The 242,904-nt window shown below is 46.4% G+C and overlaps 3 protein-coding genes across 13 annotated transcripts; 2 read left to right on the top strand and 1 right to left on the bottom strand.

Moving 5' to 3' along the window:
- The first annotated feature begins 8,014 nt into the window (after nt 1–8,014).
- EIF4B (eukaryotic translation initiation factor 4B) lies at nt 8,015–43,810 on the top strand. 2 transcript variants are annotated; one of them, XM_081898129.1, is made up of 16 exons: nt 8,015–8,102; nt 10,441–10,491; nt 18,674–18,805; nt 20,030–20,238; nt 22,851–22,967; nt 25,760–25,814; nt 26,602–26,742; nt 30,073–30,189; nt 31,180–31,362; nt 31,892–32,129; nt 33,872–33,981; nt 36,171–36,390; nt 37,139–37,206; nt 39,943–40,057; nt 40,371–40,440; nt 41,535–43,810. In XM_081898129.1, exons 1-16 carry the CDS (start codon nt 8,090–8,092, stop codon nt 41,613–41,615), a joined length of 1,920 nt encoding a protein of 639 aa, XP_081754255.1. In that variant the 5' UTR covers nt 8,015–8,089; the 3' UTR covers nt 41,616–43,810. The 2 variants fall into 2 exon arrangements, with proteins under 2 accessions (XP_081754255.1, XP_081754256.1); XM_081898130.1 differs by lacking the exons at nt 8,015–8,102; nt 10,441–10,491 and adding an exon at nt 14,723–14,864.
- A 17,311-nt stretch (nt 43,811–61,121) lies between these two features.
- Nucleotides 61,122–191,247, top strand: TNS2 (tensin 2). 5 transcript variants are annotated; one of them, XM_081898097.1, is made up of 30 exons: nt 97,360–97,544; nt 130,690–130,801; nt 131,124–131,161; nt 139,588–139,695; nt 150,206–150,244; nt 154,304–154,342; nt 156,472–156,521; nt 157,788–157,959; nt 158,777–158,827; nt 159,640–159,762; nt 160,065–160,129; nt 160,261–160,344; nt 161,934–162,046; nt 163,369–163,429; nt 163,554–163,632; nt 165,057–165,186; nt 165,902–165,967; nt 168,263–168,379; nt 171,469–172,719; nt 173,930–174,080; nt 175,167–176,089; nt 177,940–178,026; nt 179,704–179,835; nt 181,507–181,599; nt 182,158–182,235; nt 182,970–183,047; nt 183,814–183,982; nt 184,195–184,263; nt 185,497–185,526; nt 185,961–191,247. In XM_081898097.1, exons 8-30 carry the CDS (start codon nt 157,810–157,812, stop codon nt 186,100–186,102), a joined length of 4,242 nt encoding a protein of 1,413 aa, XP_081754223.1. In that variant the 5' UTR covers nt 97,360–97,544; nt 130,690–130,801; nt 131,124–131,161; nt 139,588–139,695; nt 150,206–150,244; nt 154,304–154,342; nt 156,472–156,521; nt 157,788–157,809; the 3' UTR covers nt 186,103–191,247. The 5 variants fall into 5 exon arrangements, with proteins under 5 accessions (XP_081754219.1, XP_081754223.1, XP_081754221.1 ...); XM_081898093.1 differs by lacking the exons at nt 97,360–97,544; nt 139,588–139,695 and adding an exon at nt 61,122–61,275; XM_081898095.1 differs by lacking the exon at nt 139,588–139,695.
- Nucleotides 191,248–191,751: 504 nt separating this feature from the next.
- SPRYD3 (SPRY domain containing 3) lies at nt 191,752–239,887 on the bottom strand. 6 transcript variants are annotated; one of them, XM_081898154.1, is made up of 11 exons: nt 239,782–239,887; nt 237,463–237,609; nt 235,640–235,715; nt 233,195–233,319; nt 231,131–231,266; nt 230,247–230,438; nt 208,379–208,528; nt 205,616–205,673; nt 197,062–197,181; nt 195,938–196,092; nt 191,752–193,735 (listed from the first exon to the last, which is right to left on the bottom strand). In XM_081898154.1, exons 2-11 carry the CDS (start codon nt 237,588–237,590, stop codon nt 193,601–193,603), a joined length of 1,275 nt encoding a protein of 424 aa, XP_081754280.1. In that variant the 5' UTR covers nt 237,591–237,609; nt 239,782–239,887; the 3' UTR covers nt 191,752–193,600. The 6 variants fall into 6 exon arrangements, with proteins under 6 accessions (XP_081754280.1, XP_081754279.1, XP_081754278.1 ...); XM_081898153.1 differs by having other exon boundaries at nt 239,730–239,877; XM_081898152.1 differs by lacking the exon at nt 239,782–239,887 and adding an exon at nt 239,730–239,771 and having other exon boundaries at nt 237,463–237,605.
- Between the last annotated feature and the right edge of the window lie 3,017 nt (nt 239,888–242,904).

The raw sequence follows: 242,904 nt of genomic DNA on the forward strand, positions 1-242,904 counted from the left end.
TCGCCATTGACGGAGAGCGCCGATTCCTTCCTGAAACTACAGATTGGCAACAATACCCGTGAGTAAGACCGATAAATAAAGTGAACGGGACTTTAAAACTTAAGAAGATTAGGCGGAAAACGGGTCAGGCAAAAATTAAGGAAGTCAGCCTCCCGGAACTGCATGTTTGATTGAGCAACGAAAGGAGTAAGCTGTATTTAAAGGGAACGTATTTATCCTTTTCAACTTCGTTAACCTGACATCGAAAGAGGACCTCCCCCCTGGAGAGTGGGAGAGGGGGGAAGAAAATTGACTTAATTTTGTTTGTTTGAAGAAGGGAGTTTGGAAACGGAAATTTTCCGCTGTCAACACCTCTGGCCAGGCTGCCGGAGCAGTGAGCGCCTGGGAGTGAACTGTCAAACTAGATGGTGGATACAAAGTAAGATTTATCTGAAATAAAATAACGGGACTTTAGTGGACAAGAACTGTAACATTTTAAACTGCAACAAAGTAGGGTCTTTACTTGGACTTTCACTTTTGGAACTTTGTATGGCTACTTCTCTCCCTGTTTCTTTGTTCCTGTACTGGATATAATGTACTCCCTCTAGAGGTCTAAAAGAGAGACTGTTGTTGTACTGAGGCAGAAACAGTGGGATTTTCCACTTGCAACTGTTCCTGTGGGAACGACCTTGAGATATGAGCGGTCCACTGGATGAAATATCAACAAGATCCAAAGCAAAGCAGGCTCAGGCTCAAAAGAAAAGAGGCTCCTTGTCAGGAGCATCAGCTGCACAGGAAAGAACAACAACAGTATCAATGGATTCCATGACACAGGCTTTACTCAGGATAAATGAATCTTTAGAAGCACTTACCAAGCAGTCTACAGAGAACTCTAAGAAACTGACAGAATTGACAACAAGACTGGATTTGAACACAACGACAATATCGTCTAATACAGATTCTATAAATCGTTTAATTCAGGAAAGCACAGAAACAAGGAGAATAGCCGAGAGCGCTAGGAGCACGGCCGAGAAAACTAAAGGGAAATTTGTTCCTATTGCAAAGAAAGTATATGAACATGATGCAGCCTTGGCCCTTATGGAACTGGAGAGGAAAGGCAAGAACTTGAAACTGAGACTGGTACCTGAAGAGGAAGAGGACAAGCTTGGGGAATTTCTTACAGACAAGTTCCAAGAATTTTGGAGTGATGAGTTAGAGGGAGAGGAAGAGGATTTTGCAATAACTACAGCCTTCCGGATTGGCAGAAAGCAAGGCAAGAAACCAAGGGATTGTTTAATTACCCTCAGATCCAAGGAAGAAAGAGACAAAATACTGAATTTACACTTCCAGAAGGCATTGGTTATTAAAAACTCCCAAATACAGATTTTTAAAGATATTCCCAGATACTTTTTGGAGGTGAGAACACAATTTAAAGACTTAGTTGACCTACTGAAACAAAACAACATTCAATTCAGGTGGGAATTCCCACAAGGGCTGTCTTTCAACTTCAAAGGGAAGAAAATCAAAATAAAAACAATTCAAGACAAAGAATACTTTTTGGAGAGAAACTTTGAGGACTTTCAGAAAGGAACCGTGAGAGAGAGGGAAATACCGGACATTGCAAACCTATCGTTTGGATTGAACCCAGCACCGACTGACGAGGAACAAGAACTTGGAGCAGTGGGTGGGAAAAATACCCAATAACAAAAATGTCCCTGCAACTTCTGAGTTGGAACTGCAGTGGTCTAAACCATCCCCGAAAAAGAGATCAGGTCTTTCATATATTAAAGAAAGAACAGTTAGACATAATCTGTTTGCAAGAAACCCATATTGCCAGGATACACAGGAAACTTCTGATAAATAAGAGATTAGGACTGGAATTTGTTTCCTCAGACAAAGTTAAGAAAAGAGGGGTGGTGATTTATGCCAAGGAAAAATGGGAACCAAAAATGATTTTTAAAGATGATGAAGGAAGATACCTGGCAGTAGAAATTCAAATTCAAGGAGAAAAGATTCTAATTGTTGGGGTTTATGCACCTAATGAGGGGAAGGCAGAGTTCTTCAAGAAGTTGCATGAGACCTTAATGGACTTTATGGATTTTAAAATTATATTGATGGGCGACTTGAACGGAGTTGTCTCCACAAATATGGACAAAGCTCAAAGACAAGTAATATCCAAGGATGGGAGACTACCAAAGACTTTCTTTGAACTCACTGACACCATGGACTTGATTGATATTTGGAGAACAAGGAACCCTCTGGAAAGAGAGGGAACCTTCTTCTCTGAAGCAAAAATGACCTGGACTAGAATTGATCAAATTTGGATTTCTAGCAATCTGGCACCAAGAGTGAAAAGAACAGAAATCTGCACAAAAACCTGTTCCGACCATAATGCAGTTAAGATGGAAATGAAATTAACAACGGCTGGAACCTTTAGATGGAGAATGAATGACACCCTATTTAGAGATGAAGAAATTTATCAAAAGGCCCAAAAAATAGTGAAGGACTATTTTGAGATAAATTTGAGAACGGAGGTGGAAAAAAGAATAGTATGGGACGCAAGTAAGGCCGTGATGCGCGGTTTCCTAATCCAGCAGAATTCTATAAAGAGGAAAAAACAAAATGAGAGAAAGGAAAAGATTTTGAAACAGATAAAAGAAGGAGAGAAGAAATTGAGATCCAAACCAAAGTCTCAGGAGATTTTAAGAGAAATAAAATATTACCAGACACAATATATGGAATTGATGAATCAAGAGATAGAATGGAAAATAAAGCAAATGAGACAAAAGACTTTTGAATCAGCAGATAAATGTGGGAAACTGCTGTCATGGCAACTGAAAAAGAGACAAAAGTTAAATACTGTGACATCCTTGGAAATAGATGGGAAACTTGTTAACAAACCGAATGAGATAAGTAACTGTTTTCAAAGTTTCTTTAAAAAACTGTATGCACAAGGGCCTGTAAATGAACAAGAAATGGAGGAATTTGTTAAAGAGTACAGACTACCAAAAATTACAGAACAAAATAAAAGGATTTTGAATGAAAAAATTACAGAACAGGAAATAGAGGGTGCCATTCAGAATATGAAATTGGGGAAATCACCAGGACCAGACGGCTTGACTGCGAAATACTACAAAGCCCTCAAGGAATGGTTAATACAACCATTGAAGGAAGTATGCAACCAGATATTAGAGGGGGAAAAGGCTCCCGAATCGTGGAAAGAAGCATTCATCTCACTTATACCGAAGACAGAAACTGAGAAACATCAAGTTAAGAACTACCGCCCTATATCACTCCTGAATGTGGATTATAAAATTTTTGCAGACGTTTTAGCGAAAAGATTTAAGAGAGTACTGGCAGAGGAGATTCACAAGAATCAAACAGGCTTTCTCCCAGGGAGACATATGTCAGATAATGTGAGGAATATTATAGACATTTTGGAGTTGCTAGAGGTGGACATCAATAGAAAGGTAGTTTTGATTTTTGTGGACGCGGAGAAAGCCTTTGACAACATTTCTTGGAAATTCATGAAGAAGAATCTCCACGGGATGGGGGTAGGCCAAAGGTTTGAAAACGGTATAGGTGCAATATACTCTGAACAAAGAGCTAAATTAATTGTGAACAATGTGGTAATGGATGAAATACCAATAGAGAAAGGCACACGACAGGGATGCCCTATATCCCCTTTACTTTTTATATCTGTCCTGGAGGTTTTACTAAACATGATTAGAAAGGACCAGCTGGTAAAAGGAATACAGGTCGGAACCAAACAATATAAGTTAAGGGCATTTGCAGATGATCTAGTGTTAACTTTGCAACAGCCAGAAGCTAGTACCAAAAGAGTTTTAGAATTAATGGAGATATTCGGCCAGGTCGCAGGATTTAAATTAAACAAACAGAAAACAAAGGTGCTGGAAAAAAATCTAACAAATGAGGAGAAAGATAGGTTTCAGAGTGAAACTGGGTTGGAAATAGCAAAAAAGGTTAAGTACCTGGGGGTAAATTTAACATCTAAAAATGTGAATTTATTTAAAGATAACTACGAAAAATGCTGATCAGAAGTAAAAAAAGATCTAGATATATGGTCTAGGCTGAAACTTTCCTTGTTAGGCCGAATTGCTGTTATCAAGATGAATGTATTGCCAAGAATGTTGTTTTTATTTCAGACATTGCAAATTCTAGACAAAGTGGACTGCTTCAAGAAGTGGCAGAAAGATATATCTAAATTTGTCTGGCAGGGCAAAAAGCCCAGAATAAAATTTAAGATTTTAACTGATGCAAAAGATAGAGGGGGCTTCGCCCTGCCAGACTTAAGACTTTATTATGAATCAGCAGCATTTTGCTGGTTGAAGCAATGGCTACTTCTGGAAGATACAGACATTCTTGATCTGGAAGGATATGACAATAGCTTTGGTTGGCATGCATATCTGTGGTATGACAAGGTAAAGGTCTATAAAAGCTTTAAAAACCATATTGTCAGGAAAGCATTGTATAATGTTTGGAATAGATACAAGGATCTATTGGAAAGTAAAACCCCTAGGTGGTTGTCACCAATGGAAGCGAAAGCAGTGAAAAAACTTAACATGGACTCTAATTGGCCTAAATACTGTGAAATTTTAGAATATGATGGTGAAAAACTGAAGCTTCAAAGTTTTGAGAAGCTAAAGCACAAAGTTCGAGATTGGCTACATTATCGTCAGATAAATGAGACATTTAAGCAGGACAGGAAACTTGGTTTTCAGAAGGAGAGGTCAAAGTTAGAAACAGAATTGTTAGAATCCAATACTAAGAATTTATCTAAAATGTACAATTTGCTGCTGAAATGGAACACACAGGATGAAATGGTGAAATCAGCTATGATTAAATGGGCACAGGACATCGGTCATGATATTATGTTTGTTGACTGGGAACAGTTATGGACCACCGGCATTAAATTTACGGCATGTAGTGCCCTGAAAGAGAACATAATGAAAATGATCTATAGGTGGTACATGACCCCAGTCAAACTTGCAAAGATCTATCATTTGCCCAATAACAAATGTTGGAAATGTAATGAGGCTGAAGGTACTTTTTATCATCTTTGGTGGACCTGCCCAAAGATTAAGGCCTACTGGGAAATGATCTATAATGAAATTAAGAAAGTCCTTAAGTGGACATTTATAAAGAAACCGGAGGCTTTTCTCTTGGGCATGGTCGGCCAATTGGTACCAAAGAAGGATAAGACGTTTTTTATGTACGCAACCACAGCAGCAAGAATCCTGTTGGCAAAGTATTGGAAGATGCAAGAATTACCTACTCTGGAAGAATGGCAGTCGAAGGTGATGGAATATATGGGACTGGCAGAGATGACCGGCAGAATCCGTGACCAGAGGAAAGAGACAGTGGAAGAGGACTGGAGGAAATTTAAAATATATCTTAAAAATTATTGTAAAATCGTGGACTGATAAGATGTCAAGGGGTAAGAAATAAAGAATTACAGCTGTAAATCTTAAACTTTAAGTAAATTTAAAAGGGACTTGATTAAAAACTGACTGATGAGTTGCTCGAAAAAATGGCAAAATAAGGATGTAGCGAAGGGAAGGTATGGGGAAGTCAAATTTTTGTTGTATGTCTTTGATGTTTGTGTTTTGTTTTGTATTGTCTTTGATATGTGTAAAAACCAATAAAAATACTATAAAAAAACAAAACAAAAAAAACAGAAGCATATGTCCATTTCATTCATGCATTGATTAAACTATGATTTTTCTCCCCTCCACATGTATAATAATTTCCTTAAGAATAATGAAGACTCCCATCAGACTTGCATAGCTTTGCCAGCTGCCCCGTAAGTGGAGTATAGGATTGATCTACCCATTTAGGGACAATCGGCTTGTATTATGCTCAGCTCCAATTTAGAGGCTTTTCTGGAAGGCTGAACAGACTTCTATAGTTGTTGGCTTGTGATGAAGATAGTTGTGCTAGTTATGAATTTTATGCCTAGTGTTACATTGTTAGTACATAAACCCTACTCCAAGAACTGTGGGTGTCATTGCTGACACAGTTCCTGATTGGTGGGCTACAGAAGTGCTTCCAAAGGCACAGAGCAGGGTGTATGTGCCTTTTTCTCAGCATATTTTTATTTTCTGACTGTTTCCCTCCGCCCTTCCCAGGCGGAATTAAGCATCTGAATTACTTACTTACTTACTGAATTACTTACTGAATTAAGCATCCGTTCAGTGGCGTATCTCCGTTCAGTGGCTTTTATCCTTGATTTGTTTTCTTATCACCTTGTTTTATATAGAATTGTTTTATGTTGTATTTCATCATTCTGTTGTGTTTTATATTGTGTTTTAACCACTTTGAATACCATTGTGTAGAAAGATGGCATAAAAAATAAATAATGCAACATTTTCCAAGAAGGATTCATGTTTTCTAGCTAGCACCTGTAAAACATTGTCCCATTACTGCTTTTGGGGATTAGGTTTCTAGAAGTGAAATAACTGGGACCGGGATGGGAGTCCTGTGCCACCCCAGATGTTGTTTGACTCCAATTCCCATAAGCCTCAGCCAAGAGTCAATGATGATGGGGGTTGTTGTCCAACAACATCTGGAGGGGAACAGGCTCCCTTATCTTGTGGGTTCCAAGAGATACTGTATTGGCTGTAGCTGCACATACATGCAGAGACAGATACGCAGGTACTGTACAAAACGCAGATTCCCATCCGCTCTAAGGTTGTTAGATCTTAAGACTTTGCTGGCAGAGAGCTGGAGCAGATCTTGATGAGGCAGAGATGAGGCACAGTAGCCTCTTGCAGGGGGAAAGAGGCTGACATGCTGACTGTTTATCTGGGAGGACCCTGATAATACATGAGTGTTATCCCTTGCTTCTGGACACCAACCTTAAGATCATTCAAATTAATCCTTTCCAACCTAGTGCCTTTCAGATATTCTGTACTACAATTCTCATTGTCCCCAGTCCATACACTGCTTGAGAGAAGACTCCTCTTCCCCTCCAGGTCTGTGGAGGATGCTCTGTTTTGTTTATCACTAGCAACATAGGGACGACCATCTTTTCCCCACCACATAGCTAATCTATTTAGCAGTTCTCAGGCTGTTGATTAAAGCCGAAAGAACTGAGATAGTTGTGGTTCCTGCATTGCAGGGGGTTGGACTAGATGACCGTGGATGTCCCTTCTACCCTACAACCGTAGGATTCTATGCAATTTATGTGGCAGAAAATATGAAGTGGACAACACAGATTACATAAAACAACATAAAATTCAGCATTTCCTCCACTTTTAAAAATAACTTTTCCAAATATGGCAGGGGAGGCTTGAGTTTTCAGCAAGAGCCCTGAAACTTAACAGAGAACTTTACAGAACATTTAAAACAAATTAAAAACCCCCCACTGGCACTGAATACAAAATCAGCACATCATCAGCCAGAAAGTCCATCCCCCCCCCCTTGCAGGCTAGTTTTCTCCTTGCAGGGTGCCACTGCGACTTCCCTCACCTTGAATGTGGAAATTGCGGGGGGCTGGAGGTGGGGGTGGGGGGGTCACCAGCTCCAACGAAGCATATCCTTTTAAATGTGTTTGTGGGCGGGGAGGGGTATTATGTACTTTGTTGTTTGTATGTTGTGAGCTGCTCTGAGATCTTTCGGTGAAAGGTGGTAGACAAATTTAACAATAACAACAATAATAATTCAACTAGCTAGGGGGATCCTCGAGGACCCCGAGGGTCGAGTCCGACCCCCTGCCACGATCGGGAGGCGTAGAGGGGAAGGTCCGCAGGTGTGGTCACCGGGCAGTAAAGCCAATCTTAAACTGGCCGAACTCGGGCCGCCCTCCGCCCCCTGCTGCGCGACAGCCCCCCCTTCAAGGCGCCGCCGACGGCGGGGCTCGAACTTCCGGCCTCGCCTCCGCTCGACGCGACTCCGCTTTCCCTCGCGCTTGCGCCCGACCGCGCGACCACGTCGCCTCTCCGGCCTGAGAACCGCGGCGCCAACCCGCTCCCTCCGCCGGCTTCCCTTTTTTCGGGCCCGCCCCCCTCGGAAGGAGGAGGCGCCTCTTTCGCTATAATCACGTGACGGCCGCATCCGGGCCCTTTCGCCTTCTCTCCCTCTTCCCAACATGGCGGCCTCAGGTGAGCGGCGGTCGCGGGGCGCGTGGGCCTCCGGGTCCAGGCAGGCCGCTCGCCCGCGCCGGGCTCGGCCTCCCTCCAGAGCCGGCGGGAGCCGGGAGCGCGTCCCCCCGAGAAGGCGGCTCTCGCCCTCCAGCCGCCCCAAGACCGGAGCGGGCGCGCGGCTTCGAACCAGGCGGCCTCGCGCGGCTCCCGCTCCGGCCTGTTGGGGGGGGCGGGGGGGGGAGCGCGGGCGGCACTCGGAGCTCCGTCAGGGAGGGGGCGGGGGGCGGCAGATGGCACCTTCTTGGGCCGCGTCCCAGTGCGCAGGCGCGCGGCAGGCGCGGGCGAGGTGGGGCAGGGCGGACCTGGGCGGCGCCCACGTGGGTGCTGCTTGGCTGACTCGCCGCCGCCCGGGCTGGCGGGGCGGGGCGGCGGAGGGGAGCTGGTCGCCCGGCGCTTGCCCGCCCCGCCTCCCTCGCCGCCGCCCCCGGCAGCGGGTGGCATTCAGGGGCCCACCTTCCCCACGCACCCGCCGCCTGCCTGCCTGCCTGCCTTCTCCCCCACCCCGGGAAGGAATTAGCAAAGCCGAGAGGTCAATGCGGAAGCCCTCCTGGACCCCGAGCTCCCAGGATGGCCTGGGCGGGTGGGGGAAGGACTGTCGTCTCCCTCTCGGCCCTGCTTTGGAATACGGGGAGGGGGCTGAGAAAACCAGCCCACCTCGGAGGGCTGCTGGAGCGGTTGCTGAGACTCCTGTGTACGCGCAAAGGGGCTGCGCTCTCTCCATGAGGGAGAGAAGTTTTCCATGCACGTTCACGGCCCCCGATCTTACTTGCCTAGTATGGTTGCCTTCTGGCCTCCTACTTTTTGTTATCTGGCTTCTCTGGAGGCTGTGTTCTTGCTCTGTCCCAAGATGGCCTTCCTATTTACGCCATTGCAGGATACTAGGGAAGTGTCCAGGCTGTTCTTTGTTATATCTCTTATAACACCTGGTGTATTGGGCTGTGTGGGTTTGGGCCAGTCATTTTGCCACTTGGTTTCCTAGTTCCCTTCCTTCACACACCACCAGTCTTGAAAAGATTGTCTATAGGTGCAGCAGGATGAGGTGGTAGAATGACCTTCATAATGGAAAGGGGATCATATAAAATTCCCCTCTATAAACAACACCCCCATGAAAATGAGCACAGTGCAAAATCAGGCTGGACTAGAAACACCGACTGATATGCTAGTATCTTCCTTACATGGGGGGAAGATTCAGAAATGGCTTTCCTTGCCTGCAGTCTGGAGTGTTGCAGCCCAGTCTACCATTTAATTCTCCTGCATGTATGCTGTGAGTTGCAGCTATTTCTCAAATATAAAATTTACCCATCAAATGTCTGGAATGCTGGGTCTGTTGCGGCCTGACTCCTGCTGCTTGCTTAGCTTTGTCTTTGCTGGAAGAAACATAGGAACAGTTGGGTCTACAGGGTACTACTTACCATGCTTTCTGTATGCATTTCTGCTTTAACATAAAATGAGGCTTCTCTTGTTCTTTACACACTACTTCCCTATTTTGATGGGGACATAGCACATTGCCATCTGTGTAGAAGATGCTTGTGTCTTCCTGTTGGAGAGTTAATTTTATTTCTGTGTGTTGATAGCACAATAGTCTGCCAAGCTCTAGTGTAACACTTCCAAATTGTGTCTTGGATAATGGAAAATACATCTGCCTAAGATCAACCTCAGGATGAAGTTGATGGGCTTTGGATAGGTTATTTATTTGACTCTGAAAGGCACCTCTTTGTTCCCTCCATTGCCAGGTAACAGGATTGCTGTTTGTGCTTTTCATAAGGTCCAACTCTTCCATCTAAGGGATATGTGGTGACACTGATAGCTGTGTTCCATGGAACTGTGTTCTGCAGGCAAATCTCTCACCTGTACTATATTCCCTACATCTGCACATTAAAAAAGATTGTTTTCGGTTACATTTAGTAAGTCCTTACAAGATGACAATGAAGCTGATTTTTAAATATATAATATTATTTCTAAAATTTGAAGTTCACAAATCGATACATACTTTTAAAATATTATTCAGAATATTAGATTGTTCTGCCCTCAGACTGGTATTTGAAAAACAGAGTAGCTCTCAGTAATACAGAAACTGGGCATCAGTCATTCCGCAGTATCCTGTCCCAAGAGTTCCCTAGCCTAGGAGACAACATCCAGAGGGCAACAGGTTCCCCATCCTTGGTGTTTAGGTTCTCATTACATGTTGAGCTTACCTCCCACACTACACTTTTTGCAGCCCAGTTGCTTGGCTTTGGTGGGGGGGGGGGCATAGAGTATCCCTTGTTTACTTTATTCCAACATTCCACTTTCTTAGCTCCTGGAGTGGTTTCCGCTGCTGAAAATGGAAGCTCGAGGACTGCTCAAGGTGAGGAGGATTTTAGTATTTTAGTATTTTATTCTGACCTGCCAAGATAATGTGGCATATTTTTAATCTCTGAATATGGTTTGCATAACAGCACAAGGGATCCCTAAGAATTAGGGAGGAGCACTGCAGCATCTTCCATACAAAAAGTGTGAATGTTTCTTGTGTAAGTGTTCTTTGTGTCTGTCTGCTTGGGTGATAAGTTCTTTGTGTCTGCTTAAATGTTGTGGGTCGATCTCTGCCAGGCATGACTTTTTCCCAGTGGTTTAGTTATGGTGGCTGACTTCCATATGCCTTTGAAATGCACCAGACTGCACCAAATAGCTGCACTAAAAATACTAAAGTGAAAATGGGAGGGCACACCTTCTGTATCTTGTTAGCTGGATACTATAGTATTGCAGTTAACCAGACATAATTCCATTAGAATTCTACGGTTTACTTTGAGACATTTGCTGCCAGAAATGAAACACCTCTGTCATAATGGATGGTCTTTGCAGAGATCAGGCATTCTGCTGTTTGACTCCTAATGGTAGGACAAACCATTGCAAATGCTTTGAGAAGCACATCTTAAATACTTGAGGGTTTTTTTTTCCTGTGGGCCGGATTCAGCAAACCTGGTGCACTTGTGAAAGCCAGCACTAGTGTAACGAGCTTCTCCCCCCCCCCCCCCGCTTGCCCCAAATCTGCTGGAGGGTTGGGAGAACTCTCAGAACAGCATGCGATGGGAAAAGAGGGGAGATTGTTCAGCCTGGCAAGCAAAACTGCTTGTATGAGCACGGCATTAAATTCTATTCTCTCCATAAGTCTGAGTCCACTGTAAAACTGATTGGGGGTTTTAGCACCTAGGGGACTTAAAAGGGGTTGAATCACATACACATTTTTTTTTTAAGTCTTAGCTGGAATGATGGCTTTAAATAATTTGCCTTCTTGCCAAAGTTTGGAAACTACTGTTTATACAACTGTGAATCTTTTGCATCTTGCGTAGACACAGTGGGCCGTGCAAGAAAACACAGCAGAGCTTGAAACCTGGTTGCATTGGTTTTTCATAGGTCAGTGCAGTGTGTATTATTCAATCTAGTAAGTTTGGCAAGCTTCCTTCACTTGCAGTCTTAATTGAAAAGAGAGCTAACCCATTTCCTCTTTTTTTAAAAAAAGGTAGGTATTCTTTTGTCATACTGCATTGGCATAGTGCATTTATTCATTAGATTTTTTAAAGTTTATCTTTATTGTCAGGCCTTTGTATAAGGGTTGATTATATATCCTTGTGTTAGCCTTTAAACAAACCTGCAAATTGGGTTAGACTGAGAGATGGTGACTTGCTCAAAGAATCCTTATGAGCATATATTTTGTGCCTCAGATGATAAACGTGATAAGCAGTTCCATAAAGCTGTGTTATGATAGGACAGGAAGATTGTATTTCAACAGCAGTTTCTCTGTGGCTGCTGCTGCTGCCTCAGCTAAGTTACAGGAATTGTATCTATTCTTGACAGTAGCTTTTAGGTCTTAATTTCTGACCCAGTTCTTTAGAACAAGAGATGCCACGAAAACAGCCTTGCAGGTTTGAACAATATGGGCATAATGGGGTCTTGTTTGGCAAAACGGGGGGCCTGTAATATAGGCAGGGACTGGTGTTGGGTTATGGATACCCTATACCAGCAAGAAGAACTGTTTTCAGCCATGTGGGGGTTATTCAGTATTTTTCTTGATCTTTGACAGGGTTGGTGATATAAGATCAAGCAACACTGTGTATCTTTGCAGTGTGATTTTGCTGTACTGCTTGCTCTCTCTGAGTTGTCAGCCATTTGATGCAAACTGAGCCTGCAGGTTTTGAGTCCAGTTCTTGCTTGTTAGCATTGCATTTGTTGTCACTGAGAAAGTGATACAGATAGCCACTTTTAAGAGTGCCATGCCATGGGGGACAAAAGAAAGTGGAAATGGCTGCATGTGAAGGTATCTAGTTTGTTAAAAATGCAGTTAGTAGGCTGCCTGCTTCTAACCAACTAAATTTTTAAATAATTCCTAAGCTGATTGATAGTTCAGTACGCTCTGTGTGTGTTTGTCCTTACCAGCCTGAACTTCAACACTCCAAAAGGGCTTACTCTAATATTTTGTTAAGGAAACTGGTGGGTTGTTGGGTTTTTTAAATGGCATTTTCATTGCATTCAATTTTGTAAGTGACTGAGCATCTAAGTCTGCTAATTTTATATTTAAAATAGTCATACCAATAAAAAATACAATGCTAAAAGGTTTGCAGCCTCATCATCTGTCCTCTGAGTTGCAAAGCAAGGAGTCACCTTAAACCAGAATATGTGCAACATGGATTGTTAACCAATAGTATTAACTGGAACCACACCACAGTTTGAAACATTATGAACTGGGCAATGTCTTAGTTGTATTTTGGATGTGCAAAAGTCAAAGTGAGCTGCTGATACAGATGGTAGTAACATTTGTCTATGACAAAGGCTTCATATCTTATGTCCAGTAAACTTTTATATTCCTTCATATGTTTGATCTCGGTAAGAAGGTAATTACTACACTTTAATTTATGCTTTTAAATTATTGTACTGATATCATCAAGCTGCTGCAGGAGCCTCTGGGCATTGTTGGATAGAAATTTGAGTCAATAAAAACCAGCTTCTACTGATGCCCCGTGGCAGTTTACAGCAGGCATAAGCAAACTTGGCCCTCCAGATGTTTTGGGACTACAACTCCCATCATCCCTGAACACTGGTCCTGTTAGCTAGGGGTGATGGGAGTTGTACAGTAGATGCTCGGGTTGCGAGCATGATCCGTGCGGGATGCATGTCCGCAACCCGCAGTGACACGTCTGCACACGTGTGGGTTGAAATTCAGCACTTCTGCGCACGCGCGACTGCCAAAACCCAAAAGTAACCCATTCCGGTACTTCCGGGTTTCGGCAGTCCGCAATCCGAAAAAATGCAACATGAAGCGTCTGTAACTGTAGGTATGACTGTAGTCCCGAAACATCTGGAGGGCCGAGTTTGCATATGCCTGGTTTACAGGTTGGGCTTTGAGATTATTACTGTGCACTATGATGAGCAAAGCACAGTGGAAGGTCTTTCCTGCCTTTCACTGAAATAGATCTTGTCTGATCACATCATTTGGGGAGTGCCCCTAGGGCCCATGCAGCAGTTCTGTATCCTATTTAAACTTGATTTATCTGCAGTGGATATGACCAGTGCTGTATGTTAATTAGGGTAGGAGGAGAGTTGTGGGTGTGAAGGTTTTGTGGTTTAAATGTTAAAAAGACTGGGAAATAAAGCCAAAAGAAAGGTGTGCTGTTAACAAGATCAAGTTGGGTTCCTGTATGTAATTCCTTTTACAATGGCCTTTGGGGTTCCAGTCTCAAAAGAGCCTGCAGAAGATACTCTTATGAAGACCGTGAACTGAAAGGACCACAGTTGTATTTTTGAATATTCCTATCCCAAAGGTGGTGTGGAGGAGCTATATGTTGGAGCCTTTGGACAGCAATGCAGAAAGTCCTGTTTTTATTGCATGCTACAAATAGGTTTCCTAAGCTACACAGTTGACAGTACAGTGGTGCTTGTGTAGAAAAGTGACCAAGACTACATCATGAACTAGGATGGCCTATTGCCTTTCTATGAGCAAGCAAATAATTTTGACCCTCACCTACCCCCTCCCTACCCCACCAGTTTTTGGAAAAATAGGAACATGCTTTACAATATTGTTATAAGGATGTGCTGTATTTGAACACTAAATGATTTGTGTATAAATATTGTGTATTAAATTGGAGTCCAGTTTTAGAATATAGGCTGTACAAATCTGTTATGGGCACGGATAATCTCCTTGTCCAGTAGTTACTTGAAGGGTTAGCAACTTTCTAGGCTCTCATGAAGTCTTTCCCAGCCCTGCCGTTTGTGGTACTTGATGACTGTGATTAAAACAGGAGCCTCACATATGCACAGAGATGCATGCAGCTTTTCCTCTTTCTAATGGGACCTTTTACAATGAGGTTTCCACTCACAGGCATGTTGATCTCATTGTAATACCAGTCTCTTCTAGTCACTGGGAAATGGAGAGTCTGTTTGGGAAGTTCAAAAAACATACTTCTCCAAAGCACAACGATGATGAGACTGTGATTCCCTCACTGTAAGTAGGCAAAGCAGCCTATGTTTGAAGGGTACTTTTCATATATTCTGACAACCTTGCCATGAAGTCACAATGTGATGACATAATTGAAATTATCACAATGTGGAGGCAGATAAACATGACCCTGTAACTTTACTGTAGGATTTGCACTCTTAATAAGAGAGGGGAGGGAGCAAATATTTTAAAACCATGCCGTTTATTTTTGGTCAAGTATTGGCCAATTACTATGCAGGTTGCAGAAGAAAGTAAGTAAATTAAATGGGTGTCCGTAGCTCAAAAGCATTAGGTGTTTCCAGTCCATAGCACTGGGTCCATTTCCCATACCCATGCCCTTCACACAGGGAGTAGGATTCTCTGTTTGCTGGTGGTTTAGGAGACAGGATCCAGCCCTAGTCGAATCTGTAGTCTTCTTGAAACAGCATTGAATGTGGTATATAATGAATCACCCTATCAGCAGTGAATCATAATGCTTCAATGTTGCTTCTTCACCAATTACTGTTGGTAATTGCAGTGGAAATATCCAGCTTGTTGGTCATCATGGCTGCAGCTTTCACATAACTATGAATGCAGAGTTGAAGCTGCTTGTTTTCGTTCTCCATAATTCTTTCCAAGATAGAATGTTACTGACGGGGGGAGTTCATGAGTGCTATATACACACACTTGTTTTACTCCAGGACAAAGGTTTAAGGAATGCAGAGCAGTCAGTGATAAGTTGCCAAGATGTGAGTAGTAAGTGGCTGTTCAGAACATCACTTGGCATTAGTATGAGTGAGGATAGACATCATCATAAGTCATGGAAATTCATATGCCAGGTTATGTCCTCCCAATAATTTTTTTCAAATTATGCAGTATTATTTTGTTTTTATGGCTGATAAGTTTTAACAATATGTTCATTATTGTAAGCCACCCAGAGAACTTTGTTTTTGGACAGTATATAAATGTAAGTAAATGAAAGGACAGCGAAAATTGATGAATCAAGGGTTGTGCAAAATTTGCTTACATTGGTGCAATAGTAGCTGATAAAATAGAGCTGCTGTGTAAATATTAGGAGAGTTGTTTCAGTCTTCTGTTATTCATCCCCTCTCTCTCCTGCTAGCAGCCTGGGAATGTTATTGGGACATGGTCCGATACAGCCTGCTGGAGCTTCTCAATTCGTTCTTGCTGGGACTGTTAAAGGTCTCTCCCCTCCCCCTCCCCCGAGCTCCATATAGAACTGCCTGTATATAGACAATAAATAGTAAAATTTAAAAGGCCTAAAGTTAGATGATCCACAAAACACAAGTGTGGTCACTGAAGAAGTGTGTTTGCTGGTGGGTTAGCTCCATGTAATAAACAAAATGTTGGGCTTGTTTATTAGAGACCCAAGTTCAAAACTTTACTCCTCTCAGTAAATATTGTGGCTGTTGCACACATCATGTTTTTTGGTATATAACTGTGGTGTGAATATTACTGATAGCTGATGAAAAGACTGCAGTTTATAAATGTGACATTGCCCTCTAGTTTTCCTGCAGTGGAGGAGAGGTAGGAAGATGTGAGCAGAGATCATGTGAGTGGGCCACACAGTCTCTCCCCACTTCACTTCCCACCCAGCTCCATAGCAGATTGCTTCTTTTTGCAAACTGTAGGGGACTTGCCAGCCTGGTCTACCCTTATTCAACCCTTATTCTGAATAGAGTCCCTGCCCTTCTCTAGTGCTGGGAGACAAATAGAAGCAGTGTACAAGGTCAGAGAGAATGTATGGCAGAACCTTGTCTCCACCATCACCATCTACCTAGGAAAGGCAGGTAGGGGCTTGCTGTTGCAGTAGTACTTGGAGCATAAGATCACAGGCAAGAATATCACCCCTTTGGGGTGGGTAGCAAAGGTTGTTGCATGGCCACCAAGGCCAGCTAAAGCTGGCAAATCCTTGCTTATAAAGAATTAAACTGACTTTGCCCACCGTTCCTCCCTCTCCCCCAATTTTAGCTCCTTACTTTTCCCCCCTCTCAGTATGTTTTATCCTCCAGCCAAGGACAGCATAATCCTACTACGGCCCAGTTAGTCACCTGTTCTAAGGGGGAGTTTGTACTTCTAAGGAACAGAAAGTGCATTACTCTTCCAAGAAGTAGGAAACACTGTGTGCCCCTTTTACATTGGAAAGGATGTTCCCTAAAGACATTTCTGTGGCCTCAATAGTATCAGTTATTCCAGATCCTCCTCTCTTCTAGAGGCTGTTCCTCTGCTTACAAGTGTGCTTTCTAGCAGCACTGTATAGGCCAACAACTTTGGTATGTAATATTTAACAGCATTTCAGATAGGATAATCAAGCTCAAAAACAAGACTTTCTTTCCTAATAATAATAATAATAATATTTTTAAAAAGCATTTAGGGTAGCATTCTTCTCTGTTTCAAATTCTGACAGCTCATAGCAAATACCCTCCCATTCTGTCTGTCTGACACATAAGATAAAGGGCAGACTTCCAAGAATAAAGAATTGTGTGCTTCTAGGATAGAAGGTTATCTGCTCTGTGTGTAGGCTGTTTTCTACCATTGTTAGGAAGCGCTGGTTCCTTTGCCAGGGCTTTAAGGTTTCCACCTAAGATCTAGAAATAGGTTGAATTTTTGCGTTCCTTTTTTGACATGGTAAAAACCCAAAGGCGTTCTGTAGAATTTTAGTTTTTATTAGTCTTCACGACATTTCAAAACTGGGATTTTCTGTGGAGCACATTTGACACAAATAGTGATCCTGTGATAGATGTTGACTCATGGTGATTTTTCCACATATAAAAATTGGTGTGGCCATCCAATCTGAGAAATGAGATTTTTATTCATCTATGAAAGTACATGATAAAACTCTTGTGTTACACTTCCTTACCTTTAACAGGAAGGGTTTGCTTAATGCTACATTTAAGGTCCATTTAAACCACGTAGGTTGGATAGCAAGCTTATAAGGGTTCCTACTCTTTTTTAAACCCTCAGCTGGCATCTTTGAATGTTAATTCCAGCATTCTGTGTATTGAGTAGACGACTTTTGCTAGATTCCCTTGCAAGCAAAACCACAATATAATTTTTGCTGTGCCATCAAAATATATAACAATTAAGGTGAACAAAGTGGCAGTTGTGTTCTTTGTGTTTAGGATTTTAACATTTGGTGTTGACTGTTTTTCTATTATAAGTTATGCAGCATTCTTTATCATTGGGGATCCCCAGTAACTAGGGCGGTTCTCTTGAGTTTTACTGGAGGCAGAAACTCCCCCTGTGTGGAATAAGAGACCTCCCACAAGTTAAGTACAATTGACAGAGAACTATGAAGAGGAGTCTTATATAGAGCTCTGAGTATTATCACTGGCCAACAGTTCTCTTCTCTGGTTGTGGATTCGTGGAGGCTTCTTGGGTATACAGAGTTCTCCCTGATGTTTACCTCATTTGTAACGCCATTGTGTGACTTGACTTAAGCTGAGTAGGAAGTGAGCTTCTGGCTCAGCAGGTCATCTGGACCCAAGATGACTTCTCTCTGTCCTGATCCCATTTCTGGGCCATGCTGCTAGCTTCTTTCCTTTGTTAAATTTTGCTCCTCTGAACCCCAAAAAGGAAGCAGTGGTGTCCTGCCTATGAAATTCCCTCCTGATGAAATGCCTCTCTGCAAACACTTTCCTTTTTTACAATGCAGAATACCAATATTTTCTTGGCTTACCAAGAACTCATTACAAACTGCTATCTATGGATGGGATAACTTAGAACACTGTCACAACAGGGAAATGACGGGGAATGAAGCTGTACAACACTTTATTTTCTACTGATTTTGAAATTGAATCTGTTTGAATTCAAGTGTATGTTTTGGTTGTGCTGAAATGTGTGATTGGGTGTTGCTGTGGAAAAGTGGATTTGTAAATCAATGTCTTCCTGTCTTAATGGCAGTTCCTACTGTCTTTTGAGATTGCTTGGTTTGGTTGCTTGTGTTCAAATCAGTAGTAATAGACTGATCGGCATTGTGTATGCAAGTGAACGGTAAAGGACAATAGCAGTTTCCAACGTTTTGAAGTGGCTTTTGTATCACTTTTTCTATTTCTTACAGCTAAGAAGAAGAACAAGAAGGGGAAGACCCTGACTCTGACAGACTTTCTAGCAGAGGATGGCGGTGGTGCTCCCACCTTTGTTCCAAAACCAGTTAGCTGGGCAGATGAGACAGACGATCTGGAAGGAGATGGTAAGATAAAACATAATAATGGTGTTTGGTTCGGGGGGCGGGCGTTGCTTTGCTTCTGCTGAACAGTTTCTAGGTGTCAGTGAGAAAACATCCTGGAGTTTCTTCTAATCTTGACTTTTCAGCTATTATCTCTTTCCTCCAAACTGGTGTCATACACTTGTTGTTGGACTGCAGTCAGTCCCAGTCAGCATTGTTAATAGTCAAGGATGATGGTGGGTTGCAGTCCTGTATCTGAAGGGTACCATATTGGGGAAGGCCAATACTAGCAGTTTCTTGTTCTCTGCTGCATTTTTATAATGAGTTTTGGGTAAGTAGTTATTTTGTTTTATTAGAGAAAACAAAATAAGTGTCAACTAGGACAGCTATGGAAATCTCCAGCCATGGTAAGAAGCCAAAATTTATGTCCAAAGGGTGGGGTCTTATCTCTGCTGTCATGCTTAGCTTTGGGGGTGCTTGGAGCACAATGAAGCTAATACAATTTCAGAGCTAAGGTACCATATTCCTCCCCAGTACTGAGCCCTTCTGAAGCTATCACAAGCCCCTCCCCATTTCTAATTTGGTGGGCTTTTGGTGTGTATGCAATGATATTAAGCAGTGTATCTTCCTAAGAAATACAGCCCATGGAAACTTTAAGAGCATGCAGGACTGCCACTTGGCTTCAGTCACATAGAGAGTGGCGTTCAGGGTGGGCCCTGTATTATGTACCCTGAGGTTGCAAAAGACTGAAGTGTTGCTGCAGTATCTTTCCCTGCACATGGAGGCACTGGCTCATTTAGAATACCTCTTTGTGATCACCTCTCCAAGGTGTTGGAGAGTCATCACAGCCCTCAGCTACACACCTTGAAGTGAACATTTGTCAGCAGTCATTGCAAGTGCTACTAATATGGAGTTGTTCTTTAGGACGGCTGCTTTTCTGCAGCCATTTCCCCTACATTATCTTTGAGTGGATTGTTTGAAACCAATTCCTTGTGTTTCTGTGAGTTAGAATGTGGGAAATTGCTTATGAAGTGGCATGGCATTTTTATTAGGCTGTTGTTTGCTTGGAAAAATGAATCCCATTTGGGGTGGTTTGTGGAGGTGGTGCTCTTGTCTAATAGTGACCAGTCCCTATAAGTCTCCAATACTTTCCTCGCTGCCCACAAGTCAAATGGAGGCTGAACATTCTTTGCTGTTCATTGTAAATGCTCTGTGTGTTTGCTAATGTGTAACGCTTTTCCCTCCTAGTTTCTACCACCTGGCATAGCAACGATGACGATGTGTACCGAGCCCCTCCAATTGACCGTTCCATCCTGCCTACTGCACCTCGGGCAGCTCGGGAGCCCAATATTGACAGAAGCCGTCTCCCAAAGTCACCCCCCTACACTGCCTTTCTGGGAAACCTGCCCTATGATGTATCAGAAGAGTCCATCAAGGACTTCTTCAGAGGGCTTAATGTGAGTATTTCACGGGTAGCTTTAAGGTTCACGGTCTGGTAGTGCCACGTGGAATCCAGCAGAAAGCATTCAATAAGAATCCAGGTATTTTTTGTGTCACCTTGAGAGGATAGCAGCATTATCTTAAGCTGTGTGAAAATGGTAATGTCAAGAGAAATTCCACACATGCCTTGTCTTTAAAGATGATGTTTCTGATATGAAACTCCACAGGAGTTTCCCTAGCACTTGGTAGAAATCCCAGGCCTCTTTGATGAAGTAAAGAGCGCTTTATAAAGTGAGAAGAATGATCTGGATTTTTATATTGTTTCTAGCTTCTCAATACCTTACAGTTTGGAAGGCAGCAACAGACCCAACTCTACTATTTTCAAATAGCTTTATGCTACATAAACCTATCAATTGTAAAGAGTAGTTTTCTGCTTCTGGTTAGCCCAAAGCAGGCAGCCACCCCTTAATATAGTGATGTTTCATGCAGTTTGCTGAGTGGGTGATTGGTCAGGGGTCTTGTGTCCAAACATCTGGCAGGTACAGGCATAGATCAGAAACATAGTGGATTCGGTTCCAGGCCACAGCAATAAAGCAAGTCACACAATTTTTGGGATATCCCAGTACATATCAAAGTTATGTTTATACTGTAGTCTATTAAGCCACCCCACCCCAGTTGCAGGGGCAGAAAGAGAAAAACCTGTCTCCAGCCTGCTCCACTCCCATGGCTAGAAGAGGAGGGGTGGTGGCGCCAGTACTGGAGGGTTTCCTTCCCCTGGAAGTTGCCAGGCTTCCTGCAGCTGCACCCACATTCTTGTAAGGAGCAATATCTGCAAAGTGCAATAAAGCAAAGGCATGCCTGTCTAAACCACAGAGCCTAGGGCTTGCTGATCAGAAGCTTGGCGGTTTGAATCCCCGTGATGGGGTGAGCTCCCGTTGTTCGGTCCCAGCTCCTGCCCACCTAGCAGTTTGAAAGCACACCAAAGTGCAAGTAGATAAATAGGTACCGCTCCGGCAGGAAGGTAAATGGCGTTTCCGTGCGCTGCTCTGGTTCCCCAGAAGCGGCTTACTCATGCTGGCCACATGACCCAGAAACTGTACACCGGCTCCTTCGGTCAGTAAAGCGAGATGAGCGCCACAACCTCAGAGTCGTCCACAACTGGACCTAATGGTCAGGGGTACCTTTACCTTTTATGCCTTTAAAAAAAATTATGGAGATAGATACCATTTGTGCACCTGAGGATGTACCAGCAAGAACCATTCTACCTTCAAGGAACTTAGACTTTGTGTGTTTATTTTTCTGTCCTGATGCCAGAGTAGTAGTGACACTGTGCTTCAAGAGTCTGGTTCTCCTCTCTCCCCCACTTGAACAGAATTAGATTGGAAGGAGGCAAGGCCAGAACAGTAAATTGTGAAGAGATGCAACAGGCAGCTCTTGTGAGATGTGCTCAGGACTCATGTGAACTGCTATTTCACACAGCACATGAGGGTTTCTCTTGTCACATGGTTTGGGAATTGTACCTCTAGTGATTTAGCATGCTGGAAGGACAGATCACAATTCCCAGCAGACAAGCCTCTTGTTTTGAAATGCTGTACATAGCTTGGGACTTAAAAAGAAACAAGACAGGTGTGATGAAACTGCATTTGATGTTGGAAGGAACTTCCTGTACAATAAAGGAAAGCATCATTGATCTTCTTTGTTGTTACACCTATCTTGAGTCAAGCTCCAAGAAAGATCTAACTCTCCTGTGGTGGTCAAAAACTGAAGAAGATTCTTCCCTGCTAGCCAATAGTCTAAAGATATATTTGGTAGCTTTGATAGCAATGAATGTGCAGTGTAAATAGAAATATATAAGCTTCAAGTGATCTGCTGGTTGGTTCCAATCTACCTTCTGAGTACTCCTGACCTAGAATAAAGTTAGCATCTTTTTAAGCAGTCTTTATTGAAATCAGGATGGTTAAGACTGCAGTCCTGTATACACTTAGCTGGGGTTAAGGCCCATTTAACTTGATGGGAGGAACTTGAGTAGGCATGCATAATAGTGTGCTGTAAAAGGTGTGTTCCTCCAGTGTTTCAATATCATCTTATAAGGGAAGCAGAAAGAATAATTGGTGTTAGTGATGCGTGTGTAGAACCATAGAGTTAGGATAATCGTTCTGTTGTTGTGAAACACCATAGTATATTATGTGGTCTGATTTAAGGAGTGAAAATCTATCACCTGTGTCCACTCCTGCCTTTCTCTTTTCAAGTGCCCTTATTGCTATTACTAATTTTTTAAAGGTTTTTTTCTAACTGCTTTGAGGGGGTTTTCTTACTATCAGCAGTATATAAGTTTTATGAAATAACATTGTTTGTGTTTTTCTGTATATACAAGCACCATATAGTGGAAAGGTAGGATACACATTTAACAAACAAATGAGTAAAGCCCAAGGACATTTATCCTGGATTTCAATTGCTTGCGAGTTATACAAGTTTGTATTTTATAAAGGCCACCCTAAGGGTGAAGGGTGGCATGAAAATGTATTTAAATAAGTGCAGTGGGTGGAGCACGGCACCTGGAGACGACCACTGCATCTTCTTTGTAGGAAGATGGTTACTTAAAATATTTCCCCCTCTCACTCAACTGCAGATAAGTGCTGTTCGTTTACCACGGGAGCCTAGTAATCCAGAGAGGTTGAAAGGATTTGGATATGCTGAGTTTGAAGACCTGGACTCCATGCTCCGTGCTTTGAGCCTCAATGAAGAGGTGAGTTGGAATCTGCCAAGAAATGTAGTCATATCCTTTGGCTTGATGTAGCCCAGCCTCTGGGGTGGAGAGAAAATGAAAAGGGGCAAAACTCTTGAAAACTTGATTGACGTAATGATGCATAGAAAGTACTTCACTTTGCAGGTATATCTATGTCTGGATTAGAGAGGAAAGAATCATTGAAAGAGATAACCTGTAACAGGATCTGGTGCATTTCTGTCAGCTGATGTGAAACTCTCAGGGCACAAAAGGCAGTATGTTTCTAAAAATAACCAGAGGATGAAGGCAGATTATGCAGGCTGCCCAACCATGTTGCTGCTTGCAAACCTATCCACATACGATTAAGTACGCTTCCAGTGTGTTTCCAAGCACAATTCAAAGTGTTGGTGCTGACCTTTAAAGCCCTAAATGGACTCAGTTCAGTATACCTGAAGGAGCGTCTCCACCTGCATTGCTCAGCCCAGACACTGAGGTCCCCATCTGAGAGTCTTCTTCTGTTGTTCGATCATTAAATGCAATAATTTGAGCTAAAAGACTGTTTTCAGGGGATTAACCCTTTGCAGGAGTTGGCAAGGATCTGGATTGCCAGAGTAAGGTTTCTTAAGGCTCTACAGTTGCACTCCCTAGAAATTTTATTTTATTTTCCTAATAATGTTTGCAGACTGTAAGTTTAAGGGCAGGAAACCTGTTCATCTTAGGCAAATCCCAGTTACTCAGGATTTCCTCAGGATGCACAGAGGATTGCAACGTGTTTATGGAATAATGCATGCTTTGTTTGGAAGCAGTGCTGGAAATAAGGTATCTTAATAGGGAGGTACCTTAGGGACACGGCTGGCCCTGTGGTCTAAACCACTGAGCCCCTTGCGCTTGCCGATTGAAAGGTTGGGGTTTGAATTCGCACAACAGTGGTGAGCTCCTGTTGCTCTGTCCCAGCTTCTGCCAACCTGGCAGTTCAAAAACATACCAGTGCAAGTAGATAAATAGGCACCGCTGTGGCGGGAAGGGTAAACGGCATTTCCATGCGCCCTGGCTTCCTTGTGTTCTGTTGTGCCAGAAGCTGTTTAGTCATGCTGGCCACATGATCCAGAAAGCTGTCTGGACAAATGCTGGCGCCCTTGGCCTGAAGCGAGATGAGTGCCACAACCCCATAGCCTTTGATTGGACTCTACCATCCATGGGTCCTTTACCTTACCTTACTCTATCTCATGTATTATTATATATTTATTTTTGTAAAAATTGACTGCTTCAGAAGATGCATGGTGTACATCTGGAATGGACTGCCTTTTATTATCTCCAATTGGCTTCTGAGAAGTTGGATGCAGCCAAATGCAGCCACGTTGATTCTGAACACATTCATATCCACCAGTTCAAGTTAGGCACTTTTAGAATAGTAACCTTTCATATTTTTTAGAAGTTGGGACAGTGCCTGTTAACCTGTCTCCAACAGTGGGCTCAGTAATCCCCCCCCTTAAATCTTCCTCCTAGTGACATGAAAACAATCTATGGTAAAATGGCAAAGATCACAGTGCAATGAATGGAAACAAAATCAGATAAAATTAGCCACGTTTTAGAAGTTGCCCCCCCCCCAATTTTGTATCTTCAGAGCAGTCTGTTGAAGTACTTAAGGACAGCAGTGATCTGTCCTGTTCTGATTGGCATGTCTCAAGTCTCAAGCAACTTGGGTCAAGAAATTGGACTCAGTTTTCTCAGACAAGCCAGATAAAAAGTGTTAACTATCGTTCAGCAAAAAGCATTTTCAGATGGTTGTTCTCCTGCCTTAGCTATTTTAAGTAGATTCTGGCCATCTCAGATACTTGGCAAGTGATCCTGCCTCTGAAGTCTAGACAATACCACCTGAAGGCATCCAAACCATTTTTCTGCCTCAACAAATTTTTTTGCAAAGGACAAAGCTATAATAGGTACTGGAAAGTAAATCTGTAAACTGTTAAGGGTGTTTGTGGCAGCTTGGAAGCTTAAAATAAGCAGTTGTATTTGTTGCTGCAGATATTGAGGGTGCAATGGGGAGGGAGGAAGAGGAGGTTGCACTGTGCAAGCAGAAGTCTGGTACACAAGCAGAAACACCGGATACAGTCTTGGATGAAGAAGCTTTTGATACCCTGTGTCAACCTATTTGCAAGACAGGAGACTTTTCGTGGGCCATAAACATAATCTTCTCTAGTCATGTGAAAGACAGAATGAAAGATCCAGGCCTTGGGTTGATTGAATTTAACTCCATCAGGCATCTTAAAACTCCATGGCCCTTCACATTAGAGAGAACACATGAACAATGTTATTCTTAGGTGCACCCTGTTTCCATGTTGATTCCCAGTGCATTGGCACAAGTGAAGTTCTTCAATTGTACATCGGGAAGCTGAGTGATAAGAGTCCAGTGGGCATTGGTTTTTTATCTGCTACCCTTTTGTGGAATGCTCTCCCCAGGAAGGCATCCCTGCTTCCATCATTACATACCTGGGGATGCCAGGCAAAAACATTTCTTTTCTGCCAGGTCTTTGGCTTTTAGTAATCTGTGGCCTCTTTTAGTGGGTGGGGTGTTTTAATCTTACCTTTTAAAAATATGAATGTCTCAGAAGTTTCTTTTTTATGCTCAGTCACTTTTAGTCAGTTTAATAAATAACAATTCTGCTAGCATCCTTTTTCCCCAGTGTCAAAGTGATAGGTGCATCCATTTACAAAGCAATTCTACATGCGTTGGTCAGATATAACCTTGAACTTGCTGTACATCTTCTTTAAAAAATGGGCTTTAAAATGCTAATGTTCCACTGTATGTTCAGTCTCTAGGGAACAGGAGAATACGAGTGGATATTGCTGATCAAGCACAGGATAAAGGTAAGTGCTGTGGCTTTGTGAAAAGAGGTCATCTTGTACCAGTTAAATGTTATACACAAAGGCTGGAAAATAAAGCTGTGAAACTACCAAGTTTCCCCCACTTACTAGCAAGTCTTTTCTGTGTACGGATGAAATTGACGAGGAGAGCTAAAGGCCTTATGAGCTTTACCTGCCTTTGACTTGATCTTGTTGGGTTCAACAGTGCAAATTGCAAAAGGTACCTAGTAAATTCAGAATTAGCACTGTGGGTTTCCATTTCCTTAAAAGTGCCTCTCCAGCCCAGTACAGTAGAGGAGGTGTGAGCTACACGATTCCACAGAGCGCATTGAACCAGCATCCTGCTCCCTCTTACCGACACACTGTGATCTTGCCAGAGGTCACGTTTATTGCTCCGGCAGAGAAATTATTAGTGTATCTTTTTTTTCTTTAACAAAATTTATATGCCACTTGGTTGTAATAAAACCTCAAAGTGGTTGACAAAAAAAATCTCATTACAATTACCCATAAAAGACAGTTAAAAAACAGGTATTTAAAACATTTTAAAACTTAAATCAACAATAAACTAAAAACAGATTAAAACACGTGTAACTTCTAGGTGTGTGGAGAGGCTTGCCTAAGCAAAACTGTTTTAAGGAGGTGCTGGAAATAATACAGCAAAGGCACCTGCCTGATATCAATAAGGGAGTTCCAAAGTGTAGGTGCTTTTACTTTCCTCTGTGCAGACGTCTGAATGCATGAAACTGGATGTGCCATTTAACTGTTGGGTTGCTTTTCCTTTCTTTTGCAGATAGGGATGATCGCTCTTTTGGTAGAGATCGTGACCGCAACCGGGATTCAGAGAGATTTGAAACTGACTGGAGGGCCCGTCCTACTACGGATAGCTTTGATGACCCCCCTCCCCGCAGGGGCGAGGATAGCTTTGGAGACAGTGAGTTCATCACCAGTTACCTGCTGTGCTAACTACCATTTTCCTTGCCCTCTTCTAATTTTCCTGCATGCTCCTGAGTTGCTGAAGCCCTTCCTTTATATTCTGTTCTTACAAGAGTAGCTTTCCTCCCTGTGCTCCCTACACATGATTCTAGATTGAATACTAGCCAGTTACTACAAAAAGCTAGGGAATTACGCACACTGAGGAAGGGCTGTGGCTCTAGGGCAAAGCCTCTGCTTTCCACGCAGAAGGTCCCAGGTTCATTCCCTTGTGTCTCCAGGTAGTGCTGGCTGTGTCCCGAGTCGGAAGCCTTGGGAGAGCCACTACCAGTCAGGCAGACAATACTGAGCTGGATGGACCAGTGGTTTGACAGTGTAAGCAGCTTCCTGTGTTCCAGGCTTTTGGAGTCGTATCCCGTACCTATGTTCCCATCGATCCCAAATACACAACGGAAGATTTCCAGCAGTTATTTCATTGTACAGTGGTACCTTGCTTCTCAAACTCAATCCGTTCCGGAAGTCCGTTTCAAAACCAAAGTGTTCCAAAACCAAGGCACGCTTTCCCATAGAAAGTAATGCATAACGGATTAATCCGTTCCAGACTTTTAAAAACAACCCCTAAAACAGCAATTTAACATGAATTTTACTATCTTAACGAGACCATTGATCCATAAAATGAAAGCAATAATCAATAAAATAAATAAGACAGTAATGTAGATTATTTTTTTAAAAAATATTTTTTTAAAAAAATTCTTACCTGCACTGATGATAGTCATTGTTTGGGCTTTTATCAATTTCTGCGGTCACACAATCAGTCAGTCAGTAGCTGAACTGGGTTCCACACAGTCACAAAAACAAATTAACCAAAAAAGCCTCGAAAACAAAAACACAAAATAAATAGCAAAAACAAAAGCGTCAAACTTAATCCATTCTGGAAGTCCGTTTGACTTCCGAAATGTTTGAAAACCAAGGTGAAGCTTCTGATTGGTGCAGGCGCCCCGGAAACAATAGCCATCAGCCGCACCAGACATTTGGTTTCCGAAAAATGTTTGAAAACTGGAACACCAAAGAAAACCTGCTGCGCTGAAAACAATGGAAGGACGGGGCAGGGCAGCCAGAGTCAAGCTCAGATGCTGAAATTATGGAATTTTTGTACCAATGGAAAAGAGAATTTATGGACAGTATGGCTAAGATATCAGAGACCATCAGTACCAGATTGGATCACTTTAAGAACATGGCGGAAGAACCGGAAACAAGAAGAATAGATGCAGGGGAGACCCTCTGGCAACGACAGGAAGGAACATTTGTAATCCGGGGGGGGGGGGGGAGAAAGCTAACTGAAACTCCAGAAGGAAAGAGAGGGGAATATGAAGGGCAGCATACACAGAAAATATTTGAGGAAGTACTGTATTGGTAAAATCACCAGTGTTAAGACAGGAGGAGCTGAAACTGGAAATGGCCTTAATTGGTAGCAGCTTCTTGAGGAGCTTTAAATATGAGTACAGAGAGGAATTAGAGCAATTTGGGTGAAATCACAACTGTGGAGACAGAGAGAAATTTGGAAGGAAGGAGGGCTGAAATGGGGAATTGTCCTAATGGGAAGCCTCTTTCAGAGGAGATTTAAATATGCCAAAGTAAGAAAAAAAAGAATGGGTAACAGTCTGGAAAATGGTTTTTATTTAGGGGTCGGCAGTTGTAAATAAATTGGGACATCAGCAGGCATGGTTTAAATCAGGCACAGGCAAACTCCGGCCCTCCAGATGTTAGGGACTACAATTCCCATCATCCCTGACCACTGGTCCTGTTAGCTAGGGATGATGGGAATTGTAGTCTCAAACATCTGGAGGGCCGGAGTTTGCCTGTGCCTTGATTAAATGCTTGCAAAAAGCAACAGTTAGGATAATTTTAAAAGGGGAAATAGCATGAAAGCATAGGTGTGTAATGTATCAAGTGGTTTTAATGTTTAAAGTATCTGTGCTGTATACCACAAGTTTAATTGTTTAGTAGTTGGAAATTTGGGTAAAGGAATCTGGAATGTAACATGATTTGGTTTATTTGAAGACCGAGAAGAGGGGGTGGAGGAAAGTCTGGGGATTTGGGGGGCGGGGTAAAAATGTGTTCTTTTAAATTATTTTTAAATGTTAATGAGAAATGTGTGGGGTAATCTGGTATTGATACAATGTGGCATATCTTCAATTTTTTAAAATGGAAAACTAATAAAAAAAATTATTTATTTATTTATTTATTTATTTATTTATTTATTTATTTATTTATTTATTAAAAAGAAAACCGGAACATTTACTTTGGGCTTTTTGGCGTTTGGGAACCAAGGTACCACTGTCCATGTCTTGTGTCAGTCAACCAAGCTGGCTTGGTACTCAAAATGCAGTCATTTCTTGCTCCAAATGTTGCATGATTTCTGTTCATGTTTTTACAGCATAACAGAGACCGTAAAATGGAGTCCTAGCTGCACAAGTGCATTGAAGGCTAATCCCTGTTTTCCTTGTTCTCTTTCAGACTGAAATGCGGAAGACCCATTTCAGTCTGAAATGGGGATGAACTCAGCAGGTTCATATCATGAGCTGAAGACATGGAGGCATGTCAGACATTTATGCTTCATGACTGTAAAGCATGCATTCTACAGGCTACTTTTTTGAGAAAGGAATGCCTTAATCAGAAGACAAATACATCTGAAATCTTCTTGTCTAACAGTCTGGAGAATTAGAGTATGGCAGCTGTGAAATTGCAATCAGTGTTTTCACAGCTATTTTTTTGAAGCAAAAAACTTGAGTTATATGTAATTGCGTGATTGCCTAACCTCATGTATACCTAGGAGGTAGCTTTATAAACAGTTCGCTTATAGTTCAGAAGATACATAGTTCATGTATGTTGAGATTCCTGCATTTCAGGGGGTTAGACTAGAGGACCCTTGGGTTCCTTTCCAGCTCTACAGTTCTATGATTTCCTGTGAATTGCCTGCCTCCTTTTGAGAAAAGCACATTTCCTCTACTGTTCTCTTGCTTAGAACAAAGACTTTTTATGATGGTGGTGATAATTTTCTAGGGGTACTTCAATACCTGCTTTTTCATCACATTTTCTACTGTGAACCTTCTGGGTGCAGTGGAATATATATGTAAATACTTCTTTACAGTACAAGGCAATAAAATGTTTCAATAATAAATAGTTCTGTGACCAAGCACTATGGTAGTCACGTGCTGGAAGATGCCTAAAGCCTGCCCCCTGAATCTCCCCCAGCTGTGTCAAACGTTTTCTGAAAGTCATCGCTCTGTGTCTATCTTGTACATGCTATAGCCTTTTCCCCCTGCTTTAGGGTATCGAGACCGTGATCGTTACGATTCGGATCGGTACCGTGATGGTCCCCGAAGAGAGATGGATCGGTTTGGGGGCAGAGATCGTTACGATGACCGTAGAGACTACGATAGAGGAGGTACTGTGGGTCACAGACTTCATTGTGGGTCTGGGGTTTGAGATGCTTACAGGAGCCATCACTTAATATAAACATTTGCTTACATTGCAGCATTGGCTAGGTAATACAGCTCCCACATTCCCCTGCTATCGATGCAACATTTTAGGCACACAATCCATTTTATGTATAGTCATTGTGGTCTGAATGGCTTTTCTCTCTTGAAGGTGAAAATACTTGGAAGTTGGGATATGGAATATAGAGCACTGCTGCAGTTTCTTTTCTCAAAGGCTTAAAAAGATTTTGCTTTTGTGTTTCAAGATTCAGTGATTGCTCTAGTGGAAAGACATTTTGAGTGTCCTCCCTGCTTGGTCTACAAATACCTCTTGCATCTTGCACACACCTTGATACCTGCAGCACTCTTATTATTTGTGCATTTTTAAACTATTATATTGGTTGTGGAGATGTAGTAAATGAGGCGAAGTTACAATTTTGGGTTCCTTTCCAACCAGTCATTCTTCTCTGGTTTCTTTTGCTGCTGTGGTCTGTTTTCCTTCCAGGCTGGGTGATCTTGTAATTAGGAGTGGTGCTTTTGTACAATTGTGCATGACTTGAGTCCCTGCTAGTTAGCATTTTCCAGCTGTGTTAATTAAGCATTTTTTGGCCATGTTTTGAACTGAAGTGGGAGGTATTTTCTTCAGATGCCAAATAGGACTTCAGAGCGTGCCCTTGAAACTGTACATGAAATCTTCCTGAAACTGGCTTGATCTAACATTGTGTGCCATGTTTGGATACTGCTTGATCAGGGACTGTGTGCCTCTGTATATGTAACCTCAGGAAAACATTTTAATAGCTGCACATGTTGGAGGGGTATAGGGGTGTGTGAATGTACATACAGACTCTGAGGTTGGCTCTCTTTTCTGACTCACCTGTGAGCACTCTGGGGTGCTGTCCTCAGAAATAATGGTCTTCATGTTGTGCAAGATTAAACCACTGAACTTCCTTTTCCTGTAGGTTTCGACTCTAGGTCAGGCAGTGGTAGAAGAGCCTTTGGCAGCGGATACCGTCGGGACGATGATTATAGGGGTGGTGGTGACCGCTATGAGGACCGTTACGAGAGGCGAGATGATCGAATGGATAGGTGGAGCAGCTCGCGGGATGACTATAGCAGGGATGACAGCCGGCGGGATGATAGAGGTATGCTCGGTGTTTGCTCAGAAGCAAAGAAATGAGGAACTGTTGGCTTTGCTGTCATTGTTTGTTGTGTATTGCTGCAGATTATTCTGTTCTCCCTTATTCCTTGTGGTATTCTGAATTTGACCCTAGGCCATGGCGATGTTTGCCTCTTGCCCTACCCAGTGTATATGGTATGTTGCCAGATCCATCAGACATGGTTAAGAAAGATTTATTATGTAGCCTAGCCATTTCTGAGAACTGGGTGACCCACCTTTTGTAGGAGGTTTGTCTAATGATTCATTGTCCCCTGTTGGGCATGGGTCCTTTTCTGACTCTTCCTTGTTTCCAAGATCTCCTTATGTGGCCTAAATGCCACATACCATTCAGCCTTTAATCCCCACCTCCTTATCTAAATAAGACAACCATATGAATTTTTCACAATTCTCCTTCTTGGCTTTTGCCTAATCCTGAATCCAGTGGCTTTGCTTTCTTCATTTTGCTTTTTCTGAACTGTTCTGCTTTTTTCAACCTCCTGTTCTTTTTCTCTTAGGTCCCACTCAGAGGCCTAAACTGAACCTGAAGCCTCGGAGTGCACCCAAGGAGGAAGATACATCTGTAGCTCCTGCTACCCAGTCTAGCCGTGCAGCCTCCATCTTTGGGGGGGCCAAGCCTGTGGACACAGCTGCAAGAGAGCGTGAAGTAGAAGAGAGGCTACAGAAGGAGCAAGAGAAGCTGCAGCGCCAGCTGGAAGATGATAAGCCCAGGCTAGAGCGACGGCCCCGGGAGCGGTAAGTGACAGAGAAGGAGCATGAGCTGCACACAGTCCAGTAGAGAAACTGCTTGAGTTAATCTGCAAAACACCACTTGGTGGGTCACAGGCTCAAGCCGGTGATCTGTGCAAAAGATGCCATAGATATGTCTGCAGTTCCTCTGATGCTGCAGAACACCCCTAGAGTTGCTTCATGCTGAAGATGGTGAAGGGTGACATTCCATTAGCTGCCTTGGTAGGTAGGTTCATGGCATTACAGAGCACTTTTTGGGGGCTAGCTATCTGTGTAAGCCCAGAGAATGAATGCTAGGCTAGCACCAGGTTTGCCCGAGCTGCTGTATCCCAAACTGTGTCACTGCTGCATGACAAGCAGCCATACTAGCCTAATGGCAGGTGGCTGCAAGGCCAAATCACATTATATATAATCCCCTAGCAAATTAAAAAAGGTTTTAAGTTTTGTTTAACACATATAATTTGAGCAGTTAAGAAACATCTCTAACTGCTTCTGAGCTTTGTTTCAAACCTGAACATAGGAATGCATCATGTTGAGGGTTGCTTCCTATTCCCATTGTCCAGAACCTTTTCACTTCCAGGATCACACTTCCCTGTGGACAGTGTGATCCAATGCTCCACTTCTCCAAAGAGTCCCTTTTCTTCTCCCCAAAATGAGTTCCTTTAGGAATCTTCCTCTGAAAGGATATCTCTCTGAAATTGTGATGTATTCCATCTCGGAAAACTTGAGGAGGGTACCTTCTTGTTGGTCTTTCATCTGGGCATTGATCAACTCTACATTTGCTTAAGTTCTGCAGTACTGCAGCGTCAGCTGCTCCCTGACCAGTGACTGAATCAGTAAGCTCAACATAAGAAGACTCAAACCCCAGACAAACTTAGCAGACTACCCCACCTGGTCTCCACTAAAGGGCTGACTTCAGCAGTACTATGGATTGAAAGGTGCTAATGGCACAGTTGCCTCAGTTTGATTTAACCACCTTGTTTTTATTTACAGGGGTGCCTCGCAAGACGAAATTAATTCGTTCCGCAAGTTCTTTCGTCTTGCGAGTTTTTCGTCTTGCGAAGCACGGTTTCCCATAGGAATGCATTGAAAATCAATCAATGCGTTCCTATGGAAACCGCCTTCAGACCAGCATTTTAAAAAACCCCGGGACATTCTCCGCTGTCCCGGAGCGATTTAAAAGCCCCCGGGAAGGCAGGCAGGGGGGGACAAAGACTTTTGCCCCCCCGCCAGCCTTCAGAAGAGGTCCTGGACCTCTTCTGAAGGCTGGCGGGGGGCAAAAGTCTTTGCTCCCCCCCCCGCCTGCCTTCAAAAGCCGTCCGGGGGCTTTTAAATCGCCCAGGGACAGTCCCGGGGCAATTTAAAAGCCCCCGGGAAGGCAGGCAGGGGGGACAAAGACTTTCGCCCCCCGCCGGCCTTCAGAAGCGCTTCCCTGCTATCCCAGACCGCTTTTAAAATGCTGGCGGTGGGGAGCAAAGCCTTTCGGCCCCCGCCGGCCTTCCTGGACGTCTTCTCCATAGGGAGATTTCCCTATGGGCTTTCTTCTTGTGAAGCAAGCCCATAGGGAAATTCGTCTAGCAAAGCGACGCAAAAACCGAAAAACCCTTTCGTCTTGCGGGTTTTTCGTCTTGCGAGGCATTCGTCTTGCGGGGCACCACTGTATTTTTTGTAGAGTTGTGCATACTTGTTTTTTTTCCAGTGCCCCACATTTACAGTTAGTAAGCCTTGCTTCTCTGTATATGTTCTAGACACCCCAGCTGGCGTAGCGAAGATAACCAAGAGCGGTCACGGACAGGGAGTGAGTCTTCACAGACTGGCAGTACAACTCCTTCTGTGGGGACAGGCCCAACAGGAAGAAGTAAGTTGTCTTTTGTGGTATCATTCACTTAGCCCTGAAGTGCATCGTCCTATTTCTGGAAAGCCCCATAACTTTCCTGGATTATAGCACGTATTTCAGTTGGGAAGCTTCAGTTGAGTCACATGGCAAGCCTATGTCTATAGATTTGAGAATATGGGGTTTCTTAGTTCTTCGTAATGGAAGTTGTCCATAACCTACCAACAGATCCACTAAATAGCCGACCAGCAGGGAAGCTAGCAGCTTAAGTAGCTGTCGATCAGTGGTGGTACCATATTGGCCCGAATATAAGCCACACATGCAAAATCGGGGGGGGGGGGAATACCCCAATATAAGCCACTCCCTTCAAATTCCGCAGGCACTCACACCCATTCCGTTTTACCATATGTCTGTTTCAGCAGTTCTATCATAAAAGCCAATTTTTGTAAGGTCGCGAATTTAAGCCACACTTAAAATTTGGGAAAAAGTGAGGCTTATATTCAGGCCAATATGGTATTTACAAGTTAGTACTGTACAGTTGTCTCTGTTAGGACAAATGTTTGTCCCTCTGGTTGTTGGTAAGCAGTTGGATTGCATTTTTGTTGGTGTTGCTAGTCATGTAAATTGCCTGTTACCAATAGGTAGATTTTATACAATAGACTTCCTAACAGAGTCTACAATGACTGGGTGGAAGGGGCTGGCAGGGAGTGGGCTGGCTTGGACACGGCTGCTTGACTGGGTGGACGGGGGCAGCATCCCCCGCCTCCTGCTCTGGCCTTAGATTTTCCCAAGGGAAGGGCCAGTGGGGAAGGAAGGATGCAGGCTTGGGCTCCACTGTGCAGCAGCACTTGGAATGCCCTCACAGCTGTGCGTACATTCACCCTGCCGGCAGGAGTGTGAGCAGCAGGGGACCATTGGATTTCACAGCTGCCAAACAATCCCCAACCGCCCTCTCAGCTTTGGAGATGGTCAGGATCACGGCACAACTGAGAGCAATCCCTGCCCACCTCTGCAGTTCATCAGTAACGCTCATCATTATCATGCCATTTGGAAGGCAGCACGACACTTTGCACAGAGAGATTTGGTGAAGCCATCTTTATAGGTTTTGGTTTGTTGTTGGGGTTTTTTAAAAAAAGAACCTTAGATGCTCACTACCCAGATTCCTGTTTGGCGGGAATTTTCATTCAACTCTTTGCTAAGGGAAAACACAATGCTTCTATTTTCATATACAATTGACAAATGCTGGCTTTGGTCTGAGCCTATGGGCCAAGTTGACTAGATTGGGCTCTGCTGCTGTAAACTGAGATGTATTTTAATAATTGTTTGTTTTCCTAGCCAAAGCAGCCATCAAACGGTGTTGACAACATTGTGGGAGTTGCATGTTTAAAACCTTGAGGCCCAAACTAAACATTTTTTTGTAAGGGTAGCACATTCGTGGGTGGGTGAGAGAGTGAGCTCGATCATAGCAGTGGTACTGGGGGAAGATGATTAACTCATTCCCATGAAACATTTTTCACTATCAGAAAATAGTGAATCAGTATCAGAAATAGCTGAAATAGTATCAGAATCACTTCCCTGCTTGCTTTCTCTCATGCAGGCAAAACAAGTAGGATTTAAGCTGGTGGGAGGGGTGGTGTGTGTGTATGTGTGTGTAAGAGAGGGAGATTCCTCAACCACAGTCAGCTTCACAGACCCCATGCCAGCCTGCATATAGACTGGACATAGTAACACTGGACTAAACTGCAAGATTGTCATGCCTCACACACACACCTCATGCATGCCCACTTGCACTCACACACGATAGAGCATAAACCTTTAACTGGGCAATAGCACATCCACACACCCCATTAGAAACCTGGATGTTTCTGCTGCTTCCTATGAGCAATTGATCACTTCTACCCCAGGAAAGACAAAAAGACTGTCATGCAAACCAACCAGGAAGTCTCTTCATCAAACAATGGAATTGTCAGCCCAGATCCTTTTCACAGGTCTGTGATTGTATTGTGGATGTACACATGGCCCAGTTTAGGCTTGTTCTGTGATCTTCTGCTCTGTAAACTCACTGGGTTTTTTGGTGGTTTGTATTGGTAAAGCATGCCAACTAGCCCAGAATCACTGGGGAATGGTCCAGGAAAAAAGTGCTTTCCATCATACAGCCAGGGTGCGTGTGCATATCTTCTTAGCCCATGTTGTATTGTATCCTGCGCTTCCAGCCTCACGAAGGAGGGAGAGTGAAAAATCATTGGAAAATGAAAGCAGCAGCAAAGAGGATGAAGGTCTGTCTCCCACTTCCAAGACTCCCAGGGAAGAGAAGCTTCCTCTGAAGGTGATGCCAGCGCCTCCGCCAAAAGAAAATGCCTGGGTGAAGCGCAGCAGCAACTCTCACCCGGCCCGCTCACAGAGCTCCGACTCAGACCAGCATTCCCCTACAAGGTGAGGGCCTCTGGCAGGGCTGCCCTTTTCAGCCAAGGACTTAATCTGCAGGAGGGATGGGAAGCCTGTAGGCTGCATGGTACGACACTAAGGCGTAATAGAATCCCAAATTATGTTGTTTTAAAATGCATAAAACGTGACAGCAAATTGTTAGGGATTGTGGGCAAGGTGGGTGCAATGGAAACCAAAGTAAGCTTTGGTTCACTAGGGTAGGTTTTATTCGGAACTCATGATTTTGAAGTGGGGATTTATTTTCTTTCATATTGTGTTGCTGGGGGTTGAAAGAGCTGTGGTTCTGTAACGCTGGGTAGCGGGTGGCCCTGCTCACCTGTCAGGATTAAGGGAGATGAATATCTGGTCCTCTAGCCAGACAAGGCCCCTCACCCCACCCCAGCTTAAAAGCTAGCTTCACTATAGATAAGAAACATTAAAATGCAGCAATGCTAAATAAATAAGTAAAATTACTAAATAATATAGCTGCAACTTCTTGGCAATCATTTTTAATGATTTCTATGCAATTTCACACACATTTTACTTACCAAGCAAAACTAAATTATATTAATTTAAACAAAATACCTTTTGAATTCCCAAGTCATGTTACAACTTTTTGGCACCCCTCATTTTAAGGAATTTGAAAGTTGAAAAATTCAACACACCTGAATGTGAGGTGGAGTTACAGTAGCAACGTCCATGGAGTGTACAGTATGCACAAAGCATCAACGCTGCTTTCCTCTGTTCTTTGTTGCAGCGGCAGCCAGGCTATGCCACCCCTGCCTTCAGAAGATGGAGTGCCCTCCAAGAACGCCCCAAGGAAAGGTAAGGCTCGGGTGCGGAAACTTACCTGTGGCCCTTTGGGGCAAAGAGAGAGAGCCCTGGGGATTGAGGATTGCTTGTGTGCAGCTGTTGTGCCTGGCAATACCCATGCGTTCTTTGTTACTTCCTCTCCGTTGGGTGTACGCTGCTTTGAGGAAATGGCTCTTGTGGCTGGCAGCTGCGTTTATTATTATTTATCTGCTTTATTTCATTTATTTTTTAATAAATTCATTTATTTATTAATCTCTTCCCGGGAATCATCTCAAAACAGTTTCACAATACAGAAAAAATATCCATATCAAAAAAACAGTTTCAGATAATGGCAGATACTGAGCAGGGTTCAAAATTCAAAATATCTACTTCATAGCTATTCCAAGAAAAAGACATCTCTGCTCCCTATTCACTGAGAAGCCTTGAAAGTTCCCAGTGTCATGGCTTATTGCTTGCAGGTGTAGTTCGTAGGTTTATTTTCTGGCTTGCCAGGAGAGGGCAGCAGAGTCCAGTGAGGAGACACCTTAAATTCAGTCTGGGGAACTTCTCTGTCTGGATCCTGGTTTCAGGAATCTGCCACATGTTCAGTTGTTGATGGTTTGATGGGCGAATGGCAAGCGGCATCTTCCCGCTTGACTTCTCCTGCCCAATGTAATAGAAACTTGTAATACAGTCCTTAGGTGTGTTTACTTGGAAGTAAGTCCCGCTGTGTTCAGTGGGGCTTACATGCAGGTAAATGTGTATTTATTCCCTTCTTGCTGACGGCAAAGTAGGTTCTGTGGTCAGGATGATCACAAGTTGATAATTGGCACAGTATACTTGGAAGTTCAACTTAATAATGGAGTCATACAGAAAACTATGATGACCCTAAAATTCAGGGAGGCAACCCAAGTCAAGAGGACTCACATTTCCTCATTACAAAGTAGGGAAATCCACACAATCTTCCACATTTTTAGGAGAAGAAAAAATGAAGAGCAAGAGGGTGGAAAACAAACCTTAAGGCTGGTACTTTGTTGCAAGCAGTAGTAAAATTCATTGAAATGAAACTTGTTTAGTGTTAGGTAGGGCTGGGCAAGATCTGGGTTCCAACAGCACAATATGTTGATATATCACAATGTCTGAAATAAGGCTGGAGCTAATGCAGAGGAGAAGCGCGGCAATGTCCTGGCAATTCCTAATACTTAAGGGTCTTACTCTAAAACTGATAATTTTTTACATACCTTTAACTTATTGTTAAAGCAGTTATGAAATTCTACTTCTTGATAGCATGCTTCAATGAAACCGTTTAAGATTTCTGGAGACTATATTACTTCAGTTTTGTGGGCATATTTAAAATTTATGGAAGTGGTAGATCATCTGATTCCTTACTCAGATGCCCCGGTGGAATTCTAGGCATGTGTAAGCCTCATTGAGTTCAGCTAAACCTACTTTCCTGGGAGTGAGCCCCATTTGAATTCAGTAGGGCTTGCTTGTGAGTAGACACACATTTGCTTGCACTGCTTACCAACGACACCCTCCCCATCATTCTCACCCCACACAACAACTACCCAATCTCCCATTTCAGCATAAGGAGGCCACGGATAATTCTTCCCCCCTCTGTTTCCCACAGAAGGGCCTCCCAAAAGCCCCCACCCACCCCCACCTCCGAGAACCTCATGGCATCTGGGAGAAAATGCACATGGAGCAGCCCCCCCCCCGGGCTTTGCAGTTTTAGAGAATATGGGAAAGTGAAGTTTTAAGCTTCCCTGGCAGGACACATCACACAGAATACTTGCATCACCTGTAGGAAGGGACCTCTGAGGGCCAGCCATCCTCTCCCATAGGAGAGCATAAGGCAGCAGAGGCCTCATGTCTGTGAGCTACTACGACAGGCAACATGTAGCTCACAGACAGAGAAGGAAGGAAAGAGCTGGGGCTGCGCTTTTTTTTAATTCTTGAGCTAGAACCTCATGTCTCAGAAAAGCAAGGGAAGGCATCATCGCACGCACCTTGACACACACACATTGAGGTGGGGAACGGGACAGGGCACGATTCCCCCCCTACTCTGAAGTAAATAACCCCCGTTAATGGGAGAAAGGAACTCAGAGCAAGAAGCCACCTCCCAGCCTGGCACCTTTTATTACACACTTTTAGCAAGAGCCGCATAGCATCTGAGGAGCTTGCTGCTTTGCAGGCTGTTCAGTGCTGCCTGCTCTTGCGATTGGCTGTGGCTACAGGATTAGGGGAAGAGCTGAAGCAGAGACTGTTTTGCACAGCGGAGCTGAGGCAGAGACTGTTCTGCAGGGATTGTGATATTTGCATTAGCCAGCCCCCTGCTCTTGTGGTTGGCTGTGGCTGCAAGGAAGTAGGGGAGAATTAAGGAGGGCTCTGCAGAGGAGCATGCAACGCAGTGCTTCAAAATCACAGGCAGGCAGGTCCTTCCCAGCGATCGCCCCTCACAGTGGCTTGGCTGTGGAGTGATGATGTGGGCAGGTGGAGCAACCAGGAGGAAGGGAGGAGGGAGGCAGCTCATCCGCAAAGGAAGCAAGGCACAAGCAGGCAGGTGAGCACCTTATCAGGCTTCCTCTGGCACTAGTGCAGGCTCAAAAATGTTACCGCAACAAGCTCTTCAAACCATTTTCAAATTATTTATTGATGTATCACACAGCCCTAGTGTTAGGGTACTAGTAACCTGGGTGGGCTAACTTGACATCTCATTGCTGAAATTAGTTCAAGATGGAATAACAGATTTGTCTCAACTTACTTTAGGTGATGAAAACCGACCTGATGAAGGGAAGGAGAGTGCTCCAAAGGGCCGAAGTGGAAATTCTGGGTGTGGTCCTGGAGATGGAGGCAGCAGAGACCATTGGCAAGACTCAGATAGGTACAGTTGTCTTCGCATCCTCATGCTCTGACTCTGGAAACCTTGTGCCGGGGGGCAGGCAATGAGCAGCTAAGGGAATGCTGGAGATCCACTGTAAGCTGATACAAAACAGCTGGAGGCTGGAACACCCGACTGCAGTTTGCTGTCTGTGGCACACAGAGCTCTGGGTTGTCCAGACTCATCTGCATAGGGCTGGAGTGTGGGTTGCACCTGATGGGTTGAGTATGGAGCAAATGGCTCTCACTGCCATTATTCTATGTGTGTAAACCTTGTCCTTCGGTCACCTTATTAATGTAGCAGTTTTCTTTTTCAGGAAAGAGAGTAGTGAGCATGACTCAAGACCTGCATCTGAGCCAAAGAAATTTGAAGAGAACCCTACCCCCGTAAGTGCTGAATCTGTTGCTTTTTGAGCAGTGATTGTCAAATGTGCCAGAATGTATCGGGATTCCCTTAGGACTTTACTCAGTTAATTGTGGATTCAACTAACTGATTATAATTCTGTAACTAAAATATTCTTGTGCTACATTCAGACCTCTTGCTGAGAAGCTTTTACAGCACTGGTACCCATAGTTACTTCCTATTACTGGCACTGAAAAGTGGGGAGAAGGGAATATAGGCTTCACCAATTGATAGAGGACAGAGGATATTCTGCTGATAGAAGAGGAGGCACACGGATGTCACAGAAAGCCAAGCATCTGTTTTCTAAATCCTCAGCTGGAAGTAGAAGTGCCAAAATCCCAAGTTTGAACTCTTGTAAAGCAGACAGTTGTGTTTTTTTTTATATTCTCAAACTGTGCTCATTGGTTATTGAATTCTTGGTTTTTTGTTTGTTAATTGGAGGATAGACTAATAATAAAAAATAAAGTTTGCCACAGACAGAACAAAGACCAGATCAAGAAATTTGCCCTGGAAGTGCATGCAAAGAATCTTGGCCACAAAGCCCACTTCATAGGGGGCGCATGGAGCTTGTTTTTCCTTTTTCCTTCATGCAACCTTGAGAAACAGCGATCAGCCCAAAGGTTGCCCAGTGTGGTTTCAAATTCAGGTCCCCCAGTCTGCCATTTTTATCCGCCATGCCAGGGTGGTACACTTCTAGGTTGTGGGCTGAATTTAGCCAGTGAGGCTGTTTTCCTCAAACCACACCCACCTGGCTGATCCAGCTGCTTCGTGCATTGGCTGATTTCATTCCTGATTGGTCACTGTGTTCTCCCACCCTGGCAGCCCAGCTTTGACAGGTGGGCAATCTCATCCACCTGCAAAAGCTGGCTCTCAAGGTGGGGGGAAATAAAGATCTGGCCCAAAAAGATTTCCCACCCTGCCCAGGATGCTGCCATCCCACCCTTCTCTAATGTCTGTCTTACACCATCCCAGGAACACCTGATACCCACAGCCCTATGTATAGAACGTGTCACAGGATGGCTTTCAGTGTCCAGTTTTGAATGCTGTTTTAACACCCACTTCCCTAACTCTTTTGCAGAAATTTAGCTGTGCTAGCAAGTATGCTGCTTTGTCAGTGGATGGTGACGATGAAGCAGAGGGGGATGAGTACGCTGATTAAATTCTCCGGCCCCTCCATGCCGTCTCCTTACCGGTTGCCACCCAGGAATATTCGGCAAGCAAAACCAAACCCTTTATTCAGACAAGACAGAAAAATAAAAGCCTACAAGTCAACATCTCCTTGGAGAGACCTTTCTTAAACCTTTCTTTAAAAAAATATATGAAAAAGTGATACAGTTTCTCTTGCATGCTGCTGCAGCCTTTAAAGTATTGAACTAACTGGAGAAATCCCTGCAAAAAAAAAAGTATAGCAAGAGAGAAAATGGCAGGTGTCTTTTTAAAAAAAGGAATAGGCCCAGTGTGTGTCTTGAGTGTGACTTCATGCAGCTTCCAATCACGTCCAGAGCCCCAGGTCCTTCCCATTAAAAGAGAGGCTAGCACTTGAGCAGGCCAGGTGCGTATTAGTTGAGCACAGTGGGGACATGGACAGCTAAGATCTGTCTCCTCCTTTTGCCAGGTTGGTTGACTTCTGCAGTGTAAACTTCAAACGAACTTGAAAGCATTTTAGTGCATTGGGAAAAGGAGGAGAGCAGTCTTGCCTTGATGACTGGGGGAAGAGATGAGATGGCTTTTCAAGCCAGAGAGTTGGCATCTCTACGCAAGTAATCCCTGAGGTTTAAGTTAGAAACCTCGCCCTGGTGGTGGTGGTGTCCCCCTCTGAAATCCATCAGGTTTGGGGAAGCCCCAGGCAACACTAAGGCTGAGTAGCAAACCTTTGCTACCAAAGGAACCTTCTCAGAAGCCTCAGAGCTGATCCTGGGGTTGTACCCTTGCCTGTCCCCAACAATAAAGGCTGCTGACAGTTGGCTTCTATGTTGAAAGCCACTTTCCACATAGTTTGGCCAAATGGTGCAAAGACTCTCTGTGCTAGTGGTCACCAGGACCATGCAGTGCTGATGTGGAAAGTGCGCCTTGCATATGAACCATGCAGAAAGTAACTTTTTGTATGTCAAGGTGCTCCACCATATGGAATCAGTTTTTGGTAACCTCCCTGAAGGAGGTTGCAATATATATGAAGGAGCCATTGGATTTATGGGAATCATTAGTTGAAAGAGCAATTTCTGGAGACTATAAAGTTTTCTTGAATTCCCCCCTTCCTATCCCTTCCTCTTCTGCCCCCTTTTAATCACCGAGGTACCACCACAACCACTCTCACAAATTTAAATAGCACCTGTTTTAAACTTGGGCACTGTTTAAAGGTAGCAAGAGTCATTGAAAGTTTGACTGAGCATCATGTGACTGTTCCAAGTTCCTTCCTCACTTTTGGGCAAGTAGGTACACAACATGACTGGCAAACGTCCTTCAGCCCTTACAAAAAGGGTTTACTTTTAGTCCCCTAAATTTCTTTTTAAAGCTTCCTTCGCCAGCACCATCAGACACAGAGACAAGCAATCTCTTCCATTTCTTCCAGTAGTCTTGGTCCTTTCATTCTTCTTCCTTGAACTAATAAATGGGTAGGGCAAGTGGGAATTCAAGCCACACAGTGGAACTGAAGCAGCACAAGGTTTTACTAGCCTACTCTCGGCAGCCTGATTTACATGGTGGCTGCAGAGGAGGATCTGGCTAGCTTTTGGGAGGTGTGCACGGGCTCACCGGAGAACTGCCAGTTTTTACCTAGTTGGGGAGGAGAACAGTGTGATTTTCCTCTTGAAGCAATTCTGGCTGAGTCAAATACAGGATTTGGCGTGTTGTAAAGCCTGCCGTGGTTGGTGTCTTGTTTCAGTAAATTTTAGCTACAATTTAAACCAGTCCTTTGAAATATACAGAGTAGTGGCACATCCTATGGGCAGGATATAAAGGAATGGGAGGGGAGACCCTGCTGAGTGCAGATAATTGATTTGAAATGCAATATTGCTTTGACTGTGTGAAATGCTGGGGGGGAGGGGCTATATTTGAGGTAAAGTGCTAATTTGCATACCCCAGAAGCATTTTCTACCCTCCCTTCTCTCTCTCTCTCCCTCCTATTCTCTCTCTTTATCTCTCTCTCTGCGCTATCAGGACAGGTTCACGAATGGATTGAGGTGCATTTTACACATTCTGAAGACATGTAAAATTTGTACAAAATATCTTCTATGAAAATGATTTGTAATCTGTGTGGACTTACTGGGAGATGTCTTTTATTATGTAAAATTTTCCCTCCTCCCCCCTTCTTGGTTTTTTTTGTTTTTCTCCAAATAAAACTAATCTTTAAAATAATGCTTCAGCACGAGATTACTTTGCCAGTGGTGTCTCTTCTCCATCAGGACATGGATGTTGCTCTCAAATCTATAGAACTAGTAGGGAGTGCCATCTTGATTCAAGATGGTGGACACCAACGTGTCCCCCAGAATCTGCTCAATCTTCTGGAGCGCACAGGGGGCGCCAGGGGAGCAAAGCCCCACTGAAGGCTGGTAGTACATTCTGTCTGCACACACAGGATTTGACACAACCCAGAGACTTGCTGATGCAAAGAGATGTAATTGTAGATTTCATAAGTTATGTCACCGATTCTCCTTGTAAGATCTCTAGAGGGTAGGCGATATCCTTTCATAAATACAATACAAATAATTTGAGGACGGGTGAGTGAAGCCAAGGCCCGTGATCCCTGCAGCCCTTACAAGTGGCCCCTGTTGAGATCTCATTGCTGCCCACATTTCTAGCTCAATGGTTAACTACAGAAAACTGGATCTGTCAAGATTCAAGTTCTCTGGCTTCCCAAGTCCTTTGGTTTGGACTAAAAGCAATTGACTTGTTTGACAGGAGGGCTGGGGACGGGGAGAGGAACTGAGCCTTGGTTCTTTTCCGTCCATTTCTGAAATAAAAATTATCTTTCTTCGCTTGCACAATTGCGTCTCTGTGCCTGCTTCCCTGCGCTTGGATTGGTAGTGCAGTGCTTTAGCCAATTCCAGTTCCCTCCCTCCTGCCAAAGAAGCAGGGGGTGTGATCAAGGCTTGGTTTTATAAACAGCAGGAGAACACAGTGCCCTTTTCATTGTGCACCCTCCCCACATAAGGCATCTGAAGACAGATGCCTTATGTGGGGAGACAGCATCTGGTATACCACCACCTCCTGCACTTGATAAATGTACCCAGTGCCTTGTGAAGTCCAGGCTGGCTTCCAGGCATGGAACTTACCTTACTTCAACTCACTGGAACCCCAAGCAATTGGATTCTGTTGGCTGCTTCCACCACTCTTGTGTCCATCAGAGCAGCAAGGCTTTGTGCAGTATGGGTGCCTCCTCTCCCTGCTAGTAATCTGGAGGGTGACCCAAGATTATTTTGGAGCTGGAGGGAGGAAATCCAACCACACCCTTCCCCTCTCCTCCATGCTTAATCTCCTGCGCGTGCGCCACTGAGCAGAAACAAAAATGAGCCAGAGCTAAAGAGGAAAAGGATGAATGCTCAGTAAGCCCATTACAAGACCAGTGGTCTGCATTCTCAGGGAAGAAAGAAGAGCCTGCTGAGAGGTGCCAACTTGAATAAAATATGGGGGAGGGATATAACGGTGCACCCACATCATTTGAATGGCAATGCCCTTCAACTTTGGGGGAGTCTCCGCCTCAAATATTTTATTGTGGGGTCCAAAGGGACCTTGACACCCTAGGAGTCTGATTTTTTTTTTAAATGAATATTTATTAGCATTTTCAATAACAAACATAACAAAAATAAAACAAAAGAAAAAGTAACAAAAATACAAAAAAAGAAAAACTTAAAAAGAACAATTAAAAAACATGAGATTTCAAATGCTTATTTTCATATAATTTCTTTCTCAGACCTCCTCACACCTCCTTTTGTATTCCCGTTCCATTGTTATTCCAGCAAATTCTTATGCTTATTTCTCAATCTTCAATTAATAAATTTTTACATATTATAATATTACCTTTCCTCTTTCTTCCAATTCCTTAAATTATTTTTGCAATTCTTATTTTCATTTTAATTTAACCATTCTAAAGACCAATTTTCATTTATCTAAACTTAAACATAAATGCCTGTACGTCATTTCTTATACTTAAGCGTATTTCTTAAAGTCGGCCAATTTCTCATCCATGGCTTTCCCAACTTCTATTCAAATCATCAACACATTTCAACAAAGTAAGTTATAATTATATACCCTTTGGATAACTAAACTCCACCCTCCCTTTCCCGGTTTTGGTCCCCAATAGTTCATCATTTGCTGTCTAGCCTGGACACCCTAGGAGTCTGATTGGACCAAAGGCCCTTCTGGTCTCACAGTGGCCAAGCAGATGTTCCTGAGAAGCCTCATCAGGAGGTCAGGAAGGCAGTTTCTCTCTGTTGCTGTTCGACTCCACTGGTCGGTTTTCAGAGGCATCTTCCCCCTCTGATCCTGGGGCTTCCAAGGGCAGGGAGGTGCACAGCTCCCACGGAGAAGGGTTTGGCTTTACACACACCCTACCCACTCCTTTCCCCTGGGACCAGAGCAGCCAGTGGGCTGGAGGTAGTTCCCCCACCCACAACCCCCCTCCAGAGCTGAGCCAAATGTGCTTCCGTCATCCTTGCTGGGCAGTAATCAGCACCAGATTTTCTCTGTTAAGACCCTTTCAAAGGCTGGACATCGTCTCCCTCCCCACCTCCACCAGTCAAAACCACTTCCAAAGAGGAGGAAGAGTCTCCAGCAGCTTTTATTTACTGCAGCTGGGGGGGTTTCGAAACCTTTCATAAACATAGCTGTAAAGGTTCTGGTGCCTCTGGTTGTCTGCAAAACCCACCCTGGGTGAAAACGAGGCAAGAGAGGGAGCGGGTCCCAATAACAAGAGAGCTGCTGAATCAGATCTAAGCTGTTTCCAACAGTGGCTACCAGAGGCTTTGCAGATGAGTGAAATGCCGGCAGGGTTTCTTCCCTCTTTTAAACCTTTTTGGAATTGGTGTGTTTGTATACAATGGATGCTCCTTGGTGCCCATTGGGACTGCCGGGATAGAAGGCAGAGAGGCCAACAGTAGGTGGCTCCAGAGCTAATGACAGGCTGGCAGAAGCACCCCCTGGACTGATCCTAAGAAAAAATGCAGGTGGGGACGCTAGTTGAGGGCGCAGTGACGCTGGTGGGGCAGTGCCCCATTCAGCCTCCTTAGATTGGTTGGCGGGGGGGGGGGTGAGAGGAAGAGTGTGGTGATCTGAAGAGAGAATGTAGATAGTAACTGAACTAGGTGAATCAATGGACTGACCTGTGTACACACCACACATTTAAAGCAAAACAATACTGGGAACTGTAGTTTGCCCTGCATGGAACTATAATTCCCAGAACTACAATTCTCCATTTTCTTTTCTTTTTTAAACTTTTTTTATTTAAAATTAAAACAACACATATTATCCCGAAACATAGCATCCTTATTTTTTTTCCCATTTTTCCTCCCTCCCCCCACCCTCCCACACAAAACCCATCCATCCCCACCCCCGGCTTCCCTCAGTTCCAGTCATTGATTTCTCTAAGACAGTGTTTCCCAACCACTGTTCCGCGGCACACTAGTGTGCCGCGAGATGTTGCCTGGTGTGCCGCGGGAAAAATTAAAAAATTGAAAGATTTTTTTTTTAAAAGTCAAATTTTCGATTGGGGCGCCATCACTAGATGACCCCTGGGGTTCCCTCCCTCCCTCCCGCTCTGCGCCTCCCTCCTCCTCCTCCTCCTCCGGGGAGGCCCTTCCTGGCTCTCGGCCAAGGCTTGGCGGCTGCCACTCACTCACTTGCTCGCCCACCCGTCCCTCCATCCCTGCACCCGGCCTCTCCTCCTCTGTCCCCGGCGCGGGGGCTGCCGGGATCCGTAGTCCCCTCGCCCTTGGGCTCCGCGCCCGCGCGGGGTGCGCGAACTACGTTTCCCAGCGTGGCCTGGCGGGCCGGCCGTTTTATTTGAAGCGCTCTTCTCCCGGCCATGGAATAAGCGCAGCGGCGGCAGCCGGGCGGGCAGGGGCTCTTCCGCGCAGACCCCGCACAGCCTGCCTGCGCCCTCCGGAGATCGGGCGGCAGGATGGAGCCCGGGGATCCCCGCGGAGGCGGAGCGGCGGAGGCGGAGGCTGCCCCCCAGGTAGGGCTGCGTCGGGGGTTTTTTATTTTTGCAATGCTGCATCCGCGCCGGAGGGGACGCATCGGACCGCGGGGAGACCCCTTGGCGGGCGTGCAAGGCAATGCATGCGTGCAGGCGTTGCATGGAGTGCAGTGCAATGCAATGGCAACGCGGCGCCCTGCATGCATGCATGCAACTTCCACCGGCGCTCCGGACTTGGCAGGTGAGGGGGGTGCCCAGTGGGCGGCAGAGAGAGCCGGGAGGGCGAAGGGGAGCCGCGGGGGGAGCACCGGTGCTCCCCGAGCCGAGCCCGGGGGGAAACTTCGGCGTCGTTGCGCCGGGTGTTGGAAGCGGAGGCTGGCGGGGTCCCCTCACCTGCAAAACCTGGTCACCTCTCATATATTTCGTGCATTGCATTCATCGCCCGCTTTCTCCTCCAAGGAGCTCCCGGGGGCGCGCGTGGTTCTCCCCGTGTTATCCTCGCAACAACAGCCCTGCGAGGTGGGTCAGGCGAGTGGCCCAAGGGAGCACCCAGGGATTGTCCTGGCCAGGTGGGGTGATTTGAACCCTGCTCTCTGCCCGGTCTTCGTCCTCATTTAGCCCCCACATGTGCTGTGCATGACTGAGGTTTTCCCCCCTCGTCTTGGCTATGGTGTGAGTCTGTGCTGTTAATTAATGGGGTTCTGCCTTCGGAGAAGATGAGCCAGCCCTCAAGGAGGTGATTATGTAATTTGCTAGCAATTCATGTCCCTCCCGGCGTGACGCTGCGCGCTGACGTCACGGGGCTGTAATGGTGGTGTGCCTCGAGATTTTTTTCATGAAACAAGTGTGCCTTTGCCCAAAAAAGGTTGGGAAACACTGCTCTAAGAATGCTGTTTTCTGCATGTTACAGAGTTGTATAGATCCTCAAACTAGCTGATTATCATCAATAAAAAAGTTTGTGAATGTTTATTCAAAGCCAGCCAAGGAGTCCAGTTCGCTTTGTTGCGTCTTCAAATATTTTGTAAAGGGTTCCCATTCATCTTTAAAGTCACAGTTATCCTTGTCCCGTAGCTTATATGTCAATTTTGCCAGTTTGAGGCTCCTCACGGGGTCTCTGCCATGGGAGCATATTCACCCAGTGCTTTTCAAGCTGCACTGGCTCCCGGTGGAGTACAGGGTCAGATTTAAGGTGCTGCTTTTGACCTTTAAAGCCCTTCACGGCCTAGGACCCTCGTACCTATGGGACCGCCTCTCCCGGTCTGCCCCACGGAGAGCCTCAAGGTCCATCAATAACAACACCCTAGTGGTCCCAGGCCCTAAGGAAGTTAGATTGGCTTCAACCAGAGCCAGGGCCTTTTCAACACTGGCTCCGGCCTAGGGAAACACTCTGCCTCATGAGACCAGGGCCCTGCAGGATCTGATTTCTTTCCGCAGGGCCTGTAAGACAGAGTTGTTCCGCCTGGCCTTTGGCCTGGAGCCAATTTGATTCCCTCCCTCTCTTTTTTTCCTTTCTTTTCCTTCTCCTCCTGCGATGAGGCTACATTTTAATATTTTAATGTTCCATTATTGTAATGTTGTATTTTATTTTTGTTTTTAAGTTGTAATCATTCATCTTGTTTTTATTATTGCTTGTAAGCCGCTCTGAGCCCGGCCTTGGCTGGGGAGGGCGGGGTATAAATTGTTGTTGTTGTTGTTGTTGTTGTTGTTGTTGTTGTTGTTTTGTTATTGTTGTTGTTGTTGTTCTGCATAGTCCATCAATTTTTCTTGCCATGATTCTTTAGTTGGGGTTTCTTCAGTCTTCCATCCTTGTGCTATTAGAACTCATGAGGCCGTTGTCACATACAGCTGACAACAACTACATTTCTCCATTTTCTTTGCAGGAAGGCATGTGCTTTAAATGTAAGGTACTTCTACAGCTTGAAAGGCACCTTCCTACATTCTCGCTTAAGATGGCAACCCTGGGATAACTGAGAATGGCCTTGCAATTACAGTGATTGCAGCAAGTCTTGGGCAGCGAGGTCACACGGAGGTGGCCTTGGCGCTAACCCACCATTGCAAAAAACCTTTCGACATCTTCCTTTGCAAGCCCTGTTTTATTTATTCTGGCTCTTGGAAGGTAGGGTTGAGCCAGCAGGGTTGAAGCTCTTACTGTGTTGCTGTGAGTCATGCTGTTGTCTTACACACAGGAACATCTCTCCATCGGCTTGGCAGAACCTTGCCCAGTGACGGGAGCAAAGCTGTCAACTTTTCCCTTTTCTTGCGAGGAATCCTATTCGGAATAAGGGAATTTCCCTTAAAAAAGGGAAAACGTTGGCAGCTATGGATGGGAGGCGATCTAATTTAAATGGGCACTTGGACTCTTCCAGGTACCTGGAGAACAAGTAACTAACACACACACACACACACACACACACACACACACACACACAACGGACATGGGGAGGTTCAGATTTCATTTGCCTGGCAGTAGCAGAGAGAGGAAGGAGGCTGTGGGAGGTCTGACAATTAGAACAATTAATTGTCCCTCTAAAGGGGGCCAGAATTTTAAAGAATATTTGGCTAAATATTCTAATATAAGATAAACAGTAATTTCTTGGAAGTAATAATTAGGCTTAGGGGTAGAATAAGAATACGTTGTTAATAAACATTAAGGATTAAAATATTAATAAAGGAGAAGAAGTTAGTAAATGAAAGAAGTTAATATTATTAGAAATATGAATTTGGAGAACTGCTAAAGAGGAGATTTAATGAAATTCAGAAGAGATTTGAGGAAGTCTGAAATTAGGATTTGGAAGTAAAAAAAAAATTTGTGTGTTTTTTCTAAGTTGTTTTTGTGTATTGTAGTGTTTTTCTTTTTTCTTGTTTTTTTCCCTATGTGATAAATGTGAAAATCAGTAAAAAAAATGGGGGGGGGGGTAAAGGGGGCCAAGCATTGTTACTGGATCCCTCTTTGGAAGGTACACCACAAAATGTGGACTGCTACTGAGAAACAAGCAGATACGCCCTTGGCCTTCTCCATACTGGAGATTACTGTGTGTGTGCAACCAGGGGTGGACTTTGGTAATATGGCAAAAGTTGACACCCCCCCCCCAAAAAAAAAATATTTTCACAATGATTCCCTTTGGTACAGTTGTTTTTAGGGATCTTCTCAGTAGGTACCCATATAAATATCGTTTATTTTTTAAAATATATATATTAATTTGTGCCCCTTCAGCTTGGTGCCCTGTGTGGGGGACGGGGATGGGGGGGGGTGAGAGAGATGACAGGAAAACAGTGTGTTTAGCAAGGTGTACTGGGAGGGGGGGAGAGACAGGGATCCATCTTGGGCAGACCGGCTGAAGGCAGGCTGGGAGAGATGCCTTGGACTCCAGCACTGTGCTGCTATTGGGAACAAACCCCTCTTGAGATGACCATGCTTTAAGAGCTGGACTTGCTCCATCTAAACTCAGGTGTAAATATGTGAATGAATTATATTTCTTTATGCCACGGCAGCACCCACCGTGCATTCAGTTCTCCAAAGGAGCACAGACTCTGGTTGAAGGCCAAGACCCCTGGAACCCCAGGCAAGGCTTGGCAAGTTGGCAGGGATTGGGGTGGCCAGTAACAATACTGACAGTTGGGGAGGTGCCCATAGAATCACAGAACAGGAAAGGGATCTCAACCACGGCCTAGTTAATTCTGCTTAGTAGTGCAGCATCTACTTCTGCTTTAGGACCTCTAAGAAAGGAGACTCCAGGATCACCCAAAGCCGTCTGTTCCACTTGCAACCCGACAACCTGCTTTTTGAGCATCCGTCCTGCTTTGTTTTCAGGGAAGTTAGGCAAGTGTCATCCTATACTTTCTTGTGCACTGTCCTATCAGTTTATTCAGTTTCTTCAAAAGGATGTCACATAGAGGAGGGAGAAAGGTTGTTTTCTGCTGCTCCAGAGAAGCGGACACGGAGCAATGGATCCAAACTACAAGAAAGAAGATTCCACCTAAACATGAGGAAGAACTTCCTGACAGTAAGAGCTGTTCGACAGTGGAATTTGCTGCCAAGGAGTGTGGTGGAGTCTCCTTCTTTGGAGGTCTTTAAGCAGAGGCTTGACAACCATATGTCAGGAGTGCTCTGATGGTGTTTCCTGCTTGGCAGGGGGTTGGACTCGATGGCCCTTGTGGTCTCTTCCAATTCTATGATTCTATGATTCACTGCAAAAAGTCCACTGCCATTGCACAACCTGAGCTTGTTGGTATGCAGTTCAATCCCACTCAAAAGCAGTGACAGCCTGGAAGCGTCCACACTGTCAGGAAGTTCTTCCTAATGTTTAGTCTAAAGCCTTGTAATCTGAAGCCTTTGGTTTGGGTCTTACCCTCTGGAGCAAGAGAAAACAAATTTGCTCCATCCCTCTATGTGACAGCCCTTCAGATCATTAACTGCTGTGCCCCCTTAACCTGACTTTTTCGTGCATTACTCAACCGTCACTCCAGCTAATCTTTCTCTACTTCCTGAAGTTTCTGCCTGGGCTTGACAGCCAGGCACTCCCAACCTATGTTTCCCTTCAGATGATCCCTCCCACCCCTCTTCTGCCAGCTTTTATGGGCTCAGGGCCTGGATTCCTGTGCTCTTACTCCTCTACAGCTACCTGCCAAAACCTTTGGCCCAGGGAAGTTGGCACAATAGCACTGGGTATGTTGTTAGACTATTACAATGCGTTGTCCTGGAAATTAATCAAGTCAAATGAATTTTCCATTGACGTTGCAAATCCACACTCTGGTCAAAATGCTTAATGGGAAGGGAGAGAACAGCCCTCTATCTCTGCCCTGGCAGGGTGGTGGCTGCAAAGCAGCGGTGAGGCCATCCCAGATGTTGCTAGACTACAGCTGTCATCATCGCTGAGCAGTGATCATGCAGGCTGGGACTGGTGACAGAGCATCTGAAGGGCCAGAGAGGTGAGCCACCTCTGTCTTAAGACACACACACCCCCGTCTCAACACCTGGCATCTATTATTATGCAAGGGTGAAAATAACACTAACTCAAACTTGACTTTACAGCAGCGGGGGCTACCTGCCCCCCTGCATATGGTGTTGGACCAGCCTCAGGGATGATGGGAGCTGTAGTCCAGCAACATATGAAGGGCCAAAGGTTAGACACCCTGAGAAAGCCCCACCAGCTGACTGGTGCAGTTCTTGCTGCAATGAAGGCCACAAGAACAATCTGCCTTTAGGTCAGTTGGCAACCCTACTCTTTATTGTGCATTAGTCTTCCTGTACTAGTCAAAACGCACACACAAATGGTTTGGGGTTTTTTTTAGGTTTGTTGAATGGCTTGTTGCCAAAGGTGGAGTATCTAGCTGGCTAAAAAAGCAAACCCAAACAAAGAAAGTCTCTTGCATTTGAAGCCTTTTGTGCATCCTGAAAGGAAAATTTCTGCCAGCTGGGCCTTCCTGCCTGCTGGGCTTCCCGTATGCCCTTCTCCTGCTACCCCTTGTGCGAAGCTGCATTCTGCAAAGCAAGGGAGAACTGGGACTGAGAGGGAGGTCTGACAACCATTGCAGGGCCTCCACAGAGGCTCCCCATGAGCAGCAAACAGGCTGGCTCGCTCCCTCCTTCCCGTGCATGAAGGCCACAAGGCTGGCTCTGTGGCTCCTTGTCGGCATGAATCCCAGCAAGGAGACAAACCTGTGGCCCCAGTTTTCCTTCCCATGCCCTCGCCTGCTTTTCTGCTTCTCAGAGACCCCGGAGAGCAGCCAAAATCAGCAACTGGAACCTACTTGCTTATATAGAGACAGAGAGTTTCCTGTGGGGAAGGAAGGATTCGTCTGTGTTGTGGCCCTGAAGTGCTGCTCTCTGAAAGGCTGCTGGCTGCTGATTCTGCAGATCAGGGAGCAATAAATTCACTGCTCCCTGTTTGCAGATTCAGACACACCCATCCCCAGACATTGCACATGCACATCAGTGGAGACTGGCGCATTAGGGCACATGGGGCAGCGTCCCACAAAGCTTTGCTCTCAGCCAGCCTCCACCTGCCTGCCTGCTTCCTCACAATCAGTTTAGGGTCAACACTGCCTGTCAGCCTCGTCAGTCTCCAGCTAAGTGCACATCATGTATTTAAAGCACAGAGAGAGAGAGAGAGAGAGAGAGAGAGAGAGAGAGAGAGAGAGAGAGAGAAAGAATAATGGGAACTGTAGCTAGGAATTGTCGCCCCATGAGGGGTAAACTACAGTTTTCAGGATTCTTTGGGAAAAGTCATGCACTTTAAATATATGGTGTGTACACTGCATGTGTTGCTTTTGTTGAATTCAGCAAGGAGGAGGACAAAACCAGAATTAGCTAGCTCTGCCTGCCTTTGGCTCTGACACCACCTGATCGTAGTCTCCCTGCCAGGGAACTCTGGATGCTGGGATTCTTCTATGAGAAACCCTTAGGCTATGCGGGGTCACGAGGGTCACCTAAGGGTACCTCATAGGCTCAACAGCCAAGACCTTGTATGAACCAAGACGCTGTGGAAACCTTTGCAATGCACAGAGCCATCCAGAAAGCCGTTCCTCTGAAGCAGGCAAGTTGAATGGAAGACTTGAGAACAATTGGTCTAAAGTAAAGGTGGGGAACTTGTTGTGGTGCTGCTGGTGCTATTCGACGACAATTCCCATCAGTCCTGTGCAAGGCCACAGTTTCCCCATCCCTGGCATAGATGTTGCAAATCAGTTTGGAATATTTCCTGAAATTTCCTGCAGCGTCAGGAGGGATCAAGCGTGGTTTTCCAAAAGCCACCGATAAACAAACAACCGTTGAGTTGAGCAAAGTTGATTCGGTGTGAGCTTGGCTGCCCTTCTCCTGTTGTGGAGCAGTTTGCTATTCCAGCTGGACGAAACAACCAAACAGAATCACATGACTCCAGATGTGACTGCGTTAATGAAGACAACAGGGCAAAGAGCCATGGGATTCTTTGGGGCAGATTTAGAAATATGTGCTGAGAACTATGCAACCAGAATGTTCTGCAAAATCCTCTGTAAACAGTTTGCCAGAAACGGCCTATTTTAAGGGTGAACTCTGGACGATCTTGAACTTGAGACCCGGCTCCATGATGAGACCCATCTCCTCCCTTCCTGTCTCACCATGGCACCAGCAGTGACTTTGGGATTGGTTCAGCAGTTCTGAATCTTATTTGTTGCCTTGTTTTCTCTTCTTTGAGGTTAGGCGGTGACTGCAAAGGCAAGCGCTTCCCCCCACCCCTTGTGCAATGACAATAAACAGACGGACGCCTGGAACCTGGTAATAAGCTTCTATCCTTAATGGCCAGGCCAGCCGCTATCCGCCTGGCAGGCAGCAAATTTTAATAATCTGATTGGGAAGCTATTCTGCTTGTTGTCGATATCCGTTTCATGTGGGCAATGTCCCACAAGACACGGACACTGCTGAGTGAAGTAACATTATTTTGGTCTCAGATATGACCTTCAAAGTAGGTAGTTTATTTCAAAATATAACCTGAATTGAATCCACCCCGCACCATCGCTGATCCCTAGGGGAGGGCAAGTCTTGCTCTGCTGGCAGTGTTGGCCCTCAGGGACAAGCAGCCCATCAAGAAAGAGGTGGTCTCAGGAGCCCCTCTTGAGGGTGGCCAGGGCCACTGCGTGGCTGACTCACCTCCTTTCATTCTGATTTCTTAATCATTTCCTCCCCATTCAGGCTCAGCCCGAGTGTTTGTGATAAAATTCTATGAGTGCCAATTTATCTCTTATACACTTCAGACCAAATGGCACCTCATGTATGGGGTCTTTGTTGAAGGCTTCCCTGCCTGCTACTCCCCAATTCCTTTGGTCCAACTGCTGAGCACCTTGTTTTTCTTCCATTGCTTTTTGCCACTCACTTTACAAGTCTGATGCATGAATTTGCATGCACGATTCCCCCAATTCCCCCAACAGTGCACTCACATGTGTGGGCCTGATCACAACCCCTCACATGCACAGCCAATTGTCAAATGGGTGCTGGTGCAAGATCTCCCAGCGCCTGCAACTCAAATTTGGGGGTTTTCAGGTCCGTGTGCAGCTGCCTGAAGGTAGCTAGAAAGTAGCTTAAGTTTAGAAGGTGGAGTCCAGTTCACAAAATCTGAGACCCTCTCTGGTGCAAATTAAATCCAGGTTACAATGGCCTTCTGTGTGTGCCTTTGTGATGCATTTTGAGCATCCTGTTTTTACTGGTAAACCCCCACTCACTCCAACCTCAAAGGGCAACCATACCTTCCACCCAGCACATCACTTGGGGTGTCATTTCTTGCTACACCTGGGAGAATATTTGCTCTGCTCTGGACTATATCATGTCATTTTTATGCTTAGGAGTAAAAAAAAAAACCCTGTAAAGGAGGAAAAAGGGGAGGACTGCATGTCGGGAGGAAGACTGGGAGTCCGATGAAGAACAGGATAGAAGCAATGAAGCGAGGGAGGACGAGGATTCAGGAAACAAGCAAATTTATAGCTACGAGAGCAGTGTGGTACCAGTCCTCAAGAGTTGTTAGATTCTGGGGCTTGGGGAAAATGAGTCAAACCCTGAGGGGTGAATAGCTCTCACACTGTGTGGGTGGGGGTGTGAGAGAGTGCACATTAAACAAATACTACTGGCAAAGATATCTAGTTGGCTCCAAGTAATGCCCTGTAATTGAACTGTTGTTGAACTGACACTGCCATAAGGCCGCTGCCCCGCATTATAGTGTGGTAGACTGCTTATGGATTCTTTTTTTTAACATTAAACATTCATAAATTGAATGAACGAATGAAGGAACGAATGAATAACAACCTCAGAGCAGGCTGAGAAATGCTGGCATGCTAGATATAAGCACTGCCTGTTTGTCTCTGGTCTTTGTTGTCCTTGCTTTGAGCCGCTCTTAGAAATAACCTGCTCTCCTTTTGCAAAGCTGCCTTACAGCTCCACCCTTTCTCTCTTCTGGGTTGTGTGGGTCGCTAATCCCCGAAGTGCTCTGCTCATCTTTCTTTGGCACCTGAATCGGCCCTTAATCCTTTGGGTGCTGTAACCTGGGGTCCTTTTTCTTGCCACACCTCTTCACCCAGAGTGAGCTGGTCATTCCCAGGGTAGGTTTGTTACACATCTTGACCTTCTGTATCTTCTTCTGCATCTTTTATAACTGCAAAGTTGTCAAGTGTGGCTATGATTTGTATCAGATGGGCAAAGCTGTGTCTGGCAGAATTTCCCCTTCTGTGCAAGGCTTAAGAGATACAAGAGCCTTCTGTGGGCCTGGACTTGGCAACTTTCATATTAAAATACAGTGGTACCTCTAGTTATGTACTTAATTCATTCCGGAGGTCCATACTATTTCTGGGTTAGCGGAGTCTGTAACCTGAAGCATCTGTAACCTGAGGTACCATTGTACTTACTTTTTTCCTATATGATGCATGCATCCAGAAGGCTTCTTCTTCTGTTGTAGATGGTTTTGTGCTCAGTTACAAGCCAGAAAGTGGGAAGCAGGGAAGCTGCATCTTCAACAGGGCAGAAGTTGGCACCTGCCATGCTTGGGCAGCTGCTGCCCACCACCCATCACCCTGGCAGGGCCTGCTGCCAGGTCTGTGCTGTGGTTGCTTCCAGAGGACTTATTTATTGAGCAGTCATCCCTGATTTGTTTGCAGAGAAGCGAGATGCTGCTGGCTAGTTAGTTAGCTACTCATTTTGGTCTGGTTGCAGGGAGGTTATATGATGTTGGGTCAATGCTATTGTTATCCCACACTTTCCATTGCACTTTCCCTATAATGAAAAGTTCAATGTCTTGTGGGGGGGGAGCAGGTTTCTTTGGAGCAGAAGAGCACTAAATCCACTCCAATTTCACTACCTGAATTTACTAGGCATGCGATTGAATCTTACCCCCCAAAACAGTAACTGTCTGGAAGTGCCACAAGCCTCTCTATCTGTTCTTCACCCTGCCTAGTGTTCTAAGCAGCACCTGGAAGGTGGGTCTAGGTGTCATTCCATTTCCCACAATGCCTCTGCTGTTGTGTCGCTCTGAGGAAGTGTGAGTAATTGTATGCACCCTGCCCTGGGACCTTTTGATCAAGGGTGGGTTATAAATTCACACAAGAAATAAGTTTAAAATTAACACGCCAGCTCTCAGCTGCCGTTGCAGTCGATTTGCACTGCTTCTCTGGGCTCCCTTGAATACAGACCTGGCCCAGATCTAAGGCATTCCCTCCTCCTCCATTTGTTAAACTTTTAGTACCTTGCATTTAAATTTAACTTGGAGCGTGTTGCATTGTTTGATGCTCCATTTGACTGTATGGTCCATCCCGTGTCATGTCTGGCGATACAACTAAATGCATGGATCCGATCACAATCACTCATGTGCACACTGTTTGTTGAAGAGACACTAATGGTGTACATTTTCATGGGTATGAGTGCGCACACACACAAGCTCCCCTAATGCCACCAAAGCCCATAATCAGGTCAACGCTGCTAGCTTTGCAAGTGAAGATGAACAGTTGGTACTATTTATTTCCGTTGTTGAGTAGGTAGCCTCAGACTAGCAAGCACCAAGCCTAATGCTCCTCTTTCCCCTCCTGCCTGCATTGTTGCCTGCCATTCCAGGTGGTTACCTGCCCCTAATTACTTGCCTGGGTGGGAATCTTCCTGGAAAGCAGCAGGTTTGTGGGAAGGGCCATAGCTAAGTGGTAGAGCACCTGCTTTGCATCCAGAAGGTCCCAGGCTCAATCCCAGGTAAGGCTGGGAGGGATCCCTGCTTAGAGAGCCCCTGCCAGTCAAGGCTCATCCACACTGAATTTTCCTCTGCACATTCCAGGCACAGTAGTCCGCACTTTATAGCTTCATGTCTGAGCCCTATTTTCTTTGTCCCACAGCTTTCCCTGCGAAAACCCGCTCTTTATCACCCAATAGGAGATAGCTCAGTTGGTAGAGCATGAGACTCTGAATCTCTGGGTTGTGGGTTCAAGCTCTACATTGGGCAAAAGATTCCTGTACTGCAGGGGGTTGGACTAGATGACCCTTGGGGCAGTGGCGGAGCTTCATGCTCTGGCACCGGGGGACGGAGAGCAGGCGGGGGTGGGTCTGGTATGCCGCCTGTAGGGGTGTGGTGCCCAGCGCAGGAGGGGGGCAGCTGCAATGGCACCCCACCGGGATCACGCTGCCCCCACCCTCCTCTTCCTCTGCCAATGCCTAGGGATCCCTTCCAATTCTACAATTCTGCAATCCATGGAAAACCCGAATTGCCATTTGTTGCACTTCAGCTTTAAAGAGCAGGTTTTTGCAAGTAAAGTTCAGAGGTGAAAGAAAGGGTGCTTGGACACAAAGCTTTGAAGCATGAGCCTGTACCTGGAAAGTGTGGGGCAAAAGGTCAGCGTGGATAAGCCCTCAGTGTAGACAATACTGGTCTAGATCAACTAATAGTATGACTTGGTATAAGGCAGCTTCCTATGTTCCTACATTTCCCTCTTTGCTGAACATCTGATCTCCTAAACTTGGACTATCTGAACACATCTTGAACCACCTGCAGCATTTGGCAGGGCTCTTTGCAAATAGCTATATAGCTGTGCATGTCAGCTCCATTGTCAGAACCCCCAGCCCTTGAACAGCTGCGCTGTCCCCTGTGGGATGCTGCTGCTTCCTCCTCCTAGTCAGTAAGAATTTGTCACTTGCAAGCCTGGGGATGCCTTTGTTTGTAATGGTAATGAATACTTGCCTTCCCCCTTATTGCTAGGGAAATGGTGGGAGGACAGGAAGGATGTCTTTGGACAACATGCTTTTAAATGCAGTATTAACTTCAGCTGAATTTAATTAACACCCAGTGATATCCACTTGTAGATTCCATGATGTGCATCTCACAGGTTGCTTTCCAAATTTCGCCATCCCCCAAATTAAAACTGGAGGCACGTCTCATTCTTATCTTCAAAGTTAGTGTGTCTGGGAGCTGAGTTTCGGCATAAATTGCTGTTCTAGGGCAGGCAGTCTGCTGTCTCTCTCTCTCTCTGGAGCAATTGAATGATCTAGTCCAGGGGTAGGCAGCCTAAGGCCCGCTTGCTCAATCCAGCCCGTGGACAGTCCAGGAATCAGCGTGTTTTTACATGAGTAGAATGTGTCCTTTTATTTAAAATGCACCTCTGGGTTATTTGTGGGGCATAGGAATTCGTTCATTCCCCCCCTCCCACAAAAAAATATAGTCCAGCCCACCACATGGTTTGGTGGACCGGCCCATGGCTGAAAAAGGTTACTGACTCCTGATCTAGTCACATCTGATGCAGAGACAGAGGAGAATTATTCTCCATCCCTCCACCAGAGGCTCATTGCAAGAAGGTATGGCCAGAGAGCACCGGTGAATCATGCAGGGAGGCAGCCGGCCCCCTCCTCCTCACAGAAGCCAAAGTTCAGTTAAAGAATAAATTAATTTCTAGCTGTGCAAAAGTATGTCCTGTTGCGCAGCTTTGGCATCACTCATCTAGCCCCATCTGTGTGCTATGTTTTGAGTGACTTCTTTTTGTCTGGAATCGTAAATCCTAAGAGCGAGCTCAGTTCTTCAAGTGCTGCTGCTTATGCAGCCGAAACACCCGAGTAGGAGTTACTGGCAGATTAGGAAAGAGTTCCAAGGTCTGGAGAACCCTAATCATACTCATCCTAAGGCTGGGGAATCTCTCAAACAGCCCAGTGTAAACTGAGCACACTTGGTGGCCACGGGAGGTTGGCAGGCTATTGGAGGGGTGTGTGGAATGGAGCCTCTTGGGGGAAAGATTATGGCAGGCTGGCTGGAGCCCTAAACAAGGGCACTCACACTGCAACATTTTGTTACAGGTCCTACTTGTGCTCATCATTAGCAAGGGAAAGGCACATCCGTGACAGAGGAGTAGAGTAAGAGAAAGCCTGGCAAAGAGAGACAGGAAGTTCACTCCAGGTAAGTTGCACATGCATATATTCCTGTTTAGGAAGTGGAAACCCAACTGCTGCTGCTGCTTTTTCCTCCCCCTCCTGAGATGCAGGCCTTGAAGCTGCTGACCCAGAGCACCAAAAGCTGGAAGGAAACAGGATACAGATCTGGCTGAATGGTACACATGTCTCTTTGTTACTCCAAAGCTGCTCTGGAGGGATTTTCCAGGGGATAATATGTTTCCAATTATCCTGTTACGCTCTTTGGAGTGCATGTGTTCTGACAAGGCATCCTCCCCATTTCCAACAATATGTCATCTCCCCCTGCGTTTCCCTCTCCGTGTTATTCCATGAAAAGGTTATGACCTTCTTCTCTGTATGTTCATGCACACACCCACCCACCCACACACACACACACAGCATACTAATCTACCCACATCTCAGGGGGCTCCACTTTGCCACCTGTTTACAGGCCCAGTTTTGCAAACTCACACAGCTTCATGTGGCATGGCTGAGTTTGCTCTGGCACTGAGCTAAATATTATTAAGACTCTGTGTGTGTGTGTGTGTGTGTGTGTGTGTGTGTATGTGTGTGAGAGAGATGGAGAGCAAGGGGGTGGAAAGAGTGGGACAGGGAGGAGGAGTTTGTAAGGCAAGGCAGTTCCAAAGATCCAGAGAAGGGGGGGAAATACCCACAACTTTTGCCGGAGAAAGAGAGAGAGGAAGCAGAAGGGATCGTATGGGCTGGGAAGGAGGGTCCGATTGTTGGGGAACGGATTGCTGCTCTGCACCCCGGGGGAAAGGGAGCCCAAGAAGCGCCACAAGAATGCAGCTGACCAAGGTGTGTTACCTAACTCTCTCTCTTTCTCTCTTTCTCTTTCTCTGCACAGGCAAGCATGGAATTACAGGCTGCGTCATCTCATTAAAATTATTCAGCCAGAGACGCTGGCTGTTTTGTGGCATACGATGGCAAGGGGCGTGAATGTATGAGTGTCTAGATGAGTTTGTGTTTGACTTTCTGGCTAGAAGCATGGATGGAATGGATTCATCTCCAAAGTTTCATAGAGACTAGAAGCTGGGACACTTTTGTCTCCTTGCAATGCAGTCTATTCCGTTCCCTACTTCTGCCTCCTTGCTTCTTGTATTCATTTACGCCTCTCTTTTTTTGCTGTTCCTGAATCAGGGTGTGTTAGTAAACAGTTCCTAAGAGAGCTTTAGTCAGAGTGACTGAACCCTCACAATGGCTGTGATTGTGCTTCTGCTAGAATAAAGCACTTAGCAGTTCCTGGCAGGGTGGGTGGAAGGGAAAAGGCGCACATCAGTGCTAATGTCCATGTGCCAGCCGTTTTATGTGCATGTGCACTAGAATCAGTTTTCATCCTACTCCCACATAGTTTTAACTTCCAGAGGCCCAACTTGAGCCTGAGGCTGCAATCCTCAAGAGTGTAAGACTTGCTGGAATAAATGGGACTTATGCTCAGAGTAAACTTGCCTAGAATTACATTGCATATATGTGTGTGTGTGTACACATACACACATATACACACACGATCACACACACCGTATTTTTCTGTGTATAAGACGCCCCCTATTTTTAGGGACACCAATTTAAGAAAACGGGGGAGATTGCCCAGTGCAGTGTATAAGATGACCCACAGTTTTTCACATAATTTTAAAGTAAAAAAACCTAGTCTTATACACAGAAAAATATGGTATATACGATATGTATGCATGCAAATAAATAGTTAGAAAGGCTCCCCAGAGGTTACGTGGGAGCTCTGTATTCTGCTCTTCTCAGAGTGGGTTGTTTGGACAACTCAGTTGTGGACACCACACTTCAGAAAGTCCATTGCCTCCAGAGGTTGATGTTGATCACAGGGGCATGGAAACCCATGAGGTATAGTTGAAAGAGCTGGATATGTTTTAGTGTGGAAAAGAGCAGATTAAGGGGAGGCGTGATAACTGTCTTTGAATATCTGAAGGGCTGGCACATAGAAGATGAAGCAGGCTTGCTTTCAAGAACGGGGTGAAAGCAGCAGAGTTTGTGGAGCAGACTTGCATCAGGAGGTGAGGGTGGGCTCTCCACAGCTGGAGGTGCTCAAGCAAAGCCTGGAGAGCTGTCTGCCAGGGATGCTGCGGCTGAGCAGGGTCCCCTTCCAATTCTAACATGCTGTGGCAGTGCTTCACAAGGAAGAGGTGCAAGAAAAGAAGGACTGGTAAATGGGAACAAGCCAGTTGTTTGAGAATCCCTCCCTACCCTGCCCCACAACGCACCCACTCACCCCAGAATTACAGTATAGTCACTGCATTTGACAGGAGAGGACAGCTCTCTTGCTTTGAGAGAACAGCTGAATCTGCCACTGTGTCCCAGGTGTGTGAAACGAGGTTTCTGGTCAAAAGACACTTTTTAAAGATCATTGCCGACACCTTTAGGAATGACAGAGGCAAAGCTTTCCTTAGCTGTGCACAGTCTTGACCCATTAAGAAGTAACTGCGCAGCAACTGCAGTTTCTCTTTAAAAAACCAGAAGTTTTTGCTGTTGCATGTGGCGATGGGGAGCATCTTGCAGCAGTTGGCAGCCGGTGGCTACTGTTCTGCTGCCCCACCCTTGCCCCTAAAATACCCTAAAATGGCAGAGGGATGTTGAGGGAGAGGGGGAAATGGAAGAGCTCTTCTATTAAAGGATGTGGCAGAAAAGAAAAGGTGCCACTGCAGTTATGAGGGCTGTGTCCCACCTCCCCTGTTGGGGGCAGTATGCCTCTGAATCACAACTGGAGGGGATGCTTTTGTGCTCAGGTGCTGCTTGCGGCTTCCTCTGGGGGCTCTGGCTGGCCACTCTGAGAAGAGGAAGCTGGACCAGAGGGACCTTTGGCCTGACCCACAGCCATGCTCCTCTGATGTTCTTATGAAAACATTAAGTGTCTCCTGAAACCTCTGAAATCAGATGCCCCCTTTTAGCCATATGTGAATCAGGGTGAATTCAAGGAAGGGAAAGGGGGAGAGATTTCATTTCATCTCTAAAATTGTAGACAGCTGTCAGTTTTGTTTGCTTAGTGCTGCTGTTTTGAACATGTATCAATATGGGGTTTTAAAATTATAAATAAATACATGAAACCAAAAAGTTTATATGTTGCCTCTTGGCCCTAAAAAGGGGCTTCGAGGTGCTTTACAGCAATGGAAGACTTGTTACATTAAAAATTATAAATCCACAGCATTAAAACTGGTAAGACCAAGGAAGTATCCCACACCATACATTTACAACACACTTAAAACGTATTTTCCTCCCTCCCTCAAAAAGAATCCTGGGAAGTGCTGATTAAGAGTGCTGGGAATTGTAGCTCTGAGGGGTAAACTACAGTTCCCATGATTCTTATTGGTGGGAATGTGCTTTAGATGCACCGTGCGTATGCAGCTTCTGGTAAGATTAAAATACACTAAAAGCTGAGTGAAATACAAATGCCACAACCAATTCATTTAGAAAATTGCAGAGAAAGGGACCAAATTTCTCTGGCTTGATTCTTAATTTTTGGTCTTAAAAAAAATAATGTTCTGCTATTTTGAACTTTGATGCAGAAATAGAGTAAATTATTTTAAGAGATGGCATTCCTGTAACCCAGGGTGGTGAACATCAGCCCCAAGGGCCAAATCTGGCCTTAGGAGAAATATGTGTGAAAATGTGTATGAATTTCCATCCATACTTTTTTTAAAAAAATTGCATGTATCTTTGTTACATTTCTAAACCTAGGATTAAAAAAATGAGAAATTGAGAGAAATAAAAATTGAGACACTGGCCATCCCTACCTGGCACTGTAAAGCTCATCAGACTCAACAGGACTTCTTTTTTAGAAGACCCCTGGAAGTGATTGCACTATATTACAGAGCAAATGATGAGCCTTCAGTGATGGGCAATAAAAAGAAGGGAGGGCAGGGAGGAGCTTAGCAGTGATCTTCAAGGTGAGAATGGAAGGTTTTCAAGCATGCAAGAGTGTCTGTTCAGCTGTGAAATGTGGGAGGCTATGTAATTGGTAATAGGCTTATAGGCAGGCAGGCATCCCAGGAGTTTCCTTAAGGGTGGGTCACAAGGCCACTGAGATTGCTGAGCACAAGCAGCCCACTTGCAAGTCTAGCTTCTCTGACTCCTTTTTATTCAGGTCCAGCCCAAGGCCAGCCTGAGGAAGAGCAGCAAATCTCTCCCCCCTCTTTGCATAGTACATAAGGTGGATCAACTTATTTTATCCCCTGAAGCAGAAAAATCTCACAAGCACCTTCTGTCTCTCTGGCGGTAGAACAAACCCAAGTGATTGAAAAAAACACATACTGTCTTTCCATGACTTCACAAATCCACTACCCAGAGGCAACAGCCTTTCTTGGCCCCTGCTTCTGGGGCTGGAAGCAGTGCAGGGTGGATAGGAGCTAGTAAGGAGGTGCTGGGGGGGGGGGTGGACTACGTACATACCATGCATTTAAAAAAACCCCACACACCCAAAAATCCCAGGAACTATAGTTTGCTAAGGGCATTAGGAATTGTAGCTCGGGGGGGGGGGTGTACACAGCAGTTCCCAGGATTTTTTTGCCAGGGTGGGTGTGTTGTGTGCTTTAAACTGTATGCAGAGAGATATTTAAGGCATGTAACACCAAGATGTATTACCTGTGTTTATAAAACAATGAGCAGTTTATGCTGGAGATGTAAAATACTCAGTGCTGACATCTTACATATTTTCTGGACCAAATAAGGAAGCTTTGGTTTGATGTTATTAAAACAAGTACAGGACATATATTACCAACGGACCCACTAGTATTTTTGTTTGGTTGTATTAAAGATGTAGGACCAATGGTTGGTAGTTAGGGATGGCCCTTTACTTATTGACTGCAGCCTGTACAGCTATTGCTGGAATGAATTTGATCCCCAACCCTGGATGATTGACTGACTAAAGTTTGGCATATAGCTTCCATGGCTAAACTGACTAAAATGATTCAAGGTCAAAGTGGGTAGACAGAAGTATGACAATTTTCTTTAAAAATAGGCTGATGCAACAAGGTACAAGAAAACCTAAATCCACATGCTTTGTTGGGAATATTGTGAGATTCTGATGTATGGATTTAGCAAGGTTTCTGGAATAGTAGGATGAGAGTCACCTAATTAACCCCATCAGCAGAAGCCTCTCCCCACACTCATGAAATTGGCTCCAGGGGGTGGAGTCAGAAGGAACACCCCCCCCCCAACAGCATGCTTGTGCAGATGGAATATTTTTAATAGTGCCACATTGAATTCCACCCATGGTTAGCGTTTACCTTGTTTAAATGTACTCGATTTTTTTCAAAATTATTATTGTGTTTCTCCCCACCCACCTTTGCTTGCATACTGTTAAATACAAAAAATCTGCCCTCAAAAGATACTCAGAGAGAGCAATTCTGCTGTCAGGGCAGGCAAATAAATGGCTTGTCAGAGCCTCTCTTTCAGCATCTACATTTTCTTGCCTCCCTCCCCACCCATCTTCCTTGCTATAGAAGCCCCTCTCTCTCCCTTCCTTCCTTTCTGTTCCTCTGTGCTTGTTGGCTTAGTCCAATTCAGAGGACGTTCTTTGCATTTTTTGAGGTTAAAACTTCTGGTGGGGGGGGATTTTTTTGGACAGAGCAAGGGCAGCAAGTTGGGTATGAGCACAGCTCAGAAAGATTGGCTCAACTGGCGAAAAAACAAACTAACCCACAGGCGCCTAATCCATGTGAATGAGGAACAGAAGGAGCCTCTGGAGGGGCTGATTGGCAGGCGAAAGAGGGTTTTTGAGAAGATCGGTGTAGGGATCAGGCACTGTGGCTGAAGAGCATTGAAGAGCATAATAGCATAAAGCAGCTTTCTCCCAGCATGGTGTTGTTGGACTCCAACTCCCATCAGCCCCTGCCATAAGAATATAAAATGTGTCCTGCTGAATCCAGCCAATGGGCCATCTAGTCTAGCATCCTGTTCTCACAGCGGCCAACCAGGTTCCTGTGGGAAACCCCCATGCAGGACCTGAGCGCAAGAGCCCTCTCCCCTCAGACAGTTTCCAGTCCTGCTTCCAGCTGTGGAGGCAGAGCATGGTCATTGTGGTGAGGAGCTGTTGATGGCTTTACCCTCCATGAATTGGTCTAATCCTCTTTTAAAGCCATCTAGGTTGGTGGCCTCCCATGGGAGCGAGTTCCATAGTCTAACTGCTTTGTGTGAAGAAGGACTCTTGCATTCTGGAGTAAGAGGAGGAGACTTTGACACAGAGAAGCATCCTAATGCCACATGGAACATCTTGTCTTGTCCTGACAATTCTGCGTCACTTTGTGGATTGCTTACATTGTAATATGATTCTCCTGAGTCGGCTGGACAGGGGCTACTACCATTTTATTGTTCCCAGAACTCCATCTGGGTAGTTAGCAAAGCAGTGTGATATGCGTGTGCATTTGGCATTTCCTCTCTTTAATCCTTTCTGTCACCCACACACACAGACTTGCGTGCTCTGTTTGCTGCCTGCTTTGTGGGATTCTGACTTTTCATGCTAATCGGTTTTTGGTTACATAGCAGAGACGTGGTTACTCAGTTCTGGTATATGATGTCATTTATGACTTGCCTCCTGCTTTAATTAACCAGACCCGGGGGAATAAATATATGACCTCATTATCAAGATGGGACATTTGAAGTTTTCAAAGAGTCTAGATGAGTCTAGATCAGTGTTTCCCAACCGGTGTTCCGCGGCACACTAGTGTGCCGCGAGACGTTGCCTGGTGTGCCGTGGGAGGGAGGCGGGCGAGTCGGGCGGCGAGAGGCCTTAGGCGCCCTGCAGAAAGGCGTCCTCTTTGTGGGTGGGTTCTCCCCCCTCCCTTAGCGCATCGTATTTAGTTGGGGATTCTGGAGAGGGGGGCGGGGGCGCGCTGGCCCTGAGCGGAACAGACGCGCCGTCGTCCCCACCTCCCTCTCCTCAGTAGCTCCGAGCCGACTGACTGAGGGTGGGACGCGGCCAGCGGCGTCCTCTCTCTCTCTCTCTCCGCCTCCCAGCACCGCTTTTCCCGAGGCGGGCGCGCGCCTAAGGCTGAATGGGAGCAGCCTGGAGGCTTGGCGGCCTCTCAGCGGCTCATGACGGGCGTCCCCGAGGCGGGAGGTGCTGAGCAGGGGCTCTGCGAGAGGGCGCGAGGGATGCGTGGTGGTGCCTGCGCGCGCGTGACTTAAGAGGGCGACCTGCTCCCTCTCCTCTCTCCCCTCCCTCCCCTCATGGGCACGGAGTCCCCGGCACAGCTTGGCGCTACTACAGCTACAGCTGCTGCTGCTCCTGCTTGGATGAAGGCGGCTGCTTCTTCCTAACGCCCAGCCTCTGAGGGACCGCAGTCTCCCGCCCTTTTTTTTTTTTTTTTTTGGCGGGATGCTGAGGTAAAGGATCCCCTCGCGCGCGGGCGGGCATCTCTTTGGGCAGGGCGCGTGTGGAGGCTTAAGGTGGGGAGTGTGGAGGGGTTGCCGCTTGCGAGGGGAGGGTTCATATTGTATTGGGCGAGGGGAGGGTTCATATTGTATTGGGCTGCAGTGTGGGCGACACGGCTCTCCAATGGCCAGCCCGCAGAGGAACATTGAGTTGGAACATTTCGAGGAGAGGGACAAAAGGCGCACTGAATAAAGTATTTTATAATTTTTCATATTTCTGTTTACTTACTATTTCATAATAAAGTAATTATAAAATACTTTCTTTGTGTTTATTTGATTCCTATTAAAGAGAGTTACTTTATATATAGTCAATATAGGCACAGAGTTAATTTTTTAAACATTTTCTAATGGTGGTGTGCCTCGAGATTTTTTTCATGAAACAAGTGTGCCTTTGCCCAAAAAAGGTTGGGAAACACTGGTCTAGATGAGTAGCTGCTGCTTGCCTTCTATCACTGTGCCATTGAGAGCGTGCTCACTTATGGCTTATGTGTGTGGTACGGAAGCTGTACTACCCAGGACAGGATGGCGTTGTGCAGAGTTGTTAAGGCAGCAGAGAGCATTGTTGGCTGCCCACTCTCCACCTTAGAGCAGATTTATGCCACAAGGTGCCATAGGAAGGCACTGGACATAGTAAAAGATCCATCGCATCCTGGTCACTGTCTCTTTGAGCTCCTGCCGTCGGGACGGAGATACAGGACGATGATGACAAGAACGAGCCGTCTCAAGAACAGCTTCTTCTCCAGAGCGATCTCGGCCCTGAATGGGAAACCTGGACTTTGAAAGTCATCTAATCTTCCTTGCTGTATTATATTATATTGTTTTAATTAGTGTTTTTATAGTTGTTCTGATTTTGAGTGGAGTGCCCTATCTGGGTGGATGGAGCAGCCAAGTAATTTCGTTGTCCCTGAGAGGGGGCAATGACAATAAAGATATTATTATTATTTGTGCCATGCTCTACTAATGGCCCCATAGGAATCAGGCAGACCACTCCACGGAGCAGAAAGCCTGGGCACCTCCCTTCAGAAGAAGGGCCACAGCTCAGTGGTGGAGCACCTGTTCTACAGGCAGATAGTCCCAGGTTCAATCACCAGCATCTCCAGGTGGGACTGAGAGACAGCCCTGCCTGAAACACTGGAGAGCTGCTGTTAGTCAGTGCAGACAACACTCAGCTTGAAGGACCAATGAGATTAGGCAAATTCCTATTTTCCTGTGCAGTCATTGCTCTGCTGCGAACTGCACCTTGATTTCATTCAGACTTGCTTTTATCTTTTTTATATATATAATATTTATTAAAGATTTTCAAATATAACAGAAAAAGAAAAAGAAAAACATCCAAAATTAAGACCTTATTTTCATAAGCATCTTTCCAGGACTTCCCCTCCCCCTCTTGTATTCCACTTTTTTCACATAGATTCAACAAATTCTTACCCCAAGTTTTAAAATTATTATCATTGACCCAATTTAAAAAAGATATTTTCCCATCCCCTAAAATCGACCTAATCCCTTCCACGAGTTCCCCTCTTTAATCTACAGTACAGATTAGAATCAAAAAAAGATAGAAAAAAGAATAAAATGTAATTTAACACCCTTTGGATTCCAAATTTCCCTCCCCCCCTTTCCCGGTTGCGTTCCCAATGTCCATCAATATCTACTGTCGTCCTGGAGCTCCCACATCTAAACCATAGTTCTTCACCAGTCCACTTTGCCGTCTTTTTAATAGTCTTTGCCGTCTTTTAAATCATCTTTAATATCGAATGTCCAATCTTGGAAGGAGTCTAATTCAAAAGGGTCCATTTTTCCATCCAGATCTTTATATTTAAGAGTAAAAACTCCATTTTTATTTCTTTAGACCTTTCAAATCTGGAGGTCCCAAATGTTCCCGCTTTCAACTTTGTCCAATTCTTATTATTCTTGTTGTTCTTGTTGATCTCTCTCCTCCTTTTTTTTTTCCTGCTCTCCTGCACAAATGTTCTAATTCCAAAAGCTTCTAATTCCTCTACAGAGGCTTTGTTATTCAGGTGCAAAACATTACGTCAAGTCCCTTCCATTCTTCAATAGATAAATCTATTGTCTCCTTTAGTGTGTAGACCTCTGTAGACAAAATAGTGTTCCATTTCTGCAGTTTCCCAGGAGATAAAAAGTCCTTTTCCAATTCCATGCCAACAATACTTGTAGTGTCCCACAGCTCCTCTAGAGGGATTATAGTAACTCTGTTTCCTTCCAGATCACACCCAACAGTCAAAGTAACTTGTTGTTCCTTGTTTTAAACAATTTATATCCAATTTATAACAAATGTAACTGGCAAAGTCCTCGTAACAAAGTTCTCTTTTGTTCTTCCACTTAACATCTCCTTTGACAGCTGTCAAAACCTCTCTTTCTCCTCTCCCGGCACTCTCACAGATCGCTCCCGGGGCTCCGGGGGGGGGGGGTGTTACATTTTAGTTCACATTCCACTTTTCTCCTCCAGCCCAGTCTTATAATTTTCCATCGCGGAATTTAGTGATTTTATCAAAATAAGGTTGCGCTCGATCTTAGTTGTCAAATCCTTTGCTTTAGCTCCTCTACAACAGGGGGGAGGCTGACTTCCTTTTTTGCACCTCCCCCGCTCGCTCCGAAATAAAAAAAATATATTTTTCTCCTTTTTTAATCCAAGTTCCAATTACTCACGGGTTATTCTTTTAAGTCCAGATTTTCAATGGAAGAAGTCAGCGCTCTCCGTCGAATGGCATGTGGCTTCGCTCGGCAGGGGAAGCGGAGGACTCAAAGCACCACCACCCCCGTCACCCGTTCCGCAGCCTTTAAAAAGGCTCCTTCGCGGGTCGGGGGGCGCAAACGGGTCACCGAGTCACCAGCCGAGTCATGGTGCCAGCCGAGTCACCATGCCCATGGGTTTCAGCGCCCATGGTTTTTGAGGGTCCCCGCGTCGCCGGCGCGGTGGAACCCAGCCCCTGCCGAGCAGGCTCCCTCCGGAGCTCGGAGGGAGTCCGCCATTTGGCGATGGCGCCAACCCGGAAGTCTCCAGACTTGCTTTTATCAACCAAAGGACCCTTATGCAGCAGGGGTGGGGAGCCTTTGACTCTCCGCAGATGTTGGACTCCATCAGCATACCGCACAACTGTCCTGTTTTAAGTGGGACATCCCAGAATTACAGAAGCTGCCCCGGCTTCTGAGTGTATCCTGGGGTGTCCCATTTTGGCTCCCATGCTCTGACACACGTTTTTGGTCTCACACTCTCACCTTGTGCTTGTGTGCCACCCACTCCTCTTCCTACTTCTAGAAGCCGTGCCAGCTTCCAGAAGTACAATGGTGGGGGGTGGGCAGTCATGGGGGGGTGAGAGGGGATGGGGCCTCCATCAAGGTCATGTCCCAATTAGCTTCACCGGGATGTTGGAGAGTATGCACCAGCCCCAGCTGATGGGCTCTTACTGCTGGTCTGGAGCAGCCAAGGGGAGAAAAGGAGGAGGCTGGGCTACTTTAAAGGGTGTGGCGCACTGTAAATTCACTGTGTTTTGCCATCTTGGACACTTTGAAATTGTTTGATTAAGAGACTTTCAGAAGTCTTGAGACCTCCTTCTTATTGACTGCCTGAGCCCAAGCAATAAAACATTTGCTGAAATACTCTTTATTTTGCTATGTATGCTATCTCTGCTGCTTCTCTGCAAGAAACTACCTTTATTTTGTAATAGTTTTTTCCTAGAGACTAGCGGAACACCCCCGTCTAGACTCAGGGGCATTCCGAGGCGGGGCCGGGGGGCGGTCCAACCCGGGTGCCATTCCAAAGGAGGGGTGACAAATGATCAGCGGCACCTCCGGGGCACGCGTCACTCACCGCACATGCCCCCAGGGTGCTTGCCATGCCCCCTGGGACACGCACCATGCCCCCTGGGACGAGCACCACTCTGGGTACCAGAGCAGGTTGCTCTCCCTCTGTCTAGACTGCTTGCTAACAGGCTAAGCTGGGTCAAGAACCCTTTTTCAAGAAAGTGAAGGGAGCCAAGCACCTTGAGTGGAGCAGGCAGGGGAGTCCCGGGCCTTAAAACAGTTCACAAAATGGTGCTTGCAAGATGCTAAAGCTGGAAATGAGAGGTCGTATTCCTGGAGGGACTGTGTGTGTGTGTGTATGCGCGTGCGTGCACCAAAAACAGTAAAAAGGGGAGAATAGTTTTTTGTGTTGTTTTTTTTAAAAAAAAACCTTTACACCAAAGGTTGAGAACCATATGTTGTTGGACTCCAACTCCCATCAGCCTCAGCCAGCATAACCAGTGATCAAGGATGATGAGGTCTGTGTAGTCAAGCAACACCTGAAGGGCCATAAGTCTCCCATCCCTGTCAACCCCGAGGCTCTATTTTACAGAAAAACTGCACTGGCAGCCCTATTTAATTAAAAGGATTGCTTGTGTGTCTGTGTGTATACATATACTCCAGCTAATTGATTATAAAGAATGCAAACCTGAAATCCTTCAGCTGTCATGTACTATGATGGGCATTTGCAAGCTGGAGAATTCTGTGCACCCATCCAAAAGCAACTTTCTTTATCTTACATAAAGAACGGTTGTTTTTCTAGTTATACCAGGTGTCTAGTTGCCAAAGAAGCCTCCTTTGGGTAGAACTGGACACATTTTGTGTAAGATGTTTAGGAATATTTAATAGTGGACCTCAGTTCAGGATGGGTTTCCTTCTTCTTTCTCCTACAATCATGAGATGTCATAAGGTTGTCATGTGAGTGACAGGTGGGCAGCACCCACAGCTCAAATTCGACCTGTGATGCCAATCCTGATAAGGATCTGGCCCATGGAGCCAAAAAGGTACCTGCCCCTGTCCTGGATCTTGTGAGTTACTTCCGGGGCTGGTTACGCTCTTGTGCTGAATCCAGCTAAGTCATTGCGTGAATGGAGCAACTTCTGCAAGCGCAATGGAGCTTTGTCCTCCTTCTCCTCCTCATGTTCTTATACAATTTAGGAACTCTCACCATTTTGGAACTAACCTAAGTTTTGCTTGCCTGTGTCTTCTGAATTCTGTATGGAAAAGCACATGAAACCATTTTTAACCTACAAAACATGTAGTCTTTTTCTATTTTCAATGCTAAAGGAAGAGGAGAACTTTGGAAGATACTCACAAGCGCATATTTTAAAGGTCTAATAGCCTGCATTTCCATGCTTTACTTGGCTGCATGTTTTGTGATTTTAAATCTCTGCTGGGGTTGTCTCACCAAAGAGTACTTGCTCCAAACCTGGATCATCCATGGAATTCTCCTTTCTATATTTTAATTTTTCCTTACCAACCAACACTGAGGAGAGGAAGGGGCAGCTCCATTGCGCTCATGGAAGTTGTTCTGCACATGCAGTGATTTAATTAGATACAACCCCATGATTTTCTGAAAAATAATATTTTTAGGGTCACCGAATTCTACATCAAAATCTGGCCTCCTGTATACGTTATGCAAGTTAAGCAAAGCCACATGATCCACAGCAACTGTACCTGTTGACCTGAGGCAGTTGTTAACATAGTCCGTAATAAGAAGATTAGACAACTTCATAGTGGATAAGGTGATCTGTGATGACAACTTGTGATGGCTCTATGACGCCTCCAAGAGCAGAGGCAGCGTGCCAGTGAATACCAGTTGCTGAGGCAAAACAGCGCGAGGGGGCTCCGTTGCCCTCATGGCCCACCAGGGGAAAGAAGATGCCTGGTAGATGGACCCTTGGTCTGGTCCAGCATGGAAACTCAGTCTCTTGTGTTAATGAGAAACTCTGGAAAGGTAAATGTCAGGCGTCAGGGAAGCCAGCTTTGGCTCCTCCTGAGGTTCTTAGCTGTATGGTTTTAAAGCTGTACTATTAGGTCTAACATAGCCAAACTAAGGGGCTAATGGAGAGGGAAGCTGTGTGTGTGTGTGTGTGATTGTGTGTGTGTGTGTGTGTGAGAGAGAGAGAGAGAGAGAGAGCAATTTGATTCCAAGGGAGCCTCTCAGGACCTGGACTGCTGCACTCATTTTCCCAGTCTCATTTGTCTGAAGTCGAAAAGGAGAAATTGGAAATGGAATTCCTGAGGCCTTGTTTCTTATTGGAATTCAGTCGTGATGAGCAGCTCAAAAACCCTCCCAAACGCCAAACTGCTGCTGCAACCCCCTGCCTGAGACAATGGAAAAAACTGCAATATGCACGGCTTGGACTGTAGCCCTTGTCTGGGAGTGAGTGAACCAAGCGAAAGATTTGCCTGTCCCTGCTGTGAGACGTCTCCGTCAGCCAAACTAGGAGTCATCCAGTCCTTGATTCCTCAGTTCAAGGAACCAGCCCCCCCCCCCAAGCCTCTGGCCATGGATCTTGGCCTTTACCCAGGGAGGAGGTATGGAGCACTGACACATTTAAAACATATGGCTCTCCCCAAAGTACGCTGGGAAATGTAGTTCATCCCTTACAGAGCTACTATCCTTGGCACTGTAAACAAACTTCAGTTCCCAGGATTCAGGAGGGGAAGGGCAAAGTCATGCGCCTTAAATATGCCTTAAATATACAGTGTGTGTCAGAAGCAACACCTTCTCTGGAGGATTAAGATTCTTCTGAAGTTGTGCAGGGGCCCCTCTGAACACCGAGGGGCCCCAGCCCCTTCCAAGAAAGGGCCTCATCAGGGTTACAGAGCAGAGCAGAAGAAAAGCAGAAGCACATTTAAGCCCACAGGAACATATACCGAGCATGTCGAAGGCTTGAATTCCCGAAGGCTAAGGGTCCTGTTCCTCAAGTCAGTGTGGTGTGGAGCACAGAGTGCTGGACTTAGGGCTGAACTATGCATTTCTATGTATACCTGGACCTGTTGATGAAATCCACCACAGCACTTCTGGCTTTCCATCTCATTGCTTGTGGAAAATCTACCTGGTGGCCTGACTCTGCAACAGTCAATATGTTTCCTTCCTATCCCTGCTTCCATTTATTTATTTATTTATTTATTTATTTATTTATTTATTTATTTATTTCATCTTTACATTTCTATCTCACCTTTCCTCCAAGGAGCTCAGGGTGGTGTATATAGTTATCCCCCCTCCCCATTTTATCCTCACAACAGCCCTTTGAGGTACTTTAAGCCGAGAGATGGTGACTGGTCTTTGTCCGGCCAGCCCAGGACATTTTGGCACCTGAGGCAAACCACAGCATGGTGGTCCCCTTCTCACTCGGGAAGAAACAGGGAGGGAAGACCCACACCAGGAACAAAAGAAAAACAAAGATCTGCTTCGGATCCTGCCTCCTGAGGTGGTCACTTTACTTTGCCTCATGTGATCAGTTCATGTTCCAGAATCTAGACATTGCTGAGGGTAGGCACAAATTTACGGGATGGTGTTTGGTGGGGCACCACCTCTGATGCTCCTGAGGGCCAAGGGCTACCTCAGAGAAGACAAGGCACACACCGCTCTGTCTGTTCCGACCCCTCAGCATATGCCACCTGAGGCATCTGTCTCACTCTGCTCAATGGCAGGGCCGGCCCTCAGCTTCAGATCCCTGCTTGGCATCAGTGGCCCTTGCCCAGATCTCACAGGCTGACAATCCATAGGTTATCTACCAGAGAACATGCTGTGTGCCCACCTGCTTCCTCCTCATCTCATCCTTCACACACCTGGCTGCAGCGCTTCTACCTGGCTTGTTAGGCCACAGTTGCCCATGGCTCTGTTCCCTGTCTTAAAGCCGACTGCGTTTTTTCCGGTTTTATAACCAGAAGTTCAAACTGTGTGCCATGTTAGTCTTTTTCTTAGCACCTCTGAGTTTTAGCAGCTATAGAAGGGCTTTTTGTAGATTGTATGTGTCTTGACAAGAGTTGGTGAGGCCTCTTTAATGGTTTGGTGCTTAAGGAAAGACGGTGTTGAGTCAAGGAAGGAGAGATATCGTTGAAGAATCACAACATAAGTAAATTCTTCACATTCTCATGAAAAATTGTAGAAATATCATTTCAGGTTCACATTCAGGCTATGATGCCTGCTCACCCAGCTGCAGAATGATCTGCCTGAGAAGACTGTGGAATAATCTGAGGAAAAGTCTAGGCCAGGGGTCAGCAACCTAAGGCCCATGGGCCGGAAGTGGCCCACAGAGGTTGTTTGACCGGCCCACAAGCTGCCCCTGAACTGAGATGCCCACTCAGGCGCTGTGCTAAACTGGCACAGCATGGCACGGGGACTCGCTTCCGTGGTGCCGAAATCACATCTGTGCAGATGCCAAAAATCGCGGGCGTGATCCAGCCCACGGAGGGATCTCCGTGGGACCGGCCCAGGCAAAATAAACCTTGCTGACCTAGGCAGTGCCAGAAGACCTCTCAGGATGCAAGTACAGGGGATCCCTGTTGCTTCCATAGTGTGCTGAGTAAAAAGCAGTAATTGTTACCTTGCCCTGACAGAAAGGTTTAATACAGTGGTACCTTGTGTTATGTACCATCCTCCTTACGAATGCTTCGGGTTACGCGCTCCGCTAACCCGGAAGTAGATGCCCCTTGTTGCGAACTTTGCCCCAGGATGCGAGCGGAAATCATGTTCCGGTGGCATGGCAGCAGCGGGAGGCGCCATTAGCGAAAGTGCTCCTCATGTTACAAGCGGTTTCCAGTTACGAACGGACCTCCGGAACGGATTAAGTACATAACTGTACTGCTGTTTCACTTCAGTATGGGAATATGGGATAGTCCCAATTAACAGTAGCACACTAGAACAAAAGTGTCTGAAATATCATGCCGTAGGACATTTCAGGGCTCCTCCAGATGCCCTGTTTATTGAGCATTTATCTTGATTTACTTCCACAAGCATATGTGGCGTGCAGGTTAAATTATATCCTGTCTTTATTGAGCATTGATCCTGATTTGCTGGCACAAAGTTTATTTATGTGGAGTGGAGGTTAGATTATATCCTGTCTTTATTTGATTTGTTGGTGGGTAGGGGTTGTTATATGAGAATGAACATTCATTCTGATTTGCTTGCGGGGTGTTTATACATCTTCCCAATAATCATGTCTTCATTCTACAATTTTCAAGGGATTAAAGCACTCTGTCACTTAGCAAGACAAAACTATTTTTAAAGCAAACAGACTTTTTGTGGTTAGGAAAGAAATGGCAAAATGCACCAAAAAGTCTAGGATGAACAAAGGATTAATGGGAAGACTCCACAAGCAAATCAGGATGAATGCAGGATGAATCCTCATTGTCTTTGTAAACAAATGAAAGCAAAGGCTCAGTGTAGACTGGGAATAGTCTAACTACCACATAATCTTTGGGTTGTCTGAAGTGGCCCTAAATATCCCAGCATGTGTTTGAATTCCTTCCTGCCAAAGACTGAGTTCAGAGCTGCCCTTAGCTTTCAAGGGGATACAAGACTCTTTGTGTTTTTCAAATGGAAAGTCCACGGCTCATCTGTATCACATCCAGTCCAGATGCATTGACATCATAGATGGGAGGTATAGGAGGATAAGGATGGGCAAAGGCCCACTGAGAAAACCATCCTGCTCACCTTTTGACCTCCCCTCAGCTGGCAGAGTTTTATGACAGTGTAAAGGTAAAGGTAAAGGGACCCCTGACCATTAGGTCCAATCATGACCGACTCTGGGGTTGTGGCGCTCATCTTGCTTTATTGGCTGAGGGAGACGGCATACAGCTTCCGGGTCATGTGGCCAGCAGGACTAATCTGCTTCTGGCAAACCAGAGCAGCACACGGAAATGTCGTTTACCTTCCCGCCGGAGCGGTACCTATTTATCTACTTGCACTTTGAGGTGCTTTTGAACTGCTAGGTTGGCAGGAGCAGGGACCAAACAATGGGAGCTCACCCCGTTGCAGGGATTCGAACCACCGACCTACTGATTGGCAAGCCTTAGGCTCTGTTGTACTAAACATATATACTTGCAATTATTATTTACTTCTGATAAAGCATTGTTATTTGTTTGCCTCACTCTTCCTTCAGAAGGCAGTAAAGTCAGTAATCCTTCATCTGTCTCTATCCTAACATACTCATTAAGCTCTGGTGTGTATCTCATTCCAAATGAGAGAGAGAGAGAGAGAGAGAGAGAGAGAGAGAGAGAGAGAGAGAGAGAGAGAGAGAGAGAGATTCTGAACTATCAGGAGAATATTTCAAGTCATTGGCTCTTATTGCTCAACCAATTGTCCTGGGCTATTAACATGTTTTGTTTTTTTCTAGTTAAGTTTTTATCAGCATCCTTAACACCTTCTTTCCTATATGGTTTACATAAATTATTTACAATGTTTTTAGCTCTTCCTGGAAAAGAGGGTAAATCGGGCTAACAAGAAATAACGATTAAATCTAAGGAAACATATATGATGATTCATGGTTAGCTGTATACAAAGGAATTTCTTCTCTTCCTGTCAAGCACTTCAGGTCATTGCAATCAGTGTCCCAAGACCAATAAGCTTTCTAAAGAAAACATTCCCTTTTCAGGCTATTACATGCAATAGTCACCATTTGCAAAACAAAAGGCAACATTTAGTCTTTTATGTGAAGCTTTCTGTGCCGCTCTCCTGTGTGCACTTTTTCACAGGATAGACATTCTTCTCCACAGCTCACAAATACAACTAAGAATTTCCTTGGCCATGGTTCCTTCCTGGTCCTCAATTAATAAGGTTGTTAGCTGAGATAAATAGAGTTTTATTACGGTAGGGCCAGGAATGTGTGTTGGACCATCAGAGCTACATTTCAGAAAAGAAAAGAAAAAACCTGTTTCACCTAAGACTGACATTTGCTAATATGGACCAGTGGTTAATCAGGGTGCTGGACTTAAGACCAGGGAGGCCTGGGTTCACATCCCCACTCAATCACTCTCAGTGGTCACTCTCAGCCACTTCACCGTGCAGGATTGTTGTGGTGATAAAATGGGGGCGGGGGACACATGTATCTCTGAGGAGGGGGTTATGCATGTAATAAATTTATAAATAATTTTTCATTTTTTCCAGTAGTCCAAACACCTACACTCAAACATTCTTGCTGCATTAAAAACACATTTCCCAATACAGATGAAATATACTCTCTTGGCGCAAGGACACTTCCTTCCTTGGACTTCCACTCACTAGGATAACGATAACCTCTTTGTGGCCAATTTTATTGCCAGCCTCTTAAAAAAGGTACTTTCCCCACTAAAGCAGCAGTCCTGTTATGTACTGAAGTTCTCACCCTGGGCCAGCAGGGGGATACTGTAGATAGTTATGCAAATGAAGGATTGAAAGTGACATTCAGTGATTGGCTAGTTACAGAAAATGGTTACTGTTGCATTCTAGTGGAGCTCTATATAAGCAGGCTGACTGAGCTCCTCAGTTCAGTTCTGTTCCAGCTTACAAATAAAGAGCTGCTTTGGAGGAATTGCTGTGTCGTCTGATATGTTTGCCCACAACCTAACACCAATGTGTCTACTCAGAAGTAAATGCCATTGAATTCAATAAAGCTAAGGGAAAACCTAACAACATGGTAGCAGGGCCGGATTTAGATGGCGAGCGGCCCTCGGCTACTCCACTTGTGAGGCCCCTCCCAACCCCCCACCCTCACAACAAAACTGAATGAAGCCAAGGATGATGGTGGGCATTTAAAATTCTGCAATTCAAAATTTCTCCTCTAAAGGACATCTGAAAACTTCATCAAAATTTGTTTGTCTAAGTTTGTCACTTTCAGTGTACAGAATGCTCAGTGCGGACCTCACTTGAGACATTGTGGCCCTTAATTCATTTTTAATTCTTTTGAGTCTTGAAAAACTCCTCTCTCCTGAGCAGTTAGTGACCATAAAGCTAAGAAATAGCTGCAAGATTGCTTCCACATTAGGAAAGGCCATCAGAATTTTTTCCTTGTATATAATTTGATAAAGGTCTGTATGAGACAGAGAGTGCTCTGCTGTAAGCCTATGGCTTTGTGTCACGTAGAGGTGAAAGTGCAAAAGTTCATCACTAAGTTTCAGGTCAATATCTTCTGGGTATGCTTTCATCAACAATTCAACACCTTGCTTAATTTCTTGCTTAGATGCTGTCAAAGTAGCAAGAATGGCAAACAATTGTGCAACATCACTGTACACAGTACTTCTTCTTTTTAAATTGGATTCAAGTGCATCTAATATAGGAATAAAGGATTTTATTCTAAACCTATCTCTTGAAGATAGTGCATGTAAGGCATCAGGTGCACTTCTGTCATTTCTTTGCCATTCCCTCACTCTTTGTCTCCTTGTTTTGTAGTTGACATTTGGCAAAGTGGCTTTTGCTTGTTTCTCAAGCTCATCAGACGTGAACTGTACAAACTTGCACCAGAACTCAATAACAGGTCTGATTTCTAAAGGGCTTTGCTGACCTTGTGAAAATGACCCAGCACACGGATTTATATCTCTAAGATTTTGCAGACTTTGGCTATGAACTGGGGCCCCACAAAAAAAATTCAAGTTGGGCCCCAGAGTTTCAAATTGGACCGCACTGGCTGGCCCTGAGTCTCATAGTTGCCGGGCCCAAGTTGCCCTGCCAGCGCATGAAGTCTTGGGTTTGCAATTTGGGGTGAGAGGGGACTGCCCACTGTGGGGTGGGCAGGCTGGGGAGGCCCCCTAGATTTAGAAGCCCAAGGCTTCAGTCTACTGAGCCCATAGATAAATCTGGCAATGCATGGTAGCTATTTAGTGCTGATAGCACAGCTAAGGGTGCTTCCTGGCAACCTATTTATTGCACATTCATCCTAATTTATTTGGAGGGAGATTAGATGGCCTGGGTTATTTAATTGGCAGCAGCAAGTCAGTCCAGCACAGTCAGTCAGTCAGTCAGTCTCAAACTCTAGCTCCTGGATGCAATTAGTCCTGCTCTAGTTAACTCCCTCTTGAATACAAGCCTAGTTGCATCCCTCATGTGTGGGTGTGGTTTTTTTGGCATTTTCATTAAAAAACTCAACAGTTTGGGGGTCTTTCTAAAGATAGCTCTTTCGGGGGGGGGGGTTGCGTTTTTTACTTTGTTAGCCTAATGACTGTTGGGAAGAAAGTTATTAGACGCTCAAGCAGCAGAGCAGAGGCAAAGCTGCTGCAGCAGATTGCATAGGCTTACCTGCCGGAAGAAGCCCCAGCTCACTAGCGTGGTGGCACATTCATTTTTATCACAGATATCCTCCCCATAAATGACAAGTTCTTCCCCAAATTTATAGGCTCTTCTTAACCTCTCTCCAAACTTTCGCATAATTGTCTTTAAAAATATTGATATTCCTCAGTGTTAAATACACTCCTAAATATTTAATTTTCTTTTCAATCATTAATCCTATTGATAATTGTAGATCATTTTTTATCTGGCAATTCATATTTTTCACCATAATTCTTGTTTTATTTTTGTTAAGTTTGAAACCTGTTTTCTCTCTGAATTCAGAAATTTGTTCTAAATCCCTTGGTACACTGACCATAGGTTCCTCTACCGCTGTCATCACATCATTGGCAAATGCCTCTGCCCCACTGTTATCCCTTTGATCTCTTCATCGGATCTATTTCTTCTAGCCAGAACCTCCAACACCAATATAAACAATAATGGTGACAGGAGGCAGCCTTGTCTTGTCCCCTTAGTTATTTTAAATTTTCTGTTGAGGCATTATTCACTATCAGTATAGCATGTTGATTAGAATAAATTGCCTCAATTGCTTTCAAGAATATATCTCCACAATTTATTTTTTCTAAAGTTTTTGTCATAAAAGTCCATGAAATGTTATTGAAAGCCTTCTCTGTGGCTTCCTGAATTCTTTCCCTGCTAAAGCAATGGGAGGAACAAAGTGCTGATGGTTGAACAAGGTTTGCTGACCTGGCAAGATCTAAACAGGCAGGAGATCTTCGGTCATGATTCATGATAAATAGCCCAATGGCGTCATCAACTCCTTATGTGTGGCAGCGGGAGGCAAATGCATTGTTGGGGATTGGTAGGAATGAGAGGTTAAAAAATGAATGGTATTATGATGCCTTTATATATATCTATGGTGTGGGCACATCTGGAATGCTGCATGCAGTTCTGTTGTTGGTTTGCTGCACAGACAACTTTTTACAGGAGGCACCTCCTCCTGCCACGCCACACAGCAGGCAGGCATGCTTATCTGTGAGGTAGGAGGAGACAAAGGGTGCTTCAGGTCTCCTCTATTTTCAGGTGGGATTCAACCACTTCCCCACAAAACTGGACTTTTAACAGAAAGCGACAGGGAAACTGGAGTGGAAAGGGTGTGGCAACACTTGCTTTGAAGCAAAGTCACCCAAGCTGTCCACAAATAAATCAGGATGAATACTCAATAAACAGGTCATCTGGAAGCACCTGCAAAGAACCCCCCCCCCAAAAAAACCACCTACATTGCCTCTATGTGTCCCTGCCACCTCCTTGCCCGCCTTTTTTATATATTAAAAATACCCTCTTTTTGGGTGTGGAGATCTGTCATCCCTAAACCTCTGACTGTTCTCATACCTACCTTCCCTCCCTTTTACTTCAAGGGATAGAACAGATTAAAGTTCCCTAAGAAAGCTGCCCTTTAAAAAATGGAAAACAAAAATCCCTGCAATTAATTAATTAATTAATTAATTGTGCCAGTCAATCAACCCAACGAACCAATCATAAATGATACTGACAGTGCAGCCAAACCACTCCAATTCTTCCTCTCCAGAGAGTTTAATCTCCCTCTTCTGGACAGAATTTTATAGGCGTAGCCAAAATATTGTCCTCTTGCCAGGATGAGACAGCATGGGGAGGTGGAGAGAGGCCCCAGCAGACCCATTTTTGCTGTTTAAAACATGCGCCTGGCATGCAGTGCTTTTTTTTCTAGAAAAGAGGTCAGAAACTCCCACTATTTTTGACGGACAACCCTAAGTTCTTGAGCTTTTTTTAGGGGGGAGCCAAAGGCAGGAGGGGAGCCGTGCCACTAAACAGCTGCCAGTAAGCTACAAAGAGGTGAAAAAAGCCCTGCTGGCCCGTCATCACAGCATACGCACCAGCTCAGTATTGTGAAGGAAGAGGTAGCATTTTATTGCGAGTGGGGAGAACTTTGTTTTTTGTTTTTTTTAAATAATTTTTTATTAAATTTTTCCACCATAATAACACAAGCCACAAAGCACAAGCCACAAATACACAGAAACAGAAAAGGAAAAAAAAATAACAAACTTACCGTAATTCTTCACAAATCCAACTTTTTAAACATCTTGATTGACTTCCTCAAATCCCTCCCTTCTGAGTTTCCTTGTAATTTAAAAGTAACAGCTTTCCAATATCATTATTAAACTAAAACAATTTCCAATTATAGTCATCTTATTCACTTTTCTTGACATTCTGAATCCCATTTATTTAATTATAACTTAATTTGTCCTAGGCCTATTTGTTCGTAAGGCCTGTGGGGCGGCAACTTGTCAGCTTCCTTCTCGCAGAAAACCTCCAAGAATCCTTCGTACTTGCGAGGCACTGCCTGCACCATGCCAAGTTGCAGCTGCTGCTCAGCCCCCTCCTCCTGGCTGGACTGGATGCAATGTTGAGCACAATACGATGAGCAGAAGGTGATCTGCCGTTGGTACCACGCTACAGCAGGACTGTGCCTCTCCAGCCAACTCATGCCTAATACTATGGGCGTGTCTGACAGGTGGGTGACATTGAAGCTAATGACTTCTCGATGATTTCCAATCCGCATCACCATGGGAGGCGTCTGTTGCACAACTTGCCCTCCTAGCAATTTCCTGCCATCCACCGTAACTACGTTCAGAGGCGTTGTTGCGGGCAGAAGCGCTATGCGATGCTGCTTGACAAATTGCATCCCCACAAAATCCGCATTGCTCCCAGAATCGATCGTGATGGGAACTTCCAGGGTGGTTCCATTCGGCAACTGAAGTGTTGCAGTGAGCTGCACCGCTGGCTTGGGTGGTAAAGGGTCTGTGCGTTGCAAAAGCGCTGGGGACTGCTCTACAGATCCGCCTGGCTGAGCCCCAGCAGCTCTGCTTCCAGCCAGGCACTGTCGTTTCCCTGAGGTTGCTCTCCTTGCATCACTTCTGCTGCCACTGTTGCTAAAGCTGCAGTGTGTTTCTGGAGCCTCTGGGGGCACTCTTTCGCCATATGCTGTGCACTGTCACAGATGTAACATTTCCTGGTCCCTCTAGGAAGCTTCGCCTTTACTGCACCGGAAACCAGGGCTCTGGCTGGTGTCTGAGCCCTAGCACCACCAATTTCCATCGGCTCTTCTCCCTGCCTCCCCAAAGGCGAGGGATGTGCCTGGCTGAAGTCCCTGGGGATAAAAGGGGGTGTCCTTGCTGGTGCACGCGCCTGGTGTCCTTCCCCATCGTGCCAAGGGCGTCCCTCGTGTCTTACTCCTATCGCAAGAGCCCTCTGCACCACGTCTTCTAGGGTCTGGGGTCTGTCTCCCCTGGCAAGCTCATCTTTGATGGGGCCGCTGAGACCTTCCCAGAACAAATCTCTCACTGGTTTGCATCCCTTTTCCCAGCCTAACACAGTCAATAATGCGAAGAATCTGGAATGATACTGACGTACTGTGGCTTTGCCTTGCCGCAGTCCATGCATCTCCCTGCGCGCAATATCCAGATCCACAGTTGACTGGAAACAAGCATCCATCGCTTTAATAAATTCATCAGAATCGCGGCGGGCAGGGCCATCTTCGCGCCACAAATTGCGCAGCCAAGCTCTAGCCTCCCCATGCAAATGCGACACTATAAATCCCACCTTCTCTTCTTCATCTTTAAAATAATTGCGAAGCAAATGCAGTGCATACAAGACGTCTGCCCTGAAACTAGGGTAGTGCTTCAGGTTCCCATCGAAGTGGGTGACTAGGGTGCCCCCCCGCCTTCCAAGTCCAACTCCCTCCGATCTGGACCCCGGGAACCCTGCCCTGCTTGCATGCTCCCACCTTGCTTGCAGGTCCTGGCAGTGCTTCTCCAGTTCCTCATTCTTCTTTTGAGATGCAATGACTGCAGCTGTGAGTTCGGTAACCTGGTTCCCCAGCGCTTGCAGCTGTTCCTCCGCACTCATGGCTGCTACCGTTGGTGAGCTTTGCAAAAAAATTTTTTGCGTTCTTTGAGAGGGTACTTACTGTCAGAGCCACCCGTGGTCCCAGCTCACAAGAGACCCAAGTCCAATCCAGTTACTGTCAGAGCCACCCGTGGTCCCAGCTCACAAGAGACCCAAGTCCAATCCAGTTTATATACAAAAGTCTTTATTGAAGAACATTTCTGGTTTTACATTCCATCTCCGTGGCTCTACGTCTGTGACATCAGACCGCTGAAGTACCCTCTGAATCAGTACCGCCCCTGCACCAGTTTAAGAGTCTTGTGCTGGACCACCTCTTCCTCTCCTTCCTTTTCCGCAGGGTCTTTCTGCCCCCCTGGGCTCCCTCCCGTCGGGACTCCTCAGAGGCTGACTCCTCTGACGCCTGTTCCCCCCTCCTTCGCGCTTTGGGACCAGGCTCCTCCCCAGGACTTCCCTCACTTCCGCGCGCCTCCACATTTGAACTTGACGCTCGTACGTTGCTCCTGACCTTCCTCTCGACCGCTACACTGCTCCCGGTACTACTCTCCGCCCCTTCCGGCAGGACGTCTTGCCCCGATCTCCTTCCCCTGTCTACTTCCTGTTCTGCTCCCTCTGACACACTGGTAACTCCACCCCCTTCACTCCGTTCCGGCAGAGAAGCCGGCCCCGATCTCCAACTCCCACTGGGGGCTCTCCCTTCGCTCCCCTGCTCCTGACTGCTTCCCCCTTTGGCTCCCCTTGGCCTGACCAGGGGGGCTTCCTTTTGGGAATCCTCTGACTCACTGGACAAACTCATGGACGACCTTTGGTCATTGTCATCCTCTTCCTCGTCGCTCTGGGATTCTTCCCCCTCGCTCTCTGTCTCCTCCCTCATCTGCTCTTCTCTCCCTGAACCCCTGACATCCAGTATCTAACAACTCCGTTTCCAATTTGTTTTTTTCTCTTGCAAAACCATTTCTCTTATCCATCTTATATAATTTGTTAATTTGATAATATTGCAACCAATTCACTTTATCTTTAATTTGTTCAAATGGTTTTAATTTAAAACCTTCCTGATTCTCTAACAACAAATCTGAATACCTCAACCATTTGTTTTCCATATTTAACTTTTTTGGGGCCTGTGCTTCCATTGGTGAAATCCATTTTGGTGTTTTTCTTACTAAGAGATCTTTGTATCTAGTCCATACACTGTATAATGCCTTTCTAATTACATGATTCTTAAAACCCCTGTGGGCCTTTACCTTGTCATACCATAGATATGCATGCCATCCAAATCGATTATCCAGTCCCTCCAAGTCTTACACATCATCATGGTCAAAGGCCTGGAAACGATGCCTTATGAGGAACGGCTAAGGGAGCTGGGCATGTTTAGCCTGGAGAAGAGGAGGTTAAGGGGTGATATGATAGCCATGTTCAAATATATAAAAGGATGTCACATAGAGGAGGGAGAAAGGTTGTTTTCTGCTGCTCCAGAGAAGCGGACACGGAGCAATGGATCCAAACTACAAGAAAGAAGATTCCACCTAAACATTAGGAAGAACTTCCTGACAGTAAGATCTGTTCGACAGTGGAATTTGCTGCCAAGGAGTGTGGTGGAGTCTCCTTCTTTGGAGGTCTTTAAGCAGAGGCTTGACAACCATATGTCAGGAGTGCTCTGATGCTGTTTCCTGCTTGGCAGGGGGTTGGACTCGATGGCCCTTGTGGTCTCTTCCAACTCTATGATTCTATGATTCTATGATCATTCTCTAATTGAATCCAATCCTTGATCCAGCAGAATGCAGCAGCTTCAAAATATATCTTCAAATCTGGCAGGGAAAAGCCCCCTATTTCTTTTATATCTGTAACTAATTTATATTTAATTCTAGTTTTTTTCGCCTGCCAGATAAATTTAGACAATACTTTCTGCCATTCTTTAAATCATTTGACATTATCGATGATTGGTAAAACTTGAAATAAGAACAACATCTTCGGCAATACATTCATCTTAACCACCGATATTCGGCCCATCAATGAGAGTTTTAGATTTGACCATACCTCAAGATCTCTCTTAATTTCATTCCATAATTTTTCATAGTTATCTTTGTAAAGATTCAAATTCTTTACCGATAAATTCACACCCAAATATTTAACTTTTTTCACCGAAACAAGGCCTGTCCTTTCAAAAAGGTTTTTTCTTTCCTCATTATCTAAGATTTTTTCTAAGACTTTGGTTTTGCTCTTGTTTAATTTAAATCCTGCATTTTATTGCGAGTGGGGAGAACTTTGTTGCTTTGGCGCGGTACAGTGGTACCTCTAGTTACAAACTTAATTCGTTCCTGAGGTCCATTCTTAACCTGAAACTGTTCTTAACTAGAGCATAGCTGTCAATGTTTCCCTTTTTAAAAGGGAAATTCCCTTATTCCGAATAGGATTCCTCGTGAGAAAAGTTGACAGCATTGAACTAGAGGCGTGCTTTCACTAATGGGGCCTCTTGCTGCCCTGTGCCGCCGGCATATGATTTACGTTCTCATCCTGGGGCAAAGTTCTCAACTCGAGGTAACTCTTACAGGTTAGTGGAGTTTGTAACCTGAAGTGTTTGTAACTTGAGGTACCACTGTATTTGTATATATCTTTCTTCATCAACATTTCCTACCTAGCCATTTTCCCTACCTGAATAAGCATTCCCTCCAGGCCAGCCATGTACACATTAGTGACTTGAAACACATCAAGTTCATCCCTCCTTCCCCAGCTGTGTTTCACATCTCACTCTTATGTTGCTGTACAGTCCAGGAAGGGGGCGGAGGGGGGAATGGCTGCACATGTGCAATGTCTGTCTCAGATGTACACACCTCAGCCTAACTTCCATTTCCAAATAGGATACACTGGTGTCGGGGGGGGGGCAGGAGGCCAGGGCCCCAGATGCAGAATCTTGGGGGGCACTAACCATTTGCACGCAAGCACCCACCCATCAGCTGATGGGTGTTGGGTGACCGCAACACCCGCCTCACTTCTGCCCGCCAGCTACAGGCGTGTGCCCATATGCTGGGTGGGGGCAGGGTGCGGAGGGTGAAAAGCAACCTCTGCGCCCCAGCAATGGCAGGGGCTTGGGGAGTGCAGAGGGTGCTCTTCACTCTCTGTGCTCCCATCCCTGCGCCCACCTGGCATGCAAGCGCCTGGCCGCCAGCTGTCGGGCTGGGGCTAGCGTGCAGGGCAGGAGCGGGGCACGGAGGGTGAAGAGCACCCTCCATGCCCGCCCTGCCCCCGCCCCTGCCTGTCAAAACCAGGGGCTCCCTCTGCACTCACCCAGTTTCCGCCACTGATGGGGGGCGGGCGCCTGTGAGCCAGGCAGGGACAGGGCGCAGATAGAGTCAAAATGGTTTCAGGATTGCTCTCCTGTACTATTTCAGACACATACTCATATATGTGTTTGCCTTGTAAATTTATGAACATTTAATTTATATATTTGAGATCTTACATTCTTATAACAATTGCATTTCTCCATTGGTTTGCAAAGTGCGGGATGAACAAATGACTAAAGGCCTCACAAGCAAATCAGGGTGAATGCAGAACTAATGTTGATTTTCATATAACTGTTCTGCTATAAAGAAAGCAGAACGAGTGAAGACCAGGCAGATTCCAACCACCATGTACACTTTGCATAAGCAAATCGGGATGAATGCTGAATGCTGGAGGTCATCTGGAGCAGGGGGGAACAGGGCAGTGAGACAAGCCCCACCAGGTCAGACCAAAGGAACAGCTCCGTCAGTAGAGTGTGAGGCTCTTGGTCTCAGGTCAGGCATTGGGTGAAAGATTGCTGCACTGCAGGGGGTGGGCTACATGACCCTCGTGGTCCCTTCCAACTCTACCATTCTATGCTTCTAAGTCCAGCATCCTGCTGTCACATGGGCCAACCAGATGCCCATGGGAAACCCACAACTGTAACCCCCAGCAACTGGAACTTGTGCACAGTTCCTGCGGTGCAGTTCCCACTCCCACCCTACTTACTTCCCCCTTCCCCTTTCCGTTAAGAGGCCTGGGAAAGAAATAAGTGACTGCCCCAAGCCCCTAGGAGCCATGGTCTGCTTGGGGGGTCCTGGAATCACACAGGGCTAGGAGACTTCTATGCTAGACAGTTGGAAGCTGCCAAAATATCCCCCCTGCCTCCTCCTCCTCCTCCTATCACAAGGGAACAGCCAGAGGTTAACTCTCCATTCACCCAAATAGCTGTGTTAACCCTTTAGCAGCCAGCAGCATCCCCATCACCAGACTCCGTGCATTTAGTAAACGGTTGTGGTTTAAGGATTAACTTTAGAGCTCTGAGGGTAAGAGTCAATTCAAATGTGGATTAAAATCTTCTTCAGCCACCACCAAAGATTAACTGGGAAGGGTAACAAGCAGAAAACATTGGGGCTCTTGATCTTTTGAAGTGCTCCCATAGCTAGCCGGCCACACAGAATCGATGCTCTCCTCTCTCTTTAAGAATGCACTTGAAGGCAGATTTCCCCTTCCACTCCATAACCACAGCCAGCAGAAGGTTTGCCTTAGGCCCAAATGGGCAGGGTGGCAACCAATGGTCCCTTTAAATGAGAAGCTATTAGTTAGAGGAGAGTGGGAGGCAGAGGAGGGAGGGTGGGTGCAGGGAAAGACTTAATTCTGCCCTCCTCCAGCTTCCCTTCTCCAAGTTGCTCCCCCCCCCCCCACTGCACAGGGGGAACATGGGCATAGCCAGGATTTATGTTAGGAGGGGCAGTTTAGTATTTTTATTTATTTACTTGATCTTAGGGGACGCGGGTGGCGCTGTGGGTTAAAGCCTCAGCGCCTAGGGCTTGCCGATCGAAAGGTCGGCGGTTCGAATCCCCGCGGTGGGGTGCGCTCCCGTTGTTCGGTCCCAGCGCCTGCCAACCTAGCAGTTCGAAAGCACCTCCGGGTGCAAGTAGATAAATAGGGACCGCTTACCAGCGGGAAGGTAAACGGCGTTTCTGTGTGCAGCTCTGGCTCGCCAGAGCAGCGATGTCACGCTGGCCACGTGACCCGGAAGTGTCTCCGGACAGCGCTGGCCCCTGGCCTCTTGAGTGAGATGGGCGCACAACCCCAGAGTCTGGCAAGACTGGCCCATACGGGCAGGGGTACCTTTACCTTTACCTTAGGGGAGCAGCTGCCCCTTCTGGCTACGCCCATGGGTGGAGAGTCCTTGGCAGTGCAGTTTGGAGGGGGGCGGAGCAGACAGGGGAAGGGTTAAGCACTCTTCCACTTCAGCCTCATGCAATGATTCCGCCCCCCCCCTCCACACACACACCTAAGCAGCTTTCAAAGCATAAAAGGGAGCATCTGGCTGCAGATGAAGAGATAGTGGAAGATATCATTTCATCATTTCTCCCAAAATAGAAGTTCCTTCTGGCAAGCAGACCCACGACCAGTGTTGTGAATGGCAGGGCGGAAGGCAGGAAGGTCAAGGGAGGTGGAGTCAGAGGCACTGCGACTAACAGCAAACATATTCTAACTCTATAAAAAAATAAATAATTGTCTAGTAGTACCTTATAGACCAACTAAGTTTGTTTTGGTATAAGCTTTCGTGCAACTTAGTTGGTCTATAAAGTGCTACTAGACAATTTTTAATTTTTAAAATTTTTATTTCAGTTGCGTCAGACCAACCTACCTGAATCTATCCTAGTTCTGTTCCCATCCACCTCCCTGCTGAACTCTACAAGTATGAAACTGAGGCTAAGCTGACAGGCAGTGTCAACCCCCACTCCCTGCCCGCCCCTGGTTGTTTGTAAGTAAAAGGGCTGGTGGGTGGGGGCTGTTTGAGGGCAGACTCAGCTTGGTGGGGCAGTGCCCCATTTGCCCTAGTGAACCTGATTCCACCGCCTTCAACCACATGCAGTCAAAAATGACAATATCAATACCAAAATCAACCAACAGAGGCAACAGAAACAGAATTGGGGAAAGTGGCCTTTGTCTCAGGGTTCCTCCAGATCAGGGGTCAGCAAACTAAGGCCTCCGGGCCCAATTGCCCTCTGGATCTGACCTGTGAACGGTTCTGCAATCGCCGCTTGGATCGGCATGATAGCCCTTTTTTTTAAAAAAAAAAATTGGGCACCATTTTTTTGCAATTCCCCCCCCCCTCACTGTGGTGGTGTCTTCTCCCTCCTCCCTCCCTCTTCCTGGCTTCTCCCCGCCCTGTGGAGGAAAGGGGCTGGGCTTTGATAGGAAGCCTCTCCCCATGGCCGCGCTGTGGGCTGGAGCTTGGCACACCTGGCACCTGGGGAAACTGGCCTGAAAAGAAGAGGTGCCACCACCACCCCGGCTCCCAGTCACAGGCAGAGCGGTGGAGGAGGTAGGCAGGGGGAGGGGAGGGGCTTGGGGAGAGGGGGGAGAGAGAGAAGTCCCCTCTGCCACGTGCGCAGTCCAGCCCGCCACTAGGTCTGGGGGATGGTGAACCGGTCCCCTCCAAAGAAGTTTGCTGACCCCTGCTCCAGATGATCCCGTTGTTAAACATTCATTCTGCTTTGCTCTCACAAAGCTTGCACTGTGGTTAGACAGTATCCAGTCTTTATTTGTTCTGATTTGTTTATGAGCCAATTCTATGACTGTGAGCATTCATCCTGATTTGCTTATGGGGCATTTATACATCTTCCCATTAATAATCCATACATTCCAAACTTTTCAATGCATTTCTGTTTTGTGCTTGAATCCTTCCTGCAAAATAGTGGCATGTATCAGGTCTTCTCAGACAGAAACAGCTCAACATTTCAAATTAACTGCTCAGTCCTATTGCTGGTCAGATAGCCTGTTAACACTACAGGGTGGATAGCTGATGGGAGCTAATGACAGGCAATATTCTTTCTCCAGCTTTTTGAATGTGATGCTCTAGGAAAAGGGAATCTTTTTGGTTCCACAGTGACAAATATTTATCAGGATCTGCCTTAAAAGCCAAATTTGACAGATGGGTGAGTCCTGTCAATCATATGATGTCACAAATGATGCCAGGGGATTTGGTGCTTTGAAGTCCCGAAGTTGGGACTTCAAAGCACCAGCACACTTAGCAGTGGCTTCAGGTGCAAAAGATCCATGTGTCCCTAGACCAAACAGGATCACTATCAGTGAGATAAAAACCAATTTTGAATACATGGGACAACTAATAATTAGGCTTAAATTAGGAAATGCAGTAAAGATATTACTAATATAAGCAATTTGATGAGTTGGAGAAATGATAGGCATTCCAGAGAAGACAGCTAGCACGGAAAAAGCGTTCTCTTCCAGCGTCATTTATTCCCAGTGCAGTTTTGTACCTGGCCAGAAGGTGGCGCGCTCTGATTTCCACAAAGGCATTCGTGACCTCTCCACAGCAGCTGTGAGCGGATTCCCTGCCTCCCCCTTTGGCCACATTCAACACTAGAAGTTAATTGAGATGAATAGACTCAATATACACTGCTATTTGAGAGGGGAGTTTGTGAAGAAGGGGCAGTATTCTTTCTGTTATAAGCAAATGAAGCGAGTGCTGTACTCTTCACCTAGGAGAATGTAGCAAAAACATGGAATTTACTGTATTACCATCATGGAATAGACCAGTGATGGTGAACCTTTCAGAGACCAAGTGCCCAAACTGCAACCCAAAACCCACTTATTTGTCGCAAAGTGCCAACACGGCAATTTAACCCGTATATCTCATTTTTTGTGTGTGTTTCACGTTTCTTCTTTAGGACTGCTGTTGTAATAAATAACCCCTCATAAAAGTTATTGCATTACATTCTTCATTAAATTATCTTTCCATTGATATGTAATTTCAGTGCTTTTTTTTCCTAAAAAAAAATGTTTAGGGGTACTCTCATTTTGAGTGAAGAAAATCACCACCGGGGGAAAATAAATACAGTTCAAATTGGGAAAAATAAATATAGTGAATTTCTTATCCTGTTAAAGTCACAAAATATTTAGGGGTATGCGTCCCCCTGTGTCCCCACAGGAAAAAAGCACTGGTATTACTCCCAAACAAAGTGGTATTATGGGCCATCAAATCTCGGAAATACATTTTTTCCAGAAGGTTACATAATTTTGGCCACTCGTGTACACTGGAGGGCTGTACTGAGAGCCACCCTCTTCCAATTTTTGGGAATCTAGTTTGATTTTAAATGAAAAAAGTTTCTGGTCCTTATTGAATTTGTCATAAATTTGTAGTGAAACCTGAAGGCAGAGCAGTAGTAGGAGAGGATTATTAACATTTTCAGTGGTCAGGGTAAGGCTTAAGGGCCACGTGTAGCTCATTGCACCTCTGCATGACTAATTATTCAAAGCAATCAAGTGCCTGCAAATGTGCTTATGCCACAAAATTCTGCAGGCTTCAGTAATTGTCTTTCCTTGACACACAATTTCAAGACCTTGTTAAACATAGGGGAAGTTTTTAATTCAGTTCAGAACCCACACTATGTGTGAGAGAAGTCCTGTAACTATGTTAAAGAAATAGGAGCAAGGGAGGGTTTGTTTATCAGCAGAAGGTAGCTTAAAGAAAAAAGAAACCCCCACTATATTTATATAATAACTAATCCCCTCCAAGTGATTTGAAAGCAGATTAGAAAGCCAACATCACACCGCTAAAATGAGCCAGATTTTGTTTCTAAACAAGAGAAACAGCAGCATAACATCTTTGTTTACTTTTGTGTTATGAAAAGCCTCCTTGTCTAATGCCTGCAGATCAGGATGCAGTTAGAGGCACCAGAGCAGGCTGGGCTTGTTCTTTCTATCCGGTGGCAATACTACAGGTATAGGAAGAAGGGGAGGAAAAACTCAGAACTCCAGTCTATCTGGGAGCCCCAGTGTGAATGGATACTCCCAGTGGTTAGTGACTGATGTTGAAAAGAAAGCCCTCTGCACCCACTCCTAAGAAGAGCTCTGCTGGATCCGGCCAGTGACCCATCTAGTCCAGCATTCAGTCCGGTTCTCACAGCGGCCAAGCAGGTGCCCCAGTGGGAAACCCACAAGCAGCAGCTGAGCGCAAGAGCACTCTCCCCACTCAGAAACCCTTCTGTCCATTCATATTGAGCCATGATGCTGAAACTGAAAGCAGTCCCTAGAACCATTCCCTGGTGCAAATGAAGCCCTGGTGTCCCTTTAAAAGCTGGTCGCTATAAGAACGCAGTATATGAGCCTAGAAAGTCAACAAGATGAGCAAGGCCAGAGGCAACTTTCTCTTAAGCTCTGCAGTTGGGAACAGTTGTTGACAAGAGCTGTGACTTAGCCTTCTCCTTCCTGACAGGGCTCAGGCCTTCAGCTTCCTGGTTCAGCTGGTTCTGGACTAAGGATTCAGGAAAGGAGGGGAGGACTCTGCCAAGGGCAGGAAAGGGTGTGGGTCTCCCGAGTGCTATCAGCACTTCCTTTGCCTGAGGACAAGAGGCCAGGCTGAGGATTGGAAGGCCACTTGGGAGTCACAGTAAGCACTAGGCATGTTGCACTGGTAGTGCAGTACTGAAGGGTGGGAGATGGGTGGGAAAGGACTTGTTCATTCACAAATACAAATGGAGCAGACAGGAGAGAGAGACCTGTTAGACACCAAATATGTGTACACACCAAATATTTAAAGTGCATTCAAAGCACCTACATACCCACCCCACACCAAGAATCCTGGGAGCTGTAGATGGCCCCTCATAGTGCTACAATTCCCATCATCCTTAATAAACTTCAGTTCCCAGGATTCTTTGGAGGGGGGTGTTTTAGAAGTTAGCTAAATCCAGGATCTGATTAAAAGCTGCTGAGGCTGTGCACCAGTGATTATTTGGGGGAGACCTTACCGTATGCTGTAAAACCTTTCAGTTTTGTGGAATTTTAATGGGCCCAACCAGGACTTCTGCTACTTTTAAAAAAACACCAAGAGCATTGCTCAAGGCTGGTTTGCAGGCTACAGAATACCACAGGGAGGCTGCTTTTAAGTTGCCCTGGGAGGCTCCATTTTAGCACAAGGGAAGCTGTTCAGTGTGCAATCACTCATTGTGCAGCAGGATAAATTTTCCTTATGTCAGCACCAAAGTCCCCAAACATAGACTATGGCAACCCTGGTGGGGTCCATTAAAATACTCCATGGATGTGCCACACTTCTCTGGATGCTGTTGGATTTTTTTGTTTTTTAAAATGGAACCTAGAAAGCTGTATTATACTGTGTCTGGCCATTGGTCCATCCAGCCCAGTATTGTCTACACGGACTGGCAGAAGCTCTCCCAGATTTCCAACAGGGTTTCTCTCCCAGCCCAAACTAGAGAGGCCTAGGATTGAACCTAAAACCTTCTGCATGGAAAGTGGATGCTATTCTTACATGCAATTGCTTGTGTCCTACTTGCTTTTATTTGGCTACTGTTCTTTGAGAGGAATTTGTGATTGTAGGTAATGTAAAACGAGAAGCATGACCATTCGTTCTCAACAGCTGAATTTGTGCCCTTTGGCTTTGCATATGGGAGACCTGGGTTCAAACAGCTGCTTAGCCCTGAGAACTCATTGGGCAGCCTTGGATCAGTAACACAAAAAATTAAGCATTTCCACAACTAAATCTTAACCCCAACAAAAACCTCTACACCCAGCAGCCTCTAAGCATTCTGGTTAGCTGGTCTTGCAGAATTCACAGCAAAGCTGATCTCTGGACGCTTAAGCTCTAGCAACAGCTAGTCAGTGAGGTCCCCGCCCTCCCAAACCAGGTGGAAACAGATGGGTCACCCAGGGAACGAGTCTTGCAGGACTTACAGCAAAGATGGTCTCTCTGGGTAGACTGTATTGCGTTAGATACACCAAGCTGGTCTGATTCAATAAAAGGCAGCTTCTTATGTTCCCCATCTGAAGCCTCAACCTGTCACCATTCAGACATGTCAGCATGCTGCCTATCACCTTTTCATTCCGCTTCATGCCTATAGGGTCTCCAGAGCCTTGAGGAGGGGAGGCGGTTGAGGAGTATATGGGCTCTTCTCTTACCTTTGAGAACTCTTTGATTCCCAATAATTAATAAGGTTGGCCTCATTGGCAGAGTAAAAGTTTTAAAGCAGAGTGGGGGGGGGACCTCTGGCCCTCAGATATTGCTGAACTACATCTCCCATCCACCCAAGCCAGTATGTGTCCTAGTTAAGGCTGATGGGAGTTGTAGTCCAACAACATCTAGTGGGCCAAGGGCTCAGCACTCCTGTTTCAAAGCATGAAGAACAGTATTATCACTTCCTAATTGCTCATGCAGCTGGTAAAAGTGCCAGACATGACATGGTCCAATTCAAAAGCAGGCAATTTTTATTGTAGCAAGGGGTTGGTATGCCCTACTGAAAACTGAACCTTTTGCACTAATGTTATCCAAACTGCCCAAAAAACCAAATCGTTCAACCTATATAGATTTGACAGACTAGCATCTATTTGATAGTTTTGGACAACTTCTTCAGTTTTTGCTCATCGGGGATCACAGAAGCTTTGCCTCTGACAAACAGAAATTTATCTCTCTTCCTCAGCTCCCTAGCTCCTGAAATTTCAGTGGGTGTTGCTTATATACTTTTGAATTCCCCCCTTTTTTGCAGCTGTAAGGGCCACAATCTTACTTTTATTTTTAAAAAAGGAATGGGTGTGGGACAGAGGGAGATTCTCAGGATGCTGAATGGAGTGTACAGCCCTTGTACTCGAGTGTTGGGGGCACATGGAGGAAACATTGCATAGAAAACACTGGTGTACAGAATCATAAAATTATAGAATCATAGGACTGTAGAGTTGGGAGGGACTACAAAGGTCATCTGGTCCAGCAGTGAGTTTGGAAAGTCCTTGTTTGCTGGAGAACAAGCCTGTTCCTAAGTAAGTCCTGCAGAGGTGACTCCCAGGTCACAGCAGATTTTAGCCAAATTCTAGGATGTCCATCCAGCAGCCCATGAATTGCCTCTAATATACCAGAGTTTATTCTGCCACCAATCTGAAAGTGTTTTGGGCCCACTCTGCTTCAGCAGCTAGCAGGCCTGTCCTAAATTATAACCATGTAGGCAATCTCCCCAACCAGGCCCCCATGTGGGTTAATTGACCGGGAGCTTAGATCCTACCAAAGCCACTTAAAAAATAATAATCAGGGTTCAGCCTTGAAATGAGCAAGCAAAGTAATAAAAATGCAGAGTGCTTTGCAGAATGTATGAAGTGCCTTTTCCTTCTACACTGAACAAGCCCAATCAGACCCACCCATCCGGGATAAAGCAGTTAGAGAAGAGTGATTTCCAGACATGGTCAGCCCCCCTCCACCCCCAGACCCTTCTGCTTGGTTAACGGAATCGGCATGGTTCATCTGTGCATTACAGTATATGGGCCGCTGCTACACTGACTGACCCAGGGCGATCAACTCTCCCTGCTTTCTGCAGCAGCGGTTGACTCGCAGAGCTGATTTCCCACTCTTTCTTCCTCTCTCCCCTCCCTTCCTACGAGATTTCATACTTTCAGCAGGAAACGCAGTTTGGGGGTGGTCATCATTCCCTGCATTAGGAGGGTAGGGAAAAGGGGCTGGGAAAAATCTCAGAGAGGGAGGGAGGGAGAAAGGAAGGAAGGGAGGGAAGAGAGAAAAGGGAGGGTGTGTTTCTGCTCAGGCTCAAGAGACACTCAGGTTTCTTTACTGCAAGGAAGTTTGCAGCTCCCTACTCTCTCAGTAAGAATCGGGCAGAGGGGTTTTAGATGGAGGCCAGCTCAGGGGCTGCCACCAGTTCTGCAGCGCATTGAGATGCCAGCCCCAAATCAGACACCATCAGAATCCATGAAGGTAAGCTGGGAACTTTTCCCTTTCCCTTCCCTTACTGCTTGTGACACCAAGTTAGGGGGAGCAGCTTCTTGCAAATGGGCTCCAATGGCTGGGAACACAATTTTCTCCCAATTTTTAAAGGCTGTGGCGGAGACACAGGATTGCTCCGGGAGTGGGGGCCTGGATGGATCAAATAGGCTTCAAAGGCAGTCGCAGAAAAGGGGAAGAGGGGAGCTTTGATGGGATGCTGGCCTTTTGATGGGTTGCTTCCAACTTCACTAGACAGCCTGGAGATGTGGCTTTTGAAGGAGGACTTGTAATATTTTACAAATATGCTTTATCTACCTTATATGGGTCTGCAGGGGGCTAGTAGCTCATTTCACTTTACAAAAAAGCCCATGCAGAAGCCAGTGCTTTAAATGTGAGTATGTAAAAGCAGCCCTGCTGGATCAAACCACGAATCTGCTTAATCCAGAATCCTGTTTCTAACAGTGGCCAGCCAGGAAGCACATGAGCAGGCCAGGAAGGCAACAGTCTCTCCCCCACCCCCATGTTGGTTTTGCCCCCAATGTCTGATGTTCAGAACATGGAAGTTTCACTTACTAGCTGCCCATGGCTAACAACCTGGGATGCACCTATGAGTAAAATGGGAGGGGGTGGAGCTCAGCCTTGGCCAAGGAAGGCAGCCCTCTCAGCTGTTCTCTCTAGCCCTCTGGGCCACAGGCAGCTCCCCTCCCCAAGCCTATTCTGCACCCTTATGGAAGGCTTTTTGACTGGGAAGCGTCCACACACTCTGCTTGCCTGGATGGAGAGGGGTGTGTACTCGGAAACCTCTGACTTTCGTGTGGCTGGAAGGTACAGTGGTACCTCAGGTTAAGAACTTAATTCGTTCCAGGGGTCCGTTCTTAACCTGAAACTGTTCTTAACCTGAGGTACCACTTTAGCTAATGGGGCCTCCTGCTGCTGCTGCTGCTGCTGCCGCCACGCGATTTCTGTTCTCACCCTGAAGCAAAGTTCTTAACCCAAGGTACTATTTCTGGGTTAGTGGAGTCTGTAACCTGAAGCGTCTGTAACCCAAGGTACCACTGTAGTCACATCCATTGCTCGGCCCACTTTCTCCTCTGGCCCCTCCCACCACAGGCATCCACTTCCCTAAGCCAAGGTCGCCCATGTGGAAATGGGGCTGATAAAGGTTCCCCAACCCCCTTTAAAAAACTGTAAGGTGATAAAGGGGTACAAAGTGTGAAATAATTTGTGACCATCAGTATTTGGCAAATGACTAAGCTGGGCTATGTTTGTGTGTCTCCCCATGATAGGGGATTTCCCAGTTTCCAAAATATTGTACCAGATTAACTGCCGCTAAGGGATGATCCAACATCCAGTGCAATTTTGACACTTTAAGAGGGCTGCCAACTGAGCATGGCCTTGGGTAGGGCGACACTGGCTGGGCACATGCTATACAGTTAAAGCACATGCCCCCCCCCCACAAAGCATCATGGGAACTGTACCAGTCACAGACTACAATTCCTGGATTCCTGGCAGGGAGGAGCTCCCTATATCAGCCATGTATTCTTGCCCTGTACAGTGGTACCTCGGGTTACAAACACCTCGGGTTACAGACTCCACTAACCCGGAAGTAGTACCTCAGGTTAAGAACTTTGCCCCAGGAGGAGAATAGAAATCATGCGGCGGCAATGGGAGGCCCCATTAGCTAAAGTGGTGCTTCAGGTTAAGAACGGTTTCAGGTTAAGAACGGACCTCCGGAATGAATTAAGTTCTTTACCCAAGGTACCACTGTATACGGCCAGAATTGCGAGGGGTTGCTTGTAACTTCAGTCTTTGCTCAATACTGATCTGAACCATCCAGGAGACGGCATTGCTTAAGACGCCAACAAGAATGTGTGTCTTGCATCACAATAAATTAATCCTACTGATCAAATAACGGTGCATATTTATTGAGTTGCTGGCTCTTGCTTCATTAGGAAAGACCTGAGCTGCGGCCACCAGTCTTGGCTTGTAAGATTGGAAGGGAACAGCTTTCACTGTTCAGTCCCCCCATGAAGCCCTATCATTTCCTTCTGGCCTCAGCAGATATGCTGAAACCCAAGCTGGTCTAGTTTCACTTTTGTTTAAAACGATATTATTATTATTTAAATGATATGACTATTTAGCAGCCCTGTTTGTGTAAGAGTGGCACCATGTTGCTGTTTTTGTATCTCTCTCTACCAAGAATTTTTAAAAAGGTGGTTCCCAAGATTCCCTCGCACTCCAACATGACCAAGAAACAAAACTCATACGGGTGACGGAGCTACGCTAAGTAGGTAGTCTAGGCAGATCCACATCATGCGTTTGAAGCACATCCCCCAAAGAATTCTGGGGACTGTAGGGTGCTGGGAATTGTACTTGTGAAGGGGGGAAACTATAGTCCCAAACTTTTTGGGGAGAAATTGTGTGCTTAAGCCTTTGTTGTGAATTAGCCTCACATAGTTGTAGTTTTATCCCCTGCTTTGTTATGAATGAATTTGTTCCTCTGTTATCACAATATCCTGTCTGCAGAAGCTAGGCCACTCCAGGCTGGAGGGAGTGGATGGACTTGCAATGCATTGCCCCAAGTACACACCATCACCTTCTGACATATAAATGATTGGCTGCCATGCTCTCTTTGATGTGCTTGCGCGACAGTATCACCATGAGACAGTGGGAAGCCTGGATCTCATGGCACGGGACCCTCCCAAGGGGTGCTGTTCAGTGGAGGTGTGTACAATTATGCATGGTGGGGAGAGGTGGATATAAAAGGTTCCCCCCCCCCCTTGTGTTTCTAGAACTCGGGGACATCAATGAAGCTGACAGGTTGGAAGATTCAGGGCAGACAAAATTAAACACTTTTTCACGCACCTTGTACTTAAACTATGGAACTTGCTCCCCGAAAGAAGTGCTGTACTGATTGCACCAACTTGAATGGCTTTAAAAGAGGATTAGACAAATCCATGGAAGAAAAGGCTATCAGTGGCTACTAGCCGTGCTAGCATGCTCTCCTTCCACTGTCAGAGCCTGTAGGCCTCTGAATACCAGTTGCTGGGAACTGCATGAGGGGAGAGGACTGTGGCTTGTGGGTTTCCTGTAGACACCTGGTTGGCCTCTGTGAGAACAGGATACTGGACTAGATGGGCCTTTGCCCTAATCCAGGAGCACTCTTCCTACGTTCTTATATGTCTGAGTATACATACCCTGCAAACATCCTTGAAAAACTGGGACATCTCATTTCCCCCTGTGAAAGCATGGCAGCCATTCTGGGCACTGTGATAAGCGCTTTTTGGGGGCTGTGATCTTGTGCGGCACCCCAAACACGTGTTTTTGGGTGCTGTGAGGGCATGACCCCCCCCAAAAGCGTGTCTTTGGAGCACAGATGAGAAGAGGCACGTTCTGGTTTTAAGACGCAACATGTTGGAGGGTATGAGTATATAGTACATTTTACCCCCAAAAAGGTCCTGTCTCTGCACCACATTGCAATGGTGGGTATTTTGTTACTGATCTCTCTCACAGAGAGAGACACACACAGACAGTGCCAGCTGCTGGCTCCTGTCACTTAATCACGCTGAACTTAAATGTGTGTGCATTTTCAGCATAACCAAATCCACCGATAAGCCAGTGTGTGGCAGAAGAGGCAGCCAGCCAGGCCAAGTGGGCCCACTGCTTGCTTTCTCGCCTTAGTGGCGCTTTGGCTTGTAGCAACCTTGCCCCCACAGCTGCCGCTCACAGGCCGTGGCTGACTCATCTCCATCTCTCTGACCTGGCAAGGCCAAGCTAAGAGCAGCAACCGAGTCTCTTGCTCACTGCTTTTGGCCTGCTCACCTAGTCAGTTTGCCCTCCCCAGCTGTCAAATAATTAGATATGCTTTTTATTAGCTCTGAGTAATCCCTAAAACACTCCTTAAAAATGGGAGGAATGCTTTACAACCCTTTTATAGTGGGTGGCTAATAACACTTTCATTTGAGGGCAGCAGGGAGATGGTGAGTAGACTCAAGCGGATCCTGGCATCAATGGTTGGGTAAAAGTTGTAAGCGGTGGTTGTGTATATCAGGGCAGGCAGAAGGCCAGTTGGGATCTGATAGAGATCTGCTGATAGATCTCTGGGTGATTTGTAGTAGATCAGCAAGAGGTTTTGACTCCCAGTTGCTTCACAGTCGTAGCAACGAAATGACGTTTCCCCCACCTAATTTATGCTGCTGAAATGAAGACAACTAACTTGTAGCAAACTTTTCTGCAATGGGATAGTGAGCTGCTTGGTTCAGTTTTGGTGCTGAAGACAAATCTCTAGACTCAGACTATGCTCAGAGGCCACCCTGTTTTTCAATTCTAACTGTAACGTCATTTGTACTGGGCTCTCATTAGTAGAGATTGAGGTTCTATTAAAAATAGGGCTGATCCAAGAATACTTGATGTCTGCCCACAACAGTGTGTATAATTTGTGTTGCTATATAAATGTATGTACAGTGGTACCTCGGGTTACAGACGCTTCAGGTTACATACGCTTCAGGTTACAGACTCCGCTAACCCAGAATAGTACCTCGGGTTAAGAACTTTGCTTCAGGTTGAGAACAGAAATCGTGCAGCGGCGGCGCAGCGACAGCAGGAGGCCCCATTAGCTAAAGTGGTGCTTCAGGTTAAGAACAGTTTCAGGTTAAGAACAGACCTCCAGAACGAATTAAGTACTTAACCCGAGGTACCACTGTATATGAAATCTGCCTCAAGGTAACATAAGTTCTGCAGCAAGAAAAGCTGGGTGCTGCAGCCTGAAGGGTTTGTGCAGATCTGCATATATTTCGCTTATTTTTTGTATAATTTAGTATTGGTTAGTAGTGGGGAAGGGGTAAATAAAATGTTATCACACTTTGACTGATGGAAAGCCTGCCCAGGATCAAACCCCCTCCCCGCAACCGTTTCTAATCAGAAACGTGTTTATCAGGTGCTGCCCATCAGCTGCAATCTATAAGGGCTTGTGTTGGTTTTTTAAAAATAATAAAATAATTCTGTCCTGCAGTAACAAGGAGGCAGGTAGAAGAATCTTAGATGAAGCTGCAGCTGCATTGTCTCCTGCAGCCCTGTCACATTCAAAGATGGAGTGCAAGATTGTGCTGTTGCCATATGGTAGGGTTGGGGAAACCTGTGGCCCTTCCAGATATTGCTGGACTCCAACTCCCTTCAGCCCCAGTGGACATAGCCAGTGATCAGGGATGATGGGAGTTGTAGTCAGGCTTTCCATCCTTGCAATATTTATTATTTTTAAAATTAAATTTCATATACTGCCCTTCATCCAAGGGTCACAGGGAGGTTTACAATATAAAAACACACACACAAAAAACAAAATATGGTGATCATGGTTCAGAGGCACTGGTTGCTTCCAAATGGCCTGTTTATTAAGGATTCACCACAATTAGTTTGCACACAGTTTGGAGGGGAGGTTAGATGATGGTGGCTTTTTACTGAGCATATGTTCAAATTCCTTTGGAGGGAGATGATACAACATTGATTCAAGCAGAGTGTCTGGGTACAAATAATAAAATTATTATTATTCCTGTCACTTTCCTTATTGCAAAAAGTCCTCTGTTTTTTAGTGTGGGGTGTGTGTCTATATTGCGCAAAAGCTCCAAATCCACTTTCATTGTGCAACCTGAGTTTTGTCAGTATATGATGCTAGGAATACATGCATACATATATATACATAATTTTATTTGTGCGCCACCTTTCCATAGTTAAAACCCATGCTCAAGGTAGCTTACAACCTGAAAAAATTACATAATTACAAACATAACAAAATCATTATAAACAATAAATAAAACATTAAAAGTACACAACCAAATTAAACAGTTTCCACATAAATCACAATAAGATCTAAAATAAAGATACAAAAAAAACCACAATATCACAAACAGCAACAACCTCCTCCCAAACAGCCGACTCCTAAACAATACCCCATTGATTTGGACTTACTAGTCTTTTGTTACCTAAGGAGGACTCCAGGCGTCTTACATTTAAAAATATAAGGGAAAGAAAATTGAAAGAGATGAATGTCATAAGCAGATTAACATTTTTGTGATTCCAAACAGCCACTCCCAACATAATTGAAACCCACCTAAAAATATTAATATTATTACATTTATATTCCACTTTTCCTCTAAGGTGCTCAAGGTGGCATACAAAAATCTCCCCTGCAAGGAAATTAGGCTGAGAGGCAGTGACTGTTCCAAGGTCTCCCAGTGGGCTTCATGGCCAAGGAGGGATTTGAACCAGGGTCTCCCAAGGCCTAGTCCAGCACTCTGACCATGACGCCACACTGACTCTCATGGACACCATCTGGAAGGGCAGTGAGAAAGAGCTTTCAGAGTAGCAGAAGCAAAGATCAAAGGCTGCTGTGGGTCCCACTAGAGGTCAAGTGGTAGAAAAGCAACTCATTTGAAAAGTATTTATTGTGAGTATTAAAAAAAACCAAAACTTTTTAAAGTGCCTCAACATTGCTATAGCTGTAGCTGTCAAGTCACCACAGGAGGAAAAGGCAGCATTTGTACAATGCAAAGCCTTTCAATGTAAGACAAGAACTCTTTCAGCCCATGCAGCACGTGAATTGTCCAAGGAGGAGAGACACTTCTGAAGGACAATGAGCACATTTATTTTAACGGAAATTTCTATCCCACTTTCCACTCCAGCAGCAGAGATGCTCAAACAGTTCACCGTGTGCAGCAGATATGACCAAAAGAAAAAAAAGAGCAATAATCCCCATCAGTTTAAATAATGAAATAATAACAATTGACCAGACTTTTAAAAAAGCATTAAAAGAACTCAGGAGAGGGAAAGTGACAGACAGTAACGTAAAACAGCAACGGAGTTAAAAGCTTTGCTGGAATCAAATAAGAGAGAGCTCATCTCAGAGAGCTCATCTTGTGCTGCCCTTTCCAGGCACAGAGCTGCACCTTTAAGCTCCGGGTCCAAATGATGTTTTTATCTGCCCCCCCCCCCCAAGAAAACTCATGTTTTACCACTGAATCAGAGCAAATGTCAAAATCAGAGCAAATGTCAATCCATAGAAAACCCAATGGCGATTTGCTCCAATTCAGAAGTAAGACATAGGTCTTCCTGGAGAAAGTGCCAGTATACACATTCACACACACAACCAAAACCACAAATCTTTTTGGACATGGAACTTTAAAGACCTGACCTGACCCTAGAAATGTGACACAAAAGGCAGTCTGGGTAAGTCCAGAGTCTGGGAAGCATGTGTGTGTGACACAGAGAGATACTGTGACAGTCCCTTCCAACCCACACCCCATTGGTGGGACCCCTGGCATAGCATTGGGCTCCAAGCTTCACCTGCTCTTGCTCTACCACGGCAGGTGATGCCCCAAATGAGCCTGACTCATTTCCCTCTTCACTGGTGGGACAGCTGCTAATTCAGTGGTGGCTTGTTCTGGCCTTTGGGTGAATTTGGAATGCAATCCTTGCTTTGCCACAGACTTGGCTCTGGACCTTGGGCATGGTTAAACTTGGATGTGTTTTTTTCTATAGGCTGCATCATGCTAGAATTTGGGACAAAATATAATTCTGCTGTTACTTTCTTTCTTTTTCTTTTTGCTGGTTGTTAACACCCATAATTTATAGCTCCATTTCAAACTGGTGTTTGTGTGTTTCATTAGGAAATTTGAAAGCAGGAATGGGTAGCACTGGAGCCACATGGATGCAAGCTTCTGGTGTGCCAAGATGGTGCCATTTGGTTATGGAGGTCTGTGGCACTGCGCTTCTAAGTAAAAAGTTGTGAATGCCATGGGTGCCCCCCCAACCTGCCTCTCCTGCATTGTGACCACATCATCTATGCCATACTGGCTGCATCCATTTGACCCAGTTCCATGGCAGACGTTCAGCTTCCTCAAGGCAGCTCTGGTCTGACTCACTTTAACACCCACCCACGGTTGAAAGAGGCCAGCAAAGAGCCTTGGAAACATGGAAAAGGCAGACTCTCTCTTCTCTGAGCAGTGTCTGGTCAACAGCGTTCTGCCCAGAGAGGAAAAACAGAAGGAGAGAACAGAACTCTTTGCTTTCCCAGTGGGGTATTGTAGTAGTTTCTAAAGCAAAAACCCTGCCATATTATGTGGCCATCGCTTCTCTATATGGAACATTTCCACATGGTCCATAGCTAAACAATGGAATTTGCTGTGATGGCCACCAACTTGGATGGTTTTAAAAGAGAAGTAGGCAATTTCATGCTGGATTATTCTATCAATGGCCTCTAGTCACAATGGCTTTGTTCTACCTCCACCGTCAGAAGTGGAGGAGAATTCTCTTGCCCTCATATCTTGCATAAGGGCTTCCCATCAAAGTATCTGGTTAGCCACGTGAGAGCAAGATGCTGATCCAGCAGGGCTCATCTTATATTCTTGCTATTTAGCTATCCGTTACTTATGGCTGAATGCTTCAGTGGTTTACAAGTGTCTCAGCTAAGGTTTATCAAGCAGCATTATCTGGGCCTCTGAGGAGCATGGAATGGTCCCTCTATTGACAGCTCAGAAGAAAAAGAGGATTTGTGGAAACGAGAGTCAGTGCTGAGGCAACAGGGCTTTGGGACAGCTGGAGTGCACAGGCCTAGCACTTTCTGGACTGTCAGCTGAATCTCCCTTCAGCATTGTAACGGGTATACTGTAAGTGTTGGGCTAGGAGCACTCCAGCCCTCCTAAGGAGCAAACCGATGCCTTCAAATCAGAACCTGTTGGATAGTTCCACACTGTGGCTTGTTTGCCTCTGGTTGCATCTGCATCATACATTTAAAACACCTTTCCCTCTCCCCCACCAAAAATTCATGGGAACTATGATTTGTTACGGGTGCTGGGAGTTGTAGCTCCGTGAGGGGTCAACTACAGCTCCCACAATTCTTTGTGCTTTAAATGTATGGTGTGCTTAGTAGCCTCTGCCCCTTTTGAGTGCCTCTGCCAGACGCTTTCCCATCCCTGGCTTCAAGGGGTGACCTGGGCTCCTCTGTTTCTCTGCCAGGCCCAGCTGTCCCTCCTTCCTGGTCCATCCTTTTCCATTACCTCCGCGCAAAGGGAAGGAGCTATTGTGTGGCAGGAAACAGCAGCTCCCTGCCTGCCCGCCTGATCTCGCAGCCCAGCCTTGGCTCCTGCCTCATTGTTTCCAGCTCCACATCCTCCTCTTTCACACACTCCCAAGGGCTGAGCTGGTTTGGGAAGCTGGATAAAGCAGATCCACCACAGCCACGGATGCCGTGAGTTGGGGCAGACCCCGTCCCTCTCATGTGGATTTGTTCTCAGCAATGCCGACCTGACAGTGTTTCCAAGGCAATTGTGGGATTAATGTGCCGTCACCATCATCTGTAACCATGAAGCCCCGAAACACCATGGACACTCTTCTGAGAGTGCTGGGAAGAAGAGAGAGCACCCGAGTACCAAGTGGCCGCCGGGTAGGTGTACAACAGAGACGGAGGGTAGGCACTGCAAGGGGAAGAGAGAAAAGGCGAGGCGGGCTTTTCTTGCAAGCTGTCCAAAGTCTCTGAGGTCACTTCCAGATGGCCCATTTATTGAGTATTCATCCTGATCTGTTTGCACAAGTTTGCGTAGACTTAGGCTGTGGATACACCATGCATTTAAAGCTCATGGCTTCTCCCAATGAATCTTGGGAACTGTAGTTTGTTAAAGTGCTTTAAATGTATGGTGCTTATGCTGCCTTGGATTATTTACTGAGCATTCATTATGTTTTTGTTTCCAGAGAGGTTATATGATGTCGCATCAAGCAATTATTACCACACATTTTTCAGTGTGTTTCCCTATTGCTTTCCTTATTGCAAAAAGTCAGGGTGGGGGGCAGGGTTGTTGCACAAGCATGCCAAATTGGTTTTAATTGCACAACCTGAATTTGCTGGCATGCCATTGAATTCTACCCCCCAAATAGCGACAGTCTGGAAGCCCCTGTAGTGCATCTGATGAAATAGGCTGCCCCCTGCGAAAGCTCATGGAGGGGTGAATCAGTTAGGGCCAAACAACACATTTTAATAAACTTTTTAAAAAGCATACTTCTTGAAGAAAAAACAGCTTCAGGGCGCCGAGGGGCAAGGTTCAGCTTTGTGGTGGGCACCTGCCCTGCATACCCAGGTAAGACTAGGAGTATTCCCAGTCTGAAACAGTGTAGACTGTGCTGGATGACCTCTGGTCTGACAGTAAAAACCAACTTCCTCTGTTCTCCGCTCCAGAAGGTGCTCCTGATCTGAATTGGGGCCCCACACTGGTTTCCTACAAACACCCCCTACCCCAACTCCTGCTTGGCCCCATGCGGTTTACTGCAAAAGAATTTCTGTCTCTTTAGAAAACTATGAAAAGAATCTGTTTTGCTTGTTTTTTCTTCTTCTTCAGCTGACTTAACGTGACTACTCTTCTGGAGTATGGGGGAATATTTCCCCCTTCTTAAAATTAAGGGCAGTTGACTTTAGTTTAATTTTTTGTTCTCCTTGGTACTGCAAGGGACCTAATGAAACTAAATTACTGGGGGCTGAGAGGTTTGTCTGATGGATAGTGCTCAGAAGCTTAGGAACCAATTTTGACATTTGCTTTTTATTGACACAGATCTTAAAATCCCAGATGGGTGAAAGCTGGTTGGCCAAATGCCACAGCAGCCTGTTTGAGCCATTTCTTAACATGCATCTTCAGCATGTAGCAGCCCTGTTTCCTCTTTCACTCTCTTTCTAAAGTGCTCTGGGAAGAGGCAGCTTCCTATGACCCCATGTCTGATTTTGAAGTACGTACTCTGGTATGGCGGTGATACAAAAACAGCTCTGGTTCAGTCACAGGATTTCCATGATGCCAAGCGATGATGGCTTGCCCACACTGAAGGCACCATCAGAGATCAAATCCCCGCAGGTGGGACACAGACCCCTCTCACCTTTGCAAACACAGAACTAGTTCACGGAGCCAGTTTGCACATTCACTTGCAAGCCCTGAAGTGTAGAGAAAACAAGTGATGGTGTGTGTAAACCATCCCTAGGATGTGGGTCCTGTGTTGGATTTGGGGACACATCTACCACCTGCCCTTACCCACACACACCCCATTTGTTGCCTAAAGTACACAGGGACATCGGAAGTTTCCTTATTCAGTGGTACCTCGGGTTACAGTGGTATCTTCAGGTTACAGACTCTGCTAACCCAGAAATAGTACCTCAGGTTAAGAACTTTGCTTCAGGATGAGAACAGAAATTATGCTCCGGCGACGCGACAGTAGCAGGAGGCCCCATTAGCTAAAGTGGTACCTTGGGTTAAGAACAGTTTCAGGTTAAGAACGGACCTGCAGAACGAATTAAGTTCTTAACCCGAGGTACCACTGTACTGAGTCAGACCATTGATCCACCTTGTGAGGGATGGAGAAAGCAGCAGCAGCAGACATTTTGTTCACAGGCTTATTTTAAAATGTTTTCCCACCAAGAGTTCATTAGGCATGGCCTTTCTCCCCTGGCAGGGAAATCTTCTAGCCAGCGTTCCAGAAGATCTGGGAATGCTGAGTAAACAGGAAATGAGACTGCAAATCTAGGCTGGTTTTGCTCCTTCTGAAATGACCCTAAGCGCTCAGCCATCCAATCACACACGCACGCACACACACGCACACACACCACACATTGCAGTTGCTTTCGGTTGACCATTGGTCAGCTTTGTGGCCCTTTGTGGAGAGGCTATGCGAGACCTGAGTGCAGTTTTCACAAGTGTGGCTGCTGTGAATGATGCAGCTGTGCTGGAGCAGCTCCAGTGTGTGAGGCTTTGTATGAGTCAGTTGTGGCAGGTGCAGGATGGGAGGAGGAGCCCAACCCTCTCCCTGTCAAGAGTCCCTCTATCTTTGCACTAGTGCATTATTGTAGTTAGGTGCCAGCTGGGGTTCTTGGATCAGAGGAGCTAGTGGTAGGGACTCCCAGCTTCTTGGTGTCGCTGTAGGAGCTTGCAGAAGGAGAAAGCTCCTGGGCAGCTATCACTGCTGATGGCCAGAGTGTCACACTGCAACTACCAGTTTGGTTGAGGTCAGATGGCACAAGGGGACAGTTGGAGTCGTGGTTCCAGGCAGCTGCAGATTCTAGCATGACCCCTAAGACTGAGCAATGACCTAGGCAGAGGCAGAGGTTTGCTCCTCTGTGCCTTTTAATGCGTATGTGCTTGGCTCCTTACATACAACCTTCCTGGGTTTCTCCAGGCTATTAGCTCTGACAGTTGCAGCCACAAGATTCAAGGAATATTCTGGGAAAAGGAGCACTGAGGGAAAACTCGTATGGGCTAAGCAGACTTAGGCCATACATTTTAAGCATGAGGCTTCCTGCAAAGAATCCTGGGAACTGTAGTTTGTTCAGGGTGCTGGGAATTGTAACTTTGTGAGGATCCACAAGTAAACAAATGAAGCAAAGATGTTCCCTGCATGTTGATGCTAAGGCTGCCAACTTATTAAATATATTTAATCTTCATGGATGAATTGAACTGTTGGCTGATTAATATACATTGCTGCATATTGAAAGACCTCAATGAAGATGCCCTTGGTAGGCCATTTCATATTTGAGCATGGCAACAAACCAGGCTCCTTGAGTGTTCATTTGACAGAGTGCAGTCAGTCTTGGCCCTATGGTGAGAGTAGGCCCAATGGCCCATTGGTTAGAACTCAACATCACACAAATGTTCCATCAGCGCAAACATTGCAGTTGCTAGATAGAACAGTCCTCCTCTTCCTTCAAGGGGGTGCAAGGGGAGAGGAGGGGAGAGAAGGGAAGGCCCATTTGTGAGCTGGAGTCCCTGTGCAGATCTATCACTGATGGGCTGCATTAGGTGAATCCCACTCATTGTATGTTAGATTTATGATTTTCATCTTTTAAGTGTATGCTTATAAGCCATAATATGTGAAGTGGGAAGTATTCCCTTGGAGAACCTGCAAGAAGCAGTTTCTCTTGGGCTGAAAATGCTGACATTTCATAACTTTCATTGGCTGGGTTTGGATACAGACCAGAAGGGAAATCCTTCTTTACATTTCTTTTTCAACTGATCTGGGACAGGAAGGCTGGCGCTGGCACAGCTGTGTGGCCAGAGCTGCTGGTCCTGGGATTTTTGCTTCTTGTCAGGTTTACCAGTTAATTGAGAGGGTGTGTGCGTGTGTCAGGATTTTAATCTGTGATTAATGGATAAATGTTGTAATCCTAAACATGCTTATCTGAACTCGGTGACACTTTTAAAAAAACCACATGCATAGGATAAGGCTACCTGGTTGGAGTCCTATGCACACCTGCAGGCAGCCTGATGAATTCAGCATTCATTCTGATTTGCTTGCACAAAGCTTATATGGTGGTTAGACTATGGGGCTGTCCATACCTGGGTTTAATGTGGTTTGGGAATGCCTTGTATCTCCTTTAATTTTCCCTCATTCATGTAGACCACCTAACACCGGTCTTGAAAGACCTACATTGGCTCCCAGTATGTTTCTGAGCACAATTCACTATGAGAAGCCAAGTTACAGGGAACCAGGCAGAGGGCGTTGTTGTTGTTGTTGTTGTTGTTGTTGTTGTTGTTATAATATATAGCTGTTCTCATCCAGATATTGCTGTCCTTCATTTTCTACTCCCTAAATCCAGAGATTCCCTATGCTTTGAAAAAGCTGACTAAGCTGACACTCCTGATTTGGGGAGGAAAAAGTAGTTGGAGGAAAATGTCACATGGAGATAAAGGAGACACAGGTGGTTCACAATCCACATTAAACCTAGCTATGGATGGATCCTTAGTCCAGTATTTGTTGAGCATTCATCCTGATTTGCTTTCAGGGTGTTTACTCATATTCCCATTAATTATTCATCCCACACTTTTCAGTGCATTTTCCAGTCACCTTCCAAACCACAAAGGACCCCTCCAGGTTACCTATTTATTGTTTGCTTGCCCTGGTTTGCTTGCAAAAGGCTTACACAGAGATTGGATTACTGTATATCTAGTCTATAAAGGTAAAGGTAAAGGTACCCCTGCCCGTACGGGCCAGTCTTGACAGACTCTGGGGTTGTGCGCCCATCTCACTTAAGAGGCCAGGGGCCAGCGCTGTCCGGAGACACTTCCGGGTCACGTGGCCAGCGTGACATCGCTGCTCTGGCGATCCAGAGCCGCACACGGAAACGCCGTTTACCTTCCGGTACCTTCTGGTAAGCGGTCCCTATTTATCTACTTGCACCCGGAGGTGCTTTCGAACTGCTAGGTTGGCAGGCGCTGGGACCGAGCAGCGGGAGCGCACCCCGCAGCAGGGATTCGAACCGCCGACCTTTCGATCAGCAAGTCCTAGGCGCTGAGGCTTTAACCCACAGCGCCACCTGTGTCCCGATATATCTAGTCTATATTGAGCATTAATTTTGATTTGTTTGTGGGACAGTTATATGACAATGAGCATTCATCTTCCTTTCATCCTGATTTGCTTATGGGATGTTTGCACATCTTCCTGTTAGTCGTTTGTTCATCCCATTCTTTTCAAATGTGTTTCCCTTGCAATTGTTGTTGCTTTCCCAAAAGCCTGAACAAGTGGATTAGTAGCCCCAGGGCCACAGAGCGCTTTAATCCACTTTAGATGTGCAAACCTAATGTTCCAGTAAGTGCTTGTATTCCTCCCTGCAAAACATGAGTAAGATTGAGCTGGAAAGGTGGCTAGCCCTACTACTTATTATGTATTGAAATTGTAAAATCCTCTCACCGGTCACTCTGCCATTGTGGTAGCTGTTTCTGAACAATTATGTTGAATTTCCTGGGAATGTAATTAAAGTGACAGTCTTTCAGACAGACTTCCAAGGCTTTGATTTAGGCTTCATGTGCAAAACATGGGGTTTTGCTTAACCAGCAATTTGATGCATAGGGTTTTGAAGCCAAAGAAAAGAACACATTTCCAGGTTCTTAAGACCTTCCCACATGCTCACTAGCTCCTTCCAAGCAGTGCTGGGAAACCTGCACCAGGGGAAAGAGGTGGGTGGGTGAGAACCAGGAAATGACAATAATCATAAAGCAGGAAAGGGAAATGGACTCTATTGGTTTTCCTTTTTTGTGAAGAGATATATGGGGGGGGGGGTATTTCCAGCAAACTGATCTGCAGGGCACAATGAAGCAAGCAGAATTTAGTTTTGTTCTCAAACTGTCAGCTGTGCTGGGGAAGCGGTTTTAAAAGCACTGATATCTTGACAGATCCTTAAAATAAATAAAAAAAGTCCTGTTCCTGACCTCTGGAGCCCAGCCTGCTATTCTTAAGCCTTGACCAATTCCCATCTGGTTTCCTGAGTTATGGAACACTCTGTTCTGCTGGGTGGGAACCTCCCATCCCTTGCAAAGCTCTGCACCAACGCAGGAGGAGGTCAGAGATAATGTGCTGTAGGTCCCCATGAATTAGCTGATTGTCATAGATAGGACATACGTACATAGTCTTGGTAAACTCTGCAGCAGGAGCTGGGGACCTCAGGCCTTGTGTGGGATTATGGCCAATGCAGCTCTCTTTTTCCGCCCCCAGGATTCTCCCCCTCACCAGCCCTGCTCTGCATCCTCCCTATTTTGCCTGGCTGGAATAAGTAATTGAGCTCTGATAAATGCCTCTTGTTTGCCTGGATGAAGAATTGTAAGTGTGTGTGTGTGTGTGTAACAAATCAACAACGTTAAACTGCATAGCTGTTGCTCTACTCTCTTTTGCCTCTGGTTCCTTCCATCCCTGGCATGGATGTTGCCCTCAGGGTGAAAAAGGTCCCCCCACCCCTGCTCTGGAGGATCTGTGGCTCTGGGCAGCAACTCGGTTTTTTGGAAGGCTGCTTTGAAAAGAGCCCATCTCCCATTGTGGCCAGATTGCTCACTGGGGCAAGACGGTTTGAGCATATTACACCTGGCTGCCTGTTAGTTTCCAGGTGCAATTAAAGGGCTGGTATTGACCTATAAAGCCCTAAATGGCTCAGGACCGCAGTTCCTCAAGGACTGCCTCTGCCCATATAAACCAACCTGGACTCTGCATTCATTATCTGAGGCGCTTCTTTGGGTGCCTCCTCCATGTGATGTCTGGATGGCAGCAACACAAGAACGGGGCATTTGTGCAGTGCCCCCCCCCCCCAGTTTGTGGAATGCTCTCCTCCACCCTTTAGGTGCCAGGCGTAAACGTTCCTCTTCAACCAGGCCTTGGGCTGATTTATATTCTATAGTCTTTTAAATGTGTTTGTGGGATGGGGAGCTATTATTTTGTTGTTTTAACTATTTATTTGTGCTTTTAATCTGCATTTTTACCATATGAACTGCCATGAGATATTGTGATGATGGGCGGTATATTTTATTTTATTTTATTTTAGTGGTTGCCAAACAAATCCTGTCTCCATATAACTGCCCCACAAACAAATCAGAATAGTCAATTAAGTTGAGATGCAGTCTTAAAGGTAAAGGGACCCCTGACCGTTAGGTCCAGTCGTGACCGACTCTGGGGTTGCGGCACTCATCTCGCTTTATTGGCCGAGGGAGCCGGCGTACAGCTTCCGGGTCATGTGGCCAGCATGACTAAGCCGCCTCTGGCGAACCAGAGCAGTGCATGGAAATGCCGTTTACCTTCCCGCCAGAGCGGTACCTATTTATCTACTTGCACTTTGCTTTCAAACTGCAATGTTGGCAGGAGCAGGGACCCAGCAATGGGAGCTCACTCCGTCACGGGGATTTGAACCACCGACCTTCTGATCGGCAAATCCTAGGCTGTATGGTTTAACCCACAGCGCTACCCGCGTCCCTTAAGAGATGTAGTCTTAGGGGTGCACAAAAATCACACTTCTCCACTCTGGCTAGAAGCCAAGGCCCCAGTGGGCCACTTGGTGGAGGAATCTGGTTGCTGGCAAGGGCCATCGCAGCAGTCCTGCAGGGGCCCCTCAGTCGGCCAGGCAAACCTTTAGTGTCTGGTCCATGGCCTCTCCTGGCTTCCCAGGTGCCAGTCCATCTACTTGCAAAGGGTCAAGGTGGCCTAGGTCTGCCTCTGCCTCTACATGAACTTCTGTGCAAGCTAATCGGGATGAATGAATAAATTGGTTGTCTGGAGGAGCAGTAAGTGAGTTTCTCAGAGGCTTCTGCAGCTAGGGCCTCAGACAGCTTCCAGACTGTCACTGTTTTGTGTGCGGGATTCAAGTCTCATAACAGCAAGTTCAAATTATGCAATTAAAACAGATTTGGCTTTCCTTCGTAACAACAACAAAAAATTATTATTAATAGCAGAAGTAGTAGTAGTTACTTATATCCTGCCCATCTGGCCAGGTTTCCTCAGCCACTCTGGGTGGCTCCCAACAGAATATTAAAAATAGAATCAAACATTAAAAACTTCCCTAAACAGGGAATCTGCCTTCAGGTGTCTTCTAAAAGTCAGATAGTTGTTTATTTCCTTGACATTCGATGGGAGGGCGTTCCACAGAGTGAGCGCCACTACCGAGAAGGCCCTCTGCCTCGTTCCCTGTAACTGCACTTCTCGTAGTGAGCGAACCACCAGAAGGCCCTCGGAGCTGGACTTCATGATGTGGGTGGAGATGCTCCTTCAAGGTATACTGGGCCAAGGCCATTTAGAGCTTTAAAGGGCAGCACCAACACTATGAATGGCTCGGAAATGTACTGGGAGCCAATGTAGGTCTTTCAGGAACCATGTTATAGGGTCTCAGCGGCCACTCACATGCTATTTGTAGTAAAGAAAGTGGGATAAAGAGATGCGCTGGAAAGTGTGGAATAACAATTGCTCAATTTGATGTGTAACCTCCCTGCAAACAAACCATGATGATGCTGACAGTGGTGTTGTGTCCTTTGCTGGTGCCCGGTGGTGTGCATGCATACATGTGCACATGCTGGGCAGGACTGGGGGCAGGGCATGGAGGGTGAACAAAATCCACCATGCCAACCCAGCCCTTGCCGCCAATACTGCAAGGTGGGCGCTGGGCCTTGAGGTGTCACAGGGCTGCGCTGCGCCGCCTGCCTGCCTGCCTGCACAGGGGGGAACCCAACTGGCTGGCGCAGTGCTTGGCGGCTGCACCCCGCCCAACACTGGCCAGGTGGTCATTCAGTGAGGGGGCCGGGGTGTGGCAGCAAAACCAGACTGGGCTCTGGGTCCCAGAGACCCCTGCTAGCAGATAGGGCAGGACGGGGTTCCTTGTGGGGGGCATCAGGTTTGCAGCCCCTCAAAATTCTGTGCCTGGGGCTATACCGCCCCCCTCGCCCTTCCCATGCTACATCCCTGGATGCACTCATGTGGCTAGTCTGCTAGAGAAAAATTAGGGCCTCCAGACACCCTTTCCTCGTGCATTCAGGATTATTTGTACTCATTATGGTGTTGGGGGGTCATATGCAACCCTGCTTTTGATCCTGTTTACGCCTCTAAAACTTGGTGGGCAGGCATACTGCTTCATTTCCACTCAGGACATGTCCTGCGGCTTCCTGCTGAAATCCCATCACTTCTCATACTGCAAATGTTCTCTCTCGGTGTGTGTGTTTATTTTTGTAACCCCCTTCGTTGTACTGTAGTGCAAAGGTGCCCCTCCTGATGGCAATAATATCTAACACCGGAGAATCATTGCAGAACTAATAAAATGGAATGATGCATGGATGGTCCAGTATACAGTGGTGCCTCGCAAGACGAAATTAATTCGTTCCGCAAGTCTCTTCGTCTTGCGAGTTTTTCGTCTTGCGATGCACGGTTTTCCATAGGAATGCATTGAAAATCAATTAATGCGTTCCTATGGAAACCGCCTTCCCCCGACCTCTTCTGGCGGGCGGCATTTTAAAATCGCCCGGGACAGCGGAGGACTTCTCCGCTGTCCGGGGCGATTTAAAAGCCCCTGGGAAGGCAGGCAGGGGGGACAAAGACTTTTGCCCCCCCCCCGCCTGCCTTCAGAAAAGGTCCAGGAGAGGCGCGGACCTCTCCGCAAGGAGCGCGCTCCTTGCGGAGAGTTGCAAGCACGCCCAGGCTTTCCCGCCCCGCCGCCGGGCTTCGGGACATCGTTCCGATGCCGGGCGGCGGGGGGAGGCTTTCTCGCCCCGTCGCCCGGCATCGGGACATGGTTCTGATGCCAGGCGGCGGGGGAGGCTTTCTCGCCCCGTCGCCCGGCATCGGGACATGGTTCCGATGCCAGGCGGCGGGGGGAGGCTTTCTCGCCCCGTCGCCCGGCATCGGGACGATGCCCCGAAGCCGGGCGGCGGGGGGAGGCTTTCTCGCCCCGTCGCCCGGCATCGGGACATGGTTCCGATGCCAGGCGGCGGGGGGAGGCTTTCTCGCCCCGTCGCCCGGCATCGGGACATGGTTCCGATGCCAGGCGGCGGGGGGAGGCTTTCTCGCCCCGTCGCCCGGCATCGGGACGATGCCCCGAAGCCGGGCGGCGGGGGGAGGCTTTCCCGCCCCGTCGCCCGGCATCGGGACATGGTTCCGATGCCAGGCGGCGGGGGGAGGCTTTCTCGCCCCGTCGCCCGGCATCGGGACATGGTTCCGATGCCAGGCGGCGGGGGGAGGCTTTCTCGCCCCGTCGCCCGGCATCGGGACGATGCCCCGAAGCCGGGCGGCGGGGGGAGGCTTTCCCGCCCCGTCGCCCGGCATCGGGACGATGCCCCGAAGCCGGGCGGCGGGGGGGAGGCTTTCCCGCCCCGTCGCCCGGCATCGGGACGATGCCCCGAAGCCGGGCGGCGGGGGGGAGGCTTTCCCGCCCCGTCGCCCGGCATCGGGACGATGCCCCGAAGCCGGGCGGCGGGGGGAGGCTTTCCCGCCCCGTCGCCTGGCATCGGGACGATGCCCCGAAGCCGGGCGGCGGGGGGAGGCTTTCTCGCCCCGTCGCCCGGCATCGGGACGATGCCCCGAAGCCGGGCGGCGGGGGGAGGCTTTCTCGCCCCGTCGCCCGGCATTGGGACATGGTTCCGATGCCAGGCGGCGGGGGGAGGCTTTCTCGCCCCGTCGCCCGGCATCGGGACATGGTTCCGATGCCAGGCGGCGGGGGGAGGCTTTCTCGCCCCGTCGCCCGGCATCGGGACGATGCCCCGAAGCCGGGCGGCGGGGGGAGGCTTTCTCGCCCCGTCGCCCGGCATCGGGACATGGTTCCGATGCCAGGCGGCGGGGGGAGGCTTTCTCGCCCCGTCGCCCGGCATCGGGACATGGTTCCGATGCCAGGCGGCGGGGGGAGGCTTTCTCGCCCCGTCGCCCGGCATCGGGACGATGCCCCGAAGCCGGGCGGCGGGGGGAGGCTTTCCCGCCCCGTCGCCCGGCATCGGGACATGGTTCCGATGCCAGGCGGCGGGGGGAGGCTTTCTCGCCCCGTCGCCCGGCATCGGGACATGGTTCCGATGCCAGGCGGCGGGGGGAGGCTTTCTCGCCCCGTCGCCCGGCATCGGGACGATGCCCCGAAGCCGGGCGGCGGGGGGAGGCTTTCCCGCCCCGTCGCCCGGCATCGGGACGATGCCCCGAAGCCGGGCGGCGGGGGGGAGGCTTTCCCGCCCCGTCGCCCGGCATCGGGACGATGCCCCGAAGCCGGGCGGCGGGGGGAGGCTTTCTCGCCCCGTCGCCCGGCATCGGGACGATGCCCCGAAGCCGGGCGGCGGGGGGAGGCTTTCCCGCCCCGTCGCCCGGCATCGGGACGATGCCCCGAAGCCGGGCGGCGGGGGGAGGCTTTCTCGCCCCGTCGCCCGGCATCGGGACATGGTTCCGATGCCAGGCGGCGGGGGGAGGCTTTCTCGCCCCGTCGCCCGGCATCGGGACATGGTTCCGATGCCAGGCGGCGGGGGGAGGCTTTCCCGCCCCGTCGCCCGGCATCGGGACATGGTTCCGATGCCAGGCGGCGGGGGGAGGCTTTCCCGCCCCGTCGCCCGGCATCGGGACATGGTTCCGATGCCAGGCGGCGGGGGGAGGCTTTCTCGCCCCGTCGCCCGGCATCGGGACATGGTTCCGATGCCAGGCGGCGGGGGGAGGCTTTCTCGCCCCGTCGCCCGGCATCGGGACGATGCCCCGAAGCCGGGCGGCGGGGGGAGGCTTTCCCGCCCCGTCGCCCGGCATCGGGACGATGCCCCGAAGCCGGGCGGCGGGGGGGAGGCTTTCCCGCCCCGTCGCCCGGCATCGGGACGATGCCCCGAAGCCGGGCGGCGGGGGGAGGCTTTCCCGCCCCGTCGCCCGGCATCGGGACGATGCCCCGAAGCCGGGCGGCGGGGGGAGGCTTTCTCGCCCCGTCGCCCGGCATCGGGACGATGCCCCGAAGCCGGGCGGCGGGGGGAGGCTTTCTCGCCCCGTCGCCCGGCATCGGGACGATGCCCCGATGCCGGGCGGCGGGGGGAGGCTTCAAAAGCCGTCCGGGGGCTTTTAAATCGCCCCGGACAGTCCCGGGGCGATTTAAAAGCCCCCGGTTAGGCAGGCAGGGGGGGCAAAGACTTTTGCCCCCCGCCCACCTTGGGAAGAGGTCCAGGACCTCTTCCCAAGGCGGGCGGGGGGGCAAAAGTCTTTGCCCCCCCCTGCCTGCCTTCAAAAGCCGTCCGGGATAGCGGGAAGCGCCTCCCTGCTATCCCGGACCGCTTTTAAAATGCTGGCGGTGGGGAGCAAAGCCTTTCGCCCCCGCCGGCCTTCCTGGACCTCTTCTGAAGTCCGGAGGGGGGGGAAAGGCTTTGCTCCCCACCGCCAGCATTTAAAAAAAGGTCCCCGAGATTTCCCTATGGGCTTTCGTCTTGCGATGCAAGCCCATAGGGAAAATCGTCTAGCGAAGCGTCGCAAAACCCGAAAAACCCTTTCGTCTTGCGGGTTTTTCGTCTTGCGAGGCATTCGTCTTGCGGGGCACCACTGTAAATTCATCACTGATGCATCCACTGCTATTGCATCTGTGACATGTATATCTGTGATATACTCAGTCTGGAGGACCCTGTAAAAGAAACCAAATGCCACCACCACTCCCATGAAATGTTTTACTGGGTGGATAAAGAAAACACCAGCTAGATTTCTGGCGTCTGCCACCTTTTATTCCTTTGATAGGTTCAGTATTGCTCTACTTTCTATCCTTCCTCACTGCCTGTAAACTGGGGGGGGGGGGCAGATGTAACGATATATTCAGAAGTTTAAGAGTTGTTTGAGCATTGGGTTGGTTTCAGAGTCCTCATCCTGCACACATCATTTCCCCCAAATTTCCAATTCCTTAATTTGTGCCCTTTGCACTAATCTTTCTTGCCCTGAGGGAAGAAGGGTGTTAGGAGTCGTGCGCTTTTGCCCCCAGGCCCTGCTTGTGGTCTTCCCACAGGCAACTGGTTGTCCACTGTGAGAACAGGATACTGCACTAGGTGGGCCATTGGCCTCATCCAGCAGGGTTTTTCCTTCTGTTCTTAGGAATCAGACCGTTGGTTTCCTCAGGGCATTTGCCGTGCACTTTGAGTGGCAGCCGCTCTCCAGGGTCTCAGCTGGAGAAGGTTCTCTCCAGCACTGCTACCCAACATACTTTTAACTGGAGATGCCAGAGACTGGACCACTTACATTTGAAGCATGCGCTGTACCATTGAGTCACCTCCCTTGATGCCTTCCTGCTTCCATCTATTCCCAGTCCAAATAGCCACCTCCATCCCCTTCAAAGCTCACTTCCTGAGCCTTGCCATACCATTCTGGATTCTTAGTAACAATAACAACAATAGGATTTTCAATATTCAATTATTTTTCTAGGAAATGCATTACAGTATAACAATATGAACAATAAAAAGATGAGTCATGTGAGTTACAGAGTCAATTTGTTGTCATATTCCCAAATACGCCTCCAGAGTTTAACTCTCCATACAATGAAAAGGTTCTGCTAAGGCTGTCTTTTAATTTCCATAACTTACCCAGAATGTAAGATTTCTGTTCCTTTGGCACCAGATTTGGATTGGTGTGCATAGCAGTGTAAACACAACCCTTCACATGACTGGGATGTTGTGTAGCTCTCAACTGGCACACAATAGCGGGCAGTCATTGCGCGGCACTGTGTGGCTGAGTCAGTGAGTAAACATGTTGTTCTGGACTCACTGAGAGCAAGGAAGGAGGGGGAATGGATGCTGCAGCAGCTCCTTGTGGGCCCTGATTATGTAAGAGTCACTGCCCAGCCAGTTCCTGCTTTGGTGAACCTCCTTGCCCGCCGGCAGAGGCTGTGGTCAGGACCAGCCCACCATCCAAACAGATGGTTTCCTTCCCCAGCTTGGTGTGGATTTCAGCATGTTGGTAAGAGATACTAGGTACCTGATTTTGCCATTGCAAAGACGCCCAGCTGTGTTTTGTGTGTGTGTGTGTGTGTGTGTGTGTGTGTGTGTGTATGGATATGTATATGTGCATATTAGGATGGAAGAACTGGCCCATTTTGTTTCTCCGTGTCTCGTTTTCCCAGTCTTAAATTTGGTTCTCCACATTTTTGCAGCAATTTGTGATTTATTTATTTAATTTTCATGAGCATGAAAAATAAATAAGCAGCATTTTAGTGCAAATTTCTTGATATAAACATGCTTTTTTGTATGTCGTTTAATGTACACCCTTGTTGTGCAAGGATTTTCCCCTTGTATATGCATTTTTGTGAAAGTGGTTGGACCAAGTGCATTGTAAAGTTCAGACAAGTGTGCATGTCGGGAAGTGCAAACTTGGAAGATTAGACTTTAAAAATGAACTGAATTGAATCCCCCCATCTCTAGAATGCACAGTTTTGTTTTGTTTTTAGCAGTTCCCGCATTTTAATGACACTTTCAAAGGTTCCTTACCCAGTCCCTTTGGTTCACTTTTTGCACTTGTGTGCACACTGTAAGGGCTGTTTAGTCCATTACACTGAGGAAAAACCAGAAGATGTACCAGGGCTTAATTCTTCCAACGGTAGAATTTTCATTCCATGAGTTCATGGATGAATGGATGCCAGTTGCAAAGGGTGGCATCCAGCAAAGTAGTTGCACCAGCGTAACAACTTCTGCCCATGCAGGGGAACTTCCACTCTCCCTCTTCCACCCTGTGTTGCCCCTGCACCTTCCCAAATTTGCTCCAGAAGTTTGGAAGAACACCCAGGGAAGATTTTTGTGTGTGTGGAAACCAGCAAAGGTAAAAGGTGCTGTACTAAGAGGGAGAGGGAAGGTTTGGCACTGTGCAAATGCACTGGTGGAACCAATTTGGTTCTCCTGCTGGTGTGTTTGCACTGCGCCAATCTCCTTGCCCTCTCATCCCTCCTCTTCCCAGTAAGCAACAGCGACCCACCTGCTGTGAAGCAAGTGTTGCAGCTGCATGCCACTCTAACTTCTGTTTATCAGGAAGGCATATAAACACCTGCAAGCAAACCAGGATGGTTCTTAGTTGTATAACTGCCTGTAAACAAATCAGAACAAATGCTGTGTAAAGTCCAGATATAGTCTATCTGCTGCATACATTTTGTACAAGCAAATTGGGTTGAATGCTGAATAAGCAGGTCATCCAGAGGAGGCCTTTCAGTTGTGAGACACACAGTTCTAGCTTCACCAGAACACCTGTGCTCCCAGAGCATAATTTGCTATGGGTAAAGTATAAATTCTAAACCATGTTTATGATGGTGTCCACTGGCAATTATTCCAGATTATCATGGAGATAGTGTGTGGTGCAGAAGAGGTTTTGTTTTGTTTATAAAAAAGGAGGTGGGTCATACTTAAGGTGCATTTGATGCATTTCAGTGTATGCCTGGTTTAGGACCTTGTAATGAGCACGCATGCTAGCAATTAGGTAGCTGACTGCAATGCCTCAAGCATGGGGTAGGGGCATGTAGTAAGCCCATATTGGTGTAAGAGGGTAGTGTAAAAACTATACTGGGAAGGGGACAGGGAGCACTTATGGTGGCATTATTCGATAGAGTGCTGGACAAGGACCAGGGAGATCCAGGTTCAAATCCCTACTGAAGTCACAGCCACACCATGTAGCTAAAGCACATGGCTTCCTCCAAGGAGTCCTGGGAATTAGTTTGTTGAGGTGGCTGGGAATAATACCGTTGCAACCTCTAAGGCTAACCCATTTTGCAGGCCTGTGAGGGCAAATAGGGTGGGGTGTGTGTGTGTGGAGGTGATCTATGCATCCAGCATTGAGCTCCTTTGGGGGATGGACAGAACATATGTGGAAAAAACGAATTTAACTTTGGATGGGGTTCCATGTGACTCGCTTCCTATTTTGGGAACTCCCTGCTTACCATCTAGGAAATGCCTCTGAAGGGACAAGGGGCTTTCTTGGGAAGCTACACATCCGATATTGGAGCTGAGACCCCCAGGGTCCAGCCCAGCCCCCAAGGTCTCCATAACCACCTCCAGTGTCACAAGGACACCCCTGCCTGGCCATTTTCTCCCCTGTGAGCCAAGAAGGCAACAGCAAAGGGGACTTTTTCAAGCACAGCTCTGCCCACATTAACAACAAGAGCAGAGGCTGGTAAGCATTTTCTCTTCTGTGCCTCAAGCAGGCACAGCGGAGAAAGTGAAGTGTGCATGGAAAGAACCTTGGCAGAGCCTCTGGGACTGACCCAGCAGAGGCAGCGACAGAGGGGCAAAGAGCCCTGTGCCTGTGTTCTCAGGTGAGCCTGCATGAGGAAGGGATGGAACTGCGGCAGCAAGGGGTGCACTTCTGTTATTGGGAAATAGGGTGGAAAAGCAATTTGCAGCTTGGGTTTTACAGGATCAATAAGTCTCTTGGGCAAATGAGTGCTCCTAAGGGCGCATCCGCTGAGAAAGCCAATGCAGGGGCAGAAAGTATGCAGGGGGGGCATTGGGAGGGGAGAGTGCGTTGCGTGAGGCAGAACTTCCCACAACCTACGGTAATCCCTCAGGTGACACAGAAAATGCTCTCTCTCTTTCTCGCTCGCTCTCCACACCGATTTACTCCCATCCGGCTTTATTCTGGTTTTGGAGCTCACCTGGAGATGTCAAAGGGCTGGGAACAAACGCTTAAAAACAGCCTTGCTGAAAGCTTGCGACAGATTATTGGTGGGTTTGGGAAAAGGTGAACCCAGCCTTCACAGACTACAGCTGCCATCATGGAGGGCACCAGGTTGGCGGAGGCCGGGTGAAGATGTTTGTGCTTGTTGACTGCATGGACTGGGAGTGGAGAAGCATCTGACCATGTTGCCTGCTGATTTGTGCCCTGTGACTCTGGCCAGTCAGTTTCGACACAGGGCAGGTCCTTCCTGCTCATCTGTTAGGAGTTCAGTTTGTTTCTTTACTTTTTGGGGAGGGGGGCTGGAAGGAGGCCTTTCCCCTGGGAGCTTCAAACAGCCGCTTCTTGCTGGGCTCCTGCCCCCTTGGCCTCTCACCTGGGCTGGCCAGCAGCTCCTGCGTCTTGCCCTTTTAAACAGATAACTTGTTTTCACAGTTAAGAACCCCGCAACAAAGCAGGCGATTCATGGTTATTTATAGCCCAGCCGGCCATGCTGTGGCCCAGTGTGAATTGGCTCATTCAGTAGGGCTTATGTACACACGCTTTGAAACAGAGCCCTCTTCAGCTCTCCTTGAAAGAACTACATGTCCCAGGAAGCCTTCCTTCTTTGCAAGGCGGGCTTGCAATTCAGGCAGCTTTGCCTGTTCCTCCTCTTTCAGGCCTCATTTAAGCAGGCTGCAACTCCCACCACCACTGGGAGCTGGGTGTGCTCTATTTGACCCCCACTTTACAAATTCTGCAGCCTGAATAATCCTTTTCTTGCTAGGAGTAAATGTTTCTGCTTTTAAGATTCAAGTCCCTACAGCAAGCCTTCCCCAGCGGTTGCCTTCCAGATGTTTTGGACAGACTGCAGTATTGTTATAGAAAAAATAGGGGGGTTGGCTTTTCCTGTCCAACTCCCCAAGGGATGTACAATTCCCTCCGGATGGGCATATAGGACCCCCCAAAAGAGGACATGTCTGGGAATTCCCAGATGTGTGGCAACCCTACCATAACACTGCCCTGTGTGAAGAAGACTTTGTAGTTTTCCCCTCTAAATCTCCCACTGCTCTGTGATGTAGGATGACTTCAGGTTCTCGTGTGATGAGCGAGTGAGAGAAACTTCCACCCACCTTCTCCACGCCATGTGCAATTTCTATAAACCTTTATTATACCTCTCCTTATTTGCCATTCCTCCCCTGAACCAAATATGCCACTTTTCCTTCTAGGGAAGTTGCCCAGTTTTATTGCAAGATTGTAGTCTTTCTTTAACCAAAGAAAAACCATGGCCGCAACAGGCCACAATAGAGGCCCCATGGTGGAAAAACAGGCCCTAGTCCAGTTGCCTCTGGAGCACCGGGGGTAATGCAGCAGGGTGCAGTGGTGGGCGGTAGGGGGTGCTGGCAGTGGGGGGTGGAGACCGGGCACCCACAGCAAAAGCTTTGTGGGGTCCCAAGCCCCCAGAGCTCTCTGGAGATGGTGCCAGTGGGGATGGTTGTACATGGACCTGCTTTCGATACTGTTTGTGCCTTCAGAAGTTTTGGGGCAGACATGGCCTTGTTTCCAATCAGTGCATATCCTGTAACTTCCTGCTAAGATCCTGCAACTTTTTTATACCACATATGTTCCAGGATTATTGCTGTTGTTTGTTGTTGTTTTGGTCTTGCTTTAGAGCTCCACAGTGCAAGGCTTCTCCTCCCTCTAACTGCAATAACGCAGTAACATTGGGGAAGCATCGCAGAGCAATTAGATAAAGTGGAATGAAGTGCGGATGGTCCAGCCCAAATCCACCACTACTATTGTGTCAAGAATACAGCCATCCAAAAACACACCCATCTGGGGGGGGGGGGCATTGCAACATAAATGAATCCCACATACGGCAGCAAAGCACATGAGAAAGGAGCCTTAAGCAACATGCTGTAGCAGAGGGGGGTGCGCTTCGCAAAGTGATCTGGGGCTGAGAATGGAGGTGGGTGTCAATTTGCAATCATGTCCCTATATTCCTCTGACGTGTCAAAGGCACAATGCAATTGCTTGGCTTAGGATAGCCCTGCCCATATTGTAGCTGCAGGCAACTTTAACGGCAAGAAAACTTAGTAGCTGGTGAGATTCCTAAGAAGAGGTATGATTATGATATCTGAGTACAGATCCCAATATCTGAAGGTGTGTTTGTTGTGACATCTCTCACACACGTGTGTATACTGCTTGGGTTGCTCATATTCTCTAATGCACCACATAACATGCACACTTTCCTCCCTGCAGCATATGGAGATGTGTGGAAGGAGAAGGGAAGCTCTGCTGGTAATCCATCCATCTCCCCCCCCCCCTCTCTCTCTCTCTCACACACACACACTGCCCAATTTGCATGACTGGAATGCAGCTCCATTTCCGGCAGGACAGCTGTTGCATTTCTGGGTAATCCAGGCTTCAGTGCCCTCAGAATCCAGGAATGGGGATTTTGAGGGGGGCGCTGAGAAGGGGAGAAGGCTAGGGAAGGTCATTTGTAAAACTTGTCAGCTGAGGAATTCCTACTGTCATGGATGGTGCTTGTAAAAAAAAAAACCCTCTCTCTTTACATAGTATTCTCTAGACTTAGGGCTTTTTTTCAGCCGGAACTCTGGAACTGAGTTCCAGCACCTCTCAGATGGGCACCACTGCCATTCTAAGAGAATGAGGGAGGTGTTCATGGTGAGTTCCAGAACCTCTTTTACTAGAAGAATAGCACTGTCTAGTCCAGGGGTTGTCCACCTTGTCCCTACCGCCCACCAGTGGGCATTTCAGGATTCTAGGTGGGCGGGAGGGGGTTCTATGGCACAAGCTGAATCCTCCTTCCATTGAGCACTGGGGGGCAGTAAGGAAATTTTACCATCAAGAAAGAGGCATTAGTGGGCGGTAGGTATAAAAAGGTTGACTACCGCTGGTCTAGACTGTACTGTTCTCTTGAATATAATTTGCTTTAATGCATTTGAATATTGTATTTTAAAATTGTTGTAACCTTCCCTGGGACTTCGTGATGAAGTGCGGTAAGATATCTAAACAGCAGCAGCAGCAGCTGTCAGGGAATAGGAATACTTTCCTTTCCTTCTTATATATAATGTTCATTGCTAATATTTATAAATCGCAAATCTTTGAGCAGAAACACTCTCTCTTACTGATGAATTGTGGTGAAAGTATTCATTCCTTCTGATCACTTTTGGAATTTTCAGAAATAAACAAGCTGAGTTTAACTTTCAAAGAATGTGAGTGTGCTCAGTTCTGAACAACTGCAGATAAACAGCAGAATGTGATACTGGAAACAGAATTCAGCTTCCTGAGAAACTCATACCCTTTTCAGAAAGATGAATGGAATCTTTTCACCCATTTCTCATCCTTCAAGTTTCTAGCTCTCTTCATTGCAAAGATATGCTTCAAAGCATTTGGGCAAGGCTGGGTCTCCAAAGCTTAGAGATGTTGCACAATACTATTTCCAGTTGACAGCACTTGAGCTTCTGTGCCTCATCGCTGGCCATGATTAAGAGATGCAGAATACTTATTGTTTTAATGAAAATTAATCATTGATTGTTTATTACTGGAATAGGATGCATGCTTCTACTGATGTAAACCTTGTAATTAGGCTGCAGTTTCTGCAGTTACCTTGGAGTAAACCCCATTAAATACCATGGAATGGACTTCTGTGTAGGCACACAGAGGATTGCATAGTCTTATTACAGGATGATGATTATATGCTATGGTCAAGGAAATATTTGCATTCATGCGACTGTAATTACCTGTACATGCCATCATTAAAGTAAAATGGTTACTCAGTTTCAGAATAAATTAAAATGGAACAGAGAAACATGAATTATGCAAAATAATGGAAGAACAACAATAAAGTAGACACAATTGGATTTGGATAATTTATATCACAGAATTTCCTTGGAACAAATATGTTGCTTTAAAGAAGGGAGAAGGAAGGGCATTGTATACACAGCCATCCATATCAGCCCAAGAAGGTGAATCTGATAAAATTGCAAAGCAACTTATGGTGTATTCAAATTGCAGCTTAGTACTGTCATATCTTGAAGTATATCACTCAGGGATTCCTCAAACCAGCTTTCAGTTCATACTAATGTGTAGAAAGGAGATTCACATTTGTTTATAGAGCCAAGAATGGTGATAGTGTGGCTATTCCAGTTTAATTAAACCGGAGTAAAATATTGTGATTTTGTTTAAGTTGCTCTTAAGCATACCCAGATGACTATTTCTCTTCAAAGCATTTATTCACAAGAATGGTAAGGTTGCAAGACCCCTAAAAGGCCACCTAGTTTATCCCCCTGCCATGAGTCAGATCTCGCCATCCACCAGCATCCCACAAGAAAAAGCAAACTACGCCATTCAGACCACAAGGCGAGCAGAACACATCTCTTGCAGAAAGCTGATTACAGAGTGAAATAGCTTGGCCCAGTGAGCCAAGTTTAAAAAACAAAGCATACAGGGGCACTGCCAAACTGACCTGGGGAGAAATTCCTGCCATCCCCAATGTATTTGTTTCCTTGCTTCTATGTATACATTTAGATGTCTTTTTTCTGCCAGGGGCACTCAAATCAATTTACAATGAATCTGTCAACAAAAAACACCAACCCCCCCCCACAGACACACCTGAAAGCCATTGTAACAAAAGTTCAGCCTCCAGCAAAGTCATAGGAGTAGTAGCTAAAACAAATAAGCAATAATAAAAGCACCACTGGAAGCCAACTAAATTGTAGAATTATAGTTGGAGGGGGAGGCAGAGGGCATCTAGTCCAACCCTCTGCAGTGCAGGAATCTTTTGCCCAACATGGGGCTTGAACCCACAGCCTTGAGATTAAGAGTTTCATGTTCTACCAACTGAGCTATCCTAGCACTCTTTTTTTTTTTAAAGATGTATCTTGTAAGGGGTAAACTACATGCTGCAGAGAATGTGGCGCTGCAACTGATAATGTCTGGTATAGACTCCCAACATTATCCCACTGTGAATTTCTCTGTTGCTTGTGGTGATGGGAAAATTGCTTTGTGATGACCATACCATGTGTAAGTTGAGCAAGATGTTTTAGACAGGGGAGGAGACTCTACCCCGACCTGCCATTTTCAGCATAGGCTGCCTTAAACTGTGCAAGACAATTGGTCCATCAACACTGACTGCCAATGACTCTCTGGGGTTTCAGACAAGGAGCCCCCCCCCCTCAGCCCCACCTGAAAATGCCAGGGATTGAACTTGGGACCTGCTTTGTGCAAGGCAAATGCTCTAGCACTTAGCTGTGGCCCTTTCCAATCGAGCCCTCACTCATTTTAATGTGCAGTTCTGCTGGAAATTGTTCATCAGGGCAGGGGCATGGTGTGGGGAAGACCAGGGGGCTGTAGCCCCAGGCACATGGTTTTAAGGGGGCATGAACCAGGTGCCCCCCACAGGGATCTCCCCCCTGCCTGCCACTGGGGGTCTCTGGGCCTCAGGGCCCAGCCTTGCCGGTGTACACCTGGTTCCCTTGCCAAGGGTCGCGTTGGCCAGCCTGGTTCCCCCCTGCATGGACAGGTGGGCAGGCAGTGCAGTGCAGCCCAGTGAACTGTGTGCCCTGCGCCTGGCAGCAGCGACAAGGGTTTGGCTGGTGCAATGGGCTTTGTTCACCCTCCATGCCCAGCCCCTGGTCACTTTCAAGGTGAACATGTGCATCTGCTCTTCACCTTAATTTCAGTTAGCGAGGGAAATCACTGCTATCTTCCGTCCATGTAGTTGAGATTATACATTCCAGATGAGTGTAGGTATTTCTTCCACGTTCCAGCAGAACACTGAACATTGACCTGGCACCCGCCATTCCAGGAAGAATGATCTAATGGACCCTTAGCATGCACATTCCTTCTATCTGTAGAGGATTAGGCTGGGCCTGCAGCTTATGGAGGAATGTTCAGCAAAGTTCTGCATATGTCACCAAAGTTCATTGCAGTCATTGGACTTGGGGGGGGTGTCCTTCCCAAAGGAGTGGACTGATTTTGTTCATGTTCTTCAGTTCCAACTCTACAGTTCTTTGATTCTATAATTCTATGATTCTAAGAGTCTGGGCCCTACACGCACACAGAAATGCTCTCCTCCCCAGCAGGTATGTCTGAATGTGATTAATTCGTATAAAGATGGTCTTGCTGGCTCAGATCCATCTCTAGTTAGTTGAGAGCTGCAACAGTTTAACTTGCTTGGAAGTAAGTGTCATTGAGTTCTGCGGTGCTTACTTCCTTGTACGTGGGTGTAGCTTTACAACCCTAGTTGGTTAGATCAACCAATTCTAAAAGAATATTTTTGTTAACTAAAGAAGATGCTACCCTTTGCTTACAATGAAGTGAATTATTTGTTAATATGATACGTATAAAAACTGCAGATGTCAGGTACCATCTTAAGAGGCTTTCCTCCACTAATACATTCATTTTAGTGCACAATTTCTCCTAACATATGCATTTTGTACATAGCAAGTAGCAGAATTTGTAGAAGTGCTAATTTTGAAGAATAGCTGTGTTCATGCATTATTTCGGGAAGTGTGAATTATTTAGCTTTGCATTAAAAAATGAACCAACAAAATTTGCATGGAGGTTATATGATCCAGCCGTCAAGTGATTGTTATCTTGTACCTTCCACTTTAGTCTTCTGACACTTCTTTCAGTGAAAAAAGTCCTATGTATTTATTTATTGGATATGGGTTTGTTGTGCAAGAGCACACTGTTTTGTTTTGCAAAGGGTGTATGCCAACATCTACCTGAATGTGTAAGGAATTAGTGCAGAAGTGTGACAGAGAGTGTGCGTTGTGCCTTTTTCTAGTGGCGGCTGGTAGGGTGGGAGGCCGGCAGACTGACAGTAGGTGGAGCCAGCCAACTAGGAGACAACTAGGTCTAGACAGAGACAACTAGGTCTAGCCCTGGTCCCATCTTCCTCCCTGCTGAGTTCTGCAAGGGCAAGACTGAGTCTGAGGAGGAGGAGGATGAAACTGGCAGCCATGACCACCCCCTGGACTGGATGTAAGTAAGAAGGCAGGTGGGCACTTGCTGAGAGGAGACTGAGGTTGGTGGGGCAGTGCCCCCTTTGCCCAAATGGACCACTGCCTTTTGCACTGTAACATGTCTGCATTTTAGTACCTTCAACAGCAGCACAGCTGTTCTCTTCACATCTTTACATTGTGGCTTCACAGACACATGTCCATGGTATCTGTTTGTGCAATGAACAGATATTTTTATTTTAGCGATCCCCCATACTAAATCCCTGACCCTGTGTTTGTCATTTCAGCCTGGGAAGGTGTCCGAGCCTCACACCTTCAAAGAGAAAGTATTTAAGAAGAAGAAAAAGGCCTGTGTTGTGTGCAAGGAGTCCATTGAGACCCAGGGTCTTGTTTGTAAAGGTAAGAGCTGTCCAGATACAGTCCTCCCAGTCTTCCTTATCTTTCATAGCGGAGAAGCAAAAGGCCCAGTCAATATGAATAATTCTCCATCTATTTAAAAAACACAGAAGCCAGGGTTTTCATTCAGTTAACAAGAGCATCCAGGACAGCAGAATTAAAAGGAAGCCACGTGGCAATTAAATAACCACACAGTGCTCTTCAATGTGCTTTACTGTTGTACCATATACTTTATTGTTAATTGCACATCAGAGAGAATCCATCTTTAAGGTTACAAGGTGTGGATCTGGAATAGTTTTTCTGAAAGTGTTTTTTTTTCTTGCAGTGTGCAAAGTGGCAAGCCACAAGAAATGTGAAGCCAAGGTAAGAGCAAAGAGGAGTTTGTTAGAAAAAATAGGGGGCAGGGGGCTGTTTAGTGGCATATAATAATCACTTCAGTTTGCATTCTGTGCACATAGATGCGTGTTCCTTGGGAGTTTAATAAACCTACCCCACCCCACCCCAAAGGCCCCTTCAAGTGTGTGAAGGAGCAGCAGCAGCAGCAACTCCCACAGCCCGACATTCCATTCCATTCCTTGCTATGTGTGGGTCTTGTTAGCTTAGTGCTGGCGAGTGCATGCCTCCTCTATGAGGTCACCACTCTGTCCTATGTTTTGACTGTTTGGTGTCAAAATGCCCTGTTTTAAAATGGAAACAGGGTGCCTTTGCCTGCGCTTGTGAAATGTCAGCCACCTGGGTGGAAAGATCTGAACCATTTTGGGGTTGCCGTTCCCAGTTCGAAGGATGGTATCCTCATAATCGCCATTCTTTATACGGCACCAGCCATATTCATGGCGCTTTACAGAGCACAAGAGGGCAAGTCCCTGCCCTGAGGAGCTTCCAATCTGAAATTGACACACAGGAAGCAGAACCAGAAGGGGGTGGGGTGGGCAGAGTTAAAACAAGGTAGGAATCTGTGGTTGTTTCCGTTCTTTGTGCTTAGGGTTGCTTTAAGGCAAGGGTGAGGAGTCTGTGGCCCATGGGCTAATTGTGACCTTCCAGTCATATGGGGCTGTCAGGAATCACCCCATGTCACACCCTTCTCTGGGCCTGTTCCCCAGCAATGCCACGTTGCAATCAGTGGTGTAGCAAACTCAGGTGGTACCCAGTGCGGTAAATTTCTTGTCACCTGCCCCCACATTGAAATTATTAAAAGAAGGAAAAATAAGATGCTTACAGTTGCAAGTGTTATTTTCTGGTTTATTTACTTAACATTGTGAGCATAAGCACTTAAAACCGTTTTTTTCCTAACTTTGTTCTCTGCAAATTTTGAAATCACATCATCAAAATCAATTCCTTTCGCTACTTTGTTTTCAATTGACAAAATGGCCAAGCCAGAGAGCTTGACTCATTGTGGACCTAAGATAACTCTTGATTAATTTTGGTTTTGAAAAACTCCTCTCACCTGATGTCTAGCAATGTAAACCGAATTTTAGAATAACTATTCAGAGATTTGAAATAAGGCTCAAAGCAAACAGGAAATTGCCCTAAAAATGGCAATATAGACATATATTTGTGTTTACCTTTTAGGCTGTGTTCCTGTTTCAGCAATTCATATAAGCCTCTAGTAAAAATGTCATTTATGGAAATAGCAGGAGTTATATAATCGGGTCTTACTCAAAAATGTCAGGAAGCTACTTTGCAACTACCGGTACTCACTTTTAACCTAGGATTGCATCCTCTGCAAGGAGACAGAGCAGTTTCAAGCCTAATAGAAGCACCTTGTGCTAGTTCATGTCACCCTGTTACAGCAGCTGCACCTTGTGTTCATTGATCTGGTGCTGAAACCCACAAAGTACTTAGTACTTCAGTACTTAGCAAGTGAATATAAAGTAAAGCAGTGTTTCCCAACCTTTTTTGGGCAAAGGCACACTTGTTTCATGAAAAAAATCTCGAGGCACACCACCATTACAGCCCCGTGACGTCAGCGCGCAGCGTCACGCCGGGAGGGACATGAATTGCTAGCAAATTACATAATCACCTCCTTGAGGGCTGGCTCATCTTCTCCGAAGGCAGAATCCCATTAATTAACAGCACAGACTCACACCATAGCCAAGACGAGGGGGGAAAACCTCAGTCATGCACAGTCATGCACATGTGGGGGCTAAATGAGGACGAAGACCGGGCAGAGAGCAGGGTTCAAATCACCCCACCTGGCCAGGACAATCCCTGGGTGCTCCCTTGGCCCACTCGCCTGACCCACCTCGCAGGGCTGTTGTTGCGAGGATAACACGGGGAGAACCACGCGCGCCCCCGGGAGCTCCTTGGAGGAGAAAGCGGGCGATGAATGCAATGCACGAAATATATGAGAGGTGACCAGGTTTTGTAGGTGAGGGGCCCCCGCCAGCCTCCGCTTCCAACACCCGGCGCAACAACGCCGAAGTTTCCCCCCGGGCTCGGCTCGGGGAGCACCGGTGCTCCCCCCGCGGCTCCCCTTCGCCCTCCCGGCTCTCTCTGCCGCCCACTGGGCACCCCCCTCACCTGCCAAGTCCGGAGCGCCGGTGGAAGTTGCATGCATGCATGCAGGGCGCCGCGTTGCCATTGCATTGCACTGCACTCCATGCAACGCCTGCACGCATGCATTGCCTTGCACGCCCGCCAAGGGGTCTCCCCGCGGTCCGATGCGTCCCCTCCGGCGCGGATGCAGCATTGCAAAAATAAAAAACCCCCGACGCAGCCCTACCTGGGGGGCAGCCTCCGCCTCCGCCGCTCCGCCTCCGCGGGGATCCCCGGGCTCCATCCTGCCGCCCGATCTCCGGAGGGCGCAGGCAGGCTGTGCGGGGTCTGCGCGGAAGAGCCCCTGCCCGCCCGGCTGCCGCCGCTGCGCTTATTCCATGGCCGGGAGAAGAGCGCTTCAAATAAAACTGCCGGCCCGCCAGGCCACGCTGGGAAACGTAGTTCGCGCACCCCGCGCGGGCGCGGAGCCCAAGGGCGAGGGGACTACGGATCCCGGCAGCCCCCGCGCCGGGGACAGAGGAGGAGAGGCCGGGTGCAGGGATGGAGGGACGGGTGGGCGAGCGAGTGAGTGAGTGGCAGCCGCCAAGCCTTGGCCGAGAGCCAGGAAGGGCCTCCCCGGAGGAGGAGGAGGAGGAGGAGGGAGGCGCAGAGCGGGAGGGAGGGAGGGAACCCCAGGGGTCATCTAGTGACGGCGCCCCAATCGAAAATTTGACTTTTAAAAAAAAAATCTTTCAATTTTTAAATTTTTCCCGCGGCACACCAGGCAACATCTCGCGGCACACTAGTGTGCCGCGGAACAGTGGTTGGGAATCACTGAAGTAAAGCACCAGGGACTTCATGCCTCTGTAGACTAAGTGTCAGACCCAAGGGGGGGGGGGGAGTACTCTATACATTTACTTGAGAATTGCATGCCTAATAGTACCTATAGCATAATTGCTTCTAATTTCTATTGCTTATGAGGATGACTTTTCTCTATACTTTTCATACACGGCTATGCTGCCTCTACAAGACAATACCAAAAAAATCACCAGTATGCACCTGTGCCAGGTAGTGTGTAGAACCTTGACCATTAACATAATTATTCAGGGCTCAAGACCCAACTAGTCATTGAAATATTTATTGGTAGTGGCGCCTACCCTGTGGAACGCCCTCCCATCAGATGTCAAGGAAATAAACAACTATCTGACTTTTAAAAGACATCTGAAGGCAGCCCTGTTTAGGGAAGTTTTAAATGTTTGAAGTTTTATTCTGTTTTTAGTATTCTGTTGGGAGCTGTCCAGAGTGGCTGGGGAAACCCAGCCAGATGGGCGGGGTATAAATAATAAAAGTATTATTATTATTATTAGTTATTATTATTATCAAATAGATTTCTAGCAAATACTTCTATAAAACTTGAGCAAATTATGTCATATTATTTTCTGTCATTTGAATGAACGTGAGAATGGTAGCTACTCCTAGTTCAAATGGCTGGAGAACTAATGGTTCAAACTTCATGAAAAATGGCACCTAAAAGGACATATCTAGTTTAAAAAAATACTATTAATGACTTTATTGTTTCAATTCATTTTATGCTCCTTTACATCCATGTTTCTGCTTTCATTTCCCTCCTCTACTCTTTCCCTGCTCCATATCAAAAACCCAGATAGCATAACTGCATAGTTTTACATATATTTATTGATTGCATAGCATGTAATTAATCTATTGAACATTCACATTGTTAATCAATCTTGGCTCCATTAGCCTATGTTTGCAACTAAGGCTGTAATCCCTCTGTCCCATTCTACTTGTCAGTAGGAGATGGAAAGCAGAGCTCACTCCATCAGCTCTGCTGCGACAGACCTAGCCATGGCTACTCAAAAAGCAGTCCCATGTAATTCAATGAGGTTTACTCACAGTTAAATGGGGTTACAGTATAAGACTGCAATCCTATACCCACTTACTTTGAGGCACATCCAGCTGAACTTGGATGGGAATGACTTCTGAGTAGATATGCATATATTTCACTGTAAAGTAGGCTCTCTCTACAATTGCAACCCTGCCTCCAGTTACTCAGGTATAGAACGCATGCATAATTAAGGGCAGGATTGCACCCACAGCTATCACACAGAACTACCCCTGGGGATGCACACATGCCATGGTAATTTCTCTGCTCATAGAATCCTATCCCGAGAATGTTAGGCTACAGTCCTACACACACTTACACGGAAGTAAATCCTATTGAACTGAATGGAATTCCTACTAAGGAAACATCTTTAAGAATGCACTAGTAGTTTCACTCAACATTAGCTGTGATGTGATCCACTTGTCCCATGGATTTCAAATGACCAAAATGTAACTTTCTCCAAATTGGGACCATAGAACTGTCACATATTAAATGTAATTAGTACAAACTCCTTCATGACAGGAACATTCACCTGCACATACACACCCAACTCTACAGATCAGCCTTTCTCAACTTTGGGTTCCCAGATGTTGTGGGACTACAACACGCATTATCCTAGCTAGCAGGACCAGTGGTCAGGGATGATGGAACCTCGTGGCAAGAAGCAGGGGGTGGGGTGGTCGGCGAGAGCTTTAAAATAAAGAGGCGCATCTTGGCCATCAAAGATGGCGGTCCCTTTTCCACACAGAGGAGGGTTTGGGGGTGTTACAATCTGAAGTGGGGGGGGGCACGGAAGGAGGAGAATTCAATGCAAGCATGAAAATGATGGCGATGGAACTGACCTGTTTGTGTGTGTGTTTAGAGAAGGGGCAGAATGGAGAAGATATAGGGGAGGAGGATCAAAGCCCCAGCAACTCCCACGTAGTTCGGTGTGCGTTGATTAAACACGCTCCATGGTGTGTAGGAGGGAACGGCATGAATGAACAGGGGAGGCAAAGAGGAAAAGGAAGGCGGCGGCAGCAGTCACCGCTCACTTGCTTTGGTGCACAGGTGCGCAAGTCTGGATGGAGGAATAGCTGCCCTCCGAAGCCTCTTGGAGTGACCTCTAGGGGCAGAGCCTCCTTAAAGGGGCAAGCGGGATTCTCTGGGTCCCACCAGCCTTTATTTGTGCAAAAGGGGTTTGGGTTCAGCCGGCATTATGACACCCAGGGCAGACTGCACCCCACACCCCTAGGTTGCAATGCATAATAGTGCTTCAGTGGTAGGTTTATGTTGGACTGTCCATACTTCAGTCCCACCTCCCCTTTTAGTTTTCCTGCGATGCTTCACCAGTGTTACCACATTATTGCCACTTGGAGGGGCACTCTTGCACTGTAGCACAACAAATTCGGGAAAAGCCCCAGCCCACCGCTGCCCAGAATATCTGCGATATAAAAATAGGTCACAGCAGGTTTCAGCAAGAAGCTATGGGACACTGGAAATGCAGCAATATTTATTTATCTGTTTCTTAAAATTTATATACTGCTTGATTGTAAAAATGAATCATGAATGCACTACAGTGGTACCTCGGGTTAAGAGCTTAATTCGTTCTGGAGATCCGTTCTTAACCTGAAACTGTTCCTAACCTGAGAGACCACTTTAGCCTCCTTCTGCCGCCGCCGTGCGATTTCTGTTCTCATCCTGAAGCAAAGTTCTTAACCCAAGGTACTATTTCTGGGTTAGCGGAGTTTGTAACCTGAAGCGTCTGTAACCTGAAGCATCTGTAACCCGAGGTACCACTTTATTTATTTATTTATTTATAGTCTCAATGCCTTCATTTATTATCTTATTTTTACTTTTTTAAAAATATACATTTTTATTAGTTTTTACATATATTTTCCAAACAGAACATTTAATCTCATCTCATCTTATACAACATTTTGGGTATTTTAGCCTGAGACTTCCATCAACCACGTCTAATGATTTTCAGACCTCATTTCTTAATCTTACATTTGTTATCCTAACTATTACTTTTAATATAATCCATAACTTAAAATCCATTCTCATAAATCTTTTCTGCAGTATTTCATATAGTTCTCCTTACAAAACTTATTGTAGTCCTACAAGCATAGTTGGTTGGTTACAATTGTCTTTCAGATAACTTGTATATTCACTCCAATCTTTCAAGAATTTCTGGTCCCGCTGGTTTCAAATTCTCCCTGTCATCTTATCCAATTCTGCCCATCAATTTCATCTGCCATTCCTCTTTGGTCAGTAGTTCTTCCTGCCTCTATTTCTGTGCCAATAATACTGACGCTGCAGTTGTCGCATATAAAAACAGTTTTTTATCTTGTCTTTTAATGTCAGTGCCTACAATACTAAGTAAAAATGGTTCTGGGTTTCTTTAATACATGTATATTTCAACATCTTTTTCATCTCATTATAAATCATTTCCCAGAAGCCTTTCACTTTTTTACATTCCTACCACAGATGATAAAAGTGCCTTCCTTTTCCTTACATTTCCAACATTTATTACTTATTTTATACATTTTAGCTAATTTCGCTGGTGTAATATACCATCTATACATCAAAGCACTTCATGCAGTAAATTTTGTTCCTTCTTTCCATAATTTCTCCCAGTCTTTTAGCTGTATATTATAACCAAAGATGAATGCACTATTTTTAAGGCCTCGCTAGCACATGCTACTTTCAGCCCCATTTTAAGCCCTGGAGCATCCTTGAGATCTGAGGAAAAGGAAATGGCCACGAATGGGAGATGGAGGCTTCCCCTGGCTCTGTGAATGCCCTTTTGTGACTTCTTTGTAGATAAATGTGCTCTCCAGCATGCCAGGGGAGGCTGCGGGAGTCGGGGAGTTGCTGAGGAAACACAGAGCTCTTTGCACAGGTTCTGGCTTGAGCCTGGCCAACTTCCGGGAGGGAAGTGTGGGGTGTGTGGCAAGGGGTTGATCTCATAAGGGCATACAGAGGGGTGGTTGGAACAGAGGCAGCTGCAGCTCATGGGGGGGGGGAGCCAGGTTATGGGGAAAGGGTCAGAAGGCCTGACCTGAAGAGGATCCCTTTTGGGTTGCACGGCTGCTTTTGAGCATAGCTTTAGTTCTATGGACAGGCCTACAGCTATGGAAAGAGAAATCTAAAAACAAAAGGGGGAAAATTCTTTTAATGATCAAGTAGAGCAAATGCAAAAATGGCAAAAGATTAAGGTTTTCATTTGGGGGTGGCAGAGCTGGCTTTAGTTTAGGAGATGCAATGGGCAGGGCAGGGTCTTCTCTGTTGCAACACACATACACCCCACTGAAATTAATCACGACTTGTTACTATAGATATTTAAAAAGTGATGTCCAGAGATCTCCCTCCCCTCTTGGGCTATGGTAGCAAAGAGGGAACTGGAAGGGAGAGAACCCCTCTCCACTGCCCTCTGGCTATGCAGTCTGCTGGGCAAAGCCATAGGCAGCTCCTCAAAAATTGAATGGGTTAAATTGATTTAGGAGAAGGGCTGCAGCTCAGTTGGTAGAGCATCTGCTTTGCCTGCAGAAAGTCCCGGGTTCAAGTGCACGGCGTCTCCAGGCAGGGCTGGGGCAGACTCCATCTGAATCCTGGAGGGCCACTGCCAGTCAGTGAAGGCATACTGAGCTAGATGGCAGCTTCCTGTGTTCCTAAATCTTGCAGCCTTAAAAAGAAACCAAACCAAACAGGTTTATTACTGACAGCATATAGAGTTCCCGCTTGGGCACCCAATCAGGCCCTGATCTGCTTAGTCTTAGCAAGGCTTCTTCATTGTGCACTTGCTTTTCACTGTGGCTTCCAGTGACCTCCTTTGTGGTTTGGTCCACCTTGGCCACACTCCTGTGCACCGTTATCCAGGCATGATGAGCCCTGGAGTCGGAACCTGCGACTCCTGTGAGATCCAGACCTCTGGCCCTTTAAGCCCGCACGGGGCCGCTCTTCTGAGTTGTGTAATTATGGAGCGGAGTTTGCCTTGCACCTGGGCCAAGGGCAGCAGCTGGAGGAGAAGCCACTTAACTCCAAGCTGCTGCTGTTCTGGGACTAGTCCTCCCCCCGCTCCCCTTTTCTAAATAGCGGGATCAGTGGCCGTTTCTGCACACACAGCTCTGCTCTCAGGAAAGACGCGACAGCAAGTGGGAGAATGCGGGGAAGGGAGGAGGACAGCTAGGAGGCTGGAGGGTTGAGCAGGCTTAGTCCCTCATCCATGGGACAGCTGGGGCCTCTGGTTTCCTCCGTGTAGCTGGTGCCTCTTTTGGGAGGCTCCCTGTTGGGCAGAGAGAGAGAGAGAGAGAGAGAGAGAGAGAGAGAGAGAGAGAGAGAGAAGAAAAGCCGGCACCGATCGCTGGATTGCAAGCAGGGAGAAGAGCTGCCGCAGCAGACCTAGTGTAGAATTGGTATCTTCCAACAGGTGGGCTGGAGGCGTGCACGGTTCTGCTAGCAGAGGTGTGTGTTCTTCCCTTGCCACAAGGGGGCAGCAGTCCCCGGAAGGAGCGCTGGTCAGTGGACACTGCTTCAGGTGAGGGATTAAGGATGAAAAGGTGGGTAGAAACCCCCATTGCGGCCGAAGGGACCAAACTTATTTATTGTTATTTATTATGTTGTTATTTATTTATGCATTACATTTATTCATTTACTTCTTATGCTGTATTCATTAATTAAGCTATACACTGCCCATTGACCAGGTTTGAGCCACGATAGGTAAATGGGAGGCATTTGCTATATTCTTTTGTTTATTATGGGTGGGATTCAACTCACCAGCCCCCGGAGCGGAAGCTGCAACAGGACTTCCGTGGGGATTTTGCCCCCTTTCCTCCCCTGTGCAGCCCATACTTAGTGGGAGGGGGTGTTGAGAGACCCCCCAGAACAGCAGACGGGGGGGGGGGAGGAGAGGGATTTGCTCCGTCTGGCAAGCTGAAATGTTTGCCCTGATGGAACGATTGCCACAAAGCTGCCTTGAATTCCTCCCTATGTTCATATCCTGCCGTTCCTCGGGGTGACCCAAGATGACATTTGTGGTTCTTCCATGACCCCTCTTTGTCGCATCCTCACAATAACCCTGAGAGATGGGTTAGGCTGAGAGAGAGAGTGTGTGTGTCACAGGGCCAAGGTCTCTCAGCGAACTTTGTGGCTGAGGAGAGGTGTGAACCTGGGTCTCCAGAGTCCTAGCTCAATGCTCAAACCACTACACCATCTTGGGCACCAGATGCTGGGGATAAGCAAGGAGAGAAGGCCCCTCTTGCCTTCATGGCCTGTGGTCTTCCAGATACGTCTGTCTACTGCTGGAGACAGATTGCTGGACTAGGTGAACTTTGGTTTGGATTCAATAAGGGAGTCCTAACATTAGTATTCATAAGGTGCAGGGCAGTTTACAACCACAGTGTACATTGGGCTGGATCCAGACTTTGCCTCCTGTGAAAGCAAGGGCACTTTCCAGTCACGGAAGAATCCTACTGGCAGAACACGAAAGGAGCTGATTTTTGCTGAATGTCGTCTTCTCCTGAAGCCTGCTTTTTCTCCTGAAATTCGGCTTTGGAGGGCGGGGGGGGGGGTTGGCTCTAGAGAGTGTGGGTCTCCCCCCCCCTTTTTCCTCTCTCTCTCTCTCTCTCTCTCTCTCTCTCTCTCTCTCTCTCTCTCTCTCTTTCTTTTGGAGGAGAAGACATTCTCAGCTGCTCGGAAGCAACTTCTGTTTTCCCCTCCTATGTTGCTGGCCTGTAGCTCCAGCCTACATGGCCAACAGTCAAGGTTGATGCAAGTCATAACCCAACATTTGGACAGCACCAAGTTGTGGGAGGTTGTTCTAAGCAGAACCTGAGAAGTGGGGTATGAAATGCATAGCTCTTGAAAAGAAAAGTTCGTAAGTTTTTGCCTCTGCTGTTTATTTGGAGTCTCCCCTCCTTCTCTCTCTAAGTTGCCCACGATTCCCCAGCGGCATATGGCTTAGATCTTGCGTGACTCGTCCAGAGCAATTTGTTCTGCAGCCTCCTCCCTGGAATCTCTCCCCCTCCGCTGTTCCCCTGGTGGGGAGAGTTTCATCCTTGGACTCTGGCTGGCGGGAGGCCATTCAGGGGAGGCATCAGGGACAGTAAGAAGGCTGCCCTGCAAATCCCTTTGGTGAGCTTTCCTCGCACACAGGGCCTGGCAGATTGGAGGTGGTGTGGATTTCCACCCCTCCTGCAAGCTACAACGCCCTTTTTGTCTTCCCTTATGTCATGTTTTGCCTTCCCCTATAGTGAGTGGATTGGCTTGCATCCAAAAGTCATCTGGAACTGCTTTGCTCTTGTGAGCTCATGAGAGGTACCGCCATGCCGGATCAGACCAAAAGCTGCATCTCGTCCAGGATTCAGTCTCTGTCAGCCTCTGGAGAGGGTGAGCAGAGTGGGTGGGGCACATTTTTTGAATGCTTCCCTAGCTAGCGAAAACAAAAACTCCCTACCAGTAGAAAAGCAGTGCATCAGGAAGATGGGGTCAAGCTCAGCGCCTGCTCCTTCCTGCGCTGATTTTCTGCATGCAGGGAGATTTTTGTTTTAATTAACTTACTTTAATTTAAAATACTCACATAAGCCTTCCCATCACAGCTTACTAGAGGTGATTTAAAGAAAAAGAAAATGCACTTCAACAGGAAAATGGCCACAACTTAAAACTCAGCTTGCAGTTCTTTCAATTGAAACCATCAATTTACTAATTAAAGGTCCTTTTAAAAAGTTGATAAAGATGGGGCTATACGTTCTTCCTTTGGGGGAGAGTTCCAAGAATTCAAGGCCACTGTGGCAAAGATCCTGTGGCTCCTGCCTGTCAGCCTGACGGAGGGATTGAAAGCAGAGCCTCAGAAGCCGTCTCAAGGCCTGGGCAGGTTCATGTGGCTGCAAGCCGGCCTTCAAACAACCTGTTTCCAAACCCTTTATGGCACGGGCAGGGAAACTTTCAGCCCAAGGGCCATGTGTCAGTGGTGGGCAGAGCAGGGGTGCAAATTTTACCTTTGTCCAGTAGGCACGCTCCCACACATCTGTCCAGGCAGACTAAGGGCATTTTCAGAGTCCCAGGACATGTTCCAGCCAACCAAAAACACTTGGGCCAGTGACGGGTGTAGCCTGTGGAGCATTCTGAGAGCCAGCTAGAGTGGCCTCAAGGTCCACATTTGGGCCCCAGGCCGGAGGTTCCCCTCCCCAAGTTTATGGCTTCAAAGAGGGAGCCTAGAGCTTTCAATCAAACCTTTTATATTCCTTTAATGTAGAGGAGCATCAAAAATGTGATCCCCTGCAACCTCTCTAGTATCACCTCCTCCGTGCATAGGTCCTTAGAAGAGGCATAGGGAAGGCTGAGACCCAAGGCAGCCCAGATTTGAAGACTGATGCATAAATGGACCTGGCTAAGCTCCTTTCCTGCTCTGTGCCTCACCCCCACCCACCCCCCGCTGCTGCCTGTGGCATCTGGAAGGAGGGGAGTACAAAGCCCCCACCCCTCCAAGCTCAGAGGCCTGTCTATCCTTTGCAGATGTGCCATAAAAATGCAATGTCTTCCTTTTGCTAAGGAGCTGCCCAGCTCATCCGGCCGTGAGGCCTGCTAGCTGTGCAGTTGGCCTGTTGAGATGTACAGCCTAGACTTCCTCCTAGAGTTTCCCACATCCTGGCGACCTCCCCTCTGCCTCCCATGGGCTGGTCCAGATGTTTTCCCAGGCCAGGGCTTGCTGGAGGGATCAAGCCAGAGGGCTTGGGAGGGGGAGGCAAGAAGCTTCCTCCAGAACAGAGCGCACACACACACATCTGCTCCACATCCCAAAAGTTTCCCACAACCGAACCGCAGGAGAACATTAAAGATTGGAGGCCGTTTGTGTCTGAGAGAGAGGGCATGTGTATGTGGGGCAGGGTGTGGCGATGAGATGAAATGGGGCATGAGCAGTAGAGAGAACCCCAGACTAAAGACCCAAGTGCATTTGCAGAAAGTGGGAGAAAACTTGAATATGAGTAGAGAGATTAGTAAATGGATGGTGAATTATCCTGAGTTCTTTTCGACTACTCAGGCTACCACATCCCTTTAATCTGCTTCCAGTGGGTCAATGCATGCATTAATTGTGTCCTTTTGAAACTGCAATACTGAGGTTTCAATCTCATGCACGCATGCTTGGGATCAGGGGTGCCGACTTGCCCCCCACATTGCGGAGGCCCGGCGTCATGTGATGTCATATGCACATCATGCACAATGGAGGGGGCGAACCAGGCATTTACTAGCTTGCTGGCCCACACATTTTTCTGTTTAAAATGATGTGTGGCTGAAAGCAAAGACACACTTTTTAAAAAGCTTTGGATACTAGGAAGCTATTTCCGACCATCTTGGTGATGACTATTTATAGGTCTGCCTGTGAGTAAAAATTACATTTGTTGGACTTTGTTCTGGGGGCCAAATTAGACATGACATGCCCAACGTTTTTCCCTCCACGGCTAATCATAGTTCCAAAGTATGTGTGTGTGCTTTGGATCTGGGCCATGGCAGGGGAGCAAGCATTTGCTGATCCCCTCATGCCCTCCTCCATTATGCTGATCTAACCCTGTGGCTGCTATTAGCAATCAAAAAAGGTAACTGGAGATGCATTCCTGTGTCTCTGCTGTTAATTTCTCCCCTTTCTATGCCTACATGTATTCTTATTAGTAGCAGCATTTGGTGGTATTCAGCTCCTGTGTCACATTAGTGCAAGGATTTCCACATGGGACTCCCCCCACTTCCCCCACATGTACCCCCAGAAACACCTAGGACAGATTTAAGGGGAGAACAGGAAGGAGAGGGAGAGAATGGTCTATTGCACAAATAGAAATCCTTGTGCTGACAGAATGTTCATCTAGCCCTGTGTTTAATGTATTTTTAATCTTTTGTTGGAAGCTGCCCAGAGTGACTGGGGGAACCCAGCCAGATGGGTGGGCTAGAAATAATAAATTATTATCATTTATTATTATTATTATTATTATTATTATTATTATTATTATTATTAATATTATTATTTTGGATACTTAGAATCATAGAATTTGAGGGAAGGGCCCAAAGCCTACCCCCTGCAATGCAGGACTTGCAACTAAGGAACCCCTAACAGATGCCCATCTAAGTTGTTGTTATTGTTATTAGTATTGAATCACTTTTCACATAAATCTCAATCCTATAATAAAAACAAAGTAGAACAGTTTGAAAAATGATGCAAATAATTACCCAAAGCAGAGACCTAAAAAAAAGTATTCAATTGTTCCTGGAAATGTGTCTGTCAAATCTGAAGAGGAATGCTCTTCCACAAAATGGGCAGCCAAACTGAAAGCCTTGCTCCAAGTTGTTGTGGAGCACCTGATGGATTCAAGTTCCTGAAAGCTTTTCCTTAAGTTGGGGCTTATCCACACTTCCTCTCGTTCTGCTGGGAGAAATCGTTCTTTGAGCTCAGCTGGAGCAAAGGACAAATTGATTGCCTTTTGTTCCACTCTATCGCTAAGAGTGGGTTTTAACTTGGAAAGGAAGGGGCCAAGGGGTAGACCACTTGGACCTGTGTCTAGAAAGTGCTTTCCAGGCATGACACAAGCAGAAGTTTGGATGAGCCCTTAGTCTCTTAAGTTGCTACAAGATTCTCTTTGTTTTGACTATTAAGCTTTTCTCCTGCTTCCCGCTCTTGACTTCACTTCCCATCAATAATGGTGTAAAACATTATTTCAGAAGGTGTGGGGAAGGGAAAGAGGGGCGGATTATGAGTCATTGATTCCTAGGTCTCTTATTCCAAGTCATAATCCTTGCCCCTTTTTTCAGCCCCTGAAGCAGTAGATGACTGTAAGAGAGCAGGGGTGGGGAACTGGATCATGGTGGAGGGCCCAATCCTTCCCTTCCTCCCTCTCTCCCTGTAGGCCAAGTTTGACAGTTGGTAGCAGTCAACTAAGTGATAAAATTCCACAAGAATGCAGCAAATACATAAAAATCCAAAAACTGCATTCATTCCATCAGTGCAAAGAATGTGCAACAGAACGTTTCCGCACTCTCCTCCGCTTGCCTGCACTCTGTATCTTCCTCAAATCTGCTCAGGAAGGTTGTGGAGGGGAACTCAGAGAAGATTAAGTGTGTGCGATGGGAAAACTCCATCGCACAATTATAAACCCTTGCTCTAACTGAACAACTTTTACTTAGAGTTACATTGGATTCAACCCATAATTCACAGCCCTGTAATTTCTGGAATTGGGATTTGAAAGTGATAGGACTACGCTATTCAACTCTGGTTCCATTTTGAATGTTAACCCAGCTGTGCACAATCAGCTGTATAATTTTATCCCACCAGGTAGGTGTGTCCTACCCCCAGGATTCAAGATGCCTGCTCAGCCACAAAACAAAATCTGTGTATTCAAAACTCCCAAGCTTTGCTTCAAGAGGCAATTTAGATGAAGGATAGGGAGAAAGGGTGGGGAATCCTCTTTCTGCCCCAAAAGGCAAGTCATTCAGAGGGCAACAGCTGGCAGGTCACAGGGGCCTGATTTGATTCAAAATGCTTATTGATTGTTTTTCGGAGTGCTAATAACAATCTGGCAAATTAAACTGTCCCCCCAACTCCCCCAGGCTTCAGAAGAGAAGATATTCTCCATCCCACTTGGTGTTTGTTTGTTTCTTTAATTAAAGGCACAGGTCACAAAAGAATACCTCTTTTGTCTCTTTACTTAATTGCACCCTTGTTCACACACAGTGTAATTTCGGTTGTGTTGATAGTTGGTTTGACAAAGGCCCTCTGACCTGCCACTTTGCACCACATGATGGGACAGAGGCAGGAGCTGCAACTAGCTTTGACACCCAGACAAAACTACTTGGAAAGCCCCACAGCTTTCCAGGTCTGAAAAATACATAGGACCCATTGAGGCAATGTGTTTTGCATTTAAAAATTAAAATCTCATGAACTCAGTGGGCAGAGCATGAGACTCTTAATCTCAGGGTTGTGGGTTTGAGCCCTAGAAAGATTCCAGCTTTGCAGGGGGTTGGACTAGATGACCCTTGGGGTTCCTTCCGACTTTACAGTTCCTTTATTAGTATCATAGAATTGGAGGGTTGGAAGGAACCCTGAGGGCCTTCTAGTCCAGCCCCCTGCAATATCTCTTCCTCTTGCGCAGAGGGATCAGTTTTGTCCTGCAAAGGAGACTTGGCTCTTTCTTCCAACAACCAGAATCTTTGCCTGATGTTAGTTTGGAAGTTGCTTTGGAAGTTCTATTGCAGTGCAACACGGGAGCGTCTGACTCTTACCTACCTAGTTTTCATAATGCAGCCCAGGAACAGAAATAAACTCTTCTTAGTCTGGAGTGTGACCAAGATGGGAGCAGGGAAGAGTTTGTTTTTGTAAGGGAGCTTCTTAAGGAAAGATGATGGGCTCCAGCATGTAAGCGCAGGGTTCATGTGCGTAGTGGTAAAATCACCCTCCCCTTCCCCCCAAATGCAGCCGTTCGTTTCCTGTGTGTGACTCATGGAAAAACTTTACACATGTGCACAGGCATCCCAGCTCCTGTTTGTCTAGGTAGGAAGGGGGATTCTTTTTCTGTCAAAGCCACATTGCTTATGGGGGCAATCTCTTGGGGGCTGCTAAGTTTATTTGGGTGTGACTGAATCCAGCAGCGGGCACAACCATAGCCCAAAGTGGGCCTGCCCCCTACTTTTCTTTTTCCTGACGTCTCTTGTGCCCCCCCCTCTCTCTCTCTCACACACACAGAGTGACTGACACCCTCTTCATTCTCCCCATCCCAAGGGCTTCCTGCCTGTGGTATTTTGAAATTAGGTTGGAAGCCTAAGAGTCTGATCTGATTCTACATCATTTTGGTGATTTCATCACTAAGGGATTAATGATATGCTGTCATGAAGGGGGCAGCTGCATAAGGAAAAATAGATAAGGGGTATTTACAGTACATGTTAAAAGGGACGTGGGTGGCACTGCGGTCTAAACCACAGAGCCTAGGACTTGCCGATCAGAAGGTCGGCGGTTTGAATCCCTGCGACGAGGTGAGCTCCCGTTGCTTGGTCCCTGCTCCTGCCAACCTAGCAGTTTGAAAGCACGTCAAAGTGCAAGTAGATAAATAGGTACCACTCCGGTGGGAAGGTAAACGGCGTTTCCATGCGCTGCTCTGGTTTCGCCAGAAGCGGCTTAGTCATGCTGGCCACATGACCCGGAAATACTGTCTGCAGACAAACGTCAGCTCCCTCGGCCTGTAAAGCGAGATGAGCACGCAACCCCAGAGTCATACACGACTGGACTTAACTGTCAGGGGTCCTTTACCTTTTTATTTACATGCTGCAACTCCAAAACTCAGTGCTCATGCTAAAATTCGCAGGTTTAACAAAATGAATGCACATAAGCCTATCCTTTCTGACAGTTCTGAACCTGATCTTTAAAACTTTGCAAAACCTGTTTGGAAGTTACAGCAAAGCACGGCATTGTGGAGGGTGGAAAGGTTAAAATGAAAAAGCTGTGAGAGATGAGCTGGTAGCTCTCCCTTGCACGACACAAAGACTTTTCCTGCTACACACAACCTACGTATTACTCAAACAAGTCTTCAGAAGCAAGAGATCTAGGAACTTTCTTATATGATCCCATGGCAGAAACTTGATAATTTTTAAGACTTCAAATGCTGTGACAGAATCTGTACAAAATTCTATATAGATGGTGTTTCAGCTGCCTGTTTTGATTAGCAACTTGATTCAGTTTTGGAGATTATTCATTGCTGATTTTACGAATGATGCTTACAGAACCTGTTGATTGAATTGTTCTTTGGGAGCTTCAAGGCTCTACTTTTTTTTCAGTTGCAGTTTACATACCCTTATTTTAATAATATTTTAAGATGCCTTGGGTGAATTTTGATTTGGAGACGTGGCAAATAAATGATTTAAAATAACTATAATAAATAAATGTGCTTGTTGTGTAAAGCAGGGATGTGGCCTAACCCTCTTTGGACCGAGGGCTGCAGTCCCCCGTGGCCAACTGGAGGGGTGAATGCCAGGAGTGGGCATGACCCAAAGTAGGCGTGGCCACCCTTATCCCCCCCGCCCCCCCACCACATGACGCAGCCTCTGCTCCGCAGCAGATCTCTGCTGTACAGCTGATGAGGGAAGTTGGTCTCTTCATTGCTCATCAAATGATCAATTTGATTACTTGGGAGGGAAGCAAATTGCATCCCCATCAGGTAGGGGTGACAGGATCCCTCTGTTTCTCATTTTCCTCATCTTAAAAATATATATCTTCATGAAAATTCCTCAGCATTTTGGTGCGAATTTCCTCTAAACACATTTTTTGTTGGCAGTTTGTACACATTTTTGCAAGCAATTTCTCCTAACATAATGCTTTTGTGTGATATTGGCAGCCTGTTAATTTTTATACACCTTTTCCCTTAATGTAAGTGTTAAGTGTGAATTTTGAAGGATGGCTGTGTTTCTGTTCTTATATTGTTTCAGGAAGTCCAATTTTGATAAATTCAACTTTAAATGAAAAATTCAACTTTAAATGGAATTTCTCCCCACCCCTACCATCAAGGCAACCTCTCTCCCAAACTCCCAATCAGACCTTCTTTTTTTGGTTTTGCTGCCACTGCCAAATGATGGAGTATTTGGGGACTAGCAAAATGTGCTTGATCAGGCCTCCAGGACAGGGCTTAGGTACCCCTGCAATAAGGAAGCAATATTTCTGAATAATATCTGGTTTGAATCCATCTAGCAGCCAAATTCATCAAAGAATGTTGGAAAATCAAGCTGAAAAAAAGCAATCTATAAAAATTGCTCTTAGTTAGAGTGGTATGTCTAATATTAAAACTAATTTCATTTGGGGAGGTTTAATGGTATAGCCACATGGTCCCTCTTTCTCTCCTCAGGATGTTAAATAAAACCTTCCCTGTTTTCTGCTTCAAAGGGCATTTTACATGAAAGGAAAGGTGAAACAGAATCTTCCTATTTACAGGAATTGGCCATTTATGTACATCTCTTAATGTTTGGCGTTCTTATTAGGAAAGCAAATGAATCCTCCAGGAGAAGTGTTTGCCTAGCTCACAAATATTCTACTTAGAACTTCAAAAAATGTAGCATTATCCTATTTCAGGTTCACATTTTGATTTTTGTACGCCCTTATAAACATGTCTCTGGAGCAGTCTCTGGGGCCTGGGCGGGGGGGGGAGGAGCGGGGAAAGTGGCAGGCAAGGAGAGCATTAAGCATACTGATGTTTCTCTGTTCCAAATCCCCCCCCCCCCGAAACAGCTTTTATCTAACAAAGTACCACGGGCACTCAGGATTATATTTGTCTGTCATGTTTAGCTCTACTCTGATGTTCAGTTTTTGTTTGTTCACGGACACATACATGCACATTCATGTGTGCGCGTGTTGAGTGAAAGCCAGCAGTTGAACAAATATTAATAAATTCCGACTCAATTATTTGTTGCTAGTAACATCCATGGAGGAGCAAGGCGAGCCCCTTGCTGACGTGGCCTCATCCCTTAGATCAGGCTGCCAAGGGAGGTGGGGGTTCTCTGTCCCCTGAAAGCAGCAGTGCCAGAACCTGTAGAAGATGAAGGAGACGGCACTTGGTCCCTCCCTCTTCTCTCATAGGTCACCCAGGGATGCAAAGGCAGCTTCACCAGGTGAGATGGGAGAGCAGCCGGGCTGAATAGCCTCCCTGTGCTTCCCTCCTGGGTGTGGGGTGCAGCCTGTTTACATTTCTCTATATATAGCAGAGCCCCCACCGCTGTGCTGCCCGCTCTGCCTTCCAGCCGTGATGAATTGCTGCCTATGTGTGCGCCGTCATTGGAAGGGCCCAGCCCAGGCCAAAGCAAACACCCTGATGGGAAAAAGAGGCAGATCCTGCCTCTTAGAGAGGCAGTCCGAGGAGCTGAGCAAGAGTCTTTCTCCACTCCCCCCACTCCTGAGCATGGAGAGAGGAAGGGGTGGTTTGGTCATTGCAAAGCCCTGTTTGTGGGGATGCTGGCGAGCTGGGAGGCCTCCCAGCTGAGCAGCCAGGGATGTGCAGCCGGACTTTTCATTCTCTGTTTCTTCTCATTTCCAGGTAGCGTCATCCTGCCAGCCCCTCCCTCTACCTGAACTGGTAAGTGTGGATGTCTAGCCGTCCACTGTATGTTTTATGCCTTACCTGTGGCCTTTCCCCATCCCCTGCATAGTTGGTGTCTGCTGTGTTTTAGTTCAGTGAGGATGGGGATTTAGCACAAAGCATGACGGCATGTATTTCTAAATTCACCATGTTTTTTGGCCTTTCACCTGGCTTCACCTCTGCAAAGGTTTTGGCAGGCATATGCATCAGCAAACCAAACACTGATGGAGTTGTCTGTCTTGCACACTCCCAAGCAATTTAACATTTATTTGGAACTTTTAAAATGATGATAAACTAATTTATGTTGACAAAACCGCTACCAAGGATGAGGCAGGAGAGGTGTATGTGATACCAGAAGCCCCCAGTCAGCCTGTGCAATGCAGTCAGATCCTGCCCCATATCTACAGTTCCTTCATAGAATTATAGCATTCCCCAGGCGTTCCTTCCTAGAGAGAAGATTGTATATGAGCAAATCACAGTGGGTGACTCCGCTGCTTAAAGCAAGGGTGGGGATCCTGTGCCCTCCACATGTTGTTGAACTGCAACTCCCATCAGCCCCAGCCAGCGTGGCCACTGGCCTCAGCGATGATGGGAGTTGGAGCCCAACAGTTTATGGGGGGACAGTTGTTCCACAACCAGGAAGGCTAAATACTGGCAGGTGGGTGGATTCCAGCCACCACCACCTGCCATTGATGAAGTAGTTCTCTGATGAGCTATTCCTTATGAGCCAAACTGCAGTTGAGGTTATAGGTGGGTCTTTGCTGTGGAGGTTTGTGAGAGTACTCAGTAAGGAAAGTCCTTTCTTCAGAGTGCATAAATGCGTGGATGGGAATATGGAAGGGAGAGGTGGTTTCCTGGGTTGAAAGCCCAGCTGAGCTTTGGATTTGTTGTGTACTCTTGGACACGTCTTGGCAGTGGGATCCAAGGCCAGCCCAGCCATTAGGCAGGGTGAGGCTACTGCCTCAGGTGGCGGAAGCTCCTGAGGCAGCATTTCCACGGGCACCTCACCACCTCCACCAGCAGCAGCAAAGAAGCGGCGCCGGCATTGGCACCAGTTTCAGCCAAGATCAGGGCTATTTGGGGCATGATCTTGCCTGAAATTGGTGCCATGATGGAGCTGCTTCTCTGCCCGCAACGGATATGGCAGGGCACGTGGTGCAGGCAGTAGTGGCAGATAATTGTGGTGGCAGGAGCGGTGGCAACAGTAGTACAGGGCAGCACTTCCTGATTCGCCTCAGGTAGTGAAATGGGATGCACAGCCTGGTGGGAACAGTATTAGCCCGGCTCATAAGCTCGTAAGTGCTGCTGTGAGAATGTGAAAGAACAACTGCAAGGAACCAGACCAGATTAATGGCAGCAGGAAGCAAAATCTCCCACTGAAGAGGGAATGAAAGAAATGTTAATAATGCAACTTGAGAGATGCATTCCCTTGCTGCTGACATCTGAAGGGCCTATTTTCTCTGTGAGGGCCAAGACAGGAGTTGCAACCTTCCCTGTGAGCTAACCTGTTAGCAACTGGAAGGCATTCTATGCCACCCAGTGCAAGAAGGGCCAGCTAAAGCACAATGATTTTTTGGCTACTGTCTACCATACAGGAATGTTTCACAGAAATGCCACGATACAGATAAGAGGCTGTCCAACTTGCTTGCTCCAGAGGGCCTTGCAGACCCCCACCCCACTCCCAAATTGATTGTGGCCTTAACTTGCCTTGAATCTGGGATCAGCAAAGGTATTCTAGTGACCTCACAGGTCAGGAAGACTCAGGAGACTCAGCTCATGGCTGGTTTAGTGATTTAGGAGATGGATGGTCCCTTGACTCTAGCCTTGCAATGGAGGATGAATGTGGCTTCATGTTAGTTTTTAGAGAAGTCAAGATAGTAAGAAAGCTGTATGTGATCCTAATTATCTGTAGCTCCACTGTATTGTTTACTTTTCTCTCTTTTATTGATTGTCCTTTTTATGCTTTTCCTTGTTCTATTTGTCCTTTTTTGAAGTTTGTAACTGCTTTCTCTGCTTGCAAAGCAAAGCAAAAAACAAAACAAAACAAAATAAAGGCCTATCAGGTGGCTTGCCAGCTTTTTGCTGCAATGACAATGAGCTTGAAAGAACAGGTGTATCCTCTTTAAAGTGCAACCAAATGTCCCCCGCCTCTTCCCAGTCCTGAGTGCAGGCTCTGTTTCCCTCGCAGGTTGTCCCAAATTGAACAGACAGTAAAGGAAGTGAGAGACAAGTAGTCTCCAGGAAATGTAAAGAGGAACCAGGCTGACAACTTATTAATAGCTGTCCATTCAGTGACCAAGGTGTGGGGGGAGGGCAGGAATCGGGCCACATGGCCATTTTCTCAACACAATGAAATTGTAAGTCATTTGTGTTTGGCACGGCGAGACATTCTTTTGACTATGCTGACATTAAAAGATTGCAACCTGCCTTTCTGGCTGCAATAATCCATGCGAAGCAAAGAGTTCGCAAGCAAGGGTCAACAATTTTTGGCTGAGCTTGCTGACCAAGCCAAAAATGGCAGTTCCAGCTCTTAGCAGAATTTCTCAAGGGGCAAGCTGGGGGAAGCATGCATTGTTGGAGAAGCTCCCACCCCAAGGGAAAGGCAAGCTCATCAGGCTTGCCAGAGGGTGGTGCCACACTCTCTGGGGTGAGTGCATTTGTTGAAACCTTTTGCCAGGACATGGCAAGCTGCTGAATGCCCTCACCCCATCAAAACAGTGTGATCTGCTTGGGCCATATCAAGCTATCGTCTTATATCAACTTCACTACCTTATGATCAAGGAAAGAATGGTCATGTAAACTGCAGAGGTCACAAGGATGTGCATACTGTACTTGTTTCTTTTTTAAATTGTGAATTTGCAGTTCATTTAGGGAGGGTATAAGAAGTTTCTTAAAACTTAGGGTCTGCCACTGAAAATTGTACTCCCATATCAAGTTTTCCCTCTTCCCTTCTATAATATGTTTTAAAACCCACTCCTGTGTCATGACATCGTTGCTTTCCCTACTAGGTGTCGTGGGCAGTAGGGCTGTAGAAATGCACATTTTATGACATCAGAGGGGTTGTTGTTGTTGTTTAGTCGTTTAGTCGTGTCCGACTCTTCGTGACCCCATGGACCAGAGAACGCCAGGCACCTCTGTCCTCCACTGCCTCCCGCAGTTTGGTCAAACTCATGCTGGTAACCTCGAAAACACTATCCAACCATCTCGTCCTCTGCCGTCCCCTTCTCCTTGTGCCCTCCATCTTTCCCAACATCAGGGTCTTCTCCAGGGAGTCTTCTCTTCTCATGAGGTGGCCAAAGTACTGGAGCCTCAGCTTCACAATCTGTCCTTCCAGTGAGCACTCAGGGTTGATTTCCTTCAGTATGGAGAGGTTTGATCTTCTTGCAGTCCATGGGACTCTCAAGAGTCTCCTCCAGCACCATAATTCAAAAGCATCAATTCTTCAGCGATCAGCCTTCTTTATGGTCCAGCTCTCACTTCCATACATCACTACTGGGAAAACCATAGCTTTAACTATACGAACCTTTGTTGGCAAGGTGATGTCTCTACTTCTCAAGATGCTGTCTAGGCCTGTCATTGCCCTTCTCCCAAGAAGCAGGCACCTTCTCCCAAGAAGCAGGCAGACATCAGAGGGGGGTAAGGTTAATTACACTGTAGCTGGGAGGAGAATTTGACATGAGGAAGCCATTATCAGTAGTAGCAGCTCCATTTCACTCGCTTTTTAGTGGTACCTCTAACTCCCATCAGTCTCAACCAGCAAGGCCCATGCTCAGGGTTGATGGGGGTTGTAGTCCAAAACATATGGAGGGCCCCAGGTTGGCAAAGGCTATCCCAGTAGGAAGGTGTCGTGTCACTGTTGCCCCTGTGTACCTCTCCTTCGACTCTGGTTTGTGGATCAAGCCATCAAGGAATGAGCTTCAGGCCCCCCACTGCAGCTGGGGAGAGTCTCAGCCATAGAAGCTGCATGGTGCTGTCTTGCATTTAATGCTCGTCTTTGTGATTTTGTTTTGCTTTCCTAAACACTCTTCTTCTCCCCATTCTTCCCCATTTGTCAAGAGGAGGAATACAGCTCCAGTCCGGCGTATTGAGCATTTGGTAAGACTTTGCTTTCTCTAAACTCTCTTAACTCTGCCTGCGGGGCTTTCCAGTCTAAAGTTTGATTCACTAGCGACTGAAAACTGTGTTTCTAGACACCATGCTGACATGTAATCAGGAAGGGCATGTAAGGGCATTTTTCTTCTTCTTCTTCTGCTTGTAATTACATTCATTTTTCTACTTAAAAGGTCTTTATTCATTTCATGACTCGTTCGTTAAAATCGCATTAGGTTCAGTGCACATTAGTCAAAGAGACATTTGTTTCATAACTTGAGTTCATTTCTCTCTCTCTCTAACTTCTTCTAATCTCCCTCTCTCTTTTTAAAAATGCTGACGTGGGAAGATAGTTGGCTTTGCAGGCGACCTCCCTCTCTTTCCTCCAGGTGCTCCAGAGTTCCCTGCAAAGACAGATCGATGGTTAAGCCACTCTGGGAACTGTAAATTCTGTGAGGGGAATAGAGGCCTCCTAACAACGCCCAGCACCCTCAACAAATTCTGCTTCTCAGGATTCTTTTGGGGAAGCCATGGCTAATTAAAGTGGCATGCTACCACTTTAAACATAAATTATTATTATTATTATTATTATTATTATTATTATTATTATTATTATTAAAATTTGTATATTGCCCTTCATCCAAAGATCACAGGGTTGTTCACAACATAAAAAATACAAAATGAGAACACAAAATACATAATAAAACAAGAACAGACCAATAACCTGCCCTCTCACAATCACATTCAAAAGGCCATAGAATGTTAATCAGCCAAAGTTTTGGTTGAAGATAAATATTTTTGTGGTACATCTTCCAGCTCCTGCAAATGGCTGGATAACTCATTTATAAAGTCTGAAATTTTCCTGACGTATTTTTATTAGATATGTCAAAAGTGAACCTGTTAAGTTCACTTTTAAAAAGCCTTTCTATCAGGTGAGTCAATTAAGATGGAAGGGATGAAAACAAACTTCTCACTTTCAAAGATATCTATTTATTAATCTATGCATGCTAATCTGAGTGAGGGAAAAGATTAAGATCATTATGTTTTGTTCTTAAGAAGTATAGCCTGAGAAGGAGAGAGCCCTAAACCTATTTGCTTTTTCTACAAATATCATCCACCAACTCAAGGAGACATTCTCAGCCCATCAGTGGTTTCCCTGTTACCTTCATATTATTAGCCCTTATATTGCAGGTGGGGAACTGAGGCTGAAGCCAGCTAGCGGGTTAACACAAGAAGCAAGATTCAGAACAGGGTTTCCTCATTCACAGCTCTGAGACAAACTACATCTTACATTATTTGTGCTTTTGCAAAAGGCATTATTAAGCGGGCTGCTTTCATTTTGAAAGAACACCCCTGTTGAGCCCCATCCAGGAACAGCCATCCAATTCATCTTTAGGGGCAAATAGCAGTTGGCTAGTTGTGGTAAGGTTGACCAGCTTAAGCACACTTTTAAAAAAACATGAATAGTGAGCACGGGAACATTGGAAACTCCCTTATATTGAGCTAGGATGTGCTGCAGTAGTGAGATGAGACACAAACCTGTAGACTTCCTTCTGCTTGGGGGGTTGTGGGGATGGGGGGGGCACAAGCCCACGAGAGAGGGAGGCAGCAGTGCAGACACCTTCCCTCCATGGCAGAATTTGTAGATCTGACATTGGATGACGACAGGAGCAGCAGAAGTGGGGGAAATGTGGGCACAGTACCATGGTGGGTGTGGGGCTCAGCGTCCCTGTGGATATGCAGATTGTTCCTTCCCTGGTCATCAGATCAGTCCTTTGATGAGTGGAGAGGGGGCACTGTGAGCTAAGGTGGGGAAACTGTATGCCAGTGTGCACATATACGAAGGTGTGTGCCCCCCTCCCCCATATGTGGTCCACATGCTCACTACTGGCATATGGACCCTGGTAGGTTGGCCAAGGGGAAATGCAGCTCTCAGGCAAAAAAAAGTTTGGCCACACTCCTGCTTTAGAATAGAAAGAAATATGAATAGAAAGAAATCTGTTGCTCTGTTTCCTGCATGCTATTCATTGCTCTTTTCAGTCAGAGTCACTCTATTCTTGCTTGCTGTTTTGCTTTGGAAGTGCTTTTTTGATGGCTTTCCCCCAACTTCCTCCCTCCCCACATTTATTTTTCAGGGCTCTACCAAGTCCCTCAACACTACTAAGCAACGGAACACGCTACCCAGGTAAGGGGTTTGCATTTAGGTTTTGCATTCTTGTCATGCTGACTTGCCTTTGCGACCTATAGTTATCCTGTAACTTCTGCAAGCAGCAGATTTGTGCTTTGCAGAAGGTGGTAATTTAAATACCATTCCGTGATTACAAAAGGCATGAGTCTGGAATGCTCCAACCAATTCTGATTGGCCACATTCAGCTGGAACAAAGACAAAGAGAAACTATAATGTTTATGGGCCTAGGAAAGGCCCAGCAATAGTTTTGAGGTACACCTGCCCTGGGCAACCCTGTCTCCCCCACCCCCTTCATCTTTTGGTGGAACCCCTCCAAAATCAGCACCCAAATAAGAAGGCAGTGTAGTTTTTGAAGTGTGGCCTTATGATCTCTTGAGATCATATTTTCTATGAGGTTGTGGTGTTTGTCTCAGGAGCCTTGGCTCAGGGGTGGTTTGATATACAATAATATTGATAATGTTCATTCAGTCAAGTCCCAATTATGTAAACTCATTTGCAATGCAAACTATAGGTGCAGTTGTTCTACATGTCAGAACAGTGCCTGTATTTGAATAGATCCCTACTTAATTCAAGCTACATTGGGGATGGCGATAAGATATGGTGGACTTCTGCTTCATCAGTGGAACTTCAGAAAATGGAGATTGGTATATCTCACCCATATCACCATCTAATCCCCACTCAGCTAAATTCTGTGAGGCAGGAAGCACTTCCTTTTGTGCCCTGCTTCCTAGGCACAGGTCTGGGATTTCTAGGTCTGCATCCAAGTGGGTGGTTTTTTTATCCCACCACTTTCCCTGCGAAAACCCACTGTTTACCACTGAATTGGAGCAAATGTTGATTGTTTTTTCTGTGGATTGCCACTGGTTCCAGTTCAGCGGTAAACAGCTGGTTTTCCCAGGGAAAATGGCATGACAAAAAACAGACTTGGGAACAGACCTAGAAATCCCAGACCTGTGCCTATAGTTTGAAAAATGGACTATATGGCCCAAGTGAAACCACAATGCCTGACAGTGGCATTATACTGCTGTGCAAAAACATCATAAATAACCAACTGGCAAATTAGAAACCATGTTGGGACACCTTTTCTGAAATCCCCTCTTTTCCATCAACATTTATTCTATTCTTTGGTCCCTTTTGCAGTGTGGTAAGTTGGGCCTGTGCGGATTAGAAAACAACCATGGCTTGCTTCCCTCAACCCTCCCTTCCTTCCTTCCTTCCTTCCTTCCTTCCTTCCTTCCTTCCTTCCTTCCTTCCTTCCTTCAGGAGTTTCAGTCTAGACCACGTGATGGAACGCAAGTATGACTTTGACCTCACCTACATCACTGAGCGCATCATCTCTGTCTTCTTCCCCCTGGCCTTGGAGGAGCAGCGTTACCGTGGCAACCTTCGGGAGGTGGCCCAGATGCTAAAATCCAAGCATGAGGACAAGTACATGGTAAAGAAGCCAAGGGAATCCCGGGGTAAAACATCCATTAGGGGGCCATTGCAGTGTGGGCATGTGAAATCAAAAAGTGAGCCATTCTGGATACCTGGGGTTGAGTGAGTGTGTGAGGGATGCCTGCTTCTTAGAGAGATGGAGAGCACCATACCATGTAGACACAGGATGCTCAGCACAGGAGCGTAGGGATCTTTCTTATACTGTGCCCAACCATTGGTGCATCTAGCTCAGCTATTGTCAGCTATTGTCTGGCAGCTATTGTCTGATTTCAGGCAAGGGTGTTTTTCAGACCTATCTGGAGACACAGGGGGTAGGAGTTAGGACCTCCTGCATGAGAAACAAGTGATCCGCCCCTGAGCTACAGCTCATCCCTTGGAATTCGTCCCTGTTCCTCAGTTCAGTCTCCTACCTGAAGTATGGCATTGGAAATCTGCAAGCCGCCAATTCAGATACCCTTATGGGTATTCTTCTTCTGGGCTGTACAGAGACACTTTTGCATTTTGTAGGCCTTGCAAAGGAACAGGGAGCACAGAAGATTGATGGAACTGGTCTGGGGAGGGGGAGAAAAGTTGGAATGGGAGGATGGGGAAGGGTTGCCCATGTTTTAATTTAAAAACAGAGTCCCTGGGCATCAGGGTTGGTGGCAGAACTAGAGCAGACAGAGCCAGGTTAGAATCTGGTGGGGTTTTGCAACTCGTGCTGGTGAGGGGCAGAGAAATACTGGCATGCTGAGTACAATATTGGCTGGCTGGCAATCGTTCCAGGGGTCACTGTGGGTAACAGAAGCCAATGAGATGTCTCTTTGTGTCAACAGCTCCTCAACCTGTCAGAGAAGCGGCATGACATCATCAGGCTGAACCCCAAGGTGAGGGAGAGAAGGGTTGGGCCTCAAATGCTTATATTGACCTGGGAACAGAGTTTTGTGGTGGTGGGTCTCGAAAATTCTAATGATGGAAACTTGCAAAATAACTGTCTGTGCCTTTCTAAACACAAGGTAAACAGACAGCGAGTCAAGCTTGCAGCTGTCACTTTTGGCTGTATGCAAATTGCACATTTAAGGCACATGACTCCCCCAAATAATCCTAGGAACTTTAGTTTGTTAAGGGTGCTAGGAATTGTAGCTGTGTGAAGGGTAAGCTACAGATTTGTTTGATTTGCATTTTCATAATTAAACTTGGCTTTCCAGTTGCAGGATCTAGGGAACGTAAGAAGCTGCCTTGTGCTGAGTCAGAGTGTAGGTCCAGCTATTTTCTGCCTTGACTGAGGTAGCAGATGTTGTGGTGGGGCACTGCTGCTGCTGCTGCTTTTTAGTGGGATTAGAGAAGGAGGAGGAGGAACGAAGTGGCAGTGGGGTCAACGTGGTGCAAGACCACTGGATTGGCTCTGCCAGTGCACTTGCACCGCAACAACTCTCCTCCTGGAGGTCAAATGTGTGATGCCACTCCACTGTCCACTCCTGCCCGGTAATGGCTCTCCAGGGTTACAGACCAGAGTTTTTCCCAGATGCTGGGGATTGAACCTGGGACCACCTTCACGCAAAGCAGATGCTCTTTCCCATTGTTCTGTAGTAAAAAATAAAATACAATCTGACTCTCTTGGCTCTGGTTCCATTTGTTCTGCCTTCGTATACACATGTGCTTCCTTAATGTGTATGCTTCTCTCTCCTTCCCGGCACAGGTGCAAGACTTTGGCTGGCCAGACCTCCATGCCCCACCTTTGGACAAAATCTGCTCCATCTGCAAAGCCATGGAGACCTGGCTGAACTCAGACCCACAGCATGTGGTTGTGCTTCACTGCAAGGTGCAGAGGGAAATGCCCTAATTTTCCTGGCCATTATAGATGGGCATTTAGGGGAAGTGGCTGTGGAGGGTGGAGACAGAGGGGACTGCAAAGACACCAGAGACTGGGGAAAGGGCTTTGGACTTCTGCAAGTCATTATCTGTGGGTTCTCACAGTCATTCCTCTGTCTCTCCCCCTGCCTCTGAGTTGGTTCCCATAGTTTTTTGGGAAACGTCTTGCACTCCTAGGCTGATGGTGCTACTGCATTTTATGGTCCTAGCTCCAGTGTTTAATGCCCCCCTCCTTCTCCCTCTTTGTGCCAGGGCAATAAGGGCAAGACCGGCGTGATCGTAGCAGCCTACATGTACTACAGCAAAATCTCTGCAAGGTACCAAGCAATGTAGTTGTGTGTGGTGGGCTGTAACTCTACTTGGCTTCTGTCTTCAGCTCAAGACAGAGACTCCTCAGGGGGCCAGCATGCAGGCACCCACTGGCCTCTTTCCTTTCTTCCTTCCTCAGTGCAGACCAGGCCCTCAGCACGCTGACCATGCGCAAGTTCTGCGAGGACAAGGTGGCTGCTTCTCTGCAACCCTCCCAGAAGAGGTGAGGCCTGCAGGTTCACCCCCACCCCACTTTCCCCTCTTCCTCTGCTGTCATGCGTGTGAAATAAGCTGCAGGATGGGTGGGAAACGCATTGTGGCAAGGCGTTGCAGGGGTGTGCTGTGAGAAACTTTAGGAAAACACAGAAATGGGGTGGATGTGTTTGTGTGCATGTTGCACTAGATACGAAGCCCTTGTGCCTGAAGACCATTCTGGCTATCCATCGTGCTCTTCTACTCTCACAAATCCACAAGATCCTCAGGGAGAGAAAAGGTGCTGGTAGTGTTAGGTGCAATAGCTAGGAACAAAGGGAAAATTCAATTCAGTTCATATTTAAAGACAAATCTACCGGGTTTGCACTTTCTGGAATAATCCACAAACCGAAACAGCCATCCTTCAAAAGTTGCACTTCTCCGAATTTTGCACTGCAGTTCTCCAGCTAAGGGCTCATCCATACTTTAAATTGCCCCATTGCTTTCCACTGGGAAAACCTGTGGTTTAATGCTGAATCGGAACAAACGGCAATCTGCTTTTCCACAATTGTTGTTTGTTCCGATTTAGCACCAAAGAGCAGATTTTCTGGGGGAAAGTAGCAGGGCAAAGGCAAAACTGCTCGGACGTTTGCCTAGATTGTACGGGACAAGCAGAAAGCGGCTTGGACCCGTGCTTGCAAGGCATGGGACAAGTGCAAGTGTGGATGAGCCCTGTGTAATTTGTTTTTAAAAATGCATAGATTAGGGTAAACTCTGCATAAAAATGCATATACTAGTAAAAATAGCATTAAAATGCATTATATTTGGGGAAATTGCTTTGCTAAAATGTGTATGATAGGCAAAATTGCATACAAAAACGTGTATTAGGAGAAATTTGTATTAAAATGCTTATGCATTTTCATGAGGATTTAAAAATGGATTTCATGATGTGGAGACTTGAACTTAAGAATGGAAAAATGAGAAACCAAGAAACCAAAAGTGATAGATTTGCCCATCCCTCAGGACGGCCCACTCCCAGTGCACCTGCAGTTAACAGGGGCTGCATAGCTGTTATGCTCCCACCAAGCAGATCTGGTCATCTGGACAGGTGTAGTAGCTGCTGCGCTGTGTTGCAGAGATTTGGAGATGGAGAGTGAAGATGGAAGGGGAACAGTGATTCAGGGGGCTAGTTGTAAACCTCCTGTTAGCCTGATAAAGCCTGGAGGCTTTGGAGCTGTCAAAGCCAACTGAATCATCTGAATTACCACCTGATACAAGTGAATTTTCCCCCATATACACATACAAAAGCTCCCTATACATAGGTAACTAGACATTGGGGAGCTGGATTCTAGCCAGCTTTTCTCCCCAAGATGCTGATTGTCTAATTGTGGAGATGTTTTCTTCTTTGGGACACTTCGCACCCCGTGGGCTGTCAGATGTGGTTCGACACAGATGGGGACTTACCACCTATTGGGGCTCTTGGCTGCTATTATGAAACAGGGAGTTTAGAGGCTAAGGGGTAAAGGAGGAGGTAGGTTTGAGACCCAGAATTTCTCCTGGAATCCTGTTGGTAAGCCTAAGAGCTTGTGGCTGACCCTTCTCTCTTTTCCCTGGTGACAGGTATATCCAGTATTTTAGTGGGCTACTCTCAGGCACCATCAAGATGAACAGCAACACCCTGTTTCTACACCATGTTCTTCTCCCAGCTATCCCTACCTTTGGGGCTGGAGGAGGTAAGTGCTGCAGGTGATGTCCAGAAAATACATCTCCCCATTCAAATGCAAGACCGGCATGGGCATGGCTTAAAAGCCTGCTTGCACCTCCCGTCTGTTCTTGCACGCATTTGTGCATAGCACTATTTCAGGTCAAACAAGAGTGACCAAAAGGGTGAGAAAAAGCAAGAGGGAGAGAGGGGAACTAACCTGGCAGGGTTTTATAAAATTGAGAATAGCATGGAGAGCACAAATAGGGAGATTTTTCGCTTTCTCTCATAACACTAGATCTTGAAGTTGCTCATTTACGTTGATCGACAATTCTTCATGTGTGGGACCTGCAGCAAAATGTTGCAGTGTGACACACACACACACACATGGTTCCTTTTCCCATTCCCTGTGTCTGCCACCCCACCCCACCTCACCCTGCAAAAGCTGTCAGCAGTCTGGGCCTCCTGGGCCTGCTCCATGACTTCACTGGTGGGCTGTTTTAACCCTCACCTTTTAGGGTTCCCCCCCAAAAGATTTCTTTGTACTTGGGGTTTTCTAATTGTGTTGAAACCTCCCTTTTGCAGGTGGTGGGGGGGGCTACCTAAACAATGGCACTTAAAGCCCAGTAAAGAGAGCAATGCACTATAATAAAGTTAGGGAATTCACTGCCACCAGATGTGGGGGAGGGGGCATGGGTTTAGATTGCTTTTGATCTGAGACAAATCTATGGAAGGGACACCTGTCAATGACTCTTAGTTAGGCTGCCTAAATGAGAACCCCATGTTCAGAAGCCTTGGGCTGCCTTTGTGCCCTGTTTGAAGAATTCCCAGAGGTATCTGACTGGCTGCTGTTGAAAACATGATGCTTTTATCACCAGCAGGGCTCTTATATCCCTAAGATTGTGCTAGGACACAAACATAGGAGAAAGTGTGAGTGTGTATACAGGGCTAGTTCATCTGCCAGTAAACTAGGCAACCATTCAAGGGGGTCACAATTCAAGGAGTACCCACAATCTCAGAATTAGAACACAAGCCCCATGTTGTTGTGCTAATTATGGTATGCTCTCCAGTACATTCTGATCTGAGTGTGAACCCCATCTGCATGAAATGAGGTTGTAGAATGAACTCTTTGTTTAGGCAGGGAAGCTGGTCCTGATGCACATTTGACCTATGTAAGGCCTTGTGAATAAGAAGATTCCACACGGTGTAGGTGTGGAATTGTTAGTACTGATGCTAGAACTGAAAATCAGTAGAGTCACCAAATTACATACACATGCCCAACTTTCCTTAGGAATTGAGTTTGTTGGCCTGACCCATCAGGCTTCTCTTACGTTCTTATCTTTCCTCTTCCAGGTTATCAACCCTTCTTGAAGATCTACCAGTCCATGCAGCTGGTGTACACGTCTGGGATCTAGTGAGTATGAGTGGGTTCTGCCTCGGGCAAATGCCTGGGTCACCCTCTGAATTCTTCATAGATAAGGGCCAATCTCCTTGTAGCTTCCATCCCAGCTGTCCTTCTGTTTCTTCCTGTCTTACAGCAGTCTTCATGGTTCTGGTGGAACTCAGAAGCTCTGCATCAGTCTGGAGCCAGCCTTGCTCTTGAAAGGGGATGTCCTGGTGAGTGCTGGCAGGCGCTCAGGATGTAAGGTGGGAAGGCTGGATTTGGTGGACCTCTGATCCAGCAAGGCGCTTCTTTATATTCTTAAGGAAGAACTAAGACTCAGAAACGCAATTATGCTGTAGCTGGTAAAGAGATCCCAAGTATGCTATCTTCCTTGTAAATGTAGAACATGCTGTTACATAAGGGGTAGTGAGATTGGTGGCTTCCATATATTATTGGACTACAACTCCCATCATCCCTGACCATTTGCCATGTTGACTGGGGCTGGTTGGAGTCTAACAACTGGAGGTCACCACACTGGATACCCCTGTGGAGATTCTGACATCATTATTTAAAACAAACAAATGATCCACTCTGTCTCTGTTTTTCCCAGAGAAGGTGACTCAGAAGTGGCTCACCTCGCTTTTGCCTCTGGTCAGCAGGTTTACATATTTTAAAATAATGTCTCCAAAAATTATGAAATCTGTTTGACTGGAGATGACTGAGGTAGGGGGAGTGGAGAGGAAGTGTGGGGGTGTACCCTGAGTAGCGATGACTCTATCTCAAGCAATTTCCCTTTAAAAAAATTGTTAAAAAAAATTCAATCACATTCACATTTAGGATTCTCTGAATCTCTTGACTTCCCTCCGCCTTTCTCTGGTTTTCATTGTCAATCCCTTTTTATTCAGCTTATCCTTGACCCCCCCCCATCTGTTATTAACTTTTCCATTATATTTTGTCTTTTTCAAGTATTACTCTAATCCTGCCAAGGTTTTTAGTTGTTTACAGCGTTCTCTTAAATAAGCTATAATTTTTTCCCATTCTTTCCTGAACTTCTTCTCATCCTGGTCTCTGATTCTCCTGGTCATTTTTGCCATTTTGGCATAGTCCATCATCTTCATCAGCCAGTCTTTTGTGGCTGGAACCTTGTCTTCTTTTCATCTCTTTCTCAAGCAATTTCCAACACTCCTAGGAAACGCTGACAGCCTTAATAACTGTAATTAGCCGATTCATCACTTCATCTGTTTTCAGTTTTCTTCCAGTTTGGCTGAAGACAAAATAAGTTTAATGAACATAAAATAATTGCTCCTGGATCTCTGGAGAGTTCATCGTCCGGCATCTTCAGTCTGGATGCAGGCTTCCCACAGGCACCTGCTTGGCCACTGTGTCATCAGGATGCTGGGCTAGAAGGGCCATTGGCCTCATCCAGCAGGATCTTCCTATATCCTGAATCAACTCAAGTACTTTCTGTCAATGTTCCTTGACCATGGAAATAATGGTGCCACAGTAAATGTGTACAAAATCTGTGGGCTTGGTGTATGTGAACTTGTGAGCGTGCCCAGACAGCTGTGTATGGTGGGTAGTAGCAGAAGCCCGCTTGCCAGCTGGGAGAGTTAGGCCTCGAGTGATTATTGTGTTCATTTCCCCTCCTTTTTCTTAGGTGAAATGTTACCATAAGCAGCTCCAGGGCACCGAGCGTGATGTTGTGTTCCGGGTCCAGTTCCACACCTGTACCATCCACAGCACCCAATTGTGGTTTGGTAAAGATGAGTTGGATGAAGCCTGGAGAGGTGAGAGCAAGAGGCCTAATCCTTAGGCAACAAGAAATCAAAGCAAAAGGGTGGCATTCAACTCAGAGCTGACCTGTTGAAATCAATGGACCCAACTTAGTCTTGTTCATTAATTTCCCCAGGTGTACTCAAAGTCTGGTAAGGTTAATTTATTTCAGCATGAGTTTTTGTAGACAAGAACCTATTTCTTGCCACAAAATCTCTTCATATGCTTGCTGCAGCAGACCAAGGTCTGGTCTGCATGTTCAGCAAAATTCCATGATAGAGTCCATCCCAGGCTTTACCACTTAGGACTTCAAAGAGAAGGAGTCACATTTTTAAACTGTCCCTGCAAGTGAAAAATGTGCTGCACATGGACATGGGGGGGGGGGGGAGGGTAGGCCAGAACCTTTTCTCCCTGGTGCGTTATTTATCTCCATGAAGGAGTTTTTTATTTGAAGGAAGCATTCAGAAACTGAATTCAGCCTTAAGTTGTAGAGGCCAAGATTTTGCTGAACATGTGGCTCTCCTAGAGTCTAGTTCTGCAAGGTTCTACTATAGAACACACCTTGAGAACAACCTCAGGTTTTAGGTGAAGGGGCTTGCAAGTACATTTCAGACTAAAGCCAGTGTTTGCGTGAACATGGCATGTGATGCAGGTAATCTCTCCTGCCTTATAAGAGCCCAGGCGCAACAGTCAGGCTATTCACCTCATATCTCTGTTTTCCTTCCCTAGATGAACGGTTCCCATTTGAAGCAAGTGTGGAGTTTGTCTTCTCTTCCAGCCCTGAGAAAATTAAAGGTGGGTGGATGACAGAGTTGGAGGGATATGGTTGCAGCACTATGAACTACGCCACAATCACCTCCTGGGTCGTTCCAAAAGTCAGGTCTCAGTGCATGGCCTAAAGCAGGAATGGGGAACCTCAGCCCCCCTGTGGCCTCTCTTCTCTGACCCTTGCTCCACCCACCTTGGCCTTTGGCCCCAGCCCCACTGGCTTGTGGCAGCCAGAGGTGGCAGTCTTGCTGAAGCTGAGCAGGTCTTGATCTGGCTTAGATGGGAGACTTCCGGAGACCCCTACAAGTACTGTCTTGAGTGATTATGATGTTCATTTTTTGCTTCTCTCTTGGGACTGCAAGAATTGGGGTGGTTTATCAAGCATCTTGGAAGGCCACAATTTATGGCTGGCGAAAGGAGGTGTGTTTGGTGTGTTGTGCTGATCTGCCTTTAGAGAAATGGTGTCATTTGGAAGCATCTTAAAGTACCATGGCACTTTGGGGGGGTGGGGAGTGGGGGTGACATCTTCCTTGCTTAGAGTGATCCTTCCCCTGGACCACCAGACCAATAGAAACACCTTTTGTCCTGCAAATATTGCCGGTGGTGAAGGGGGGGGGGTGAGCAAGCATCATCTGTCGATGGAGATCAAAGCATTTCCTTCTGCCATAAGTTCTTTAAGCTTCCCATTTCCTTGTATGGTCAGGGCTGTGTGTATACCATGATTACAGGAGTGAGGGTGGGCAGAAAAGAGACAAGGAAAGAGGCAAACTGCAAGCAGACCATGGACTAGGAGGTTTATTCCTGTGGAATGAAAACCATAAGAAGTATAGTTTCGATTTCAAGTCTTCTGTTAGCCAGCAAGGTGGTGACTATGGGTCTTATATTCATTCACTTCAAAGATAATTCATTTGGGAACCTTCTGCCAAAATTGTAGCATTTGCCAGTGGGGTATCTCAGAGTAGCTGCCAGTGGTCTTTCATCCAGGTGATGATGAGATCCACATTTCCTTAGCTTCTGTAAAGCTTCAGAATCAGAGGGAATCCCTGACAAACCAGAGCACAGATGGAGAAAAGCAAGTTCAGCACATCAAGCCTTTATTTTACTTATTAAATTTCCAAAATGGAATCCAGATGGCTTGAATTTACTGTCACTAGAATTGAAACTGAAAACCAGGGGTCAGTCTACATGACATTCTAATACGTCTGTGATGACCCCAGGGCTTTCAGGGTATTTAGGTCCAGATGTCCCATAAGGTATAGTGGTTGGAGTGTTGGACTAAGTCTAGGGAGACACAGATCCCCAAATTCCCATTTAGTCATGATGTTTGCTGGGTGACTGTCCAGTCACTACCCCTCAATCCAACCTGCCTCACAGGGCCAATGTGAGGATATCATGGGTTTGGAGAAGCAGGTACACAGCTTGAGCTTATTGAAGGAAAGGCAGAATAAGAGCACTAAAAACCACCTTACTAGGATATATGAGAAGGGGGTGGAGAGCATTTGTACAACGCATGTCTCTGTGTGCTCTGCATGCCAATCTATTTATTTAAAATACATCAAAAAGAATTCCACGGCAGGGTACAAGCAGAATAAAATATTGAACTTTAAATCTGTAAATGCATCAAATTTCGAAACAACATAAATGACAGCAGAGAAAAGAGCATCATCCATCAAAGGTGCAGAGTGACTTCCTCCATCCAAACTCACAGCTGATATTGCATAAATGCCTGGGTAAATAGATGTCCTTTGAGCTGAAACAGGGGGGAAAGAGTGTCAACCAGACTTGAGTGGAAAGGGCTCATGTCCCATAACCAGGGGGCCACCACAGAGAGAGAGACCATAATTGCACACCCCTTCAGGATGCTGACCAGAGACAGAGGAGAACACCTGGTCTCCGGGGTAGCCAGATTTTTACCTTTACTTCAATGTCATTCCCAATGATAGTGTTTTATTTTTCCCGTTTCAGTGAAAGGTAACCATTAACTGGCATAGTAGAAAATGAAGAAATACACTCCTTACATGAGGGCTTGAGTAGATCTATCCTTATAGGCCCATTTTGGGCAGAGTGACAGAAACGTGGGAATCCTATTTTTAAAAAACCCACAGATTAGGCTTTTTAAAAACGTTGTCAGTCATGCTTGAGCCTGTTGCAGAAAATCCTAGGTTATACAGTTAAGTAAATATGCACATCCACAATCCTTTTTATAACTCTGCTGACTGGTGTGCAGCCACTGGAATATGCTATCCATTCCAAACATTATCTTAAATGCACTTAATCCTTCTAATGCTGAGATTCTCTGGCGCTTCCTGTCTCTTTCCTCAGGCCGCGAGACCTACAGGAACAACGCTGCTGTTGCAGTAGATTACAACATCTCCAATCCCATAGTGCGCTGGGACTCCTATGAAAACTTCAACCTGCACCATGAGGACAGCCTGGAAGGTACACAGGGAATAATAATAATAATAATAATAATAATAATAATAATAATAATTAATAATAATAATAATAATAATTTCCCCAGCCACTCTGGGCAGCTTCCAACAAAGACATTCCTGCAGTCTCTTCCTAGCACTTACACCCTTACTGCCACTCTACTTGGGCAAGTCTGTGTGTTCTTTTCTGCAATTCCACACTTGGGCCCAGGATTTGATATTTGCAGAACTGAGATTTTCTTGATGCAGAATCTGGTTGTCATGGCACAGAATTTTGCTGTTGCATTTGAGGATGTACAGTTGAGTCACATCATGCACTGGGGTTATGTTCCAAGGGTAGTGTGCATATGCAAAAATCGTGTATAGTGGTACCTCAGAATGCAAACGGGATCTGTTCTGGAGCCCCGTTCACATCCTGAAGCAAAGGTAACATGTGATGGCACGGCTGCGCATGTGCGGGTTGCGTTTTGTCGCTTCCGCGCATGCATGTGATGTCATTTTGAGCGTCTGTGCATGCGCGAGTGGCAAAACCCGGAAGTAACGGACTCTGTTACTTCCGGGCTGCCATGGAGTGCAACTCGAATGTGCTCAACCCGAAGCACATTCAACCCAAGGTATGACTGTATAGGCAAAATTGCCTTCTTCTGGTTGGCTGCTGGCTGACAAGGCAGGGGCATGGAGGGGCGGGGAAGAGCTTTGTGGTGAGACCTTCTTGGTGTCTCCACTGCCTCCCCTCACTCCGCCTGTGGAAGGGAGGAGGAGGAAGGTGGTCCGAGAGAGGAAGGCAGATCCGTCACAGCCAGAAGAAAAACTCTGGAAGGGATCCTGGACTGGAGCTGCAGCCAAATGCATATAGTTGAAATCACATAGGATTAATGCACATAAGATGTGACTCAGCCGTACACACATGCTTATATCTAAGCACCATACACTCTGCTTATATCTAAAAGTGGACAATATTGAGATTAGTTTTTGTTTTCACAAGGATGCTTCAGGCAGCTTTCTGCTGTTGGCTCTAAGGCTTCTTTCAAGAGTGAGCTGTATACATACCACAATTCAATCAGCCCATCTTAACTTCCTGCATTGGTTACACTTTGAGTAGATGAGCGGAGCTCAAAGTTCCCCCTTGATTTTTAAAGAAATTTGGTGTTTCAGAGTTTGAAACCCCAGTCTGGACAGGATGATGGGGCTCCTCCCCAGCACAGACACATCTGGACTAAAGTTACTTTTTTGCCCCCGGGAGCTGTAATCCCAGCAGCTGGTTTTTACACAGTCAACCCTGATTACAGTTTCCTCCTAACATCCACTTAAAGTAAACTCGTTAAGAACTAAAATAAATAAAATACTGAAGGGAGTAAGCAAATGGGAATTTAATAGTTGTGGCACGTCTGCCTCAAATGCCAGAAAAACATCAACAGGATGGAATAAAACTCCTTCCTCCTTCCCAGCAAGAGCTGATATTTAGAGAAAGGAGGCCATCTTCTGCAATGTGTGTGTTTGTGGAGAAAGAGTGCCATAAATTTGGAAAATTAAGTATAACGATGAGTTGGATCAATGGATGGATGAGTAATGGCCTCTTGAAAGATGTATATATGAGGAAGAAATGCACCCTTCACAGGCCCCAGTGAACCCCCCCCCATACACAAGCTGGACAAGGCCTGATTCTAGTTCAGCCATGTTCATTAAACCAAAACTATGGCAGAAGTGAGACAGAAGTTTTTAAGAGAGGTGAAGGTGATTTCAGAGAGAGGCTTTGCTTTCTGCAATATTCACATATATTTCTTTTGACTCGCTGTAGCTTCTGGCCAAATTGGTTTTCCAGGATTTTGAAACAAAATAAAGGAACCTAGAAAACCTGATTACCAGAAATAAAAGTCGGATGCCGCCCACAAAAGGCATCCCCAATTTCAACCCAGTTTTAGCTCTAATCATCTGTCTCCAGCCATGGGATGAAGATAGGCTTGATGCTTATTTTTAATTTTTTTACTTTTAACTTGTTTTTAATTTTTTAGATTTAACTGTATGTATTGATATTGTTATAAACTCCTGTGATATATTTTAATGACACAGCGGTGTTTAAATTTTTTAATAAATAAAAAATAAATAAAAGGATTTTAAGAGCGGCCAAAGCAGGTTCTTCATCATCGAAGGAATCAGGTTCCATAACTTGTACAACAAACAGCCACTAGCCAGTCAATGCTCCACTCTTTGCACATCAAGTGTGCTTGCTCGCCTTTTTGTCACTGTTTTAAAGAAACACATGTAGGCTTTCTCATTTATACACACTTTGCTCAATTAAATAAACAAACTTCCTTTTAAAATAAGTTTTTTTAATTACTTGAGGAACTGGAGCACAAACTCATAGTCACAATAAATATTTCACTACTTGAACCATGCTTTTCTGAGGTAGATGGGGCCAAGTTTTTAAAGGTGCAAGATTGTTCTTGAGGGTGGTCAGTTCATGCAGTAGAATATGCTTCTGGTCCCCAGTCCACTGTCTGGAGAAAAGAAGGCAAGAGCTGTCAAAAATATAGATTCCATAGGTGATGTCATCAGGTGTGAGGCAGGTGAAGATGCTACTGCCAATACACCATCAGAAGCCCTAAAGTGTCTCCTGAGGTGCACTGGCAAGGGAAAGCAGACTTTGTCTCTTCTGCCCATCAGCTGATGGGCTGTTGAGCCAAACCTGGATCTGATGTGCAAAGGAGAGCCCCATGGGGAACTTGCTCACACACCTGGTGCCTGAGCTGTGTGTGGTGCTTTGAAGTTCTGAATGCAGCACTTTGAAGCACCCAGTTACTTGGTGGTCAGCCCTACCCACCTGTTAAATTTGGCCTGCAAGGCTAGATCCTGAGAAGAATCTGGCCTGCAGAGCCAAAAAGGTTCCCCACCCTTGATGTAAAAGTTACTCATCCCCAGTACTAAACCACGAGCGTAGAGCGCGAGGCACCTGGACGAACGTGTTCCAGGCACACAGGCGCAAGCCATTGACTGGGGAGACTCCAGGCCACAGGTGCCGTGTGAATGCCAATCTCACCTACTGCTCTGCATCAGCCACAGCCTTCCCTGAGTAGTTGTTTCACTTGTCCTTTGCAGATGTCTTGCACACCCGGGGCCCTCTTGATGGAAGCCTTTATGCCCGGATCAAGAAGAAAGGGGACCTGAGTAGCTTCTCCTCCTCCACCAATGGCAGCCCCGGCGGACCAGAGTCCCCTCCGCAGCAAGGTGGGCGCTTCCTGTCCATCAGCAGCGACTCGGGACACTCCTCCCTGCTGACCGAGAAGGCGGACGAGAGCACGCCACCGTCTAGGCCGCAGCCCACAGCTGCCGAGAAGGAAGAGCTGGACCGGCTCTTGGGGGGCTTTGGTGTCCAGCCTCGGCAGCCGAGTGAAGGGAGCTGTCCCCATGCCATTTCCCCTTCTCCTACCAAAGAGAGAGAAACGGCCATTTTGGAAGATGAGCTCTCAGACATCGGTCAGCCAGGAATCCACTTTTCCTACCAAGCTCAGCGCTCTGGCCTGGCCCGCCATTGTTCCTGCCGCCTTGGGTACCGTTCCCACAGCCCTGAGAGGCCTCACAACGTGGCCTACTACAGACCAGATGGCACTCTGGAGCGGCGGCAGCCCCTCTACAATGGCGGGCCCTCTCACGCGCATCCCGAGGGGTACGAAGAGAAACGGCGGGTGTTCCGCTCCCTGTCCGAGGGCATACAGCCCCACGCCTACCCCTTCGGCCATGAGCCACTGCCGCCTCACAGCCCCAGCCGGCGGGAGCATGAGGAGCTGCTCATCTTGGAGGACCCACCCACTTTCTTATGCCCCTGCCAAGATTGCCAAGAGATGGCTCGTGAAGAGGCAAGGTTGCCCACGGCTGCCTTCTACAGCCTGCGCCTGGACCGGGACCCTGATCTGTGGGGGGTGGAAAACGCAAGGCCGCCACTGCTTCATCACCCACTCCACCGGGAAGGGCAGCCTGTGCCACTTCTAATGCCCGCTACCTATGGGCACCACCATGTGCCCCATGGGCAACACCAAGCCTTTAACTTTGAGCCCAAGATGGTGGCAGGGCACATAGGTCACGCTTACCCAGCCCACCAGAGGTCCAAAGTGATGGAAGAGAATGCTGAGGCGTTTCCTTACCCCCGCTATGGCCCCCCTTACCCTCCAGGGCCATCCTACGCCTACGGCCGGGGCCCAGCCAAGGCCTGCCTTGTCTCTGGATACTCTGGGTCTCCCCACTCCATTTCGCCAACCAGCCCCCTGTATCCACCAACCAGGAAGCAGGGCTATGAGCCCCCCGAGAGCAGCGACGAATTCCTCCCGCCAGCACCTGTGGAAAGGCAGCATGGTGAGTGTGACTCTCAGGGAGGGCCCCCCCCCCTCCCGCCAAGGATTTCAGGTTCAGCAGTTATGGGTGCTGTATCACGTGGCTAGAGAGGAACCAGGGCTGTAGTCCTTTGTGCTAGGAAAAGGGCAAGGGCAGACGTCCAGAAACCTTAGTGCAGGGACAGGGAACCTGTGGCCCTCCAGATGTAGCTGGACTTCACCGCACCATCTTTACCTTGTCTGTGAATGAAATATCCAGAGTAGCAGCACAGTAACTCAGCTGCTTCTGTATGCTTATATATACATATATTCTGTATATCAGTTTATCTGCACACCAGTCACCAGACAGTTTCTTTTGAAAGAGAGAGAGAGAGAGTGTAATCATTAATTTGAGGGGAGGGCAATAGAGAACACTTTTGTGCATTAGTCTGAAAATACGCCTGCCTATTTGTACAGACAGCACAGATGAAGTCATTGCGCAAACTGCTATGTACAAAAGCCCACTGTGAAAAAATGTCCCCTGTGCATTTCAGAAACCTGCTTGTATATACAGCTTTATTGCCAAACAGGTAGACCTGGTATCCAGGCATTGTGCTTCTACTTGCTGCTGAAACCCTCAGTTTTTCCCCTGGTCCCCCTCCAGCCTTTAAGTACACGTGAACAGCTTAGAAGGCAGCCAGGTGGTTCTTTTGCACACTATTGTACAAACTCCCCCCTCCCTTTAGCTCAATGGGCATTATAACACTGGGTTACTTTGCAGGGCTGGTGTAACTTGTGGTTTTTTGGGTATAATCATTTTAGACTTTCATCTGCATTGGCATTAGGAGAATAATTTTTTAAATGTTTACAGACTCTGGGGGGAGTCTGTGTATGTGTTAAATAACAGCTAGAGAGATTGTGGACCCTTTGCTGCTGGCTTTCATTTTTGAGTTGAAAGGTGAGCCATAATCTCCCCAGTTCTCAGCAACTGGCTCCTTTCTCCCCTTCCCTGGATGCCCAGGAGCCCAACATTCTAACCACTACTCGGTACTACTAAACATATCTAAGGGGTTCCATGCAAGAGCAGAGGCTATCAAATGCTGGGCTTTTGTTGCCACAATGCCTATGCAGGAGAGATCCTATGAAAAGTGATCATTGTGCCCAAGGCCCTGGAATCTGGGACCCGTTCTCTATGAATGGCTTTATGGTATTCCAACAGACCGTCTGCATTTCCTCTCCTTTCCTTTCCACAGAGCTGCAAGACTGCAGGGATGGCATGATGGCCTGGCATGACGGTCCCATCTCCCTTCCGCAGCATCGTCAGGAGGTACGGGCTCACTGTGCAGACATCTCTGGCTCTCCCACTTCCTTCCACACCAGCAGTCCAGTATTCAGCAGTGACAGGTGGGTGCACCACAGAGAAGCCGGCACACATTTCCTACCTGTGGCTCTTTCTAAAGTAATCTTTCTGTCCTATTTCAAAGTCAAAGCCAGCTGTCAATCATCATCCTGTAGAGCAATTAACTTTATCTGTAGAGCCACTGTTTGAACTGTGTTCCAGAAAAGGTATCAGATTTTTTGAAGCATATCAGGGGTCCTTGGTGAAAAGGTCAACACTTAAAAATACAAAAGCAGCAGGTGCAGGACTCTTCTCCTGGATGTGAACCATAGCAGGGTGACAGGTGAGTAGAAGAGTTAAAGCCTCAGAACTCCACATTTTGCACATGCACTCTAAATAAGTCTGACAGCTGTTTTGTTGACTGGTTTTTATTATTGTAGCTATTGGTCAATGGGTATTAATGTTTCTGGTTAACTCTTATTATTGCAAGCATGTCAGCAACTACTTGCCAACTCCTGATAAGTTCAGAACTGCCTCTAGGCAATGGGGCAGAAGAACTGTGCAGTCACTGAGGTGGTTGCTCAGCTGAGCCAGTAAAACAATACTGTGGGCCAGTCAATCTTGTGTGCATTATGTGAAAGGCTGTAATCCCCCCCCCAAAAAAAGCCACCTTGACGGTCCTCACTGGGCAAAGGCAGTACCAAACTCGAATAAGGGCTTCTCCACACTCCCCTTTGCCACTTGTTTTCTTCTGTTTGCCCTGTGATTTCTAGGCATGCGTAAGAGAGGTTTTCCTTTCACCCTTCCGCTTTCCCTGGACCCCCTGCAGTTTACTACTGAATCAAAACAAACATCAATCTGCAGAAAATCTGACGTTTGTTCTGACTCAGTGGAAAACATGGGGTTTTTCTGGGGAAAGTGGCAGACAAAAGAAGAACCTCTCAGACCCCTGCCGAGAGATCAGGACAAACGGAAGCGTGGATGAGCCCTAATAGTAATCAGTGGCCCTTGGATACACTTGGGTCCCTCCCACCCAACTACCAGTTTCAGCAGCTGTGGCTGTTCCCCTGCTTGCCAGCATGGACATCTTTTTCTGGGCATGCTAGATGCTATTGTCAAGATTTATTAATGATACGCTTTCTCTCTCACAGCCCTGGCACCTTCAAGTACAGCAACAGGGCCACCAGCGCCGCTGAAAATGTGCTGCGGCTGAGCCCCGAAGAGCTGGCTTCTCCTGGCTGGAAAAGAGGCCCAGAGAAGATGTCTTCTTCAAGCAGCCCCACACAGATGCTCACCCCAATGCAGGCCTTCACACACCTCCCCACTTTCCGCCCACAGGCTAATGGGACTTCTCTGAGACCAGGCCTCCAAGCACCACAGCTCTGCCCCCGCACCCACTGTTCTTCCAGCCCTCCACACATCACCCCCTCACCCACAGCCAAACATGGCGTCCCGGCAGAGGACCAGCCACACCAGAACGGTTCAGAGAGCTCTAGCCTCCAGGCCACGACAGTCTCCTGCGAATCGTCTGCTGAGGGAGCCTCACGGCCTCAGCTAAGCCCCGTCATGGAGAGACCGGCCCTGAGGAGCAGCTTACGGGTCCCTTGCTACAGCCAGCCTCCGCCCGGCTGCAGAACTGTGTCCAGTGCTCCAGCCTCACCTCAGATCCCAGCAGCCTACAACGGGCAGCTGCACTGTGAGAGAAACGAGGCCGAGGGGAGCACCCTTCTCCGGTGCCCCAACAGCAGCCCCTCTCTCGGGCCCTACCCAATCAGTGTCCAGCCGCCAGCCCCTGGCTATGGTTTCGCAGACATGCAGGGCTCTCCAACCCCGGCCTTCCCCATTGCGACAGCCTACTACACGGGCGCCGAGAGCAGCCTCTCTGAACGGGACCCGCTCTGTGAGCCACAGCAGCCCCCGCTGCCTGAAAAGCATCACATACCGGCAGCGAGGAACTGGGAGAGGAGCTCACCGCCTGGCCGTAGCCCTGGCTCCGCTCACCATGTCACATTTGCACCTGGCGTACCTGATGGCAACACACCTGGCCCAGCTAACAGCTCTGTTCTTAGAACAGGTATTGGTGTAGCATTTGGCTCCATTGTCTCATGTTTAATCCCTTGCTGTGGCTTCCTAAATGCCCACCCTCTGCTCTGCAGCTCCCTTCAGTAGCTCAGTAACTAATTTGGATGTAGGACACTGAGGTGGTCCTCATTCCCTGGACTGTACCAGTTCAGGATGCAGGTGGGGATCGTGTGATTTGAATGCTCCCACCTGTGAAAAAATACCATGTGCATCATGTTGAAGGCTATCCATCAAGCCCTCCTCATGTGTTACTCACCAGCAGGGGGTTAAGTGTGAAGTTGGCTTCTAGGCTCATTCCTGACACCATCTTTCAACAGCTATGTGTTGTGTAAGAAAAGCCCAGTGTGTGAGCTGCTGCTTGTGTGTAGGGGCTTCACACGGTCAGAATCAGGTGTCCCAATCACGTAGAGTAGCAGCTTTCACGTTGGGTTTTCTTTCCACACAACTGCAGGCAACACATGGTTGTTGAGAGAGACTAATTCAACATCAGGAGTCAGGCTAAATTCCACATTGGTGCCTGACCTGTGAGTAACACGTAAATAGGGCTTATGAATCTTTCTCCCTGACAAGCCAACTTTCTGTGTAGAAGAGCATTTAGCCAGGCAGTTCGCACCAGCATTCTGAAATGGTTTCTGTTGTGAGGAAGGCTCCGACACTTGGTTTTTCTAACTCAGCGGTAGAGGCCTTGATCTCCAATGGTGTTGGCTGTAAAGGAGAAGCAGGCTTCCTTTTGAACCCAAGTTCCCTGGGGCTTAGCCCTGAAACCCAGGGTCCAGAATGAATAAAATATGGTACTCCAGCAACCTCAAGAATCTAGTCCATTTTCCTCATTCCATCTAAAGCTGTTGGCTGGGATTTGTTAGGTTTTAGTATTCTGTTCTGTTGATGTTGGTTTTAAATGTTATAAACTACTGTGTGAACAGAATCATAGAATCTTGGAGTTGGAAGGGACCCAAGGGTCATCTAGTCCAACCCCCTGCAATGCAGGATTCTCAGCTGAAGCATCCATGGCAGATGGCCATCCAACCTCTGCTTAAAAACCTCCAAGGAAGGCGAGTCCTCTCCTCTCATTGGAGTACCTTCCACTGCTGAACAGCTCTCACTGTCAGAAAGTTTTTCCGAATGTTTAGTCAGAATCTCCTTCCTGGCAACTTGAAGCCATTGGTTTGAGGCCTACCCTCCAGAGCAGAAGAAAACAAGGACCATCCCTCCTCCATGTGACAGCTCTTAAGTATTTGAAGATGGTTATATCTCCTCTCAGTCTCCTCTTTTCCAGGCCAAACATACCCAGCTCCTTCAAGCGCTCCTCCCAAGCCGCACACCCCATTGATTTGGGAATAATGAGGACATGAAGCTGTCTTATGCTGAATCAGGCCCTTGGCTCATCTAGCCCCATATTTTCGGCTCTGACACTCAGCAGCTGTCTGGAATCCTTACCTGTCCCCTGAGATCCTTTCGAATAGATTGAACTTGGGACTTGGGCCTGTGTTCTACCTATGACCATTCCCCATTGTAATATTGTCCTAAGAGTCACTTGGAACAGGTATGGGAAACCTGTGGCCCTCCAGGGGCTGGTGGACTCCAATTCCTATCAACCTCAGCCAGTATTACAGACGATGGTCAGCGGTGATGGGAAATGTAGTCAGGCAGCATCTGGAGGGCCAGAGGTTCCCCATTCCTGACTTAAGAATAATATAAGTTAAGCATGTCAGACACTCTTAATGGGCTGCAAAAAATGTTTTGTGTTAGTATTAATGTTGCACGTTTTAAAAGCCATTCCTAACACTGTTGCTTGTCTGTCTTTTGTAGAGCCACACTATCTTCCATTTTCTTTTCTTCCAGATTCGCAGCAAGAGAACCAGGTTAGCGTCAAATTTGTCCAAGACACATCAAAGTTCTGGTACAAGCCTCATTTGTCCCGGGATCAAGGTACACAATTCCCAAACAGTTTTGCCTAGTTTGGATAGGATTTAACAAAATCAGTATTTGACACATTCTCTAGAGCAGGCTCTCCCAACCTTGTTTTTAAAAAGCATCAAACAGCGCTTAATTCAATAACTGCTCTAGATCTCTCTTACAATTCAGTTAATCACTGTGAAATATGTGTCTGCTTGAGTTGTGACTCTTGATGTTAACTTCATGTTCCCCACTGGGTGATCATATTTAAAATGTCTCTGCACTGTAATCAGGGCCATAGCTAGGGGGTGGGGAGGGGGGCCCTGCCAGGGGCGCAGGGGGGGGGGCTAAAATCGGCTGCGAAGACCCTGTCCGGCCAGCATTCCCTGCCCGCAGCCCAGACAGGGCAGGGAAGAGGTCGTGCTGGGCAGCGTCTGCTCTCAACTGCCGCCCTCGCCCCTTGGCCCTTCTAGCATCTGGGTTGCTGGGCAGCCTGGCAGGGAGTTTGTCTGCGCCCCAAGCACCCCATCCTGGTTGGCTGTGAGGCGCCGGCTCTGCCTCTCCTGGACTTTGCTCAGGGTTGGGGCTGGGGAGGTCCACAGCCTCGTCCCTGGTGCTGCCCGGCCCACCTCACTGCCCGCACCCCTGCCTCTCCGGGCACCAGGGGAGAGTCGCCAGCTTCAAAGCCTGCCTACTCCAGAGTCACTTTTTTTGTCTCTCTCTCTCCTTTCCCTCCCTCAAGGGTGCCAACTTGAATAAAATATATGGTGGGGGGGCAGGTAATCACCGCCCTGTATAATCGAGATGGAGCACATGCACACTATTTGAATGGCAATGCCCATTAATCTTCCTAATATTTTAGGGGGGTGAAGGAACCTTGGCCCCAAAAAGTTGGCTCCCATGGCTTTCTCCCTGTGAAAGTGGGATGCTCCCCACTTTATGCGACTTCACTTATGCACCCAGTGGCCTGGAACGTAACCCGCCCATAAGTGGGGAGACACCGATGTACCATCACGTAGGTCAGCCTTCCCCCATCTTGGTGTCCTCTCTCTGTTTTGGCCTCCTTCAGTCAGAATTCATTACAAACACAAATTCATTACAAGGTGAAGTGCATGAGGAATTGAGTGGGTAGAGGGGGGCGGAGGAGGTGGAAAGAAGAGCTAATTTGTCCGTGGCTAAGGGATGGTTCTGCCAGGGGTTCAAGATCACCTATCTATGGCTCTGTATGTAAGTGTATGTACAGTGGTACCTCAGGTCAAGTACTTAATTCATTCCAGAGGTCTGTTCTTAACCTGAAGCACCACTTTAGCTAATGGGGCCTCCTGCTGCTGCCGCGCCGCCGGAGCACAATTTCTGTTCTCATCCTGAAGCAAAGTTCTTAACCTGAGGTACTATTTCTGGGTTAGCGGAGTCTGTAACCTGAAGCATCTGTAACCCGAGGTACCACAAACACTTGACCTTTTTTTTGTATTTGCCTGTGTTTTGGGGAAATGGTCACTGCTGCTTCCTGTCTGCTGGAGAGGAGGCAGCCATCATAACCGGAGAGTAGCAGGTGCCTTTAAAGAAGTGGGTGTCCATTTTACACAAGGAAGTACCAGGGAACCCAGTTGGTACTGGGCCTCATTCTGAAGCATAATGTAGTGTGATGGCAGAACTGCAGGCTTCTGCATACACAAGATTTGATGCTCTTACATTTTTGCTCCTGAGCAGCCATTGCCCTTCTGAAGGACAAGGAGCCTGGGACCTTCCTCATTCGGGACAGTAATTCCTTCCAGGGGGCCTACGGCCTGGCTCTGAAAGTGGCAACACCTCCACCCAACAGCATCAACCACTCCACCAAAGGTAAAAGCAACCAACCAACACTTCCTGACTTGCAGCAGTAGCTACAGCCCCATGTGAGAGAGTGCCTGCCTCCCAAGCAGTCGCTGCAGTGTTAGAAGGAAAACTCTGATCCTAAACCTACACTGCCTCGCGGGACACCTTCGGGAGAAGAAAAGGCTGCAGAGTAAACCTCTACTCAAATATAGAGTTCCTAAGATGGTTGGTTGGTGTCTTGTAAGCCTCCTTCCGGCAACTCCTACAGCCCAGCTGGTGCCAAACATCTTGCTCTGCTTTCCTTTAAACCACATCTGTGAGGCCAAGAGGGCGGGGTCTTGTCATTTGGGCAAACCTTTCCAGCCTCCCAATGCAAAGAGTGATGGGCAATTTGCCCATTCTTGTTCATTGGCCTCTCATCTGTGACTGACAGACAAGGAGCAAAGCCTCCTCTCAGTATCGCACAATATGAACCCAGCTGCTTCTGACATTCCCGTGCCTCTTAGCCGTGTCCTGGCCATGTCCAGCCGAGAAGGGAAATGCGGAAGGGTAACTGAGAAGGCTGGCAATAGATTTCCTTCCCTCCTCTGCCCATCCCTCCTCTTCAAACTACCCAATTCCTTCCTTAGCCTTTTCTCCCGTCAAGAGTGTTCTGAATTGCTGGCTCTTAATGTTTTATGTGATCTTTGTCCTCGTATTATGTCTTCCTGCTCCCCTTCATCGATAGGTTTAGTTTTTATTGTATCTGTGCTTTCTTAACTTTATGAACCCCCAGAGGATGTGGTTAACTGGAAGATACATAAATAAATAAGTTTCCATCCCTGGCAAATTCTCTCTTTGATTGAGAGAGGTTGGAAGAAAAAGTATACAGGAGAGACCCTAGCAGCCATAACTGATGAGTACTCTGCTCTTCCTGAGAGCATGTTGCATAGGGAGAGGGTAATAATAATAATAATAATAATAATAATAATAATAATAATAATAATAATAATTTATTTGTACCCTGCCCATCTGGCTGGGTTTCCCCAGCCACTGGGCGGTTTCCAACAAAGATTAAAAATACATTAGAATGTCACATATTAAAAACTTCCCTAAACAGGGCTGCCTTCAGATGTCTTCTAAATGTTAGGTAGTTGTTTATCTCTTTGACATCTGATGGGAGGGCATTCCACAGGGCTGGCGCCACTACTGAGAAGGCCCTCTGCCTGGTTCCCTGTAGCTTTGCTTCTCGCAATGAGGGAACCGCCAGAACGCTCTCGGTGCTGGACCTCAGTGTCCGGGCAGAACAATGGGGGTGGAGACGCTCCTTCAGGTATACTGGACCAAGGTTGTTTAGGAGTAGGGATGGACAGTTCACCCTATTTCTGCACGGTGTCAGTTTTGCCTGTGTTTATTCATAAAAGTCCATTCCATCCCACTTTCAGACTAATCTGTGAGTTTCATACAAAAATTTGTATGTAAGTTCATATTTCATATCCTTGTACACATTTCTAAATATATTCTGAATGTTAGAAATATGCACTTTTGAAACATATTTTGATACATTCATTGAACTGAGAACTGCATTGCAAAATTCAAAGAAGGGCAAAACCTAAAGGATAATTACATTCTGCTTCATATATTTGCTGAGGAGGTGCAAAGTAGTTAAGTTCACTTAAAAATACAAACCAACCCAAATTCTTCTCCCTCCTTCCATAGGCGATCCTGCTGAGCAGCTGGTGCGTCACTTCCTGATTGAGACGGGACCAAAGGGGGTGAAGATCAAAGGCTGCAACAACGAGCCCCATTTTGGTGAGTGACTGGGATAAAGAAAAAGAGGTGGGCATACACCTGGCACATTCTCATTTATATTTTGCAATGTAAAAAGTTACACACATACCTAAGCAGATAAGTTTTAAAGCCACCTGCTTGGAGTCTTGAAGGGTAAAGCTATCACTGGCTGCCAGCAGGATGTCTGTGTTTGTCTGTGTTCTGCCACAACACTTGAAGGCCGTAAGACTTCTGAAGTCCAGTGACTGGAAGGAGCAGGAGGGCAGAGTGCTTGGGTCTTGCTTGTGGGTGTCCTACCAGCACCTGGCTCGCTACTGTCAGAACAGGATGCTGGATCCAGCAGGGTTCTTTGTAATAATGTTATTATGTACCTTGTGGGGCAAGTGGGCGCTACCTCCAGGAGCTCCTGATATCCTCATCTAGAAAAATTATGTTATGCTTTTGCTAGGGAGGTTAAGCAGTGCTCCAGGCTTGAGGGAGGAAGAGGGTGCTTGCTATGTGCAGGGGAGGAGATACTGTCAGGAGGCTGTGCAGGAGAAGCAATGCTGTGCCCCATGACTGTTCCTCTTCTCCTTGCAGGCAGCTTGCCAGCCCTGGTGTCCCAGCACTCCATCACCCCCATCTCCTTGCCTTGCCGTCTCCGTATCCCAAGCAAAGGTAAGAAGTGTTCAGGAAGCTTTCGGGAGTCAAGAGATCTGGGTGCAGTGAGGACATAGTTTGGCTATAAATCTTGAAACAATCAAATATAATGCCTTGTATGGCAGCTTCCCCACATGAAGGCAGAAAGGGGCATGGGTGTGTGTAGTCCAGGCAAGTCGTCATCTCTGCTGCTTGGATTTTATCAAACTAATCTCTATTCAGAGTAGAGCCATCAAAATTAATGTACAAAACTAGCAGGTCCGTTGATTTCAGTGTGTCTACTGTTAGCAGGATGCGGCCAAGTTTTCCAGCTACTGTTTCCCATGGTGGTATAAGCAATGTGATGGCTCAGAGATAGAGCTAGGGATCAATAAGTCTTCAGGTCAGATCCTGACTCTCATGAATTTACCAGGTGGTTCTTGCCACTCAGCCCCACACCCTTCATGTACCTTGCAGTTGCAAGGATTACAAGATAATAACTGCAAAGTGCTTTCCACCCTTGGAAGTACTTCATTAAATGCTAAGGTTTATGGCAGCTTCATATTTACCACACCTGCAACCCACCTTTCTCTTAGGAAGCCCATGGCAGAAATTTAACTTTACAGCCACCCTGTAGGTTGGGACGAGGGACATTAATCTTTACAGCTGAATGAAGTTTTGAACTTTGTTTCACCACATGCAAGCCCCACATCCTGTAACCACTGTGTGCATGTTAGACAGTGTTCTCTCTCTCTTTGCCTCCCCCTTTTCAGATCTTGTGGAGGAGAGCGCAGAGCTGGCTGTTCCCACCAACATGAGCACAGCTGCTGATCTGCTGAAACAGGGAGCAGGTCAGTACCAAAGCAGAGAGGGAGGGCAGTGGTTGTTCATTTTTTTTGACCAGCAGCAGTTTAGAGAATTCCACTTCTGATATTCACAGGTGACGGGGTGCATAACCACACAGAGTGCTAAAGCCCCGTTATTATGACTTACTTGCATTAGATCACCCAATGCGGGGCTCAAACCCACAGCCATGAGATTAAGAGTTCCATGCTCCAGTGGCTGCGCTATCCCAAAAAAGAAAGGTGGTATACAAATCAGAACTGAAAAATGGAAGCAACAAAACCTTGTTTTTTGTTCTTCATGGAAGTTGAGACGCGCAAGAAGCTGAATATTGCACTAGATGTCAGTGTCACTCAAGTAGGAAGATATATTAGGCTATTTTTGTCACAAATAGGTAAGGAGGTCTGAAGGCATTCAGCAGCAGATACAGCTCTGGAGTGCTGGTCAGTTTGAAAAGCTGCAAAGCAGCAAGGAGAGGATGAAATTCACAGGGGAGAAGAAGTGATTGAGGGAAGGGTCGCTTAACCCTTTCCCTGTTTCCCACTTCCCACTGCAGCCTCTTCCCAGCCAAGGCTCGCTAACATCTAATTCAGACTTTGGTTTCAGCAGCGGAAAATCAAACAAGGACGAAATGGAAGGGATTCTCTTAAGTGTTTGGAAGCCTGAGCAGATGGGGAACTGGGTGGGGTCCGAGCTGTGTGGTTATGGAAGGTGCAAGGTTTTGGACAATCCATCTCTTTCTCTCTCCCCCACCTCCCCTCTTCCAAATTATAGCCTGCAGTGTGCTGTACCTGAGCTCTGTGGAAACAGAGTCCCTGACAGGCCCACAGGCTGTGGCCAAGGCAGCCACCAGCACCCTGAGCGCCACTCCTCGTGCTTCTGCCTGCGTCGTGCACTTCAAGGTGTCAGCCCAGGGCATCACGCTCACAGACAACCAGAGAAAGTGAGTCACCCTGCCTCTGCTCTAGGGACACCAGGATACCCGTGGGCCAAGCCCCTCCTCTCCTCCTAGTATGCTGTTGTCTCCCCTGCCCATCTTGATATGTTTTGCTCTTCCCGTGTATTTTCTTCTTCCTGTTGTCATGAGAGAGACCCACAGTGGGTTTTGCACCCCTCCTCCCTTCTTGATTCAGGAAAATTTCCTTCTACCCGCAGGCTCTTTTTCCGGCGCCATTATCCTGTCAGCAGCGTCACTTTCTGCAGCACAGATCCTCAGGACCGCAGGTAACCAGCAGCTTAGCCTGGCTTTGCCACAGGCTTTTGCTTAGCTTGTGCCTTACTCAGAGAACGCCAGTCTGCTGTCAGTGTTCTCTCTAGAGCCTTTACAGCTGTAGCTTTGAGGTTGTGGAGGAGCTTCTACAAAGGCTCGTCTGTGTGATCTTTCCTGGGCCTCTGGAGGAAATGTTAGCAAGCTTTAAGTTGTGTTCTAAGAAGAGGCTGTTGTGTAGAGACTATGGCTGGATCAAAAAAAAGTTTCAGGAAAATGCACTGTAAACCTCATAATGGGAAATCACATTGCTGAAAGACGGAACTCCACAGCGCCATCTGGTGTCACAGTGTTATAGCACATTTAACATTATTTTTGTTTACTGATGTCGCTGAGTCCTATATTTGTGTTTCCTACTTTGGTGGGCTCACAAGGTTCTAATTATAAGTGGTTGTGGGTTTTTGTTTGTGTGACTAATAAAATGACCACAGTTATGATAAATGAGTTTGTGCGCATGTGGAGGAGGAGGAATTGTATGTTGTAAAGACCCCCTAGGGGGGAAAGTGCAATCACTTTGGTTGAGAACAGTGGTTGGGAGCCTTCAACCCACGAGCCGGATCAGGCCCACCAGGCCTTTTCGGGCCAAACATACCCACCTTCCCTAGGTCTGTTGTCATTGTGTTGATCGTGGTTTCTAAAGTCCTGGGGTCCAGGTATCCGAAGCAGCACCTTCTCTAAGGCCAGCCAATGTGATTCCTAACATTGGTGGAGTGGGTTTGTCTCGGCTTATGGTTCCCACTAGGATTCATGGTTCAAGATTGGATAGCAAGGCTAGAATCATGACCTCCTGGAGTTAGGCTTGCCTTCATCATTATTTGCATTCAGCTGTCTGTTGAAGATGTCTTTGTTTACCCAGACCTTTACAGATCAAGCTTTTATTGTCTTATGCCTAACGTCAGCAAGTGATACTATGTTTTAATAATGTTGTTATTTCATAGAGATTTGGGGATTTGTAATGTGTTTTATCTACTTAAGTATTTTGTTGTTTTATCTTTTATTGTACATCACTCTGGGCTTCTTTTGGAGGAAGGGGAATTCATAAACCTAATACCTAAAAACAAATAAAGACCTCACAGGCAGTTTCTTAAACTTCTGCCCTTTTAAGCTGAGTTTAAATAAATTGTGATGATGGTAAATACACTTTTTCTGATATGATATTATTCTGTCTGTCTGTCTCTCTTTAATTGCAGGTGGGCTAACCCAGATGGCACCACATCCAAGTAAGCATTGGGGGGGGGGGCAAAGGTCATGTGGCTAACTTTTCAAAGGTCTTGTCAGCCATTGTTTTAACATCCCTCCTGCACAAGAGAATTTGGGCAGGAATAGAGCCCCTCTCTGTGTCCCAGAGACTGCTATTATTATTATTAATAATAATAATAATAATATTTTATTATGCTATTATTACTACTGCTACTATTATTATTATTTACAGTGTTTTACAGAGTACAAAAAAATTGTGTGGATGTTTTTTCCTCCAAAACTCTTTGGTTTTATTCTGGTCCCGAGAGCCGAGCCCTGACTTTCCATTTTTGATGCTGCATCCAGGTGCCTTAACCAGCCTGGAGTTGGGGAGGAGGGAGAATCAATTAAAATGGGTCCCAGGACCATCTCTCACACATGCACACACATTTTCAGCAGTGCTTTTCTCTTCCAGGATCTTTGGCTTTGTGGCCAAGAAGCAAGGCAGCCCATGTGAGAACGTCTGCCACCTCTTTGCTGAGCTAGACCCTGAGCAACCGGCATCGGCCATTGTCAACTTCATCACAAAGGTTATGCTGGGGACTCACCGGAGATGAAGGGACACTGCTGCAGATCTCTCTGCAGGCATCTTCCTCCTCCTCCTCCCCACCTTGACCACTGATTTGTGCTGCTCGTGTAATGCGGGGAGAAGCTGTTATTGGGCAGGTTGGCAGGCCCAGGTGGAGTCACTGCTAGGGGGTTTTCTACTCCCCTGCCTCTCTCCCACCTACTGGCCAGCAAAGAGGGCTCTAGGGGGAGTGGATGTCAAGGCTGCACTCACTTCACTGGACCCCAGGACTCTGCATTGCACTGTGTTTTCTTACTAGCAGACAAAGCGCCAATGGATGACAACTTAGAAAAGGACTGTAGAGCTTTAAATATTTGGCTGATTTTTTTCATAAGCTCAGACAAGGCTCTGCAGCACAACAGTAACTGAAGGCGCCTGGAAGCAATGAATACGTGGAACTGTCTGCATCCATTAAGAGGCAGCATATTGTACCATCCTAGTAGACAAAGTGATTAGAATTACTCTGGGCAGGCCAAGGGTAGCATAAGGGCCAGCTTGCAAACACCATGTTGGGAAAATCTGGTTCTTGCTTCTCCGCTTCAAAGCAACAGAAGGGGGTGGTTCTGTTTGCAGGGTCAAAGCCCCAGCAAAGTGAGAAAAGCACCTGGGAATATGTTTGCCAGGGTTGGGGTTGGGGAGGAGACTAGTGGGCAGGTTAAGCTCTCCCCCTACTTGCTGTTTCCCCCACCCCTGCAGATCCCTTGCATATGGGCATGTGTGCCATTTTGCGGCACAGAACCAGCAGCCAGAGGTCCCAGCCCCATGTCTGCTTCTGATCATGCAGGTCAGTCCAGCCTGGCTATAAATACCCTTCTCAAGTACTAACCTTGTCTTTCATTAGTGAGGAAAAGTGCTCAACATGGTAAGATAAGTGATCCATTTTGGAAGTTTTAAGCTAGGTGGACAGCAGTCAGTTCTACTGTTACCTTTCTGGATGTGTTGAAGTAGATCAGCAAGTATTTGTGACTCCCAAGTTGTGACAACCAGAAAATAACACCCCTCCCAGGGTTACATTACTGAATCAAAGGAGATGGGCAGGGGGCTACCCAGAGTGTTATTTGTGTGTGTCTGAAAGACTGTGAAAGTGGTTAGAGGGTGTCCGGGTTTTAGTAAAAAATGGAAGTAGATCTCATAAGCCTGAAGCCTGTGCGCCCTGTTTTAAACACTCAAGCTATGGCTGCAAAGCTGGTCTTGGGTGTTTTAGAATTCTAACTTGATTTTTTTAATGCCCCTCCCTTCCTTTCATCCTTTGCTGTACCAATATATTTTATCAGTCTGGCAGTCTTTCTCACCATTGGCTCTGAAGCTTGGATGTGGGTTTCAATTATTTTCCCACTACTCTTTGCCATTTAGAATGAAGGCCTTGCTTTCTGGATAGGATTCTAAGGCAAAAACCCTTCAACTTATTCCAGTCTACATCTTGAATAGAATTGAGCAGCACAGGAGGGGCAGTTCACTCACACCTCTTGCATAGAGTGTTTAAGCTATCGGGTAGTATTACTGGACCCCCAACTCCTATCAGCCTCAGCCATTACAGCCAAGGGGCAGGGATAATGAGAGCCATAGTCCAGAGATATTTGGAGGCTCATGGGGTCCCTACCCCTGATGTAAACAGCATCCAAAAGGATAGAACCCAGACTGCAGTAGGGAAACAGTAGGATTTGTAAATACTCAAAAATATTAACACAGGGTTGGGGTGGGTCACCTTTTTAGGCCATCAGTGGGAGAAAGATTTGTAATGCAAATCAACACTCTGACCAATGCCGGTTTTGCATTCACATTGCAGCAAGAGTCATGCATGAAAATGCACTGATTGTGTAAAGGAGGTGCATAGTCCATAACGTCTCTGGTGAGCTACCTTTCTCCTAGTTCTATAATGGAGCAGCCTTTATGGCATTAGGCAACTGTATGTGATAGAGGGGTCAAGTAAGTGGGAAGCAATGAAACCTGCTGTATTGCCTGAGTAAGGATGCTTGGTCTTCAAGTTACCAGGTTACCTTGTGGCAGGAGCCAAGAGTTGCGGCAGCAATGTGTGCTGAACGGACCAGAGCACAGTGAAGAGAATGGGACCAACTGCTCTCATATTCTGATTAAAATTAAAGGCAGCAGTAACCTGGGGGTTAGCAGAGTGAAGAACCAGGTTTTCTGAATTCTGCTCCTAGAAGGAGTGCAGAGAGACTGAGTACATGGATTTATGGCTGGATCATCTGGACCTGTCTCTGTGGGTGCTTCCGGCCAGAGGCTTGGTATTGCAAATAAGTAATTTGGGTATTACAAACAACCAACAAGTGTGTTTTTTAAATCAGATTTTCTGAAAAAGGAAAAAAAAAATGGATCAAAGGCAGGGTGGGGGGACTACCGCTTTATTGCAGCTGCTACAGAACCTGTGCATGTATGGGCAGCACCAATCCCATGTAAGAACCTGTCAGGAAGCACCTTTTGAGTTCAGTTTCCAGTTCTCTCCAGCGCACAGTTGTAAACAAAGTGCTGTTTTTCCCAGTGAAGCAATGAAGAGAAAATTGGAGTGGCCATTTATGGACCAATCAGTTGATATCTTTGAAGTTGTATGTGGTTGCTTTCAGATGACCTGTTTATTAAGTCGTCGTTTGCATGTTTGCAAACGTTGGCTGTTTTACTGAGCATTTCTTCTAATTTCTTTGTGGCGAGTTCACATGACACCGCAACAAAGAACTGTTATTCTACCCTTCCCTGTGTATTTTCTCATGACTTGCCTTACTATGAAAAGTCTGGGGTGTTGTTTTGTTCTTGGCTTGTTGTGCAAGAGCACAAAAAGTCACTTTAATCAAGCAACCTTAATTTGCCAGTATGCAACTGAATCCCACCTGAAAGTATTGACAGTCTGCAAGTGCTGTATGTTTTTGAACACAAGATTCTCTGCCAGATTAAGGAGCACCTACTAATGGTATATGCACATTTGCAAAGAGGAACAGGGGGCTCTGTTCAGCCAAGGTCTTGGGAACACCTTAAAAAGCTGTTGAATGGGTTACAGAGGGGTGTCTTATCACATGCATTCCTCAGAGCTGTGTTGTCACACTGTGTGAGGATATTCCAAAGTGTGTTTCCTTTTCAGAGAAGCAGCAGTGTCTAGTGGATAGAGGCAGTCAGAGAGAGGATGCTATACAGCAGCCTAGTCTTGCAATGGTAGCACAAACCAACTTCTGAGGAGTAAGTGTATGTGATCCTTTGATCACTCATATATTCAAACCTCGCCTTTACTCTTCTTTCACTTACTGTCATTTTCATTGAGGGTAACAGGAAACCCTGCCAGGTGTGTTTCTTCCCCCTAATGAAAAGCATGTGTGGCTTCTTCCCTCCATAAGGAAATGTGCAGCCATTCCTAGCAAAGGGTTTTGTACCTCTTCCCTTGTCTGTGCTTTATCCTAATTTCATTAGTGCACTAATTGAGAAGGGGCTGCTATACATGTAGCAGTTTTGCTGAAAAGAAAACCCCACTTCTTGTACCTTTTTTCCAGCACTGGAATGCCATGATAGGAGAACGCGCATCTGCTGAAATGCTGCGTTCAGTGTCTCTCCCAGAGGCTCAAAGCCCTGTGAGACAACTCATCCTTTTGACCACCAAGTAACTTTCAGATTGCTTTCCTGTGACGTGTGTCTTTATTAGCTAAAATAAGAGCAGCTGTTTACTTTGCATTATATCACGTTGTTTCATGAGAACCTAATGGAGCTGGAACTAAAACAGGGGTTGGGAACTTGGGGGAGGGAGACCCGAATATTGTTGGGCTACAGTTTCCCATCATCCCTGGCCATGCTGGCTGGGGCTGATGGGAGTTGAAGTCACCTGGAGGGACACAGGTTCCCCACCCCTGAGCTACAAAGGTGGTCATATTTCTGTCGCTGTATCACAGCCTTCCCCAACCTGGTGGACCCCAACTCCCACCTGCCCCAGGCAGCATTCTGGCTGGAACTGATGGGAGGTGCAGTTCAAAACAGCTGGAGAGCACCAGGTGAGCAAAAGATGCTGCAATGGGCCATGAAGAACCTATTTCTGGGATGACTGAAACTTACTTACTTTAAATTAGTCTGTCACTATAGCTTATGATAGCATAAAAATATTAAATCATGACCTTCTCTGGCAAACTGCCTAATCTCTCTATTTTATAAAGGTTAAAAAAGGGGGTTACAGAGGGTGACTCATCACAAGCATTCCTCAGGGCTGTGTTGTTACACTTTGGAATATCCTCACACAATGTATCTCCTTTTCAGAGAAGAAGCAGTGTCTAGAGCAGGGGTTGTCCACCTGGTCCCTACCGCCCACCAGTGGGCATTTCAGGATTCTGGGTGGGTGGGAGGGGGTTCTATGGCAGAAGCTGAATCCTCCTTCCATCAAGAAAGATGCATTAGTGGGCGGTAGGTATAAAAAGGCTGACTACCCATGGACTAGATGATCCTTGTGGTCCCTTCCAACTCTATGATTCTATGAGAAGGACTAGGATTATGGGTCACAGGGCAAGGAGAGTCTACATGAAATACATAAGCTAGCAAAGGCCCTGCACTGGCCTTGTTTAAAAATAAGCAGACCACAGCCTGAATTGTTCTACCATTAATATGGCTAGAAAACTTTGAATGATTCTCCCCTCTAAAAATTGGGAATCGTATGATGTTGCATTTATAGCTTGGACAATTGCTGCCATTTTGATTGCTAGGCTGCTTCTTAGGTGCAATCCACTAAGCCCGGCTGTTGCTCATTGGTGGGAGCCATATGTAAACAAGTAGAAAAAGAGCAGCAGCTGAGCTTGGTTCTGTGTGTGTGTGTTGTGCTTTTTTACGCAACAAAGCAAAGAAGCCACCATTATTATTAAAGACGGCACATCAGTAGAAGAGGAGAAAATGGGGCTCAGTTAGCCCCCAAGTCTTTGAGGGGGGAGGGAGGGTTGGGTTTAGTACAGAGATCTATTTTTGTCTACTAAAGAATTTATATATGGATGTTAGCCAGAGATGTCTTGATAATATATATCTATATATAAGGGGGGAGGGGGAGCTGCAGCACTAAGCCTGGTTATTTTTTATATATGTATTTTTCTTCTCTGTGTATAAACGGCAACACACCTTCTGTTTACTTCTTAAAGTTAACACCCAACGGGTGCTTGCTCTACTTTTGCTATTTGGCACCTGTGTCTGTCTTTCCATCATTGTCTTGTTTAGCTTCTCACTTTGGGAAGGGGAAAACAAAGGCTGCAGCAGGCAAGGCCTGGAGATTCTCCAAGCAGGAGTCCTTTGTTGCAATCTGAATTTCTCCTTGTGCTTTTAGCACCAGAAAGAGGTTATGGCCACACACTGGGTGTGCTCTAGCTACAGTTACAGGAACTAGTCACATGCAACAGCAGGTAGCCCTAGCTCCAGACGTTCCAATTCCACACACAGAAACAGATACAGCTTGCCACTTCAATAACATCATGATGCACATTTGCCACTGTTGGGCGGGGAGAAGGCCCCTTCCACATGCAGCGCACACTTAAAATCACAAAATTGTAGACTTTGAAGGGCCCCAAGGGCCAGCTAGTGCAACCAGTGAGGGCACTGTGAAGATATAAGGTCCAAACAATGGAGAATGGGGCCAGGATGTAGCGAAGCATTATAAAAATAACACAGAAGCCTATTCCAGTGCTGGATAAATATGGACATTTCAACTTTATTGGATGTATAAAGATTCTTTCTACAGCGATGCAGCAGGAACCGGTGCCATGCAGAGCTGGAGAGGAGGAGGTTCTGTTCAGACCAGACAACCGTCAGCTTACACAGCCCAAGAGAAGGCTGCGCAACAGGGTGCAGGGTGACAGTATTTTGGCTCTCTCCAAGGATTGCAACCGCAAAGCCTGCTGATCTCTCTCTCTCTCACTGGCATCCCACTCAAGTATTAGGTTATTTTGGTGATAGGAAGCAGCCACCAGTGGAAGTCTGCAACAGCAGCATGGATTGAGGTTGAAGATGGAGGTGCTGTCACATTTCCAAAGAGTCTGGGGTGGTTGCTGGCACAACATCAACATTCAAGCAAGAACGAACCACAAAGGGATCCTTATGCTCCCAACCCACCTATTAAAAACAGTACAATTGCAACAAAGCCAGGTAACTGGACCACAAGAGGGAGCCAGTGCAACTATTTGCAGGACCACCAGCTTCTGAAAAAACTAATAGCAGCAATAGGGCCAGAGGGGCTAGTGTAGGGGCCTGTCCTTCCCCTGTCTACCGCCCCCAAGGATCAAGGATCTCCTGCCATAGATTAGCCACACCTACACGAGTGACATCATGACAGATTCTTACAGTTCTGAAGAGCCTTTGAATAACTTCAGAGCCAAAACAGGTAAGGTTACAAGACAGCAAGCACAACGCAGAGGACAAGAGACCTAGAGCGCAAAGGAAGACAAGGGCAGGCCTACACATCAAGGGCCAGCCCTCATTAACTTGGAGGAGGAAGAGAAAACGCTTTACAATCAAACTGTGGGGCACATTTCACGCCCCTTAAATCTGCTTGCTCCCACTCCCACTTACAAAATGGCAGTAGCAGCAGTACAGGTTTGCAGCAGCATTGCACCCAGGACAAGCACCACCCTTCCAGGGTCCAGCATCAATTATTTGAGGGATCTCAATGGCTCAGGAAAGGGAGCTGGGAAGAAGGCAGGGTGCCCTCACAACACACCTCCAGACTGGCACTAGGAAGAAGGCATGCTAGCACAATAGCAGGAAGGGAGTTCAGCATCAATGGAAGGCCGCCTCCTTTAAACAAGTGATGTGACAGGAAGGTGCACACAACACACAGGGAAATACAGTCAAAGAAAGATTTTCCCCATCTGTATAACATTCCCTCATGCAATCCTCAAAAAGGTATGGGCTCCTCTCAAGCTGCGTTTCAACTGGAGGAGCAAGTGTACATTAAAAAGTGGCAAAGGGATTTGCAGGGAAACCAGAAAGGCAAGATGTTGTGGGGCTGGCCTGCAGCTGGGGAGGGGCAACAAATGCCTGATGCAGTATGGTGCACAGGAGTGGTAAAGAGCCGCTGTGCTGTTCCATCACAAAACGGGGCCCGTTGCATTCAGAGTGCAACGAGGCCAGGCCATCTCCCAGCCTCCCTTTCAAAAGCTGAGAAGCGAGAGCCACACAGACTCGGAACATTGTGATTGGGAAGAGAGTGGGACACTGTCCCAGTAATTAATCCCAGACCTGCTTGGGAACAAGAGCCTCAGGATTGATCCAGCATCCAGCAATGGAACAAGGAGCCCAAAAGTATCTGAAATCACATACGGATTTTTTTTTTGGGGGGGGGGGAGACCAAGATAGGTGGGCTCAGGTGGTATTAGCTAGACAGATATCTATATGATCTATATGGCCCCATAGACAAAATGCTGCCCCTGGAGGCAGAGGCTGCAAGTCCAACAGAGAGCAACCTGAACAATAGGCCAGTCCAAGGAATGGCAGCAGGAAAGAGAGAGGCTCCCCACACCCCTTCATTCTCAGCCGCTGAGCGGGTGCAGATCTACCTTGACCTTCTCTCCACTGCTCAGCATCCCAATAGTGGGATAAAAGCCCCCAGATGGCACCACAGCATCTTTCTTGCCAATAATCTTCCCATTGCGCGTGAAGAACACCTGGGAAGGGAAAGGGGTGGGAAGAGAGAGAAAAGAAACACAAGACTTCAGATCAGATCAGTGCAGTTTAGCTCTGCAGTTGATTCTCCTTCTGCAGAACCAGGCTCTGGATTTCCAAAAGGCAGATTGATTTGTTATGTTATCTGTTATTTGTTATGTTATCTGCAAACTCAGTTGACTAAAAAAGTCAATATAAAAATCTGCTTTAAAAAAAAATAATAATTAAAGACTACAGGTGACAACCTAAGAAAGTCAACTAAAGTCTCTTATCCAGCTCTATTCAAGCTTACAGGCGGTCAGAGCAAAAGCAAAGTCCAGTATCCTGCCCAAATCTAGTAATAGCTATTTGTAATCCAGGGTTTCCTATAAGGCAAGGAACCAGTTCTTAGCAAGTACAAGCCCAGCTTGTGCATAAAGGAATCTCTGAGACAAAATGCATGAACCGCTACCTTAACCTGATATGTATCTTGCTGGACTGCACCACTTCAGGCTGCAGGTGGGAAGATTAAGCATTTGAATGTTCAGGTTTAGAAAGGTCTCCTTCCACATACACAGCTAGAGGAAAGGTGCTACTAACTGAAGCATTAGCTGATTTGCTAGATGTGCACAGAGTTCTGTTCCCCCTGTCCAAAAAAATCAGGGAACATCCAGAAATTGACACCCCCCCCCCCTCAGTCTGAAGTAATACAATCTATTATCACATGGCATTGCTTATTACCTAATTCACTGTTCCCATCTTGCTCTAGATTCTGACAAACCAACATTACCAGCAGTGCATGTCAGCAATGGGAACTCAAATATTGGCACAACGCTGGGATCTCAAGTTCTTTGTGACCCCAAATCTGGGAGTAAAGTCACCCTGGAGCATTGCTAATAGCAGCCACCAGGGGAACCTTAAACACAATGAGAAAACTAGCATAAACCAGACCAAGTGATGACGGACAAGATGATAATCACAGAGCAACGGGAGCATGACTTTTTCTCTTCCCTAGCATATACTGGAAACAGAACTGCAGAAACTCCTGAGGGGCTGACAGCAAGTTAGCTGCTTTACAGAGGCCTGTAACCTATCCCTTGGCAACACTTGGTAGACGTATGAAACAGCTGCCAACTTAAATGGCGGAGCTCCTGCCTGGTAGGACCCTGCCTTCTGACTGTGGACCAAGATGACAATAACCATGTGCTTAACTATGAAGTGCAGCCAACAATATTCCTCTCAACACCACGTTCAGGGGGCAGGATCCCACATTTTGCACTGAACTGTCCAGGGAAAGGCAGCTACTAGATCCTCCAGAACTGTGTCAGGGAGCACAAAATTTAGCATCCTGGGAGACATTTCATTATACTATAAGGAATAAAAGATTCTAGCCTCTATGGCTGCAAAGCTAGACCTTCTGTTCCTCAGAAACCTGAGGGGGGGGGGAGCTAAAAGAAAAAGCTCCCAATTCTAGAATGAGATTCTGTGGCCTGAAGACATTTGCTCAATGCAAGTAGTTTTTCTCTAGCTATACATTATGAGAAGCAAGTCATGAGAAGAAATGCCCACATATTTATGTTTGCAGCCATTAAGGACTAGAAACCATTTTGAAAAAGAAAACAAATGGAGGCCAAGAGCTGCAGATGTTAAATGTTAAGGTGAGATACTGATACAGCCCTATTTGTGACCAAGTATCTTCTAAAACTCTTGTATTACCTGCTCAGTAGTGGAAGCTACTTGTGGAACCACTAATATGTGGAAAATAAAAGTCAGAATTATATGCTAAGGGAACCTACATTCTGCAACCAGAATTATTCAAGTCACCAACCAGGGGGAAGGGGTACAACCAGAAGGGTAATGAACATTGGTAATGTAAAGTTGCAAGGTAGCCTTCCCCAACACAGTGCCTTCCAAATCTTACTGGAGTACAAGCCCCATCATTCCTGAACACTCACTGTGCTGGCTGGAGCTAATGGGAGGTAAAGTTCAAAACATCTTGAGGGTGCCCTGTTGGAGAAGGTTGCTGCAAGGGTAGGGCTGAACCAATAAACTAAGGGAACTTAGGCTGCTCTGTTTCTTGCTTCCAAATAGAAGCCATTCTTCTTTCTCAAGCACTTCCTGATTTGGGAAAGGGACAGTTCCACTCTTCTAAATGATGTGTTTTAATTCCATTTGATCTTGACAGAAAGAAGTTAGTCTTATCAGTAACTCTTGCTGGCACTTACCACCACTTTCTTGCCTTCATGTTCTTGCTCCATGTCTTCCCCATCCTCCTCCTCCTCCTCCTCCTCTTCAGCTTCCTGGTGCAAGTAAAGGACATTCCTCACGCCTCGCGGTTTGGCCCGGATAGCCACCGTGTCACAGCTGTCATCACTGTCACCTGTAGGGCACCCACACCCCTATATAATTCTTGCCATGAATTCATGCACTCCAGTCAACCACTACAGGAAAATCATTCCAAGGGTAGGCTTGACAGCCACAACACTGCCTCTGGCTCAGATCTATAGTCACTAAGCAAGCTTCCTCCCTCAAACCCTTTAATGGTAAGCACAGCTTCCCTACCCTGTTCTCTGTCTAGCACTCCTCTAGCAAAGAACCTTTAGAGCTCTTGCTTCTAGAGAAGAGGGTGGCAGGAACACTAGGCCATCAGAATCCTCAGGGAAGAGGGCAAAGTGAGGCCAACAGCTAAGTAACTTCAGAAACATGGCAACATTGGTCACCTTGCACAGCAGAAGGACCAGGTGAGGAAAGTATGAAGATACGTTATCACAATGCCACCATGCTGGTTTAATCCAGGCTTGTAAATGAGCCAGCTGCCTTGCCACCAGTGGAACTAAAAATTGCCTCTAAGTAGCCAAAAGTGAGTCTTTACGGAAGTTAGGCTTTAAAAAACCCACCACCCCTATCTGCGCGCGCACACACACACACAAGTTTAGACCATAGATGACCAATATAAACATGCTAAGATTTCAGCTTGCTAACACGTCCTGTGGATCTATTTGTCAGGGTGGTATTATCCAATGTACTAGAGAAAATAGATTAGTCCTAACACCACCACCACCACTACTACTACTATTATTATTATTATTATTCCCCACCCATCTGGCTGGGTTGTCCAAGCCCCTCTGGGCAGCTTCCAACACTTACAAAAACATAATAAAACATCAAACATTAAAACCTCCTGACACGGGGCTGCCTTCAGATGTCTCCGAAAACTTGTCTGCAGAAACTTGCCAATGCAAATCAAGCTCTGTTCACACAAGCATGTTATGACTCAGAGCCATCCACTGTGATATATTTATTGCTTGCTTTACTTAGTATCATGATTCACCAAGTTCTAGACACTCACCTTCGCTGTCAAGGATGTAGTCACGCGGGAACATGATCCCACAGCCCATAATGTCTCCCTTGTAGCAGCGAGGCCCAAAGGGGTCACCCACACCACTCCCATGAAAGATCTTGCCATCATCTGCAAAAGAGAAAAGATGTACCATTGATGCAGTCTAGGAACAAATCTGGAAGAAAATGCTGACCTCAACCAGCACACGAGACTTCCGGGTATTCCTGCCTGCCCCCACAATACCAGCAAAGAAAAATGCTGATGTCTCAAAAGCTCAGGTGGAGATGCTACAGGTATCCCCTAAGCCACACTGTCCAGCCAAACCATACCTCATCGCTTGAGCTTGGAGGGGGGTGTTATAGAGAGAGCATGTATGTATGAATGAACGAGAAAGAGAGCATATCTATACACATACACACGGTTGAGCAACCTGTGGCCCTCCAGAAGTTATGGGACTCCCAACTCCCATCAGCATCAGCCACTATGTTCCATGGTCAGAGACAATGAGAGTTGATGGTCAGAGACAATGAGGGACTCTGCCTAACTTTCAATTCACTTGGAGGCTTCCCAGTGTTTACTCAGACAAGCTCAAGGATTGCATAACTCTCTTGTTCCGAAGTCTTGGGAGCTCTGCTAAGCTATGGACTAATAGCTATGGGAGTGCAGTTTTCTGGAACCTGAAACATCAGCCTCAGGGTTTTATTGTGATTAGTATCCAAAACATGGCCAAAAATCAGAGAAACACTTAAGATTTTCATGCAATTAGATTAGCTGTTTTAAGAAAGCTTTTCCCACCACAAAAGTCATACAAGTTCAGCTCAGCTCTATTTTCTAGGCTGTTTTATTCCAATGCCATTAAGGATACTGACAGTCAGATGCTAAGTACAAAAGGTGAGATGTAGAGAATTAGGGTGAAAGTTCACCATTTCCACATTAAGCAAGAAACTGGATGGTGACTGAAAAATGCTGATATGCAATGTGGGGTCTTGTTTGTCATCAGAGATGGGAAATCCTTTCAGCAAGGCTGAAACTTCATTTAAACCATGGTCACCTTTGAGACAACAACCCCACAACTCACTTTATGTTTTTTCAATTTTTCATTTCCTGTTTCATGAATTTTACACATTCAAAGGATGAACCAGAGGTAGATGCAAGCTAGAAGTATACACGGTTCTTAACATGATCAGAATTTTCTTGACTCAACTATCAAAAAACCCTAGCATGACATTCATAACTGAGAAATGGTTCCAGGAAGCAATCTGGGATTCCTTGTACATGAAATCAGGAGAGTGTATCTCAGGGTAACAGCCCTGAGGTAGGTAACGATGAATCATGATTTGTGAAGAGCCTGGTTTCAACTCCTAAAGCACATTTGGCATGATGGCTGAGTTTGTCTCCCCAAGGCTTGAAGTGTTAAGAAACTTTCCCATAATGCCTGTTCACCATGCAGTCCCTCCAGGGCCAAACAAACTGGTTCATTCAATCAGGCACACTACCCTGCCAGGCCAGAGAGGGCAAACACACTATTCGACACCCATGATCAAAGACAGGCAAGTTCTGAACCTGGTGGTCCAAACAGTTCCCTGCCTCCCGGCAGACAAGAACAAAAGGGAGAAGGGAAGGGGGGACCCAGACCACTTGAAAGGCCTTGGCACTCACTTTGTCTCTCCAAGTTCAGCTATGCAGCGGATGCGGGCGCCCGGAGCAAAAGGCATGTGGCCAAGGTCCTTTGTCTCCATGAAGGAGGGAGGTTTGTTCAGCAAAAGGGCAGTAAATATTTTCCCATGTTGCCAAGGAAACTTTGGGAATAATGTTGTGTAAACATTCCAGAGTGTGTCTAAAATAATGAAGGCCGGCCAGCAAGAGTGCCTTTTAGGGAATCCCCCTCTGCTCAACAGGCACAGGCAAGGAAATCAAAACAGCAGGCTGGAGAGGGAAACGCCTACAGGGCAAAGAAGGATGAGGGATGGCCTTACAGGGGAGGAGGCGGAGGTTTAATGCACCTTCTCTCGCTAACGCTGCTGTCTAAGCACTCCAGGAAGGAGATGCAGGCTGCCTTCTCTACACAGAATAACGTAGCGTTAGATGCAACTGGTTCAGAGGACTTCAGGCTGAAGGTGGGAATATTATTTTGAATGCTCCCTCAAACTCCCACAAATAACTAGTACAGTCAAACCTCAGTTGTCGAACGCAATCCGTTCTGGAAGCCTACTCGGCTTCCGAAATGTTCGAAAACCAAGGTGTGGCTTCCGATTGGCTGCAAGAGCTTCCTGCACTCAAGCGGAAGCCACGTCGGATGTTTCAGCTTCCAAAAAACGTTTGAAAACCAGAGCATTTACTTTGGGGTTTTCGGCGTTCGGGAGCCAAAATGTTCCAAAACGGAGGCGTTCGGGAGCCGAGGTTTGACTGTACATCAGGACTGTAACCCAGCTCACACTTTGCAGTGCTGCTTTTCTATTTGTGGGAAGCTGTCTTTGTTTGCTTTAACATGGGGAGGAATTTAAACAACATGATCATCAACGTACCATCTGCTAGGGCACTGTCCATTCTAACTCCCTATTCTGCCGCATGCATGGATCAGTTCACAATGGCTTAAGTGCAACTGGGACTCGAACTTACACTCATTCCTTACTAAGCTCAATATGTAGTCAATTTTTGTTCTAGGCTACAGCTCATAGAAAGTGGAGAGAGAGCGTAACCGATAGTATTAGTTCATAGGATAGTCTGAGAATAACTCAGCGCTGTGAACGCAGCACGGTGCAAGAGCAAAAAGGACTGGAGAGGAGCAAAAGCTCTTTGTGTTTGCTAAGCCATTCTCAGTTATCATTACACTGAGCAGGAACTTGTAGAGGTATCTTGCACTCACATCTATCTCTATTTCCCCTCCCGCTCTTCGAGCCGCGTTCAAAGGGCTTCCCAGTATACCAATATCCCAGTTTATTTTAGGCAAGCTATTTCCCCTAGCAGGGCTCTGGTTATTCAGTAGCAGCGGTGGGATCCATCTCAATAGTCTGACCAGGAATTAGGCGTGAAGTAACAAGGCAGCTGAGATCAGAACCCAAAGACACTGCATCCAGCAAAGTGATTAAGGAAAGGGGAACTGGAGGTAAGGAAGGCACGTTCAGCAATGGGTGCGTAGGTGGCTCTCCTGGTCTGCTGACGAGAAGGGTTTGATTGTATATGGCTTCTTAGCCATTCAAAACTTCAAGCTGCGAGCCAGTGAGGATACAGGATATCAGGAAAATGGCAGAGAGTTTGGTATAGGGCTGGTCCATGGGCTCTGGTAAACTAACACACTTCTTTATAGGTTTTTTTGGAGCGGAGCCAAGTAAGGGGAGGGGGGAAATGATGGAGGTGTGTTGTTGTTTTTGTTGTTGATGATGATGGTGTTATTTTATTTGTACCCCACCCATCTGACTGGGTTGCCCCAGCCACTCTGGGCAGCTTCCAGAGGATACAAAAACATAAGGTAAAGGTAAAGGTACCCCTACCCATACGGGCCAGTCTTGACAGACTCTGGGGTTGTGCGCCCATCTCACTTAAGAGGCCAGGGGCCAGCGCTGTCCGAAGACACTTCCGGGTCACGTGGCCAGCGTGACATCGCTGCTCTGGCGAGCCAGTGCAGCACACGGAAACGCCGTTTACCTTCCCGCTGGTAAGCGGTCCCTATTTATCTACTTGCACCCGGAGGTGCTTTCGAACTGCTAGGTTGGCAGGCGCTGGGACCGAACAACGGGAGCGCACCCCGCAGCAGGGATTCGAACCGCCGACCTTTCGATCAGCAAGTCCTAGGCGCTGAGGCTTTAACCCACAGCGCCACCTGTGTCCCATACACAGGTTTTTTTGGAGCGGAGCCAAGTAAGGGGAGGGGGGAAATGATGGAGGTGTGTTGTTGTTTTTGTTGTTGATGATGATGGTGTTTTATTACAAAAACATAATAAAACATTAAAAACATCCCTGTAGAGGGCTGCCTTCAGATGTCTTCTAAAGGTTGTATAGTTACATATCTCCTTGACATCTGATGGGAGGGTGTTCCGCAGGGTGGGTACCACTACCAAGAAGGCCCTCTTGGTAAAATTATGCCTTCTGTGGAGAAAGTATATAGGGAGTTTTTCTCCCTCTTTCATAATAGCAGAACCCAGGAGCATCCAGTGAAGCAGAATTGCTGGACTGAAGCTGAATTGCTGTTGTTCTTTGCAGATAACAGTCAGTCCAGGCCAGCAGAAAAGCTTCAAACTGCTCCTTTACCAAAGCCATCCTATCCCAACAAAAGAGGGAACTGCATTGAACATGTGGCCTGCATGGTGTGCTCGCTCACATATATACCAATACAGCCTCATGGTGGCCATGAAGCTACAGGGCAAGAGAGTACTGAGGATAGCACCAAACTCAAAATCAGAAGAGGGAGGAGGCAAGCTCGATACAGGTAGTAAAAAGTAGCAGTTTGTTTAGTATGAATGTCCAGTGCATTTCAACCATGGATCATCCTCAAGGCAAATAATTTTCCTATCTTGTTCTGGAAAAAATAGAGAGAGCATGCTCACTAATATGCTTTGAATACTCTTGGTGGGCTCCTTTATTGTACTAGATACAGATGTTGATAGGCTTCAGCTCCCATCAGCCCCAGCCAGCATGGCCAATGGTCAGGAATAATGGAAGCTGTAGTCCAATGGCGGGTCACAAGTTGGCCAGTCCTGCAGTAGCTGAAGACCCAAGAAGACCCTTTACCACACAGAAGGATGAGTGGATTTTATCAATCCAGCCTAGAGATACCTTAGTACAAACACATTAAGCACTCTTCATGACACAAACTGCTATTTTATCTCATATGCTTGCCTCCCAACTCTTCCTCCACTCTTATGAAGTCATGGGCCACTCCTCACAAGGTAGCCTGAGCACGAATGTTGAAGCTCCCAAGTGTGCCCAAATTCACAGCTCTCACCACCAACTTCAAACCACTTAGACTGAGGAGTGAAATCAAGAGTGCAATGAAAAGGAGAAAACATTCGGTTCAAGGATACACAGAAGAGATCACAGGCCAAATATGCGGCAGATGGTCAAGCCTAGAGAAGCTGAGATGCTTCTGGCTCTCATAGGAAGCAAATCTGCCTCAGCCAGCTGGCCATAGAGTCTGTATCTGAGGAAAGGTATACAGGTCAGAGCCAAACAGTACAAATTGAGAGCATTTGCAGATGACTTAGTATTGACGTTACAGGAGCCAGAATCCAGTACTAAAAGGGTATTAGAACTAATTCAAGAGTTTGGTCAAGTGGCAGGATTTAAATTGAACAAGTTAAAAACTAAGGTTTTAGAGAAAAACTTAACATCGATTGAAAGAGAGAGGTTTCAGAATGAAACAGGTTTGACTGTGGTTAAGAAAGTGAAATACCTGGGGATTAACATGACAGCTAAAAATGGGAACTTATTTAAAGATAATTATGAAAAATGTTGGGCGGAAGTGAAAAAAGATTTAGAAATTTGGTCAAATTTGAAGCTTTCCTTGTTGGGTCGAATTGCAGCTATAAAGATGAATGTATTGCCTAGAATTTTGTTCCTGTTTCAAACATTGCAAATTGTGGACAAGATGGACTGTTTCAAGAAGTGGCAGAAAGATATTTCTAGATTTGTCTGGCAGGGCAAGAAGCCCAGAATAAAATTTAAGATATTAACTGATGTAAAGGAAAGGGGTGGATTTGCCCTGCAAGACTTTAAACTTTATTATGAATCAGCAGCATTCTGCTGGTTGAAAGACTGGCTGCTTCTTGAGAACACAGACATTTTGGATTTAGAAGGTTTTAACAATGTTTTTGGGTGGCATGCATATTTGTGGAATGACAAGCATTTAAATAAAGCATTTAAAAACCATATTGTCAGGAAAGCACTGTTTAATGTTTGGATAAGATATAAAGACTTATTGGAAAATAAAACCCCAAGGTGGTTGTCCCCAATGGAAGCGAAAGCTCAGAAAAAGCTCAATATCGAGGCCAAATGGCCGAAATATTGGGAAATTTTGGAACAAGAAGGAGATAGATTGAAACTGCAGAGTTTTGAGAAATTAAAAAACAAAGTGCGAGATTGGCTTCATTATTATCAGATAATGGAGGCATATAATTTGGACAAGAAAATTGGCTTCCAGGTGGAAAAATCAAAATTAGAAACAGAGTTGTTAGAACCTAAAACTAAGATTTTGTCAAAGATGTATAACTTGCTGTTGAAATGGAACACTCAGGATGAAACGGTGAAATCTGCTATGATTAAATGGGCACAAGATGTTGGACATAATATTATGTTTGCTGACTGGGAACAGTTATGGACCACAGGTATGAAGTTTACGGCATGTAATGTAATGCCTTAAGAGAAAATATTATGAAAATGATTTACAGGTGGTACATGACCCCAGTCAAGCTTGCAAAAATTTATCATTTGCCCGATAATAAATGTTGGAAATGCAAAGAAAATGAAGGTACATTCTTTCACCTTTGGTGGACGTGCCCAAGGATTAAGGCTTTCTGGGAAATGATTTATAATGAAATGAAAAAGGTATTTAAATATACCTTCCTGAAGAAACCAAAGGCCTTTCTCCTGGGCATGGTCGGCCAATTGGTGTCAAAGAAGGATAGAACTTTCTTTATGTATGCTACAACAGCAGCAAGAATACTCATTGCAAAGTACTGGAAGACACAGGATCTACCCACTCTGGAAGAATGGCAGATGAAGGTGATGGACTATATGGCATTGGCAGAAATGACTGGCAGAATCCGAGACCAGGGAGAAGAGACGGCGGAAGAAGACTGGAAGAAATTTAAAGACTATTTACAGAAATATTGCAAAATTAATGAATGTTAGAATGATGTCGGATAGAAATTAAGTGGTTTCCAGCTGTAATGCTTTAAGAGAATATGGGGGGGGGGAAAGGTTTAGAAATAGGTTAAAATTTATTGATAAGGATTTGCTGAACTAACAATTTGAATTGGAATACAAAAAAGGGAGGTCTGAGGAGGTCTGGGAAATAAGTTAATGAAAAATAAGTAATGGTTTTTAAATCTTTTTACTTTTGTATTTTTGTTATTTTTTTCCTTTTTTCTTTTTATTGTATTACTATTGAAAACTTTGATAAATATTCTTTTAAAAAAATAGAGTCTGCATCTGAGGAAAAGGCAATCTTTTTACTTTGGTTTCTCAAATTGTGAGAAAGGCTTCTCAAAGAAGTGTGGACAGTTGCCAGAGGCGCCAATTGTTTATCTTTCTTGTATTTTTTTTTAAAGTGACGAGCTTTAGCAATATTGGAAGCAAAATTATGTACATTCTACCATCTGTTGCAAGAGCAGGAATCACCCTAAGTGAAAAATTCAAATTCACAGGAATCGCAGCTTTTCTTAAGTTTCTAGCCCTTCAGCCTGGTGAGATCACACAGGAACAGAACAAGGGAATGGGAATCTGATAAGGTTTTCCAATTGATGGAGCTTCAGTCTCCCACATTTATTTATTTAACAGGATTTCTATACAGCTTAATTGCAAAAACCTCTTAGCAGTTTACATAGCTCTTTGTCTCTTCCCATGAACAGTTTATCCAATCCACTGTTCTGAGTCATATAGGTTCTTTTTTCAGATAATTATTCTCTCATTGAAACCACCCTGTGCAAACATAACACTTAACCATAGTTCATTGCCTGTTAACCCTGGCAAAAATTCCTGATGATAGTGAAATCTCCTACCAAGCTAAGTCCTGCTCAAAGAGATCATTTAGATGGAGGGACCACTAAGGCCATCTTGTCACTTTGCAACCAAGAGGCTGTAAAATTGGGGGAACTACCTTAATCACAGTTTGATCAGTGCAGATGTAATACAATGTCTAGCCCTGGTTTGCAGAATACATTATACAGATGCATATACTTTTTTACTCTACGATATTCACATATTCTCAAACATATTCACATCCTGAAGGGATACCTTCAAAAGCAGCTGCCAAAATCCCCAAGATGCTCAGTTCCTATTTTTCATGCTTGTGTGATGCAGAATGTGTATTACACCAAAACCTGGTGGCAACTCAAATGTTGCACTTTAAAATCCACAAACTGCTTAGGGCCTATCTCCTTGTGGCTATGCCTAGTTTCATAAAACAACCCTCTTTACACTCCTGGATCATTGGGGAGAACCTTGATCTGCAGGTTTCATATATTTGCTTTCATAGATTCACTTGCTGGCTGTGCAGAACAAGGGCCTCTGAAGTTGTGACACCACATCTCTGGAACTCTCCCACTCATGAGTTTTGCCTTCCTCAATCCTCAATTGCCCTTCAATCAATCAATCAATCAATCAATCAATAGCTAGCGAAGTCTTTTTGAGGAAGGCATGTGGAGAGGAGACAAGATGCTATTTTAAATATGCTGCATTCATAAAATTTTATTGAACTTGTTATTATTGCTGATTTAGACACCTGTTGTTCAGTTTCCTACTTTCAGGAAAATGGAGGAAGGAAATATACCAAATAAAGTATATCATTTAGCCACCAAACTGCTCTTCCCACTGTGCCCTAAGCTTGGCCGTGCAGATCTTCACTCACCTGCATGGTAGGCCACAGATCCCCTGCTCCAGCCAGGATGCCGGTTTTTCGGGTAGTCCTGGAACAAGAGAGAAACAGAACAAATCATGCAGCGTTACAATTTTATCACTGAAGGTTCTTTCAGCAGAAAAATGACAAGCTGTTAATACTGTATTTTAAAAGGGGTTTCCACTTGAAAGGTGCTTGATTCCTGCCTCCCACCCACCGCAGCTGTACAGTCATCTAGTCCAACCCCCTGCAATGCAGGAACCCTTTGCCCAATGTGGCGCTTGAACCCACATTGAGATTAAGAGCACCAAGACGTGATCACTGAGACAGGGGTCCATGCTGAGTCAAGATTCCCCAGAGCATTACCTCAGTACCTCAGAGGGGCACATCCCAATGCTTTGGGAAACCTTGACTCAGCATGGAGAGGGATTAGACCCACAAAGCTTTACGGCCACAAAACTGAGGAGGAAGAAAAGCCCTTACTGGAGTAGCCAAGACTCACAGTGTTCCAGCCTGCAGGGCATTCATAAGGGTGACTCAGCAGCACTTTATGGAGTTCCCTGAGCTCAACAACCAGGTAGTGCCTCTCTCACTAGGCTGGAAGGGACAAGAAAAAGACTAAGAAAGGGTTCAAGGAGTCTAAGGAAAAGATGCTGCAAGATCTTCGAATCTAACCACACCATGCCCTTTAATTTAACAAGTATTAGCATTCATTTAACGTGGTTTCTTATCACACTGGAAAGCTTCAGTTGGTACAAAACAAGAGCACTGCAGATATTTCCCTTCAAAGCCCTCATTGACCTGGGACCCACCTGAGTAATTTTACCAAAAGCAGACGACAGCAGACCAGCATGCCTTAATTTTATGCCTTTCGTAAGAAATGTATACTTTCTTGTGTGCTCTGCAATTTCAAATGCTAATCTTAGACCTAGGATGGCTTAAGCAGCTCCAGCTCTACAGAAATTAAGGCAGCTAAGGCAAGTTATGCCACATCTGCAATAGCTGTGCTTGCAGCTCCAATCAAAAAAGCATCTCTTAAAAAAATGGGAAGCACAAATACACATCATTACACGTGTGTTTTAAAGCACAACAGTGTTGGTTAAATGTTTAAACACCTTAATTTTTTAACAGAAACTGCCACACTGTGTGCCAGTGTGCCAAGAGAAATAAGCATATCCTTGGAGCTCATAAAATCCAGGAAAGCTGCTGCTGCTGCTGTTGCTGCTGCTGCTGCCCATTGTGTCTTTGTGTGATTTACTGCTCTGGTCTTCCCACCACCACTGTAGGCAGATCCTCCCCCATCTGCACTCCTGATGCCCAAAGTGGCAGAATTACCTATGATCAGTGAGCCATGCAAAAATGTATGTATTGGGCTCATCTAAGGCAGGTAATGTTGCGCTAAATGCAACATCTTTCTGGTGAAAATCTGAGGTGCTTCCAATTTTAATTCAGGAAAAAAGAAAGTGCTTTAGCTAACAGAAGTTTGGAAACACTTGTATAAGAAAATGAGCTGCACATTACTTTTCAGCCATCACACCCTATTGGTTGAGACTCATAGACTTGGCATGGTAGTCCCTGGGTTCCAGCTGATCTGGAAACAAGTCTCCTACAAAACAGCTTCTGGTGGTCACACAAACACACCCACACCAGATGTAGAATCAAGAGATTGTTTAGGGGATAAGTTGTCCTCCTGTAGGGACAGGAACTCAAGGGAGGGTGAAAGGAAGTTGATCCAGTTATTTTTTCTTTTCTTTTTCTTTTTGGATCTTGTATGGCTGCTGGGATTTGCTTGCTCGCTGTAGCAAGATGAGGAAGGAATGGAATGGTGTGGCCTTGAAGGCCACGTGAATCCAGACCATGTGTTGAGGCAAACAACAGAACCAGATGGCCACATCAGACAGGAAAGGAAGAGGGACAGACGCCAAACCAGCCCCAAAGAACAATCCTGCCTGCTTCTAATTTGTTATCTGGAATTCAGCAATAAGAGAGCCTGGCTCAGAAAAATCTTTGTAGCAGAAGTTGTGCAGGAAAAAGAAGCATGAAAAGACAGAGAACCCCAAGGCTGGGAGGAACCAAGTAATGATCTAGACCCTTGGGGTTCTCCAAAGCGGTTGTCCCATGGCAACACACAAAACTGCCAGGGGCGCCACAAGCACTTGTTTGATATCATGTGGCTTTTTGCACTGAGGAATGTCCTTAAAAGGAGGAGGCTAGCTTAGAAATCTAACTCTTCCCTCATTTATGCAAAGATGAGTTTGCAGGAAAATGCCACCATACCTGTGCAATATGACCATGACACCAAGGCTGTGTGAAATGGCTTCTATGTGGCAGCTGAAACATGTAGAGCGCCTCACCACACCATATTGCATACATAATTTCTATCAGCTGCTGTGTCATTCCACCTCTCAAAGAAGCCTCAAACAGACCAAGTTAAAGCCAGCGTTCAAGTGCACCCAGTGAGGTATCTGCTTCAGTTTTTTTCTAACTTCCAACCATTCTTTGTTTTGCAAAAGACACCAGGCACTGCAGAGCTCTTTCCTGGGACTATGTTAGAACTAATAATTTTTCTAGTTCCAGCCTGGTGTCATACTGTAACCTCATTCACATAAGACTATGTGCAAGTGGAAATTTTCCATTGAACATGCAAGTAATCATGCATGCTACACCATTCTTAAGCAGTCCCCAGCCAAATGAGATGGCATCCTGCGCAGTGCATTTGGAGGGGCTCTATTAAGCACACAACACAGCACACTCTTCCCCCAACCACCGTTTTACCTTTCGAGCCAAGCCCAGTGCAATGTAGCATTTCTCTCCTGGATCTACGATCTCAACTTCAAAGTAGTGACTCCTGGTACTTAGTGGCTGCCGAGCTTGGGCTAGACCCACGTCAATTATGCTCTTCCCCTTCCCCACGTACTCCAGGAGCTGCAGAGAAAAGGATGACACAATGATCGGCTGTCCAGATCAGACCTGACAGTCCATCAAGCCCAATGTTGTTTTCCAGGAGGATCACAAGCAAGGCATGTTAATACCCATCCACTTGTTAGTTAGCACCCTCCACTCCAATCATTTGGCAGATTCTGATGTTGCCTTAAAAAGGGTGGGGGAATGCAGTGAAAATCTGCACTTTTCATTTCTGGGAACAGAAACCACATTTTCACAGCTGATGATAATCATCCTGAATATAGCATCATGTTTCCAAACAATTATCATGGATACATGAAAAGAATAACAAAAGGGGTGTCATTCAGCTAAGCTAAAGGAATGCAAGTTGGTCAGCAATGGAGAGAGAACTATGAGGAGCACAAGTTACTGGTTGAATGACTGCATGATAGATAGCTAGTTGGTGTGCCTTTAAAACATGTACAAGCAGTTCAAGACAAACTAATGTGTGAAACCATGATATGGAAAATCCCATCCCTGCAAATACTGTATATCCACTTCTGTGAATAAGCACCTTAAACATGCAAGACCACTTTTCTTCAATAAGTTGAAATATATCCAGATGAGGCAGCCTTTTTTTCCTCCTCAAATTTTAGACATATGAACAACAAATGGATTTTAATTCTACATTGTAGCTGTTTTAATTGTGGTACTTTTTATAAACTGCCCTGCTGAAGAGTGGGATATTAGTACAAACAATAAATAAATTAATAAATTAAGTGGGAGTCCAAGACATGCAGTTGGCAAACATCCTTATCTTATTTTGCAAGTCTCCAGTATTCAAGGTATTTCAGTACTTTAGGAGATCAACATTAAAGAAAAACACTGAAATGTTTTTAATACAGAAAACATACAATTATGTTTATAGCCACAAAGATATTCCATTGTTCATAAATCTGGAAATCCAGCAATACCCCACCCTGAATCTGGCATTACAGGTGGAAAAAAATTAAGGATGGATGGAATCATTTTGAAAACAAAGATACACCATAAGGAAGCAATGCCATGAGCAGCAAAATTGTGAAATTAGATAACATAAGGAAAATAAATCATTATGCATTCCTTATTTTAGCATATCGAGCTAGAGAACTAACATTGTTATTTAGCATATACAGATACAGTAAAAGCAAACCATATTTTAATAAACAAGACCACCTTCTCCCCTCTTTTTCTACCCAAACCTTGTCTGCCAGGTACATTTCAAACTTTCGTACACCAGTTTTCAAAGCAGAGTCTTCTGCACAGGTTTCAAAAGTGCTGCAAGTGCTAAAAGGGAAGAACTTTTTTCACATATCTTCTCATTTTGCATAATTTATTCTGCATGTGCAGTGAGCAGCAAGGAGGCAAGATGAGCAGTGAAGATCGTGCTCAGTTGCCTCCAGTGTTCCTCTACCATTTCAATTTTTAGCAGAGAAGGAAACAAAGAGTTGAACTGAGAAAATATATGGTTGTACTGAATCCCAGGATATCATGCACCCCCTGGTATAATTGACACTGCCAGGTGTTCCATCATCGAGCTAGCACTGTTCTACTAGGAGTTCTATAGCTGTAGTTGCAGCAATGATGTGATCAACAGCTACTGCAAACTTGCATGAAGTATCTTAGTCCCAAGGGCATGGGTGTGCATGCACACAGACACCCCTCATGAAGCACAACCACATACTGAACTAATCTTTCCTGGCTCCTACAGCTCTGTGGAAAAACAGACCATTGACCCTTTCCACTAGCTTTCTGCACTGCTGCCATAGGATTCCAAGAACCACTCATCCATCTAAGCACAAAGCAAACATTTCAAGCAGCTAGAACAGGAAGCAGCTCGACATAAGGAGTGACCTACTCTGACAACGATCTATCCTGGAGGAAGAACAACTCTTAAATGTGATGTTCTTGTGCAAGTTTCAGATGATGTTATTGTTATTAGTAGTTTTATTGAAGGTGGCTTTATGTACAATTTAAATAAAACAATTTAACAATAAAAACAGATGCCAAACCAGACTGGGGGAGTGAGAATTCAAATGAGAGGGATGGGAAGCACAGGAAATTCAACCTTGGTCTGACTTGGCTATTGATACTGAACTAATGTTCTTGTTCTACATTTCCCTTCCAGATGGTACATATTACTGAGTGATTGGGAAAGTGCCTCTTATGGATGCATCTTGTCTGGATTAAATACAAGCATCTAGCTTATTCCTTCATCTATACATGACTAGTCTTAACTGCTGGTGCTGACTTCTCTTCAAGCCAGTGGACAATTTTAGGGTGCTATTCAGCTTTCTGGGCAAGTGACTAGCACTGCACATATGAACTGCATTTAGGGACCATGCTTAGCTCCATGTCCCAATAATACAGCTGGTATACTGGTAGCGAAGTTTCTAGTACAATAGTCATTCTTATGCATACATTTCCCTATAGAATGGGGGACACGGGTGGTGCTGTGGGTTAAACCACAAAGCCTAGGACTTGCAGATCAGAAGGTCAGCGGTTCAAATCCCCGCAATGGGGTGAGCACCCGTTGCTTGGTCCCTGCTCCTGCCAACCTAGCAGTTCGAAAGCACGTCAAAGTGCAAGCAGATAAATAGGTACCGCACCGGCAGGAAGGTAAACGGCATTTCTGTGCACTGCTCTGGTTCGCCAGAAGTGGCTTAGTCATGCTGGCCACATGACCCAGAAGCTGTACGCCAACTTCCTCAGCCAATAAAACAAGATGAGCGCTGCAACCCCCAAATCGGCCACAACTGGACCTAATGGTCAGAGGTCCCTTTACCTTTACCCTATAGAACAGAGGTAGCCAATGTGGTGTCCTCAAGATGTTGTTAGACTCCAAACATCCCTGACTATCGGCTAAGTCTTTAGGGTTGTCCTAAAAACCATGTTTGAGTTCTGGATCTAGGCATGTAATGCAAATAAAGGCGAACTTATTTTCTGCCCTTTAAATTATACTTCAAAATCTGCCCCAGTGGCAGGCCACCTTACCATTCCATAATGGGCCAGCCCCAAATCAATCAATGAGAAAGTACATGGGACCATCGGTCTGCTGAAACTAAGCAGGTCTGGTCTCGAGAACCATATGTATGTCACTTTAAGTTCCTTGGCAAGATGAAAAGAAAATAAGAAAGATGACCAACTAGGGCAGGAACAGGCATATATCCAGGAGCCCCTTTGGCTATAGGCAAAAGAGCAGACAAACAGGGTAAATATGCAAGGTGTGTTTACACCTAGCCCTGATGAATCACTTGCCAGGGCTGTCTTTAGAAAGCACTTTAATCCCCTTTTAATGGCAGGCCTTTTAAGAACTCCATTCAGTCATCAAAAGTACAGAAGGCCTGAAACAGGAACAGGCTTGGGCCAGGCAGCCCCACCCCACCTGATCTTCATGGCCCCAAGCTTCTATTTTGTGCTGCCCTGCCACCCTAGCGCTGTGCTGAAATATGTCATCCAGTTTCTCAAAGGTTTTCTTCCCTTGCAAAAGAGGCTTCAGCTTTTTTCTGCCTCATTCTCAGGACACTTCAGAATTTCTTTAGGGTTTTGGTGGGAATGCAGTCTTATGCTTATTGTTGTGAGGTGGCCAAGAGTGGGGTGGGGTGGGGGTATTTCTTCCCAGTAAACAATTATCCAGCACTCTGCAGCCCCCCTGACTGGCTGTGCTTTCTCTCATCTGAAAAAGCCCTGGGGTGGGCAGGAGTTACCTGATGAGGGCTTTCCCTGGGCCTTAAGTGAAGCACAGGCATTCGAGAAGCTTGCCAGGTGCAGAATACGGTAGAGATGATTTGTAGAATGAAATAAATGGCACAGATGAAAACCTGTTGTACACCTCATGTTTGGCTGTTTCTGGGTTTAGATAACAAATGGAGTACCGCAATGCTCTCTACATGAGGTGTCCCTTGAAGGCACCTTATACTCTGGAAGCTGCAGCTACAGCAGAATATGGCTTAGCAGCTGCTGAGTGGAGCAGCTTAAAATGCTGCAAACTACTGAGCCCTTTCAAGGTGTTGGCCTTCATGTTTAAAGTTCTAAACTGCATGTGGCCCAAGTACTTAAAGAGGAGCCTCTTCCAGTACTAGCAATCCTGTACCTTCAGATCTGTGATGGAGACCCTGTTCATGGTACAGCTAGTAGGCACAGGACAGAGTCTTCTTTGTGGTGGCCCCTGAGTTGTGGAACTCCCTCCCATAAAAGTCCATCTCCCACTCAACCTGTCACTAATCAAACATATTTTTGAGACACACCTTTGTAGCAGGGGATTGTTATCAATCTGATATCCCTTACCTGCTGTAGGTATCCAAGATTTTTTTGTGCTATATTACTGTTATTGTTGTTTAAAGTTGTTCTGATTTATTATAATGATTGTATTTGCATTTTATTGTATGCCATCCTGGGCTCCTTTCAGAAGGAAGGGCAGGATACAAATAACGACAATCCTACTGGTACTGTTGATACAGTCACTGTGCATATGTTTCTGGAAGCGAGAAGGAAAAGTGACCTGGTGTCAACACACACTATATGAAGCCAGGGGCGCCGACTTATAAAAAATATTGGGGGGCCCATACCGACTTATAAAAAATATTGGGGGGGCCCAAGACCTCCAAACCGCTGCTGCTGGGGGAACGAAAGGGGCGAGCCCCGGGCTGCCCCGACCTTAAGTGAACCTGTGAGGTTGGCTGCCGCCGTGGGCGGTGAATATTAATGATGTATCATTTTTGTGCTTCATGCTGTGGCCACAGACATGTGATCTGATGGTAAATTTGGGGTGACCCAATGCAAAAATCCTGAGAATCCCTGTGGATCCATGCTTTGTAACCACGTTTTTGCACCATTGCAGCCCCAGGCAACAGTGGGTGTGTGATTTTTGGGGGGCAGGCTGTAGCCATGGACATGCTATGTGATCTGATGGTGAATTTGGGGTGACCCAATGCAAAGATCCTGAGGATCCCTGTGGATCCATGTTTTGTAACCACGTTTTTGCACCATTGCAGCCCCAGGCAACAGTGGGTGCGTGATTTTTGGGGGGCAGGCTGTAGCCATGGACATGCTATGTGATCTGATGGTGAATTTGGGGTGACCCAATGCAAAGATCCTGAGGATCCATGTGGATCCATGCTTTTTAACCACATTTTTGCACCACTGCAGCCCCAGGCAACAGTGGGTGCGTGATTTTTGGGGGGCAGGCTGTAGCCATGGACATGCTATGTGATCTGTTGGTGAATTTGGGGTGACCCAATGCAAAGATCCTGAGGATCCATGTGGATCCATGCTTTTAAACCACATTTTAAGTGGGGAGGGAAGGAAAAACAGAACGGACAAGGAGCACGAGAGGGGTGTGCAGAGAAGCAGCTGGCTAAGAAGGCAAAAGTTTTCCCTCACCTACCCACCCAAGCCAGCCAGCTCCCGAGTGCTCTCTCTCTCTCTCTCTCTCCTCCCCCCCCTCCTGGAGCACAGAGACGACACTCTGCTTGCCTGGAGGGGAGGGGCTTTCCCTGCTCTTTGTTCCGTTTGAGCAAACACAGCAAGGAAACAGAGGCAGAATGCAGGAAAGCAGCCGCTTCCTCTTTTTGAGGGAAAAATACGGTAATAATTTTCTTAAATTATTGGGGGGGCAGAGCCCCCCCAAAAGAATTTTTGAGGGGGCTCGGGCCCCCTCAGGCCCCATGGAGTCGGCGCCTATGTATGAAGCGGACCTGGACAGAGACATGGGCTGATAAGGTGCACTTCTCACAGAAAAACCTATGGAGATGAATGGCGTCTCCACAAATGTGACATGCAAGTAGAGACTTTTGAACCTGACACAAGATTAAACATCCTGGGAGTCTGAGTTTTTATCTTTTCTTTTTTTTTAAAGTTTCTAGCACCTATCATGTTGAAAATAAAACTTTAGACCATATAAAGGCAATGTGTGTTGTCATGAGGTGTGTTTTGAAGAGGTGAAGTGATTCAGCCTCTGTATAATTTCCCTTCTCTCATAATAACCAGAATGGAAATTGTACCAAATCAGCCAGAAAACTGAGAATTTGCATAGTCTGTTCAGGTCACAGAACTTCACTTTCCTGGCAGGTTTAAGGATTTTTTCCTGAAAAACAGGATTCTAAAAAGGCATCCGGGGTGAAGGATTTCATTAATATTTCAAGAAAACATATGAAGGAGCCAGCAAGTTCCCAGTGGCCTGAAGAAGAACAGACTGTTAAGCAACACTGTCATGCCTTTCATAGCAGCACAATAAGCAGAAGTTCACTAAGCAATGTTTTCCAGTCTTCTTTTCCTCATGAAAAGCTGCACCTGTAAATTATTTGTCATGCAGCTGTTAAAGGCACAGATATAAGCTCCCTAGGAAAAAAGGGTGGCAGTTCCACCAGAAACGGCCAGCTGCCACCTTGGTGCAACAGGCCAGCACAAAGCCTGGATGGTGACTGGCCCTTTAGGAAACAGTTTCCATGCTGGCTTTCCTGAAAAGACTAACTGAATGCCTGAGGCTGCTGACTTCTGCCCTCAAGATCTGGTGATGCTGACTTTTACCTCAGGGCTTACTTGCTGGGGACAGAAAACTCAGGCTCATGAAAAGAACTAATGCTGCTGGATTTCTTCAGTCAGAAACACACACAAGTGGGACGTAATGCAATATACAGAAGAAAATGCTTTTTTAAAAAATCCAGAGGAAATTCCTAGCCGAGAATAGTGTTGTTCAATGACCCCACCAAGTACAAATTCAAAAGCTAGTTAACCAAAAGAGAGAGAGAGAGAGAGAGAGAGAGAGAGAGAGAGAGAGAGAGAGAGAGAGAGAGAGAGAGAGAAAGGAAAGAAAAAAGAGACAGACTTCTAATACTACAGGAGGGTGACCATAGGAAAATAGATGGCTTCGGGCTACTGCAACTCAGACATCCAAAATTCCAAGACAACCAGTTTTGAAAAAACAGACACACACTCACTTTCAAGAGACGCACAGCAAATCCAGGCCTACCTCCCACTCTGCCAGCGTGCCGAAAACCCACGCCCAGCCTTTGAAGAGTGGGCTTTTAATAAACAAAATATTAAATTGTCCAAAGGAAGAATGCAAGTTATGCATTTTATTTTTCCATCAGGCCAGGGAAAGAGCCAGGAAAGAGAGGGAGTTTATGTGGGTGAATTTGGCACTGCAATTCAAAGGACAGAAAGAGGAAAGAGGTTGTCCTGGAAGGATCCGGCAGTCCTCAACCCGCTTGGCTGGGTCCATACTCAGGATAAGCAGTTCTGTGCATCTTTTGAAAGTTCAGGGCTTCATCTCAGAGGACTACTTCACACACTAGAACAATAGGAAAGGAGCGCTTCTGCAAATCCCTTCTGTGGTCTGAAAATGTCTCATCTAAACACCCTTAACTAATTCCAAATCACCATAAGCAATACATGCTTGTGGTGTTGCTCCGCAATCAGGATGGTGTGGGTTTATACATTGCTAAAGCTGCATTGTGGGAAGCTTCCATGGATGGTTTTTGTCTATCCAGGATCAGAGTGGAGAATTCTCCCACAGCCTAGAATGGCTAACAATTCTTCCACCTATGCTCAATTCTCCCCCCCCCCCATACATTTCTCAGCTAAAAATAAAGTACAATTATCTGAGGGCACATGAGATACCTTCCCCTTAAATAAACAGTGCAAAGGCTATGTAAGTACCAGAATACAGCATTTTGGGGGAGGGTTCTGCGGTCACAAAAAATTAAGCTTACTCAGAAGAAAAGGCAATCATCCATTTTAACCATGAAAAAGGAACCTAAATCTTGAACGGCAGAAGACCCTAGGAGTGAAAACAGCTGCATAAAGTGGGGAAAGGCAAGGGATAATTTTGAAATAAGAGAGGAAATGTAAATGGTTGGCTTCCCTGTTCTTGCAGGGAGCCAGGGGAGCTGTCTGGGTCAGGGAAGGTCCACATCTCAGACTGGGACAGGGGATAGGCATGTAGAAAACAAGGGCTTATGTAAGGCCTCTGTGGGCAATGGCTTCCATTTCAGGCATAGGGTTAAGAATGTGCAAACAACTCTGCTGGATCATACCACAGGTCCACCTAAGTCCAACATTCTTTCTCCCAGCCAAATATCTTTGAGAAGCTCAGACTGGGGCATAATGGAAATATAGTGGCACTCTGTCTGTTCCTAGTATCCGGTAAGTTGAGGATATACTAGTTCTGAACATGGGAGGATCCGTTATTAACCACCCCAACCACTTGTGAAGCTACACACAAAAAGGATTTGTTGAGCCATCAGAGGCCTGTCTCTCCTTTAACACTTAGCCCAAAGTTGCACCTCCACCAGACTCACAATTATGAAAAAGAAATTCCACCCAGAGCCCTTCCTGATGGCATTTTACTTCAGACCATAGTTTATAAGGGGAAGCTTCCAGCAGATGAAGGCAACAACATGTTGGCCAAGCAACGAGAGCATCCAAGACAAACAGGTGAACCTCTTAGATAAGCAGATGTAGGCCCCGCTCTTTCTGCTGGTCACATGAGCCGTATGCTCAGCCAACAACAGCTGAAGGAACTTAAAACTGGTAGCACATTCCAGATTTAGGCAGAGCAGAGTCTACAGGGCAGGCTGAGAAAAATTCGTCCTTAATAAACCCCAGGTTAATTCCAGCAAAGGCCATTTTGTGGTGGGGTAGATGGAAGCAAGGAATCCTGAATAAGACAGGCCCAGCTCCAAGCCAATGCACCATATATTATGGTGTTGTTGAATGGAGAGTCTTTCATAATAAAATTTGCAGAGTTACACTTAACTATTTAAAGCCTACTTACCATCCCCATAGTCCTGACCCTCCATATCAAGACCACTGATCTGGGCCATCTGCGCAACAAATGTCAGCTTGTGAGACTTATTCTGGTGGGTCACCTAGGTGAATCCAGTTATTTCTATTCACCTTTGTTAGAAGGAAGCTATTCCTCGCTGTGGCTGCCATCACCTCATAAATGACAAACGTCAAACCTCAATCCCGTGCAAAATGTTTCAAAGAACACACCAAACACAAAAATATTGTACTTCCACCAGACTTCTGAGAATCAGAGGTATTGTTAAAAGAAAAATAAAGAAGTTTCTAGTTCTTATTATTCCAGATTAGAATTTTTAGAGGTATGGGTATGCTAAAGCACCAATGACAGAGGAGAAGAGCACAACTCTTTCTGTGCCTGCTCTCATGAATGGCAACAACTTTCCCCACTGCAATTCCTGGCACAGGTGGTGCTCTGCCAAATAAACTACAACCGTCTAATGCAGTGCACATCCGCAGTCACATGTTTGCTTTAAATATTATATTGCTTAATCTTTTACTCCGTGTGTGTGAACATTTGACATTTTCAATCACCGGTTTTTGTTTTGGTTTTTTACTTCCTTGAGTCAGTTTAGCCAACAAAGGTGGAGAAACCAGAATGCTGGTGATATTAGAGTTGTTACACTGAAGGTCAAAGGGCCTGGAGAACCCTGTCAAAAGGCCCAGTGCACATCAGACCAAAAATTGTCCTGACACTAGTCTTTCTTCTGGAGACACATTTTATTTTTAAAAAAAGCAACTGAGTAATAACTTTAAAGGCAAATGGATCACTGACTTATTTTGTAGTACCAGGCTCCTCAAAAGTAGAAGGATTAGTCTTCCTGATGTGCACAGAAAAGGGCATGTCAGTGAATGTACTCAAAGACCCCAGGGGCTGATATGAAGGAGTTGAAGGATGGACCATTAATTCTTGGGTCAATATACAGTCCAAACAGCAGTAATAACAACAAAAATCCTGGAGGGAGTCTTAGCCAAACTGATGCCAATTCCAACTGTGGTGGTGCTGGGAGGCAGTCTAAACAAAGTAACAGATAGATAATAGTGGAGCCTGACTGACGATAGTGGGACCTAAATGACAATCAGGACAGCTCAAGAGATAAAGGGGGGGGGGACAACAATTGGGTAGGAGCACACCACAGTTGGTATTTTGCTATATCTAAGCACCCCAGTCTCAGCAATCTTGCAACTCAAATGACAGGAAGAATTCCAAAGAACTTCCAAATAAACTAAGAACACTGATTTTAGGATAGCTATGTATCAACGTCTCATTAGGGCAAGTACTGCAGCATATTGCTGGTTTGAAGCTACACCCAACAGCATTAGATAGCTAGGATAGCTCAGTCAGCAGAGCATGAGACCTTAATCTCAGGGTTGTGGGTTTGATCCCCAAATTGGGCAAAAGGATTCCTATACTGCAGGGGGTTGGACTAGATGATCCTCATGTTCCCTTCCAACTCTGCAATTCCTTGATTCTCTTTGACTCTCAGGGACCATTATTCCCAAAGACTTGAAACTACAACCCTGTTCTGAGAGCACTGAAAGCAGAGCTCAGAACTGGAGGCAACCATAGCTCAATTGCCTGGGATGAATAGTAGTTATCAAAATGGTAACCGCTATTCTGAAAAAGGAAAATTTGTAGTATGGCAAGAACATCAGAACACCTATTGTCAGGGGTTCAGAAAGAGAGACACAGGAGGGGGAGCAAATGGAGAGTGAGGAGGAGGAGTACGAAGGGGGAGCAGGCAGTGACAGCGGCCAGAGTCACTCCACAAGTCTCTCTAGCGAATCGGAGGACTCACAGAAGGGAGCGCCCATGGCCAGAGCGAGGGGGGTTCCAGGGGGGAAGCCCCAGGAGGGAGGGGCCAGCGGGGAGTCCCTGAGCAGCAGTTGGAGATCAGGACCAGCTTCCCCACCAGAGCGCAGTGGGGAGGGGGAGTCCCAGGAGTCGGGACCAATGCTCTCACCACCAGCGGAAGGAGAGGAGTCAGGTTTGGCAACGCCCACATCAGGAAGTGGGGAAACGGTCAGAAGGAAGGTTACCGGCTGGGCGCGCGCGCCAAGTTCAAATGTAGAGGCGAGCGGCACAGCAGGGAGTCCTGACAAGGAGCCAGGTCCTAAAGCCCGCCGGAAGGAAGGGCGAGATTCAGGGGGGTCAGCGTCAGAGGAATCCAGGAAGGAAGTAACACCAGAGGGCAGAAGGACCCAGCGAAGGAAAGAGCAGCGCAGGAGGTGGAGCCGGGCTAGAATCTTAAACTGGTGTGGGGTCAGCAGTGAGTCAGAGGGGACTTAGCCGATCTAGCGTCAAGACGTGGGTCTGCGCGCCCAAAGCTTGGAAATGGAAACTAAACTTCAATAAAGACTTTTGTATATAACATCCAATGGGCGTCGGTCCTCTGTGAGCTGGGACCGAGAAGCAGTCCTGACACCTATATTCATCAAAGCTGTTAGTTTTCTGTTGCAACATAAAATAACAAAACTACTTTAAATAGAAAACCAGAATACCCTCAGCTATTAGAACCCCAGGAATCAGCTGAACTTCAGAGTATCAGGCAATGCTAACAGTTTTTTTAAAAAATGTTTAATCATTTTTGCAACAACTGCAAAAGACACATACAACAAAAACCATAATAACACTAATAACACAATTTGACAATTCAGATTTGAATACTGATATACCTAGACAGCATTTTAAAAAGCAGAGACATCACCTTGCCAACAAATGTCCGTATAGTTAAAGCTATGGTTTTCCCAATAGTGATGTCTGGAAGTGAGAGCTGGACCATAAAGAAGGCTGATCGCCGAAGAATTGATGCTTTTGAATTATAGTGCTGGAGGAGACTCTTGAGAGTCCCATGGACTGCAAGAAGATCAAACCTATCCATTCTGAAGGAAATCAGCCCTGAGTGCTCGCTGGAAGGACAGATCCTGAAGCTGAGGCTCCAATACTTTGGCCACCTCATGAGAAGAGAAGACTCCCTGGAAAAGACCCTGATGTTGGGAAAGATGGAGGCCACAAGGAGAAGGGGATGGCAGAGGACGAGATGGTTGGACAATGTTCTCAAAGCTACCAGCATGAGTTTGACCAAACTGCGGGAGACAGTGGAAGACAGGAGTGCCTGGCGTGCTCTGGTCCAGGGGGTCACGAAGAGTCGGACACGACTAAACAACAACAACAACATACCTATGACTACACCTTTTTAACAATTTTTCCCCACCTCTCCTCCCCCTACTTCCCACCACTGTCTGCCTTATTGCACTGTCTGCCTTTATCTATTCTTAATTTGTGTCGACATGCAATTTGTTCATATGTAGCTAGTCTGTCCATATTATCAATCCATGTGCTCAATGGAATCTTTTTGTGGCTCTTCCAATTCATCAATGCTAACAGTTAACAACCCCGTCCCCAGCGACCAGTTCAGTGTCTCTGGCCCAATTCCCACATGTGGTTAGATATATCCCCCAACCCTTATCAGAAGATGCTACACAACTGAATATCTGAACTGTCTCTGCACTGACCACAGGTGGTTGCTTAGTTACATCTCTCTAGCCCTAAACCACTTAGGACCACTTGGTAACTTAAGGACAGCTTTCTCCTACATAAGCCTGCCTCCACATTAAAATATCCCTCAGAGGTCCCTATTCTTATCCTACCACAGTAGAAGCAAGATAGGCAGCCAACAGAAACAACGAGGTTCTTGGTGGTAGCCCCTCCAACACACACACGTGCACTTTGGAATTCTGTCCCGAGGAAGGTTTGCAACATGTGCTTTAATTTCTGCTGAGGAAACAAAGTGGGAGATAATCACAGTTCCCTGTATTTGGTGCCAGTTGTCTAGCTGCTGTATTTTCTACCAGTTCCCTAGTGTATAGTTTGAAAATATTAAGTTAACAACACAATTCTAACTACTGTATTGGCCCAAATATAAGCTGCACCTGCAAATAAGCTACACCTTCAAAATTCAGAGGGGGAAAGAAAAAAAGACAATAGCTGAATATAAGCCGCTCCCTTAAAATTCTGCAGGCACTCACACCCATAAATGGCAAATATAGAAGAAAATCCTACAGGTACCATTCCCCCGTCCTCCTGGGCTGCTACCTGGGGGCGGGGGAGCAGCGCTGCTTTGCTGGCAGCCTCCCCCCCCCTCGTTCCGACATCTCAGGGAGGCTTGGGAGCGGCGGGCAAGCTGGGCGCCATTGCTCTGCGCTCCCGGGCTGCTTCCTTGGGGGAGGGGAGCCACGCCGCTTTGCCAGCAGCGTAAGGTCACGAATATAAGCTGCACTTTAACTTTTCACAGTTGGAATTGGGGGGAAAGTATGGCTTATATTTGGGCCAATACAGTATGTCTACTCAGAAATAAGTCTTACTGAATTACATAGGGCTTATTAAGTGGTGTTAGGATTGTAGCCTAACTAATGGAAGTTCATGAAAAAAGCATTTACCTGTTGTGCAGGAGATCCATCCCGACCATTCAGGGATGCTTGGGGGGGGGCACGAGAAACTTTCTTTCCATGAACTTCCTTAACATATTTAAGGATCCAAGCCACTTTATGTGAACATTAAAATGAACTCCAATTTCTCTTGGATAGAAGGACCAAGCTTATAGAATAAAGGCACTCAGTGTGGTGGTCATGACTCAACAAACATTTTTCATGTGTTGCTATCTATTTTATCGCTGTTTCTGTACTGTTCAAGAGATTGGGGGGAGGGAGACAAGGAGGAAGAACACAAGCCAAAAGCATCAAGCCATTTTAAAATACGAAGGCCGACTGATCCCATTAACATGGCCACACCCTACCTTTCCCCTTCCAGCTCTGTCTAACAGAAGAGTACAATGTTCAGATATTTGTGGTATAATGCAGCAGCCAGACAGTATACAGGATAGAGTTGGAAACAGCAGACAACCCAAGGTCTTGGTTGGGGCAAATACATCAACCAAAGCAATATTGGCTTTAAGGGGCTGACCTCCAGTCACCGTTTTAATCTGCTGGTGGAACAGCTGGCTCTCTTTCACGAAAAGGTCTGGAATGTCTCTTTGGCATGTCCTCAGATGTTCTCTACTGAAGAACACCAGATGAGAGCCTGGGACAGCATCTTGTTACAAAGGAAAAAGCTGCAGTGCCTTCACCCCACTGTGAAGCTTCTTCATTTCCAGATAACAGCTTTGGGGGCCTCTATAATTTAAGCCTCGGGGCAGAGCACATGCTTTTGTCACCATGAAGCCTCCTGGAGGTACACAGCCCAACCTGCCTGTAACATTCATCATTATTCACTGTGCAAACTTTGCCCTCAGGGTGTGAGTCTCCCCCCCTCCGTGTTCCAGGCTGACATGGGGGGGGGGGAGGACTGTGTTAAGATCCAAAATGTAATGGCATCCATTCATGTGGCAGTGACCTGCATGTGCTACAGCTGGAAAGGGGAGTAACTTGACACAGGAAGGCCCTTTTTGGTGGCATCACTCAACCACCACAGAACATGTCATGCCTGTCAGGTAAGTTTTAATCCTACATGTTTGGAGGGCTTTAACAGCAGGCTATCTTACAAGAATTTGTGGCTCTTAGTAATGATGTTGGTGTAATACCTCCATATCAGAGGTAACATGCCTCTAAATACCAGTGGCATGTCCTGTTTACAAGATTGCAAGGGGCATTTGGTTGGCCACTGTGAGAACAGGGTGCTAGATGAGATGAACTTTTGGTCTGATCTACAAAGCTCCTATGTTCTTATGCTAGGGTAGCGGTGGCCAACCTTTTGGATTCGTGAGCACATTTGAAATATTGGGTGTACTGTGGGCATCACCTTGAGATGACTCCTTCGCTCTCCTCACAAACTTGTATGGCCACTCATGTTCTTTGCTTTGCAGAGGTCTGGAAGACCCTTCCTCCATGACTAGCACACACCCCAGGACATTCACTTGCATGCACATAAATCTTTGTACCCTGGGAGAGTTATTAAATGCAGGTTGGCACCAAGCTTCTTGCTAGGAGTATTTTTAAAAATAATTTCCCTGCTATCTTGCAGAAGTCAATCTTATCACCTGCATCCAATGTCTGGGGACATATGTGATCAATTTCTTGGGTGCAAGGCTACACATGGAAACAAATGAGCTTCCGGAAAGACCACTTTAAGAGGCAAACTGCCAACAGTCCTTTGCAAAAGAGTTAGCAATACAATAAATCTACAACCCATTAGATTTTTTAAAAAAACTTTCATTACAGATGAAACTGTCTGAACAATGTTCTTCTGTTAACCACACCTTGGATTAAGATTTAATGGTGGTGCTGGGGGCCAGATGCAGCCTGCCTGCCACTAGTTTATCATCTCTGATTCAACAGAAAAGAAAAGCTTCTGAAGAGATCCTGCAGAAGGGGCCTAAAGAGGGCAGGGATACAGGAAGTGGGCAACACACAGCCTTCAACAGAACCTTTTGAAAGTGTCACACAAACAAAAAGTAGTATAGAAACTTGCAGATTTATAGAACTCTGGTTTCCTAAAGATCAGCCCACAAGACAAGAATCCTCAGTGTGTGTTATCTCCATAATGCATTCCCTGTCTCACTAGAAGTAATGCAGATGCTATATCTGCAAAAAAAAACAAAAACCTGCATTGCACAATGGTGGGAGGAAAGGCTTTATAAATTTTGGAATTTTGCCAATACGCACAAACTTATCAAACAAGTTCAAGAAGCATGAAAACTTGAGAAATTGATGTCCATCAATCATTTGCGTAAGCAGATATTGATGCCTAAGATAGAAATGGAAAAGGTTTCTTATATTGCTTAATTTATGGACTCTGCATTATATTAACATTGCATTAAAGCATTCCATGTTAGAGATGAGAAGGCTTTTTTGGTGTTTCTCTTATTACCTTGAGAATTTTAAGTGATGATTTCCTAGTGAGTCCCAGAGTTATGGTTTATCATATATTATGCATTTTGCAATTGTAGTATTCCTGTTTCTCCAGCACATGCTTGATATATATCAAATACATCACTTTCTGAAATTGTTCAATAAAATATAATTTTAAAGGGGGGAAGGAAATATACTTTATGCACATAATGCATGTTATCCACCAGCTCCCCAACCATGACTTATTTCCAAGGATAAGAATACTATCAAGGTCAGAAGAACTTGGTGTTCTGAATGCATAGAAGACTGCAGGATTCAGTAATACACACTGGGCTGCTGAAGGGTGGGTGGGTGCCAAATGACTCCCTTAAGGCTGCTATGGGAAGGACAGAATGAGAACAATTTTAAAATTATAGATGGCCCTTCCCCCACGCCCCAAGTTATATTCTGTTAACAATGACAGCATTAGGCAACAGGGCAACTTTAGCAGGCAAGATAAGCAAATCTATCACTGGAAGCTTTCACAAATGAAGCTGAGTGAACATCTGGCCTAGATGGTTCAAGGCCAAGCGTGACAATGGTCAACACTGACAGCCATGCAAGAAACATTCCAGTGTGAGACAATCGTTTTCTGCATCACTGCAAAAACACAGAAGCTCGCTCTAGTTAACTCCTGAGGACTCCAGTTTCTGGCATCCAGCAGAAAACAAGTCTGTATGATTCTAGCCCTTGTGTTGTTGGGAAAGAGATTTGAATGCAAGAACAGTGACTGAAATATGCTGATAAACCCAACTCACATGAACGTCAATATCCAGGACTAGGTGTGTGCTACAATTCTTTAAGTAATGGAAAAGAAATGCATATTGTTGGACACAGGGTTCAACTCACAACTAGAGCTTACAGCAGCTGGAATGTGAGAGGAAGACTTAATGTTTTCTCCCACCAATGGAAATCTGTAACTCCTTGCCACTCCTCACTACTCGCAAAACCAGTAGCATTATATAAAATAGTAATATCCATGCAGAGGTTCTCCATTTGCAAAAACCACACCAGTTGCACAAGTCAGCTTTCCCTGGTGCTTATGCATATTCTTTTTTGTGGCCAGAGTAGACATTGCCCTACCAATATCCCATGTGAGACTTGGGGAGCGTCAAGTTTGTGTGCTGGTAATATGACATTTTTATCCCACCCTTCTTCTAAGGAACTCAGTGTGAGGATCATGAGCCTCTGTCCCATTTTAGTCCGGCAACAAGCTTGTGAGGTATGTTAGGCTGAGTGAAGGGAACTAGGTCAAGGTCACCCAGTGAACTTTTTATCTGAGTTGAGATTCAAACTAGTGTCGTAGAGCAAGATTCTAGGTGGCACAACATCAAATCAACTAGTAACTGATCCGAGGCTTCAGGTTCTTAAATAGCCATTTAAAAATGACTCCAGTACAAAACTTTGATAGAATGCCTGTTTGGCACCCAAGGACACCTCTTCATCCTAGGAACATTCCGTGAACTCAAAGGCACATACTGCAAGATTATTTCAGCCTAATTCTCACAAAGTGATTTTAATAGATACAATAAATAAAATCCTCTGCACACCCCCAAGATTCTGTTTTCTATATACAGGGAAATTTTTGTTTTTAAAAACTTTTTTTTGTATGGAGGTAGACTGGACCATACAGATCTACATCACACCAACAGTCAGGTTTGCCACCACAGTGAGAGCTAGGCCTTCATTTGTTGAACAGCAAGAAAGCCAGATGAGAAATTCTGGGAGAAAATAATAGCACAATCAGCATCAGCAAGGGATTAAACCAAAGCCTCCTTTTGCAGCAGTAGAACCAACAACAGACAATGTGCATATCCGCGTCACAAGGAGTCACCACCACTTAGCACAGAGGCAGAGCATCTTTGGCCCTCCAGATGTTGCTGGACTACAACTCTCATCTTCCCTGACCACTGGACTATGCTGTGTAGAGATTAAAGAAGCTGGGAATCCAACAACATATGGGAGAACCACGGGCTCCTCACCCTGACTTAGTACAACAGGCTGCAGCATTACATCTGCAGCCAAAAACCAAGTGAAAGAATGTGGTGTGAACACAAGGAACAGGAGCTTTGAAAGCAGAGCTCCCAGAATGGGTCAGAATATATGAAGGGGAGAGTGCTACTGAGCATATGAGGCATGTGCTCAAAGTATTGTTGAGCAGACAGTTGGACCCCACTTCCCAAAAAACTAGGACTAAAAAACACATCTCACTTTAGACATAAGGCTGTATTCTTCCTATCCTGCCGCCTGGAGGGAGGGAAGGCTGGTGTACTCTGCCCAGCCCTTGGGATTTCAGCAGATTCTCTTCATATGCTGCCAAGCATCAATCTGAGCCCACAGGAGACAGAAAAAATGCTTCTAAAACAAGTACACAAGGAGTCTCAGGGCCCCTAGAGAGGAGAGCAAGCAAGAAGAGTGCTGCTGGGTTACTGGGCTGCTCACCCACTCTGCCCTGGAGGGGGATGCAGAGCAGATTCAGGCCCAGACGGCTCTATTTTGGATTTCTAGAGAACTGATCACAAACTAAGAAGCCAGTCTGAAAATTAAGCAGGAAGGAGGGAAGACAGGTTCAAGATCCATCACTAAATCCATATAAGTCCATTGTTTTGTCAGCACCCTTAAGCCCTGTACCTGCCTCCAACCCACCCGCTCCCTTTTCCAGCACTCCCATATGCACAAGCAGACCCTCTTTCCTTCTCCTGGCAATGCCACACTTCAGCATCCTAGTTATTCTGCTCTTCTACATCCTGCACAGCAATCAGTATATACTGACGGTATATGCTATCTCATGAGGAAATGAGGACACTTTTGGAATAACAGAGAATTCAGAGGAGCAAAGCCACACACTCCAGGCTTTAGAGCAGCGGTTTTCAACCAGTGTGTTGTAGCACCCTGGGGTGCCTTGAATTATCATCAGGGTGACATGGGCAACACTGGCCTCTGTCCCTCCCTCCTTCCTTCCCTCCCTCCTCTGATGCCCTCTCAAGACTCTGCTTCCCAAAGGCTTGCGTGGCTGTGTGTTGCAGCAGCCCTGGCTACAAGCTCCACAGGCAAATGATGCCTATGGGCCTGGCCAGGGAGTGCTGGTTGCCAAGAATTGAGGCAGCCTTGGAGTATGCAAGCAAGCAGGCAAGGGAGCCCAGCCAGCCAGCTCTTGCTGTTGGGAATGGACAAACAAGTCCTAGGCCCCTGTGGGGCAGTGTGAGGAGACACCTCTCTTTGGGGCGGGGGGGGGGCAGCAGTGGCTGCCCAGAGGACTCCCAATGAGAAAGGAGAGAAGAGAAGGCTGAAGGAACACTCCACAAGGGAGGGTGTTCAAAAAATGGCGAGAGGCTGCCAGCTCTGCAGGCAAGGGATGACATTTCTGGACTCCTGAGCCCCACAGGGGTGCTGCAGAAAAAGGAGCCATGGACTCAAAAAGACTGAAAACCTCTGCCCTAGAGCACGCTTTGCTGAATGGTTAGTGCAAACTGGCTTTAGGCCAAGTGCACCTTCTCCTAATACACAGAGACCTGGCATTTCAGCTTGTACTGAATCTCTCCCACCAGTCACTGAAGCTGAGAGGTACCAGCAAGAGTTATGCAGTCCACATGGTTACCTCCCCAACATGATTGCAGATCTTCATCACCAAGTGAAAAAAGGCACGTGTCTTTTTCATGTAAGCGAGCCTGCCAGATTAAGGCCAACAGTGCATCTAAACGCTTGTGGCATTCTATTACCAAAACTGGGAACCTCATAAAACAGGACAGTAATCACACCCCTCCCCCAGCCAATTTGTCCTCAACAACCAATAATCAAAGGTACCGTATTTTTCGCCCCATAAGACGCACTTTTTCCCCTCCAAAAATGAAGGGGAAATCTGGGTGCGTCCTATGGGGCGAATGCAGGCTTTCGCTGAAGCTTGGAGAGCGAGAGGGGTGGGTGCGCACCGACCCCTCTCGCTCTCCAGGCTTCAGGAAGACATCCGCAGCCCGGGCAGCCCTGCAGGAGGTCCGGCAGGGATGTCTAGGCTGCGGATAGCAGCCTGCTTCCCGGAGCGTCGGGCGCACAGAAAGCAGAGCCCCCAGCGCTTCGAGAGCACATCCGCAGCCTGGGCAGCCCTGCAGGAGGTCCAGCAGGGCTGTCAAAGGCTGCGGATAGCAGCCTGCTTCCCGGAGCATCGGGCGCCCTGAAAGTAGAGCGCCCAGCGCTTCGGGAGCGCATCCGCAGCCTGGGCAGCCCTGTGGGAGTTCTCCGCAGGGCTCTCCACGCTGCGGATAGCAGCCTGCCGCCGGGCGGGCGGAGCACCCTGAAGCAGAGCGCCCCGTGCGCCGGGCAGACATCCGCAGCGTGGGGAGCCCTGCAGGGGTTCCCCGCAGGGCTCCCCACGCTGCGGATAGCAGCCTGCCGCCGGGCGGGTGGGGCGCCCTGAAGCAGAGCGCCCCGTGCGCCGGGCAGACATCCGCAGCGTGGGGAGCCCTGCAGGGGTTCCCCGCAGGGCTCCCCACGCTGCGGATAGCAGCCTGCCGCCGGGCGGGCGGGGCGCCCTGAAGCAGAGCGCCCCATGCACCGGGCAGACATCTGGGCAGACATGCGGATAGCAGCCTGCCGCCGGGCGGGCGGGGCGCCCTGAAGCAGAGCGCCCCGTGCACCGGACACACATCCGCAGCGTGGGGAGCGCTGCAGGAGTTCTCCGCAGGGCTCCCCATGCTGCCGATAGCAGCCTGCCACCCGGCGGGCGGGGCGCCCTGAAGCAGAGCGCCCCGTGCGCCGGGCAGACATCCGCAGCATGGGGAGCCCTGCAGGGGTTCCCCGCAGGGCTCCCCACGCTGCGGATAGCAGCCTGCCGCCGGGCGGGCGGAGCACCCTGCGGATAGCAGCCTGCCGCCTGAGGCAGACATCGGCCAGCCCCACAAGCTCAGGGAGGCGCAGCGCCCTTCCTCGACCTGGTTTGGTTTCCCCGACCTGCTTTTGGGGGGGAAATAAAGGGAAAAATTTTTCCTTTATTCCCCCCCCAAAAAACTAGGTGCGTCCTATGGGACGGAGCGTCCTATGGGACGAAAAATACGGTACGTGCAGAGAATAAAAAGTGGAGCCTGCAACAGAACTTCGCAACGCATCCTGATCCTAACAAGCTATTGAGGGTTCTGGCCAGCTTGGAACTTGTACTATTCAAGGAAGTGAGTGGGAGCAAGGAGATAAGACACCTTGATTGTCCTGTCCTGCGTGAGTCCTTCCCCTGCTGTGCTATGAAGACATAGAGGGATCTGATTTAGAGCTGTCTGACAGCACTGAACTTGGGGTGGTTATGTGTCTGTGTTTGGGGGAGGGTGGGTCTGGAGAGGCGAAAGGAGTCATTTTTCCTTTCCTGACTCCTGACGTTCCCTGTAGGGTGCAAGGAAATATACTTTTTTGAACCATCTCCCCCAACCTTAATCCCCTCTTCAATATACTTACAAAAAGCTATTAGGGATTTAGGGAGGCCAATTCCCTGTTATTCCTTCCTTTCTCCTTTCCTCCTTTCCCACACCCTTAAACTGGAACCTCAACACCCCATGATTCCTCGAGACTCAGCATTCTTTACTAGATTGTTTAAGCAGCTTTAAACATAGACAGTTAAACATTTACTGTATATCTAGAGCAGGGTTTCCCAAACTTGGGTCTCCAGCTATTTTTGGACTACAGTTCCCATCATCCTTGCCACTGGTCCTGCTAGCTAGGGATGATGGGAGTTGTGGTCTAACAACAGCTGGAGACCCTGATCTAGAGTGTCCCCCAAGTATAAAGAAACAACCACCCTATTTCTGGTTGGTGTCACTTTGTTTAAGAACTGAGAGATGCAGTTGGGAATTTGCAGCTGGGATGAATGACAACTATTCATGGGGCTGGACAAGTCTATAGAGGATAGGATATTCCTCCCTCCCACCCAGATACACACTCCAGAGAGCAAGTAGCTGTTCTCTGGGTGGGTTTTTGAGGCTTTCCCCCAAAGCACAGCTGCCTTACCCAGGAGATCCATCACACCCCACCCCTCCAAGAGATGCTCACTCACTGTGCCACACACTTTCACATCGTGCAGTCGGCCCCATTCATCCTCATAGCTGTCCACCATCATGATGCTGTCGTCCTCTTCTTCATTGCCCAGCTCCGCATGAAGATGGAGTCTGACCTCTTCCCCAAGTGAGTGCATTCCCACAGCTGGGAAGAGCCCCTCTGGGGAAAGTGGCATTATAGTGGAGCCCACCTGTGGGAGGAAGCCAATCTCTCTGTTATACATAGCGCTGCTTCTGTTTCCCAGAACACATCAGTGTAGCGAACTGGCCAAGAACCATTCTACAGATTGCACAGAATGAAGTGGCAGAGTGAGTTGGCAGAGTTCTTGGACTGTACCACTTCAGACTGTTGGGATGGGGGAGATATTTTTTTTTAATAAAAAAAAACCTTTGTATTTAGATAACTAGCAAGGTGGAGCAAAAGGTACAGCGTGGGTCTCCCCTTGATGTGCTAAGTTCTCTACATGCAAGGAGGGGGTTATTTTAAATGAGGAAGAGTTAAAAAATGAAATTCCACTCGCAAATCAAGGTTGGTACAGTCCAGGATTTCATTGCCTCATTCTCTTTTAATATGTGACAGATGACTCCAAGTATGTAAGCCAGGAGTTCCCTGGGTCAAATTTCATTTCTTTCATCAACTCAATAGGTGGCCTCGGGGAAGCTAATGTTTCTCTGGGAGGGGAAAATACTATATTTTCTGTTTCATTTATATGTCCATGTTTCTTCCTTGGGGTTCCATGGGGTTACCAGGAAGCCACCCATTCAGGAACTGACCAGGCCCAGACCTGCTTAGTTTCAGCAAGGCTGCTGCATTATGTGCCTTCAGGATGTGCCCTGGGACAATGCCTCCTTTTACCCCCAACAAAGAAGCTACCAAGCTTACCCTCTTTCCATTTTTGGTGAAGAATATTTGAGCTGTCTGGACTTCAAAAGATACTGGCTCAATCCCACAGCCGATTCGGTCCCCAGAGCTACATTTTGTCCCAAACTGACGGCCCTTGGCTCGGCCATTGTAAAGTCTGGATGGGTAAACACACAAGCAGATCTTGAAATAAGTTTTAATGGACAAGATGTGTCATTATCCAAGGAAAAATGGACAATATTATGATGCACAAGACTAATAGGGTAACAGTAAACAGGTCTATAATCTTAAAGAACACTCTTTGAGTTTGGGAAGCCCACAGTTTAAGGTTTCACACTAAGTTCTATCCATTTCCTCACCAAACAGAAGCACCCAGAAACGTCACAAGTGATCCTTCTAATTTCCCTTGAAAAGAGGGCATAGCCAGAATCCCAGCCCCATTATCTTATCTGTATTCTAGAATTGGCTACTTACACATTGGTATCAGAAAGGCACCAACATCCTACAGCAGACCGCTGCTAGAGTGGGAGAAGACTGATTCAGAAACCTGGCCACTGTCTATGCTGGCTGATGGGAGGTGTCCAACAACACCTGGAGGGCTATAGGATAGCAACTCCAAATCTAAAATAATGGTTGCTGAAGATGGGGGAGTGTCAGGCCCTGCAAAGCCTCCAGGATGCCTTCCTCAGGGTTTCTCCTCACATACAACTACCTCTGGTCACTCTCCCTCCTCTCCCCTCTGTGTTGCAAAACACAGAATGGCAACCCCATGAGCTTTCAAGCACAAGAGTAAGATCTGCAAGCAAGCAAGAATGGCAGCTGTAGCAAGCAACCCAGATTCTCTGAGAAGAGTCCCGTGTGCATGCAAGCATGGACACACAGTCCTCAATACTGAGGAGCCACAACTCTTCAAAGCATATGATGTAAGGGGAGGAGAGTTATTTCCCATGGAACTTCAGCCCTGGCAGCTCTTTTTAAAAATTGTTTATTATTTCTGAAACATATACCCTCAGCCTTCAATGGCCAATCAGCATTCCTAAGGCAGCTTTCAAAACAGTAAAAACCAACAAACCACAAGTCATCTAAAAGAAAAAGAAAGCAAAGTACAGTATACAATTCCAAGCAATGGAACTCACAACAACTCAAAAAGAATTAGAAGCTTTATAAGTTAGCAATGTTAACAACCTGGGAAAGGAAAGGAAAGGTCTTCACCTAGCAACAAAATGAAAGCAAAGCAGACACCAGACCTGGAGGGAATTTCACAGGCAGGGCATCACTCTCCAGGGGCCACCAACTATCCTTCTTATGGTGGTAGGTGCAGCAGGAGAAGACCTTCAGATGCAACTACACACTTAAGAAATGCACATTGTCACCAGGAGAAGCAGAGAGGGAAATAAAGAATGCACACCACCACGTGTGAACATTGCAAAATGTGGGTATTTTACCTACTGTAAATACACTGGAAAACTGCTTCTAATTCCAGTTTCCCTCACATAAGAGCATGTGTGTGTCAGATATACATGCAATTGTTACACATAAGAGTTCACACTATTTATTATTTCAGTGGCTGCAACATTTAGCCAACTAAAGGATAAGATAACTTGCGTAAGCCATTTGATCTACATGGTGGGCGGCCACTGAATGAGATGATACATTTCAAAGTAACATTTTAAAATGAAAATCTAAGAGTTTGCTTCATCTTAGAACACGCTATTCCATCACATGCAGGAGAGAGCCAGCCATGGCACATGTGCATCACCTAAAAACAAGTAAAAGTATGGTTTTTATGAATGGCAAATGGAAGCAACCAAATTCTGCTGAATCAACTGACAGCCATAGTCAGTGGTTTTTTCTTAAAAAAAATAAATGTTTGGGGCCCTCTCATTTTCCTACTCATATTGCAAGGCTGCCCCTCAATGAGGCCAAACTTAGATTCACAAAATGTTTCGGGATATGCGCCCCCCTAGAAACAAAGCACTGGCCATACTTATTTCTTACCCATGGAGGGGGAAAACCCCCACCCATGGAGGGGGAAAAACATGTAGAATGGCTCTTAAGCTCCTGAAATGTAAGCAGTTAACTCACTTGCCATCATCGGCATGGTAGGCAACTGAATCCGGTAGCCATCCGGGTTGATGGTCCAGGCTGTAATACTGAGGCACCAGCCCCACTGCAATGGTCCCTCGCACACCGCTGTCCACAATGGACACCTAGGAACAAGACAGAAGAAAGAATGCAAGGAAGAGGGCCGGTTTCCTGCCTGGTATATAAAGGAAACATGAGTGGGTTGCTGAGTAGATTTTAAAACAAGCTGACTTTGTGCAGAATGTAACAATAAATAACACTGGGGACTGGAGGTGAGAAATGTTATTTGACATGACAAGATAGCAGAGTCACTGTAGCATATGAACTAAGAGGAACAAGTTCCCGGCACAAATCTCTCATACAAAAAAATTATGTAGGTGACTTTAGGGAAGGTACTAATCTCTTGACTTCAAATTTGCCATCTGCAACATGGACATACTACTGACATGCTATGGGGTTTGTTATGAAGATTACAGACATAAGACACAAGAGCATTTTAAACTCCTTAACACACTCTATAATGGCTAAGAGCAGGGGTCAAGCAAGGTTTACCTCGCCTGGGCCGGTTCACTCCAGTGGAGATCCCTCCGTGGGCCAGATCGCACGTTTTCCCTCCCGAATTTCTGCATCTGTGCAGATGCGATTTCTGGCGCTGCAGAAGCACTATGCCGGCTTAGCGCAGCAGCGGGGCCTCACCCGAGCGGGCAGCTTGTGGGCCGGTTAAACGACCCCTGGTGGCTGCTTGTGGCCCACGGGCCTTAGGTTGCCAACCCCTGGCTAAGAATGACTGGGTTGTATCCAACTGTGTGTAAGCAGAATGGACATCCTCTTGAGCAACATGACTTCATCTTCCTCTCCTTTCTCCTGCCCATCTTCAAAATCTGCTTAGGGGATATGGGGACTCTCCAGAGCAGATCTGGGGAGTGCAGGGGAAGTAGAGAAGGTTGAAGTCTGTTCACAGCACACTTGATTCTGCCCACTATTGTGAAAGGAGTTCCAGGGTTCCCCTTCTAAATTATCTACCTTCCAGGACCACACACCTCTCTGCTCACGAGAATGTGGAGAATGGGTCAAGTAGCTATTAAATATTACAAGTGGGATCTGCAACAAAATGTGGCAGTTAAGAGTGCAAGATTCTACCAACGCCCCTTTTCCAGGAAACTCCATGGCATACTTGCTCCAGGTTTCTGCTCCCACTCCACCCCACAAGTCTGTCAGCATTTCATCTTCATGAAGAATGTTCAGTGATCATTCGGCTGTGGTGTTTGCGGGCGGGGGGGGGGGGCACTCCTAAGGATTATTTAGCATTTCTGGAAACCTTAGGTTTGCCCAAGCCCATTGATCAGTTGCTACCTCCATTTTGGCTACATAAAGATCCACATCTGCAGAATGGAATCTACTCTCCCCTTCCCACTAACTTGCTAGCACAATGACCCCACTAGCAATGAATCCCGCTGAGCCAATGGCATAAGGACATGACATGGCCTTAGCATCAACTGCCAGCTGCTCTACCCTGCACAGACTGCCAAAGGGACGTCAAACGCTCTTAAAAACAGTTCTCCCCACTATGTATGGAGGGTGACTTCGGAAGGACACAATAGGCATACGCCCTGCCATCCCTGTGGCATTTTGCAAGTCTCACAAAATGGCACTACACTCGCAGGGTGCTGTGAATGCACCCCTCAAAGTAGGGTGGCGTCAGCAGTGTCAGCCAGCCAGGCTCCCCAATGCATGGCCAGGCAAGTGATGCAGCGCAGCACCAGTGGGCAGGCATCGATCTGGCAGCACACTCCACTCACCCCAGGCGCCAACAAAGAACACTGTCAACCTACCTAGACTGTGTTTTTACACATTCTATGACCCATCAAGACAAATGCGGTCCTGTCAGCCATATCTTATGGTCTGCCAGGTCCAGGACAACTCTGTGTTTACAGTCTTAGACAAGCAGCATTGAGAAATGGTTTAAAGACCACAGTAGACCACATTGCTGCTGGGATCTACTCAGCTTGGTGGTTCTAGGAAGTACCATCGCTGGTGTTTGCCATCATTAGCAGCTCTTCCCTTGACCCAACCCCCACTATTATGTTTGTCATGCCTGACTTTTCCCCTTCGATGCAGAAATCATGAAACTACAACATCTCTAACAAATGGCTGCCTAGGCTCTCCTTAAATACATCCAAAGGAAGGAGAACCTCCTAAGCCAGCCTGCCCCACTGCCAATCAGCTCTTACCATTAGGAAACGTCGCCTAATCTTTTGCTAAAAATCTGGTCGTTTGGTTCTAGCCTGGCCCTCAACAGCAACAGAAAACAAAACTGTTAGACACAAAAAGTGAAAACCATGGAGGATCCTTGGTGTTAACAGCATTTTGATAACTATTGCTCCAAACCTGTTGCAAAAAGAAAAAAAGATGCCTCCCAATTGTCAAGAGAGCTGAGCAAGTTACCTCAAAATAATTGTTGTCTTTGGTCAGTGGGCGAGGAGCAACGTAGCAGCCGACTTCACCAGAATTTCCATGGTAACTGCAGAAAAGATATGAGGTCAGCTTCTCCAAGCTCCAATCAAAGTACAAAATGCTTTAGAAGCAGCAGCAAATAAGAAAACTCAGGCCTAGACATCAGGCCACAACAAAAGAAGCAAGGGACTATCAACAGTAAAGTCCTAAACTTCAGCAATCACCTCCTTCGGGAGCAAGATCTCCATACTGCTGATACAGTATTTCTTCATGACACTGACTAGGCCAGCAGCCACTTGGAGACAGAATAACTGAGCCAGAGGTAGCCAACATGGTGCCCTCCAGATGTTGCTGGACTATAGTTCCTATCACATCTAACCACGGGTACATGCTAGCTGAGGCTGATGGGAAGTAGTCTAACAACATCCAAAGGGATTTGGCTACAGCTGACATAGGCAAAGGTGTCGAATTCAATGCTTTATAGAGACCTTCAACATTTGGTTTACAGGACAGGCGAGTTTAAAAGCCACAAAAGGAATTAAATGACCCAAACCTCAGTTCTCCAATTTTAAAAAACTTATTTCTTTCCCTATAACTCAGGACTAGGGAACCTCGGTTTTATTTTACAACTTAGAAATATTTTCTTTTTAATATGTTGTCTGGAGAGCCACCAAAGAGGTAAAATTGTTTTATTGTTAGGTCTGACCTACTCAGTCAGCTGACCAACCTGTTCTAAATGACAGCAAAGTTGATGCACCAAGTGAGTCACTAAAGGAGGAGAGTGAAGAGTGACCTATGAACTTTTTTCTTTCCTTTTTTTATAAAAAGGAAAGTCAGCAGTGAGGTGGGGCTTAAATGCCATTAAATTCTGGAGTTTAAAACTTTTGGTGCTCTGATTGTTTCAACAACTAGGCCATCTGTCTAATAGATTAAGGTTGAATCCTGACAAGACAGAAGTACTGGTTTTTGGGGGGGGAGACTCCCTGGTCCTGAATGGGGTAACTGTGCCCCTGAAGGACCAAGTACGCAGCCTGGGAGTCATTTTGGATTCACAGCTGTCCATGGAGGCGCAGGTCAATTCTGTGTCCAGGTTAGCTGTCTACCAGCTCCATCTGGTACGCAGGCTGATATCCTACCTGCCCGCAGACTGTCTTGCCAGAGTGGTGCATGCTCTAGTTATCTCCTACTTGGACTACTGCAATGCGCTCTACCTGGGGCTACCTTTGAAGGTGACCCAGAAACTACAACTAATCCAGAATGCAGCAGCTAGACTGGTAACTGGGAGTGGCCGCCAAGACCATATAAAACTGGTCCTGAAAGACCTTCATTGGCTCCCAGTACATTTCTGTGTTGGTGTTGACCTTTAAAGCCCTAAATGGCCTCAGCCCAGTATACCTGAAGGTGCATCTCTGCCCCCATTGTTCAGCCCAGACACAGAGGTTTAGCACCGAGGGCCTTCTGGCAGTTCCCTCACTATGAGAATTGAGGTTACAGGGAACCAGGCAGAGGGCCTTCTCGGTAGTGGCACCCGACCTATGGAACGTCCTCCCATCCGATGGCAAGGAAATAAACAACTACCTGACTTTTAGAAGACATCTGAAGGCAGCCCTGTTTAGGAAAGTTTTTAATGTTTGGTGTTTTATCATGTTTTTAATATTCTATTGGGAGACGCCCAGAGTGGCTGGGGAAACCCAGCCAGATTGGCGGGGGATAAATATTAAATTTATCATCATATTCTTGTAAGAATATCTAATAAATGTGCTTCTTCAAAAGTCCAAAATAGATTCCTCAGCTTTCTCAGCACCAAAAATTACCTCAATGTGTCTCCATCAACAAGGATATGTTTGAACCTTTCTTGGTAGCGAACAGCTCGCACCTCTCGGATCTCCCGGATCCTTCTCCTCCAGTTCAGAAATCTGTAGTGCAGGTTTAAATCGTCCATTATGGCTGTAAGGATCTACCTATGGGAGAAGATCATGTTCAAAAAGAAGTCTGTGTTGAACTCAGCAACTGCTGCATTGCCAAGAACCCAGAAGTTCCGGGGAATATACTATAGGCATCAGTTCTGCTTATTGTGTTTAGCAAGCAGCCATTACACACATCATCATGACAACAACAACAGAAATACTGTTACTAATAATGGTTTACATTTCTGCTCCCCAACCCCTAGTGGAACAAGTTTGGACAAAATAAAACAAGGTTCAAACCCTCAGCTGGTCATGAAGCTTCCAAGACAGATATGAACAATGTACTAGAAAACCAGGAGTGGGATACTTGGGATAACCAGTTTCCAACAGTTAGTGATGTTATCTCAACAGCATCCATTTCAACCAAGTTGCTCCAGCCACTGCAGCAAACTGATTACCATTCCTTAATCCTGCACCAAGCAGTGTTAACTCAGCATTACACAATCAAATGCCAAGTATACAATTGCACAACTCAGTTATCAAGTTGTCAAGTTGACAACTACGCAATTTCCCACAGAAAGAGGCACATGTGACAGCTAACGCATGCGCCATTTTCAGCCCCGTTACAGGGGCAGAACAATGTCTCAGAACCAACCCCTATGCAAATGTGGAGTTGCCTGTATGCAGTAAACCAAGTCAGTTAAAAAGTATGACATTTAAAACAATAAAATCCAAAGTACAGGTTATGGGGTAATGCTTGGCTAAATAGGTATGCCTTCACACCTGTTCTGCTAGTGGTGCTTGCTTAGAACATGATCCAACTTTCTCCGAGCAGCCACAACCCATCTACGGTCTGCAGAAACCTCAAGATTCCAGTCAGAGTCACGTGGTGGCTAGAATGCAATCTAAGAGGAGCAGTGTTGGAAACTGAGATATGAAAGCTAGGAACTAAATGGCACCTTAAAACTATATTATGGGTGCAACAACAGGATGTCTAAGCAGGATTTTTTAATATCAAGAATACAAAGCTGAAAATGAATGAGCTGCAGCTAAAATATTATGTTCATTTTTCACACGGTCTAGTCCTTCCCCTGCCCACCCCCTAATATTCTTGAGTGGGGAGGCAGGAAAAAGTCCTCCTTTCCCAGAGCTCAGAAAACTGTTCACGCTAATGATATTCCTGTCGCAAGATGCACCTAGAACAATGGGAGTTTCAAACACTGAAGAGGAGACCCATTGGATCAAACCAGAGCCCCATCTAATCAATGAAAGGCCTACAGGAAGTCCACAAAGAGTGCGGCAGCACCTTTTCCACTTGCAATTTCCATCAATCCGTGGTATTAGGACATGTCAATTTAGGGGATGAAACTTAATGTCTACAAATTCCTTCAGTGAGGGGTTTTGAAAATATGTTTTTAGCTGCGAGGAATTCAAATTTGCTATTTTCTGTGTGGTTGAGCAACATTTAGCTTGATATGTTTGATGAAGAAGTACATTAACTGCTTTTGGAAAACCCCAAAATAATAATTTTACCTTCTGAAAATGTCACGCAATGCTAAATAATAACTATTAATATATAATGTAACTGCAAGTACTTGGCAATCATTTAAAAGGATTTCTACGTAATTCTACACACAAAACTAAATTACATTAATTTAACCAAAGTATCTTTTGAGCTACCAAGTCCAATTACTACTTTTTAGCACCTCTCCTTTTCGGAATTTGGAAGCTGAAACACCCAGCAGGCCCTGCTGAGGCATCCCGAGGCCCAGCCTCTCCACCTCTGGGCGGACCTCGGGGCCAGAGCAAAGGGAGAGCAGTCAGAAGCCCCGGAGCCTCCCCAGCAGCCAGGCCGCGTTTCCCACCTGGTTGTGGGGCGGCGACAACGCCGCCGCCGCCGCCTCAGAAGCCCTTCCTGGAGGGAGGAGCCAGGCGACCAGGGTTCAAACAGGCTCCTCCCCCCGAGGAAGGGCGGCAGCAGCAGCAGTGCTTCTGAGACACATGCAGAGCGCCTGCCCTTCTCCCCTTCCAGGCCGGGGACGCCCGGCGCCCGGAAACTCACCCGGAGTTTCTCCTCAGGGAGGCGGCGAGCTGCTTCCCTCCCTCTTTCCCGGCCCGGGATGTCAGCGGGGGAAGGGCCCGCCCCCGCCTCCCCCCCCCCCGGCCGCCCTTACCCCGAGAGGCCCCGGGTCTCCCTCCATGGGCCCCGCCCCGCCCCGCGCTCGCCTCTCCCTCCGGCCGCGTCCTCCTCTCCGCCTCGCGCCTCCTGCCGCCCCGCCAACATCCGGGCTCCGAGGCGCCGCCTTCCCTCTCGCCGCGTCGCAGAGCTCCGCCCCGCCCCGCCCGGCTCCTCCAATGAGGAGCGGGGGCGTGGCTTCTGCGCTTTCCGGCGCTGGCGAGGGAAAGGAGGTCTGAATGGGGCCGCGTGACGTCGTTTCCCGCCAACGTGGGCGCCGTTTTCGAAGAAGGCTGAGCGAGCGCGACTGTGACGTAAGCAGGTTGCTCTTGCCGTCGTTGGCGCGGGAGACTCGGGCAGCTGGGCGGGATCCCCGAGGGGCGGAGTCTGGAGGAGGGGATCGAGCCCTTGGCCTTATCGCACCGCGCCCGACCCCGATGAGCGGCTGACACATCTAGCCAGGCGCTGCTGACCGAGCTGTCCGGGCAGTGGAGGGATTTTCTTTTAAATGGCCGGTCAAACGCCCCAAATCCCTAATCACGGTGTGGTGCATCTGTAGCAAGAAATCCAGACACCGTCCTCTGCCCCAGCTGCAAGAAAACATGCCTCTCCTGTATTGGTCTCTAGAGCCACAGCAGGGGCTGCCACAGTTTGACTTTATCTCTGATATTGCGCTCTTCCATTGCTGAGACACAGGCAGATGGCCGTCAGTTACAGTGGTCCCTCGGGTTAAGTACTTAATTTGTTCCAGAGGTCTGTTCTTAACCTGAAACTGTTCTTAACCAGAAGCACCACTTTAGCTAATGGGGCCTCCTGCTTCCGCCATGCCGCCGGAGCCCGATTTCTGTTCTTATCCTGAAGCAAAGTTCTTGACCTGAAGCACTATTTCTGGGTTAGCAGAGTCTGTAACCTGAAGCGTATGTAACCCAAGGTACCATTGTATATATATATATTGCTACAAATGTTGGGCACGACCCACACGCTCTGCCATGTGGTAGCAAGATTCACAGGGGTGTTGCAGGCCTCATGCAGGGGTTGTGCTGCTGTGGAGAATTGAAGACATGGTGGTGTGTGTTATTCACATACTCACAGCTTCAGTCAGCATGGAGGGAGCCCAGATCTTACAGCATGGTCATTTCAAGAGTGGCTTGTTCCTCACAGTAATAATAATAATAATAATAATAATAATTTATTATTTGTACCCCGCCCATCTGGCTGGGTTTCCCCAGCCACTCTGGGCGGCTTCCAACAGAAATGAAAAATACACTAAAATATCACATATTAAAAACTTCCCTGAACAGGGCTGCCTTCAGATGTCTTCTGAATGTCAGGTAGTTGTCCATCGCAGTAGTGCAGCATTGGGAGTCAAAGGCATCTCTCAGCCAGACTGTCCATGATCAATGTCTGTCACTGCCCTCACCCTCCTTCCCAGCACTCCATGTTAAAGACACTCTTTTCCTGTCTCCATGGCAACCTCTGTCTGCCCAGGCCCAACACCTTTGCCATGTTAATGCTTCTATCCCAGGTGAGGCCCCTGCTTGGAAAGGAAGCTTAGCCTGTATTTTTCTACTGGCCTCCAATCTTCCCTTCAATGCTTCAAATAGTCAAAATCCTACCATTTACTCATTTTAGGGTTTAGCGGGGGGGGGCACCTCAAAACTATACAGTGGTACCTCTGGTTAAGAACTTAATTCATTCCGGAGGTCCGTTTTTAACCTGAAACTGTTCTTAACCTGAGGTACCACTTTAGCTAATGGGGCCTCCCGCTGCTGCGCAATTTCTGTTCTCATCCTGAAGCAAAGTTCTTAACCCGAGGTACTATTTCTGGGTTAGCGGAGTCTGTAACCTGAAGCGTCTGTAACCCAAGGTACCACTTTATAAGACACACACACACATGGCCAGCTCATCCATGAGGCAAAGTGAGGCACCCACCTCAGGTGGCAGGATCCACAGGGGCAACATATTCAGCCTCCAAGGAATGCATTGCCTGCTACTGGTGCCGCAGTGGCAATGAGAGGTGCGGCAGGCAGTCCCCCACCCCCAGAAATGCTGCCAGTGATGGCTGGTGTCAGCTATGGTAGTTCCTAAATTACCAAGCTGAACAGAGCCTAGCTGCCATATTAGGTGGCTACAGTTGCCTCTTGGCAAATAGGAGGGGCTGCTGGTTTCCTCCCACCCTTGTTCTCAATGTAGATCTTTATTCCCTCCCCCCTTGTTCCTGAGGCAGATCTTCACGCCCTCTTCCCTGGCAGGGAGGGGGCACCATTTTGCCTCAGGTGCCAAAATGTATTGGGCCGGTCCTGTGTGTTTATACACACATAAAGATATCTAATCTATATCTATATAGTTCTAAAATTAAACATTGATAGAATTAAAATCCTCCCTCTCACTTTCTCTCTCCGTTTATTAGTTTTCATTCTATCAATGTTTCATTGCTTTTATTGAGAGGCTTTTCCCTGTTTCTAGCTGTTGTTTTTATCTGTAAGTCGCCTTGATTCCCTGTTTGGGGAAAAGGGGGCGGGCAATCATCCTCATGCTCCAGATATGATCTGGCATATCTACATGAAAGATTTGAACTGGCTTAATACTGATTCCTGTTCCCTAGGAGGACCCTAGGATGGGAACTGATGCAGGCACAGGATTTCCAGAGAACTATCACAGAACTTTCACAAAAGTGCAGTGCTCAGTCTGGGTTCCCAGGGGGAAGGGCAGGGGGGGTAGAGAGGAAGGTCCTTCATAACCAGTTGGATCACCGGCTCATCTGCAGGATTTTAAGCAGAAGTTCCTACCCTGTCAAATAAATACCAGAGATTGACCCTACGAGTTTTTGTATGCAAAGCATATGCTCTGTCACTGCCGATTCGCAAAAATAAAATTGATGTAAAACGGATACTTGTGGGGTGGACATGCTGTAAAGTGAGGAGAAAATTCCAAAGGAAATCTTGGTAGGCCCTGTTCTGAATACTATAAATACTGAATACTATAAAAAGTACAATTAAGCCTGTTTTCAAGCCAAACATGTGTTTGTTTAGAGGTGTAGTCAGCACAGAGTTTACCTACATCATTTTCAGCTTCCCAAAAGCCTTCTACTTGCAGCCTTCCACAGTAAAGCACATTCAGCCATTAAACATTGATGAGGGTGGAGAGAAAAGTAGATTATGATACTTGGCAGC

Source organism: Podarcis melisellensis (genome assembly GCF_964234715.1).
Source record: "Podarcis melisellensis genome assembly, chromosome: 2".
In the NCBI taxonomy this organism is placed as follows: Eukaryota; Metazoa; Chordata; class Lepidosauria; order Squamata; family Lacertidae; genus Podarcis; species Podarcis melisellensis.

Bases quoted from the DNA above. Each gene is read 5' to 3' on its own strand.
- EIF4B (XM_081898129.1), top strand. The intron at 40,058-40,370 runs GTACAGTTGTCT...TTTCTTTTTCAG, and splicing joins CATTGGCAAGACTCAGATAG to GAAAGAGAGTAGTGAGCATG. The intron at 40,441-41,534 runs GTAAGTGCTGAA...ACTCTTTTGCAG, and splicing joins TTGAAGAGAACCCTACCCCC to AAATTTAGCTGTGCTAGCAA.
- TNS2 (XM_081898093.1), top strand. From the start codon at position 61,174: ATGGGCTGGGAAGGAGGGTCCGATTGTTGGGGAACGGATTGCTGCTCT. The intron at 150,245-154,303 runs GTAAGTGTGGAT...CCATTTGTCAAG, and splicing joins CCCTCCCTCTACCTGAACTG to AGGAGGAATACAGCTCCAGT. The intron at 160,345-161,933 runs GTGAGGCCTGCA...CCCTGGTGACAG, and splicing joins CTGCAACCCTCCCAGAAGAG to GTATATCCAGTATTTTAGTG.
- SPRYD3 (XM_081898150.1), bottom strand. From the start codon at position 238,401: ATGGGTTGTGGCTGCTCGGAGAAAGTTGGATCATGTTCTAAGCAAGCA. The intron at 197,182-205,615 runs GTGAGTGAAGAT...TCTCTTTTGCAG, and splicing joins ATCTGTGGCCTACCATGCAG to ATGATGGCAAGATCTTTCAT. The intron at 196,093-197,061 runs GTGAGTGTCTAG...GGTGCCCTACAG, and splicing joins CTACATCCTTGACAGCGAAG to GTGACAGTGATGACAGCTGT.